Consider the following 276,829-nt stretch of genomic DNA (forward strand, 5'->3'; position numbering starts at 1 on the left):
GTGGCAATGACCTTGGCTGTTTTGGTCTTAAAGCCTATGGTGTAATTAGTTGGCGACCTTCATACTTGTGAGACGTGCGGTAAGAACGGCTGCCTTTCCAGGGACATGAAAGGTTTTTTTTACGGCGGCCAAATGAAGACCTGGAAACCATAATACATCCTGAATTAACATTATATAACGCCTATAATATAGACACTTGATGATACTTTAGATAAATGGTTACAATTCACTCTTGGGATGCCATCTAATCGAATTAAAGGAATTTTTCATTATTTTGTCAATAATCTGCTCCTTTGTTGCCTTTCGGGGGTGTTCACCAGAAACTGGATCCCGTGAAATCTCCATTGTCTGAGCCGCTGGTATTATTCTCACCTTGGGTAAAGAAGTTACCCTCTGCAGAAAGCAGATCCTTAACATAACAAATAGGCACCCCCACACCTTGTGCATCTAGTTATGCCTGACGGCGAAAAGCTCTATTGGTTTGTTAATTATTTATAAAGAAAAAAACGATCTCACCTACAACGCAAATTTCTATTTATATCTTAATTTTGATCTGAAAAAAATAAATATATTGTACACTTTTTTTTGTAACAATTTCACACTAAATTTTAATAATAATATTTTCAATTTTTTTTTCCAGGAAACAATATCTGATAAGAGCATATAAAAAAAAAAAAAATACTATAAATATATTATATAAATATTATATAAATCTAGAATATATTCTTCAAATCACAAAACGTTATAACATTTTTAAATGAAATCGAGGAACACGTTAACTCTTTACTTAGCATTATTTCTTGAGCTCTTTTGAATTGGTTTGGAATTGGTTTTGAAAAAAAACACACTTAATCGTTAAACCAAAACGGTTTCAGGGACAAACATAAAAAATAGAAAACGTCTGCGAGATTTTCCCGTAATATGCCAGCAGCCAATTGGACAACCGCAGTAAATAGCGACACAGATTTCCAGTAAAATAAATCCTTATCAGAAACTATTCATTTTCTGGCAGAATCTAAATCACAAACTGAAATATAGTTAAAGGACCCATTTTTTATCCAATACCAGAATGTCTTCTGTAATGATAAAAATTAAAGTTTTAATCTGGAAATTGAGAAATCACCCCGTTATCGAGTCTGCAGGTCGGGCTACATTATCTTTAACTGTTTTGAAAGAGATGGGTTTTTTTTTCCTTCTTAATAAACTCCATATCTTGTTTGTTTTTTTTCCTTCTTCTCCATATCTTGAGTTTGTTTTTTTTCCTTCTTCTCCATATCTTGAGTTTGGTTTTTTTCCTTCTTCTCCATATCTTGAGTTTGTTTTTTTTCCTTCTTCTCCATATCTTGAGTTTGTTTTTTTTCCTTCTTCTCCATATCTTGAGTTTGGTTTTTTTCCTTCTTCTCCATATCTTGAGTTTGTTTTTTTTTCTTCTTCTCCATATCTTGAGTTTGTTTTTTTTCCCTTCTTCTCCATATCTTGAGTTTGGTTGAGGTCCAACCACTTCCGCGCAGCCTCGTTAATCCAGTCTCCGCGCGTTCGGTTTATTTAAAATCCCACAGGCTGACCAGCAAATAATTCATTTTTTACGTATCTGCTACACCTCACGTTTTAATCCACAAGAAACAAAAAAAAAGCACATCGCGGCAGGACCACAGACTAAAAGAAATCCCCACTTTAACACAAGACGGTGGCGTTGTGGTTTTGTCTTTCCGCTCTACATGTTGAAGTGGTTATTTACTTTAAAGCATTAACCATCGTGGTTTTTCTTCCTTTTGCATTATTTTGGGGGATGCTGGGGCCTTAAAATCTACATTTTAGCTTTATCTGGAGGTTTAAGAAAATTGTACGTTTGGGGAGTAAAAAGCGACCTCTGGGATTAGTCGAATTATGCTCCAACGGGCAAGAAAAGGTCTGGATTCCTGTTTGGAGGTTCAGATATTGGCAAGCTTCTGGTTGTAAATTGAATTTCTGTTTCCATGCCATCCCGTGACCCCCATCTCTTTTACCTGAATACAAAATCTGTGTAATCTTAACATACAAAAATCTAGAAGACGGACTGAGGCGGCGCATGGCTTGGGATCCAGAGAGTTTCCATTCCAAGTAACCACAGCACAGCAGAAAGGTATGAAGATGCGCAAAGTGTGACGGACAGGAAGAGATTGGATTAAAGGATCGTGAGATTTACAGGGATATGGACGTTTTCTCCTGGGCTCTGATTAAAGAGAGTTGGTAGAGGGCTCTATGGAGGTTGGTTATTTGTGATTTTCCATCAATTGACTCCTGAACTTACCTCACCCGCCGGCTGCTTCTACTCGCGTGTCGGTTCTTAGCAAGTCCACAGAGCTTCTCCTACATCCGTCTCCTTTGTTATCCAAACCGCTCTGAAGAATCATCACATACGGCCTAAATCTGGACACCTGTGTTGGGGGATGTGGCATGAGGTGGGTCTAGCACTGGAAATAGGTGGGATCTGGGGGGTGGTCTAGCACTGGAGATAGGTGGGACCTGGGGGAGGGGGTGGTCTAGCACTGGAGATAGGTGGGACCTGGGGAGGGGTGGTCTAGCACTGGAGATAGGTGGGACCCCCGGGGTGGTCTAGCACTGGAGAGAGGTGGGACCTGGGTGGGTGGTCCTAGGCTGCAATGGCACCGACCTCAATCAAATCTTCCCTGGCCAGTCAAGGGTGATGAGATGGTCTCCACAAGCAGCCATGGTCTCCATCGACAGTACATTTTGCACAGTGGGCAACTACCTGGAACAACAGGACAGTGCCTAAAAATCAGAACTTTTTCACACAAATAAAACAGGTGTCACGAACCGGGGGAGCAGGTCTATTAGGAGCCCAGGTGCAGGGGATACGAGGGGCTCTGTCTGTACCCCACGATGCATGATGGCCTGGGGGTTGTTACAGACAGGCGCAGGAATAATCCACAGACAGAAGATCAGGATTTAAGAGTTGTATTGTAATATGGTGGTACAACAATATTTACAAAGAAAGTCACTCGACAGGAAGCCCACTTGCGGGGCACACGGCAGGAAGCCCACTTGCGGGGCACACGGCAGGAAGCCCACTTGCGGGGCACACGGCAGGAAGCCCACTTGCGGGGCACACGGCAGGAAGCCCACTTGCGGGGCACACGGCTGGAAGCCCACTTGCGGGGCACAAGGCAGGAAGCCCACTTGCGGGGCACACGGCAGGAAGCCCACTTGCGGGGCACACGGCAGGTTCTGGAACAAGGCAGGTACTGGAACAAGGCAGGTACTGGAACAAGGCAGGAACCAAACAGGTAGTCCTCAAACGTTAATGTCAAGGCCCAGACTGCAGGGCTGGGCAGGTTTATGAAGGCTGACTTGATCATGGAATCAACTGCAGCTGGACCTGATAATGAGTCAGAGTGGTTCTGAGTGCCAAGGGCGGCCACTAGTGGCTGGAAACATGAAGTGAATAACGCAAAGTATAAACAAGTCCAGCCAGCGCATGGTGAAACGTTACAACAGGTCTGTTGGGAGGTATGCACTCACAGCATGAAACATTGCTAATAATTTGTTCACCCGTAGGTATGTAATTATTAGGCAGAGATGGCTTTTACATCATGAGGTCTGTCTGAGTTTCGGTTCCAGGGTCATCGCTCACCTATTTATTTAGTGATATAAAAAGGTCTCTCCGTTGGCCATGAAAGCTCCTCTCTATTAAAAGTAACCTGGTGCTGAATGCAGCCCCATCACCTATCCAGCAGAGGGCAGTAAAGCTTTACAGAAAATGCAAAAGAGAGCAGATTATGCCAATGAAAAATGTCCATAACCCCCAGCTCTCTATACAGTAATATAACCCCCCTACCTCTGTATACAGTAATATAACCCCCCAGCGCTGTATACAGTAATATAACCCCCCAGCGCTGTATACAGTAATATAACCCCCCAGCGCTGTATACAGTAATATAACCCCCCTAGCTCTGTATACAGTAATATAACCCCCCAGCGCTGTATACAGTAATATAACCCCCAGCGCTGTATACAGTAATATAACCCCACCAGCGCTGTATACAGTAATATACCCACCCACCACTGTATACAGTAATATAACCCCCCAGTGCTGTATACAGTAATATAACGACCCCCAGTGGTGTATGCAGTAATATAACCCCAGCGCTGTATACAGTAATATAACCCCCAGCACTGTATACAGTAATATAACCCCCAGCGCTGTATACAGTAATATAACCCCCCAGCGCTGTATACAGTAATATAACCCCCCAGCGCTGTATACAGTAATATAACCCCACCAGCGCTGTATACAGTAATATACCCACCCACCACTGTATACAGTAATATAACCCCCCAGTGCTGTATACAGTAATATAACGACCCCCAGTGGTGTATGCAGTAATATAACCCCAGCGCTGTATACAGTAATATAACCCCCAGCACTGTATACAGTAATATAACCCCCAGCGCTGTATACAGTAATATAACCCCCCAGCGCTGTATACAGTAATATAACCCCCAGCGCTGTATACAGTAATATAACCCCACCAGCGCTGTATACAGTAATATAACCCCCTAGCTCTGTATACAGTAATATAACCCCCCAGCGCTGTATACAGTAATATAACCCCCCCCAGCGCTGTATATAGTAATATAACCCCCCAGCGCTGTATATAGTAATATAACCCCCCAGCGCTGTATATAGTAATATAACCCCCCCAGCGCTGTATACAGTAATATAACCCCCCAGCACTGTATACAGTAATATAACCCCCCAGCGCTGTATACAGTAATATAACCCCCAGCGCTGTATACAGTAATATAACCCCACCAGCGCTGTATACAGTAATATAACCCCCAGCGCTGTATACAGTAATATAACCCCCAGCGCTGTATACAGTAATATAACCCCAGCACTGTATACAGTAATATAACCCCCAGCGCTGTATACAGTAATATAACCCCCAGCGCTGTATACAGTAATATAACCCCCCTAGCTCTGTATACAGTAATATAACCCCCAGCGCTGTATACAGTAATATAACCCCACCAGCGCTGTATACAGTAATATACCCACCCACCACTGTATACAGTAATATAACCCCCCAGTGCTGTATACAGTAATATAACGACCCCCAGTGGTGTATGCAGTAATATAACCCCAGCGCTGTATACAGTAATATAACCCCCAGCACTGTATACAGTAATATAACCCCCAGCGCTGTATACAGTAATATAACCCCCCAGCGCTGTATACAGTAATATAACCCCCAGCGCTGTATACAGTAATATAACCCCACCAGCGCTGTATACAGTAATATAACCCCCTAGCTCTGTATACAGTAATATAACCCCCCAGCGCTGTATACAGTAATATAACCCCACCAGCGCTGTATACAGTAATATAACCCCCCCAGCGCTGTATATAGTAATATAACCCCCCAGCGCTGTATATAGTAATATAACCCCCCCAGCGCTGTATACAGTAATATAACCCCCCAGCACTGTATACAGTAATATAACCCACCAGCGCTGTATACAGTAATATAACCCCACCAGCGCTGTATACAGTAATATAACCCCCAGCGCTGTATACAGTAATATAACCCTCCAGCGCTGTATACAGTAATAACCCCCCCAGCGCTGTATACAGTAATATAACCCCAGCGCTGTATACAGTAATATAACCCCCAGCGCTGTATACAGTAATATAACCCCCAGTGCTGTATACAGTAATATACCCACCAGCGCTGTATACAGTAATATAACCCTCCAGCGCTGTATACAGTAATATAACCCCCCAGCGCTGTATACAATAATATATCCCCTAGTGCTGTATACAGTAATATAACCCCCCAGCGCTGTATACAGTAATATACCCACCAGCGCTGTATACAGTAACATAACCCTCCAGCGCTGTATACAGTAATATAACCCCCAGCGCTGTATACAGTAATATACCCACCCACCACTGTATACAGTAATATAACCCCCCAGTGCTGTATACAGTAATATAACGACCCCCAGTGGTGTATGCAGTAATATAACCCCAGCGCTGTATACAGTAATATAACCCCCAGCACTGTATACAGTAATATAACCCCCAGCGCTGTATACAGTAATATAACCCCCCAGCGCTGTATACAGTAATATAACCCCCCAGCGCTGTATACAGTAATATAACCCCACCAGCGCTGTATACAGTAATATACCCACCCACCACTGTATACAGTAATATAACCCCCCAGTGCTGTATACAGTAATATAACGACCCCCAGTGGTGTATGCAGTAATATAACCCCAGCGCTGTATACAGTAATATAACCCCCAGCACTGTATACAGTAATATAACCCCCAGCGCTGTATACAGTAATATAACCCCCCAGCGCTGTATACAGTAATATAACCCCCAGCGCTGTATACAGTAATATAACCCCACCAGCGCTGTATACAGTAATATAACCCCCTAGCTCTGTATACAGTAATATAACCCCCCAGCGCTGTATACAGTAATATAACCCCCCCCAGCGCTGTATATAGTAATATAACCCCCCAGCGCTGTATATAGTAATATAACCCCCCAGCGCTGTATATAGTAATATAACCCCCCCAGCGCTGTATACAGTAATATAACCCCCCAGCACTGTATACAGTAATATAACCCCCCAGCGCTGTATACAGTAATATAACCCCCAGCGCTGTATACAGTAATATAACCCCACCAGCGCTGTATACAGTAATATAACCCCCAGCGCTGTATACAGTAATATAACCCCCAGCGCTGTATACAGTAATATAACCCCAGCACTGTATACAGTAATATAACCCCCAGCGCTGTATACAGTAATATAACCCCCAGCGCTGTATACAGTAATATAACCCCCCTAGCTCTGTATACAGTAATATAACCCCCAGCGCTGTATACAGTAATATAACCCCACCAGCGCTGTATACAGTAATATACCCACCCACCACTGTATACAGTAATATAACCCCCCAGTGCTGTATACAGTAATATAACGACCCCCAGTGGTGTATGCAGTAATATAACCCCAGCGCTGTATACAGTAATATAACCCCCAGCACTGTATACAGTAATATAACCCCCAGCGCTGTATACAGTAATATAACCCCCCAGCGCTGTATACAGTAATATAACCCCCAGCGCTGTATACAGTAATATAACCCCACCAGCGCTGTATACAGTAATATAACCCCCTAGCTCTGTATACAGTAATATAACCCCCCAGCGCTGTATACAGTAATATAACCCCACCAGCGCTGTATACAGTAATATAACCCCCCCAGCGCTGTATATAGTAATATAACCCCCCAGCGCTGTATATAGTAATATAACCCCCCAGCGCTGTATATAGTAATATAACCCCCCCAGCGCTGTATACAGTAATATAACCCCCCAGCACTGTATACAGTAATATAACCCACCAGCGCTGTATACAGTAATATAACCCCACCAGCGCTGTATACAGTAATATAACCCCCAGCGCTGTATACAGTAATATAACCCTCCAGCGCTGTATACAGTAATAACCCCCCCAGCGCTGTATACAGTAATATAACCCCAGCGCTGTATACAGTAATATAACCCCCAGCGCTGTATACAGTAATATAACCCCCAGTGCTGTATACAGTAATATACCCACCAGCGCTGTATACAGTAATATAACCCTCCAGCGCTGTATACAGTAATATAACCCCCCAGCGCTGTATACAATAATATATCCCCTAGTGCTGTATACAGTAATATAACCCCCCAGCGCTGTATACAGTAATATACCCACCAGCGCTGTATACAGTAACATAACCCTCCAGCGCTGTATACAGTAATATAACCCCCAGCGCTGTATACAGTAATATAACCCTCCAGCGCTGTATACAGTAATAACCCCCAGCGCTGTATACAATAATATATCCCCTAGTGCTGTATACAGTAATATAACCCCCCCAGCGCTGTATACAGTAATATAACCCCCAGCACTGTATACAGTAATATAACCCCCCAGCGCTGTATACAGTAATATAACCCCCAGCCCTGTATACAATATAACCCCCAGCACTGTATACAGTAATATAACCCCCCAGCACTGTATATAGTCATGTCAGACAGCGTTGACATAAACCTGGCTTTAATTTTGTTCCAATAAACCCCCTTTATCTGCAGATCTGGAGCCGCCGTCGCTGTCAGTCATGTGATATTTTGGGTGACTTTCCCGGCTCAAACACCACACTGAGCTGACGCTTTATGGCGATGCTAATGAAGTCCGTTCCTCCATAGACTTTTATTAGTCAACGCCCCATATCTCACACCAGGAGAAGCACAAGGTACAGGAGGCCAGGAAAGGTATATTAGTTTGCCCCCTCAAGAGATTTTTTTTGTAATATGTTAATTTCTCAACTGAATTATGATAGAATGAAGAAAATATTTCTAATCTGTTACTTCTGCCAGTTTAATTCGTTCCGTCCAATCTGTTATAACAAATGACATTTCATCCCCCCGACGGAGCAAATTTGCAGAGAATTTTGATACGTAAATAATTTTAATAATTAAAACAAAAACCCTCAAGTCCGCGGTCGTCATTAACGAGGCCTTTATTAATATTCGGTTTTTGCATTTCAATCAAAAATAAAAACAAAATTAGAATTGATGTGTTTAAGAAAATAAAATTTTACTAAAGCAGGTGAGAAATTAAGTAAAATACACACTTTATCGACATACATTAAAAACACATTATTACATTCAGCAAAATAAGGCGATTTTCCCTTCTTTTTGTATTTCACATTATTATTCATCGAGGGCTCTCCGCGGTCTCATATCAGAGCGTGCAGACCCCCAAAACGATAGTGACAAGGTCTCCAAAGAAAGAGCCATTCCAGTGCAAAGTGATGGGCATGGAGCAGTCACCATGGAAACCGGTGGAATATTAATGTCAATTGCACCACTTAAAAAACAACCAATACTATCTAAAATCAAACATTATAACATATGGAGAATTATTAATGTCAGAATTCAAGAAAAGAAATACATATTTGGCACCATTATAGAAAGAGGAGTTAAAAGCATTTCTCACTATGGGACATTTGCGGGGGGCGATCCAACCCACCCACCAGTTACGTTACCTTGGGATTTTATAATATATTATATATTGCACGGTGATAAACACAGCGCTATTTCCTTCACACGCACAGCAAATAAGATACATTTTCACAAAACTACCGCATTAGAGACGCTTTCTTTATATCGGAGACGTCGGCGTAATCGCCGTACGACGATCGCCGCGCATGCGGCCAACACAGAAACCGGACATAAATAATATATCTGTAATCGTGTACTCTGGGCTACAAATAAATCTGGATTTGTCTGGAAGAAAATATATATTTTTTTGTAAAAGTAAAGATCCTGCGGGAGGAGGCAGGCGGCAGACTGAAGACGGAAGCAAAAAGACGGCAACCGCCCACCTAGGGTGCAGCAGGTGATGGGAGCCGTTTGGCACCAAGTACAATACTAGCCATAAACAAGTCAATTACTCAACAGCTTCAAGGGGAAGCTCCATAAAATATATACATCGATTAAACACCATTTATTATTTCGGGCCAAAGGGATGGCGAGGCGGCCGGGCAAACTGGCCAAGTTTCTGATAACATCACATCTCCGCAAAAGCAACAGAACTATGACATCAGAACGCTACTGCCCCAGCACTGTGACCACGTGACATGCATTTCTCCGAGTCCTATGACATCACTACTGGCCTCTGTGGTTCGGTCTCCATCTCTCCTATAACCCTTTCCTTGGTCTTTTAGATGGAAACCCTCACTCTTTCACTAATGGGAGAGCTCCATTTCCAGTTGGGCGAATATTTGAAAAGGCAGCTTCTGGAGCCGAGGTGATGTCATCTAAAAAAGGAGGGACCAAGACGGCCACTTTTGGCCACCTATCCACCGTGTGGCAATTATTTTGAGCAGCAAAAAAGTATGCAAAAGAGACAACAAAGTTCTCTCACATCCATGACAATATCCAGCACACACTGTTCAAGAAGCGCAAGAGTAGCGATGAGTTATCGGCAGAAATCTCGGTTACGTGTTCACCATGGGAGCTGTCACCAGACCTGGGAACTTTTAGGCTCCAGCGATGCGGAGCCCCCCTGCTGGATGGGGCCAGGACTGCCCGCTAGTGTCTGTGGGCGTTCCCGTTGATGTAGGGGGAGGTCCCACTGACGTTAATGGGTGTTCCTGTTGATGTCACAGGACACCCCCCCATTTAAGGGGGAAATGGGAGGAGTCGGGTGTGTCATCACTCTGCTCCATCAGAAGCAGAACATCTCACCGAGACTTCGGGCGAAACCCAGAGAATTCCCAGGTAGGGCGGTCACCTTAACTCCCCGTCCCCAAAGTAAAGATCATATATTATTATTATTATTATTATTATTATTATTAAGCCGCTGAGCTGCATCGTGTAAATCAGGTAACAAATACAAGAAGAGCGTCACAATCTGAATAAATTGCAATAAACATATGAATGATTACACGGGGCAGGCATCAGTGAATCGCACGGGGATTCGTGGTGAGAGCAGAGCCACTTCTAGCACCGGATGAGGTAAGGCGTAGTTAGCAGCACAGACCGCCGGTGGTCGGGAGGCAGCAGTGACTACTATCAGAATTTGTATACGGAAACCTCCACACTGAGCTGCGCGTGTATAACTGGAAGCATGTATAACTGGAAGGCACCCGCCTACTACGGTCTGCATCTGGGCCATAAACTGCTCTCTGGTGACCTGTTCATTAATAGGACTGTTATACGGCCAGAGAGTATATAATATATAATATGAGGAATATACAGGGATATAACAGGTTAAAAGGACGGGATTAGTTATACGGGGGGGGAGAGTATATAATATATAATATGAGGAATATACAGGATATAACGGGTTATAAGGACGGGATTAGTTATACGGCCGGAGAGTATATAATATATAATATGAGGAATATACAGGATATAACGGGTTATAAGGACGGGATTAGTTATACGGGGGAGAGTATATAATATGTAATATGAGGAATATACAGGGATATAACGGGATATAAGGACGGGATTAGTTATACGGCCGGAGAGTATATAAAATATAATATGAGGAATATACAGGGATATAACGGGTTATAAGGACAGGATTAGTTATACGGCCGGAGAGTATATAATATATAATATGAGGAATATACAGGATATAACGGGTTATAAGGACAGGATTAGTTATACGGCCGGAGAGTATATAATATATAATATGAGGAATATACAGGGATATAACGGGTTATAAGGACAGGATTAGTTATACGGGGGGAGAGTATATAATATATAATATGAGGAATATACAGGATATAACGGGTTATAAGGACGGGATTAGTTATACGGGGGGGGGGAGTATATAATATATAATATGAGGAATATACAGGGATATAACGGGTTATAAGGACGGGATTAGTTATACGGCCGGAGAGTATATAATATATAATATGAGGAATATACAGGGATATAACGGGTTATAAGGACGGGATTAGTTATACGGCCGGAGAGTATATAATATATAATATGAGGAATATACAGGGATATAACAGGATATAAGGACGGGATTAGTTATACGGCCGGAGAGTATATAAAATATAATATGAGGAATATACAGGATATAACGGGTTATAAGGACGGGATTAGTTATACGGGGGGGGGAGTATATAATATATAATATGAGGAATATACAGGGATATAACGGGTTATAAGGACGGGATTAGTTCTAACTTGTTGATCCAGTGAGAGCAGGAAGGGTTTTTTCCCTTTCTGAGGCACATTGTGAGGGTAAGTTTATTCTGGATCAATCTAAATACCTACGTTACTGTGTGTGTGTGCACGTGTGTAATACACACACACACACACACTTGCGGGTAGTATTAATTTATAGCAATGCTTTGGAAGATACTTTAAGTTAACTAAATGAAAAAAAAAAACTTACACACCAAGCTGCGGCCGGGGGAAATGGCTAAAAGCTACAGAATTAAAGAAACTGAACAGTGAAGAGGGGTAGAGTCTGAAGAAAAGAAAAAAAAAAAAAAAAAAAAAAAACTCAGAAACAGCCCATATTTATTTAAATCCAGAGGATCTGCTCTCACCCCGAACCAATGCTCTACGTCAGGCGTCTCTAAACCCCTGCCCTTCAGCTGTTGCAGGACTACATCTCCCATAATCCCCTGCCAGCCTCTTGGCTGAAAGAGCATTATAGAGGATGTAGTCCTGCAACAGCTGGAGGGCCGAGGTTTATAGACTCCTGCTCTAGAGGATGGATAAAACAACTACCCGCCGAGGCTTCTACAGCCCCAACATCTCATTATTAGAAGAATCAAAACGTTCCAAGTGTCCCATGGAAGCTCCCGTAATGTATATAAGGGGTTAATCATCAGAATGGGAACGTGTATTTTACAAAAGGCACCACCAGCCCTGCAACATGCATCTCATTATATGAGCGCTGGGGCTTCACAATGACTGAGCGAGCTTAGAACTGATTTTCATTTAAAACAACACAACAAACAAAACAACACAAAAAGATTGCGTCTCCGTATACTTTCTATAGATTTACTACATGATAAACTTTACATTTCTGTAAAGACGGCACTTATAGATTCATTGTTTCTGCAAGCCGTAGAGGTCGCTGCAGCCTGTCCGATCGAGCTGTCGCTTTAACCGCAGCCAATGGGTTAATGGCTGAGCGCACCAATCAGCAGCTGGAAGCCCACCGACACAATTATACATATCTGTTACATACGTACTCGCGCATCGGTCATATTTCATATTTAGTGTGCAAATCCCTTATTTTGCATATTTCTTCCCATTTGTTGAAACACACAGTTACACAAAATTTCAAAACAAAAAACAAACCCAAAAACACACAAACTAAGAATAATACTCTTAAAAATATTTAAAAAAATTAACGCAGATGTTTGGAGTCAGACGTGATTGGTGTGAAAAACCAACCCCTGCGAGCCTCCGGGTCCCGGGGTGGCTATCATCACCATTAATGAAGAGGCCAATAGATCATACGACGCCCCTTTAACACACACCACCTCACATTTAGTGTATATACAAATATATATACATACATACACATACACATACATACACACATACACGGGTAATGAAAAAGCACAGCCAAGACCCCGGATCAGATTACTGAAGGGGCACCTACGGAGACCTCTCCAACTTTTTACCTCTTAGTAACTCTCCGTATGGTGATCAGCATTGTGTTCAATGGATTTGCAAAGGGATCCACTCGGTCAGAAAGCAGGAGGCAAAATGCAAATGGCTTTCATCTACAGAGTAAGTCGAGGGTTAAACACCAACCCTTGTTTCAAACGGAGGTAACAGGTCCTGCAGCACATAGCACTCCCAGCCGGCGTCAGACTCCACCGCCACTCACACTCCCTTTATCATTGGCTAAGACAGCCAAGTGAAATAGGCAACCTCATCCAAGTCAACTGGATAATCGGTGAGCAGCAGAGGGGTTTTCAGGAACACCTCGCCTTTGTAACTCCGCCAGCGGCCTGCCGGGAGGTAGACATCCCGTTCCTGTTTGCCTGGTTCCAGGACGGGGGCCACCATTAAAGTATCTCCTATCAAGAACTGGGAATCGATTTTATGGGCGAACTCATCGTTGGGAGAGATCCACCAGATGGGACGGATGATGGGATCGCCCGTATCGGTAACTTCACCAGCCAGCTCCAGTAAAAGCGGAGCCACTAAAGACTCGTGGATTTTGGTGAATTTCTGAGCAATTTCAATGACCTCTTTATCGTAAAGCCAGGGCGGGACAGAGAACTGCATAGAAGGCATAAACGCGGACAACTCCAGCCATCGGATGTAGAGCTCCCGGTCTGGAATTTGAAAGACGTTCGTATTATTGGTGTAAACATTGCCGCCAATCATGTCAGGCAATATAAACGGGTATCCCAGCATGCTTATGGTGAGCACGGTAGGTATGAGAGATTTCAGTCCTAGCTCATACCCCCAAACGGAGTCCCGGTCAATGATCCGGAAGAAGCAAGAGATGTTTTGAGACTGATAACCAACTCTCACTTCGGCGCGCTCATAGAAGGGTATGGCCATTTCGGTGTACCGCCGGCTAAAGATGCTCGGGTCCGACAAGGGCCGAAAGGTGCTGAACTGCTTGGGGAGATAACTTGTTTCTCCGGCGTCAAACTTAAAAGAAGAGATTCCATACTTTGACCTCAGCCTTTTAAGATTATTTTGAAACCAATCCCTTGCTTGAGGGTTTGTAAAGTCCACTATGGCTCCTATGCCGTTCCACCACTGGACCATTGCAGGGAGCCGGCCGCTGGGCTCTTTAACGAACAGCCCCCTCTCAATCCCCACTCCAAAATTGGAAGCGTTGTAATTGACAAACGGATGGATCCAAAGGGTTATTTTGAATCCTTCCTCCTTTAGCTTTTTGAACATTTCCGTAGCGTTTGGAAACTTGACTGGATCAAAGTCAAAGTCCCCGTAGTATTTGGAGTACATGTCATCCACCTCAATATGGCTGCAGTTAAACTGGTATTTTTTAATCTTCTCCGTGAAGCGCATTAACTTGTCTTGGTCAATGTCTGTCTTATACAGCGCCCACGTGGACCAGATCGGATACCTGAAGGCACTTTCTGATGGTATCTTTGTGGGTTTGTTAAAATACCTTCTCACCATGTACTTGTGGATGGAGGTGACGTCCGAGCCCACGCACACCCTGTAGCTTAGTTCCGGAAAGGGCTGCTGCCCCGGTGGGGGTTTGTACGACGAGTCCTTGTACCTGGCTCCAAAGAAAAGAGACTTCTCCGTGCTGTTCCACCCAAGATGGAAAGGCACGGAGTCGTTGATTTTAATGGCTGCTGCGTTGGATGAGAGCCAGTACCGCTCCAGAATCCCACCAAAGCTGTCCCTAAATGAATATACGTCACTGGTCACAAACGGCTTGGGCTCCTGATATCCAGAGAGCTTTATGGGCCAATGCTGTGTACTCATCTCTGCCCCGCCGTACCAATGAGCGTCGTCCCAATACATCGTGTGCTGCACCACCGTGTCCGCCACGAATTCCTCCCATCGCACCCGGTAGCACATGACCGTGTCTTTGGGATTAACTGTCTGAATGAAGAAATTCAGCTTCCCTTTGTCTGACTTGGTACAGGATAAGATCTCCCCATACTTGGAACAAGACTCCAAATCCAGAACCCCAGATTCGAAAGCCAATCGGAAGACCTCCTTTCCCTGCTGGTTACGGATCGTAAATCCATCCTTCCTCAAATCCAGCAGCTCGGTCTTTAACCGGTCGGCCTTCCTCAGGGAGACGGAGTAGTAGCACCAGGAGACTACTGCGCAGATCACGAGGACCAGTCCAAAGATGATGGAGCAGATCAAGGACCTCTGTCTCCGGGGCGTCTTCTGCTTCACCGGAGTGATGTTATCCGGCAGAAACGGCTGCATCTTTATGGACGGGTTCCTTCTGAACACGCGACGGATGAGGTCACAGCCACGTAGTCTCAGTCCTCGTAACACAAACCATGTCTAAGAAACCAGATCTATAGAAAATAAAAATGAAAAGTACAAATTAGTACGGAATATGTCGATTTCTAGAGAGAAAATAAATAAATAAATAAAAGACTTTAACCCTACGTGGTGCGACACACCCGGCCAAATGTCAGGGATACTTGTCATGTGACAACAAAAGCAGGCAATGATAGGCTGTTGTCATAGAAACTAAAAGGTTTCTCAAAGCTTTGCGATAAAACGTCCTGAGAATATTTTAGACCCTCATCCGATTTATTCTGATTTTATCAGAGTGGAAAAAAAGGAAAAAAAACAAACAAAAAAAACACTTTTCACCCAGGATTTTTGCCACAGAAAAGGGCTGAATTTACACCAAACTGAAGCCGCTCCATCACAGGCTGAACAGCCTCCTTTATTTAAATTTTTTAACTATTAGGTGAGGGGCCAGAAATTATCCGTACATGCGCCGGCACACTCGGGGGAGCCCGGGGGCAGCAAACAGGACAGAAAGTTGGGTTTCTACATCCAGAACAAGCCTCCTGGGGACAGGGTCACCCGACCCATCACCATCAATGCTCTGACCTGCGGGCAGGCCTGGACAGGGTCACCCGACCCATCACCATCAACGCTCTGAGCTGTGGGCAGGCCTGGACAGGGTCACCAGACCCATCATCAACGCTCTGAGCTGTGGGCAGGCCTGGACAGGGTCACCAGACCCATCATCAACGCTCTGAGCTGTGGGCAGGCCTGGACAGGGTCACCAGACCCATCATCATCAACGCTCTGAGCTGTGGGCAGGCCTGGACAGGGTTCCTTGGGATCTGACAGCTCTGGCAAAGCGTCAAAGATCTGTTCCCAAGTTAACGAAGAACACGAGGTTTCCCGTCTCGGCCTCTCCCTGGGAACCGGTTCAGGGACACGGAGCACGAAGATCTGCCAAAAACAGGCACGTGACCCCCGCGGCCCCCCCGGACGAGTGTCAACAGGCTATTTATACAGCGAGAGACAGGAGAAATGTATATATACACATATATATACTGGTCGGACAGGAGATCACTGGACAGGGCAAATATATGTATAGGTCGGGTGGGATAGGGGCAGATATATGTATAGGTCGGGTGGGATAGGGGTAGATATATGTATAGGTCGGGTGGGATAGGGGTAGATATATGTATATGTCGGGTGGGATAGGGGTAGATATATGTATATGTCGGGTGGGATAGGGGTAGATATATGTATAGGTCGGGTGGGATAGGGGTAGATATATGTATAGGTCGGGTGGGATAGGGGTAGATATATGTATAGGTCGGGTGGGATAGGGGTAGATATATGTATAGGTCGGGTGGGATAGGGGGTAGATATATGTATAGGTCGGGTGGGATAGGGGGTAGATATATGTATATGTCGGGTGGGATAGGGGGTAGATATATGTATATGTCGGGTGGGATAGGGGGCAGATATATGTATAGGTCGGGTGGGATAGGGGCAGATATATGTATAGGTCGGGTGGGATAGGGGCAGATATATGTATAGGTCGGGTGGGATAGGGGCAGATATATGTATAGGTCGGGTGGGATAGGGGCAGATATATGTATATGTCGGGTGGGATAGGGGTAGATATATGTATAGGTCGGGTGGGATAGGGGGTGTATGTATATGTCGGGTGGGATAGGGGGTAGATATATGTATAGGTCGGGTGGGATAGGGGGTAGATATATGTATAGGTCGGGTGGGATAGGGGTAGATATATGTATATGTCGGGTGGGATAGGGGTAGATATATGTATAGGTCGGGTGGGATAGGGGGTGTATGTATATGTCGGGTGGGATAGGGGGTAGATATATGTATAGGTCGGGTGGGATAGGGGCAGATATATGTATATGTCGGGTGGGATAGGGGCAGATATATGTATATGTCGGGTGGGATAGGGGCAGATATATGTATAGGTCGGGTGGGATAGGGGTAGATATACATGTATGTGGTAGGGGGTAGATAGATATTAACTGGTGGGATAGATCACTGTACTGGGAGGGGGTAGATTTCTCACTCGATAGGAGTTCTCGCTCTGTTACCGGAGCCCAAGTTACTAGATAAACACCCTGCTGGGGGGTGGCAGTTAAATTACAGCAACAGGAGATGTGGCCCAGAGATGCAGATCGCCCATGGAGGGGGCAAATTCCACAGAGCGGGGGAGATGGTCAGGGGGGTGGACAGGATATAAAGGACAGGAACAAGGCATTCACCCCCGGCACACAGGGGTATAAAGGGCAGGAACAGTGCATTCACCCCCGGGACACAGGGGTATAAAGGGCAGGAACAAGGCATTCACCCCCGGCACACAGGGGTATAAAGGGCAGGAACAGTGCATTCACCCCCGACTCACAGGGGTATAAAGGGCAGGAACAACACATTCACCCGGAACACAGGGGTATAAAGGGCAGGAACAACACATTCACCCGGAACACAGGGGTATAAAGGGCAGGAACAACACATTCACCCGGAACACAGGGGTATAAAGGGCAGGAACAAGGCATTCACCCCCGGCACACAGGGGTATAAAGGGCAGGAATAAGGCATTCACCCCGGCACACAGGGGTATAAAGGGCAGGAACAAGGCATTCACCCCGGCACACAGGGGTATAAAGGGCAGGAACAACACACTCACCCGGAACACAGGGGTATTAAAGGCAGGCGGCTGCCCCAGCACATAGGGGTATTAAGGGCAGGCAGGTGCCCCTGTTGCCCACTCACCTCTCTCGGGCTCACAGAGTCCAACTCGTAACATTGTTGACAGTTCAGGAAGTGTCCGCTTCTCCCCTTTAAGTTGAATGTGGCTTGTGATTGGTTAGTTGCGCTGTCAGTCACATTGGCGGGGCTGAGGGAAGCACCAAGGGATTCTGGGAGATGTAGTTATCACGGAGTGTCCTGCAGCCTAACGCTCACGTGGCTCAGAGTTACACGGCTTGTTACAGAGTCAGACAGTGCTAACCGCAGCGGGGGTCACACTGTGCTATATACTGTGCTATATACTGTACAATATACTGTGCTATGCCATAGAATAGGGTGTTATATGATATAGTATAGGGCGTTATACTGTACGATGCCATAGTATAGGGCGTTATATGATATAGTATAGGGTGTTATATGATATATATAGTATAGGGTGTTATATGATATAGTATAGGGTGTAATATATATATATAGTATAGGGTGTAATATATATATAGTATAGGGTGTTATATGATATATATAGTATAGGGTGTTATATAGTATAGGGTGTTATGTATATAGTATAGGGTGCTATATGATATAGTATAGGGTGTTATATGATATATATATAGGATAGGGTGTTATATGATATATATAGTATAGGGTGTTATATAGTATAGGGTGTTATGTATATAGTATAGGGTGCTATATGATATAGTATAGGGTGTTATATGATATATATATATAGTATAGGGTGTTATATGATATATATAGTATAGGGCGTTATATGATATATATAGTATAGGGTGTTAGAATTTCTCTCTCTTTGGAAAGTGTGGCTGCTATCTTATTTTTTATGTTATCACATGGAGTGGGCGCTGAGGTGGTGAAGCTGTAGTCGAGTTCTTGATGGATATCTAATTAAAAATAATGGTCGTGAGTGTGGCAGCTTGAGTTTAATGTTGATAAATGTAAAAGAATGCACTTGGGACGTAAAAATCCCAACGTTGTCAGTGACACCAGAAGAGTGGGACTTATCATTATTTCTGATGACCTAGGCTAGCAGATAATGCAATAGTGTCAGAGAAAGCAAGCAGGGTACCGGAGTATAACGAGAGGCATCAGTAGCGGGAAGAGGGAGGTGGTTCTGCTACTTTACAAATATGTAGTTAGACCTCACCTAGAGTATTGGGGACGCTCTGGAGATTCTAGAAGGATGTTGACACACTAGAACTCCCAGCTGAAGTGGTGGAGGCTAATACGGTGAGGGAATTTAAACAGGCATGGGATAGACATAAAGTTATCCTCGGTATGGGACCTGACCAACAACTTATACGGTTAGTCATGTGCTGGTGACTTGGTGGAATCAAAGGCGAACATTGCTTGTAAGCTATTCTATGGAGACACATGGAATAGAACTACTACTAGTGCCACCACAACTTTCACCGGTGCCACCACTACCATAAGCACTGCTATCACTGATTTGTTTTTGACTTCCCAGAGCAAAGATGGGCAGGTACTGTCATACAACGAACGAGTGGTACCTGTCAGTGTGAGAGGAGAAGGTAAGGCAAAGAAAGGGGTGAAGAACTTCCTGACCATTGTCTACAGCCTTACCTGATATCGCGTAAGACCAACACATGGTACAAAAAAGATGGCCATTTACCTAACCCAGGTTGCCACCTACAACACTTACATGCTGTACATGAATGAGGAACTGGGAAGACCTTCCAACCAAAAATCCTGGGTGACATCCTGTTTGAGGATGTCACCCCACATGTGTAAGTGTCCTACATGTCACCGGCAGGCATTTTTGTAGCACAATACAAACAGAAGCCTTAAGAAGGATGCAGAGTCTGCTACAAAAAAGCAAAGGAAGGACACCAAGTTCCACTGCCCTTCCTGTCCCTCTCCATCAGGACTCTTACTTTATGGTCTACCATAGCAAAGCAAATTATTAGATTTTTTAATATATTTTCTCATTTACGTTCAGTTAGGGTGCGTCACAAGGGGAAAAGGGGGTATTTTGAATTGGTACAAATCCAACGCATCTTTGCCCTACAAATTACAAAACAACATACCGTATTTGCTCGATTATAAGACGACCCTGATTATAAGACGACCCCCCAAAATCTGAATATTAAGTTAGGAAAAAAAGAAAAAGCCTGAATATAAGACGACCCCAAAGGAAAAAAGTTTTACCAGTAAATGTTACTTCATGTAAACTATTTTTTTTAAATAAAAGCTGTGATTGAGAAAAATATTTTTTTTGTTTTTATTTCCTTGTATTTTCCAACCTGCCCCCCAGTTACGCACATCTGCCCCCAGGCTTGCCACACCAATTTGGCACTGTGGCCCATGATATGCCTTTTAACCCTCTATATGCCACTGTGCCCCATGGTATGCCTTTTGACCCCCTATGTGCCACTCTGCCTCCAGAAATGCCTTATACCCCTATATCCCATTCTGGCATTTAGGGGGTTAAAATGCATATTATGGGGCAGAGTGGCATATAGGGAGGTATAAGGCATTGTATAGAGCACTCTGCCTCCAGAAATGCCTTATACCCCTATATGCCACTCTGCCATTTAGGGGGTTAAAAGGCATATTATGGGGCAGAGTGGCATATAGGGAGGTATAAGGCATTTCAGGAGGCAGAGTGCTCTATTAAATGCCCCCTTAACGCCACTCCAGAAATGCCCAATGCCCCCATTTAACACACACACCCTATACCCCCATTTAACTAACTAACACACACACACACACTCTCTCTCTCTCTCTCTCCCCCTCTCTCACCCCCCTTCCCCCGCTCTCCCCCCTCTCTCCCCTCTCTTACCGGTGCTTCCAGCCGGGGCAGCGGGTTGACGTCGCCTTCCGCTGCAGCCGGAAGGAGGTGGAGTTGGCAGCAGGGGTTTGTATGCGTCCGTCGCGTATACTTTCCCCGGTTGTCAGAGATCAGAGTTCCCCGCACCGGTGCGGGGAACTCTGATCTCTGACAGTCGGGGAAGGTCTACGCGACGGACGCAGACAACCCCCGCTGCTAGCCACACCTCTTTCCGGCTGCAGCGGACGTTGTCTACGCGGATCGCGTAGACGTCAACCTGCTGCCCCGGCAATACAGCAGGAAGCACCGGTAAGTGTGTGTATGATGGGGGGGGGTGAGACAGGAGGATCCAGGTCCCCTGCAGCGGTGCGGGGGATCTGGATCTTAGTCTCATAATCAGACCTCTATTTGAGGTCTGATTAGAAGACGACCCCGATTAGAAGACGAGGGGTATTTTTCAGAGCATTTGCTCTGAAAAAAACCTCGTCTTATAATCGAGCAAATACGGTAAAAAAAACAAATGCATTGCTACGACTTTCATGACTTTTATCACAGAAGCCTTAATACCTTGAAGCGTCTGAGATTCTATAGATTCAGATAAATGTATTCGTTCTACAAAAGACAGGATGTTTCTTCCTATTACTGGGTTAACCGAGCTCAACACGTTTATTTCCTCATTTGCTCCTGTAGACGGGGTAGATAGAGCGAGACGGGGGGGGGGATTCACTGTGGAGCCTGAAGGCAGTGAGCTCGGACATCGGACACTGGACATTATGTGTCTGCCCCTCGGGCTGCTCCTGGTCACCCTGACACTGTCAGGATCTGAAGCCTCCGACCCAGGTAAGCGATCGCGCAGCGCCAATCACCATCAGCACCTAGAACAAGGCCAACTCAGTTTATTGAGATGATTCACTACGTGATTTTGTAAAATAATATCCACTTCTCTAAACTCTTCGGTCTGCGACATTGTCCTGTTTGTCGGTTTGACAATGTCTGGAAAGCACAGTTTGGAAGGAGGGAGCGTGATCTGTGAAATGTAGCACTTTTTGGAGATCTTTAGAACTACACTTAAAAAATGAGCGTTTCATGTAATTCACAAAAAGTGTGTCATATTGGATATTTCCATCTTAATACTAACCATAAAATATTATTTTATTTTCTTATCGGAATCGCTCTCTCTAACGTAACTTTTAATTAGTATTGGCATTAAAAACATAAAGAAATACACCATAGGGGATTTCACTCCGTAGGAATATATATATATATATATACCGTATATATATATATATATATAATCTGCATCCACCTATAATTACAGAGAAATAAATATAAAAAAAAAGGGGACATTTTCTCCGGTATGTGCAGTCCGGGTGATAGCCGAAAACGTTTATCAAATTTAACAGAAAAAATAAAAATATAATAATTGTAATCCCACGTGAGGTCTTCGTTTTTAGTATGTTATGACCTCCCCCCCCAGGCAGAACAGGAACTCAGGGCTCTAGAATTTAACTACGTCCATCCCAGATACGAGTTCCTCCGATTTTGTTTTTGCTTTGATGGCGATTGGCCTCCTATACATCACGAGTGACAGGTACACATTACTCAAATCGTCCTCTAATCTGATATTTTATTATTTTAGATTATTAAAAGTTCATTTTTAGAGAATTTTCTCTAAAGTTTATTGTCTACAATTATTGCCAAGTCCTTTTCATTTATTGATTTCCCGGCACACCCCAATGTAAGGCATAATTTACTTCTTTTCCCAAAATGCATAACTTTACATTTTTCAGCATTAAATCTCATCTCCCACTGTCCCATCTGACCAAATCCTTTCACAGGGCATAACGTCCGCTTCAGACTGGATTTAACCGGATTTTGTGTCACCGGCAAACACCGATACGTAGGTTTCAATACTAGAGGAATTAAGTAACGAGGGCCAAGGACAGGCCGCTCAGGGACCTATTTACCACTTTTCTCCAGTAGGCCTATGTTCCATTAACAACAACTCTTTAAACTTTATTTTAAGCCGTGAAAAAAAGCAACATATAATTTGTGTGGGGTCACAAAAATGAAGAAAAAACAGGGTTGACCCAAAACATAGAAAACTGAAACTTTTTTTATTGTAAAATAGTTTGTTTCCTCAAAAGGTTAAACCGCACTGATGCCTGCCTATTCTTTTGCTTTTAAGCCGTTTCCCTGTAATTTGGGGAGTGCGAGGTTACAGACATTTGTTCATAATCGCTTCTCTTTTTTTAATCGGTTTATCAAGTTTGAAGCTCAACTTCCACTTTCTTCTAAAAGAAAGAAAAAAGTTCTTCCCAAGCGGTGATAAAGCCTCCCCGCCAGGACTGTAGAGTTTCAGAGCTCAGGTATCCCTCGCAGTAATGCAGATACTCGGATGTTCCGATGGAAAGAAGTCCCTCAAGCACACATTCCAATTCTAGATCTTAAACAGATTCCCGAAACACGTTCAGATTATCTATGAAATCGGTGAATAGTGTTTTTACACGGATTAACACTTTCATGCACATACGTCCCGGACGCGCACACATACGCATCCTGTTTTTCACGCTCGTACACATGTAGGCAGGATAGAATCCACTTTTAATAATCTATCTGGTCAGGACTGGACTGGCGATGATGAGGTGGTCCTAGCGCTTTAAGGCCAGGGGCTTTTAAACAACCAGGTGCGGCCGCGGGTTGGGTCTGCGCAGACGTAATTTACGCGGCTGCACCCGCACGCTGCAGCACCCAATCTGCGCTGGAGCAGATGCATGCATCATGGAACACATGGGGGGAGAGGGAAGACTGGAGGGTCCTTCAAATGTTTCAGCTCTGAGTTTTTGCCCCTTTTACCCTGTGGCTGATGGCCCTGGTGCAGATGCGATTTATTGATATTTGTTATGTTTTGACAGCACAATGTAGGAAACCAGCGGGAGGAGGAATTAATATAATCAATCAGGTTATAAACGGTAAATACAGACCCAGTGGCTCCCAGGAATATTATAACCCGGGGGACGTTATAGCCGTGTGGTGCCAGACCGGGTATTACCCTCCGCACGGGACATATACCTGTCAGAGCAACGGTACCGGCAGCGACTGGGATAAACCTGTATCCTGCACCGGTGAGTATGCGGCAAATTACAAAAGATTTTATTCTCCTCCGCCCAACCAGCAAGTATAACCAAAGGCATACAGCTTGCTCTTACGCGCTCCCACTGAAATCAATCGGAATAGCAGCCTATTTCATGTTAGCAATACAGGAATGTGATTGGCTGTTGTTACGTAATTTCCCAGGGGGCAAGGAGTGTCCCTTCTCCCCTCACGCCATCATCACCTAGACTCAAGCAAAGTACATCTCGTCTCAGTGTTTAAAACACATAAGACGTCGTGCTGGGCAGAGCTCATTACATGGATCTCCAATTGGCTGAGCCAATAATCTTTAACCGAGCTCATAAATTACGATTCCTTGGTATGGGGCCGACCTAATGGGCTATGGAGGAAACACTCCGCTCATCCAAGTGTCTATAATCTGCCCTTCCCTTTCCCTGCTTTATTAATGATTTTTCCATCTATTGGTGATCCATCGCTCTCCTATTTGCCGCACGTTGCCTGATGGTGGCAAGATGGCTCCAGTGTTGAATTACCTTATGGCTTCGTTATTGTGACCCATTAAAATCAGAAAAAGTCAGTTACTTTCCTGGACCATCCCAGTGTAAATCCAACCAGCTCACCTGAAATTTCACCTAAAGATCACCTGTCATCATAAAAAATGTCACTGGGATCTCCAGCCCTAAACCCCCCGATAATGTGTATAGAAACAGCAGGAAACGGCTTTATAGATTAAACGGAGTAAATAAAGCCTGTTATTCTTCTAAATGCCCCGCTCAGTTATACAAATAGCCCCGCCCCAGTCCCGCCTCTAACCACACCCTCCATGTTATTTGGACTTTTTTTAATCCTAACAACACATGGTTCGTTGGTGCGGGCGGCTGGTTCTGTTTGTCTCTGTAGGGAGGTCCAGGGCGGGAATGCCGGCGGCTTCTAAATTAATGGTTCATTTGTAACCAGGAACCGCAGTATCCGCTGGGGTGGGGGGGTCTGGCGGAATATCTCCTGCTCGTGTTCCCAGTTTATATTTTGCTCTGAATTATAGTAATGATGAGAGAAATAATATTTTATGTGAATAGAATTCGTGATTCAGTCCGAGGGACGCGATTTATTGATATTTGTTATGTTTTGACAGCACAATGTATGAAACCAGCAGGAGGAGGAATTTATATAATCTATCAGGTTATAAACGGTGAATACATCCCCAGTGATTCCCAGGAATATTATTACCCGCGGGACGTTATAGCCGTGCGGTGCCAGGCCGGGTATTACCCTCCGCAGGGGACATACACCTGTCAGAGCAACAGTACCGACAGCGACTGGGATAAACCTGTATCCTGCACCGGTGAGTATGGGTCCAGCTCAGATGTGCAGAGGCACAAAAAATACAATCCTTATGTGGGTGAGGGGGTTGATTTGGGAAAAACACCCCTCCCTCATTTCATTATCCCTGTCTACTGATTATTTCTTATTATTTATGACTTTATATGGATGCATGTATGGGGTGGGGTCAGTTGTGAGCGTTATATTTGTTAGGTTATTTTCCTACCTGCGTGGCGCTGCAGACTTTTATACAAGATTTCGTCTCCTGCGTTTCCTAGAGGACTGTGCTGTCAGCATCAAAAAGGTAGCCTGCTACAGTGCTATATCACAATATATAAATATTTCCCTTCTCACCCCTATTGGTGGTACGTGTCTTCCTCAACCTGGAGTCCTTTACCATAGGCGTGGCAGTTTGAGGGTTCTGCGCAGTATCTTAGCCGATCCCCGCTCTACACTCTTCTGGACAGAGTGTTCTGATGTCTCTCCTGGAATCTATTGGAGCCGTTCTCCCATCTTAGGAGTCACAGCCCAGAGCACTCCTGTGGTCACTGGGACCAATTTGGCCTTCACACTCCACATTTTTTCTAGTTCTTCTTTCAGGCCCTGATACTTCTCCAGCTTCTCATACTCCTTCTTCCTAATGTTGTCACTTGGCACTTCTATATCTGTCACCATCACTGTCCTTTGGTCCTTGTCTACTACCACAATGTAGGGTTGATTGACCAGTACCTGCTTGTCCAACTACATCTGGATGTCCCACAAGATCTTAGCCCTGTTATTCTCCACAACCTTCTGTGGAATGTCTCATTTGGAATTGGGAGAGTCTAGCCCATACTCAGATGTTCCTGTACACAATGCCAGCTACTTGGTAGTGCCGTTCATGTGAGCATCTTACACCCCTCCACTAGGTGCTGGACAGTCTCAGAGGCCTCACTACAGAGTCTGCACCTTGGGTCCTGTCTGGTGAGGTAGCTGCCTGCCTTTACGGATCTGGTGCTGAATGCCTGCTCTTGTGCTGTCATTATCAGTGCTGTCTTTGAGTCCAGCCCTGTCCAGCCACTGGTAGGATTTCCCAGTGTCAACCACATCAGCTATTTGTCGATGGTACATCCCATGCAGGGTCTTGGCTTACCTGGTTATTCCTCTTCTTGTTGCTGGTTCAGGCATTCTCTCAGCAGCTCATCTTTGAGTGCCACCTTACTGATGTACTCCCAGATTCCCAGGACAGTTGCTTTGATACTTACCATAACCCGCCTACTTTCTTTCCAGCTGGTGTACTTGTGGTGGAAACCTCCGTACATTGTGAGTAGCTTCCAGATCTTCACATCGGCTACCTCCATGTTCTCCCTTGGCCAGCTCATTATGCCAGCAGGGTGTCTGATATCTGGCAGGGCTTATGTGTTGATGATAATTTTAGGGTGTCGTTCCTTGTGTTTGCCAGTCTGGGTCGGAGCCTGGGTCGGAGCCTGTCTGTGGGTCTCCAGGCTGTAGTTCTTTTATCCATCCACCGTTCTCTCATACACTTCATATATCCCCTCTCATTATCTCTGCTATGGTAGTAGCAATCCATCAGTTCCAGGTTCTCTTGTCCATTATTGAGGTAGGTATTATGCATTAAGGAGACTTGTCCAAGGAAGACTTGTCTTCCACATCGGAGGCAATGCGCTTAAGCACTACTCGTGTGTGTTTTTTATATATGTTTTATATGTGCAATTTGAGGGATCCCATACATGGCACCCTCATCACTTTAAAATTAAAAATGTATTTAAGTTAAAGTAAATAGCATTTACAGAACAGATAATAATGCTTTCTATAATGACAAAACCCCCCCAAAACACAGGTCCAAAGTGACCACTCAGTCTATTCTGCAAAGGAAAATTGATTTACATCCTCCGAGCCACAATTTCTGCAAATTGATCAATAACTTTATCAAAGCTATATTCATGCCAGGCACTAACGGTGGTACACCATAACTCCCATCACTATTAACAGAGCCATAAAATAAAAATGTTACAGCCTAACTCTCATCGTTATATATGAGTCAACTATTGATGGTGGTAGAGTATAAATCCCATCACCATATAAAGAGCCAGACATTAATGGTGGTACAACATAACTCCCATCATTATATACTGGGCCAGGCACTGATTGTGTAACACCTTTACTCCCATTACTATATATGGAGCTAGACATTCACACCAGTACAGCATAACTCCCATCACTATATACGAAGCCAGCCACTGATGGTGTTGCAGCACCCCCTTTGTCGAGTGGCATCCGAGACAGACTGCCCTCCCCCTAAGTACACTACTGTGTATGCATATATATGTGGGCATATATGTATCCATGTGGGTGTATATGTATGTATGCATGTGTGAAATGGGACAGAATAGAAGTTAGAAAGAGGATGAAAAGTGTAAAAAGGAGACAAGACAGAACTAAAAACAAGGAAAAGATGTTGAAAGTGAGAAATGAGGTGGAAAAAAAGACAGGCAGGGAGGAGAGAATAGAACAAAAGGGAAAAAACACCACAAGCAGCAGAAAGAAAAGAAGAAAAGGGGAAAATAGCTTTTTAAAGGCAGGAAATCCAGAGAATTGCTTCACAACTTAAAACTCCTTAATCGGCCCTAGTCTGAAACTTAGAACGTAAAGTTGAATGCCATCACAAACAACTTACATTTTAGTGGCTTTAAAAATAGTTTTGAGCATGGGATCATAGATGGGTCTGGTTAGTAGAGTTAACCCTTCACTTGACTGAGAACACATTTTAATGAACAGATTCGGTTAAAATGTCTAATATCAAAGAGCAGGAACTGAGATGTGGACAGGAAAACTATTAAAGGGACAGTTTACTGCCCCTCATACATCCAATATAGAAAAATACATATTTATTTGCCCCGACCGTGGAGGTGTTGCACTAGGTCTTAGGATTTAATGAACAGACAGTAAAGATATAGACAGGGGTGAGAAATCATGGGGAATAAAGATCAGCGATTGCCTCCTAAACTCAAATGGTGTTGCTGAAATTCCTCGCTATCGACACCAAACTAAGGAACCACTGTGACAGCTCCGGAGAGCGACCACAAGCGCCATGTTACCTCTCGCAAGATGGTAGCGTGACTAAAAACTAGACCCTCCTGAGAACCCTCAGCTTCCCTGCAGGTAACTGCATTCACCCATTCAAGTCAATGGAGCCCAGCTTACTAGCACAATGGGATTAGTAATATATATATATATATAAAATAAAAATGCTAATGAAATGCCAATGCTCTGCCCTTCCAGGAATCACTGGGGGTGGCTCGTCACAGTATAAGCCTGTCCTGATATGTTAATATTTGTAACATTTTTAGCTCTTGACCAGCCTGAAATAGTGAAATATCCAAATATTGAAGAAAACATCATAAAATGGAGCTTAAACACGAGCTGGGGGATAATCACCGGTTACCAGGTAAGAGAAACCTTGTTCCCGAACCTCTCTCTGATGTCACCGAACGGACGGACGGTATAATCACTACAAAATCCGGCTTCTAGTGACAGCCGGGCGTGATTAAACGAGCCTGTGGAGAGACAGACAATTGCCGACCCTCTCTAAGTCTCAACGCGTGGAGCCGCCTCACTGTGTCTCAGATAGTTTCACGGATTCAGGAAAAAAGATTGTCACTAAGGAAATATCTGTTTCTTCCAGATGAATATCTCAGCCCGGAGAGATTACAATAATTCCTTCGCTGAGAATGAATCCCTCCGGTTTCCACCCAACGTGACGGAATTTAAAATACCATTCAAATACGGGACTAATTACACCATAAACCTCCGAGGTCTCACATCAGCAGGAGCCGAGGGGGACACACAATGGAGCCTCGAGACCCCCATTGCAGGTACAGAGCCCCTTTAATCTGAAACGTATTTCTCTCCCACCAGGAACGAATATTTTGCTGGCGCAGTGGCATGAAGTCATGATTCCCCTATTATCGCCCAGCAGCAAAGAAAGACAAAATCTAAAAAGGTTAACAGAGCGAGGAGTAGAAGCCCCCCCCCGATGTCCGCCAATCCCACCCCACCCTAGTCTTTAAATTCCATGTGCAACTGAAGAAAATGTTATCAACTGACAGGGGGGAGAGAAATCCGATTTACTCCAAAAGAAATGAAAACATTTTATGATCGCCTACCAGGGGCCCGAAATTCCGCCAATTACTTTAATCACCCTGTAAAATCTATACACCAAAGTAACACAATAACTATGGAGGGACAATACTCGGCTCCTCTATGACTTTATATCACAACATGGTCCGTTATAAGCAGGAGGCTCTTATTTAGCTGGTTTTAAGGTTTGTGTCTACGTGTCACATCGCCATTATCCCCATTTCCATGTAAAATACATATTGCTTTCCATTTTGTGTGGACTTTGGTTCATTTTACTTCATTCTTCCCCTAGCATCCTCTGCTGACAGCTGGGAGCATACCTACGTATGCTCCTTACACATGCTCAGAAGAACTCGCAGTCTAGTCAGTGGTAGCTGAGCTCCTAAAGAAATCAGGTAGTAGCAGCAGCCAATCACGTGTCTGCTACATAAATACTGATGTGATTGGCTGCTGTTTCCGCGACTTCCGTTGGAGCGCTACGTAGCATGCGCAAGAGGTTTAGTAATGCTTCCTGGTCCCTGGAGAGGAGAAACGTCTCCTTTACTAACTCCGATAACTAAGGAGCGCTCCAGTATAGTAACGCGCCGGAGTCCGTGCAAAACTGAAAAGAAAACGTTAAACATCCGCAAATCGACACGTTCCTATTGCCCATCTCTCTCCACAGACCCTCCTCTCCCAGTCGCAAACATTCGGGGTGTGGATTCGCATGATTTGCATCTCCACCCGGTACCTGACATCAACGGACCAATCAGGTGGGTGGCTGATAAAAGAGCATATTTGAATATTTTAATGGATTGATCCCTCAGAGTTAGGAAGGTGATATGGTAGTAGTAGTAGCAGGGCACTTAATTTCCTCCAACCTTAGAAAAATATTTTTCCTTCAGGGTAAGGAATAAAGCTACAAGAAACAAAAACTGTCTGCGCTTCTTACGCTAATAAAGTCGGCAACAAATATATAAACATAATATAAATGAGAGGTTTTGGTTATATGTTGGCTCCTCATCAGTCTGGTTGCAGCTTGCTGTCCAGGGGTTAATAGGGAGGAGGTTTAATTGCACCTCCCCCAACACATTAATAAGGTTTTGGTAGCAGTATAAACTGCTTTGTGTGCCCACTATGTAGGAGGTAAGAGTAGGTTCTCACCCTATTGAGAGTGTGCCTTGACGTGGCGGGTGAGCTTAATTATGCTTTGGCCAATTCATATAACCAAAACCTCTCATTTATATTATGTTTATAGATTTGTTGCCGACTTTATTAGGGTAAGAAGCGCAGACAGTTTTTGTTTTTTGTATACATTGTACAGCCAATACACTGTTTCTTGCAGCATGCTTACACCTGTTTGGTAGGCCTCGTATTACACATTTGTATTATTTGAGCCTGAGACTAGCTTAGCGCACCGACACTTTTTCTTTTCCCTAAGGAATAAAGCTGCAGGGTACCGGGCAGGCACCGGCAGACAGACTGCCCTCCCCTTCCAATTTTCTGCTAATAGCTCAATAGGCACAAACTTGAGGCCTGAAGGATTCTGGTTCTTTTTAAGCCTAAAATATTCTGAAAGGCCATTTGTGGTTAACCCTTTCTTTATGTTGTTAATAAGCTCCGCCTAGTCAAACCCGTCTCTCAATACATTGAAGAAAATCTCCAAGAACATTTATTCACAAAATATTATTAACAAATAACATTATCCTCCTGCAGAACGTACGAGATAATGCTCTCCGTGGGACAGGCAGCGAATTCCAGTGATGTTTGCATGGGATACAATAGTACTCACTACCACTCTAGCAACAGTCTGTACACGGCGGCTCTGCTACCACCGCAAAACCTCAACAGGCCCATGACACTGACCCTGGGCGATGGAGTCCATTACAGCGGCTTCTTCAATGCCCCTCTTATCTCCAATCAGATGTACACAGTATATGTGAGGGTCTCCAGCACATGGAGAGAGGTAGGTCTGCCAGCAGTCACCTGTCCCTGTAAATTGACTTCATTTGTCAGTTTACGAGTTTCCTGTGTAACGCGACCAACGGCTTTTAGTGTCATTGGCTTCAATAACTTGAGGGGCTCCTACCTGTCTTTGGATTAAAAAAAAGGAACAAACCATACTGAAGACTTAATAATCAAAAGTAATAAAAATCAATCAAATTCATTCATATGTGCTTCATAAAAAGGTCTTCTGTTACGTGGAAGCATGTACGGCAGGGGTGGGCAATTAATTTTCCCATGGGGCCACATGAGAAATTGGAATGGTTTTAGAGGGCCAGACCAACATACGAAGGCTCCATGCACATTGCCGTAATGGGGCATTCTGCATCAATTTTTCTTTTTTTAATGTTAGCCGCCATATTTAAGGGTTAACAGCTAACCTCGGAAAATAGATTTTTTTAATACACAGTAGTATGCTCCTAGGATAGGGCACAGAGAGCTGCCCCAAGAAGAGAGCTTAAAAAGTGAATATTATTAGCATTATTATTATTGTAATTACAATGCAAAGGGAAAAGTCCTGACACTTACCAATGACGAGCGTGGAACGATTGTCCTGGCACTCCCCAAGGTCCGCAACGAGCATCCTGGCACTCAGAAGTTACAGTGGCATCACTTACTCAGCATCGGGAAGCAGTGAAACTACAAACTCCGAAGCCTTGTCCATTTTGTTAACTTATGTGCTGTTTAATAAAGTTATTCAAGCCTACGTCATTGGTAGAGGTGCTTGAATAAGTAAGGCCTGAATAACTATTAGCACAGCACAGAAGTGAACAAAATGAACAAGGCTTCGGAGTGCATAGTTTCGCTGCTTCCCGTTGCTGACACCGGACTCATTGGTGAGTCACCAGGACACTCTTTGCGGGCCGGTCCGAGCTATTCAGCGGGCCGGATGTGGCCCGCGGGCCGTGCTTTGCCCAGGTCTGATGTACGGTATATATACTTCTGCGCATCAGCGCCCCCCAGTGTTTGAAATGTGTATAGCAACCTTCGTTAGGTTGAATGGTTTCCATAGACTTCAATGGGGCCCGTCCAAGTCAGTAAAGGATCCAGTGCATTTTCCAAAGGGGCCGCTGATGCACAGAAGTATATACACAAGCTCAAATAAGGGCCACAACATTCAGGCCACCCCCCCCCGGAATCTCCACAGAGTGCCACTGAAATCAAAGAAAGCACAGAAAGCAGGATGTAAGAGGTCCCGGCGGGAGCCGTCAAACAAGTCATGATCCAACACATAGTCTAAAACAGCAGGGACGCAGCTCCCAGATGGGAGACCTGAGATAAACACCTAACGCGTTTCACTATACTCACCTCTTACTCCAGTGTACGAGTGAGCGATAAGTGTTTCGCGTAACGCTTGTCGTGGAGACAAATGTATGTAGTCCTATAACCCTTTAATACCAGATTATATACATGGGGTGTTGGGGGATAGATTTCTGGATTTTAAAAAATTTAAAACGCAAAAAAAAGATATTATTTACCAAAACAGTAACATAATGACGTTAAATGCTAAAAATCACCACGTTAACTCTGCGCGTGCACGGCCCATGCACTTTCATTTAAATGTCATTTTTCTTTCGAGGTGGAGAAATCCTCGTGCTCTATCGTTGGGACTTTTACAGGTGAGAATCACATTGGGTTGTTATTAACACTTAAAGGCCGTCCATGCGCCGCCTCAGTAACGACACTTCTAATAAAGAGAGGGTTTAATGTTCAGGCCAACAAGGAGAAGAGAGAGGACTTTAGGGCAGAAAACTGATAATATATTGCCAGGTCTGCCACAGGCTGCCACCAATCTCGTGTGTATGTTGTCATGAATGTGTATGTGTGTTCGCCTGAATCCGTGTGTGTGTTAGCATGAGTGTGTATGTTATTTGGAAGGGGCTGATGTGGCCCCGTGTTTTTACCTGTTCCCCCGGGCAGAAGGTGCCTGCCCTCCCCTTGTCAGAGAGATACCTCTTTAACTTGAACATCTGACATGTGACACGTGAGATTAGACGTGGATTGTATTAGTGACGATGTCATTAAATGGAGATACTAATCAGACGTGTTCTCTGATTCCTACAGCCGGAAGACGCCGTGCGTTTAACACATAGTAAGTTTCATTAATATCGGCGGGTAAATTATCTGTTTTTGGGTCTCCCTCCTTTAAACGCTTTCACTTCCACTTAACTGATTTTTCTACATTCCTTCAGCGTTTGGGGAGAATCTTCGTGTTTTTGGATGGGTATGGATGCGGCGTCCAGCTGGGAATAAACCCTGACACAGAATTTAAATCTAACGTTGTACTGCAAAATAACACAATACTATAGGGGTTAAATAATGCAATAGTCAATATAGCGCAGAACATTCTGGTGTTCCAGTATCTATATAACCTTCACTCCCCCCGACCAATACTGCGGCCCACCCCAGGCCTCACCCTCGGGGCAGTTGGGTACAGTTAGTTGGGTCATATAATAATGGCATCCACCATATGGCTCGGGTAATGTATGTCAGAGAGAACCAGAGGCCCAGGGTCTCTTAATTGTGTAGGAAGGTTCAGGGGCCGCGTCATGAGACGGGGCGAGAAGTTTTAAGATTTAAGAGCTCAGGAGGGGAGCGCTCGCTCCTTCAGCTACTGCTGGGCTGCCTTCCCTGTCCACAGCAATCTCCGCCATGACAGTCCTGCATCTTGGTCTTCTGGGTGCTTCTTCCAGAACGTTTCAAATGCACATTGATCAACAGACCCCAATCCCAGACTCCAATCCCAGGCCCCAATCCCAGACTCCAATTCCAGTCCCCAATACCAGACCCTAAATCCCAGACCCCAAATTCCAGGCCCTAATCCCAGACTCCAATCCCGGTCCCCAATCACTGTTTAGCGGGGGTCCTTCCTTCGCCTTTCACCCCCAGCACTGAACTGAAAGTGAAAGTAAATGCAGCGCTGAATATTCTGCTCAGAAGTTCGCCATCTGCTGTCACTGCGTGGGAACTGCAGGTAAATCAGCGGCCGCAGAAATGACTCCGATCCCAGGGGGGTAACAAATGTATATGAAGATACTTTATGAGTACTTTAATACGTATCTTTTGGGGGGGGGGCAGTTTCCTGCAGCCGCCCTCGTTCTCCATGGTCTGATGATTCTTGCCCTCAGAATAGAAATGAATAAAAGTTTCTGTAAAACAGCTTGTGATTGTTGCTGCGCGTTATTCTTTATGTGATGCGTGCGCGTCACGTGTTTTAGTATTTCTGGGTTAAGCAGAAAGCTGTGTTTATGACATTGTGAGTTATGACTATATAATAATACCTTTTCTACGACAGCCTCGGCGTGTCATCGATGGTGAAGTCCGTGTTCGTTGTTCTGATTCCCGTGGTCCTGGCGTGTCTTAGTGTGAGGAGAAAATGTCAAAGTAAGGAATACACTGAACATTTATTCTTACAGCACTCGGGGGCAGCTTCTAAAACGTGGAGACCTCATCGCTCCTCTCACACCATGTTTAAAACGTGTAGTAGAGGTGAATGAACCACAAGTGACCCACAGAGGGGCAGGAAACCCAGGCATAGAACCCTAGAACCTGCCGGCAGATCATCCACATCTGGCCCGTCTAGTCTGCCTGCTTCTCCTGCTGTAATCAGTTCTTGGTCCAGGAGCCATATGTCTATCCCATGCATGGTTGCATTCCCTCACTCTACCACTTCTGCATGGGGGCTGTTCCACTTATTTACCCCATCTCAGGACTGGAACAATGAAGTTAGAGTGGTCTGGTTGAGGGATGTCATTCTTACTGCTTTTCCCGGCTCAGGCTCCTCTTAAAATGCTGAACTGATGGAGGAGGAATGAAAACATTCTTGTTGCGTGTCCTAGGTCCCACCGCACATAGTCAGCAGGCACCAAAGTCATATCAAATTTCCAAGGCCAGATTAGGTCTCTTGGGGTCCTGGAGCAATTAGTGAAAAAGGCCCCTTCTTCCTCCTCCTCCCATGATTAATTTACCACCTCGGCTGCTCACCTCCGGGATGTCGTTCACAGACAATCCTTCGCGCTCCCTCACTGACACAATGTGGTCAATTCCAGATGCGCAGCACAGTGATGGAGCTAAATCCTGGAAGCAGTGTGCTGCGCCTGGAAATTACCACAAGTCCTGGGTTGCATATCAGGTATCTGCCCCTCTGGGTCCCTGTGGCAACTGTTGTATGTGCCTTAATATTTCATAAACGGCCCTGAAGATCTGGGCTCAGTCACCATCAGCTCTGACTGCCTGCTGGAGATCTGGGTCATTGGTGAGACCAATTCATCAGGAAGGACACAAGGCTGGGTTCCTCTGCACTCACTCTCCAGAGAATGGGAAAACTGACCTGGAGACCCAGAGAAGCAGCGCCTCGCCCGGAGACTCCACGTCACACCTAGTGAGTTAGTAGGTATGAGTATAGAAAACACATATATACGCCTATGGAAACACGCTGCATGTGTCATGATTCAGAGCGTGTAACATGGAGGCAGTCGCAGGACTGGGGGTTATCTACATGTAACTGGCATGTTTCATGTGAGAAGGAATTGCCTGATTTCTGTATTTTATTGTTATTTAGAAGAGGAAGGGAGCGCTGCTCAGCTTAAAGAGAAGCCAAACGATGTTATTTATGAAAATACCAAGAACCTTTGAAGATCGAACAGGAAACATTTCACTCAGATGATGTCACACATTGGCCTGCGCTCGCCGCACCGTGACCTCACATTCTTCGGGACTTGGATCCCACTGAAGACATCGGAACCCAAAATGGGAGCGTTATTGAACTCTTAATTAATAAATAAACAGGCACACAAACTAAATCTCAAGATTTTTTATTCCATTTCATCGGCATTGAGAAGGTCACGGCAGGGGCCGGGGGATGGGGGGGGCAACCGGCATTACTTCAAAAAGACTCCTCTGGATCTGTACTCTGAGGACCTTGGCACCCATAGCTATTAATGAAGGGATTGTAAGAAATATGGTATAGATTTAATGTCTAATGGAGAAGAAAACAGTTCATTGCTACCAGATGTTTCCCGCCATTCGGTTAAATCGAGTAAAGAGAGGGATTATCCTTAAATTCTCTCTCTCCCCTATTATTGTTTTACTCAGAATTATTTGTTTTTCTGCTTTATATTTAACGTTGACTCCGGGCGAATCCGAATTTTATGGCAATCGAATGATTTTTAGAAAGTTCTTTTTCCAAATGATTTTTCACTGAACCTGGATTTTCCCGTCCAGGACGAGGCGGCAAGAGGAGGCGGTAAATATTCGTATTATCTTAAATAGAAGCGGATTTCGAGGGAGTTCATCCCGTTTTCGGATATATAGCATGACGGCTTACGATACGGCAATTTATATCCTGAAACCACGGCAATGACGAGCACGGTATTTAGCGGTGATTTTAATATTCGGATAATCTGTAAATGTCGTGTCTTTATTAATTGCCGTTATTAGTAACATTATAACGGAGTAGTACGGTGAGATACGGACATCATATTTTTGAGTTCATTATTGCTGAGTGGGGAGTGAAAGTTAACCGTTTGGTGACACATTCTGTCTATCTTGGGTGATGTCATTTTGATGACGTTTTCTGCACTGTGATGTGTGCTGCACCTCAGTATGAGTTGGCGCCATAAGCCAGGGCGTTACACCCGATTATTAATACACCTTTTATAGATTCCTTTTCACAATAAATTATATCTCGATTAACTACCGCTGTGATTTCATTTATCGTGTGAATTATAGATTTTTGGTGAAATAATTTAGGATCAGAGATTATATATGAGGTCACTCTGACTGTGGATGTGATCCTACAATAATAATAGCGACGGAATTTGCATATGTGATAAAATATTGGTTTTTCATATTTAATTCCATTAATATCCCTAACGATAGTCCTAAAAGAAATGCTAATATCGAATAGCGAAAGGGATAAAATAATAAACCCGGTTGATTCATTTTGTATGAGAATATTAAGGGTTAAATTCATTTTGAGTGATAAACATCATTATTAAACCCCATCATTTAATCGAATTGATTTATTAAACATTTACCCAAATGCCTATTATTAATGATTAATGATTCGTTTCAGTTATAAATGAAGATAATGTAATGAGGTAATTGGTGATCTTTAATCGGATTGGATAGATACGCCGTATATAGATAAGTAGGCGTAATAATGCCAATAACCTGAAGGAACCAATGAATGGATTGATTTCTGTTAATTGTTCGGCGCATGCTGATGAATGATCGCTGTGACCCTATTGGCTCCTGAGATTTCATTCAGTAGGATAGGTTTGGGGGGGCGGTTATATCAGTGGCTCCGGGCCCCTGACTGCTTCATTCGTTCTCTGAGTAGAAGGATCCGATTGGAAGATCCGGGGACGATGAATGGGATCGAGCCACCGCTACTGGAACCAATCGGTGAACAGCTACAGACTTTTAAATCTGGCGCTCAGACCCCAAAGAACTTTTTTAGACCCCTGAGGAAGCCGAGTTTCACCTGGAAACGCGTCGGGTCTTTGTTATTTTTATTTATTTCGTTTGATTCCTAGCTATTAGAGAATTTACGATGGGGACCTGAATACAGGGGCAGGGCTTTTAACCCCGCGTGAGACAGCTGGGGAGATGGTACAGAATTGGGGAAACGTGTTTAGGGTCTTTATACAACACGATTAACCCTAGAACTTCTATTTTTTAATATATTTGGGGTGGGAATGAAAGTTGCAGCATAATAAGATATTGTGAGATACAGGGGTGAGGAATTATGATGTCACTGGTGCCCCCCACCTAACCCCTCCTCAAATAAAAATAAACTACATAAAGAAATTTTTTAAGAAAAATACATTTCATTTTTTTCCTTCAGCCACAAAAAGAGGGCAACATTTTTTTGGACTTGAACGATTTGGTTTGGAATTTATGGGGAAATAATTGGGGGAACCCATTTTGTAAACCGTGTTTTGATTGGTTTGACGGAGTCCGGATCCGGAGTATCGTTGCAACTATTAAGGTCATTTGCTGCATTTCTTGATCCTCGTCTTTCTCGCCATTAATTAACCGTTAATTTGATCTTCTGATCTCGGCATTAACTCCGAATCTGCCGAAGCAGAGGGTTCCCAGGCATAGCGTTTGATAATAACCATGTGACCCATCGAGCCGGCCCATTTTTAAAGACCTTAACCCTTGGAGTGCCGGGCTGGTTGTTATGGTTAGGCGACCATCTTATAAACAGCGCACCCATATAAAAATATATATTTAAACTCTTCACGGGTACCTAGTAGAGGGCAAAACAGAAGACATTCTGATAAAAGCCAGAGCATGCTGGGAATTTTGTATTTTGTAACCATTTGTTCTCATATTAGCAAGCGGCCACATTAGGCCCAAAGGCAGCGGATCCTTCCTCTTCATGGTAATAGGAAGTCTGCGTGACTGAAAAGCAAACGTGTGGCTTTCTATTTTAATAAAGGTCTCTTATCGTGCTTGCTATGTAATGTGGTTGGCACTTCATGGGTTAAACCTTATTCGATACGTGGTACCACCTTAGATGTAGGAGCCGAATGCCTATCCTGTGCATGTTTATATTCCCTCACTGTATTAGCCTCTACCGCTTCTGCTTGGAGGTTGTTCCATGTATCCACTACCCGGTAGTTGAACTCCATAACATAATCAGTCTTGAAAGCGTACGATCTCATGCAATTCAGTAGCCAAGCCTTGGGCTTATAGCGCAGCACCCCTCCCCCACCCCCTGCACCTGCTTCTTCTTTTCTTGCGAAAGTTTGGTTTAGATCCTCTTTTTCCCGTTGGTTGTTTGGAATCTTTATGTTATAAGTTTGTACTTTCGACTTTCTATTTAAAGTTAAGATTTCCAGTCACAAAATACCGCAAAAAATGCAAATTTGTGTTTCTAGAGAGTAGAAAAAAAAAACGAAGGAACTGATTGAGGGTCCGTGATCTTCTCCCTCCCATGACTCGGATTTAACAGAAACTATCTAGTGGTCTGTGAGTAACCCACAGTGGGGTAAAATGCCCACCTATAGCCTGTTTGCTCAGTGGGATGGGGGACGGGTGCCAAATAAAATAAAAAACTATTTGTGGGAAGAGGGGGAATAAAAGATATTAAAATACCCCAGCGGGGCATATACTCCACCCTGTCAAATGCACCCTTTGGAATAAACTTGGGGCCACTGGGGCACAGAGATGCAGAAAGACTGTGACCAGCAGCCATGTTAGAATCTTCTGCCCTCGGGCACAGATCTTGTGGCTTATTAGAGATTTCATTTTCTTAACGGGCCCTTTTCTTGGTGTCGGATATATTAGGCTGAAAAGCAAGGGTAGTATATTTTAGCATATTACACACAAACACAAAATGGAGTCAGAGCCAAAGAAACAAACGCAAAATGGAGTCAGGAACCAAAGAAACAGACACAAAATGGAGTCAGGAGCCAAAGAAACAAACACCAAATGGAGTCAGGAGCCAAAGAAACAGACGCAAAATGGAGTCAGGAACCAAAGAAACAGACACAAAATGGAGTCAAGAGCCAGAAAAAAACAAACACAAAATGGAGTCAGAGACATAGAAACAAACGCAAAATGGAGTCAGGAACCAAAGAAACAGACACAAAATGGAGTCAAGAGCCAAACAAACAAACAAAAAATGGAGTCAGAGACATAGAAACAAATGCAAAATGGAGTCAGGAACCAAAGAAACAGACACAAAATGGAGTCAGGAGCCAATGAAACAAACACAAAATGGAGTCAGGAGCCAAAGAAACAGACACAAAATGGAGTCAAGAGCCAAACAAACAAACACAAACTGGAGTCAGAGACATAGAAACAAACACAAAATGGAGTCAAGAGCCAAAAAACAGACACAAAATCGAGTCAGGAACCAAAAAAACAAACACCAAATGGAGTCAAGAGCCAAAAAAACAAACACAAAATGGAGTCAGAGGCAAAGAAACAAACACAAAATGGAGTCAGAGACAAAGACACAAACACAAAATGGAGTCAGAGACAAAGACACAAACACAAAATGGAGTCGAGTATAAACAGCAGACGTTTTCTTAAAATGATTTCTTAGACCGGAGCGTCTCTCGGCGGTGAATAACGGAAATAAAATGATGTAAATGTGCTATGAAATTTCTAATTATAATGATTAATATCATAATTCTGATTGGAGGATTTCAATCACTAGGCGGAGATTATGGTAATAAGCATAGTCTTATGTTTAGATAAAGTGGGGAAGAAGACGAGAAAGAGAAATAATTAATTTTGGGCTTCCGAGATTTTGGACCATATTTTTACTCTGATAATTGTTCTGATTATCTAATAATTGTCGGATTTACTATCTTCTCCGGCTAACTGGAATTTTATGGAGATTGCCGAATTTGATGAAAGTTCTTTTTCCCTCCGCTTAATTTTCCCACTGAACCGGGAATTATATCTACAGGGGCCGGTTGGACGGCAGCGGCCAGTGGCGGTAAATATAACGGTTCTATTATTCTGAATAGAAGAGAGTTCTGTCTGCTTCGATACAGAGGAGATTATCCCTGTTTTGGGGAAATAATAGATTTATTGTATATGACGGCTTGTGAGAGCGCAGTTTATAACCCGTGATAATCACAATGATGGAAAAGGGATTTTTTTCATGGAATTAAGTCTATTTTTCTGAATTTTGACATTATTTGCATCTATTAAAAAGCTCACTAATACTCTATAGTCGTTATTAAAGTACAGATATATCTGAGTGTCTTTAAATGGTTAATTTAGTGAGATTTGGTGATCATTCTGTTACCAGTCTAATGATTATCTTCTCTTTTATTTCTGGTTGCTGGGAGGACTGGGAATGAACCGGTTTGATATTAACTCACATTATATATATATATATATTATATATATATTATATATATATATATATTATATATATATTATATATATATACGGTGATGTCATTCTGATAAACGGGAGATGTTTCTGCGACGTGCTGCTTCACCCGGATCCATAATACCTGATAAGCGATCGATAATACTCTGTATTCTACGTCATGATCTATTTCGACGTGTTTTGAAGATAATTTGTCGATATGATCCGCGCAGATCATGGAGACATTTTGTAGAATCTGTTTCCACGTGAAATGATATCTGGATGAACTATCGTGGTGATATAATATCTCATTTTCAATGATGAATTTCGCTGTGATTTGAAAGGATTAAGGATCAGAGATAAAATATAGATGCATGTGATAGAATATTGTTTTTTTCCTATTTTATCTCATTAATATCCCTAAGATTGGATGTCATGAAACGTAAATGTAAAACATCTTTGCTGCAGGTTGGTCTCGTTGTGCAATGTTGGGGTTTTGGATATACCGTAATACAGGAAGGGTTTTAAACCTGCGCAAGATGGGCATAAGGCTCCGGAATATCATCAGGCCTCAATTCAGAACATGGAAATTAGGCAGAGGCATAAACAAAGTACAGTCCAGGGTCAGTAAGAGGAGGCACTGAATAACAAGACAAAAAGCCCATACCGAGGAGTGAAAAACCAGAATCCAATAAGCACACATCACCAGGACGACAATACTCCTGCCAAAGGAAGCTGAGGCAACCTCATCTTATACTAAGGCCCTTGAGTAGTGGATGAGCCACAGATGTGTCAGGAACATGAACAGGGATAGCAGGGGACATGGAGAGAGAGGAATCCCAGAAACCACAGAGCCTCCTGCTGGAGACCTGGACAGGTGAACAATCTCCCATACTCAGAGTTGCTGGCCCTAATCTGAGGTCTCTGATGGAAACAAAGGCAATAAATATGAAAACATGCAGTAGTGTGAAAAAAGAAAGTATACACCCTCTTTGAGTTCTATGGTTTTGAATATCAGGACATAACTACCATCTGTTCCTCAGCAGGTCTAAAAATTAGGTAAATACAACCTCAGATGAGCACATGACATAGTACACTGTGTCATGAGTTATTCTACAAAAATAAAACCAAAAGGGAGAAGCCATGTGTGAAAAACTAAGTACACCTTATGATTCAATAGCTTGTAGAACCACCTTTATCAGCAATAAGTTGAAGTGATTGTTTTCTGAAAGTCTCTCATGTCGTTGTGGAGGTATTTTGGGCTATTCTTTTTTAAAGCGTTGCTTCAGTTCATTGAGGTTTGCAGGGGTTTATTTATGCGCAGCTCTCTTAAGGTGTGGACTATGACTGGGCCATTGCAACATCCTGATTCTCTTCTTTTCTACCCATGTTATAGATTTTCTGGTGTGCTTGGCATCATTATCCTGTTGCATGACTCAATTTCGGCCGAGCTTTAGCTGTTGGACAGATGGCCTCACGTTTGACTCTAAAATACTTTGGTAGACAGAGGAGTTCATGGGCGACTCAATGACTGCAAGGTTCCCGGGTCCTGTGGCTGCAAAATCAGCCCAAATCATTGCCCCTCCACAACCGAGCTTGGCAGTTGGTATGAGATGTTTGTGCTGATATGTTCTCAGATTGATGGGTAGCAACAATTCCTTCTCTAAAATCATTGCTGATGTCTTCCCTCCTTGGCATTGTGTTAACTCACACCTGAATGCTCCAGGCCAGCAACCTGCTAAAACTTTGGTTTTTATAGAGGTGGTCACACTCGTTGATGATCAGTTAATCAAAGGTGTTTGATTGGCAGTACCTGTCTTCTACTTAGCATCTTAATTCCTATGAAAGCAGTAAGGGTGTACTTAGTTTTTCACGCATGGCTTCTCCATTTAGGCTTTATTTTTTGTTGAATAAACCATGACAGTGTAATATGTTGTATTTATCTAATTTTTAGACCTGCTGAGGAACAGATGGTAGTTATGTCCTGATGTTCAAAACCATAGAATTCAAAGAGGGTCACCTTTCTTTTTCACTGTAAAAGGGCAAACAGAGAGGTTTTTCTAAACAGGTGATTAATTTTTTTTTTGTGATGATTCCCTTTTGTGCTGAACCCCAGCTGCCTGAGGACACTTATCGGCATACCTGGGAACTTCTGAGCTCTGGCTACCCGGAGCCTTTCCTTGCGGGACGCGGCCAGGACTGCCTACTGACGTGATGTCGTTTGGTGGTCCCGTAATGACGGTGGACGTCGGTGGTAGTTCCCGCTGACGTCAGTGGGAAACCCCCCATTTAAAGGAGGATTTGGGTCTTGACCCAGAGAACCAGAGAAGCGGTGCTTCACCCGGAGATCTCTGGGTCAAACCCGGAGAGCTCCCAGGTATGCTTATTGGGGGGGGATTCTGTTATCCATATGAGCAGACAGAACAGGTAATGTTTACCCCACTTTTATCACAGAAGCCTTAATATCTTGAAGAGTCTGAGATCCTATAGATGCAGGAAATGCACAGATAAACGTATTCGTTCTACAAAAGATTTCGCTACAGACAGGATGTTTCTTCCTATTACTGGGTTAACCGAGCTCGACACGTTTATTTCCTCATTTGCTCCTGTAGACGGGGTAGATAGAGCGAGACAGAGGGGGGGGGGATTCACTGTGGAGCCTGGAGGCAGTGAGCTCGGACATCGGACACTGGACATTATGTGTCTGCCCCTCGGGCTGCTCCTGGTCACCCTGACATTGTCAGGATCTGAAGCCTCCGACCCAGGTAAGCGATCGCGCAGCGCCAATCACCATCAGCACCTAGAACAAGGCCAGGTGGAAGCGAGTTCAGAGATTACATCTGCTGTTAAATAACGTCCTCCAGAGAAAGGTTCCTCCCAACAAACACTTCGGGTCAGCGATCTCCTCCTGTCTTTAGGTTTCATGATGTGTGGAGAAGGTAGGGTGTGAGATATGGAAATGTCTCTTTATACCTCAATCTCCTAATTCTGCTGAATTCTCTTGTTTCTCAAACATTTCTTAATGTGATGTGAGGGAATTTTACACATTTTTACGTCACCCTGCATGGGGTATAAGGTTTATTTCGCACACTTATTTCTCGTTTGGCTGCCCCGAGGCTGTGCCGAGTGTTTAGACGGAATCACCTGGGTTTCATAGACATTCGGTTGTTTTTGTATCTATTTCTCCACTTCACGTGTTTGAACAATCTGCTTGTGCTTCTTTTTAATGGAAATGTTGTCACCATCACACCCTACACGCCATCACATTTGAGAAATTCCAAAATAAACTTTCTCTGTTTATCCGACGTAACAAAATATTTCTCAGAGCAGCCTGCTTTCTAATAATGCTTTTTATGGAACCAACATCTCCACTGAGGTCGGTAGATAAGTGGAGCATCCTCCCAGCAGAAGTGAAAAAAGGTTAATATAGTGAGGGAATTTAACCCCAGGGCTATTTGACACAATAGGACCAGAGCCATTTTTATGCTTTATGTCTTTGTTACACCCTGGGAGAGTTTTTTGTTTGTTTTTCTAAACCAAGTTAGATAAAATGACATTAATTTTATATATAAAATTAAAAAAAATGGAAAAAAGGTAAAAACATATTTATTCACAGTTTACAGGTATTTAATTTATCCTCAAAATGGGACAACGTACCCAAAATATATTTATTAAGCTGCCTGATTTAAAAACAACCATATATATAATATTTAATTTTCTTAGTGTTTTTTATAACCTTTACATTACTAACACGCAGCACTCTGTGTATGTTAAGCCTGTGAGCAGAGCTGGTCCTTACATTGGTCCCTGGGGGTCCATGGGACCCAGGCCGCACTTTGACAGAGGTGGCACTTTGCGTGGGATCACCTTACACTGTGTGACCCTCGCAGTAGTAGCATTAAGGACAGAATGAGGCTTCCGCGGTGAGTTGTGTGTGATTGTGTGTGTCTGGGTATGGTAGTGTGTCTGTGTATGTGCCTTGACGTGGCGGGTGAGCTTAATTATGCTTTGGCCAATTCATATAACCAAAACCTCTCATTTATATTATGTTTACATATTTGTTGCCAACTTTATTAGGGTGAGAAGGGCAGACAGTATTTGTTTTTTGTATACATTGTACAGCCAATACACTGTTTCTTGCAGCATGCTTACACCTGTTTGGTAGGCCTCGTATTACACATTTGTATTATTTGAGCCTGAGACTAGCTTAGCGCACCGACATTTTTTCTTTGTCTGTGTATGTTAGTTTACCTATGTTTATGTGTATGTTAGTGTGATTGTGTGTGTGTCGGAGTAGTATGTTATTGTGTCTTTGTATGTTAGTGTGTGTTTCTGGGTATGGTAATATGTTAGTGTACCTGTGTTTCTGTGTATGTTAGTGTGTGTTTCTGGGTATGGTATTGTCTCTGTGTGTGTTTCTGGGTATGGTATTGTGTCTGTGTATGTTAGTGTGTGCTTCTGAGTATGATATTGTGTCTGTGTGTTTCCGGGTGTGGTATTGTGTCTGTGTATGTTAGTGTACCTGTGTTTCTGTGTATGTTAGTGTGTGTTTCTGGGTATGGTATTGTGTCTGTGTATGTTAGTGTGTGTTTCTGGGTATGGTATTGTGTCTGTGTGTGTTTTTGGGTATGGTATTGTGTCTATGTATGTTATTGTGTGTTTCAGGGTATGGTATTGTGTCTGTGTGTGTTTCTGGGTATGGTATTGTGTCTGTGTGTGTTTCTGGGTATAGTATTGTGTCTATGTATGTTATTGTGTGTTTCAGGGTATGGTATTGTGTCTGTGTGTGTTTCTGGGTATGGTATTGTGTCTGTGTATGTTAGTGTGTGTTTCTGGGTATGGTATTGTGTCTGTGTGTTTCTGGGTGTGGTAATGTGTCTGTTTCTGGGTGTGGTATTGTGTCTGTGTGTTTCTGGGTATGGTATTGTGTCTGTGTGTGTTTCTGGGTATGGTATTGTGTCTGTGTGTGTTATTGTGTGTTTCTGGGTATGATATTGTGTCTGTGTGTGTTTCTGGGTATGGTATTGTGTCTGTGTATGTTAGTGTGTGTTTCTGGGTATGGTATTGTGTCTGTGTGTTTCTGGGTATGGTATTGTGTCTGTGTGTGTTTCTGGGTATGGTATTGTGTCTGGGTGTGGTATTGTGTCTGTGTGTTTCTGGGTATGGTATTGTGTCTGTGTGTGTGTCTGGGTATGGTATTGTGTCTGTGTGTTTCTGGGTATGGTATTGTGTCTGTGTGTGTTTCTGGGTATGGTATTGTGTCTGTGTGTGTTTCTTGGTGTGGTATTGTGTCTGTGTATGTTAGTGTGTGTTTCTGGGTATGGTATTGTGTCTGTGTGTGTTTCTGGGTATGGTATTGTGTCTGTGTGTGTTTCTGGGTATGGTATTGTGTCTGTGTGTGTTTCTGGGTATGGTATTGTGTCTGTGTATGTTAGTGTGTGTTTCTGGGTATGGTATTGTGTCTGTGTGTGTTTCTGGGTATGGTATTGTGTCTGTGTGTGTTTCTGGGTGTGGTATTGTGTCTGTGTGTGTTTCTGGGTGTGGTATTGTGTCTGTATGTTAGTGTTCCTGTGTTTCTGGATACTTTTGTGTGTTTGTGTCTGGGTATGTGTGTCTGATGTTAATGGTGATGATTCAGGAGTCATAGTCCAGGAAGTGCTAAAAGTCGTGCGAGAAGCAAGGATTGGGGTTTTAGAGGACTGGGCAGACTTTGCGGTCGGCGACAGACTCTGAAGCAGGGATGAGCTGCAGCTCAATTTAGTTTGGCAAACTTTATAATTAATCTTGAGTGTGAGTGATATTCCTCTATCTTTTTGAACCTCGACTGTGTTTCTTTGTGTTGACTTTCATTGACGTGAACCGCCTGTCAATGATGAGGGGGCTGGAGGAGATTTTAAATTGGGAATTGAAGGGGTAGTTAGTGTAGGTTCAGTGCAAGACTTAGCTTCCGGCAGTTGTGAAAGGAATGGTGGCATCAGCGTAGATTACTATTATTATTATTATTTTTTAAATAGCACAAACAATTTCTGCAGCCCGTTTTACAATGCATTAGACTTGCGCATTCAAAGTCGAACAAATTGGAAATTTAAAAAAATTTGGCGATTTTGGTAATTCGTATGAATCTCCGAAAATGAGGGCCCCAGAAAAGAGATTAAAAAGAAGTAAAAAAAAACAAATATTTTCAACAGCAGTTTGCAGTCTATTTCACTCCCACTCTCTCACACACTCTGAATGACTCTTTATCTTCCCTGCCGACCGCGTCCGTGTCTCGCAGCTCCGCTTCTGTGTCTCGCATCTTCTTGCTTTTCTTTCTTCTTTCTTTGTCCACATGTCTGCAGACATCCACAAAAATGGCGTAGCTTTTGGTGACGCCGTCTCCCCTGATTGGAGAATAAGGGGAGGATGTCACTGGAAGCTCCACCATTTTGGTGGATGTTTGCTGGTCGTTATGTCCACGGAGATGTGGAAGAAGAAAGATAAGAAGACAGAAGAGAGGAGAAAGGAGAAGAGGAGGATGCAGAACAAGAAGATGCAAGAAGCAAAAGCGGAAGTGGTCATCAGAGAAGGTAGGGAAACATTCAGGGCGCATGAGAGAGTGTGAGTGAAAATGAGAGTGTGAGAGAGTTAATGTGGGTTTTGGACTATTTTCAATGGTTTTTGGCCCATTTTCACAATACAAATATTCCAGAGGTCTGACAGAACTAGAATAGACAGACGGAGACAAACCGGAACATGAGGTGGAGAGGGTTCAAGTCACAGGCTAACAATCTATAGGGGATGGGGTGAGGAGACACATAAGGAATGAGGAAATGTAGCGTGGGGGGTATTAGTGGCAGGTAAGTTCTGACTGCACAGATTGTGGCTTCTCTGAAAAATGGGGGGTTTTGTGATTTTTCTTGAATTTTGAGAAGGGGTGAAAGCTGGAGGTTTGGTGGAAGTGAGTTCCAGAAGTACGGGGCCATACCAGGGAATAGGAGGGGGGAGCCATAGCCCATGAGAAGTAAGGGAGTATTTTGTATGAGGGCAGAGCTGTATGGGGGCAGTATTATAGGAGGCCAGTATCATGGAGGCCAGTATTATGGGAGGCCAGTATTATGGGGCAGTATTATGGGAGGCCAGTATTATGGGGCAGTATTATGGGGGCAGTATTATGGGAGGCCAGTATTATGGGAGGCCAGTATTATGGGGGCAGTATTATGGGAGGCCAGTATCATGGAGGCCAGTATTATGGGGCAGTATTATGGGAGGCCAGTATTATGGGGCCAGTATTATGGGGGCAGTATTATGGGAGGCCAGTATCATGGAGGCCAGTATTATGGGGACAGTATTATGGGGGCAGTATCTTGGGAGCTTTATATGTTAGGACGAGGATTTTAAACTGAATTCTTAAGGTAATAGGGAGACAGTGGAGGTTTTACAGAGAGGGGGAGAAGAATGAGGATCATAAGTCTAGCAGCAACATTTCGGATATACGGCAGAGGAGAGCGATGAGATTGAATGAAGAAAGCACCATGTGAGATTTTTCTTTAGATGCCAGCGGCAGGACCTGTTTTGGAGGGGGTTTTTTGCATCCATTACTGTGGGACTAACGATTGCGGCTGAACATAAACACGGAGAGGGTAGTCCTGAGGTTACACACATCCTTCCAAAGAAACGTTATCATTTTTTTCTGTGTTGGCTCATATCCAGTCTGAGAAAAACATGACGAAATCGTGTGATTTTCTAAAACATACCCATATGCACCGAGATAAATATCCCAATGAAACGTATGCAGCTATATGAGCTTCAGCTACATGATGGGACCACCACGCTGCGATGAATGAGACCCAGTGAAGATAAATGCTCCGAGCTAAAAATCCATACATTCATCCAAATGCTCCGAAGAGACATGATAAGATGGGTCCAAATAGCGAAATGCATCGGGCAGCCAAATTTCAAAGAATGATACTGTTTTGTTGGGCAGAGTCATGACCCTGTGACCTCTCTGTCAATGTAAAAACCTTCCGTTTAAAATCAGTAATGGGTATCTTTACCCCGGAATTAGGTTTAAAATCCCAGACATATGAAGGGTGACCAAAATCAGGAGTACAGAAGGATGGGTCCCACGCCGGTGAAAAAACTGTACAAATAGACAGAAATTATGGCTGAACAGGGCATAAAAAGCCGAAAGCGTTTGCGTCCGTTTGTGTTAAAGTCGCACCGGTCTCTTTTTATATTTTTACCTTTTAAGGCATTTCCCTGTAAATTGGGGAGCGCGGGGTTACAAGAATTTGTTTAGAATCACTTCTCTTTTTTTTCTGCCGTAAAGATGTCAGTTCATAAAGTTTGAGGCTCAACTTCCACTTTCTGCTAAAAGGAAGAAAAAACGGCGACAAAGACTGCAGGTTCTGTGGTGTCTGGTGACCGACAGAAACTTTCAGGCACGTGCTGCGAGCAGGGGTAGCAGGGGCGCCTGCCCGGGACTTAAATTAAAACGTCGGTTTTTTTGTTTGTTTTTTTTAAAAACTTTATTTAACATTATTCATGTTAAATAAAGTAAAAAAAAGTAGTTTAAAGGGGCAGAGGGGGTGTAGTTTGAGGGGGGTAGTTTGAAGGGGCAGAGGGGGGGTAGTTTGAAGGGGCAGAGGGGGGTGTAGTTTAAAGGGGCAGAGGGGGGGTGTAGTTTAAAGGGGCAGAGGGGGTTATAGTTTGAAGGGGCAGAGGGGGGTAGTTTGAAGGGGCAGAGGGGGGGTAGTTTGAAGGGGCAGAAGGGGGGTAGTTTAAAGGGGCAGAGGGGGGTGTAGTTTAAAGGGGCAGAGGGGGGGTGTAGTTTGAGGGGGGTAGTTTGAAGGGGAAGAGGGGGGTAGTTTGAAGGGGAAGAGGGGGGGTAGTGAAGGGGGGGGGGCCAGAGGAGTAGTCCGCACAGGGCGCCACAACGCCTAAGGCCGGCTCTGCCACAGAGTATCCGGTATCAGCCGGGGTTGGGGGATGAAATGATATTTTATGTGAATAAATTATGAGATTCATTCCGAGGGACGCGATTTATTGATATTTGTTATGTCTTCACAGCACAATGTAAGAAACCAGCAGGAGGAGGAATTAATATAATCAATCAGGTTATAAACGATGAATTCATCCCCAGTGATTCCCAGGAATATTATAACCCGGGGGACGTTATAGCCGTGCGGTGCCAGGCCGGGTATTACCCTCCACCCAGGACATACACCTGTCTGAGCAGCGGTACCGGCAGCGACTGGGATGAACCTGTATCCTGCACCGGTGAGTACGCGGCAAACGCGGGGCCGGCCCAGGAATTTTATGGGATTTAAAAGAATCTAAACAAGTAATATATTGAAATATACAACAAAAAATCCTCCTTGACATGGTGAAGTCTACACTTGTACGCGTGGACCTTACTCAATTTGGACAAATTTTGGGTTTCATTTTCTGAGAATGAATTTCGTTTCTTGGCCTTTTTGGTTCGGATGAAATTCAGAGGGTGTTTTTTCTGAAACTAAATTCATTGTTCTTACTCACTCTCTCACTCATTCTCTCCCTACCTTCTCCAAAAACCACTTCTCTGTCTCTGCTTTCCCGCTTCTCCTTCTCCGCTCCTCTTCTCCTTCTCCTCTGATGCTCCGTCTGCAGTAGGACAGAGCCTCCATGCGCACCACAGCGACGGCCTCTCCCCCATTCCTCATGTGGGATGTGTGGAGGCTGGTGGTAGAATAAGTGCATGGAAAGAGTTACATTTCCACAGTAAAATCTTTTCATATTGTTGAATATTATAGCGGGGGATGGGTGTGAGGTATACGCAGTCAGGGCTGGCCTTATTATTCATGTTAAATAAAGTAAAAAAAAAAAACCATAAACCTGATGCTATAATCTAAGTCCCGGGCAGGGGCGCCGAAGGTTGCTCGTTAAGTTCTCAGCAACCGCTCGACGCCCCTCACTCTCCGTGACTCCGTCGCGGTGCCGGCATCTCATGTTGAGCGCCGGACTATTCCGGCGCTCAACATGAAATACCGGCACTGCGGCAGAGCGAGAAGACGGATGCCTCCCGCTCTCACCGCACGACTCCGGCAACAAGGTAAGTGAGGGGGAGTGTAGTTTGAAGGGGCAGAGGGGGGGTGTAGTTTGAAGGGGCGGGGGGTGTAGTTTAAAGGGGCAGAGGGGGGGTGTAGTTTGAGGGGGGTAGTTTGAAGGGGCAGAGGGGGGGTAGTTTGAAGAGGCAGAGGGGGGTAGTTTGAAGGGGCAGAGGGGAGGTGTAGTGAAGGGGGGGCCAGAGGAGTAGTCCGCACAGGGCGTCACAACGCCTAAGGCCGGCTCTGGCTGCGAGACTAAAAAACCGGAACGTGTGGCTGTGTGCACCTCTTCTATGAATGTATTTCAAACCTTAATCAGTCGTAGGGCTCATCTTAGATTCTAGTGGGGGGTGTCTAGTGGGGGTAGCCAGCGTAGACAACCTCCGCTTCTGTCCGGCACTTCCGCTTGGGACATCGGAGTTCCGTCATAGAAGCCCCAGAGGAAGTGCCGGCAGCAGCGGAGGTTGTCTGTGCGCATCAAGCAGGCGTTCACCCGCTGCCAGAGAGGAGGATCAAGGTCCCCTGCAGCACTGCGGGGGTCCTGGACCTTAGTCTTATAGTCCAACCTGCATTAGAAGTCCAATTATAAGACAACCCTGCGTATATTTTAATGCACTGAGCCCCAACACAGGCTTCATGGTGTCCACAATGTAAAATTTCAGCTCTTGCCTTCTGTTTTTGAATTCACTTTTCAATTAACATTTACCCAGGACTTCCAGACTATGACCACCATAGCCCACCTATGTTGCTAATCCAGTTTCAACCGTTTTACACATGTAGTCCTTTCTTGAGTGGGATCATACTGAGCCTTGATAATCTTCTCCATGGCTACCTGGTGACCTCCTACAGTGAAATCCTGAGACTCTGCTAAGGGCAGAATGGCATACATGTAGCAGCGCCTCCACCTATCTGGATATCTAGCATATAGATATGTCTTCCAGTAGGACACGGATATTTTTAATGTGGAATTTGTGAGTTTGGTATTTAGGGGGACGAGTTTAGTGGCGCCCCCTGTTACTTGTTTAAGGAAAAGCTGAGGTTAGAGGAGAACGAGGAAGTAACTGAGGTGGCCCATAGAGGCGAAATCAAGGAATCTGCTGGGTATGAGGGCATCACAGGGTTAGGGTTATTAATTTATAAAATAACCGGAGTAAATAAAACCCCATTATTCCTCCTCTAAATGCCCCATTCAGTTACAGAGATAGCCCCGCCTCAGGCCCGCCTCTTACCACACCCCCCATGTGGTTAAAGGAGCGTTTTTTTCCCTCCTAATAACACGTGGTTTTTTGGTCGAGTATCCGGTATCAGGATACCAATTGTCTAGTGTTTGGGGCTCTATATCTTTCAATTTTCACAGTAAAATCTCTTCAAATTGTAGTATATTATTGCGGGCGATGGGGGGTGTCTGGTAGAATATATCCCGGATCTGCTTGTGTTCCCAGTTTATATTGTGCTAATTATTATACTAATGATGAGAGAAATAATATTTTATGTGAATAAATTATGAGATTCATTCCGAGGGACGCGATTTATTGATATTTGTTATGTTTTGACAGCACAATGTAAGAAACCAGCGGGAGGAGGAATTTATATAATCTATCAGGTTATAAACGGTGAATACATGCCCAGTGATTCCCAGGAATATTATTACCCGGGGGATGTTATAGCCGTGTGGTGCCAGACCGGGTATTACCCTCCGTATTGGACATACACCTGTCAGAGCAGCGGTACCGGCAGCGACTGGGATAAACCTGTATCCTGCACCGGTGAGTATGCGGCAAACACGGGGCCGGCTCAGGAATTTTATGGGATTTACAAGAATCTAAACAAGTAATATATTGAAATATACAACAAAAAATCCCCCTTGACATGGTGAAGTCTACACTTGTACGCGTGGACCTTACTCAATTTGGACAAATTTTGGGTTTCCTTTTCGGGGAATGAATTTCGTTTCTTGGCCTTTTTGGTTCGGATAAAATTCGGAGGGTGTTTTTTCTGAAACTAAATTCATTGTTCTTACTCACTCCCTCTCACTCATTCTCTCCCTACCTTCTCCAACAACCACTTCCGTGTCTCTGCTTTCCCGCTTCTCCTTCTCCGCTCCTCTTCTGCTTCTCCTCTGATGCTCCGTCTGCAGTAGGACAGAGCCTCCATGCGCACCACAGTGACGGCCTCTCCCCCATTCCTCCTGTGGGATGCGTGGAGGCTGGTGGTAGAATAAGTGCATGGAAAGAGTTACATTTCCACAGTAAAATCTTTTCATATTGTTGAATATTGTAGCGGGGGATGGGTGTGAGGTATACGCAGTGTAAATATATTGGTCAAATGGGAGAATTTTGTAATCAGGAACCTCAGAGTATCCGGTATCAGCCGGGGTTGGGGGATGAAATCATATTTTATGTGAATAAAATTCGTGATTCATTCCGAGGGACGCAATTTATTGATATTTGTTATGTTTTGACAGCACAATGTAAGAAACCAGCGGGAGGAGGAATTTCCACAATCAATCAGGTTATAAACGGTGGATACAAACGCAGTGATCCCCAGGAATATTATAACCCGGGGGACGTTATAGACGTGCGGTGCCAGACCAGGTATTACCCTCCACTCAGTACATACACCTGTCAGAGCAGCGGTACCGGCAGCGACTGGGATAAACCTGTATCCTGCACCGGTGAGTATGCGGCAAACACGGGGCCGGCCCAGTAATTTTATGGGATTTAAAAGAACCTAAACAAGTAATATATTGAAATATACAAGAAAAAATCCTCCTTGACATGGTGAAGTCTACACTTGTACGCGTGGACCTTACTCAATTTGGACACATTTTTGGGTTTTTTTTGGTCCATTCGTATTCGGAGAATGAATTTATTTTCCTGCCCTTTTGATTCGGATGAAATTCGGAGGTTTTTTTTTTCTGAAACTAAATTCATTGTTCTTACTCACTCTCTTTCACTTATTTTGTGTGAATAAATTATGAGATTCAGTGCGAGGGACGCGATTTATTGATATTTGTTATGTCTTCACAGCACAATGTAAGAAACCAGCGGGAGGAGGAATTTCCACAATTAATGGGGTTATAAACCGTGGAAACAGACCCAGTGGTTCCCAGGAATATTATAACCCGGGGGATGTTATAGCCGTGGGGTGCCAGACCGGGTATTACCCTCCACACAGGAGATACACCTGTCAGAGCAGCGGTACCGGCAGCGACTGGAATAAACCTGTATCCTGCACCGGTGAGTACGCGGCAAACACGGGGCCGGCTCAGGAATTTTATGGGATTTAAAGGATATAAACAAGTGATATATTGAAATATACAAAAAAAAGCACCTTCCTTCCATGGTGAAGTCTATACCTAACTGAATTTGGACACATTTTTGTTATTTTTTTGGTCCATTTGTTTTCGGAGAATGAATTTCATTTCCTGCCCCTTTGGTTCGGATGAAATTCGGAGGGTGTTTTTTCTGAAACTAAATTCATTGTTCTTACTCACTCTCTTTCACTTATTCTCTCCCTACCTTCTCCAAAAACCACTTCCCTGTCTCTGCTTTCCCACTTCTCCTTCTCCGCTCCTCTTCTGCTTCTCCCGTGGAGTTACATTTCCACAGTAAAATCTTTTCATATTGTTGAATATTGTAGCGGGGGATGGGTGTGAGGTATACGCAGTGTAAATATATTGGTCAAATGGGAGAATTTTGTAATCAGGAACCACAGAGTATCCGGTATCAGCCGGGGTTCGGGGTTGAAATAATATTTTATGTGAATAGAATTCGTGATTCAGTGCGAGGGACGCGATTTATTGATATTTGTTATGTTTTGACAGCACAATGTAAGAAACCAGCGGGAGGAGGAATTTATATAATCTATCAGGTTATAAACGGTGAATTCATCCCCAGTGATTCCCAGGAATATTATAACCCGGGGGATGTTATAGCCGTGGGGTGCCAGACCGGGTATTACCCTCCACACGGGAGATACACCTGTCAGAGCAGCGGTACCGGCAGCAACTGGGATAAACCTGCATCCTGCACCGGTGAGTATGCGGCAAACCCCGGGCCGGCCCAGGAATTTTATGGGATTTAAAAGAATCTAAACAAGTAATATATTGAAATATACAAATATAAGCACCTTCCTTCCATGGTGTCTACACTTGTACGCGTGGACCTTACTGAATTTGGACACATTTTTGTTGTTTTTTTGGTCCCATCGTATTCGGGGAATGAATTTAGTTTCCTGCCCTTTTGGTTCGGATGAAATTCGGAGGTTTTTTTTTTCTGAAACTAAATTCATTGTTCTTACTCACTCTCTTTCACTTATTTTGTGTGAATAAATTATGAGATTTATTGATATTTGTTATGTCTTCACAGCACAATGTAAGAAACCAGCGGGAGGAGGAATTTCCACAATTAATCAGGTTATAAACGGTGGAAACAGACCCAGTGGTTCCCAGGAATATTATAACCCGGGGGACGTTATAGCCGTGCGGTGCCAGACCGGGTATTACCCTCCGCACAGGAGATACACCTGTCAGAGCAGCGGTACCGGCAGCGACTGGGATAAACCTGTATCCTGCACCGGTGAGTATGCGGCAAACACGGGGCCGGCTCAGGAATCTTATGGGATTTACAAGAATCTAAACAAGTGATATATTGAAATACACAAAAAAGCACCTATGGTGAAGTCTACACTTGTACACGTGGACCTTACTCGATTTGGACACATTTTTTTGTTTCTTTTCGGCCCATTTCTTTTTGTAGGGAGAATGAATTTAGTTTCCTTCCCTTTTGGTTCGGATAAAATTTGGAATTTGTTCCCTGTCTCTGCTTTCCCGCTTCTCCTTCTCCGCTCCTCTTCTGCTTCTCCTCTGATGCTCCGTCTGCAGTAGGACAGAGCCTCCATGCGCACCACAGCGACGGCCTCTCCCCCATTCCTCCTGTGTGGAGGCTGCGCCCTATTGCAGAAGTATCTGAAGAGGTGAGAAGGATGCAGATGGAGAAACCAAGACAGAGCAGCAGAGCAGGGAGAGCGGAGCAGAAGGAGATGTAGGTGCACCGAATCGGCTGTTGGAGAAGGTAGGAAGAGCGTGAGATTTCGTTAGGGTTCCTCCTCATTTTCGGACACTTTCATGTGTGAACAATTTTCACAAAACTCATATAAATCAGAATATACAAGTCTATTACAGTCTGGTGGCTGCTCCAATCAGTGATGCAGTGATGCTGGCTCGTCCTGATAGATGAGACTCCAGGCTACCATGCTGGCATTTTTAATGAGCGTTCACATTAGATGAAATAGGGGACAATGGGATGGAGAATATGTACAGCTGTCAGGACCCGGGCCAGCAGGTCAGGTAGGAGCCCAATCGCAGAGGATATCTGAGGCTCTGTCTGTACTCCGAGATGCATATTGACAGACAGGTAAGAACAGACAAGAGATAAGTCTTACACCAGGCTGGTATACAACAATAGATTATATTGATGAAAGCTGGCTGATCAGGAACAGGACAGGTATATACAGTGGAGTAAAGCATAAACAGGTTACAGTTAATCGTAACACATGGACTGGAAAGTCTTGCAGGATAAGCCTGGAACTGGAGACCCACTGGCAGGGCTCACGGCAAAAAGCCCTCAGACAGGGCACACGGCATAAAGCCCTCAGACAGGGCATGTGGCAGAGAGCCTTCGGGCAGGGAAGCGGCTTGGAAGCCCTCAGACAGGTCACGCGGCTTGAAAGCCATCAAGCAGGTCACGTGGCTTGAAGCCCCCAGACAGGGCACGTGGCTTAGAAGCCCCCAGGCAGGGCACGCGGCTGGGAAGCCCTCAGGCAGGGCACGAGGTTCGGAATCCCTCAGGCAGGGCACGCGGCTTGGAAGCCCTCAGGCAGGGCATGTTGGAATAATGCCCTGTGACCCAGTCTCCGAAGGGAGGGGATCATGCTAGGCACTAGAAAACTAGGCACTTAACCTCCAGTTTAGAAGAATTTATCAGGCAATCAGTCGTCGCACTTGACGAGTCTTCCCTGCTGTCTGGGGGTTGCGCGCCTCTCCCCAGCAGGGTAGCGGCTGCTGCACAGCCTGTGACCGGACACACAAGCCCACTCTTCAGGCCCGGGTGCGGGTGGACACTGGGAGAGAGGAACTGGCTCTGACTGGATTAAACAGGTAATATCCATACCTGCTGTAGATCCGGCTCCTCTCTGCAGGTGTCTGACGGCCCCACAGATCTGGATCACGGATAACAAGGCGGCCCTGGCACTTTACGGCTGGCGGCTGGATATGACAGGTGGACATTTTATTTTAATGCTGGTGTACAGCGTGGCCAGTCAGCGGCTGCACACTGCGGCACCTGATCTGCTGCTGGAGCAGGAAGGAAGACGGGGCTTGTGCCATGTGCTTTTATACCCATCTAACGCTCCCCAGAGGAAGAAAGTCTCCTGCCGTCCCAGCATCCACCTGAGGGGTGCACACTTTGTGGCAAGGCCGGGTCATGTTACCTCAGACGTGTTATTTGTAATTAGTAATTGTTTTTTTGTTTGTTTGTTTTACAGAAAAATGTAAAATTCCTGGATCCTTGAAGCAAAATGTAATTATAAACACAAATCAGAAATATTTTGACCCCAACACGAAGGTGACGGTGGGGTGTTCACCAGGATTTAACTCTACAGTGAACACCATAACATGTACAACGTCACGTGGCAGGAATGACTGGGACGTGGATGTGAGATCTATTAAGTGTATCCGTAAGTAACAATTTCAGAACATGTGTTTTTAATCATGTGACGTAACTGTTAGAGGGTCTTCTGTGGAATGCTGGTGTATCATGTGACTGCTCCAACAGGATTCATAAAATTCACATATTGCCCATATATAGTAAGAACCCTAACTGTTAACGAAAAAGGGTATAAATACTCATGCTAAGAAGGGTGAGCTCTCGTTCTCCTCCATATTATTATTATTATTATCTTTTATTTATATGGCGCCAACAATGTACTCAGCGCTTAATACAATTCATATATTCAAGGGGTCTGACAAGGCGAGAATTATCAGACTGAGACAAACCGAAACATTAGGTGGAGAGACTCGGCTCGCAGGCTTACAGTCTTGAGGGAATGGGGTGACAAACATAAGACACAGAAAAAGGGTGAGAGGTAGTGTGGGGGTATCAGTGACGGGTGAGAGGTAGTGTGGGGGTATCCGTGACGGGTGAGAGGTAGTGTGTGGGGGTATCAGTGATGGGTGAGAGGTAGTGTGGGGGTATCAGTGATGGGTGAGAGGTAGTGTGGGGGTATCAGTGACGGGTGAGAGGTAGCGTGGGGGTATCAGTGACGGGTGAGAGGTAGTGTGGGGGTATCAGTGACGGGTGAGAGGTAGTGTGGGGGGTATCAGTGACGGGTGAGAGGTAGTGTGAGGGGTATCAGTGACGGGTGAGAGGTAGCGTGGGGGTATCAGTGACGGGTGAGAGGTAGTGTGGGCAGTATCAGTGACGGGTGAGAGGTAGTGTGGGGGGTATCAGTGACGGGTGAGAGGTAGCGTGGGGGGGGTATCAGTGATGGGTGAGAGGTAGTGTGGGGGTATCAGTGATGGGTGAGAGGTAGTGTGGGGGGGGATCAGTGATGGAGTAAGAGGTAGCGCGGGGTATCAGTGACGGGGAGGTTATGGGGCAGCTTCTCTGAAGAAGTGAGTTTTGAGATGTTTCTTAAACGTTGGGAGGGAGGGTGAAAGCTGTCGGTTCGGTGGAAGTCAGTTCCAGAGGCATGGGGGCAGCTCGAGTGAAATCTTGTAGACGGGAAAAGGAAGAGGTAATAAATGGGGAAGAATGTGAAGATCGAGTAGAGGAGTATTTTTTCATGAGGGAAAAAAATGAATGGAGGAACATCTGCATATAGATGATACTGGAGGCCAAATGAGTTGATTAAGCATAAGAGATGAAGAATACAGAGAGAAGAGCAGAGGGCCAATGACTGATCCTTGGAGGAAGCCAACCGAAAGTGGAAGGGGCGATGATGTCTCGCCAGAGAAGCTGACAGGGAAGGAACGGTTAGACAGATATGAGGAGATCCAGGAGAGAGCTCCTATCTCCGCTCCTGTGACTGCGCAGAGTATCTCCGCTCCTGTGACTGCAGAGTATCTCCGCTCCTGTGTCTGCAGAGTATCTCCGCTCCTGTGACTGCAGAGTATCTCCGCTCCTGTGACTGCAGAGTATCTCCGCTCCTGTGTCTGCAGAGTATCTCTGCTCCTGTGACTGCAGAGTATCTCCTCTCCTGTGACTGCAGAGTATCTCCGCTCCTGTGACTGCAGAGTATCTCCGCTCCTGTGACTGCAGAGTATCTCCGCTCCTGTGACTGCAGAGTATCTCCGCTCCTGTGACTGCAGAGTATCTCCGCTCCTGTGACTGCAGAGTATCTCCGCTCCTGTGACTGCAGAGTATCTCCGCTCCTGTGACTGCAGAGTATCTCCGCTCCTGTGACCGCAGAGTATCTCCGCTCCTGTGACTGCAGAGTATCTCCGCTCCTGTGACCGCAGAGTATCTCCGCTCCTGTGACTGCAGAGTATCTCCGCTCCTGTGACTGCGCAGAGTATCTCCGCTCCTGTGACTGCAGAGTATCTCCGCTCCTGTGACTGCAGAGTATCTCCGCTCCTGTGACTGCAGAGTATCTCCGCTCCTGTGACTGCAGAGTATCTCCGCTCCTGTGACTGCAGAGTATCTCCGCTCCTGTGACTGCAGAGTATCTCCGCTCCTGTGACTGCAGGCTCCTGGATGAGAGATCCTGACATAATAACTCTGAGCTTTACCCTTTTCATACAAGCAAAGAGCCAACAGCTTTCACTCTTACTGAGTATAACGAGTGACTACAGAGGAAGCTTCTTACTGCCTGATTTTGTAAAATGATAGCAAATAGGAAGTTACCTCTGACATCGCTGATCAAATTCCTATAATGGAGTCTGACTCAAGAGGCTCCCAGATCACCCGGAACAACAAAGTACTGAGTTCATGCTGTGTAATGCAGACACACAAATAAATCACACTGCAGCAAGTCCCCGGGGCAAATAACCCGATTTGCCTTACTGTTAATCCACCCCTGTCTATATAAAGACAATCATAGCCTGAAACACACTGAGGGTCTTACACCGTCTGCTGTTCCATATCAATCTGATGATATGTTTATGACGTTGGAGTGAGACATGTTTATTGCATCATTATAGACATGAGGGCAATTGCATTTTTGTTTTGTTTTTTACCCAATAAGAGGCTGAGTATCTGTTGTTGCCCCCCCCGAGTTATGATTATCGCTTTCCCAAACCCTTTAATTCCCTTTTTGTGAGGTCAGTAAAAGCAAGATAGCTGACCTCTAATAAACCTGAAAGAAGTAGGTAGGCCCTGTGTGGGAAGTGGGCAGAACCTGGGTGGGAAGTGGGCAGGACCTGGGTGGGAAATGGGCAGGACCTGGGTGGGAATGTAAAAGATTCTAACATTTAACATCTCTGCTAACCCCAGTAATATAAAAGGACCATATTTAATTATTGGTATAGGCAATAGTCAGATATGTAACCATTGGTCATAAATAAATGATCATTAAGATATATTAATAGGTTTCAATGATAGGCTTCAGGGTTTCCTTGACCTTAAATATGGAATGAAGGATTTGCTGAACAGGCAGTCTATAGATAGGATAGTAACTTGTTAATGCATGGTATAGTTGTAACTGTAAAAGGGCATTACAATATGCGTACAGTGACCACCTAAAATAGGGTTTAGACGTGTAAAGACCTTAGTGAGATGTTTGAACACCCAATCAGGTGAAGACCAATAGACTGACATCATTATCCAAACCGCATATAAGCAAGGCATTTGTAAGACATGAGAGAGGCATGGGAAAGAGAGGCTGAGGGAAGAGAGGTTAGGGAGGAGAGGTAGAGGAGAGATGTACTTGTATTATTTTTGTTATCTTCTTTTTATATTCTTCTTCTATTTTTGTTTGTATTAAATGTTTTACCTTTGTTTGCATCTAAGTGACTCTGCCTATTTTTGACGCACATACATATATATGTGTTTTCCAATTATTTGAAGTTTGTGTTGGCCCTATATTTTTATTACAGGGAAGTGGGCAGAACCTGTGTGGGAAGTAGGCAGGACCTGGGTGGGAAGTGGGCAGGACCTGGGTGGGAAGTGGGCAGGACCTGTGTGGAAAGGATCTGGGTGGTTAGAAGGCAGGAACTGGGTGGGAAGTGGGAAGGATCTGGATGGGAAGTGGGCCGGCCAAATGCCACTTCCTGCCACCCACAGACTAATCACTATACTGGAGCCCTGTGATCCAGCTCTGACTTCCTGGATCAGCGGATTGGTTCCTTTAACACACGGAAGCGTCCAGTAGGCTGAAAGGATGCGTTTTCAGTGATAATCTTTGGTAAAATGATCTGTTTTTGGGTTTGTGTTACAGCGCAATGTGTAAAGCCGTCAGGAGAAGGACTCCTCTCACTCAGCCGGTACAAGCGGTATTATGACCACGGCGATTCAGTGACAGTGACCTGCGCCGATGGGTTCCAGCCTTCATCTATAAAACTTCAGTGTATGAGTTTGGGTGCCAGCAGCCAATGGGATGTGCCCGTTCCCTGCGTCAGTGAGTACAGAATCCACACCTCACGCCCCACACTCCACTCACTGCCTGTCCTCTCACCCGGTTCTTTGTATTTAATTATGCATTTATTTTTCCGTCAGACTCTTCCTGAGCCTCCGCACTTTGGGTAATTGATAACTAACCGATCTTTTGACTTGAAGTTTGTGTTTCCAGGTTTCCCAGTAAATTCATCCTAGCACTCAGGTGAACCCCTATCCAGATCTGCCTAAAACCATTTAAAATCCCTAAAGATGTTTTTTTCACATATTCCTTTTTGAAACCCATTCTTCGGAGCATCTCTCGCCCCGTTTGGACTTCTGACTCCTGTCTACCCCGCGTCTGCCCTTATTTTGCAGGGATCCTCGTAACCCCCCCGATCAGCACATCTACCAGCGTCTCCGTGCAATGGGCGTGCGAGCCGGACCCCTGTCTGCGCGTCTGGGAGTTTACCATGTCCTGCTGCCCCGTTCGGATGGGCAAGAGGGAATGTCAAACCAAAGTGACCAAAGAAAACACTACCTTCTCTAATTTATCGCCCTTCACTGAGTATGAAGTCGCTCTCCGTGGGAAAGTTCCTGGTAAAGCGACCTCCCCCTTCTGGGAGACGAGAATAAAGACAAAGGAAGCCAGTAAGGGGTTTATTCCTGTGGGGAATGTCGGGGGGTTCAAACTTTTGCTCATGGGGGTTTGGGGGGAAGAGGTTCTGCTCCCTCTCTGCTGTTATCACCACCATATCCCATAAAGCTTGACAAGGGGTCAGATGAGGTCGCACCTTCCTCTCAGGAGCTTACCATCGACCGTAATGTTGACTGTTTTGGGATGATGAGTAAAACCTGGCGGAAGACGCCTCACACTCGGGAGACTGATAAACCTTAAATGATTATTCTTGATTGATCAGCAGATTACCGGATACGGCTCCCTGGGACAGTTGATTTTTTTTTTTAATGGGGGTTAAATTAAATTGATTACGATTTGTAAATAGACTTTAAGAAATTTGGGGGAGAAATTATGCTCAGACACTTCACATCTTACATTCAGGGTTAGGGCGGCCCTTAGGATGACATTATTATTATTATTATTATTATTATTATAAAATGTGCATCGTGCAGGACGGCAATGACTGGAATCCATCCCCGCAATGTGCATTTATCAGAAAAATACAAAAAAAGGATGCAAAGCCAACAGTCTCATAAATCTGAATTCCAGGGGGGTCTGAAGTGACCAAAATGTGCAGCAGAGCAGGAGATCGGCGCATCACAGCTTTCGGTTTGGACAAAACTGGGAGGGTTTTCAAAAAACCCTCATTCACACTCTCACACTCTCATTCACTCATTCTCATTCTCTCTGTCAATGTGTCCTTCCCTTATCCGCTGGCCACTTCTTGTTCTCCTGTCTTTGTCCATTGCTCTCAGGTCTCGGCCACCTGGTGTAAAACCGTGTTTCCTCCGCTATTAGTCTCCCAGAAAGACGCCGACACAAGCTGCGAAGGGAGAGCAGAATAAATGAAGCAAGCTGACACTGGTTTAGATCCCTGCTTTGTTCTGATTGGCTCTGGGTCTCCTGAACCAATCAGATTATAGAACAGAATTCCATTTTTGTAATGGCTGCCTCCACTTCCTCTAAGCTGCTGTCATATTGGTGGAATACATTTCCGCATTAACCTTTACATACAAACTGTTATATCTAAGTGAATCTTTTAAGCTGGAAATTGGGTCATTGAAGCCCAGACCCTCTGGCTTCTGTTCAAACACTTTCCCTTCCAGCAGGAGGCGCTCACTGGGGGTGGCTCTTCATAGTACACGGGTTAGTGTGGTGGGATTGCAGGATTTATTTCACAGACCCCTTGGCTGTCTCCTAGTACAGTCCAGGCAGCAGATACTAAACTGGTTTAAAGAACCTGGCCTGATATTTTTAATATTTGTAACATTTTTAGCTCCCGACAAGCCGGAAATAGTGAAATATCCAAATATTGAAGAAAACATCATAAAATGGAGCTTAAACTCGAATCGAGGGCTAATCACTGGTTACCAGGTAAGAGGAGCCTCACTGAGGTCACTAAATGAGTAGAGATTCCACTTAAAAGCATTTTGCGGTTTTGATTGTGCGCTGCTCCTTCATTTGAAGAGAACAGAAAATAACAGAAGATGTATCCTGGGGCCTAATTCTCACCATCTTCCAAATGTGAACAATCCGTGACACAAAATCATACGTTTTTCTTGGGTCTATTCACTAAGGAATTGAGAGCTCACTCGGCTGATGAGTGGACCAAATCCACATACCCTCCCCTGAAACCTGCAAAATGTAACACTAAACAAACATTTAGCAAATGTAATAAATTAAAAGTAATTAATAATACAGAAGATGGGGACCTAATGATAAAATCAACCTAAATATTCCCTTCCTCACCCCAAACCACAGCGAGGGGAGTTACATGTGAGAAAAGTAGGCTCATGTAGGTACAGACCCCATTCCTTCCTTCCCTCTCATGCCAATCCCAATTGGGGTGGGATAGGACAATGAAAATGCCCCCTCCCCTCCATGGTTGTGAGGAGGGTAAAATTGTTTTAGAATCACTTTGTTGGAGAGTCATGGACCCCTATCTGTGTCTCTCCCTCCATCCCTGCATATGAACTAAAACTGAGTTGTTGGTGTAAGGTCCCTTCAAGTGTCACCCGGTGCCACCATTCCTGAGAAGAAAAGGAGGCAAACTGCCAGAGACACGATGCTGACCGCTCTGCCCAACGGTGGCGCCATCAGATGGTGAATGTAGGTGCCCTCCGGACAGGACACGCATCAGTATAAATAAGATTGAGATTTAGTCACTTCTTGTATAAATTTGAAGATTATCGGCTCTCAGCTTTACTTTTGGACCCTCCTTTCAATTTTAACATCAGTTGAAGCACCATGACATTCCCCATATGAGATCCCACCATCATGATGTCATCACGCCGCTTGTTACATTATACAAATGTCGCGTGTCATAAAGATGGATGCTTTTACGTGTTTTTCCCTCTTTCAGATATTTTCCTCTTTCCTCATTTGTAAATAGTCTGTTACCCAGTAAAAGTTCAGTAAAGATCCAGAAACAAACACAGAATAATCAAATAACCCCATTTCTCCTTCAGATGAATATCTCAGCCCGGAGAGATTACAATAACTCCTTCGCTGAGAATGAATCCCTCCGGTTTCCACCCAACGTGACGGAATTTAAAATACCATTCAAATACGGGACTAATTACACCATAAACCTCCGAGGTCTCACATCAGCTGGAGCCGGGGGGGACACACAATGGAGCCTCGAGACCCCCATTAAAGGTACGGTGAATGAGCTTCAGCAGTGATTGAAGAATTTGGTGCGCTAACCCTTTAATTGACAGAGAATATACCGAATGGAACAACGAGACCCCATAATAGGCAATGGAGGAGGAAAAAATGTAATGTTACGTACAAGGCCGGCCCAAGACATAATGTCGCCCCTCCCCCCCCGTTATCTACCTTTCCTCTCCCTCCCTATTATTTACCCTTACCCCCCACTTTGTACTTACCTTTCAGCAGTCCTGCGGCGAGTCTCCCTGCTCGGTCTCGGTGCCGGCTTGTAATGCTGAGCGCTGGAAATGACGTCATCTTCTGGCGCTCAGCATTACAAACCGGCACCGAGACCGAGCTAGAGGGCTTGGGGCAGCAAAGTGCCGCCCCTTCAAAAGTGCCGCCTGGAGCAATTGCCCCACTCTGCTCCATTGTAGGCCCGGCCCTGGTTACGTATGATCAGCATTCTTCCCCTGTATCTATCACTCATTGAGTATTAGTAGAGTGAGACAGCTCTGAGCCGCGTGCCGAAACCTCCCTGGCTCCGATCTTTATCTCTGATGAACAAACTGGGAAGCTGGGATATGACATCATACCCTGGGGACAGGTACAGACACTAGGGGGGGTGAAAGATCTGTGGCAGGCGAGGCTTGGCATCTGTTATTTGCATGTTATTTGCATATTCCATGTCAGCTTATTAGCGTTAACGATAGACGCTTAGCGAGAACGTTGTTGGGCATCAAACACGCGTGGGATCGGCATGCGGCTCCGGAATCTAATGACGAACCGACGACTGATTAAGTTACAGAGGCTTTGTGGCCCGTTTGGGGCTGATCTGCCAGCAGATTTTGTTCTACGGAGGAAATTTTGTGAAATATAACATTTCTGTGCATGAAATTCAAAAAAAATATAATAATCTTGCAAGGTTTGTGTAAGAAACGCCAGGATCCAAAAAACAGCCAAATTTGTGAAAACTTCCAAAAATTTTACTCAAATATTTAATTTCTAAGAGTCTGTTGAGCTAATGATTAGTAGAATTAACCATGGGGGGGGGTTGTCCCTTTCTAGAACCTCCTGTCCCTCTGCAGAAGGCCGTGTCTGTAAGATCCAAAATGGCCGACCTGCTGCTCCACCCCGTCCCCGACCTAAATGGACCAATAAGGTGAGTGGCTCCTAACAAAGCAGGAAAATAGCTGTGGACCTCGGAGGTCTTCTTCTCTATTTACATGGAATATTCGGTATCTCGAAAGACACCCAACAATGACATCATTGCACTTTTTTTTTTTCTTCCCGCAGCTATTATGAAGTAATACTCTCCAGCGGACAAACGTTCAATTTAAGCCAAACATGCGCAGGATACAAGAGTACTCACTACAATTCTAGCATTAACCCCGTTCTGTACACGGCGGCTCTGCTACCAGCGCAAAACCTCAGCAGGCCCATGACACTGACCCTGGGCGATGGAGTCCATTACAGCGGCTTCTTCAATGCCCCCCTTATCTCCGATCAGAATTACACGGTGTATGTGAGGGTCTCCAGCACATGGAGAGAGGTAGGAGATACTCCTAACGGACAGCCACGGTGGGATGAGATTGGTTCCCAGCGGGTTAAGTTGGTTTAAAATACAGAACGTTATACAATAAATTAATAAAGACTGCCCTCCTGGCCGATGGGGAGTATCATACCACCCAATACGTCAAAATTGGGACCTCCCCCTGACATCAGTGGGAACTCCCACTGACATCACGGGACTGCCCACTGCCGTCAGTGGGCAGTCCTGGCCGTGTCCCGCAAGGGAAGGCTCCGGGTAGCCGGAGGCGAGAAGTCCCCAGGTATGCTTATCAACGACTAATAGGTAGAAGCAGCCAACAAAGTTTAGGGGGGTGGTCTGATGGTTGTGGCTGTGATTGATGGGTCCAACAACCTGTGGGGTTTGTTTCCTTACTTTTTTCACTCCGGCCAATCAGCATTTACAAGCGGAGGGGCATAGTCTCATATATGAGATATAGTCCGCTGGCGCCATCTTAACTTGTCAGAAGCAGCCTCAGACTGATGAGAGTTGCAGTGTGAGACAGTCAGCGACAGTAACAATGTTGAAGCTGATATTACGGCTGCAAATGTCGATAAAGGACTGCAGGAAATGCACAGAGGTGGAGAATCTGTGCAACTGGATTTATTTTATTGATTTACGGGTTTCCCTTTTTTATGTGCAATGGGGGTTTTGCCGAGTTACCTCCTTACGCTAGGCAGGTTAATCCAATCCCAGACCCCCAATCCCAGACCCCAATCCCAGACCCCAATGCCAGACTCCAATCCCGGTCCCCAATCACTGTTTAGCGGGGGTCTTTCCTTCGCCTTTCACCCCCCAGCACTGAACTGAAAGTGAAACTAAATGCAGCGCTGAATATTCTGCTCGGAAGTTCGCCATCTGCTGTCACTGCGTAGGAACTGCAGGTAAATCAGCGGCCGCAGAAATCAGTGACAAAAGGAATCAATGATTTATTTATTTTGGGCTGTTTTTTAATGTAAAAATATTTTTTTTCTTCAGAGGCAAACTAGCAACTAGCATACTCCAAGGTGACCAATTATTATTGTTTTTACTCCTGCTCCAAGGGGCTGCATGTTAGGGGGACCGCATCGAGCATGTTTTTCAGGACACATCATGGATAAAATGCTGCCCTGCAGTGTGGGGGACGGATAGACTTATGGAAGGCAACCAATTGGTCAATCTTCTTCCCTACGCGGGGGAATCCATTATTTTCTTCTACTATTGATGTGTCTGTGTGGCAGTGCCCTGCCCCTCGCCCTGCCCCTCGCCCTGGCCTTCTGCCTCAATGTCCTTCCTTACCAATGATTGTTTTTTTTTTCTAATATGGGGGGATCCAGTCTGTCTGGCAGGGCCTGCCCTGTCCCCTGCTCTCCCTCTGTGGCTGAGTCTCCTGAATCTCTTCCTTGAGAGGGTGCCGCTGTAGGTGAAAGTTGACTCCAGAAGATGCTCCGTCCTGCCTCGTGTTTTTGCTCTTTAGTCCCTGTAACTCCGTGTTTACGGCCTCTTGTTAGGAGACGGCGCGGGACCCTCGTTGCTTTCCGTGGATCGGATAAATGGGTCACCTTGTCATTTCGTGTCTTTACAGGCGGAGAAGTCTTCGTGTGCGTTTATCGGTTCCTTCCAAGGTAAGAAAAAGGAGAAAATCTCTGTGGTTCGACCACAAACGGGAAGTTGGTCAAAAATAGGGGCTTTACATAAATCCGGAATAATGAGGGAATCGCGATGATGTCGAGGATCTGCCGGTGGAAGTTATTCGAATCTTAACATAATTAACCCTTTTGCCTCCTGGTGGAAACATACCCAAAATTCTACATATCCCCATCTTTTGGATTCTCTAGACCTATAAACACCTCCTATTGGCTGGGAGGGGCTCTGTTCCTGACGTACTTCTATGTCACCGGAGGCTTTTACGTCTCAGGCCCTAAATCTTGCGATTAAACAGTAAAATGTAATGATTTTTATGCCTTTTGGGGGTGCTGATACATGGGAACCCACACATCCCCATCGCGTTTTACTCATCATACTATTTAACGTATCGAGTAGAATTATCTTCGAGGAAATCCCCCCCGTATAACAGGAAATCCCCCCTTTCAGGTTTCATCCTTTCCTCCTCTCCCAGTTGCAGGACACTCGTCGGTGCCGTTGGTCGTTGGCTTGTGCTCAGCGGCCGCCGTATTCCTGATTGGACTGGCCGTCTTCTGGAAGCTGGGTCTCTACAGGTTGGTTTAAAACTTTCCATCACAGCAAGCACCGGCCCCCGGGGGCCGCATAGAAATCGCAGACGCCATTCTATGGGTTAATTCTATAATTAGCTGCTTAATCGCTCATATTATTAACTGTGTATTTTTTTTTAAATTCGTTATTAACCATTTAGATCTCTGAGAACCAAATCCTTCAAATCAGCCGGAATCCCCCTGAAGAATAAGGAACCCCCAGGTACATTTCCTGCCCAACTAGGGTTCTCTGGGGTTCTAGAGTGTTCTAGACTATTACCGTAATTACAAAGCTGTAGGCGGCGTCCTGTTGGCTCTTGGTGAGAAAGATGCTTCTCACGGCTTTTACGGGTGTTTTAATCGCCGCAGGGAGGAAGGAAGACATCCCGGTGGGGGGGCTCCTGGAGGCGGTGAAGAGATTCCGGGCGAGCGAATTAAACGCTGCGGAGGGAACCGACATGGAAGAAAATCTAAATCTGCTGTCTTTTGGACGTTTCAAGGAGTACAAGGTGGGCGGTAATTCAGCGTCCTGCGCGTGTCCGTGAACATGAATTCGTTAGTGAGACGTAAAGCCGCGTATTGACCCCGTGTCCTCCCAGGAGCTGCCGTCTGGGCTGCTGAGTCCCTGCGACGTGGCCAAGATGGAGAGAAATCTCGGCAAAAACCGCTTCAAGAACATCATTCCGTGTAAGTACCGCGTCATCGCCCGCAGGGGGCGACCGTGGACGGACCGGGGATTGTGAGAGGGGGGCTCACGAGCTTCTTATTGTCTCTGGACTTCTGCCGGTTTCGGTCTCTCCTCTCATTTCGCCTTTTGTGAGAAATTCTGCTGAAAATCCCGGAGATCTTTGCCGTTTGTGCAAAATGCGAATCTATCAGAGAATGATATAAATACAGGAAATTAAATAAAAAACACAATGAGTCGGAAGTTACAACAAGAGACCAGAATCTAACACTAAGGGGCCAGAGGCTGAGATGGAACGGAAGGAAGTTTTACTTTACTGAGAGGGTAGTAGATAAGTGGAACAGTCTCCCCGCAGAGGTGGTAGAGGGGATTAAACATGCATGGGATAGACATACGGCTCCTGAATCTAAGGCGAGACCAGCGACTGGTTTGAGTCTTTACAGCAGGACTAGACGGGGGCCGGATGGGGCCGATCTGCCGGCAGGGACTGGGTTTCCATGTGTAATGGGGGGAAGTTAAAATCGTGGGAAGTGGAAGGGTCTTTGTATTTATGTCTGGAATGCGCTTGTTTCAGATGATGGATCCCGGGTGGTTCTGAGATCCAGTCCTGGAGGTTCCGATTACATTAATGCCTCCTACGTAGACGTGAGTACACTCAGAGCCGGCCGGCCTGCTGAGGAGACCCGTTGGTCCGAAGTGCCGCCTCGCGGGCTGTGAGACACGAGCTGCACGAGCGCGGTGTGTGATGCGTGGTGTGCGATGCGTGGTGTGCGATGCGTGGTGTGCGAGCGAGGTGTGCGATGCGTGGTGTGATCTGTGATCTTGATTCTGACAGCGAATGTTTTCCTTACAGGGTTATAAGAGCCCCAAATTCTTCATCGCTACGCAAGGTAAGCGAGAACGAACTCCATCGGTTTACGGGCCGCCTTCCACCGTCATTCCGGCAAATTCCGACACTCACCCCCAATACTACTCCCTCCCCCGACACTCACCCCCAATACTACTCCCTCCCCCGACACTCACCCCCCAATACTACTCCCTCCCCCGACACTCACCCCCCAATACTACTCCCTCCCCCGACACTCACCCCCCAATACTACTCCCTCCCCCGACACTCACCTCCCAATACTACTCCCTCCCCCGACACTCACCCCCAATACTACTCCCTCCCCCGACACTCACCTCCCAATACTACTCCCTCCCCCGACACTTACCCCACCAATACTACTCCCTCCCCCGACACTTACCCCACCAATACTACAATATTAATTGTCTGATATTACTCAAACCCCACAACACCAACTAATAATACTCCTTTGTGTAACACTCGCCAACCACGATACACCGACCTCAAAGGAAAAAGCAGACCTCCCTTGCTTCGACACAACATGTGCCTGGCATTCACGGTCATCACATCTACTAAATGAGTTTATTGCCGCCAGTCATCGCAAAGTCCATTTTATCTTTGAATGTTTTCAGCCCAACCAACGTCCTTTAAACACACACTTCAGTCACGACGTCTTCAATGGCTGCCATCTTTATCCACATCGTCTCCAGAGTCACGTTTTATCTGCCGTAAATCCCCCGAATCCCCCTTCCAGGAATGTTGGTTTTAAATGCTGCATTTGGGTATAAAAAGGTTTAATCGGCAGGTATTGCATGCTCTTAGTATTATTCTTGTACCCCCTGCGATGAAAGGTCCCCTGCCGGACACGTTGGCTGATTTCTGGCGCATGGTTTGGCAGGAGAACAGCTCCGTTATTGTGATGCTTACTGACCTGAAGGAAAATAATAAGGTAAGATGTCAGAGGTTATCACGCCCCCATATGTGATGTTATCACGCATCCTAATCCATGTTTACCGCATGTTTAATCCATGTATACCGCCAAGTCCGGATATAACCAGTATACAGCGGTTGTAAGTGGCCTGGCTGTCTCGGGAGCCCAGTTGATGAGACCAAGTCTCCCTGCTATTGAAAGAAACAAACAAATTATCTAATTGCTTGTCTGTGCAATCTGTATTCGCAAACAGTTTGTCAGTCCCATCTTTGTCCCAAACAGCTTGTCTGTGCCACCTTTTCAACCCAAACAGCTTGACTGGGCCATCTATTTCTGAAAACAGCTTGTCTGTGCCATCTATTTCTGAAAACAGTTTGTCTGTGCCACCTTTGAACCCAAACAGCTTGACTGTGCCATCTATTTCTGCAAACATCTTGTCTGTGCCATCTATTTCTGCAAACATCTTGACTGTGCCATCTATTTCTGAAAACAGCTTGTCTGTGCCATCTTGGCCCCCAAACAGCTTGACTGTGCCATATCTTTGTTCCCAAACAGCTTGTCTGTACAACCTGCACCCCCAAACTTACCATCTTTGTCCCCACCAGCTTGGCTTTAAACTCAAACAGCCTTTCAGTGCCCCCACACAGCTTGTCTATGCCATCTTTGTCCTAAAACAGCTTGTCGGTGTGCAATATGTACCCCAAACAGCTTTTCTATGCCATCTTTGTCTCCAAACAGCTTCTCTGTAATGGGAAAATCTCCAGAATACCAGAATTTTCTCAGGAGGCATCTATAAGGGGCCGCATAATTTCTAAAGGGAGCCTTTATCTTCGATTGAAAGCCAAATGCTTATCCCACACCTGCTTAAATTCCCTCACTGGATTAGTCTCTATTACTTCTGCGGGGAGAACGTTCCACTCTGACGCAAACAGCCTATCATTTCCTTACGTTTTAAGGTGAAGAGCGAATGTTACTGGCCAGAGAACACAGAAACATACGGTGACATCACGGTATCCCTGGAGAGAGTCGAACAGACCGGCGCCACGACCGCTCGCCGCTTTACCCTGAAAAAGGTGACGGGGAGGAATTACAATCATTTAGACATTCATCCCGATATGTAAATTTGTCTCAATGGGTATTATGGCTTCTCTGCGTATCGCCTGAACCTATACATTTCTGAGCATGCGCAGACTGGTGGCCCCCAGGGCGAGGCCACCATCTCCCTAAATGTGTAATAATGAGCGGATTTCCCGGTAAACCGTAATATTTTCGTTATCTTGGGTTCTGGAGGCCGGATCTCCCACATTGCGGATGAACAGAGAATGTCCTCCATGACCCTGTCCTCCTCCTTGTGCAGACGCAGTCTGGGGTCCGGAAGACGGTGGATCATTTCCATTACCTGGCGTGGCCAGACCACGGGGTCCCCATCAAACCATCGGGGCTCTCACAGCTGCTAGAGCAGGTGAACACAAGCCAAGGGGCCGGCTCGGGGCCAGTCATAGTACATTGCAGGTAAGGAACGTAGTTCCAGGACAATCATTCAGCCCCCTGTGGGAGTGACCTGCTAATAACGGCTGATATGATTGGCTCCCCCAAATAGTCCAACGTTTTTAATGCAAAAAAAACACCATGAACCGTCATCTGACGGCATCAGAACTTAAACCCACATATATAAAGAGGACGGAATCCGTGCCATGCACTAAGGAGCAGCATCGCAGGTACTCGAACTGCGCATGTTTTATGACAAGAACCTTTAAGCCGCTCTAATCGTCCCATTATTCCTGCTTTAAAAACCTCAGGTTTTACGCCTGTCCCATGCTTAAATACCACTTCTGCTGGGAGACTGTTCCACTTATCTACTACCCTCTCAGTAAAGTAAAACTTCCTTCCGTTCCATCTCAGCTTCACACCCTCTAGTTTTAGATTATGGCTTCTTGTAACATTTCTCCAATTTTGCAGTAAATGTCCCTCCCGTCCTTTGTATGGATGCCCCCCAACCCCTGGGTCCCCTCTCCCTCCCCTCTCCCCCCCTCTCTCCCTCCCCTCTCCCCCCCTCTCTCCCTCCCCTCTCCCTCCCCTCTCTCCCCCTCTCTCCCTCCCCTCTCCCTCCCCTCTCTCCCTCCCCTCTCCCTCCCCTCTCTCTCCCCTCTCTCCCTCCCCTCTCTCCCTCCCCTCTCCCCCCCTCCTCTCTCCTTCACAGTAGTAATGAGGGGAGTAGTTGAGGCAGTTCATCCTTTGTGTATCGCGATATAATGTCATGATAGTGACATCTGTGATATATCAGCGGACTTCGCGTCGCTCTCGCCCGGCGTATACCGAAAGCCTCGCTTTGTGTTGGCAGCGCCGGCATCGGCCGAACCGGCACCTTCATCGCTCTGGACATTTCACTAAAGATGGCGAAGGAGGCAAAGAAGGTGAACGTGTTTAACTGCGTCCGGCGGCTGCGCAGGCAGCGGGTGAACATGGTGCAGAACAAGGTAACGTGCCGGGCCCTCGAGTTCCTCCTCGGCAGACCTGCCAAACCGTTATGGACCTGGCTTGTGCCACGGGGGCCACAGACCTGCTGGGACAGACTGGGGCCACAAAGCGTGAAACGTACAATAGTGTACAATGTCTGTATTCTGTAGCATTAGCGTTACCCTTCACTGGCACTGAGGGGCCAAACCCTGAAAAACAGCCCCAGACCATTACCCCCCCACACACCACACTTTACAGCAGGCGCTATGCCGGGGGTGTCCAACCTGCGGCCCTCCAGCTGCTGCAGGACTACATCTCCCATCCCCTTAGCTGAAAGAGCATTATGGGAGATGTAGTCCTGCAGCAGCTGGAGGGCCGCAGGTTGGACGCCCCTGCACTATGCGTTCCGCCAAACAACCTTCTCCCAGCGTCCGCCAAACCCGGATTCAGCCATCAGCCAAATCCCAGATCCGTGTCTCCAGCGAACACATTTCCGTGGCTCCAGAGCCCAGTGGAGGTGGCTTTACACCACTCCAACCCATGCTTGGCATTGCGCATAGTGATCTTCGGCTGTTGCCTAGGTAACGTGTCACACAGTATGTAACCCTTTGCGCACCAGGAGCAGTACGCCTTCCTGTATGAGATCCTCCTGGAGACCCTGCTGTGCGGAGTCACCTGTGTGGCCGTTCCGGATCTCCAGAAACAAATTCAAGCCGCGTCCAAGCGGGATCCGGCCACCAAAACAAACCGACTCGCGGAGGAGTTCCAGGTAACGCGTTTTACTACCAACTCTCCTGTGATTTCACAAAAAGTCTCGATCTTCCAGGTGCGGGGGATTATTCTAGGATAACAGCCCGGAATCGTAGGTAAATGCTGCGAGGTGGCTTCCTCCACACACCCCTGGGGTCATTTGAACACATCCTGGGGGCATTAGCACCTATTAATAGCGCTCAGTAAAGGGTAAAAGTCGGTAAAAGGTGTAACCGGTGCTGCCTACGGGTGCTGATCCCACTGAGTTACACGCATGCGGGGTGTATGCAATTCCCATCACTATTGTATGATGCGTGTCAGGAGATTACTTGAGGCGGGACGTCACGTCTGCGTGTAAAAGTCTTTAGTTGCCGCCAAACAATAATTTGCTTCCATTGTTGTTTTAGGCTCTGGAGCCTCTGAACGGATTTTACGGCCTCAGCTGCGTCACACAAGGGAAGAAGCCGGAGAACGCCGTCAAGAACCGGGACCCCCACATCCTGCCAGGTCCGGTTTATCCCCCCCCAAGCAGACGGACCCTTTCATTGGGCCAAGATAGAACAAAGTTTTTGGACCTCAAAAGTCTCTTCTTTAGATGATCAAATTAGCAAATCACCCAGATGGGATTCCTATCCTGATTAAACTTTTCTTTCGTAGAGACCTCAGGGTTGCCTGGAACTTGCGAGTCCCTCCGTTCCACTGCATTAAACTAAATAAAAAAAAAATAACAATTAACTAAAAATTAAAAAAAAAAACACCCACCTCGTTTTCCAACCCAGTGCATAGTGGAGTGGGAATTGATTCAATAAACCAGGGGGTATATGTCACCCAATTTAAGAGGGGCATATACCCCCAGGGGGTATTTAACCACTCCACCCAGCCCTGCATCTTTGGTTAATAGGGACCACGTAGGATTCCTAGTTTTGGTTTCACATTGAACTCGCATGCCCTCACCTGTAACTCCCAAAATCCCAAAATCCCAAACTCGTGGTCTGCCACCGATAGAAAAGGTTTCTCTGGAATCTCACGCAGCGCGAGGCGTTTTGTTCCCTGTTACCGACCTTCGCTTGTATGTCTCCCCGCACAGGTGATCACTGCCGCCCGATCCTGATGTCTACGGCAAACACACAAAACCCCTCGGGGTATATAAACGCTGTGTTTGTGAGTGTGAGTATTTCTCCTCTGAGTGGCTGTTTCATGGCGTGTTCGGTGTTTACAGGACACGTTATTAACACCATGTGTACTTATTCTGCGCAGTCCAACTGCGGGGAAGATGTCTTCGTGGTCACGCAGCTGCCGATGAAGCACACGGTCTGCGACTTCTGGTCTCTGGTCTGGGATTACCGGTGCGGCTCCGTGGTGCTGATGCACGGACCCCAGGAGCTGACGGAGGTGAGTTTATCACCATGGAGTTTGCTGACAGCCCAATGGGATCGCTGACTCCGGCGGGGAAGAGTCGGGGCGCCCATCAGCAAAACGGCGTCATTTATTACAGTCCTCAGATCAAAAGAATCACAGGGCATGCGCTGGAAGATGCCGTTCGCTAGAGGCGCGGATTACTTTTTGTCTACATATTATATATATAGTATATATATATATATATAATATGTATATAGTATATAGCGCGTGTATATACTGTATGCTATACTGTATACTATATATATATATACTGTATACTATACTATACACTATGTTATATATATATATATATATATATACACAGATATACACTATATATATATAGATATATATACACACACACACTATATATATTGGTACATATACACTATACTATATATATATATATATTTACTCACAAAGTCCATTGCCCATCATTCCAAGTTTCCCAGGCCTGGTGCTGGTAACCAGCAGTTTCCATAGAAAGCACTTCCTGAGGAAAGTCAGCAATGGCTGAAACGTTGACTTTGTTTGAATAAAGAGAGATTGTTAATGTAAAGACCTGGAGTGCTGACCCTCTTTTGAAAGTGCTTTATAGATATATAGATATATATATCACATATACTATACTATAGATACTGTATACGATACATACTATAACTGTATATATACTCCAAGGAAGAAGGCTTCACGCCGCGGCTTTTGCCCAACTGTAGTCACCGATAGAAATGGAGATTTATAGGAATTCAGGAAATTGGCAAATTTTGCTCACAATAAAGTTTGTATGAATCCGAACAATAATCTCCTCTTATAATTGCCCTCTGTTTCCTTATTTATGCCCAAACCCCCTTGTCTGGTGGGACGGGGCAGATTGTTCACCGTCTGCCGATTCTCTGCCCTCAGATCTGTAAACCGTTTTGGCCAAACCAGGGTGAAGCCAGATACGGCGCTTTCTGCGTGAAGAGGATCTCAAAATCCTCAGCGAATGGATACAAAGAGACGACGTTCAGCGTGCAGCAGCAAAACGAGGTGAGACCGCCGTGACGTGCAAAACGAGGTGAGACCGCCGTGACGTGCAAAACGAGGTGAGACCGCCGTGACGTGCAAAACGAGGTGAGACCGACGTGACGTGCAAAACGAGGTGAGACCGCCGTGACGTGCAAAACGAGGTGAGACCGACGTGACGTGCAAAACGAGGTGAGACCGCCGTGACGTGCAAAACGAGGTGAGACCGCCGTGACGTGCAAAGCGAGGTGAGACCGACGTGACGTGCAAAACGAGGTGAGACCGCCGTGACGTGCAAAGCGAGGTGAGACCGACGTGACGTGCGAACGCGCACCAGAAACTCGTCACGGGGGGCACAAGTCTCGTAGAAAAGCACTGAGCATGTCAGTAAAGACCCGATGGAAAGACTCAAACCTTAATCAGTCATCGGTCTCGTCTTAAATTCAGGAGCTATATCTCCATGCATGTTTAATACCCTCACTGTATTACCCTCTACCTCTTCTACTGGGAGGCTGCTCCACTTATCTACCACCCTCTCAGTAAAGTAAAACTTCCTTCCATCCCATCTCAGTCTCTGATCCTCTAGTCTTAGATTCCGGTCTCTTTTTTGTAACTTTTCTCCTCCTGTGAAATAAATTCCCTGCCGTCCTCCCGTCAGCCCGCGGGAGGGCAGATTCCTCGGGATCCGCTGCCGTCTCTCTCTCGCGCAGGGGTTCAGTAATATGACCGTTTCACGTCCTCGTTTCATGTATCGGTCGTTATTCTAATTCTGGTTCCTGGCCCCCGAATCTCTTTCTAGTCCCTGGAGGTGAGGTTCTGGCAGGTGACTTGTTGGCCCAAAGACCAGCCGGTTCCCCAGGACCCAGAAGCCTTCATCCACCTTATCGGAGAGGTCGAGAAGCGCCAGCAGCGGATGGAGAACAGCCACATCATCGTTACCTGCCGGTGAGTGTGCATGCGCCATGCCGCCAGAGAGAGGTACTTACCTGCCCATGGAGCACCGTGCAAAACTGGTGCAAAAACAGGGCAAACGCGGCAGTTGTGAGTCTCCTTCTTCCTGTCATTAAGGTTCAGCTTCCTCCACGAAGGAGAAGCATTCGCTGGTCTGGCGCATGTGGAAGAAACACGATTCGGACGCATTTTGTGTTTCATTTTCGTTCCGATCGTGGTTTTTTTCGCTCCCCCCTCTCGCTGCTTGGGAGTCTGCGCCTGCTGCGTCCCCCTCTAAATAATGTTTGTGACATCATCAGTCTGCGCCCTGCAGATACGCTAACCCTGCACACTCCATGGATGATGCCCCTCTGCGGTTTACTCCTGTCCTCTAGGTTTTTGCCCCGGCTCGTCCTGACCTCTTTGGTATCCTGAGCTCGGTTTGTGTTGTCCATGTGCTCCGGTGTCCAGCTGTGGTGGTCTACGCTGCCACCTGCCCCTGGGTGCCAGACAACTCTGCTCAGGGGTTCAGCGCTGTATCCTAACACCGTCCTTCTCTGACGGAGAGACGCCATGTTACATGATTAAAGAGTCCTTTCCAGGAAGGGTTTGGCCAGAAATCGTGACCAGGGATGGTGGTTCTCATGGCGTTGAATTCAGCCGAGGAAGTTGATTGGTGCCTTCAGATAAACCCTTTTGAGCTAAGTGCCTGCTCTCCCTCTGTTTGCAGTGACGGGGCCAGCCGCTCGGGGCTGTTCTGTGCTGGGTCCGTGGTGTGTGACCAGATCCGCAGTGACGGACTCTTAGACGTGTCGCAGGCCGTGCGAGGTCTGAGGAAACGCCGCGTCCAACTCGTCCCTAATGCGGTAAGTGCCCCACATTCCGATACCGGTCCAGAGAACACCAACGGACGTTACAGACAGAGCCGGCCTTAAGTGTTCTGGCGCCCTGTGCGGACTACTCCTCTGGCGGCCCCCCCATCCCCTTCTCTCTGCCCCTTCTCACTGCCCCCCCTGCATGAAACGCCAGCACCGCGGCAGAGTCACGGAGAGTGAGGGGCGCCGAGCAGTTGCTGCAAAACTTCACAAGCGACTGCTCGGCGCCCCTGCCCGGGACTTAAATTGAAACATTGGTTTTTTTGTTTGTTTTAACTTTATTTAACATCCTCCACCAATAAGATGCTTGGGACAAAGGCACTCACAAGGGCAAATATCTGAATCCAATACCACATTCCCCAAAGCAGATCATTCGCCCTTAAACCGTGATGTCATCGCAGAGGAGGAGCCACCAAATCTTCTCTTGGCCTAAACATTAGCTTTCACTGCCATGTAATGTTGGGTGACAGCGAGGCTCGGGGAGGCTGGGACTCTCCAACCGATCATTTCTCAGGCCCTCACTGTCTTTTTCCTTGCAGGATCAGTATGGCTTCTGCTACACGCTGGCTCAGAGCTACGTGCAGTCGTTTGATACCTACGGGAACTTTAAATAATGAACACACAACGGGCAGAACCAGCGGGGCAGAACCAGCGGGGCAGAACGTGGAGAAACACCCAGAACCAGCGGGGCAGATTGTGGCAGAGCCTGGCTATCATTTGTTTGTCGTTTTTGTTCCGAGCTGTTTGGTGAATAAGGTGTTAATATGATGCAGGTTTTTAATATATACATTTATAATATATGTGACATTTAATGGCTAGTTCTGCTCCAAATCATTATTACTGGATTTATAGGCCATTCGCATCACGGGACGTCGCGCTCAGGGGGTGAGAGAAATGTCCCATGTGTAAGGAGGCGTTGTAAGAACACGCGTGTTGGGGGCGCGGTATCTTTCCCACCATCACAGATATTTAAAGAGACCAATCAGCTGTCATATGCATTGAATCACTCCTATAACACCAGACTACCATCTCCTCTATCACACATCACTCCCATCACACCTATCACTCCTATATCACACATCACTCCCATAACACCTCACTACCATCTCCTCTATTATACATCACTCCTACCACACCCCACTACCATCTCATCTATCACACATCACTCCTACAACACCCCACTACCATCTCCTCTATCACACATCACTCCTATAACACCCCACTACCATCTCCTCTATCACACATCACTCCTACAACACCCCACTACCATCTCCTCTATCACACATCACTCCTATAACACCTCACTACCATCTCCTCTATCACACATCACTCCTATAACACCCCACTACCATCTCCTCTATCACACATCACTCCTATAACACCTCACTACCATCTCCTCTATCACACATCACTCCTATAACACCCCACTACCATCTCCTCTATCACACATCACTCCTATAACACCCCACTACCATTTCCTCTATCACACATCACTCCTACAACACCCCACTACCATCTCCTCTATCACACATCACTCCTATATCACACATCACTCCTATAACACCCCACTACCATCTCCTCTATCACACATCACTCCTATAACACCTCACTACCATCTCCTCTATCACACATCACTCCTATAACACCTCACTACCATCTCCTCTATCACACATCACTCCTATAACACCCCACTACCATCTCCTCTATCACACATCACTCCTACAACACCTCACTACCATCTACTCTATCACACATCACTCCTATAACACCCCACTACCATCTCCTCTATCACACATCACACCTATCACACCTATCACTCCTATATCACACATCACTCCCATAACACCTCACTACCATCTCCTCTATTATACATCACTCCTACAACACCCCACTACCATCTCCTCTATTATACATCACTCCTACAACACCCCACTACCATCTCCTCTATCACACATCACTCCTACAACACCCCACTACCATCTCCTCTATCACACATCACTCCTATAACACCTCACTACCATCTCCTCTATCACACATCACTCCTACAACACCCCACTACCATCTCCTCTATCACACATCACTCCTACAACACCCCACTACCATCTCCTCTATCACACATCACTCCTACAACACCCCACTACCATCTCCTCTATCACACATCACTCCTATAACACCTCACTACCATCTCCTCTATCACACATCACTCCTACAACACCCCACTACCATCTCCTCTATCACACATCACTCCTACAACACCTCACTACCATCTCCTCTATCACACATCACTCCTATCACACCCCACTACCATCTCCTCTATCACACATCACTCCCATCACACCTCACTACCATCTCCTCTATTACACATGACTCCTATAACACCACACTATCATCTCTTCTATCACACAACCTCTCCTATAACACCTCACTACCATCTCCTCTATCACACATCACTCCTACAACACCCCACTACCATCTCCTCTATCACACATCACTCCTGTAACACCTCACTACCATCTCCTCTATCACACATCACTCCCATCACACCTCACTACCATCTCCTCTATCACACATCACTCCTATAACACCCCACTACCATCTCCTCTATCACACATCACTCCTATAACACCTCACTACCATCTCCTCTATCACACATCACTCCTATAACACCCCACTACCATCTCCTCTATCACACATCACTCCTATAACACCCCACTACCATTTCCTCTATCACACATCACTCCTACAACACCCCACTACCATCTCCTCTACCACACATCACTCCTATATCACACATCACTCCTATAACACCCCACTACCATCTCCTCTATCACACATCACTCCTATAACACCTCACTACCATCTCCTCTATCACACATCACTCCTATAACACCTCACTACCATCTCCTCTATCACACATCACTCCTATAACACCCCACTACCATCTCCTCTATCACACATCACTCCTACAACACCTCACTACCATCTACTCTATCACACATCACTCCTATAACACCCCACTACCATCTCCTCTATCACACATCACACCTATCACACCTATCACTCCTATATCACACATCACTCCCATAACACCTCACTACCATCTCCTCTATTATACATCACTCCTACAACACCCCACTACCATCTCCTCTATTATACATCACTCCTACAACACCCCACTACCATCTCCTCTATCACACATCACTCCTACAACACCCCACTACCATCTCCTCTATCACACATCACTCCTATAACACCTCACTACCATCTCCTCTATCACACATCACTCCTACAACACCCCACTACCATCTCCTCTATCACACATCACTCCTACAACACCCCACTACCATCTCCTCTATCACACATCACTCCTACAACACCCCACTACCATCTCCTCTATCACACATCACTCCTATAACACCTCACTACCATCTCCTCTATCACACATCACTCCTACAACACCCCACTACCATCTCCTCTATCACACATCACTCCTACAACACCTCACTACCATCTCCTCTATCACACATCACTCCTATCACACCCCACTACCATCTCCTCTATCACACATCACTCCCATCACACCTCACTACCATCTCCTCTATTACACATGACTCCTATAACACCACACTATCATCTCTTCTATCACACAACCTCTCCTATAACACCTCACTACCATCTCCTCTATCACACATCACTCCTACAACACCCCACTACCATCTCCTCTATCACACATCACTCCTGTAACACCTCACTACCATCTCCTCTATCACACATCACTCCCATCACACCTCACTACCATCTCCTCTATTACACATGACTCCTATAACACCACACTACCATCTCCTCTATCACACAACCTCTCCTACAACACCCCACTACCATCTCCTCTATCACACATCACTCCTATAACACCCCACTACCATCTCCTCTATCACACATCACTCCTGTAACACCTCACTACCATCTCCTCTATCACACATCACTCCTATAACACCCCACTACCATCTCCTCTATCACACATCACTCCTGTAACACCTCACTACCATCTCCTCTATCACACATCACTCCTATAACACCCCACTACCATCTCCTCTATCACACAACCTCTCCTATAACACCTCACTACCATCTCCTCTATCACACATCACTCCTACAACACCCCACTACCATCTCCTCTATCACACATCACTCCTACAACACCCCACTACCATCTCCTCTATCACACATCACTCCTATAACACCTCACTACCATCTCCTCTATCACACATCACTCCTACAACACCCCACTACCATCGCCTCTATCACACATCACTCCTACAACACCCCACTACCATCTCCTCTATCACACATCACTCCCATAACACCTCGCTACCATCTCCTCTATCACACATCACTCCTATAACACCTCACTACCATCTCCTCTATCACACATCACTCCTATAACACCTCACTACCATCTCCTCCATCACACATCAGTCCTATAACACCCCACTACCATCTCCTCTATCATACATCACTCCTATAACACCCCACTACCATCTCCTCTATCACACATCACTCCTATAACACCTCGCTACCATCTCCTCTATCACACATCACTCCTACAACACCCCACTACCATCTCCTCTATCACACATCACTCCCATCACACCTATCACTCCTATATCACACATCACTCCTACACCTCACTACCATCTCCTTTATTACACATCACTCCTATAACACCTCACTACCATCTCCTCTATCACACATCACTCCTACAACACCCCACTACCATCTCCTCTATCACACATCACTCCTACAACACCTCACTATCATCTCCTCTATCACACATCACTCCCATCACACCTATCACTCCTATAACACCTCACTACCATCTCCTCTATCACACATCACTCCTATAACACCCCACTTACATCTCCTCTATCACACATCACTCCTACAACACCCCACTACCATCTCCTCTATCACACATCACTCCTATAACACCTCACTACCATCTCCTCTATCACACATCACTCCCATAACACCTCACTACCATCTCCTCTATCACACATCACTCCTACAACACCTCACTACCATCTCCTCTATCACACATCACTCCTATAACACCTCACTACCATCTCCTCTATCACACATCACTCCCATCACACCTATCACTCCTTTAACACCTCACTACCATCTCCTCTATCACACATCACTCCTACAACACCTCACTACCATCTCCTCTATCACACATCACTCCTATAACACCTCACTACCATCTCCTCTATCACACATCACTCCTATAACACCTCACTACCATCTCCTCCATCACACATCAGTCCTATAACACCCCACTACCATCTCCTCTATCATACATCACTCCTATAACACCCCACTACCATCTCCTCTATCACACATCACTCCTGTAACACCTCGCTACCATCTCCTCTATCACACATCACTCCTACAACACCCCACTACCATCTCCTCTATCACACATCACTCCCATCACACCTATCACTCCTATATCACACATCACTCCTACAACACCTCACTACCATCTCCTTTATCACACATCACTCCTATAACACCTCACTACCATCTCCTCTATCACACATCACTTCTACAACACCCCACTACCATCTCCTCTATCACACATCACTCCTACAACACCTCACTATCATCTCCTCTATCACACATCACTCCCATCACACCTATCACTCCTATAACACCTCACTACCATCTCCTCTATCACACATCACTCCTATAACACCCCACTTACATCTCCTCTATCACACATCACTCCTACAACACCCCACTACCATCTCCTCTATCACACATCACTCCTATAACACCTCACTACCATCTCCTCTATCACACATCACTCCCATAACACCTCACTACCATCTCCTCTATCACACATCACTCCTACAACACCTCACTACCATCTCCTCTATCACACATCACTCCTATAACACCTCACTACCATCTCCTCTATCACACATCACTCCCATCACACCTATCACTCCTTTAACACCCCACTACCATCTCTTCTATCACACATCACTCCTATAACACCTCACTACCATCTCCTCTATCACACATCACTCCTGTGCCAATATTCAAAAAGGGGACAAAAAGTGACCCGGGGAATTATAGGCCGGTTAGTTTAACTTCTGTTGTATGTAAACTGTTTCAGTCTTTCCTAAGAGATGCTATTTTGGAGAATCTCAATGAAAATAAATGTATGACTCCATATCAGCATTGGGTTTACAAGGGATCGGTCCGGTCAAACTAACCTGATCAGCTTTTATGAGGAGGTGAGCTCAGGACTGGATCGGGGTGAATCGCTGGATGTCGTATATCTTGATTTTTCCAAAGCATTCGATACGGTGCCACATAAAAGGCTGGTACATAAAATGAGAATGCTTGGGCTGGGGCAGAATGTGTGTATGGGGGTAAGTAACTGGCTCAGTGATAGGAAACAGAGGGTGGTTATTAATGGTACATACTCTGAGTGGGTGACTGTTACTAGTGGGGTACCACAGGGGTCAGTTTTGGGTCCTATTCTTTTTAATATATTTATTAATGACCTTGTAGAGGGATTGTGTAGTGAAGTATCAATCTTTGCAGACGATACTAAGCTCTGTGACGTGGTTAACACAATAGAGGACAGTGCACGATTACAAATGGATCTGCATAGGTTGGAGGCTTGGGCTGGGATGTGGCAGATGAGGTTCAACACAGATAAATGTAAGGTTATGCACATGGGGAAGAAAAATCCAGGCTGGGAATATGTATTAACTGGGAAAACACTGGGGACGACTGACATGGAAAAGGACTTAGGAGGGTTTTAGTTAACAGTAAATTTACCTGTAGCGACCAGTGTCAGGCAGCTGCTGCTAAGGCAAATAAAATCATGGGGTGCATCAAAAGGGGCATAGATGCCCACGACAAGGAAATAATTCTACCACTGTACAAGTCACTAGTCAGACCACACATGGAATACTGTGTACAGTACTGGGCACCAGTGTACAAGAAAGATATAGTGGAGCTGGAGAGGGTTCAAAGACGGGCAACCAGAGTAATAAGGGGAATGGGAGGACTACAGTACCCAGAAAGATGATCAGAATTAGGGTTATTTAGTTTGGAAAAAAGACGGCTTAGGGGGGACTTAATAACTATGTATAAATATATAAGGGGACAGTACAGAGATCACTCCCAGGACTGTATCTATAACAAGGGGACATCCTCTACGGCTGGAGGAAAGAAGGTTTCTACACCAGCACAGACGGTGCAGTAAGAGCGGTGAGACTATGGAACTCTCTGCCAGAGGAGGTGGTAATGGTAAACTCAATAAAAGAGTTTAAAAGGAGCCTGGACGTGTTTCTTGAAAGCAATAATATTACAAGTTATGGATATTAGATTAATAGGGACAGATCTTTGATCCAGGGATTTATTCTGATTGCCATATTTGGAGTCGGGAAGGAATTTTCCCCCTGGTATGGGGCAACTGGCATCTGCTTCATAAGGGTTTTTTTTGCCTTCCTCTGGATCAACACAGTAGGGACACAATATGTATATAGGTTGGACTTGATGGACTTTGGTCTTTTTTCAACCTTATGAACTATGTTACAACACCCCACTACCATCTCCTCTATCACACATCACTCCTACAACACCCCACTACCATCTCCTCTATCACACATCACTCCTACAACACCTCACTACCATCTCCTCTATCACACATCACTCCCGTAACACCTCACTATCATCTCCTCTATCACACATCACTCCCATAACACCTCACTACCATCTCCTCTATCACACATCACTCCTATAACACCTCACTACCATCTCCTCTATCACACATCACTCCCATAACACCTCGCTACCATCTCCTCTATCACACATCACTCCTATAACACCTCACTACCATCTCCTCTACCACACATCACTCCCATAACACCTCACTATCATCTCCTCTATCACACATCACTCCTATAATACCTCACTACCATCTCCTCTATCACACATCACTCCTACAACACCCCACTACCATCTCCTCTATCACACATCACTCCTACAACACCCCACTACCATCTCCTCTATCACACATCACTCCCGTAACACCTATCATCTCCTCTATCACACATCACTCCTACAACACCTCACTACCATCTCCTCTATCACACATCACTCCCATAACACCTCACTACCATCTCCTCTATCACACATCACTCCTACAACACCCCACTACCATCTCCTCTATCACACATCACTCCCGTAACACCTATCATCTCCTCTATCACACATCACTCCCATAACACCTCACTACCATCTCCTCTATCACACATCACTCCTACAACACCCCACTACCATCTCCTCTATCACACATCACTCCTACAACACCTCACTACCATCTCCTCTATCACACAGCACTCCTACAACACCCCACTACCATCTCCTCTATCACACATCACTCCTACAACACCTCACTACCATCTCCTCTATCACACATCACTCCTACAACACCCCACTACCATCTCCTCTATCACACATCACTCCTACAACACCCCACTACCATCTCCTCTATCACACATCACTCCTGTAACACCTCACTACCATCTCCTCTTTCACACATCACTCCCATCACACCTATCACTCCTATAACACCTCACTACCATCTCCTCTATCACACATCACTCCTATAACACCCCACTAACATCTCCTCTATCACACATCACTCCAAACACACCCCACTACCATCTCCTCTATCACACATCACTCCAAACACACCCCACTACCATCTCCTCTATCACACATCACTCCTATAACGCCCCACTACCATCTCCTCTATCACACATCACTCCCATAACACCTCGCTACCATCTCCTCTATCACACATCACTCCTACAACACCCCACTACCATCTCCTCTATCACACATCACTCCTACAACACCTCACTACCATCTCCTCTATCACACATCACTCCCGTAACACCGCACTATCATCTCCTCTATCACACATCACTCCTATAACACCTCACTACCATCTCCTCTATCACACATCACTCCCATAACACCTCACTACCATCTCCTCTATCACACATCACTCCTATAATACCTCACTACCATCTCCTCTATCACACATCACTCCTACAACACCCCACTACCATCTCCTCTATCACACATCACTCCCGTAACACCTATCTCCTCTATCACACATCACTCCTACAACACCTCACTACCATCTCCTCTATCACACATCACTCCCATAACACCTCACTACCATCTCCTCTATCACACATCACTCCTACAACACCCCACTACCATCTCCTCTATCACACATCACTCCCATAACACCTCACTACCATCTCCTCTATCACACATCACTCCTACAACACCCCACTACCATCTCCTCTATCACACATCACTCCTATAACACCCCACTACCATCTCCTCTATCACACATCACTCCTACAACACCCCACTACCATCTCCTCTATCACACATCACTCCTGTAACACCCCACTACCATCTCCTCTATCACACATCACTCCTGTAACACCTCTCTACCATCTCCTCTATCACACATCACTCCTATAACACCCCACTAACATCTCCTCTTTCACACATCACTCCTATAACACCCCACTACCATTTCCTCTATCACACATCACTCCTGTAACACCTCACTACCATCTCCTCTATCACACATCACTCCTATAACGCCCCACTACCATCTCCTCTATCACACATCACTCCTACAACACCCCACTACCATCTCCTTTATCACACATCACTCCTATAACACCCCACTACCATCTCCTCTATCACACATCACTCCTATATCACACATCACTCCCGTAACACCTCACTACCATCTCCTCTATCACACATCACTCCTACAACACCCCACTACCATCTCCTCTATCACACATCACTCCTATAACACCCCACTACCATCTCCTCTATCACACATCACTCCTATATCACACATCACTCCCGTAACACCTCACTATCATCTCCTCTATTACACATCACTCCTATAACACCTCACTACCATCTCCTCTATCACACATCACTCCTACAACACCCCACTACCATCTCCTCTATCACACATCACTCCTACAACACCTCACTACCATCTCCTCTATCACACATCACTCCCGTAACACCTCACTATCATCTCCTCTATCACACATCACTCCCGTAACACCTCACTACCATCTCCTCTATCACACATCACTCCCGTAACACCTCACTACCATCTCCTCTATCACACATCACTCCCGTAACACCTCACTACCATCTCCTCTATCACACATCACTCCTACAACACCCCACTACCATCTACTCTATCACACATCACTCCTATAACACCCAACTACCATCTCCTCTATCACACATCACTCCTACAACACCTCACTACCATCTCCTCTATCACACATCACTCCTGTAACACCTCACTACCATCTCCTCTATCACACATCACTCCCGTAACACCTATCTCCTCTATCACACATCACTCCTACAACACCTCACTACCATCTCCTCTATCACACATCACTCCCATAACACCTCACTACCATCTCCTCTATCACACATCACTCCTACAACACCCCACTACCATCTCCTCTATCACACATCACTCCCATAACACCTCACTACCATCTCCTCTATCACACATCACTCCTACAACACCCCACTACCATCTCCTCTATCACACATCACTCCTATAACACCCCACTACCATCTCCTCTATCACACATCACTCCTACAACACCCCACTACCATCTCCTCTATCACACATCACTCCTGTAACACCCCACTACCATCTCCTCTATCACACATCACTCCTGTAACACCTCTCTACCATCTCCTCTATCACACATCACTCCTATAACACCCCACTAACATCTCCTCTTTCACACATCACTCCTATAACACCCCACTACCATTTCCTCTATCACACATCACTCCTGTAACACCTCACTAACATCTCCTCTATCACACATCACTCCTATAACGCCCCACTACCATCTCCTCTATCACACATCACTCCTACAACACCCCACTACCATCTCCTTTATCACACATCACTCCTATAACACCCCACTACCATCTCCTCTATCACACATCACTCCTATATCACACATCACTCCCGTAACACCTCACTACCATCTCCTCTATCACACATCACTCCTACAACACCCCACTACCATCTCCTCTATCACACATCACTCCTATAACACCCCACTACCATCTCCTCTATCACACATCACTCCTATATCACACATCACTCCCGTAACACCTCACTATCATCTCCTCTATTACACATCACTCCTATAACACCTCACTACCATCTCCTCTATCACACATCACTCCTACAACACCCCACTACCATCTCCTCTATCACACATCACTCCTACAACACCTCACTACCATCTCCTCTATCACACATCACTCCCGTAACACCTCACTATCATCTCCTCTATCACACATCACTCCCGTAACACCTCACTACCATCTCCTCTATCACACATCACTCCCGTAACACCTCACTACCATCTCCTCTATCACACATCACTCCCGTAACACCTCACTACCATCTCCTCTATCACACATCACTCCTACAACACCCCACTACCATCTACTCTATCACACATCACTCCTATAACACCCAACTACCATCTCCTCTATCACACATCACTCCTACAACACCTCACTACCATCTCCTCTATCACACATCACTCCTGTAACACCTCACTACCATCTCCTCTATCACACATCACTCCCATCACACCTATCACTCCTTTAACACCTCACTACCATCTCCTCTATCACACATCACTCCCATCACACCCCACTACCATCTCCTGTATCACACATCACTCCTATATCACCCCACTACCATTTCCTCTATCACACTCCTAACACCTCACACCTATCATGCAGCACGACGCATGCTATACTTGTGCATTCAGATTCGTACAAACCTTAGTTTTTTTACAGAAATTTGCCGGTTTCATGCGTTCATTAGAATATCCGATATGAAATTTCATGATTCTTCCATTCGTTGCTATGCGTAACATGGGAGGGGTTGTGTGTGGGCGGGTACATATCAATGACTGATGGGTAGAAAATGCCAAAAATGGTGTGGTCTCATTGGTGGTTACGGGAGATTTTCCTTACTTTTTTTCACTCAGGCCAATCAGCATTTACGAGGAGAGGGGCATTAGATATAGAAGTGCGCTGACACCATTCTAACTCATCAGTAGCAGCCGTTACAGACCGACAGGAGTTTGAGTGCGAGACGTGCAGGATAAAGTGCGAGCGCCGTCTCTCACTGTTAGGGAAAGATGTTCTGACTGCACTCTAGCAGACCTGCGGAGGAGATTCCCCGACCCCTCGGCGTTTAGGTTTTTGTGACCTACGCTTCTGTATTTGGCTTCATTAATGCCAGAGGAGGGGACCCAACAACTTGGTCTTGAAAGCCTGCAATTCAACTTTCAGTTGGCCTATACATGGTATCATTTTAACTATACTTTACACCGGTTCCAGGGCAGAGGCGTTAGCGATGCCTTTTAACGGCCACTATTCATACAGTTATAGGCAGTCACATCAGACCTCAGCGGTCTCTCGTTCAGGACAAAGCTGATGTGTACATTTTACGTCATAAAAACACAGTAAAAGGTCTCACTCGCTGCACATCCCCCACTGCCTTAATGGAGCTATGGTGGGGGGGGGCTTTTTCACACTGGCAGTACCCCCAACGTCTTTCCTGCTCTCCCCCCAGAACGCTGATCTCCTTCTAGAGACGGACGCAGAACTCCACAGAGAGTAAATGCACTTTATTTGACCCGCCCCGAGACAGTAACTGCAGCGCGGGGTGCATCCGGATCTGGGGAGCCCGCAGACAGACGGTGGCCCTCGCGGGGATGAAGGGTGAGTGACGTAGCCAGAAAGCACTGCAGACTTTACCCCGGAGGCCATTCCATCTGCCGGCCCCCGATGACGTGGAGGTGGAGGTGATACACGGACTGCGCTCCCTGCCTCCCATCGTTGATCACTGCGTGACAGGAGAGACTGAGCGTTAGAGCGGCAACCGGAGCCAACGGGCCCCAACGAGGTGCGGATCGGAAAGCTCTGCAGCCCCTGCTACCTTCTCTTCCCTGCTGTGAAGCTCTCCTTGGGGGCCTCCAGCCCTAAGAAGCGCTTTCTGGGGAGGGGCGTTTCCTGTATGTGGGCAAGGGTGGTGGGGTGTTCCGTGAGACAGGGTGACATCATATAAATGGCCTCCAGTTCCCTCCTCAACCTCCCCAAGTGTGCTGCTCCAGTAACTGTGGGAGCTGAGATATGACATCACACCATGGCCAGTGCATTGGGGGGGCGATTCTTACCAATCCTGTACCCGTCCGTCAGACCCTCCTGCTGGGCCATCCGGCTGGCAATGAGCATCAGGTGCCCCAGGAGCTGGAATCAAAGCGACATCCGCGAGTCAGCGAGCAACGGGTGGAATTAGCACTAATTACTCCATGAGACACGGAACCGGTACCAAGAGCTGACAGTCTACTTACCTCTGTGTCACCGGCCGTCACCTGACTGATTCGAGGAATTGGAGTTTTAGGAATTACAAGGAAATGAACAGGAGCCTGAGGGGCCACATCTCGGAAAGCGAGACACTGCAAGGCAGACAAGGGGGTTACGGAGCAACGCTGCACAGAGCGGGAAGGGGTATAAGGAAGTGGGGCTCAGGTATAATGTGGCGGGGTATAGGGGGAGGGGTGATACCAGGGGGGAGGGGTGATACCAGGTACCTTGTCGTCCTCGTAGATGATGTCGGCCGGCAGGGATTTCTCGATGATTCGGGAGAAGATTGTGGGGGTCGAACTGGATTTGGTTCCCTTTCTCGCCACAGCTTCCTGAGCCCTCCGCACCTCGTCACTCCCCTCACAGAACGGTCTCTGGGGCAACAGGCAAAAAATGGGGCACATAGTAACAGGTAATAGTGATTGGGGGGTGGTATGTGTGGGGTAGTAACGGGTAATAGTGACTAGGGGGGTGGTATGTGTGGGGTAGTCACTGGTAATAGTGACTGGGCAGTGGTATGCGTGGGGAAGTAACTGGTAATAGTGACTGGGGGGGTGGTATTTGTGGGGTAGTAACGGGTAATAGTGACTGGGGGGGGTGGTATGTGTGGGTTAGTAACTGGTAATAGTGACTGGGGGGGTGGTATGCGCAGGGTAGTAACTGGTAATAGTGACTGGACAGTGGTATGCGTGGGGAAGTAACTGGTAATAGTGACTGGGGGGTAGTATTTGTGGGGTAGTAACGGGTAATAGTGACTGGGGGGGTGGTATGTGTGGGGTAGTAACTGGTAATAGTGACTGGGGGGGTGGTATGCGCAGGGTAGTAACGGGTAATAATGACTGGGGTAGTAACGGGTAATAGTGACTGGGAGGTGGTATGTCTGGGGTAGTAACTGGTAATAGTGACTGAGCGGTGGTATGCGTGGGGTAGTAACTGGTAATGGTGACTGGGCGGTGGTATGCGTGGGGTAGTAACGGGTAATAGTGACTGGGGGTGGTATTTGTGGGGTAGTAACGGGTAATAGTGACTTGGGGGGGTGGTATGTGTGGGGTAATAACTGGTAATAATGACTGGGGGGGTGGTATGCGCAGGGTAGTAACTGGTAATAGTGACTGGGTGGTGGTATGTGTGGGGTAGTAACTGGTAATAGTGACTGGGGGGTGGTATTTGTGGGGTAGTAACGGGTAATAGTGACTGGGGGGTGGTATTTGTGGGGTAGTAACGGGTAATAGTGACTTGGGGGGGTGGTATGTGTGGGGTAGTAACTGGTAATAGTGACTGGGGGGGTGGTATGCGCAGGGTAGTAACTGGTAATAGTGACTGGGTGGTGGTATGTGTGTGGTAGTAACTGGTAATAGTGACTGGGGGGGTGGTATTTGTGGGGTAGTAACGGGTAATAGTGACTGGGGCGGTGGTATGTGTGGGGCAGTAACGGGTAATAGTGACTGGGGGTGGTATGCATGGGGTAGTAACGGGGTAGACACATGCGGGGGGGGAGACGGGTCACAGAGGGGCCCGCGCATTACACAGAGGTTACCTGAGGGGGTTTACCTGCTGATGATTCAGTAGTTGACTGAAGACCCCCGATGAGCGCGGAGACCCCCAGCATCGCACGGCGAGGCCGGAGCACAGGAGGCGAAACACGGGCAGGGCGGCCATACCTGCAGACAGAGCCGGCCTTAGGCGTTGTGGCGCCCTGTGCGGACTACTCCTCTGGCGCCCCCCCTCACTGCCCCTTTAAACTACCCCCCTCAAACTACCCCTCCCCTCTACCCCTTCAAACTACCCCCCCCCCCACTTACCTTGTTGCCGGAGTCCTGCGGTAAGAGCGGGAGGCATCCGTCTTCTCGCTCTGCCGACATTTCATGTTGAGCGCCGGTATAGTCCGGCGCTCAACATGAGATGCTGGCACCGCGACGGAGTCACGGAGAGTAAGGGGCGCCGAGCGGTTGCCGAGAACTTCACGAGCAACCGCTCGGCGCCCCTGAGCGGGACTTAGATTAAAGCATCGTTTTTTTAAAAAAAAACTTTATTTAACATCAATGATGTTAAATAAAGTTTAAAAAAAAACAACAAAAAAAAAAAACGATGCTTTAATCTAAGTCCCGGTTAGGCGCCCCTGCAACCATGGTCGCACAGGTCGCACACCCCTAAGGCCGGCCCTGCCTGCAGAGACACATACATGTAACACGCGTGTGTATCCTATATCTGTATCTTAAAGTGTTGCCATACAGGGTTAGGGAGAGGGGGGGTATTTAAACTGCTGCCCGGGGGGGGGGTGTTAGTGGGTGGAGGTTTGTGCCGCTACCCATAGGGTTCGGAGATATGTACTGTTGCCCAGGGGGGGTTCGGGGTATCTATGCTGTTGCCCCACAGGGCTCGGGGCGGAGGTTTGTCCTATTTATGCCGTTGCCCCCAGAGAAATAGTACAAATACCCCGAACCGCCTCCCCGAGGCAATAATAAAAATCTCCGCCCCCGAACCCCCGGTACAAACCTCCGAACCTCCTTGATACAAACAGAACGCGACATGAGACGCAAGCGGGCAAACTTACCGATCACGTGACTTCCCGATCGAAGTCGCTGCAGCCGCTTATTGGCTGTCTGGGCATGGAGGCGGTCCTTGCCTTTAACTGGCTCACCGGCCTGTCTGTCATACTGACAGCCGCCGAGCGAGCGCCCTCGTCACCCGCAGCCAGCCCCCAAAAGCTGTCAGTGTTACCCCAATACTACCCCGGACCTGTAACCTGTGCCCCGCACCCCACAACGCATGGAGTGGGGGGGATTAATGCCCCGAGCAGGGCAGCAGCACCTGGTCCGTATCCTCGGTGTTTCTGACTCGCGTGACCTTTCCACGGCTCCACCCGGCTAGTAACAAGCTCTTTCCCCTCCTCCTTTAGATTGTCAGCTCCTTGTACAAATCGTAAGGCGATGTATTCATTATGTCCGGTCAGCCCTCTGTACAACACACTGGAATATGATGGCGCTATATGAATTATCATTTGCCCCAGCGAGGCCTGCACTGTATCTGCCCCACCACCTCCAATACGCTGAAAATCTTGGGACCCCCCCCCATCCTAACACCCAGGGAGTTACCCCTCATAATGCCCCCAGCACACCACAGAAAACGGGGCATATATATATCGCCTGTAGATGCCGTAGCGCTGCGGCGATACGATGGTCGATAAGAGACAGCGGGACATGAGCTGAGCCTAGGAGCTTACAATCAATAATCAACACATTATTAACCCTTTAGCAGCTGGCGCACTTTTTATATAAACTGCAGTGGACACACTTATTGGCCGCACCTCACTGGTATTAACCCTTCACGCTCCCCACTTGCTGTCACAAACTGTGTCCTTTTGAATACATAAGTTTTATTTAAAACACTTATTAGCAGCCGACGGTCCGTGCGCCCGGGAAGCGGATCCCTCTCAGAACCCCATGCGGGACTTCCCGCCCGATTTCTGGGACCTGGACGGGGTCTGAGAAAGAGTTTTTGTGACGGGGGCCGATGCCGGCCCCGAGGGGAAGGAAGCTGACGGGAAGGACGCCGACACTGACCGCGAGGGGAAAGACGGACACTCGGGGGCCACGGAGTCTCCCAGGAAGGAGAGGAAATCCCGCACTGTCCTCGTCCGCTCCTTGGGGATTCCTCGGGAGCGCAGGGACTGCGAGGAGAACAGGGAGTCGGCCTCTGGGGTGCGGCTCCTGCTCGCACTACCCCGGTCTCCGTCTGAGATTGCGGGCTCCCTGGCCTGGGCCGGTTGGGTTCTCCCGGCAGAGGCTTCCGGTTCAGAGAGGGAGAGACCGTCGGGCCAGGGAGCGCCGGCATCCACATCTCGGACCTCCGATGTGACACTCAGCGAGGACGTGAAGCTCCCGGACAGCGTGCTCCGCGCCCTCCGCTGCTTCTGCCTCCGGCGACGCTCCCGCAGAGCCTCCACTTTACTCTTCTTATTGAGGCCGAGGTTATCGTCCCACCACAGTCCCAGCCGGCCCCCCCAGGCAGCCGTCAGCCGCTCACTCAGGGGGTCTTTCCAGTTCTGGGTAGATACGAGCTCCAGCGAGGTGGGTAGTTCCGGAGGCCGTATCTGCACTGGTTTGCCCTGCTTCATACCCTCCCGCAGCCTCGCTCGCGCCTCACCCGGAGCCTCCGCGGGCCGCATGGCCTCCAGCGCCCGCAACAGCTTTTTTATGTGAAACGTCGGTCGCCGGACCCCCTGCTGCCGGGCCCCGGGGTCTCTGAACAGGGCACTGAGCCAGCAGCTGTAACGGGGTAAGAAGGACCTGGTGCCCTCAATGGGGTCGGACTGAAAGTCTAGCACGGCCGTCTCTTGGTTAGTGAGGACATCGCGAGGTGGTTCTGCGCAGGCACTAGCTGTGCTTGGAGCTTGTTCTGGGGCAGTCGCATTAGGTTGAGGGGTATCTTGGCAGGAATAATTGCCCCCTGCAGCCCCCCGGCCCCTGTACCCGATCCTCTGATAAAACACATCTCCGAGGTCTGTGAGCTGGAAAAGCACGATGGACTCCGGGACCCTGCTGCTGGGGGCCGCAGCCAGACCTGAAACGGAGGAGGTCTGGGGTCACAATGCGAACAAACAAGAACCCCCCCCAACGGGGTAAATGCTGATTACCTGCCAGGGGAGAAGTCAGCCTCTCCGCCACGACATCCTGGTGATGCGGGAGGAGCGGGGGTAAATGCTGGAGGCTCTTGGCGACCCGGGGCAGTTCCAGAGCCGGGAAGAGAAGCTGGCAGGGGGATGTGCCTGCACCTGGAAGCAGAACAGGGGGGCAAATCAGCATAAATGACAAGACAAGATTACCCCCCCAAAGCACAGGCCAAGCCGGCAGAGAGTAACCCCCGGGGGCAACAATCCTGGGGTCCCACACACCCCTCTCTCTGTACCCATGGGGCAGTTCCTATACTTCCTGCTGTAGCACAGTTCTGTTGCCTCTCCCCTATCACTATGGAGCAGTACATGTGCGCCCTTCCCCCATCCTACTATCGCCATGGCCCCTTCCAATAGCCATGCTCCATCCCAGTCCCCCCCCCCTCGACATGCCCAGTACTCCCTCCCAGTACCCCTTTCCCATATCCGGTCAACACCCTCCCTCCCAGCAGCCCCCTCGCCACGGCCAGTTCCTGTGCTCGCTCCCCAGTAGCCCCCCTCGCCATGGCCAGTCCCTGCGCTTGCTCCCCGCGCACACTCCCCAGTACCCCTATACTGCAGGATGCAGCTCTCCTGACTGCACGCGCTGCCCAGTAAGATCTTGTCGGATCTGTCAGCTCCGCCTCCTGATACGAAGTCAGCGAACATCGGTGGCGATTCCATCATGTGATCCCATTTCACCAGCGGAACCCGAGGGACGCGCTCGTCCATGACGTACACGGAGAACTGCGGAGAGAGCAGAGGGGTTGCGGAGAGAGCAAAGTGAAGAGACGCCACCATCGACCAACACCCCCCCACACACACCCACGCAGCGGCCTCCACCATCGCCCCAACCCCCCACGCAGCCGCCGCCCCCCCTCCACCCCACGTGCCCAGTCCTCTCCACTCATCATCCCCCCCTACAGATTTTACACGGTGCGGGCACCTGGGTCGTGATGAGAAAGTGTGCAGGGTCGGTCTCCCTCGCACAGCGGGGCAGAATCACTCGCTCTCCTCTCTGACATGAAGACTCCTTTCCAATTCGAAACAGATCCAGGCCTTGGCCATCAGGGACCTGCGAAGAGCACAGGCTGTGATCCTGGAACTGGCTCCCAGCAGAGATGGTAAAAACCAACAGGCACGTTCGGCCTGCGCTCCAAACAGTTATTAAAGGGGACAGTCAGGCTACGCATGCGCATCTGGAGCTCCCCGGCCACTGGCACTGGCCGGCAGCGCAGGGTATACGGGTGGCACTCAGGTGACCCGATCCATACCATTGGCCAGGAAGCCTGTGATGCAATCAGTAGGGGGGGCTTAAACAACCACCTCTTTTCATACGAGATGAACAGCAAATTCCTACTAACTGCAGCCCGGGGCAGTTCTGCCTAGTCAGTATGGGGCAGTTGAGACAGCTTCCCCGCGAGTCCAGCAATGTAATTTACTTAGGGGTTAGCGGGGTACTTACCCTGGTGTCAACAGCCTGCACACCTGTCCTGTCCGCGTAGGTCAGCACCCGCGGGTGGCACGTGAAGTCGCTCCATCTCCACTTCGAGTCGTCCCGGAAAAAGAGGTTGTCGGGGTGGTGCCGTACCCGCTGGAGGCTGAGGGCAAAGGAGTCATTTACTGGGGCAAAAACCAATACTTTATACAGAACAGGGGCAAAGCAACAGGTCGGGAGGGGGGATAAAGGAATAGGCTGGCACGGGGTGGGAGTGTAGACAGAAAAAAGAGGCAATAAAATACAGATTTACCCGCTCTCCAGGCTCCACAGGTACAGCGCCCCGCTCTCGGTGCATGCGCACAGCTCTCCCGGCAGATGCGGACTGGAGGGGATTGATACGGTATCATTAAAACATCACTCCCGGTATAGTGACTGCAAAGGGGCAACAGAAACGGGACACGGGGAAAACAGCACCCATAGGGGCACAAGAGGTAGATGGGCTTGGGGTAACATGGCAGGGTGTGGCTGAGGTACATGCAGAGAGGAGTGGAGCTCCTACCTGACGTTGATACAGGTGCTGGGAGTCTGAGTGCGAACGACCCGCAGGGCCACGGGGGGATTCTGGGAAGAGAAGCTCCAAGCGGCCAAATAATAAGAGGATCGGACTCCAGCGAGGACTACAGAGAAATGGAGAGAGGTTAAGGGGAGAGCAGAGGAAGCGAGGGGCGGGGAGAAGTTAGAGAGCGGAGGAAGCGAGGGGCGGGGAGAGGTTACAGAGAGCGGAAGAAGCGGGGGGCGGGGAGAGGTTACAGAGAGCGGAAGAAGCGGGGGGCGGGGAGAAGTTACAGAGAGCGGAGGAAGCGAGGGGCGGGGAGAGGTTACAGAGAGCAGAGGAAGCGAGGGGCGGGGAGAGGTTACAGAGAGCAGAGGAAGCGAGGGGCGGGGAGAGGTCACAGAGAGCGGAAGAAGCGGGGGGCGGGGAGAAGTTACAGAGAGCGGAGGAAGCGAGGGGCGGGGAGAGGTCACAGAGAGCGGAGGAAGCGAGGGGCGGGGAGAGGTTAAAGAGAGAGCGGAGGAAGCGAGGGGCGGGGAGAGGTTAAAGAGAGAGCGGAGGAAGCGAGGGGCGGGCAGAGGTTACAGAGAGTGGAAGAAGCGGGGGGCGGGGAGAAGTTACAGAGAGCGGAGGAAGCGAGGGGCGGGGAGAAGTTACAGAGAGCGGAGGAAGCGAGGGGCGGGGAGAGGTCACAGAGAGCGGAGGAAGCGAGGGGCGGGGAGAGGTTACAGAGAGCGGAGGAAGCGAGGGGCGGGGAGAGGTCACAGAGAGTGGAGGAAGCGAGGAGAGGGGAGAGGTTACAGAGAGTGGAGGAAGTGAGGGGCTTTATACAGGTTTATTTCCATCACACGCAGTGACCCCCTCAGTTCACAGACTATGGTCCCCCCACACACTTACCCTCTTCGGAGAGGCCGGGGCCCCCGGTGGTCACTTGAAGTACCCGGGCACCCAGATCATATACTGACGGATCTCCCTGAATCCTCGGATCATCGTCCTGCCCCAGTGCCACCTGCTGAAAATCTGCATGGTGCTAAGGAACCGTCCGAAGAGGGGTTCGTCCTACCACTGCGCGGGGCATTGATTGCAAACCAGGAGCCTATCCTACCCCCCACAGGGGCCACAAGGAAATGCCCCGGATATGGGAGCCTCCGTCACAACCCACCCCATAAACTCTAAAGAAATCTATAACTCCACACACTGCACCAAACACACAATGTGCGACCCATAGGGGCCACGGGGGGCCATCCTCTTTTTAGGGCATTTCACAGCCATTGTTACTGGCCACTCCCTCTCGGCCCCAATCCTGCCCTAGAGAACCAACATGCGCAAGCTCATCAGGATACGGAGTTGGTCCATGGCTGCCCCACGGGGGTAGATCAGGCAGCCATGCTGGCCGTCCGAGTACGGATTCCAGGACAGAGCCCCACTGGTGGCAGCCTCCGGAAACCTGAGCCGGTGCCAGTCGTCAGGCATAGCCTCGTGCAGCAGCTGCGCCAACATGGCTTGGGGCAAATCCTGAATCCACTCACCGGTCAGGAACGTGAAGGAGCGCAGGAGAGACGAGACCGCGGAGGGGCAACTACAGGAAGAGAGAGAGACGTCAGGTGGCGAGATGGGAAGACAGGGCGGGGAATGCGAAGGGGTAAGAAGATCAAACCGTGAGAAAGGCTAAAGGACAAACACGGAGGAAGAGGTTAATGAGATGGAACGGAAAATGAGTGAGATCAACGGCAAGTGATATGAGGGGGTCACTCACTCTTGATTTGGGAGATGTCTCAGGGACTGAAGCATCGTAGTCATCCTCTTAATGCCCTCGCCGTGCTTTCCCTAAAACAAAAATTGCAAAGTGACCGCCCCTCTCTGATGTCTGCCCAGTGACAGTCTCTCTCCCTGCCCAGTGACCGCCCCTCTCAGGTGTCCCCCCCGTCTGCCCAGTGACCGCCCCTCTCAGGTGTCCCCCCCGTCTGCCCAGTGACCGCCCCTCTCAGGTGCCCCCACATCTGCCCAGTGACCGCCCCTCTCAGGTGCCCCCACGTCTGCCCAGTGACCGCCCCTCTCAGGTGCCCCCACATCTGCCCAGTGACCGCCCCTCTCAGGTGCCCACCCGTCTGCCCAGTGACCGCCCCTCTCAGGTGCCCACCAGTCTGCCCAGTGACCGCCCCTCTCAGGTGCCCCCCAGTCTGCCCAGTGACCGCCCCTCTCAGGTGCCCCCACGTCTGCCCAGTGACCGCCCCTCTCAGGTGCCCCCACGTCTGCCCAGTGACCGCCCCTCTCAGGTGCCTGCCCCATCTGCCCAGTGACCGCCCCTCTCAGGTGCCCCCCCTGTCTGCCCAGTGACCGCCCCTCTGAGGTGTCTCCCCGTCTGCCCAGTGACTGCCCCTCTGAGGTGCCCCCCCCTGTCTGCCCAGTGACCGCCCCTCTCAGGTGCCCCCCAGTCTGCCCAGTGACCGCCCCTCTCAGGTGCCCCCCCCGTCTGCCCAGTAACCGCACCTCTCAGGTGCCCCCCCAGTCTGCCCAGTGACCGCCCCTTGTGGTCTCACCTTCAAATACCCGTCTCCCAGGTAAAAATGCGGCTCCAGCAGGCGGCCCATGGTGTGGAACGCGACATGTTTGTGATCCCACGCAAAATGAGACAACTGGTATAGAGACAGACAGATTAATGGTAATACATGCGTGTACATCGAGACAGCACGCGAGCCCTCACTGACGCCATTATTCTTACGGCCCCTTCCCCAGTATCGGCGACACACGGGGGCAGCGAGATTATGAGATTACGAGATACGTATCATGAAACGAGTCGCCGAGGGGCAGGTGGCGGGGTTCCTGCCACAGGGGGAGGGGCGGCCGTAACTCAGTTATCGCTGAGGCCTGAGGGCTCCTGACCTGTTTGCTGAAATCCAGGTTTATTTTGTCTTTCTGGGCCAGCAGCGGATGCAAGAAATCCGACTCCATCACCCGAGGAAATCCACAGCCTGCAGGAGACAGAGAGGTGACAGCGAGGGGCTCCAGAGACGGCGAGGGGCCGCTGGGAATAAAAAGACCCCGTATTCTGGAAAACCTGACGGCTGCACCCGCCACACACGGGCCGATGGACGGCATCTTTTTACTCCTCTTACCTGCATTAGGTGGGACGAGGGGGGTGGGCACAGGCTCGGTGGGGGTCCACAATTCTGCAGATCTCTCATATAAAGGCGCAAAGGAGCCGGCCTGGGGGAGAAGACTGGATGTAAGAGAACATAATATACAAAGGCCCCCCTCCTCCCCTTCATAGTGCATGCCCCTCTCCTGCAGGGTCCCCCACCGCCCACAGTGCCTGCCCCTCTCCTGCAGGGTCCCCCACCGCCCACAGTGCCTGCCCCTCTCCTGCAGGGTCCGCCATCACCCACGGTGCCTGCCCGTCTCCTGCAGGGTTCCCCCCACACATTGCGCCCCCTGTTTAGCGCACACTTGCCTCGCATATTTCCTAAATCCTCACCTGGGGAGGGGTCACATCGCCCAGCCGCACCCTGCCATGCTCCCCCCATCCTGAAGCTGAAGGGCCACACTGTACTTCTGGCTCACAGGGGCCCTCATCATAAAAACCAGGAAACAGAGAACAAGGAAACTCCATCTGGAAAAGAGTAAGAAACGCACATAGAGGGAGACGGGACGGGGGAGAGAGAGAAAAGAGGGGGACGGGGGAGAGGGAGAATAGAGGGAAACGGGACGGGGGAGAGAGAGAATAGAGGGAAACGGGAGGGGGGAGAGCGCGAGAGAATAGAGGGAGACGGGGCAGGGGAGAGAGCGTGAGAGAATAGAGGGAGACGGGACGGGGGAGAGAGAAAATAGAGGGAGACGAGACAGGGGAGAGAGAGAATAGAGGGAGACGCGACGGGGGGAGAGAGAAAATAGAGGGAGACGGGACGGGGGAGAGAGAAAATAGAGGGAAACGGGATGGGGGAGAGAGAATAGAGGGAAACGGGACGGGGGAGAGAGAGAATAGAGGGAAACGGGACAGGGGAGAGAGAATAGAGGGGAAACGGGACGGGGGAGAGAGAGGGCGAGAGAATAGAGGGAGATGGGACGGGGGAGAGAGCGCGAGAGAATAGAGGAGACGGGACGGGGAAGAGAGAGAGAATAGAGGAAGACGGAACGGGGGGAGAGAGCGTGAGAGAATAGAGGGAGACGGGACGGGGGGAAGAGAGCGCAAGAGAATACAAGGAGACCGGACGGGGGGAAGAGAGCGCGAGAGAATACAGGGAGCCGGGACGGGGGAAAAGAGAGAATAGAGGGAGAGGGGACGGAGGAGAGAGAGAGAGAGAGAGTAGAGGGAGACGGGACGGAGCGAGAGAGTAGAGGGAGACGGGACGGAGCGAGAGAGTAGAGGGAGACGGGACGGAGCGAGAGAGAGAATAGAGGGAGACGGGACAGGGGAGAGAGAGAGAATAGAGGGAGACGGGACGGGGGAGAGAGAGAGAATAGAGGGAGAGAGAAAATAGAGGGAGACGGGATGGGGGAGAGAGAATAGAGGGGGACGGGGCGGGGTGAGAGAGAATAGAGGCGGACGGGGCGGGGGAGAGAGAGAATAGAGGGGGACGGGGCGGGGGGGAGAGAGAATAGAGGGAGACGGGACGGGGGAGAGAGAATAGAGGGAGACGGGACGGGGGAGAGAGAGAGAATAGAGGGAGAGAGAAAATAGAGGGAGACGGGATGGGGGAGAGAGAATAGAGGGGGACGGGACGGGGCGGGGTGAGAGAGAGAATAGAGGGGGACGGGGCGGGGGGGAGAGAGAATAGAGGGGGACGGGGCGGGGGGGAGAGAGAATAGAGGGAGACGGGGCAGGGGGAGAGAGAATAGAGGGAGACGGGGCAGGGGGAGAGAAAATAGAGGGAGACGGGGCAGGGGGAGAGAGAATAGAGGGAGACGGGGCAGGGGGAGAGAGAATAGAGGGAGAAGGGGCAGGGGGGAGAGAGAAAGAATAGAGGGAGACGGGGCAGGGGGGGAGAGAGAGAGAATAGAGGGAGACGGGGCAGGGGGGGGAGAGAGAGAGAATAGAGGGAGACGGGGCGGGGGGGAGAGAGAGAGAGAATAGAGGGAGACGGGGCGGGGGAGAGAGAGAATAGATGCAGACAGGGCGGGGGGAGAGAATAGAGGTGGAGGGGGACAGGGCGGGGGAGAGAATAGAGGGGGACGGGGTGGGGGAGAGAATAGAGGGGATGGGGGGAGAGAAATGGTTGAATAAAGTGACATGTAATATTTGCCCCACAACTGAAACAGAGGGCCATGTGGGGCATTTTCCGATCAGGACAATCTTATTACTATAGCCGGGGTTTCGGCTCTCGCTGCGCGGTCCCTACAGCTGAGAGAGAGCAAAAACTGCCCCACCCGTACTGACGCGATATATACATGAAGCGATATATACGTGAAGCGATATATACGTGAAGCGATATATAGCAAATCACCCGGCGGGTGCATTTATTGAGGGACATCATGAAGGTTAAGACCTCGAAATAACGTAAGGGGTTAAACCCGCGTGGGGCAGGGATAGGGCTGCTGGCACCGTGAGCAGACGGTCACGGTCTCCGGGCCCACGGAGCGCCCGCGGTCAGCGTTACTGTTCACCACCCCACGTGTGTCGGTGCCACAGACATACCTCCAAACCCACGCGGAAAATCCTCTCTGTTTACTTCCTTGTTTCATAGCTAAGCCCCGCCCCCGTGCTGGGTCGCTTTTTAAAACATCTGCCAATCAGCGGAATGAAAGCGTTTTGCAGCACGCCCACTTTCACATTAACCAATCCGGCACCAGTGAAGAAATCAGCTGACCTGGACCGTCACTAAGAAGCGCAAAGCCCAGGGAGGGGGCAAGATGGCCGCCTCGGCTTCAGTACCTTCAGTGATTCGGTGAATGAGGAGCAGTAAAATGGCGGTCACCGGTGACCCACGTGACGTCGGAGCGTGAAGGATGACGGAAACAAAATAGCGTCAGACTCCGGGTTATTAACCCCTCCCCCACCAATATCAATAATACTCCCCCCACCGAATAACACAAATACTACCCCCTTCTCCCAGCCAATATCAATAATACCACCCCTCCCCCACAATATCAATAATACTCCCCCCCACCGAATAACACAAACACTACCCCCTTCCCCCAGCCAATATCAATTATACCACCCCTCCCCCACCAATATCAATAATACTCCCCCCACTAATAACACGAATACTACCCACTCCCCCACCCAATAAGAGCGTAGCGGATCTCGGGACCCTGAAGGGACAGATCCTCAGTCAGTTCCTCCGTTACTGCGACTGCTGAGCCTCTCGCTTATTATTATTATCTTTTATTTATTGTCGTGCAGGGTCTGCAGCGCATCGCACGGCTCGGCGTGGGGTCTGCAGCGTATGGCACGGCTCGACGCGGGGTCTGCAGTGCATGGCACGGCTCGACGCGGGGTCTGCAGCGCATGGCACGGCTCGACGCGGGGTCTGCAGCGCATCGCACGGCTCGGCGTGGGGTCTGCAGCGCATGGCACGGCTCGACGCGGGGTCTGCAGCGCATGGCACGGCTTGACGCGGGGTCTGCAGCGCATCGCACGGCCGGCTCGGCGCGGGGGCTGCATTTTATTTCTTTATTTTATAACCGGCCCCGGAGACTGAATGCGGCTGCAGCTCCGGCCCTTCGAAGGGACAATCGCTTTATTATTATGAGCACGTGCTAAAATTAGCGCTGCGTCTGCCCAAAAATCTCGCCATGGAAAGGGTTAAAAAGCATTTCAAATACCCAATGGGTGTCTAATTTAACTGACCAAAATGGGGGGGCACTTCCCAAATGCGCCAAACACCAGACAAGCCCATGCATGGGGGGTATCGCTGCGCTCAGGGGGTGTTGCTGAACACACATTGGGGGCTTGTTTGAAAGTGACGGATACCAGAAGCACAATGTGTGAAAAAATACCCCAAAATTATTACTCCGAAGTTTGACGAAGGGTGGTGGTAGAATTAGAGCATGGAAAGGGTTAAAATACCAGCATTTGAAACACCCTGGGTAGTCTATTTTTCAATTGCATCGGGCGGCTTCAAAGATACCCGGAAGGGCACACGGGGGCGGAATGACCAGCTTTGGGGGGGAAAAATGGTTTTAAAATCGCAAAACGCTACTGGTCTAATAATCAAAATACAAAAAAGTGAAGCGCAATATTTGGATTAAATAGAAGTTTTGCACCTTCTGGTGAATTGGTGCTGCAAAGACACCGGAACAAACTCCCCAAAAATGTTCCACATTAAACACAATCAAAACCAGTTATTTTTTTTTTTTTTAAGACCCACTTTGATATACTACACCATCATTTTTTCTTTCTTTTTTCTCTTCCTTTTATATACGAACCTTTTGGATACTGTGTGTGGGAACGCTTGCTGGAAGGGTATCTTTATATATATTATTTTTGTGTTGCACATATAAGTCACTCACTTATTAACCCCTTCAATCCCCTATAGACGTACCGGGACGTCCAAAAAACGCCCACAAAGAAACCCCTATAGACGTCCCGGTACGTCCAGCCCTTCGTGCAGCGTCAGGGACATCCCTGCCGCTGCACGGAAGACCAGGCTGTCGTTTGACAGCCTGGACTCCCCACTGACAGCAGAAGCCGGCTTTGCCGGCTTTCTGCTGTCCGATCGCCTGTAACAGCTTCCGGCATGAAAGCCGGTAAGCTGTTACCGGTAAACTGCCCGATCGCGCAGTTGCAAACGCGCGATCGGGCATTCCCTTCCGGGTTACGTCACTGCTGACGTAACCCGGAAGGCCGTCGGAGGACAGGATATCCCCTGCGGGGATATCCTGCCCTCCGATGAGGGACAGAGACGCTGCGATCTCTCTGCAGGTCTGTGAGGACCTGCATAGAGATCACAGTGTGATCGGTGCAGGGGGATCGCGGGGAGGGGAGTGAGAGACCATCTCTCTCACTCCCCCTCCCGTCCTGTAAGAGAAAAGCAGAAAAAAAAAAACCGAAGTGATTAAAAAATAATATTAAATAAATCATTAAAATATTAATATAAATAATACAAAAAAAAATTATAACGTGAGCTGTGATGTCATTGTGACATCACTGGCATGTTCAGGAGGTCCCTAGGAGGACCTCTAACCATTTCTGTGTAAAAATAATATATAAAAAATAAAAAAAAAAATGTAAAAAAATTAAAATAAAAAAAAATATATAAAAAAAGATAATAAAAAAATTATTAAAAAAACCTTACTTCCCATTGCCCTAGCATAACATCTACCCAGTATAACCCTCCTGCCCCTGTTCACAACCCCCAAACCCGTTAAGCCATAGGCATAAAAATTATACAAAATTGTACACCTAATAGTATGCTCCCTGGTGCTGGGAAAGTCTGGAAAATCTATATAAATGAGGTATTTCTGAAATCAGGACACCTGAATTAATAAACTTGGAGGGGATTTTCCATCACTTTACCTAATTTTGTGAGGATTCAGAGGGAAAATGTAAAAAAAAATTAGTTTATTTTTCTAATCTTCGCTAGTTTTTACTAAATTTCTCATTCTAAATTTTCAGCTAATCATCCAACTATGGTATCAAACGAAAGCTCTATCTCTCCTTGAAAAAACAATATATAGTTTACATGGGTACACTATTTACAGGAAAAGAGAATCATCGCTGAACCGACATACCCCAAAAATGGCAAAATTGCTCTGGGCTTTGAGGTACCAAAAACCCCTGGGATTGAAGGGGTTAATTGGGTGCGCAGACACTCGTGTGGTTTTGAAAACGCTACTGGTGCTTATTGCCCAATAACGTGCAGAAAAAAAATAAAACCATCGGGTATTTCTGCACTCGGGACACAGAGTAGAATCTATTTAGCAGGGTTTTTTTTTGAGGAGTAAACTATTTTTCAGCTAAAAGTCAGATTTTTTTGGTTTTTTTATATATATATATATAAAATTGGATAACATGATAATAAAAATAATATCTGAAGAAAGCCCTTCTCATCCTGGAAAAGAAACCATAAAACTTGTGAGTTCAGTAAACGAGTGAGGAGAAAATTACATCCAAAAGGGTTAACACAGCCTTGCTCCCAAAAGGTACAAAAAGGTAAAAACAGCCCGGTCTGTAAGGGGTTAATAGAATTCCAGATATACAGAAGTTCTGTGTTTGTAATAAAATCGGGTTTCGCGGCACGAATGTCGGACTGATCCGCGGGCGCTCCGCACGAGGGTCCTGACTCGTGATTCCTTCGCCTTGGGTACGGTGACCCTGTAACAGGCGGGGCTTTATATCCTGAGTATTATTATCCACAGAGGGGGCGGGGTTTATTCCACTGCATCCCTCCCAACATTTCAAGGAAGGTGTATCGGGGGGGGGGGGCATTGGGGGTTTGAGAATCAGAGAGAGACTGAGCACACTAATCTGGGGCAGTTGGCAGGTATGGGACTGCAGTCAGTATTGCCCACGGGGCAGAGACTCAGGAGATCTCTCAGGTTTTGGGGATTAGCAGCAGGTGTCGGCTCAGACGCTGATTGCCCCACCTGTGCTGCCCTCAGGAGGCTCTGAAATCCTGCCCCGCGGCGGGGGAACGGGGCTTTTTCTCAGAGCAGCAACAGAGCCGTGAGTAACCACCAGCCTCCTTACTGAACAAGGGGGGAGGGAGTGAGACTGCGTTATCAGGACTGGTCAGACAGCGGCGGGTCTGTATGTAATGTAGGGGATGTGACTGCGTTATCAGGACTGGTCAGACAGCGGCGGGTCTGTATGTAATGTAGGGGATGTGACTGCGTTATCAGGACTGGTCAGACAGCGTGGGTCTGTATGTAATGTAGGGGATGTGACTGCGTTATCAGGACTGGTCAGACAGCGGCGGGTCTGTATGTAATGTAGGGGATGTGACTGCGTTATCAGGACTGGTCAGACAGCGGCGGGTCTGTATGTAATGTAGGGGATGTGACTGCGTTATCAGGACTGGTCAGACAGCGGCGGGTCTGTATGTATGTAATGTAGGGGATGTGACTGTGTTATCAGGACTGGTCAGACAGCGCCGGGTCTGTATGTAATGTAGGGGATGTGACCGCGTTATCAGGACTGGTCGGACAGCGGCGGGTCTGTATGTAATGTGGGGGATGTGACTGCGTTATCAGGACTGGTCAGACAGCGGCGGGTCTGTATGTAATGTAGGGGATGTGACCGCGTTATCAGGACTGGTCGGACAGCGGCGGGTCTGTATGTAATGTGGGGGATGTGACTGCGTTATCAGGACTGGTCAGACAGCGGCGGGTCTGTATGTAATGTAGGGGATGTGACCGCGTTATCAGGACTGGTCAGACAGCGGCGGGTCTGTATGTAATGTGGATGATGTGACTGCGTTATCAGGACTGGTCAGACAGCGGTGGGTCTGTATGTAATGTAGGGGGTGTGACTGCGTTATCAGGACTGGTCAGACAGCGGCGGGTCTGTATGTAATGTAGGGGATGTGGCTACGTTATCAGGACTGGTCAGACAGCGGCGGGTCTGTATGTAATGTAGGGGATGTGGCTACGTTATCAGGACTGGTCAGACAGCGCAGGTCTGTATATAATGTATTATCAGGACAGGCTCAGGCCGTGTGGGCTTCTTGTCCCGTAGGATGGAACAGGCAGCACGTGGCCCTTCGGGCCGCAGATGGACGGTACCTGAGACGCGCGCTCTGCTGGATTGGATCAGAGACATGGGCTTCATCTCTTGTCTGAACCGTAAAGGCTGTCAGAACCGGCACGTGTTTAAGAGGCTCCACACGCTCCTGGGCCGCGGCGGCGTGAGGGTCCGGTACGTACCGAGGGGCTTCCTGATTAAACGCCGCGTTCTCTAATGAAAGTCTACAGGGGGCGGACTTCATTAGCATTGCCATCTCTCTCTCTCCCCCCCCAGTGAGCCGGAGGTCCGGGCCCGCTGGCGCTTTCTGAAAGTGAAGTTCTGGCGGTTGAAGCGCTTGGCGGACGCCGGACTGGCCCCCGCGCCGGTTATCGGTGCCGACTTCCCCTTTTATGCGGAGATGGAGCAGCTGCTGGCACCGCAGGCTCCCGGTGGGAGGTGGAGGAGGGAGGCGGACAGCACCGGTGAGTGGGAGCCGGGAGGGCCCTCGGGGGTGGGGTTATGTACGGTGTCCTGATTGTTCCATGCACGGTGCGTGCTGAGCTCCTCCCTCCTGTTCTCCCGTCACAGGCTCAGCGCCGTCTCCTCTCCCATCCCCCACTGACTCCGGGGAGGACAGAATGGCCGACGGCAGCGACTTGAATCGGCAGGAAGGGGAGCTGGGGCCCCCGAGACTGAATGTGGACCCCACACCTGACCTACTCAGAGATGCACCCCAAGAGGGGTGGGAACCTGCACCAGGCCTGGGAAATGCCCCCCAGGAAGGTAACAGCGTTATTGAGTTTGACTTTTTCTGGTGACGGGGGCCCCCATGTTCTCCATGTGATGCAGAGCTGTAGATGTGACATAAGGAAGCTTTATTTCGCTGTGAGGGTGGTAGATACATGAAACAGCTGCCCAGCAGAGTGGTAGAGACTAATCCAGTGAGGGAGGATAGGCCTATGGCTCCTCTGTCCTGGGTCTTTACAGACTAGACGGGCCCCGGGGCCCGATCTGCCAGTAATGGAGCTGAAGAGGCCTCAGCAGGCGGTGATCAGCAGCCTCCTGGTTAATAGTCTTCTTCTTGTCTTGACCTCTGCTCTCTACCATCTCTACCTGTGCGGAGGACCAGAGGCTTATTATAGGTAGTCGCACCCAGTCTACCTAAAGCAGCAGCGGTGGTGGTGGGGGGTGGGATTCTGTCTGTGAGGAAGACTACGTTAACCTGTCCTTTATTCCTCCCCAGGCACAGCCTCGCACGGGGGGTCGCTGCAGATAGCTGTGCTCTCTCTCCAGGCCGTGATGCAGCAGTTGCAGGAAGTGATGGAGAGGATGTCGCGCAGCCTGGACCGTCTCTCCGGGGCGGAGGAGCGCGTCTCCGTCCAGCTCGGTTACCTCTCCTCCTTTGTGGTCCAGATGAGCGGGGCCAGCGAGGGGCCCCAGGGCCCGGCAGGAGATCAGGAACCCGACATGCGGAGGTCGCAGGGATCCCGAGCGCCGCGGAGGAGTCTGCGCCGAAAGAGGCCGATAACCTAACGGAGTCCAGCGTGCGAGGGGTTAAAGCGTGTTCAGTAATGATGGATCCGTGTACAGAGAGCCGGGACACAGGAAGCCCCGAGGGGGCGGGGCCAGCGGGAGTGCTGTGGGTCACTGTGCCTTTTCTTTTGTTTAATGCTCCTTGTGGCCCCCGGGGGCCGTTATGTTTATCATACAGATTTTGCTTTATTCAGTAAAAGGTTTAATCTGACTTTACAGGAGCCTCGTGAGGTTTCTTCTTCTGGATGAGTGTGATGTGAGAACAGTGCATTTATACGTTATACAGGGGGGCCGGTCACTGATTTATCTATACATTATACAGGGGGCCGGTCACTGATTTATCTATACATTATACAGGGGGCCGTTCACTGATTTAACTATACATTATACAGGGGGCCGTTCACTGATTTATCTATACATTATACAGGGGCCGGTCACTGATTTATCTATACATTATACAGGGGGCCGGTCACTGATTTATCTATACATTATACAGGGGGCCGTTCACTGATTTAACTATACATTATACAGGGGGCAGTTCACTGATTTATCTATACATTATACAGGGGGGCCGGTCACTGATTTATCTATACATTATACAGGGGCCGGTCACTGATTTAACTATACATTATACAGGGGGCCGGTCACTGATTTATCTATACATTATACAGGGGGCCGGTCACTGATTTATCTATACATTATACAGGGGGACGGTCACTGATTTATCTATACATTATACAGGGGGCCGTTCACTGATTTATCTATACATTATACAGGGGGCCGTTCACTGATTTATCTATACATTATACAGGGGGCCGGTCACTGATTTATCTATACATTATACAGGGGGACGGTCACTGATTTATCTATACATTATACAGGGGGCCGTTCACTGATTTATCTATACATTATACAGGGGGGCCGGTCACTGATTTATCTATACATTATACAGGGGCCGGTCACTGATTTAACTATACATTATACGGGGGGCCGGTCACTGATTTATCTATACATTATACAGGGGCCGGTCACTGATTTAACTATACATTATACAGGGGGCCGGTCACTGATTTATCTATACATTATACAGGGGGCCGTTCACTGATTTATCTATACATTATACAGGGGGCCGGTCACTGATTTATCTATACATTATACAGGGGGACGGTCACTGATTTATCTATACATTATACAGGGGGCCGTTCACTGATTTATCTATACATTATACAGGGGGGCCGGTCACTGATTTATCTATACATTATACAGGGGCCGGTCACTGATTTAACTATACATTATACGGGGGGCCGGTCACTGATTTATCTATACATTATACAGGGGCCGGTCACTGATTTAACTATACATTATACAGGGGGCCGGTCACTGATTTATCTATACATTATACAGGGGGCCGGTCACTGATTTATCTATACATTATACAGGGGGACGGTCACTGATTTATCTATACATTATACAGGGGGCCGTTCACTGATTTATCTATACATTATACAGGGGGCCGTTCACTGATTTATCTATACATTATACAGGGGGCCGGTCACTGATTTATCTATACATTATACAGGGGGCCGTTCACTGATTTAACTATACATTATACAGGGGGCAGTTCACTGATTTATCTATACATTATACAGGGGGGCCGGTCACTGATTTATCTATACATTATACAGGGGCCGGTCACTGATTTAACTATACATTATACAGGGGGCCGGTCACTGATTTATCTATACATTATACAGGGGGCCGGTCACTGATTTATCTATACATTATACAGGGGGACGGTCACTGATTTATCTATACATTATACAGGGGGCCGTTCACTGATTTATCTATACATTATACAGGGGGCCGTTCACTGATTTATCTATACATTATACAGGGGGCCGGTCACTGATTTATCTATACATTATACAGGGGGACGGTCACTGATTTATCTATACATTATACAGGGGGCCGTTCACTGATTTATCTATACATTATACAGGGGGGCCGGTCACTGATTTATCTATACGTTATACAGGGGCCGGTCACTGATTTATCTATACATTATACAGGGGGCCGGTCACTGATTTATCTATACATTATACAGGGGCCGGGTCACTGATTTATCTATACATTATACAGGGGGCCGGTCACTGATTTATCTATACATTATACAGGGGCCGGTCACTGATTTATCTATACATTATACAGGGGGACGGTCACTGATTTATCTATACATTATACAGGGGCCGGTCACTGATTTTTCTATACATTATACAGGGGGCCGGTCACTGATTTATCTATACATTATACAGGGGCCGGTCACTGATTTAACTATACATTATACGGGGGGCCGGTCACTGATTTAACTATACATTATGCAGGGGGCCGGTCACTGATTTATCTATACGTTATACAGGGGCCGGCTCGCCTCAGCATGAAGAAAAATCTTATTGCGGGTCTTGGTTGGAAGGAAGGATTGAGGGTCCCTCCATGGATGGGGGGGAGTGAGATCAAAGTTTTTTTTTAATTATTTTTGCTCGAATGATCGCTCTGTGTGAGAGATTAATAACCGGTTGCCTGCTCACTTCTGAGGCAGGGGGCTGAACATTTGGCAGTTGCGCCCCCCCACCCCAATCTTTATACACTCACCAGGGCAGGAATGAGGTCACATAGCGTTACGTGGTCCGGCGCTTATCGTGTGGCTGTTCACGCAGTGTGCGAGCAGCTACAAAGAGCTGGGTGGGTGTCGGAGTGTATGTATGTGTGTAAGTGTGTGCGTGTGATTATATGCCGCTAGGTGGGTGTCGGGGAGTGGGTGTAAGTATGTATGTATGTGTGTGTAATTATATGCTGCTAGGTGGGTGTCGGGGCGTGGGTGTAAGTATATGTCGGGAGGGTGGGCGTTGGGGATTGTGTGTGATTATATGCTGCTGGGTGGGTGTCGGGGTGTAAGTATGTGTGGGCGGGTGTCGGGGTGTAAGTATCTGTGGGTGGGTGTCGGGGTGTGGGTGGGTGTCGGGGTGTAAGTATGTGTGGGTGGGTGTCGGGGTGTAAGTGTGGGTGGGTGTCGGGGTGTAAGTATGTGTGGGTGGGTGTCGGGGTGTAAGTATGTGTGGGTTGGTGTCGGGGTGTAAGTATGTGTGGGTGGGTGTCGGGGTGTAAGTATGTGTGGGCGGGTGTCGTGGTGTAAGTATGTGTGGGCGGGTGTCGGGGTGTAAGTATGTGTGGGTGGGTGTCGGGGTGTAAGTGTGGGTGGGTGTCGGGGTGTAAGTATGTGTGGGTGGGTGTCGGGGTGTAAGTATGTGTGGGCGGGTGTCGGGGTGTAAGTATCTGTGGGCGGGTGTCGGGGTGTAAGTATCTGTGGGCGGGTGTCGGAGTGTAGGTATGTGTAGGTGAGTGTAAGTCGCTGGTCTTTCCTGCTCGTTAGTGTGAAGCGCGGCTACTCCTGCCATTAGTGACGGGTTAAACAAGTCCCGTAAAGGTTCTGTCGGGACACTCGAAGCTCTAGCGCGTTTTGGTTGGGTCTCTTCGGGCCCCGTGGATCTGTCTGTTTTGACTTTGGAGAGTTTAGGTAGAGCGTCTCCCTCTGTAAACACTCAGGCTTTAGGTGTCTTGCGGTGTCTCCTCCGACTGAGGTCTCTTCACCTTCCTCTGAAAAAACACTCAGCTGATGCTTTACGGCGATGCTAATGAAGTCCCTTCCTCCATAGACTTTTATTAGTCAGAGAGTCCGGCTGGTGATTAAGACGGAGCCATTCTATGGTTTTCCCAGCAGGCAGTATGATAAGGAGTCGGAGGGGGGGGGGTTTAGTAGATCGGGGATTAGATAACAGAGCGAGAATCATACAAACGGCTGATATGCAGCTGCCTGAAAACAATATATTTTGGGGCAAAAAACTGCAAACTGAAAGGACAAAGCCACACAATATTTCTGGAAACTTTATATGGCGCCTGCAGATGGTGTGGCGCCGTTACAGAGGAGAGCGATAATATTTTACAAGGACAATTCCAAATGGACCATAACATGTTAAGACAGACAGGAGGAGAAGCGGGACCTGGTCCTGGGAGCTTACAATCTGCCCACCTTGCAGCTACAGTGTCAAGAGGTGGCCGTGTGGGGCAGCACAGACCTCCACTGCGTGTAAAATACCATCAACCAGGACTAAACGGGGCAGAAAAAGTATTTCCCACACGTGAAACCTATATCGAGACTCCCTCGCCCGCGTGACAGAACGAGAGCGCGAGGATCCCCAGGGCACGGTCACCGGAGCTGATTGGTGAGACAGGACGGGACCGCGTAGACGGCAGTCAGTAACAGATAAAGCTCAGCTCCGTGTCGCAGCACACGTCATCCCACGTGAAGTTATTTTGGGAGGACATTGCGGTGCAGAGTTTGGACAGCGGGTCACTGGGCTCCCTTTCCCCCCAGTTCACGTAGTTCACGGGCTCCCCGTCCGTCCAGTAGAGGTGGCCCCACACCCGATGGCGCCGGAGTCCAATCCACAGACCCTGGACGTTGAGGCTTCTGGCTGCGCTGGTCACCAGCTGCTGGGCCTTACCGTCTGGGACACTGAATAAGTCGGTGTAATGGTGGCGGCAGTAGCGGAGGGCGTCCCACCAACCCAAGGGTGTCCTCACCAAGAAGAGGTCCGCCATGTCACCTGGTGCAGAAACAGAGGGCAAAAGTCACTGTAACAGGTAAGGAAACATCTAAAGCTACAAGACACATGGGGAGAAATAAAGGTGATGTAAAGAGGGAGCGCCCCGGTCAGTAATGGCTCTGGGTACATTAGGACTTCAGGGGTAGAAGACAAATAAAAACTGCTGCCGGGACATGGACACCCTACCTTCACAGGCGGCCATCGTTCTCCCAGAGGAGCTGTAGGAGTAGCTTGTGACGATGGAGGACCAGGTGACAGATTCAGCGGAGCTTGAGGGGCTGGAGCCAGGGGTGATGGAGGTTGTGGGGGTGGAGCTAGGGGCGATGGAGACTTTGGGGGTGGAGCCAGGGGCAATGGAGACTTTGGGGGTGGAGCCAGGACCATTGGTATTTGTGGAGGTGGATCCAGTGTTGGTGGAGCTGCCGGTTGGCGTGGGGACTTTGCTTGGTGGTTCGCAGTCACAGCCGGTATTAGAAAGCGAGAATGAAGCATTTCCTGCGAGACTCGAAGCTCCCGACGCGTTCCCTACAAAAGCAAAATGAAAGGAAGAACATAATGGGCGCTAGAGCCATCCCTGTATCCGTGTAACACGTCTGTGTGCGGGATCCTTACACGTTACTGTATCCGTGTAACACGTCTGTGTGCGGGATCCTTACACGTTACTGTATCCGTGTAACACCCCCGTGTGCGGGATCCTTACACGTTACTGTATCTGTGTAACACCCCTGTGTGCGGGATCCTTACACGTTAGTGTATCCGTGTAACACCCCTGTGTGCAGGATCCTTACACGTTACTGTATCCGTGTAACACTTCTGTGTGCGGGATCCTTACACGTTACTGTATCTGTGTAACACCCCTGTGTGCGGGATCCTTACACGTTACTGTATCCGTGTAACATGTCTGTGTGCGGGATCCTTACACGTTACTAACCCTAACACAACCCCACTTCATATCCTCCACCATCCTACCTCACACCACTTCTCAACAACCCCACCTCACACATCAAATCCCTCCAGGACCCCAACTCACACCCCCCACCACCACAACCCCACTTCACATGCTCCACTAATCCTCCAAACTCTACCTCCGACACCCCCACCACAACCAACACTCACCCGCCACTCAACACCCATAACCATACCTCACATCCCTTCACTACTCCTCAACAACCCCACTCCACACCTTTCCACTACCACGAATCTCTGCACCGCTTCTCACCCCTCCACACCTTCTCACCCCTCCACACCTTCTCACCCCTCCACACCTTCTCACATAATCCCCCCCACCCAGTTACTCCCTCACGGGCCCTCCTCTGATCCCGGTGTAAATAATTCTGCCCAGTTACTTTTACCCCTCATTTGCCACTTACCACTGAAGCTGTATGATGTCACCCAGACGTATTTGCCGGCCGAATGCTGTATGTAGTGAGACCCTTCTCCCACCGAGACCTCGATCCACGAGAACTTCCAGTCTCTGAATGAGTTGTCATCCCACGTGTAGCTAACCTGAATCCCGTCCACAGTCACGTCCGAGGTTTGGCCAGAAGTGGCCGCGACTAGGAGCTGGCTGTGCTGGCCAAACGGAACAAGTGCCACCTGCGCTGTCCGGAACATGGTGGTCGGGAGCAGGATGGACACGTAGGGTCTTAGCGATGAGTTTGCGGCGAGGGAGCTTCCAGCGCAGAGATAAACGGCCATCACATCATGGTCGGCGTCGATGCGAAGCGCGGACACGTTCACCGGAATCTGCATCACATCTGTGCGACCGAGGCTCTGCTCAGCAATCAGGAGGGAAACGTTATACACCCTGACGCGGGTGACTTCGCCGGCGACCACCGCCACTTTATCATCCTTCCGCTGCGGCAAAGACAGCGGGGGCACCAGGAATGCCCTGCCCCAACTAGACGTTGGCATCAGCTGCTCATAGACATAGCCAAAGCTGTACTGTAAATACTGCTGTGAGAGTTGATGGCCGCCCAGGACGGCCACCGGCTGGCTCGCTAGGATAATGGATCCGGAAAGGTCACCATCCAGCTGGAACTGGGCGCTTCCGTAGGGCGCCAGATTCACCGTCACCGAACTACCTGCCGTCAGAGTGGATCCTCTGAACACCACCGGACCCGCTTTCAGAGTGACCGTGACCGAGGTGCTGGTGTTACCGCTGACCACAGCGAACTGGGCGCTGCCAGGTAGGACGGAGGTAGCTGTGATGGTGTAATACTGCATTCCCAGTAACTCTACTGGGTACACGTAGGACCAGTCAAAGCCACCGTTGGCCCAGACCTGTGAGGAGACACAGATGTCCTTATCGGATGTGACCAGAACAGTGCCGGCGGTGAATACAGAACTGCCGGCGAGCATGATGCTGGCGGGCAGGGTGACGTTGGTTGTCTCCCCCTGCTGGATGGTGTAGGTTTGAGAGAAGAAGGTTCCCTTCACTGTCACGTTAACCAGGGTACAGCATTCGAGGCCATGGAGGAGGAGGTCGAACCGCGTGTCCGGCATCCCCAGGGAGGAGATGTCCATGAAGACTGTAACAAAATCCTTCCCTGCAAACAGAGGAGATGTGCCCGTTGCCCCTGCGGGGGGTAAAAAGAGTGTGAAGGGAGATCTCTGGGTGACACGCGAGATGGAACCTTCTAATCTGTGCTATGAGGAGCCGTGGGAATTATACCAGAGGTGGGGTTACTGAGCGATACCCTGCAGGCACACACCTGCCCAGCATCCCCTGATGCCCCTCTTTCCTCCCCTGATGCCCCTCTTTCCTCCCCTGATGCCCCTCTCTCTTCCCCTGTTATCCTCTTTTCTAGGAGGTCAGAATGTTTGCTGGGTATGAGGGTATCGCAGGGTTCTACGGCCCTAAAAGCCCCGATAATGTGTATAGAAACAGCAGGAAACAGCTTTATAAATTAAATGGGGTAAATAAACCCCATTATTCTTCTTCTCCTAAATGTCCCACTCAGTTACACAGATAGCCCCGCTCCAACCACACCTCTAACCACACCCCTAAAACAATAGTGCCCCCTCTAGCCATGGTGGTAGCTGTGGGGTACAGGGCAGTTTAGGGGTTACCTTGGCAAGTTGGGTTGGCGCAGAGTCCGAGGAGGGAGATGATGGCGAGCAGCATGGTGGTATCTGGTATCTGGGGACGTCTGTGGCCGGAGCTGAGTGCAGGCGGCCGTCTGCTTGTTCATGCAAAGCACATGCAGAGATCTGCCTCATGCAAACACACGAAGAGTCACGCAAACACAGACAAACACGCAGCCTCACAGAGCCACCACGGAGCAAGGGCTGGGGGCTCCGACCCGGCACTTACCCCCAGGGCTTTATAATGGGGTCCACACATCACGGAAGATCTGATTGAGACCTCCAATGGTGGCAGCTCCGAGCCAGCGGGGCAACCCACGGGGGAAATGGTTTATCCACAGCCACAAAACACCCAAAGAGACCCCCACATAACCCCGTTACATATATCAATACCCCAACTCATAGAGAGGCCCCCACATACCCCTGTCACATATACCAATACCCCAACTGACAGAGAGACCCCCACATACCCCCTGTCACATATACCAATACCCCAACTCATAGAGAGACCCCCACATACCCCTGTCACATATACCAATACTCCAACTCATAGAGAGACCCCCACATACCCTGTCACAAATACCAATACCCCAACTGACAGAGAGACCCCCACATACCCCTATCACATATACCAATACCCCAACTCATAGAGAGACCCCCACATACCCCTGTCACATATACCAATACCCCAACTGACAGAGACCCCCACATACCCCCTGTCACATATACCAATACCCCAACTGACAGAGAGACCCCCACATACCCCCTGTCACATATACCAATACCCCAACTGACAGAGACCCCCACATACCCCTGTCACATATACCAATACCCCAACTCATAGAGAGACCCCCACATACCCCTGTCACATATACCAATACCCCAACTGACAGAGACCCCCACATACCCCCTGTCACATATACCAATACCCCAACTGACAGAGAGACCCCCACATACCCCCTGTCACATATACCAATACCCCAACTCATAGAGACCCCCACATACCCTGTCACAAATACCAATACCCCAACTGACAGAGACCCCCACATACCCCTTGTCACATATACCAATACCCCAACTGACAGAGACCCCCACATATCCCCTGTCACATATACCAATACCCCAACTCATAGAGAGACCCCCACATACCCCTGTCACAAATACCAATACCCCAACTGACAGAGAGACCCCCACATACCCCTTGTCACAAATACCAATACCCCAACTGACAGAGAGACCCCCACATACCCTGTCACAAATACCAATACCCCAACTGACAGAGAGACCCCCACATACCCTGTCACAAATACCAATACACCAACTCATAGAGAGACCCCCACATACCCCTGTCACAAATACCAATACCCCAACTGACAGAGACCCCCACATACCCCCTGTCACATATACCAAACACTCATGCTGTATTTTGGGTCTCTGTGTGTGGGGGGGGTCTCTCATGCTCTATTTTGGGGTCTCTTTAGGGGACTCTCTTATGCTGTATTTGGGGTTTCTGTGGGGGGGTCTCTCATGTTGTATTTTGGGGTCTCTCATGCTGTATTTTGGCGTCTCTGTGGGTGTCTCATGCTGCATTTTGGGGGTCTCTGTTGGGTCCCTCGCGCAGTCTTTGCGGCCACTATGCCAAACATCAGGACATAGCCCTGTGAGTGACAGCCCCCTCTGCCAATCCGCTGCGGCGTTGGTCCGCTGCCCCACCCACCCGGCTGGTGATGTCACGCGGCGGCCGGTGCGAGAGCGCATTGTTCGGGATGAGGCTGCGGGGAGGCGGCTCCGGGGGCCCCGGGTACTTCGTGCTGCTGCTGGCCGGGCTGGCGGGTGAGGGCCGGGGGGGGGGTCGGGGATATGTAATGTAGGGGTATGTTTGGGGGCAGTAGGGTGCGGGGGGGGCGGTGTGAAGAGCTGCCTCTCTCCATGGTGCTGAATCCACTTTTCATTGCGTGAGTGGAACGTTCGGGGCAGCTGTGTGTATACAGTGTGAGTGTGTATGTGTATATATATATATATATATATATATATATATATACTGTGTGTGTATACAGTGTTAGTGTAGATCTATATAAATACTATGTGTGTGTATACAGTGTGAGTGTGAGTGTATATATACTGTGTGTATATATACTGTGTGTGTATATATATATATACTGTGTGTGTGTATACAGTGTGAGTGTATATATATATATATATATATATACTGTGTGTGACTATATATATATATATACATATATATATTGTGTGTGTGTGTGTGTATATACTGTGTGAGTGTAGATATATATATATTGTGTGTATATACTGTGTGAGTTTAGATATATATATTGTGTGTGTGTATATACTGTGTGAGTATAGATATATATATTGTGTGTGTGTATATACTGTGTGAGTGTAGATATATATATATTGTGTGTGTGTATATATACTGTGTGAGTGTAGATATATATATTATGTGTGTGTATATACTGTGTGAGTGTAGATATATATATATTGTGTGTATATACTGTGTGAGTTTAGATATATATATTGTGTGTGTGTATATACTGTGTGAGTGTAGATATATATATATATTGTGTGTATATATTGTGTGAGTGTAGATATATATATTATGTGTGTGTATATACTGTGTGAGTGTTGATATATATATATTGTGTGTATATATTGTGTGAGTGTATATATATATATATATTGTGTGTATATACTGTGTGAGTGAGGATATATATATATTGTGTGTATATACTGTGTGAGTGAGGATATATATATATTGTGTGTATATACTGTGTGAGTGTAGATATATATATATTGTGTGTATATACTGTGTGAGTGTAGATATATATATATATTGTGTGTGTGTGTATATATTGTGTGAGTGTAGATATATATACCGTATTGGCTCGGATATAGGCCACACCCGTATATAGGCCGCACCCTAAAAGTTTGGTGCTTTTTTAAAGAAAAAGTTTTTTTTCTTTAAAAAAGCACCAAAAAAAACATGCTGCCACTGTCCTCCCCCCCGAGATATGCTGCCACTGTCCTCCCTCCCCGAGATATGCTACCACTGTCCTCCCTCCCCGAGATATGCTGCCACTGTCCTCCCCCCCGAGATACGCGGCCGCTGTCCTCCCTCCCCGAGATATACTGCCACTGTCCTCCCTCCCCGCGATACGCTGCCACTGTCCTCCCTCCCCGCGATACGCTGCCGCTGTCCTCCCTCCCCGCGATCCGCTGCCCTCCCTCCCCGAGATCCGCTGCCCTCCCTCCCCGAGATCCGCTGCCCTCCCTCCCCGAGATCCGCTGCCGCTGTCCTCCCTCCCCGAGATCCGCTGCCGCTGTCCTCCCTCCCCGCGATACGCTGCCGCTGTCCTCCCTCCCCGCGATACGCTGCCGCTGTCCTCCTCTGCCCCCCCTCCTCGACTTACCGGAGCAGACTCCCGGGTGTCTTCAGGGCCGGCGAGGGACATCTACGCAATACGCGTATGCAACTTCCGGTACCGTTACCGGAAGTTGCATTTGCGTATTGCGTAAATGTCTCCCGCCGGCCCCGCAAGACACCCGGGAGTCTGCTCCGGTAAGTCGGGGGTGGGCAGAGGTAAAACGCTTAGATAACCTCCCGTGCCGGCACCCCCCCCCGTGGGAAGTGCTGGCAGGGGAGGCTGTCTGAGCAGAGAAGGATGCAGGTCCCCTGCACCGCTGCGGGGGATCTGTATCTTAACCCCGCTGCCTGCCCGGCGCCCGGGACTGCATGTCCCGGGCGTCGGGCGCTAGAGCCCGAATATAGGCCGCACCCCCACTTTAAAAACTTAAAGTGGGGGAAAAAAGTGCGGCCTATATTCGAGCCAATACGGTATATATTGTGTGTATATACTGTGTGAGTGAGGATATATATATATTGTGTGTATATACTGTGTGAGTGTAGATATATATATATTGTGTGTGTAAATACTGTGTGAGTATAGATATATATATATATATTGTGTGTATATATTGTGTGAGTGTATATATATATATTGTGTGTATATACTGTGTGAGTGAGGATATATATATATTGTGTGTATATACTGTGTGAGTGAGGATATATATATATTGTGTGTATATACTGTGTGAGTGAGGATATATATATATTGTGTGTGTATATACTGTGTGAGTGTAGATATATATATTATGTGTGTGTATATACTGTGTGAGTGTAGATATATATATATATTGTGTGTATATACTGTGTGAGTGTAGATATATATATATTGTGTGTATATACTGTGTGAGTGAGGATATATATATATTGTGTGTATATACTGTGTGAGTGTAGATATATATATACTGTGTCTGTATACTGTGTGTATATACTGTGTGAGTGTAGATATATATATACTGTGTGTGTATATACTGTGTGAGTGTAGATATATATATATATATTGTGTATATACTGTGTGAGTGTAGATATATATATTGTGTGTGTGTATATACTGTGTGAGTGTAGATATATATATATTGTGTGTGTGTATATACTGTGTGAGTGTAGATATATATATTGTGTGTGTGTATATACTGTGTGAGTGTAGATATATATATTGTGTGTGTGTATATACTGTGTAAGTGTAGATATATATATTGTGTGTGTGTATATACTGTGTGAGTGTAGATATATATATTGTGTGTGTGTATATACTGTGTGAGTGTAGATATATATATATTGTGTGTATATACTGTGTGAGTGTAGATATATATATATATATATTGTGTGTGTATATACTGTGTGAGTGTAGATATATATATATTGTGTGTGTATATACTGTGTGAGTGTAGATATATATATTGTGTGTGTGTATATACTGTGTGAGTGTAGATATATATATATTGTGTGTATATACTGTGTGAGTGAGGATATATATATATTGTGTGTATATACTGTGTGAGTGTAGATATATATATATTGTGTGTATATATACTGTGTGAGTGTAGATATATATATATTGTGTGTGTATATACTGTGTGAGTGTAGATATATATATATTGTGTGTGTGTATATACTGTGTGAGTGTAGATATATATATATATATATTGTGTGTGTGTATATACTGTGTGAGTGTAGATATATATATATATTGTGTGTGTGTTTATACTGTGTGAGTGTTGATATATATATATTGTGTGTATGTATATATACTGTGTGAGTGTTGATATATATATATTGTGTGTATATACTGTGTGAGTGTTGATATATATATATTGTGTGTATATACTGTGTGAGTGTAGATATATATATATTGTGTGTATATACTGTGTGAGTGTAGATATATATCTATATTGTGTGTATGTATATATACTGTGTGAGTGTTGATATATATATATTGTGTGTATATACTGTGTGAGTGTATATATATATATATACTGTGTCTGTATACTGTGTGTATATACTGTGTGAGTGTATATATATATATATATACTGTGTCTGTATATTGTGTATATATACTGTGTGAGTGAGGATATATATATATTGTGTGTATATACTGTGTGAGTGAGGATATATATATATTGTGTGTATATACTGTGTGAGTGTAGATATATATATATTGTGTGTATATACTGTGTGAGTGTAGATATATATATATATTGTGTGTGTGTGTATATATTGTGTGAGTGTAGATATATATATATATATATTGTGTGTATATACTGTGTGAGTGAGGATATATATATATTGTGTGTGTGTATATACTGTGTGAGTGTAGATATATATATATATTGTGTGTGTGTATATACTGTGTGAGTGTAGATATATATATATTGTGTGTGTGTATATACTGTGTGAGTGTAGATATATATATATATTGTGTGTGTGTATATACTGTGTGAGTGTAGATATATATATATATATTGTGTATATACTGTGTGAGTGTAGATATATATATTGTGTGTGTGTATATACTGTGTGAGTGTAGATATATATATATTGTGTGTGTGTATATACTGTGTGAGTGTAGATATATATATTGTGTGTGTGTATATACTGTGTGAGTGTAGATATATATATATTGTGTGTGTGTATATACTGTGTGAGTTTAGATATATATATTGTGTGTGTGTATATACTGTGTGAGTGTAGATATATATATTGTGTGTGTGTATATACTGTGTGAGTGTAGATATATATATTGTGTGTGTGTATATACTGTGTGAGTGAGGATATATATATATTGTGTGTGTGTATATACTGTGTGAGTGTAGATATATATATTGTGTGTGTGTATATACTGTGTGAGTGTAGATATATATATTGTGTGTGTGTATATACTGTGTGAGTGTAGATATATATATTGTGTGTATATACTGTGTGAGTGTAGATATATATATATTGTGTGTATATACTGTGTGAGTGTAGATATATATATATTGTGTGTGTATATACTGTGTGAGTGAGGATATATATATATTGTGTGTATATACTGTGTGAGTGTAGATATATATATATTGTGTGTATATACTGTGTGAGTGTAGATATATATATATTGTGTGTGTGTATATACTGTGTGAGTGTAGATATATATATTGTGTGTGTGTATATACTGTGTGAGTGTAGATATATATATATATTGTGTGTGTGTATATACTGTGTGAGTATAGATATATATATATTGTGTGTGTATATACTGTGTGAGTGTAGATATATATATATATTGTGTGTGTATATACTGTGTGAGTGTATATATATATATATATTGTGTGTATATACTGTGTGAGTGTAGATATATATCTATATTGTGTGTATGTATATATACTGTGTGAGTGTAGATATATATATTGTGTGTGTATATATACTGTGTGAGTGTTGATATATATATATTGTGTGTATATACTGTGTGAGTGTATATATATATATACTGTGTCTGTATACTGTGTGTATATACTGTGTGAGTGTATATATATATATATATACTGTGTCTGTATACTGTGTGTATATACTGTGTGAGTGTAGATATATATATATATACTGTGTCTGTATACTGTGTGTATATACTGTGTGAGTGTATATATATATATACTGTGTCTGTATATTGTGTGTATATACTGTGTGAGTGTAGATATATATATATATTGTGTGTATATATTGTGTGAGTGTATATATATATATATATTGTGTGTATATACTGTGTGAGTGAGGATATATATATATTGTGTGTATATACTGTGTGAGTGAGGATATATATATATTGTGTGTATATACTGTGTGAGTGTAGATATATATATTATGTGTGTGTATATACTGTGTGAGTGTAGATATATATATATTGTGTGTATATACTGTGTGAGTGTAGATATATATATATATTGTGTGTGTGTGTATATATTGTGTGAGTGTAGATATATATATATATTGTGTGTATATATTGTGTGAGTGTAGATATATATATATTGTGTGTGTATATACTGTGTGAGTATAGATATATATATATTGTGTGTATATACTGTGTGAGTGTAGATATATATATATTGTGTGTGTATATACTGTGTGAGTATAGATATATATATATTGTGTGTGTGTATATACTGTGTGAGTGAGGATATATATATATTGTGTGTATATACTGTGTGAGTGTAGATATATATATATTGTGTGTGTAAATACTGTGTGAGTATAGATATATATATATTGTGTGTATATACTGTGTGAGTGAGGATATATATATATTGTGTGTATATACTGTGTGAGTGAGGATATATATATATTGTGTGTATATACTGTGTGAGTGAGGATATATATATATTGTGTGTATATACTGTGTGAGTGAGGATATATATATATTGTGTGTATATACTGTGTGAGTGAGGATATATATATATTGTGTGTATATACTGTGTGAGTGAGGATATATATATATTGTGTGTGTATATACTGTGTGAGTGTAGATATATATATTATGTGTGTGTATATATTGTGTGAGTGTAGATATATATATATTGTGTGTATATACTGTGTGAGTGTAGATATATATATATTGTGTGTATATACTGTGTGAGTGTAGATATATATATATTGTGTGTATATACTGTGTGAGTATAGATATATATATATTGTGTGTGTATATACTGTGTGAGTATAGATATATATATATTGTGTGTGTATATACTGTGTGAGTGTAGATATATATATATTGTGTGTGTGTATATATACTGTGTGAGTGTAGATATATATATATATTGTGTGTGTGTATATACTGTGTGAGTGTAGATATATATATATTGTGTGTGTATATACTGTGTGAGTGTAGATATATATATTGTGTGTGTATATACTGTGTGAGTATAGATATATATATATTGTGTGTGTATATACTGTGTGAGTGTAGATATATATATATTGTGTGTGTATATACTGTGTGAGTATAGATATATATATATTGTGTGTGTATATACTGTGTAAGTGTAGATATATATATTGTGTGTGTGTATATACTGTGTGAGTGTAGATATATATATTGTGTGTGTGTATATACTGTGTGAGTGTAGATATATATATATTGTGTGTATATACTGTGTGAGTGTAGATATATATATACTGTGTCTGTATACTGTGTGTATATACTGTGTGAGTGTAGATATATATATACTGTGTGTGTATATACTGTGTGAGTGTAGATATATATATATATTGTGTGTGTGTATATACTGTGTGAGTGTAGATATATATATATATTGTGTGTATATACTGTGTGAGTTTAGATATATATATTGTGTGTGTGTATATACTGTGTGAGTGTAGATATATATATATTGTGTGTGTGTATATACTGTGTGAGTGTAGATATATATATTGTGTGTGTGTATATACTGTGTGAGTGTAGATATATATATTGTGTGTGTGTATATACTGTGTGAGTGTAGATATATATATATTGTGTGTGTGTATATACTGTGTGAGTGTAGATATATATCTATATTGTGTGTGTTTATACTGTGTGAGTGTTGATATATATATATTGTGTGTATGTATATATACTGTGTGAGTGTTGATATATATATATTGTGTGTATATACTGTGTGAGTGTTGATATATATATATTGTGTGTGTATATACTGTGTGAGTGTAGATATATATATATATTGTGTGTATATACTGTGTGAGTGTAGATATATATCTATATTGTGTGTATGTATATATACTGTGTGAGTGTTGATATATATATATTGTGTGTATATACTGTGTGAGTGTTGATATATATATATTGTGTGTATATACTGTGTGAGTGTAGATATATATCTATATTGTGTGTATGTATATATACTGTGTGAGTGTTGATATATATATATTGTGTGTATATACTGTGTGAGTGTAGATATATATCTATATTGTGTGTATGTATATATACTGTGTGAGTGTTGATATATATATATTGTGTGTATATACTGTGTGAGTGAGGATATATATATATTGTGTATATATACTGTGTGAGTGAGGATATATATATATTGTGTGTATATACTGTGTGAGTGTAGATATATATATTGTGTGTGTGTATATACTGTGTGAGTGTAGATATATATATATTGTGTGTGTGTGTGTATATATACTGTGTGAGTGTAGATATATATATATTGTGTGTGTGTATATACTGTGTGAGTGTAGATATATATATATATATATTGTGTGTGTGTTTATACTGTGTGAGTGTAGATATATATCTATATTGTGTGTATGTATATATACTGTGTGAGTGTTGATATATATTTATTGTGTGTGTATATACTGTGTGAGTGTAGATATATATATATATTGTGTGTATATACTGTGTGAGTGTTGATATATATATATTGTGTGTGTATATACTGTGTGAGTATAGATATATATATATTGTGTGTGTGTATATACTGTGTGAGTTTAGATATATATATTGTGTGTGTGTATATACTGTGTGAGTGTAGATATATATATATTGTGTGTGTGTATATACTGTGTGAGTGTAGATATATATATTGTGTGTGTGTATATACTGTGTGAGTGTAGATATATATATATTGTGTGTATATATACTGTGTGAGTGTAGATATATATATATTGTGTGTATATACTGTGTGAGTGTTGATATATATATATTGTGTGTGTATATACTGTGTGAGTGTAGATATATATATATTGTGTGTGTATATACTGTGTGAGTGTAGATATATATATTGTGTGTGTGTATATACTGTGTGAGTGTAGATATATATATTGTGTGTGTGTATATACTGTGTAAGTGTAGATATATATATTGTGTGTGTGTATATACTGTGTGAGTGTAGATATATATATTGTGTGTGTGTATATACTGTGTGAGTGTAGATATATATATATTGTGTGTATATACTGTGTGAGTGTAGATATATATATATTGTGTGTATATACTGTGTGAGTGTAGATATATATATATTGTGTGTATATATTGTGTGAGTGTATATATATATATATATTGTGTGTATATACTGTGTGAGTGTAGATATATATATATTGTGTGTATATACTGTGTGAGTGAGGATATATATATATTGTGTGTATATACTGTGTGAGTGTAGATATATATATACTGTGTGTGTATATACTGTGTGAGTGTAGATATATATATATATTGTGTGTGTGTATATACTGTGTGAGTGTAGATATATATATATATTGTGTGTATATACTGTGTGAGTTTAGATATATATATTGTGTGTGTGTATATACTGTGTGAGTGTAGATATATATATATTGTGTGTGTGTATATACTGTGTGAGTGTAGATATATATATTGTGTGTGTGTATATACTGTGTGAGTGTAGATATATATATTGTGTGTGTGTATATACTGTGTGAGTGTAGATATATATATATTGTGTGTGTGTATATACTGTGTGAGTGTAGATATATATATATACTGTGTGTATATACTGTGTGAGTGTAGATATATATATTGTGTGTGTATATACTGTGTGAGTGTAGATATATATATATATATTGTGTATATACTGTGTGAGTGTTGATATATATATATTGTGTGTGTATATACTGTGTGAGTGTAGATATATATATTGTGTGTGTGTATATACTGTGTGAGTGTAGATATATATATATTGTGTGTGTATATATACTGTGTGAGTGTAGATATATATATATTGTGTGTGTATATACTGTGTGAGTGTAGATATATATATATTGTGTGTGTGTATATACTGTGTGAGTGTAGATATATATCTATATTGTGTGTGTTTATACTGTGTGAGTGTTGATATATATATATTGTGTGTATGTATATATACTGTGTGAGTGTTGATATATATATATTGTGTGTATATACTGTGTGAGTGTTGATATATATATATTGTGTGTATATACTGTGTGAGTGTAGATATATATCTATATTGTGTGTATGTATATATACTGTGTGAGTGTTGATATATATATATTGTGTGTATATACTGTGTGAGTGTTGATATATATATATTGTGTGTATATACTGTGTGAGTGTAGATATATATCTATATTGTGTGTATGTATATATACTGTGTGAGTGTTGATATATATATATTGTGTGTATATACTGTGTGAGTGTAGATATATATCTATATTGTGTGTATGTATATATACTGTGTGAGTGTTGATATATATATATTGTGTGTATATACTGTGTGAGTGTAGATATATATATATTGTGTGTGTGTGTGTATATATACTGTGTGAGTGTAGATATATATATTGTGTGTGTGTATATATACTGTGTGAGTGTAGATATATATATATTGTGTGTGTGTATATACTGTGTGAGTGTAGATATATATCTATATTGTGTGTATGTATATATACTGTGTGAGTGTTGATATATATATATTGTGTGTGTATATACTGTGTGAGTGTAGATATATATATATTGTGTGTGTATATACTGTGTGAGTATAGATATATATATATTGTGTGTGTATATACTGTGTGAGTGTAGATATATATATATTGTGTGTGTATATATACTGTGTGAGTGTAGATATATATATATTGTGTGTGTGTATATACTGTGTGAGTATAGATATATATATATATTGTGTGTGTATATACTGTGTGAGTGTAGATATATATATATTGTGTGTGTATATACTGTGTGAGTGTAGATATATATATATTGTGTGTGTGTATATACTGTGTGAGTATAGATATATATATATTGTGTGTATATACTGTGTGAGTGTTGATATATATATATTGTGTGTGTATATACTGTGTGAGTGTAGATATATATATATTGTGTGTGTATATACTGTGTGAGTATAGATATATATATATTGTGTGTGTATATACTGTGTGAGTGTAGATATATATATATTGTGTGTGTATATATACTGTGTGAGTGTAGATATATATATATTGTGTGTGTGTATATACTGTGTGAGTATAGATATATATATATATTGTGTGTGTATATACTGTGTGAGTGTAGATATATATATATTGTGTGTGTATATACTGTGTGAGTGTAGATATATATATATTGTGTGTGTGTATATACTGTGTGAGTATAGATATATATATATTGTGTGTATATACTGTGTGAGTGTTGATATATATATATTGTGTGTGTATATACTGTGTGAGTGTAGATATATATATATTGTGTGTGTATATACTGTGTGAGTATAGATATATATATATTGTGTGTGTATATACTGTGTGAGTGTAGATATATATATATTGTGTGTGTATATATACTGTGTGAGTGTAGATATATATATATTGTGTGTGTATATACTGTGTGAGTGTAGATATATATATATACTGTGTGTGTATATACTGTGTGAGTGTATATATATATATACTGTGTCTGTATACTGTGTGTATATACTGTGTGAGTGTAGATATATATATATTGTGTGTGTATATACTGTGTGAGTGTAGATATATATATTGTGTGTGTGTGTATATACTGTGTGAGTGTAGATATATATATATTGTGTGTGTGTATATATACTGTGTGAGTGTAGATATATATATATTGTGTGTGTGTATATACTGTGTGAGTGTAGATATATATATATTGTGTGTGTATATACTGTGTGAGTGTAGATATATATATATTGTGTGTGTATATACTGTGTGAGTGTAGATATATATATATTGTGTGTGTATATACTGTGTGAGTGTAGATATATATATATTGTGTGTGTATATACTGTGTGAGTGTAGATATATATATATTGTGTGTATATACTGTGTGAGTGTAGATATATATATATTGTGTGTATATACCGTGTGAGTGTAGATATATATATATTGTGTGTGTATATACTGTGTGAGTGTAGATATATATATATTGTGTGTGTATATACTGTGTGAGTATAGATATATATATATTGTGTGTGTATATACTGTGTGAGTGTAGATATATATATACTGTGTGTGTATATACTGTGTGAGTGTATATATATATATATATTGTGTGTATATACTGTGTGAGTATATATATATATATATATATATATATATATACTGTGTCTGTATACTGTGTGTATATACTGCGTGAGTGTAGATATATATATTGTGTGTGTGTATATACTGTGTAAGTGTAGATATATATCTATTGTGTGTGTGTATATATACTGTGTGAGTGTAGATATATATATACTGTGTCTGTATACTGTGTGTATATACTGTGTGAGTGTAGATATATATATATATATATATATTGTGTGTATATACTGTGTGAGTGTAGATATATATATACTGTGTCTGTATACTGTGTGTATATACTGTGTGAGTGTAGATATATATATATTGTGTGTATATACTGTGTGAGTGAGGATATATATATATTGTGTGTGTGTATATATACTGTGTGAGTATAGATATATATATATTGTGTGTGTATATACTGTGTGAGTGTAGATATATATATATATTGTGTGTGTATATACTGTGTGAGTATAGATATATATATATATTGTGTGTGTATATACTGTGTGAGTGTAGATATATATATATTGTGTGTATATATACTGTGTGAGTATAGATATATATATTGTGTGTGTATATACTGTGTGAGTGTAGATATATATATATATATATTGTGTATATACTGTGTGAGTGTAGATATATATATATTGTGTGTGTATATACTGTGTGAGTGTAGATATATATATTGTGTGTGTATATACTGTGTGAGTATAGATATATATATATTGTGTGTGTATATACTGTGTGAGTGTAGACATATATATATATTGTGTGTATATACTGTGTGAGTGTATATATATATATACTGTGTCTGTATACTGTGTGTATATACTGTGTGAGTGTATATATATATATACTGTGTCTGTATACTGTGTGTATATACTGTGTGAGTGTATATATATATATACTGTGTCTGTATACTGTGTGTATATACTGTGTGAGTGTATATATATATATACTGTGTCTGTATACTGTGTGTATATACTGTGTGAGTGTATATATATATATACTGTGTCTGTATACTGTGTGTATATACTGTGTGAGTGTATATATATATATACTGTGTCTGTATACTGTGTGTATATACTGTGTGAGTGTAGATATATATATATATTGTGTGTATATATACTGTGTGAGTATAGATATATATACTGTGTGTGTATATACTGTGTGAGTGTAGATATATATATATTGTGTGTGTATATACCGTGTGAGTGTAGATATATATATATACTGTGTGTGTATATACTGTGTGAGACTCAGTGTAGGGTAAACCAAACAAAGACTGATTTATTTCTCACGCACAGCGCTGGATATATCCAGCAAAACACACAATATATATATTACACCCTGCTGCTGATATATATATATATATATTACACCCTGCTGTAGATATATGTATATATATATATATATTACACCCTGCTGTCAATATATCTAAATATTAGCCCCTGTTGCCAATATATTTCATATTGAATAAATTGGACCCTACGCCAACATTTCCTTGGGCCACGCTCCACGCTCCCTAGCATGCAATCACTCCCTCTGCTCCTGCAACAACAAAATAGGTATAGATCAAATAAACAACACATAAAACAGCATTGCAGGTATTGATCAACTGAATAAGACGTACAAACCCTGTATTTGCAGGTATATATAAATAATGTATGGAAACATAGCATAGCAGGTATTAACAGAATAACACAAAAACCCAGCTTTGCAGGTATAGATCAACTGCTGTTCACATAACAACTCAGCATTAAATGTATAGATAAAACCCCTAAATTACAGGCATAGATCACAGGCTACACACCCCAAAGCCAGCCCTGGCATCCACACTGCCCACATAGATCCTGACCATCACCCAGATAACACACATAGGACTTGCCATCTTTGTCCCCAAACAGCCCGTCCTATGCCATCTTTGTCCCATAAACACCCTGCCTGTGCCATCTCTATCCCAAAAGCTCAAACCCCCTGCTTTTGCCATCTTTGCCTTTCCACAGATCAATTATACATATATGACACACACAAACACTTTTACAGTCACTCACCAATTCACACTTATCATTCATTCACATAATAATTTATTCTCTCACTCATTCACACAAATCATTTACACATATTCATTAATGCATTCTCACAAATTACTTCTCTCCCTCATTCAGACAATTCATCCACACATTAATTCATTCTCTCACTCATTCTCACTCTTTGTTTATTTCAATATTCCCACTACCCTCTTTCTTACTATCTACCCCTCTTCCCCTATTTCTCACTATCTACCCCTCTCCCCCCTTTTCTCACTATCTACCCCCTCTCCCCCCTTTTCTCACTATCTACCCCCTCTCCCCCCTTTTCTCACTATTTACCCCTCTCTCCCTTTTCTCACTATCTGCCCCCTTTTCTCACTATCTACCCCAATATCCACAGTCCTCATGCCTCTAATATTTAGGGAATTTGGTAAATCCTGTACATGGGGGAAAATCAGCAGAAACTGCTCCCCCTGTACCCCCACACAGAAGTCAGGGCCCATAGCCGTAGGGAGGAGGCTGGCAGTCAGGCCTCTCCAGGGGCCCCAGTGATGGAGGGGTCCGTCACAGTTGATGCCTGTGGTTGATGCGCGGCTCTGCGTGTGGTTGATGTGTGTGGTTGTTGTGTGGCTCTGCGTGTGGTTGATGCATGTGGTGGATGCGTGGCGTTGTTGCGTGGCCTGCGTCACGTGTCCCTCTCCTCTCTCTGCAGACGGGCTTTTTGTCACTGATTACTTCACTCGGACTCCCCGGAAGCTGAACCCTTTCCGTTCCGTGGGCAGCGTGGAACTCTTTCACTTCCACGTCCCGGAGGACACGGTCATCGCTGTGTGGAACCTGATCACCTTCAAGGAGCAAGGGGGCACCTTTGGGGATAACTGCCCCGACCGCAGCGTCACGGTGTAAGTGCCACACGGGTGGAAGTGGTGGGGGGGCGTGGTGTTAGCATGTGGATGCGTGGATCAGGCTGGTTTTGGGTTTAATCTTCCTGCCCCGCAGGTATTTCCGAGCCGGAGCGCCCCCTGTCATCAACCCTCTAGGTGCTCACTTTCCACGAGACACGGCCGTCCCCGGGTCATTTACACTCACACTTACGTGGACTTTACCAAACAGAACCACCGGCATCTTCAACATCACCAGCCCTCTCCCCGGGGACTGGTTCTTGGCGGCTCATCTCCCAAAGGACAAGGGGAAGATAACCATCAAGGTAAGTGTCAGCGCGCGTGGCGGGGAGGGCGCGGGGAGCAGTCGTGGGGGGGCACACGTGGCAGGGAGCGAACGTGGCGGGGAGGGTGTGCGTTAGCCGTGATTCTCCCTTGCTGTCTCTGAGTAACTTCTGCCCGTCTCTCTGTCTCTCCCCGCTGTCTTGCTGCCTCTCCTGCTCCATTGGTGTCTCTAATGTAACTTCCGCTCCCGTCTCTCCCCGCTCCCTTGCTGTCTCCCCTTGCTGCCTCTCCCCGCTCCCTTGCTGCCTCTCCCCGCTCCCTTGCTGTCTCTCCCCGCTCCCGTCTCTCCCCGCTCCCTTGGTGCCTCTCAGTAACTTCCGCCTGTCTCTGTCTCTCAGGGGTTACACGATGAATGCCAGTACTTGTTCCAGCCCCAGCTCATTGTCCAGAGGGCCGTCGGTGTGCCGGTGCTGTACCCGGGACACGTCACGGAGCAGATGCTGCCGGCTTACAATCGCTCTGCCCTGTACAAGTGAGTGAGGCTCTGCGGCTCTCTTGGCCGGGGTCGGGGGTAGTTTTCCGTGGGGTCGCGCGTGGACTTTCTGTCAGTAGCGTGGGGGGGTGGGATTGGGGTAAGACGCAGGGCAGATCTGAAGTGAGATCTTCCCTGTCTCATGAGAGACTGCTTGGCTGTCTCAGCGGTGGGGAGGACGTTTCCAACCCACGGAGTTCATTCCCCGCGTTCTCAGGAACCACGTGTTTTGCCAGCAGCTTTTTCCTCCCCTTTCCGCTGCTTCTGCCCCGCAGGGTATTTATTCCCCAGTTCACCTCGGGGTTGGCCGTTCGCCTCCTGGGATGCCGCGCCGGGCTGCGCATGTCTGATGGCTGCCCCCTGCTCCTGAGACTCCGTGCCAAGGCCCCCCCTCTGCACAACTCGTCCAGCCAGGACTGCCCCTCCCCCGCGGGGTGCCAGCTGCTCCTGCCCCTGCCCCTGTGGCAGCACTGGTACTACGTGCTGGTGGAGAGAACGGGCTCCGCGGGCTCCGCCATCTACTTCCAACTCACCGCCCAGCTGCAAGGTACGCGCTGGGGCTCGGGGGCTGCATGCATGTTGGGTGCCGTGTGCCCCGTGTGTGTTCCCTGTGTGCGTGCCCCGCGTGCCCCCCTCCGCGTGACGCTCTAATCTGTGTCATCTGTTGCCCTGCAGACTGTTCCCGTCCTGGCCTGTCTCGGGCTTCTAACAGCCCCAACTCTGCTCTGAACATGCCTCAGTCGTTCGGAGCGGCGGGTGGTCTGGCTTCGTTAGAGGGTCTTCCCTCCCCGGGCGTCTCTCTGCTAACGGGTAACGTGTCCTGGGCGGACAGCACCATCCTCCTGCCGTCCTGCTGGCCGATCCGACCCACCCTGAGGAACGAGCTGGACACGTTCTCCGTCCACTTCTACATATTCTTCGGCCCCAACGTGTCCGTTCCCCCCGAGCGGCCGGCCGTGTTCAGCATCAACCTCCTGCCCGTGCTGGACAGCGGGGGCGTCCTGAACCTGGAGATCAGGCTGAACAGCGTGAGTGACGGCGCGGGGCATGATGCGTGACCACGCCGGGGCATGATGCGCGACCACGGGGGGGCATGATGCGCGACCACAGCGGGGCATGATGTGTGACATTCCGGGGACATGCTTGCAGACACGCTACACATGTGAATGTCCGTGCTCTAGGTGTGAGGTCACCCTGTTACGTGTTAGAGCATGCGTGTGCATGCAATCTGAGGCCGCAGGGTCTCCATCACCTTCTGTCTCATTCCCCCTCACCCTCCCAATAGATTGTAAGCTCTCGGGTACAGCCTCCCCTCCCCGTTATTCTGATTGTGGCTTTTAATGTTAATCTTCACTCTGTGGTAACAGCGCCACGGTATCTGCAGACGCTATGTGAGTGGAGGTAATGCTTGGATCGCGCCGTGTCCTCACCCCTCCATGTCTGTGTTCAGTCCTCTGCCCAGGGGGAGAACCTCACGGTGTTCGGATGCCTGAATCACGGGGTCCCTCTGCTGTCCGGAGACAACACCTCCGTCACCTGCATGACAGGTCAGTGGCTCCGTGTCCCCGGGGGGTCGGTGGCCGTTTTGTGTATTTTGGAGCGAGCGATGCGTTACCCGCCGCGTCATGATCGGTATTGGCTGCTGAGGTGTGGAAGCTTTGCGTGTTGCCCTGGATGGGATGGTGTGTATTGGAGACTTTGCGTGATGATAGGTATCGGCGGGCGTGGCGCTGCGTGTTGCTCTGTATCGGCGGCCGTGGCATTGCGTGTTGCTCTGTATCGGTGGCCGTGGCATTGCGTGTTGCGCTGTATCGGCGGCTGTGGCTTTGCGTGTTGCTCTGTATCGGCAGCCGTGGCATTGCGTGTTGCTCTGTATCGGCGGCCGTGGCACTGCGTGTTGCCCTGTATCGGCGGCCGTGGCATTGCGTGTTGCTCTGTATCGGCGGCCGTGACATTGCGTGGCACTGAGTGCTGATGGCGCCTCCACGTTTCTCACCCTTAGACTCCCTGTCTGGCTTTGCTCTGTCCGTGAACACGTCGGATCCCGTGAGCCGTCTCCGGATTCCGTACCCTCAGACCGGGACGTGGTATCTCAGTCTGCGCTCTCTTTGTACCTCGGAACACGGGTGAGTGCGGGGCCCCGGTGCTCTCTCCCTGAGTCTCTGTTTGGAACGGCCGATGTCTGACTGGTGGGGTCAGAGTGCCGCCCTGTGACAGTTCCTCTGGGGTCAGAGTGCCGCCCTGTGACAGTTCCTCTGGGGTCAGAGTGCCGCCCTGTGACAGTTCCTCTGGGGTCAGAGTGCCGCCCTGTGACAGTTCCTCTGGGGTCAGAGTGCCGCCCTGTGACGGTTCCTCTGGGGTTAGCGTGGCGCTCTGTGACAGTTCCTCTGGGGTCAGAGTGCCTCCCTGTGACAGTTCCCTTGGGGTCAGAGTGCCGCCCTGTGACAGTTCCTCTGGGGTCAGCGTGCTGCCCTGTGACCGCGTGTCATTCTGTGTTTCAGGTGGCGTTCGTGCGGTAACGTCAGTGCTGAGCTGAACCTGCGTACCTACCTGTCTCCGTGTATCAACGAGTGCGGCCCCTACGGACAGTGCAAACTCCTTCGAACCAACAACTACCTGTACGCGGCCTGCGAGTGCAGAGCAGGTAAGGGGGGCCTGCGTGTGCAGAGCAGGTAACGGGGGCCTGCATGTGCAGAGCAGGTAAGGGGGGCCTGCGTGTGAAGCACGGTGTCCCCGGGAAGCGCTTGTGGTCCTGTGCTGTGTCTGGTGGGTAACGTGTCCTCCAGGGGACTGCATGCTACGGCCGGGCCCCGTGGGGCTGTGCGTGGCGGGCCTTGTTTCAGTGTGCTTAGTATATCGCTCTCCTAGGCTGGAGCGGCTGGGGCTGCACGGATAACGCTCAGGCCTTCACGTATGGATTCCAGCTCCTCTCCACGTTGCTCCTGTGCCTCAGCAACCTCATGTTCCTGCCCCCTGTCCTCATCGCCCTGCGCAGCCACTACCTCCTGGAGGCGTCCGTCTACATATTCACCATGTTCTTCTCCACGGTGAGTGTTGTATTCCACCTGTGGTGCGACCGGTAGGTAGAGGACCCTGAGACTGTCTATTCACGGTGGTTTTGTGCATCATCATCGTTTGTGACTCACACAAGCTCACGGCAGGTGGCGGTGGCTCAGCTTGTTGGTGCTCCCTGGGCCCTGTCTCTGAGCATTTCACATCAGCTGCCCCATATGGTGTGAGACTGGCCACCACAACCCACGATTAGACCTTTCTAGTCCAGGACTATCTAAGGAAGGTCTGCAGAACTCTGTCACTGGGTTTGTGTCTCATGCGAGATGCTCTCTGATGGGGGGGGGGTGCCACGTTTGGTTAGGCTGCACCGGAGCAGGATAGACATGCTGGGTTTTTTGGGGTCACGTGAGGGACTGGCTACATTCCCTTTGCTCTCTGTGCAGTTCTATCACGCCTGCGACCAGCCCGGGATTGTGGTCTTCTGTATCATGGAATATGACGTTCTCCAGTTCTGTGACTTCCTGGGCTCCCTCATGTCGGTTTGGGTGACCGTCATCAGCATGGCAAGACTGCAGCCCATCATCAAACAGGTGACCCCCGCAGGCACATTCATGAGAACCGACAAATCCCTTTCCTGTTAGGCACAGCCTAATTTCCTGTTATGTTATATCAACACTGCTCCTACCTGTGGTGTGATATGGATCATGCTCCTTCCTCTCTCCCACTTCCTGTCTCCCACTTCCTTCCTTTTTCTTACTTCCTGTCATGTGATAGAATTGCTGCTCCTTCCTGTCTCTTACTTCCCATCCCGTGATAGGAATGCTGCTCCTTCCTGTCTCCCATTTCCTGTCCTGTGATAGGAATGCTGCTCCTTCCTGTCTCTTACTTCTCGTCCTGTGATAGAAATGCTGCGACTTCCTGTCTCCCACTTCCTTCCTTTCTCTTACTTCCTGTCCTGTGATAGGAATGCTGTTCCTTCCTGTCTCTTACTTCCTGCCCTGTGTTAGGAATGCTGCTCCTTCCTGTCTCTTACTTCCTGCCCTGTGATAGGAATGCTGCTCCTTCCTGTCTCCCATTTCCTTTCCTATGATAGGAATGCTGCTCCTTCCTGTCTCTTACTTCCTGCCCTGTGATAGGAATGCCGTTGCTTCCTGTCTCTTACTTCCTGCCCTGTGATAGGAGTGCTGCTCTTTCTTGTCTCTTACTTCCTGCCCTGTGATAGGAATGCTGCTCCTTCCTGTCAGATAATCAGTCGGGAATTAATCTGGTTTCCTTGCTCTAACAGGTGCTGTATTTGCTGGGGGCGATGCTTCTCTCTATGGCTCTGCAGCTTGATCGCCACGGCTTGTGGAACCTCCTGGGGCCCAGCCTGTTCGCTGTGGGCATTATGGCGGTTGCCTGGGTAAGAACAGTGGCACAAATAACGTATTCCGCCCTGAACCCCGGGTCCGTAAGCCGGGATGTACCCCGTGTCCACGTTAACGTGTATATTTGTATTCAGTGCTAGCGCTCGGCGTTCGGAATCTGTAATTTTGGGATATTGTTGGCTTTAATTTTTTTACTCTCCTCTTGCTATAATGGTGCCACGGTGGGTGGGGGGGCATCTATGGTAGGATCATGCTTGGTGGGGCATTAGGTAGAGAGAGTAACACGTTGGAGCATGTTGGGTCCTAGAACGGAAGACTCACCTAGACCACTATTACCCCAGGAGAAATGTACCCCTGCACGGGTCTGTTACCCAGATTAATGTCACCCAAATCTTTTGCTCTGTTGGCAGACTTTCAGGACCATCCGCAGGCGACACTGTTACCCCCCCACGTGGAAGCGCTGGCTCTTCTACCTCTGCCCGGGGATACTCATCGCCAGCTCCGCCGTGGCCCTCTATGCCTTTGTCGAGACAGAGGAAAACTACTTCTATATCCACAGCATCTGGCACATGCTGATTGCAGGGAGCGTGGGGTTCCTCCTGCCGCCACGTGCCAAGCCCGATGGGAGAGTGGCCCCTCTGGCCCGGAGGAAGGGCTGCGGGTACCACCTGTGCGTGAACGAGCAGGAGGAGCTGGGTCTGGTGGATCCTGGATCTGTCTCCATAAACAGCATCTGCACCAGTTGACACGGAAGCTGAACGCAGGGAGGGACGGACTCCCGTCTGAGGGTCCCGTGGGGGTATCGGGCTTGTGGATGCCCACCTCCAGACTCATTGGGACAGAGAAAAGGGGAAATTCCTGGGATGCATGTGATTGGACAATAGCTGTGGCTGACCGCCGTGGCCCTTTGGATTTAGGGGGATTTCTCCAGGAACGCTTCTTTATTATTATAACGATCGCAGTTACCTCTCAACACCGGAAATACGTGCTTTATTATCTTCTTAATACCGCGAGCGTGGCCCGCGGGAGGGACGGCAGCAGAAAGCTTTCTACCTACAGGCAGAGGGTTGGACCTACAACCGGCAGGCAGGCAGAGAGTTATCCCCACCACCGGCAGACACGAAGAGAGTTATCACTACCACCGGCAGACAGGGAGATGGTTATTCCTACCGCCGGCAGACAGGGAGATGGTTATTCCTACCGCCGGCAGACAGGGAGATGGTTATTCCTACCGCCGGCAGACAGGGAGATGGTTATTCCTACCGCCGGCAGACAGGGAGATGGTTATTCCTACCGCCGGCAGACAGGGAGATGGTTATTCCTACCACCGGCAGACAGGGAGATGGTTATTCCTACCACCGGCAGACAGGGAGATGGTTATTCCTACCACCGGCAGACAGGGAGATGGTTATTCCTACCGCCGGCAGACAGGGAGATGGTTATTCCTACCGCCGGCAGACAGGGAGATGGTTATTCCTACCGCCGGCAGACAGGGAGATGGTTATTCCTACCACCGGCAGACAGGGAGGTGGTTATTCCTAGCGGCGGCAGACAGGGAGATGGTTATGCACACCGCCGGCCGACAGGGAGTAGTTATGCACACCGCCGGCAGACCTACACCACGTGAAAATGACACACAGAGTGTCTCCGGTATATTGACAGCCGGCCGGTGCTCGGTGGTTAATGATTTGGGGCTGAATATTGAATTACTGTTATAAGTGACAGGGCAGTTTTGGGGCAAGTATTGCTTTGGTATAAACTACATCAGGGGTACACTCATTCCTAAGGACTCCAGAGACCCCCAGTATCTGCCTACCGCCAGAGCGGTGGTGCTTCCGTTACCCGGTTCATAGATTTTCAGTATTGGCCAATTTTTCATTGAATGGGGTGAAGGCAGTGACTGTCTCTGTACTGCGACTGTCTCTGTACTGCGACTGTATGGTGACTGTCTCTGTACTGCGACTGTATGTTGACTGTCTCCGTACTGCGATTGTCTCTGTACTGGGGCTGTCTCTGTACTGCGACTGTATGGTGACTGTCTCTGTACTGCGACTGTATGGTGACTGTCTCTGTACTGGGGCTGCCTCCGTACTGGGACTGTCTCTGTACTGCGACTGTCTCTGTACTGGGGCTGTCTCTGTACTGGGCTGTCTCTGTACTGCGACTGTCTCTGTACTGGGGCTGTCTCTGTACTGCGGCTGCCTCTGTACTGCGGCTGCCTCTGTACTGCGACTGTCTCTGTACTGCGGCTGTCTCTGTACATGCGCGTGAATGTTCTGCAAAATCATAAATGAAAACTTTTCACAATCTTTGCCTTGCTTTATTGGATCGTTCACTGAGGTTTCGTAACCTCCGGGGTGACTTCCAGAAGAGGTTCTGTCTCATACATGTTGCCCCGGGCCCTGAGGGTACGCAGGGGGGGGTATTCTTTGGCCCTAGTCGGCCCATCCAGTCAGTAAAAGTTCAAACCTTAATCAGTCGTTGGTCTCGATTCAGGAGCCATATGCCCATCCCATGCATGTTTAATACCCTCACTGTATTACCCTCTACCACTTCTGCTGGGAGGCTGCTCCACTTATCTACCACCCTCTCAGTAACGTTATGCTCTGGCAGTAACAGAGTAGGGGCCACCTGGCTCCTGAGATTTGTGCTCCCCTCGCCTGTCACCTGCTGGTAGGCCACGGCTCCACCAGTGATCACCCAGGTCACTTTGATCACATGTAGCTGCCTTAATTACACCCACGCTGAGTCTGGCTGGTAAACCCATTAGTGCCCCTCATACCCCAGTGTTTGGTAAGTGACCCCCCCACCACACTGTGTTTTGCCCCGTTATCTGTCACATTAAAATAGCCAGCCTAGGGGGTTGGCCACCCGTGAAAGGCGGCCAGTTTTACAAGTTTCTTCATAAATAATCTTCTTAACAAAAAAAAATAATTACAGTTAGATTTCTTATTAGAATATTATTCCCCCTCTCTGTAGGCAGGGAGGGCCCGGGGCCCCTGACACTAGTCCAGTAAACACAGTTTAACAGCAGGTGGCTTCCCTTTGCGGTTTTTACACCACTATCAGGGCCGGAACCCCCCCGCCACCAGCGAGCCTTCGGCCGGAACCCCCCCGCCACCAGCGAGCCTTCGGCGGGATCCCCCCCGCCACCAGCGAGCCTTCGGCCGGAACCCCCCCGCCACCAGCGAGCCTTCGGCCGGAACCCCCCCGTCACCAGCGAGCCTTCGGCCGGAACCCCCCCGCCAGCGAGCCTTCGGCCGGAACCCCCCCGCCAGCGAGCCTTCGGCCGGAACCCCCCCGCCAGCGAGCCTTCGGCCGGAACCCCCCCGCCAGCGAGCCTTCGGCCGGAACCCCCCGCCAGCGAGCCTTCGGTCGGATCCCCCCCACCAGTGAGCTTTCGGCCGGATCCCCACACCAGTGAGCCTTTGGCCGGAACCGGCACGCATTCCAGAAAGAAAACCCCCGAAATGCTCCTTCCGAAAGTATATTTTCCTGCAATGTAAACAAACCACAAGCTGCCGGGTTTTGGGGACGGATCCCTGTAGTCTTTAGAGTTACAGCCCATCGGGAAAGCAACAATGGCCGTGGGACTTGGCGACATGAACGTGCTCCGCGTGGACTTCTGCCGCCACCACAGCCATTGGGTATTCCCCACCATGTGACTCCGCCCTCCTTTCTGCCAGTCCGAAATACTCATACCAGCCGCCAGCATTACCCTGAATCCCATCCACCGGCGGCCCTTGGACCGCGACGGAAAGTTCCTTCTGCAGGACGAGATGGGTAAAGATAACTTGGGCCGCAGAGAAAGGTACCGAGCTGCCCCCGGTGGCCCCCAACCCCATCACATCCTCCTCTGCCGCATGAAACAGCACTGAGGGGCAAGCCCAGAACGTGAGACTGGAGGGTGGGGAGGGCTGGGAAGCACACGCAAAGTCACTCAGTAGTATTCCTGTGGAGGGAGAGATGAAGCCGGAGCCGAAGGTGCTGTTTATCGTCAGAGACATCACGAAGACTGCGCCACGTTCATCTGCCACGACGACATTGCTGCCTACGGGTGCTGGACGCCCAGTGTCGGGGCTTCCTGAAGACCCTCTGGGGCTGCCACCAGCTTTGTTGTACGTGGCCATGGAAGCATTGAGCAGAACCTGATAATCCTGGTGGACGGTGGTTGAATTTTCCAGCAAGGCCATTTGCCGGTAGGTCTCTTTCAGAGTCTCGGTTAGGATGGTACCGGCAGTGGGGCCTGGGGTGGAGTACAGCGTCATCTCTTGAAAGTGAAGCGTCACGGGGTCCTCTGTCCTCAGGTTGTTTTTAGAGAGTGCTTTCATGAACGCCTCCCTGTCTGTCTCGGGAATGTCACCAGCCAGGCTCTGAATAAGACTGCCTGGGAGCGACGAGTCGGTCATCGAGGTGGCGACCTGCTCCAGAATGTCCCCGAGCTTCGGGTTCCTCACTGTGGCTCCTACGCCTTTGACGCGGTTATCGGACTCGCAGAAGAGACTGCAGAGTCCGACGGAGGACAGCACGGCGTGACGCTTCCCCTCCAGAGCGGCAGCAAGCGCAGCATCCACGAGAAAGCCCTGCTTTGCCAGGCGAATGGCGGCGCCGGTCAGCTGCGCCCACGGCTTCTGCCCATACTGCCGGTGCAGCTCGCGCAGGCCCTGGAGCACGTGGGGTATTCCGTGTGCGGTGGGGGAGGCTTCTCTAGGAATGGCGTTCAGGGCCGAGGCGGTATACGAAGTCCCGTTGTAATATATGGAAGAGAAGATCCCGCCTAAAGGAGGAGGACAGTGAGGATGAGTGAAACGGCTGCCACATAAGCAGTAGCGGTGTATTATTCAGCGCTAAACCTATTTCCCAGGGGCCGACGTGCCGGCGCATCACTCACCGAGGCTGGTGCTGTGCGGGTGGACAACAGCCAGACAGAACGCGGCAGCAATGCCAGCATCGACCACGTTGCCACCGGACGCCAGCAACTCTCTGCCAATCCGAGAGCAGGTTTCTGTGTGGGGGCAGAAAAGAGGTGTGGTTATTTTTTTCTTTTATATTGATTAATATATATTCAGTATATATTCTACTGGGGTATATAGGGAGACACAGGGAGCCGCGTGGGGGGGTTATAGCGGAACACAGGCAGTCGCTCGCGGGGGGGTTATAGCGAGACACATGGGGCCACGCGGGGGGGTCTGCGAGACACAGGGAGCCGCGCGGGGGGCATAGTTTAGCGAGACACAAGGATCCGCAGGGGGGTTTAGCGAAACGCAGCGCCATGGGGGGAGTTTAGCAAGACACAGGGAGTGGCGGGGGGGTTGCTTGCATGACGCAGGGAGCAGCGGGGGAGTTTTGCATGACACAGGGATGCGCGGGGGGGGGTAGAGTTAGAGGTTAGAGTACAGTGACAGTTGTATGTACAGTGACAGTTGTGTGTCCAGGGAGACAGCTGCTTACCTGAGTCAGTGACTATGGCTGCCTGGTGGTAGGTGCCAGCACTGTGCCTGTGGCCAGCAGGAAGTAGTTCCTGCTTCTCCAAGCTCTCATCATGGTGGCTCCCATGTCCTCCATGGCCGTCCTCCTCTGGGTCCTCCTTTTGGTGGCTCCCGTGTCCTTCGTGGCCGTCCTCCTCTGTGTCCTCTATTTGGTGGCTCCCGTGTCCTTCGTGGCCGTCCTCCTCTGTGTCCTCTATTTGGTGGCTCCCGTGTCCTTCGTGGCCGTCCTCCTCTGGGTCCTCTATTTGGTGGCTCCCGTGTCCTTCGTGGCCGTCCTCCTCTGGGTCCTCTATTTGGTGGCTCCCGTGTCCTTCGTGGCCGTCCTCCTCTGGGTCCTCTATTTGGTGACTCCCGTGTCCTTCATGGTCGTCCTCCTCGAGATCTTCCTGTTGGTGGCTGCTGGGTTCCTCATGTCCGTGGCTTTCTACACCTTGGCCGTCATGCTGATAGTCTGCCGATATGTCTGCCCACAGACTAGCGTTCCACGAGCGTTCAGCAGACCCTGGCGGCCTATGAAATGCGGCCCCTGGCTCTACTTTGCCAAACTTCACTTCATACAAGACGAGGCCGGCAGCTACAGCTAATAACAGGATGGCAGCGAAGACTCGGAGGCAGATCTCCGCGTACTGAGAGCGCTCCACGCGCGGGGACGACTGTCTGCTGGGAGAGATGCAGGTGTGAGAGCGTGGAAGACCCTGAAATGACCCCAACAACATACACCTGCCTGCCGGTGGGGTGGCCGGGTCCCTTTAATACAAAGATTATCAGGGCTGCCCCCTCCCCCGCTATCATGCCCCCCCCCCCTCTGACAGAAGCTGTCCTAATTCTGAAACCAGTCCCGAGGTGCAGGCTGTATGTTAGATACACACAGGGACATGCCCCGGGCACAGAGCTGGTAGGGGGGGTACTGCCCCGGGCACAGAGCTGGTAGGGGGTACTGCCCTGGGCACGGAGCTGATAAGGGGGTACTGCCCCGGGCACAAAGCTGGTAGGGGGGGTATTGCCCCTGGCACAGAGCTGGTAGGGGGTACTGCCCCGGGCAATTGGCAACCAAGTCCATGTGGCAGTGGAGACGAGACCACGTGAACCTCCTCCAACATCATTATAACCACAGGTCCAAACAGTGGGGTTTGACACAGCGCGGCCCCCATGTGGCCCCCGCATGGCTCTGTCCGCGGCGAAGCATCGAGCGGCACGGAGAGGAATCTCCTCCCAGGCAGGTTAAGCGAGTTTATCCAGTTTATCTGAGCTCTCCTCACCCCACACAGACCAGCCCTCCCTGCGTGGCCCCCGGCTCCCATGTGTGCCCTCTCCACATGGTCACCCCCAGGACCCTCCATACGCTATGCTCGGTCCTCACGCGTTATCCTCCCCCTTAAACACTCGCCCCAAGAGCACGCGCTTCACTCAACTGCCCCCAAACTGTATTACCCCTCCACCTGCCCAGCCACCTGCAGCTTGGGTAATAACGTGCTTTTCCACGTGGGGAGGACGGGGTTAAAGTGCGCCCTTCTCGGGATTACCAAATCTTTGCTAAGCAAATAAACCTTCAGCTGAGATTTACACAGGATCCCATCCAAGCGCAGGGCGGCAGATTCTTAACCAACTACTTCAAAACTCACACGCCCTCCACCTAAACACATTACACCATATATATATATATATATATATATATATATAGTATATATAGTATATATAGCACATATATGGGGGGGACATTACCTGTACAGGGCACAATATATATATTTGGGGGGCACGTACCTGTATAGGCACAGTATTAATAGTATATGGGGCTGGGAGGTGCATTATATATATATATATATATATATATATATATATATATATAGTATATGGGGGGGGCACTGTACCTGTACAGGACACGGTATATTTATATATATATATTATATAGTATATGGGGGAGGGGGTACACATTACCGATATATGCGCACTGCCACCTCCTCAGGGTCTTCGCTCTCTGCCTCCTGCACTTTGTGATATCGGACCTCCTGCCGCAGAGGAGCCATGGGGGTGAGGGACACCGGGACCGGAGGGGGCCGGGTCACGGCTAATTCAAACCACGCCCTCCCGCTGTCCGCCGTCTCTCCGTAGGTCTCGGTCTCTGTCTTTTGAGCTTCAGCTTCCGGGTTTGGCAGCACACACAGGTGACTGTCAGCCCGTAGCAACCAGATGACACAGGCCTAGCAACCAGGTGACTCTCGGCCCTTAGCATCCAGGTGACACTCACACAGCCCTAGCAACCAGAAGACACCCATCCCTAACATCCAGGAGACACCCAGCCCCTAGCAACCAGGTGACTTTCAGCCTCTACAAACTAGGTGACACAACCCTAGCAAGCAGACGACTTTCAGCCTCTGGCAACCTAGAGATACCCAGCCCCTAGCAACCAGGTGACTCCCAGCCTTATTAACCAGGTGACTCACAGCCCCTAACAACTAGGTGACACAGCCCTAGCAATCAGTCAACTGTCAGCCACTGGCATCCTAAAGACACCAGCCCTTAGCAACCAGGTGACTCCCAGCCTTAGCAACCAGCTGGCACAGCCCTGGAAACCAGGAGGCGCTTAACCCTTAGCAACCAGGTCACAGAGCCCTAGCAACCGGGTGATTTCCAACCTCAACAACTGGATAAACTCCCTCCCTAGCAATAATCTAGGGCCCTCCAGCCCTAGATTACTCCCAGGCCTAGTAACCTGATGGCACCCCTTATCCCTAAAAACATTGTGGCCCTTTGCCTCAACAACCAGGTAACTACCAATGAACATCCCCAACCACCTTACAGAGTAGGGAAGAGGCACCCCCTCTCCATAGTTACCCCCCCTGCGCTGGGGATCCATCCATGTCACCCGTACCGTACCGCGCACCTGGATGTGACCGGTCAGCCTCAGTAACCGGGAGATGGAAACCACGATAAAGGAAATGATGGTTACATTTCTGGATTGAACTGGATTCCAGTAATAACTAATTCCCCCGGAAGGGGCAGTAGGTATTGCCTATCTGGATTTCAGTAATAAATAATACCCCCTGAAGGGGCAGTAGATATCACCTATCTGGATTCAGTAATAAATAATACCCACTGAAGGGGCAGCAGTAGATATCGCCTGTCTGGATTCAGTAATAAATAATACCCTCCCCCCCCGGAAGGGGCAGTAGGTATCGCCTATCTGGATTTCAGTAATAAATAATACCCCCTAAAGGGGCAGTAGATATCACCTATCTGGATTTAGGTAATAAATAATACCCCCTGAAGAGGCAGTAGATATCACCTATCTGGAATTCAGTAATAAATATTACCCCTGGAAGGGGCAGTAGATATCACCCATCTGGATTTCAGTAATAAATAATACCCCCTGAAGGGGCAGTAGATATCGCCTGTCTGGATTTCAGTAGGAAAGAATACTTTATTTTTTTTTTTAGTAGGATCCGTGCCAAGCAGAGAGGGGCAGCGATCACCGCCAAAGGCCATGTTGGCAGAGGCGGCAACGCGCATGTGATTGGCTCACGGTTAATCTCATAATGTAATTAGACTGTTAGATCTTGGACCCCCTGTTCACTGCCTCCTTTCCCTGAATTATGGGACAGAGCGTGCTGGTGGGCGCGGGGGGGTGACTGGCACCAGTACGATTGGCAGCACGTAATATCCGTGTGCCGCTGCATCACGGCTGTAATGTTTCTCACACGTAATGGAGGTTTCGTTTGGAATTTGCCTCCTCTCCACCGGCATCTCTCACTCTGGGCTATCAGTGCTCCTGATGGAGGTTGGACCTTGGCCTCCATAAACCGGTGTGTTGTAGGTGTCAGAGTCCACGTCTCACGGGGTAGAGATGCATTAGTTACATAAGTTTAGTCCAGTGTCATGAGTAGAAAAGCTGCCTTTCGCTCCAGAGGTCTCCAATGGCCCTGAAACGCGCATGGTGCCTCAGATTCATGCTCTGCGTGAGCTCTTTCCTGTGCCTGATCCTGCTCTGGTCCCAGCTGTCTCCATTGTTTGGAGAAGACAGATTCCATCTAACTCGCCCCGTCTCGTCCTCACCTAAAGAAGGAGTTGATTTCTCACTTTTGTTCTCAGAAGACCTTGGAGAGCCGCAGTGTCAGGATCACTCAGTCCTGCTCATCTTAGTGACTTCACATCCAAGTCACATAGAGCAGAGGAAGGCCATAAGGAAGACCTGGGCTTCACCCATGGAAGGAGCTGCATATCCTTGGCAGGTGGTCTTTCTGATCGGGCGCACTTTAGATGCAGAATTGGACTGGCACATTCACAAAGAGGATGCCGAGCATCGAGACATCCTCATGGGCAACTATGTGGACACCTACCGGAACCTAAGCCTGAAAGTGATGCATGGCATGAAGTGGGTAGCAGACAGATGCCACCCACAATACATTCTTAAGACAGACGATGACTGCTTTGTCAACACTGACCGTCTGCCGGCATCCTTGGCCCTCCATAGCCCGGCCAAAACAGGTCTCTACGTTGGCTCGGTTTTTCCTAGGGAGAAACGTAAAGTTATCCGGGATCCGTCTAGCAAGTGGTATGTTTCTCAGCACATTTTCCCACCGGATATATACCCTCCTTATGCCAGCGGAATCGGCTACATCTTGTCTTTGGATGCAGTTATATCAGTGTTGAAAATGGCAGAAGGCACCCCTCCCATCCCGGTGGAAGACGCTTATATTGGGATTTTAGCTGAGCGAGCCGGGATCAGCCTCCTTTCCAGCTCTCGATTCACCAAATACAACATGAAGTGGTCTGTTTGCAACTACCGTTACCTAATGGTAATTCATCGGGTATCTCCAGGGGATCAGGAACTGGCCCAGAAAAACGTCCTGCGGGCGAGAACCGAGTGCACGCGCAAGGCGGAGGTGGCTCACTGGCACTGACTCGCACTAAAATAAAATAACAGGTAGTAGAAACCTCCCAGCCATTAAATGAAACAAACATTCTGGCCCATTATGTGGCCGTCCACAAAAAAAAGTATTTTTTCAGGACTGTGACAAACGTAAAACCCCTTTGTCAGTATTGGATCAGTACCCATATCTCCACTGTATTGGATCAGTACCTGTATCGCCTCGGTATTGCATCAGTACCCACTTATCCTTAGTATTGCATCAGTACCCACTTATCCTTAGTATTGGATCAGTACCCACTTATCCTTAGTATTGGATCAGTACCTGTATCCCCTTAGTATTGGATCAGTACCTGTATCCCCTTAGTATTGGATCAGTACCTGTATCCCCTTAGTATTGCATCAGTACCTGTATCCCCTTAGTATTGCATCAGTACCTGTATCCCCAAGGTGCACTAATTAGAGTGTGTATGGGGTAGGGTACAGTACCCTGACCGAATGCAACTCCGCAACTAAAGATGTTTGCTTTGAGATTCTTGATGTGCATTTCCCTCATGTCTACCTTAAGACAAAGAACTGACTGCGAAGCTTCACCGGCATCTCCTAGTACTGAGCAGCATCTCCTAGTACTGAGCGGCATCTCCTAGTACTGGCCGGCAGCTCGTGGTACTGACCGCCATCTCGTAGTACTGGCTGGCAGCTCGTGGTACTGACCGCCATCTCGTAGTACTGAGCAGCAGCTCGTAGTACAGGCCGGCAGCTCGTAGTACTGAGCGGCAGCTCGTAGTACAGGCCGGCAGCTCGTGGTACAGGCCAGCAGCTCGTAGTACTGTCCGGCAGCTCATGGTACTAACCGGCAGCTTATGGTACTGACCGGTATCTTGTAGTTGTTGTTTGAAGGTGGAAATTTATTAACTCAATGGGAAGAAACAAATCACTACCGTGCATCAAAAAGGGTATTAATGCAGAATCTGAAAGTGCCTTTCTGCCCCTTTATTGGGCAGATTAGTGAGGCCTCATTTACTGCAGGCTACAAATACAAGTTAAGTGCGAGAAACCACAGAAACACCTGGACCGGCAATGAAACGTGTAACAGACCCAAGCCCACTGATAAGGGCCCCAGAACTTGGTGTAAGGATGTAGAACCCTGTACAGATTATACAGCTGCAGGGGCCCCAAAGACATCTCGGTCAACCAGTGGACACTTCGATTTCACTCAGCTTGCAGGAGAACCCAATATTTTGTGTTATGTCTACTCACTCGTGGAAAAGGTCTGATGCAGGTTCACTCCATGACATCACTGGAGGAGAGAATGGAGTGGGAGACAGATCAGGACAAATAACATCCATTAATACAGGGGTGTCCAACCTGCGGCCCTCCAGCTGCTGTAGGACTACATCTCCCATACTCCTCAGCCCCTTAGCTGAAAGAGCATTATGGGAAATGTAGTCCAGTAGCAGCTGGAGGGCCGAGGTTGGACACCCCTGCCTTAATATGTCTCCTTAAAGGAGGTCTCCAGGAGATGACAACTTACCCTTGAGCCATTACTTCTGATATCAGCTTTAAATTACATGGCGACCAGATGCTTTTGGGATAGGTGCTTTTACACTGAGGGGTACCAAATGGCAAGTCCTTCACCCCCTGAAACTATGAGTATATCGGGGGATCACAGCGGGGATCACAGAGGTGCTCCTAAACGCTAATTATTGGGCGCTTTACACCTAGGTGCCACACTAAATGGCCATGTGAGTGGGCCACGCATAGCAGCTGTAATGTTGAGTTCCATGCAGGCAAAGACAACACAGGCCCTCAGTCTTCCTGTAGACAAGCAGAGGTTATTACGCCCCCTACTGGGGGAGGAACATTGAAGGGAAAGGATTTGGAGTGTGACAGAGGTGACCTGAAGATCACACATTATCTGACTGTTTTTATGCCTTGCCTTGTGCTTGGCTCATGGGCCCCCCTGCAAATCTCAACTCACGTAATGCTTATCCATGAGCTAGATGAACACGATAGAGTTGCAATCCAAATACACATATACACTACCCTTACACATGCCTGCCCCCCCCACACACGCACATATACACTACCCTTACACATGCCTGCTCATACACACACACATATATACTATCCTTACACATACCTGCTCATACACACACATATACACTATCCTTACACATACCTGCTCATACACACACATATACACTACCCTTACACATGCCTGCTCATACACACACATATACACTATCCTTACACATGCCTGCTCATACACACACATATACACTACCCTTACACATGCCTGCTCATACACACACATATACACTACCCTTACACATGCCTGCTCATACACACACATATACACTACCCTCACACATGCCTGCCCACACACACATATACACTACCCTTACACATACCTGCTCATACACACACATATACACTACCCTTACACATGCCTGCCCACACACACATATACACTACCCTTACACATGCCTGCTCACACACACACATATACACTACCCTTACACATGCCTGCTCATACACACACATATACACTACCCTTACACATGCCTGCTCATACACACACATATACACTACCCTTACACATGCCTGCTCATACACACACATATACACTACCCTTACACATGCCTGCTCATACACACACATATACACTACCCTTACACATGCCTGCTCATACACACACATATACACTACCCTTACACATGCCTGCCCACACACACATATACACTACCCTTACACATGCCTGCCCACACACACATATACACTACCCTTACACATGCCTGCTCATACACACACATATACACTACCCTCACACATGCCTGCTCATACACACACACATATACACTACCCTTACACATGCCTGCTCATACACACACATATACACTACCCTTACACATGCCTGCTCATACACACACACATATACACTACCCTTACACATGCCTGCTCATACACACACATATACACTACCCTTACACATGCCTGCTCATACACACACATATACACTACCCTTACACATGCCTGCTCATACACACACATATACACTACCCTTACACATGCCTGCTCATACACACACATATACACTACCCTTACACATGCCTGCTCATACACACACACACATATACACTACCCTTACACATGCCTGCTCATACACACACATATACACTACCCTTACACATGCCTGCTCATACACACACATATACACTATCCTTACACATACCTGCTCATACACACACATATACACTACCCTTACACATGCCTGCTCATACACACACACACATATACACTACCCTTACACATGCCTGCTCATACACACACATATACACTACCCTTACACATGCCTGCTCATACACACACATATACACTATCCTTACACATGCCTGCTCATACACACACATATACACTATCCTTACACATACCTGCTCATACACACACATATACACTACCCTTACACATGCCTGCTCATACACACACACACATATACACTACCCTTACACATGCCTGCTCATACACACACATATACACTACCCTTACACATGCCTGCTCATACACACACATATACACTACCCTTACACATGCCTGCTCATACACACACACATATACACTACCCTTACACATGCCTGCTCATACACACACATATACACTACCCTTACACATGCCTGCTCATACACACACATATACACTACCCTTACACATGCCTGCTCATACACACACATATACACTATCCTTACACATGCCTGCTCATACACACACATATACACTATCCTTACACATGCCTGCCCACACACACATATACACTATCCTTACACATGCCTGCTCATACACACACATATACACTACCCTTACACATGCCTGCTCATACACACACATATACACTATCCTTACACGTGCCTGCTCATACACACACATATACACTACCCTTACACATGCCTGCTCATACACACACATATACACTACCCTTACACATGCCTGCTCATACACACACACATATACACTACCCTTACACATGCCTGCTCATACACACACACATATACACTACCCTTACACATGCCTGCTCATACACACACACATATACACTACCCTTACACATGCCTGCTCATACACACACATATACACTACCCTTACACATGCCTGCTCATACACACACATATACACTACCCTTACACATGCCTGCTCATACACACACACACATATACACTACCCTTACACATGCCTGCTCATACACACACATATACACTACCCTTACACATGCCTGCTCATACACACACATACACACTATCCTTACACATGCCTGCTCATACACACACATATACACTATCCTTACACATGCCTGCTCATACACACACATATACACTATCCTTACACATGCCTGCTCATACACACACATATACACTACCCTTACACATGCCTGCTCATACACACACATATACACTACCCTTACACATGCCTGCTCATACACACACACACATATACACTACCCTTACACATGCCTGCTCATACACACACATATACACTACCCTTACACATGCCTGCTCATACACACACACACATATACACTACCCTTACACATGCCTGCTCATACACGCACATATACACTACCCTTACACGTGCCTGCTCATACACACACATATACACTACCCTTACACATGCCTGCTCATACACACACATATACACTACCCTTACACATGCCTGCTCATACACACACATATACACTACCCTTACACATGCCTGCTCATACACACACATATACACTACCCTTACACATGCCTGCTCATACACACACATATACACTATCCTTACACATGCCTGCTCATACACACACATATACACTATCCTTACACATGCCTGCCCACACACACATATACACTATCCTTACACATGCCTGCTCATACACACACATATACACTACCCTTACACATGCCTGCTCATACACACACATATACACTACCCTTACACATGCCTGCTAATACACACACACATATACACTACCCTTACACATGCCTGCTCATACACACACATATACACTACCCTTACACATGCCTGCTCATACACACACATATACACTACCCTTACACATGCCTGCTAATACACACACACATATACACTACCCTTACACATGCCTGCTCATACACACACATATACACTATCCTTACACATGCCTGCTCATACACACACATATACACTATCCTTACACATGCCTGCCCACACACACATATACACTATCCTTACACATGCCTGCTCATACACACACATATACACTACCCTTACACATGCCTGCTCATACACACACATATACACTACCCTTACACATGCCTGCTAATACACACACACATATACACTACCCTTACACATGCCTGCTCATACACACACATATACACTACCCTTACACATGCCTGCTCATACACACACATATACACTACCCTTACACATGCCTGCCCACACACACATATACACTATCCTTACACATGCCTGCTCATACACACACATATACACTACCCTTACACATGCCTGCTCATACACACACACATATACACTACCCTTACACATGCCTGCTCATACACACACATATACACTATCCTTACACGTGCCTGCTCATACACACACATATACACTACCCTTACACATGCCTGCTCATACACACACATATACACTACCCTTACACATGCCTGCTCATACACACACATATACACTACCCTTACACATGCCTGCTCATACACACACATATACACTATCCTTACACGTGCCTGCTCATACACACACATATACACTACCCTTACACATGCCTGCTCATACACACACATATACACTACCCTTACACATGCCTGCTCATACACACACATATACACTACCCTTACACATGCCTGCTCATACACACACATATACACTACCCTTACACATACCTGCTCATACACACACATATACACTACCCTTACACATGCCTGCTCATACACACACACACATATACACTACCCTTACACATGCCTGCTCATACACACACATATACACTACCCTTACACATGCCTGCTCATACACACACACACATATACACTACCCTTACACATGCCTGCTCATACACACACATATACACTACCCTTACACATACCTGCTCATACACACACATATACACTACCCTTACACATGCCTGCTCATACACACACCACCACCTTGCATGATCCATTACTATATGCGATGAGAATCTCAGCCACTAGATGGAGCTCCTGGTCCCTGACTCAGAGCTAAAGGTAACCCCCCCATTATAGAAACACAGCGCCTGCGCAGTCAGCAGTACGGATTTGCCCTACCGCCACAAGTCACATAGAGAAATGTCACGTGATACGAGATTACATTGGGGAGGGGAAGGGGGGGTACAATGAATTTTCTGGATTAGAGAGCTGGATGCCCTTGGATTAAATTGGGATCTTAATTTGGCCCTTTTTCCTTTTTCTGTGTTACTCTGGAGATATTTTCTGGTTTTCACTTATTATATTATAGTATTATAAGTTCATTATTGGCAGATTGATTCATGATTTCTGACCGGTTGGTTTGTTTAGGAGGACCCTATACTTAGCATTAAGTATATGGAAAGAGAAGGTGGAACAGCCTCCCAGCAGAAGCGGTAGAGGGTAATACAGTGAGGGGATTAAACATGCATGGGATAGACATACAGCCCCTGAATCTAAGACGAGACCAGCGGCTGATTAAGGTTTGAGTCGTTACAGCAGGAGAAACGGCCGACTAGACAGGGGCCGGATGGGGCCAATCTGCCGGCAGGGTCTGGGTTTTTGTGTTTACTGCTGTAAGGAGCCTTAGAGTCCCCATATGTTTTTATAAACGGATAATAAACGTTTTTTTATACATTATATGCATTTATTTGTGTGGATTCTGTGAAATTGGCGTTAAATATTAACGGTCTAATTAATTGTTTAATTACCACATGTGATTGGATTATAGAAATCAGGCTTCCTAAAGACTGCCGTGGATCGATATGTCCTGTCAGCCCCCGTTGGATAATAAATGGATATGTGTGGATCTCCAGCACTGCCTGAAAACCTTGTGTCTGATTTATTTGCCCCGTGGTGACCCCATGCGCTGTAATAACCCTCCTCTGCTGTTACAGCCCATAAGACATTGTCCAGGAAAAACTCCACCTGGAACTATTTTGGGTTAATGCTGGATTTTGTGAATTTAATCAAACCGTTGAAAAACTTTATTAACCATGTTTATCACAGAAACAACATTTGGTTATTTCTAGTCTGGAATTCTTGCAAAATGTAATTAACACAAAAATAGTGCCGTTTAAAACCACGTGTAACGAAATTATATTAAACTAGAGGCACGGACTGGGGTGATAGGGGTTAATACTTACCGGTTAATTTCTTACCGCCGGGGAGGTGGCGCTTGACGTCCGTTTTAGCTTCCCTGCTAAACTTCTCGTACATTCGGGCTCACGCCGCAGGATTTTCGCTGTCTGGCTCGTTGGTCTAGGGGTATGATTCTCGCTTTGGGTGCGAGAGGTCCCGGGTTCAAATGAGGCCGTGCCCGAGCCCGAGCCACGGCCTCATTTTAGGAGAACCCTTACCTTTCTGCTCCGCCTCAGAGAAAATGCCACTCGGGTGCTTGGCTGCAGAGAGCCAGAGGCTTTGTCGCTCGACGTCCCTTTAGCGTCCCTGCTAAACTTTCTCTTCTTCCGATCACCGGGCCCGGAGCGCCTGCCAGCTGTCTGGCTCGTTGGTCTAGGGGTATGATTCTCGCTTAGGGTGCGAGAGGTCCCGGGTTCAAATCCCGGACGAGCCCACACAGCAGTTTTCGTGCGCGCCCCCTTTTACGTCCTTTCCTTGAGATGACGGAAAATCGTCCTCCAGCAAACGGGGCGATTCGACTACCTCGGCTCCAATCTACACCGGAGAGGCACGGTTTGTGCTGACTCGAAGGATGCATTTTGAAACGGGGAATGGTCATTTAATGCTAGACCCTGAAACCTGGCTTTTTACGTCTGCTTCTTTTATTTTTTTTGTATTGTTATCATTTTTGTTTTGTTTATTTATTTATTTTTATTTTTTTATCGTCGCGCAGTTTCATCAGCGAATGCTTGCAGTGACAATCCATCCTCGAGGAGTTCGACACGTCCGGCGGCAGAGCACACGTAGGTTTCTGGCTCGTTGGTCTAGGGGTATGATTCTCGCTTCGGGTGCGAGAGGTCCCGGGTTCAAATCCCGGACGAGCCCAAGCTGAACAGCGCCTCTTCTCTGCGAGGCGTCTCTTTTAAGAAGTTGTCGCTAATCCCGCTGTACTTCCGCATTAAAGAAGAAGCGGTTGCCTTGGGACGGGAAGGTTGCAGACGCCGGCGTGCCGCTGGACGTCTGTTTTAGCTTCCCTGCTAAACTTTCAGCTCATTCGGGCTCACGCCGCGGCCAGCTCAATATCTGTCTGGCTCGTTGGTCTAGGGGTATGATTCTCGCTTTGGGTGCGAGAGGTCCCGGGTTCAAATCCCGGACGAGCCCGAGAACTGCCCGTTGGGCTGAGCGGTCTGCGTAACGCGCGCCGCCTCATTTAGGAGGAGGCTGCCAAAATACCTTTTCTGCTCCGTCTCGATGAAAATGCTGTCGCTTTACAATGGGACGTTTCCCCTGACAGTGGCTTTGTCGTCGTCGCCGCCGCCGTCAAGACTGCACTCGACATCCTTTTAGCGCCTGTGCGAAAGTCTCTCTTCATCTCAACTCTGGGCCCGGAGCCACTGCTAACGGTCTGGCTCGTTGGTCTAGGGGTATGATTCTCGCTTAGGGTGCGAGAGGTCCCGGGTTCAAATCCCGGACGAGCCCACACAGCAGCTTTCGTGCGCGCCCTCTTTTACGTCCTTTCCTTGAGATGACGGAAAATCGTCCTCCAGCAAACGGGGCGATTCGACTACCTCGGCTCCAATCTACACTGGAAAGGCACGGTTTGTGCTGACTCGAAGGATGCATTTTGAAACGGGTAATGGTCATTTAATGCTAGACCCTGAAACCTGGCTTTTTACGTCTTCTTCTTTTATTTTTTTTGTATTATTAGCATTTTTTTTTTTTATCGTTGCGCAGTTTCATCAGCGAATGCTTGCAGTGACAATCCATCCTCAAGGAGTTCGACACGTCCGGCGGCAGGGAGTGCATAGGTTTCTGGCTCTTTGGTCTAGGGGTATGGTTCTCGCCTTGGGTGCGGGAGGTCCCCGGTTCAAATCCCGGATGAGCCTAAGCTGAACAGCGCTGCCCAGCGCCGTGGCTGTTGTCGCCAATCCCGCTGTACAACAAGTACATCATGGGGCTATTTCTTCCAACTATCAGTGAGCCCCACATTTGCTTAATCAACAATAAACAGTCCCATTCACTTTGTTACCATGTACTGCGCTCTTCCCACCAGCCGTAAACTGCACCAGCAGGTGGGCTTTGTCAGTACTACCACCCAGCTTCCCCTTGGGACCCTGCCCGCAGGAAAGACCCACACCGTACACTTGAACCAACGCGGACCCATACCTGATGGGTATCCCGCAATATACGACCAACTTGAACAACAAACTATCCAATAATTCCCAATAAGCACACCAACATACTAACACATTGACTATATTGTAAAAAAAAAAAATTGTTTTGTCTTATACACGTTCTTTGAGGAGGGTGGGCGGTAATTTCTCCCTAAACAGGTCTGCTCTACTTCCTATAAGTTTGTTAAAATCCTGCACCACACCCTCAGGCAACACTTGTATATATAGCCCTGTTTGTTTTATTTCACCTCTGTTGCTACCTTAAACTCACCTATCGAGTATCTGACCCCACCCTTGCTGTCACTCACACTGTCCTCCTAGGGTCAAGCAAAGGACAAAATAACCCCCCCTCCCATCTGGGGTCACCAAAAGGGCAGCCTGCGCCCAATACCAAAACTCAGGCCTGATCATGGCGCCCTTCCTCTTATACCATCAGGGCTTTCTGTCTCGCTCTTACCTGCACCCCCCTTTGGAGGAGTCTGAGTTGGGACATGCGAGACATCTCGAGGTCTCCGAGGGGGATCTATAATCTCATCAGAGCCAAGCACAGGACTGAGCAGATTTTGGGAGATTGACGCATGTCGGGGGGTTTGGAACTTCATTATAACGCGGTCTGCACCGTTATTCCCGTTTTTAACGTGTTATTTGTCAGGGTTTAGCAGAGCTGATCATACGGCTGCCTCCAGAAATAATTCTATAGAAATGTGAGGCTATTCATATTGAAAAATTGAGAATATAATAAAGGGACTAGAAAATTGTGAATCAAACTTTAATGTTTATTGAATAAATAAATATTATCAACAATAATGAAATTCAATCAAAAAATAACTCTATAAAGCAGAGTCCATGAAAATAAATATAGAGATAATAAATTGCTTCATACAGTGTGTCGCTGATGCAAGGGCTCCCACTTTCTTCATCGGATGCACCCTTTGTCTTGGTTAGAAGTCCATCTATGAACGTGGCATCATGGCTTGGCACGAGCTGAAGGACCTTGAACTGACTGGATCTATTAGTATATATTAAAAATTAATCAGAAAGCACATATACAGTTAACCATTTCACTTCCATCTATTAGTAAAGTTATAACATTCTAAATGAAAGTGCGAGTACGCGAAATAATGAATACACTGAAATAAAGCAGTGACAGGACCAGACGCTGCCCGCGGTGCACCGGGCGGAGGAGACCTCGCTACATCGCTTCCGGCCGCGTCCTTTTGGGTCGACTTTGCTGGAAATCGAACTCAAAGACACCGTGGAGTATTCAGAGGCTTTGTGCTTTTCCAGGAGCCCCCCGATCCCGGGTAGGGAGCAAGTGACAGTCTGAGGCTGTCACGGGCTGATCCTCAGTTTGCTCAGAGACCACTCTTTCATTGACAGTCTTGAGAAGGTAGATTAACGCCAAGTCCTCACTCCCCTCCCCGCGTGTGGACTTCTGTCATACCCCCCACCCTCCGGTGTTACTGCTGCAGTAATGCCCCTGTATCCACACCCCTGGCACTCGTTTGTTGCGGTGTGATGTGGTTACTGTTGCCTGTCTGTATTTTGTGTGTCTGTCTGTTCCACGTGTTTGTACGATCACAGGACACAGACGCCATCGCTCTATGTACTCGGTTAAGCTGCTGCTGTCCGTGTCCTGCGCGGTCTCGCGGTTTGTAGGCGATGTCAGTTCTGTCCATCCGCTGACTGGGGGAGGAGGTGAAACCGGTCCGTGTTCCCGAGGCCGGTAGACGGTCTCGCTGCCGCGTCTGGATACGTCACACTTTCACCTTTCATAAATTATTCACTATTATCATTAACGAGAAAATTACAGAAACAGGCACTGCGTTATAAGTCAGCACTTTTATTATTCATTATTATTATTATAATTAATACTCGGAAGCCGAGGTACGCAACGCGAGCGTCTCCTCTGTCTATTCCCGTCACGATTTAGCGGCCACCTTGCAGCATCGAGCCGAAGTCCAGTCTATGTTGGCGCATTGACAGTGACACGTAGTTTGGGACTGGATATCCCACGACCCGCAGCCCATCCCGCATGCGCAGCCGGTGGGGGTGGAATCTGCAGAAAAAGCGTTTTCTGTCAAAACTCAGATATTTACAGAGGACGGGAGGGACATTTATTTCAAAGGAGGGGAAAAGTTACAACAAGAGACCGGAATCTAACACTAGAGAGCCAGACACTGAGATGGAATAGAAGATTTACTTTGAGAGGGTGGTAGATAAGTGGAACAGCCTCCCAGCAGAAGTGGTAGAGGGTAATACAGTGAGGGTATATAATCATGCATGGGATAGACATACGGCTCCTGAATCTAAGACGAGACCAACGACTGATGAAGGTTTGAGTCTTCACAACAGGAAGACCTACCTGCTGGACATGCCGCATTTGCCCCTTTCTGTGTGACGTCCGTGCACACTATCCTGGCGTTCTCCAGAACCGTAGCAGCTGAAAGAGGAGTCATGAAATGTTGGGGTGAGAGATGTTGGCGGGGTCGGAACAAAGTCACGGAAAAGGACCGGGGGATTAAAGACCAAGAAACTAGAGATATGATTGGAGAGAAGCCCCCTGGTGACGCTCGACGTCGCATTCCCTGATACCCCAAATTACCCCAATCATTACTCCCGGAGCGAGTGACCTCCGTGGATAAACACCGAGCCCCTTCCATCTGCCCAAATGCATTAAGGAACCTTTATCACCGAGACGTCTCATTTGCTTACGGGTGTAAAGGAGATAATGGGGGATAGATGGATCTCCCGGGACCCCCTCTCTCCAGTCCCTATCGCTCCCACCCGTCCAGCTCTAAACACTTTAAACGCATCTCTTACCCATGGATTTCATGAGATTGTTGAGGGATAAAAGGTCATTAAGGGTGCATTCATTGGGGCATCCGCTGATGAGAACTACCCCCAGTGACATGACCAGGAGGGGCACGTACAGCTTCATTGTGTGACCTGCGGATACAGCTTCCAGAACAAGACCTGCCGGAGAGGAGAGAGTGACCCCAGCGGTCGATAAGAGCAGAATGGATCCTTCCAAAATATACCCTTCATACCCCACAGTATGTATTCTACCTACCCCACAGAGCATACCCTTACTGCCCCACAAAATGTAGCTCTTCTGCCCTACAGAATGTGCCCCACGCATTGAACCCTTCCTTCCCCACAAGAACCCCCCTTTCTAATACACAGAATGTATTCTTCCTGAATGTTTTCACCCCAAATTGAGCCCAGATGCCCCTCTCCATATTAAACCCCAAACCCTACAGCGACTCAGTGCCTCGGAGCCGATCCCCGTTACTCACCTGCCTGGGAGAGTCTATGAGTGAGAACTGAATCCGGAGGATCATTTATACCCCCGTGCTCAGGGCTCCGGGCGACCCTATTGGCCAGTGAATGAGGCTGATTAACCCCTCCCTAGCAGAGTAACCCTTTACGCCTACACAAGAGAGACAGACAGGAATGGACGCCGCAGCCGGCAGTGGCACTGAGCTGGCATCTGGTGGGCACCATATTCATTGGCCGAGACCCCTTGCTTCACAGGGCCCCTGTACCCTGGGGCCCCCCTTTTTCAAAGTAATATGTTTGTTTTACTAAACCGCAGTTTTCTCCTTAGGAAAATGTTTTTTTTTATTGTTCTTCTCTAAATCTTTATTTAGATGAGAAAGTATTTGGGATTCCTGTTATTGTTACTCGGTAATACTATATGTTGCGCCCCCTGTTGGGGTTAACAGTAGGGGGTCAGCAGAATGTGCTGGGTCAGCATCTGCCCCCAAACAAAATGGGGCCGGATCATATGGGAGTGGGGGTCACACTTGGGGTCTCAGTCTGTAAAGATAACACAGATCACCGGATCCCGGACTAACTCATTACATCGTTCATAGTGCATAAGGTTGAAAAAAGACCTAAGTCCATCAAGTTCAAACCTTCGGAGTGTGTTTTTATGGGGCAGCTGTCGGTTGGGGCAGTGAGCAGGCAGTATGGCGGCCATGTGTCCTGGATTTCCTAGGATAGTCCCTAATTCAAAGGTCTGTCCCTGTCTTGTGTCCTGTGCTGCGCATATCCAGCCATCGGCTGCAGTTAGATCATCAGGTGCCTACTGGCCTAAACGTGCCAGGACTACTTCGTCATCACCAGACCTGCCCTGGTGAGACCTCAGGTATTATACACAGTATTAAGCTTGTGCCAGGGGGTGCTAAACTCGGCCTGGTGTGCCAGGGGGTGCTAGATTTGGCCTGGTGTGCTAGATTCAGCCAGGGTCCCACATCGTGTCTCAGGTGATTCTAGACTCATCCACATACCTGAGAACTTTCTAAATGAGCTGCCCCTGAGACTCTGTTAAGTTGGTCCATCATGCAGAGTCTGTGTAGCGATTCGCCACACGTGTTACCCAAATGGCTCCAATACCTGACATTATTTATTTATAAATGGAACTGAGCCACCTGCATTCAAGCAGGAATATCAACTGGCAGCAAAAGCACCAGCAAGGAGTCATATATGATCCCAGCAGAAGAAGTCTTCTGTCATGTCTCAGCGGGACCCTGAGATTTTGTCTCTTATCTCAAGACCCTTATATATGGGAAAAACCCTGAGAGTTCCCAGGTATGCTCCCCCAGGGCGGCACTAGACTGGGCCCAGTAGCCATATATTTATAAAGGTGGCTGATGGGGTAAAATATAGGGACCACCTGGGACCCTCTCCGGGAGCCACGAGCTCCAGATAACTCCAGTCTATCTGTGTGGGAGAGAATTCCCTCCTTTATCTCCTTTCTCTCATGGGAGGGATTCAAGCAATTACGAAATGATCTGATAACGTCTGCTCAATATTAACATTGGCCGGTAAAACAAATAACTTTCACAAACCGGGAATTCCCCGCACCCTGAAATACAGGAAGTTCCCCCAATATAGATCTTCTCCTCCCTCCCCATGAAGGGATCCAATAAACACTTGGTGTTCAGTTGCAGATTTAACTCTTTCCTTTTCAAACCTTTATTCCTCATTATATTTGTGAACTCACTGCCTCTGTAACAAGAACCGGGGACCAGGGGTAAGAGTAAGGGGTAGATAGTGTGGGATGATAGGTGATAATAGGATAGAGGGTAATAATAATAATTATAAGATGTCCACATCCCGGTGAGAGGCTGTCGGCCACCTCTGCCGGCTCGGCCCCAGTGTCAGGAGAATGTTATATTAGGACGGGCATGGGCGTAGGAACCAGTGGGGGACAGATCCCCCCCAGTAACTCATGCGGGGGGGACCGATAACGAAGAAATCCCCCTCAGGGCCGTAGGACCCCCCCCAATAGAAACGCCGCAAATGCGGCCCGCGTAAGATCGGCAGCCAGGGCAACCGATCTTACGCGTTCCGCACCTCAAGCCCTGCTACAACAAGAGCCCTGCAACTTACCTGTGGGAGGGTCTTCTGTACTGCACAAAGGAAGCGGAACCCAGCAGAGTTCACGTGACATCACATCACATCCTGCTTCCTCTGTGCAGTACCAGAGAACGCAGAGGGAGGCCGCGCCCCCTGCTGAAGTCTGAGCGGCATCGAGGAGCTGCAGTGCAGGTAAGGGGGTGGGGAGGGTCTTTGAATCGGTATGCGTGATTGAGGGAATGAATCTGTGAATGAATGAGTATATGAATGAATGAGTGTGTGTGTGTGTGATAGCATGGATGTGTAAGTGCTGGAACCTAGGCATGATGGGACTGTGATTGCTGTTAGCAATCACACTCCTATAATGCCAAGTCAGCCAGTACATGGTGAAACCTAGCTAGCTGCCCCCTTGTGTATTGATGCTGCCAGCAGTATGGGGTCTGCACATCACTTACAGCCACCCTGTACCAACATGTACTGGCTGCCTAGGTATGATAGGAGTGTGATTGCTGTTAGCAATCACACTCCTATCATGCCAAGTCATATTGCTAATTTTTTTGTCCAATTGTGGTGTGTTACCTACTTTTATTAAAAATGTGAGTTTTTATTATTATTTTTAAAGGTGGGGGGTCATTTTCGGTTTTGGCTAAGTGAACCGTGAATGTTTTGGTCCAGAATTTTCATTTTGGTGCATCCCTGGAATAAATAGAACAATTTCATTTTTAATTATCCTGAGTCCTGAATTTGTAGTCACAAAACCTTCTAGGCCCAGAAATCAGTGAGAGGAAAAGTAAAGGTTTTGTGTCATTTACTTTATTTTAATCTGCATATTTTATTAAAGGCCATATTTTCTCACAGTGAAAAATGAGCGCGGCCCGCGCACGTATACAATTCTGATGAAGTGGCCCACTGCAGAAAAAACTTGGACACCCCTGGGGTAGACAGTGAGGAGGTGGGGTAGGGAGAGGGTAGCTAGTGAGAAGGGGGGTAGGGAGAGGGTAGCTGGTGAGAAGGGGGTAGGGAGAGTGTAGCTAGTGTGAAGGGGGCGGTAGGAAGAGGGTAGCTAGTGAGAAGGGGGCGATAGGGAGAGGGTAGCTAGTGAGAAGGGAGGGTAGCTAGTGAGAAGGGGGGTAGGGAGAGGTTAGATAGTGTGAGAAGGGAGGGTAGGGAGGGGGTAGATAGTAAGAAAGTGTGAGAGGGGGTAGATAGTGTGAGAGGGGGTAGATAGTGTGAGAGATGGGGAGAAAGTGGGGATCACAGTTTGTGTCTGGTGCCTGCGCAATAAATGGTTCCATTGTCCGCAGCTTCTAATCAGGTATCACCCTCCATTGTTTTGTCGTCTTTGTGGAGACACCGTGGCACCTCTCTGAGAGGGAGATCCCGTAACATGATCAGTTCCTGATGGGTTCCTTTACCTGAAGTCTTTATTTATTTGCCCCTTCACCCTGAGAGTCTGCTCATTCACCTCACGAAGCTGCCCCTTCACAGAACTCTTTCCCGCTGTCCCACCTATCCCTACCTCTGTCCCGCTTTGCAGGGGTGGAAGAAGGATGAGGCGAGAGCGATACTCACCTTGGGTGCAGCTGAGAGGGGGTGCACAACCGCCAGATCAGCAGCAGCAGCCTGCAGGACTAGTTGGGAGATCACAATCTCCCTCTATTCGGCTCGACATTAGGGGGCGCAAGGTCTGTTACTTCAAACCTCCCTTAACTGCTCCCTAAGCACTACAAGCTGGCAAATAGTGATGAGGGAGCAGTAAAGCGTGGTCTGAAGTGACAGATCTCACGCTCCCACCACAGGATGGAGGAAGAGGTAAGAGAAGGGGTGAAAGGCCAGTGTATGTGTATTTATGTGTGTTTTTGTAAGCTTGTGTGTGTTTGTAAGCAGTATAGGTATTTGTAAGCTGGCGTGTAAGTGCAGCATACGTGAGTATATGTGTGTTTAACGGCAGTGTATGTGTATATGTGTGTTTATGGGCAGGTGTGTGTAAAGGCAGTGGGTATGGACAGGCATGTGTAAGGGCAGTGTATGTGTATATGTGTGTGTAAAGGCAGGTGTGTGTAAGTGCAGCGTACATGAGTATATGTGTGTTTAACGGCAGTGTATGTGAATATGTGTGTTTATGGGCAGGTGTGTGTAAAGGCAGTGGGTATGGACAGGCATGTGTAAGGGCAGTGTATGTGTATATGTGTGTGCAAGGACAGTGTATGTGTATACGTGTGTTTATGGGCAGGTGTATGTAAAGGCAGTGTGTAAGGGTCCTGGGAGGGAGGCTAACATTAGCCTTTATTAATTAAAAAAATTATCTGCTGCTGTGGACTACTCTTCCAATGATACTCAGCCAGCATTATGGTGGACATCTGGCTGGCTGAGCATCATGGGAATTGTAATTCACAGCTAAAATCTGCAGCTTTTATTACCATTAACTGCACGTCCCATGATGCTCAGCCAGCATCATGGAAGTAGTATGTCCGGCTGGGCCTCATGGGATTTTAATTCAATGTGTTGGTTATTTTTATGCATGAAGCGTGTTTTAAGTGGTGATGCGAATGCGGCATCGTGAAGTGCAATCGCTTGTAATGGTTAATTAAAAAGAAAAAGTGTCCCTCTTTCACATTTTGAAATGTTGGGAAGTATGAATACTGTCAGCAACCATGCGGACGACCGACCCGCAGCCACTCACCGGAATACCCGCGGGTCGGTCCTCCGCAGCATCCACGCCGCGTCCAGCCGGCAGAGACGCGGCTCGGTCCACGCCGCATCCAGCCGGCACAGACACGGGTCCATCCTCGACCGCGTTTTTCTCTGCTTCAGGAGGGTGGGGGCCGCGCGCGCTCCCGATGACGTCACCAGCCCGGGAACATTTAAAACCCAGCAGCTCCTGCTGCTGGGCACTTGGTATATTTCTCTCTCTGTGTGTTCCAATTGCTGAACTATTGTTTTGTTGTGACCCTGCTTGTTTAACGGACTTTGCTGATCTTCTGGATACCCTGACCCTGGCTTGCATACCGGACTCCGCCATATTTTTACCTTACAAATACATGCTTTACATGACGATCATTCATTAACCCCTTCACGCCCCTATAGATGTACAGGTATAAGTGTCTTTTTCCTGTTTGGGTACTGTTGGAAACTCTTTTGTAAATTACTTTGGACTGTTTTGTTATCTGATCCACACGACTGCTTCAGCCTGTAGCCTTGTAACTCTCAGTCGTCCCTCACCTTGGGCAGATAAATAAGCAACGGCCAAATTAGTGTAAGTAGGGCATTAGGGCCACAGCTTTATTCATAACATAACTTAGAAACAACACCCCAGCTATTGAACTTTCTGGCCCAGTAGGCAGTCCTAGTCCGTCCGATGCCATCAGCCATCTGCACTCCCCGAGACCCTTTTGGGCGAGCACCAGGATCACACACTGTCTAAAGCGCTGGCAGGGGCGACACCAACACTGTCACAATATAAAAAAAGACCCAAATTTACTAACAACCCTAACGGGGGAGGGCGGTCAGGAACCAGATTCAGGTAGGTACCCTCCTCTTATCCTCCTTTTAACCCCTTAGAACCAACAGTCATGTCCACCTTCCCCATTGGTCCAGAGGGCCCCTTTATGATCTGATGAAGAACTGTTCATATACGGTATATTAATTTATGTCTAGGTTATGGGTAATTGACTGTAATGTGGGCCCCTGGACCAATGGGGAAGGGGATATGACTGGGGCCTTGCGCAGAAACGCTTTGTGTCCTTGTCTTTCATTGGCCATGTTTACAGCTCTGTATCTGGCGGGAATATAAGCTGAGGCACCACTTCCTCACTTCTTAACCTTTTAACACAGATTCCTGGTGCTCCAACAGCGCTGGTGCCTTGGTGTAACACCCGGGAAGTGATAAATTCCGTGAAGGAAATATTATGACATATTATTGTCTATTGCAGCTGCCTGTTACAAACTTGTTATCAAACATATGGTTTATAAAGAGAAGAATTGATGGTCTACTTGTGCGAGGACTCAATTCAACAAAATAACAGTTTGGACTGTGGGGTCCATACTATTCTGAATGCTCACTCTATCATTTTTGGTTCTGGCCCCAACCTCTTGTGCCTCCTCCACACTCCGAACCTAAGGGGCAGCTTAAGTGGTAGAGCGGTCCTCACTCTAGCGGCAGTGGCTTCCTGCTCAGTCATACCCCAACACTTTACTATATGCAATGAGAATCTTAACCACTAGATGGAGCTCCTGATCCCTGCCTCAGAGCTAAATGTACCCCCCCATTATATAAAGACAGCGCCTGCGCGGTCAGACGCCTGTGCTGTGACTCCTGTACTTGCAGCCACCTTGGATGGTGTATAAAGAGCCAGTTAGCGAGAACATTTACTGGATACAAATCTACTGGTTACTTTTTTTAGTAAACCCAAGAGGGCTGCTTTTCGTTGGCTTGTTTTTCTTGAAATTCTCAAATTAAGAGTAAGATGTTTAACCCCTCGTGACCGGGCTGTTTTTGAAATTTTGTACCCTTCGTGACTGTTTTTTTCCTATTTTTGTGTAGCTCGTCTTTAGCTGTATTTTTCTCTCATTTACTAAACTCATATGTAAGGAGGGCATGTATGAGTGGTGACTAAAGGCAAGATGTCTCCTACGCTGAGAGAGGGTATGATCACCATCTTGTGCCAACAGAAGAGCCTGAGAGACTTGGAGAACTACTGTCCCATCTCCTACTACAAGATCCAGACTAAAGTACTAACAAGCAGGTTATTGTATGATTTCTCCATCCTGACAGTGTCCTGTGCAGTGAGAGCAGTCATCCAGACACGCGAGGACCTCCGCAAAGCTTCAGGAGCCAAGGTCAACCGCAGGAAGTTAGAGAGCATGCTCTTCAGACACCGGGATCTGTCTACTGCCTTTACACCATTGTTTGGTGGGGATGGCTCGTGCTGAAAAGATGGGAAGGCCGAAGAAGGTAAAACAGAAGATTGGAGTGAAGAGCCTTAAAGACCATTGAGGAGAAAGTTCTGTACGTGATCTGAGCGTGGCACCTTATGGCCACAGTCAGTCAAGTCTTCATCAGAACAGTTTTTTACTTCATCTGGGGCTCAAAAATGTTCAGAAGTGAAGGGCACAGTCGAGTACAAGAACTCCTTCCAAAGGTGGCAAAGCTGTGCCTGATATGCCAATGTGGCTAAAGGCCTTCTTTGTGTGTGAGTGTGTGCGTAAGACCACGAGAGAGACCGCAAATGGCTCAGCTGGGAACTCAGTAACCCTCTCCAGAAGGGTGACAGGTGGGACAGCTCAATCCCTTACACGTTTATGAGGGAACAGCAGCTGTATGGAGTTAAACTGGACTTGCAGTCCCATGAGGTGATCTATAAGGACACAGATTCCAGGGCTCCCGATCCCACAGCAGAGACAGTTCTAACGTGACATCGAGCAGGCTGGACAATAGATATGGTGAGTTGGCATGGATGGTTATTAATGAAGGTCATTAATGCATGCAAGGAGCGTTAGACACTGCCTGCGGTGCATCGGGGCAGAGGAGACCTCACTACATCGGTTCCGACTGTGTCTTTTTGGGCCGACTTTGCTGGAAATTGAACTAAAAGACTTCCGTGGACAGGAAGTTTCTCTCCTACTACTCGTTTTTGTAAGGACTTGTTCCAGGAACGCACACAGGAGTGCCATTGAAGAAGCGTGGCCCCCAATGTGTTAAGGAGACTTTGTGGTTTGCCAGGAACCGCCTGATCTCGGCGGATCCCCAAGTCCTCACTCCCCGCCTGTGGACTTCTGTCATACCCCCCACCCTCCGGTGTTACTGCTGCAGTAATGCCCCTGTATCCGCACCCCTGGCACTCGTTTGTTTCGGTGTGATGTGGTTACTGTTGCCTGTCTGTATTACGTGTGTCTGTCTGTTCCACGTGTTTGTACGATCACAGGACACAGACGCCATCGCTCTATGTACTCGGTTAAGCTGCTGCTGTCCGTGTCCTGCGTGGTCTCGCGGTTTGTACGCGATGTCAGTTCTGTCCATCCGCTGACTGGGGGAGAAGGTGAAACCGGTCCGTGTTCCCGAGGCCGGTAGACGGTCTCGCTGCCACGTCTGGATACGTCACGCTTTCACCTTTCATAAATTATTCACTATTATCATTAACGGGAAAATTACAAAAACAGGCACTGCGTTATAAGTCAGCACTTTTATTATTCATTATTATTATTATAATCAATACTCGGAAGCCGAGGTACGCAACGCGAGCGTCTCCTCTGTCTATTCGTATCACCACTTTGCGGCCACCTTGCAGCATCGAGCTGTGGTCCAGTCCATGATGCGACATTGACAGTGACACGTAGTTTGGGACTGGATATCCCACGACCCACAGGCCATCCCGCATGCGCAGCCGGTGGGGGTGAAACCTATGGAAGAAGAATATTCTGTCAAAACTCAGATACTAGATAAAATAATTTCTAAATTATAATAATAATAATATAATAATCATTTCTAAATTAGAATAATAACAATAATATAATAATCATTTCTAAATTAGAATTAAAATATTTAGGTTTTTATGAAGTTTGGAGAAAAAATATGTCCACCTGGGATCTTAATCTCAATAAATTCTCTACGCAACAGAAAGCGTCAGGACAGAAGAAGTCGAGAGTATCAGCTGCAGTTTAATGTTTATAAATGTAAAGTAATGGGAGGGAGAGAAGAGAGGGCAATGGAGAGAGATGAGGAGAAAGGAGAAAGGGGATGGGAGAGAAAGAGACGGGGGAGAGAGGGAAACAGGACAGGACGGACATTTATTTCACAGGAGGAGAAAAGTTACAAGAGACCGAAATCTAACACTAGCGAGCCAGATGCTGAGATGGGATGGAAAGAAGTTTTTCTTTCACGAGAGGGTGGTAGATAAGTGGAACAGCCTCCCATCTGAAGTGGTAGAGGGTATTACAGTGAGGGTATTAAACATGCATGGGATAGGCATACGGCTCTTGAATTTAAGACAAGACCAACGACTGATTAAGCTTTGAGTCTTTACAGCAGGAAAGACGGGCGACCAGACGGGGGCCGAATGGGGGCCGGTCTGTCGGCAGGTTCTGTTTTTCCTTCTGCGCGAATCTAGAATTGTGTTTTACTGTTTGAACCGTTTAGTGTCTGAGGGACCCGACCTACCTCCAGGACACGTCGCAAAACTCCCGCTCTGTTTGACGTCCGTGCACATGATCCTGGTGTTCTCCGCAACCTTCACAGCTGAAACAGAAGGAGGCATGAAGTGTTTGGGTGAGAGATGTTGGCGGGGTCAGATCATCATCACGGAAAAGGACCGGGGGATTAAAGACCAAGAAACTAGAGATATGATTGGAGAGAAGCCCCCTGGTAACGCTCGACGTCACATTCCCTGATACCCCAAATTACCCCAATCATTACTCCCGGAGCGAGTGACCTCCGTGGATAAACACTGAGCCCCTTCCATCTGCCCAAATGCATTAAGGAACCTTTATCACAGAGACGTCTCATCTGCTTACGGGTTTAAAGGAGATAATGGGGTTTGATGGATCTCCCGGGACCCCCTCTCTCCAGTCCCTATCGCTCCCACCCGTCCAGCTCTAAACACTTTAAACGCATCTCTTACCCAGAGAGTTCATGAGCTTGTGGTCAGATAAGATGTCATTAATTGTGCATTCATTGGTGCATGCGCTGATGAGAACTACCCCCAGTGACATGACCAGGAGGGGCACGTACAGCTTCATTGTGTGACCTGCGGATACAGCTTCCAGAACAAGACCTGCCGGAGAGGAGACAGTGGCCCCAGCGGTCGATAAGAGCACCCTTCGTACCCCACAAAATGTACTTTTGCTACCCTTCCAAATGTACCCTTCTGACCCACATAATAAACCTTTTTTCCCCCAGAAAGTCAAATTTCTACTCCACATAATCTGTCTACCACAGAATGTGCCCCTCGCCCCACATCAGTTTCACCAGAAATCAAGCCCAGATGCCCCTCTATGTTAAACCCCAAACCCTACAGCTGCCCCAGTGACTCGGAGCCGATCCCCGTTACTCACCTGCCTGGGAGAGTCTCTGAGTGAGAACTGAATCCGGAGGATCATTTATACCCCCGGGACCAGGGCTCCGGGCGACCCTGTTGGCCAGTGATTGCTTGTTTTACTACACTTCAGTTTTCTCCAGAAATCTCCTATTTATTTGATCTGGGGCCTCCAGCCAACAAATTTTTCTGTAGAACTTTCTTATTGACCTAACAGCTTGGCAGCTTCCCTACAACGTTTTTTACATGAGATAGTATTTGGGATTCCTGTTATTGTTACTCTGTAATACTGTATGTTGTATCAGTAGGGGGTCAGCAGAATTTGCTGGGTCAGCATCTGCCCCCAAACAAAATGGGACCGGATCATATGGGTGCGGGGGTCATACTTTCTGGTTGTGATATCTAGAACATGGTGCGGTTACATGCACTCACCCAGTCTGAGCTCCAGCGGCAGATCAGGTGATGCAGTATGCCGCGCATATCCAGCCATCGGCCGCACTTAGATCATCAGGTGCCCACTGGCCTTAAACTGCCAGGACCACCTCATCATCACCAGACCTGCTCTACTGAGATACAGGTATCATACACAGTATTAAGCTGTATTAAGTGGTTCTTAACTTGGGTTCGATCGAACACCAGGGGTTCGGTGAGTCAGTCTTGTGGGTTCGGCGGAGGTCAAGACACACACCCGACTCATATGATTCGTGATGACACGCCCCGCTTGTCCATCATTGGCTGCAGGTGATAACGCCACATCGCTTGGCGGCCTATCTGTGCTGCAGGGAATTTGGTGCACCCAGTAGTCGAATTGTAATTGTCATGATGGTACATCGTGTGATTTCTTTCTTAATATTTTAATCCCTTCATACTAACTATGTCAAGCAAAAAAAGAAAGTGGTTGGACGAATATGTACAATATGGATTCACATGTATCGGAACGTGATGGGAGTCAGCGTCCTAACCGCATGATTTGCAATGCCAAGATGAGCAATTCTAGTCTAGCACCGGCAAAACTAAGAGAACACTTCCTTAAGCTGCATGGAAAACACAAGAACACAACGCTCGCTGAATTCAAGGTGAAGAGAGCTAGATTCCATGAAAAGGCTACTCTACCTGTTTCCGGCTTTGCACCCATCAACAAACCGATCCTCACAGCGTCGTATGAAGTTGCTTACCTGATCGCAAAGCAGGGCAAACCACCCACCATTGCTGAAACACTCATAAAACCAGCTGTGTTGACGATGGCGAATATCATGCTGGGAAAAGCGTCTGAAGTTAAGTTATCCCAAATTCCTCTTTCAAATGACACCATCAGCGACAGAATAGAGGACGTGAGCAAAGACATCTTGGCTCAAGTAGTTGCAGATCTGATTTCAAGCCCGGCAAAATTCAGCCTTCAACTCGACGAGAGCACAGACGTTTCCGATCTAAGCCAGCTTGCAGTATTCGTGCGCTATGTGAAAGGAAGATTTTTTATTTTGTAAGGCAGCCGCTGTGAAGAAACTTGTGGATGACTTCTTCAAAGACAACAATCTTTCGTGGGATATGGTTTCTGCAGTTTGTTCGGACGGAGCTCCAGCCATGCTGGGAAGAAAGTCTGGTTTTGGTGCGCTAGTGAAAGCCGATGCACCACACATCATTGTTACGCATTGTATTCTGCACAGGCATGCGTTGGCAACAAAAACCTTGCCTCCAACACTGGCAGAAGTATTACAAATTGTAGTGGAATGCGTGAACTATGTGAGAAATAGTGCTCTGAGGCACCGCATCTTCAGGGAGCTGTGTAAAGAAATGGGATCTGAATTCGAGGTACTTCTGTACCATTCTAACGTTCGGTGGTTGTCCCGGGGACAGGTGACTGGATCGTGTTTTTGCCGTGCGTGTGGAATTAGCCCTGTTTTTGCAAGAGCACCAACATTGTCATGCAGATTGCTTCAAAAATTCTGAGTTCATTCTCATTTTAGCGTACATGGCTGATATCTTTGCAGCTCTCAATCATCTCAATCAACAGATGCAGGGCGGTGGAGTCAACATCATCGAAGCGGAAGAAAACCTCAAGGCTTTTCAAAAAAAGCTATCGTTATGGAAACGACGAATAGAGAACGATAACTTTGCAAACTTTCCCCTGCTAGACGACTGTGTAAGTAAGATCGAAGATGTATCTGGAATCGGAGACATTTCTGTACCCGCGGAACTGAAGCAAGCAATTGCCACGCACTTAGATTCGCTTGCAAAGTCTCTCGACGGATACTTCCCTACAAGAGAGTCATATCCAGCATGGGTGAGACAGCCGTTCACGTTCAGTGTTGAGACAACAGATGTCAATGATGAATACCTCGATGAAATCATTGAAATTCAACAGAGCCAGGTTCAACAGCAACTCTTCAGAACAACAACGCTCTCAACGTTTTGGTGTCAACAAATGGTAACGTACCCTGTTATTGCTAAGAAAGCTCTGGAGATTTTCGTACCGTTTGTTACGCCATAAATGACGTGAGAGTGCCACTTGCCAAGGTAAAGCCGCGCATTTCTGAACTGCTCTCTGAAAGGCAACAGCAGAAGTCGCACTGATTTGCAGTAAATATTCATTATTATGGTTTTGTTTTTGTGTGAAAATCATGTTTTAATATTTTAATGGTTTTGTGCTTTGTTCTTAATGGTTTTGTTCTTTAATGGTTTTGTTCATTTTGTGCACCTATGTATAAATATATACCTAAATATATACCTATGTTTTGAATTTGAATAAATCATATTTTATTTTTCAAATTAAGAAGGGTTCAGGGAATGCGCATATGAAACTGGTGGGGGTCAGTACCTCCAACAAGGTTAAGAACCACTGCTCTAATACCTGAGTCACCTGCATTCAAGCAGGAATATATCAACTGGCAGCAAAAGCACCAGTGGGGAGTCTTATATACCGGTATATATGAGTCATGTCCAAGCAGCGGGACCCTGAGATTTTTCCTCTTATCCACTGGCATAAATATATATATATTTATATACATATGTATGTAAGCATGGATGTATACTTGTGTATGAGCATGGATGTGCTGGCTGCAATAGACTGGGCCCAGTAGCCATTTAAGGATCACCTGGGACCCTCTCCGGGAGCCACGAGCTCCAGATGACTCCAGTCTCTCGGTGTTGGAGAGAATTCCCTCCTTTATCTCCTTTCTCTCATGGGAGGGATTCAAGCAATTACGAAATGATCTGATAACGTCTGCTCAATATTAACATTGGCCTGTAACACAAATAACTTTCACTAACCGCGAATTCTCCACACCCTGAAATACAGGAATTTCCCCCAATATAGATCTTCTCCTCCCTCCCCATGAAGGGATCCAATAAACACTTGGTGTTCGGTTGCAGATTTAACTCTTTCCTTTTCAAACCTTTATTCTTCATTATATTTGTGAACTCACTGCCTCTGTAACAAGAACCGGGGACCAGGGGTAAGAGTAAGGGGTAGATAGTGTGGGATGATAGGTCATAATAGGATAGAGGGTAATAATAATAATTATAAGATGTCCACATCCCGGTGAGAGGCTGTCGGACACCTCTGCCGGCTCGGCCCCAGTGTCAGGAGAATGTTATGTTAGGACGGGTACGGCATCCGCGCCGGGAATATGACAATCACATGGTTTGCGTCTGGTGCCTGCGCAATAAATGGTTCCATTGTCCGCAGCTTCTAATCAGGTGTCACCCTCCATTGTTTTGTCGTCTTTGTGGAGACACCGTGGCACCTCTCTGAGAGGGAGATCCTGTAACATGATCAGTTCCTGATGGGTTCCTTTACCTGAAGTCTTATTGCCACAAAGACCTATTGTTTTTGTTTGTGGATTAGACTATAAGAAGCTACCCCTTCACCCTGAGAGTCTGCCCACTCACCACATGAAGCTGCCCTTTCACCCCAAGAGTCTGCTCATTCACTCCATGATGGTGGTCCCGACGATCTCCCTTTCCATGGGGTGGGTGGTACGGCGTGCCACGCCGCCTTTTTATTCTATGCCTCCGTGGAGGCGAAGTGATGCGCATAGCGTTACGTCATCGGGTGGGGGCGCAGCAGGTTCCATGCAGAGCTTGGTTATTGTACTGGCTGAGCTGCTACTCTTGTAGTAGTTATTCTACACTACTTGTTGCTGATTTGTGCTTGGTCCCCGACTACTCTGAATTCTCCATTCCTGACCCGGCTTGCCTGACCATTCTATTATTCTCTGTTGCTGATATTTGCCTGTTCCTGACGACGCTGATCTCTCCATTCCTGACCCGGCTTGCCTGACCATTCTAATATTCTCTGTTGCTGATATTTGCCTGTTCCTGACGATGCTGATCTCTCCATTCCTGACCCGGCTTGTTTTGACCATTCTAATCTTGGGACTGTACCTATCGTGGTAATCACAGCATACTGGGTTCCTCACTTGAACTCCACGTTACATACGTTACACCTTGAAGCTGCCCCTTCACCCCGAGAGTCTGCTCATTCACCCCACAGGGCTGCCCCTTCACCCTAAAAGTCTGCTCATTTACCCCATGAAGCTGCCTGTGAAGTCTCACTGATCTCTCTCTCTCTTTTTTATGGCCTATGTGGATGCCAAAGGGGACGACGCACAGAATCTGATTATTAATTTGGGGTCTTCACATTCACCATTTCAAGCTCCATTCATTTCTGGACCCCGTGTCACATCTCTTTAGCTTGGGCTTCATGTATTCTGAATTTACACCAACCCACTATGGGACACATTGGTGTAAACCCGTGGGGAATGAGGGGGTTAAATTACCGTATTTGCTCGATTATAAGACAAGGTTTTTTTTCAGAGAAAATGCTCTGAAAAATACCCCTCGTCTTATAATTGGGGTCGTCTTATAATCAGATCTCAAATAGGTCTGACTATGAGACTAAGATCCAGATCCCCCGCAGCTGCAGGGGACCTGGATCCTCCTGTCCCCCCCCGCCCCACTTACCGGTACTTCTAAGTCCCCAGTGTGTAGCCGGGGCAGCATGTAGATGTCTACGCGATTCGCGTAGACAACTTCTGCTGCAGCAGGAAGGAGGTGTGGCTAGCAGCGGGGTTGTCTGCGTCCATCGTGCAGACCTTCCCTGGCTGTCAGAGATCAGAGTTCCCCGCACCGGTGCCGGACAACCCCCGCTGCTAGCCACGCCTCCTTCCGGCTGCAGCGTAAGTGCGTGGGATCTACACGCTGCCCCGGCTACATGACAGGGAAGTCAGAAGCACCGGTAAGTTGGGGGGGGCTGGGGGGGTGTTAAATGGGGGGCATAAGGCATTTCTGGATGCAGAGTGCTCTGTGAAATGCCTTTTAACCCCCTTAATGCCACTCTGCCTCCAGAAATGCCTTTTTAACCATCTATACGCCACTCTGCCTACTGAATGCCTTAAACCTCCCTATATGCCACTCTTCCCCATAATATGCCTTTTAACCCTCTAAATGCCAGAGTGGCATATAGGAGTATAAGGCATTTCTGGAGGCAGAGTGGCACATAGGTGGTCAAAAGGCATATCATGGGGCACAGTGGCATATAGGGTTAAAAGGCATATCATGGGGCACATGATGAATTAACATTTACTGGTAAAACTTTTTTCCTTTGGGGTCGTGTTATATTCAGGCTTTTTCTTTTTTTCCTAAATTAATATTCAGATTTGGGGGGTCGTCTTATAATCAGGGTCGTCTTATAATCGAGCAAATACGGTACCATTAGTGATCAACAATCTGATTTTTTTTAGAATTTTTGTGACTGAAGTTTAAATTCTGGGTATAATTTTGTGAAGAGAATTTTATTTGTTTGTCTCCATTTTCAGCAAAGAAAATTGGAAAATTGCTCCGCGATGTCAGTTCTGTGACATGTGAAGGGTTAAACTCTGTAAGCTGTGACTCCTAGCTCATTCTGTTCTTACCCCGACCGGTGGGTAAATTTTTACATCCCGATGACTGTCTATAAGGAAGTTGTGTAACTATCTGACACGGAGCCGCCTTCCTCCTCACACTTCTGTTCTGAATAAATAGAGAAAATTGTTCCTTGACCGTTCTCCTCTCCCTAGGATGGCATCCCCTGATCCCAGAGACCAGCCCAGTCTCCCCTGTAATAATTCCAGTTCCAGACCCCAGGAGCTGGTGGAGACTTTCATCAGAAAATGCCTGATCCATGAGAGGCCCTTGGAATATTACTGCAGCAAGGACGCTGCCGGTATCTGCGAGTCCTGCTGCCGGACGGAAGATCGCAGAGGTCACCAGGTGGATCTGCTGGAAGAAGCCTCAAAGAACAAGAAGGAGAGAATGAGGACATCTCTGGAGAACATCACTGCAAGGAGAGATGAGATCAAGACAAGAGTCCAGACCCTGAAGGAAAGACGGTCTGTTTAGTGAAATCAGGAACCAGCTGGAATCCTTGGAGAAGTGAATGGAGAAGATCTCCCGGCAGGAGGAGCAGATGATGGCTCCGCTCTCGGATCTAATCCAGAAGCTGGAATTACAGGAGGAAGAGATGTTGATCACTTTCTAAGCTTATTTAATTTAGTGACGGTTCAGGACCGTCAAAGGTCGTTAAGTGACTGTTTTTGCGTGACGGTCCAGAACCGGCAAATGTCGAGAAGGGGTTAATGGCAGCACATAGCTTTATAATGACCGGGTATGTTTCTGAGGGGGAGGGGGGTTAATCAGTTTAAAAAGTTATTTGTCCCCTTGCATCATGAATGAAATAATTCTCCTGTATACTGACAACCATGTGGGATTGCAAGGGATAAACCAACTTAATGTTATGTGAATGGCCGGGGGGTGATTACCCTGCTGCATATAATTTCTATACATATAGGTGTATTAGTAATGCCCCTGCTGCACCTGTTTAGATGGAAGATGCCCTTCGGTTATATCCGGCGTATTTGTACGAGGCCTTTGCTAGGTATCTGAGGGAAGGGATCGGTACCTCGTGGCAGATCTCCAGGAATGCCGTGCTGTTTACTCAATGGCGGGAAAACTCACTACCTCCACGTGGGCTTTGCTAAGCATTGCTAGGCCTAACATGTGCCAAAGCAAGGGGTGGGGGCTAGTCCATTCACTCCTATACGATGGGGAATGGGTTAATGTGTTCTTAAAAAGCAAGATTGTAACTTGGCTGATACTCAACAGCCCTCCATTAAAGTAGCAAGTGATGTGAAAATGGTGGACTTTGTATTGGTGAACAGACCTTTGAGAATGGTAGCGGCTAGTTCCTACCCAGTAGAAGGACTCTGGTGATGTCAGCAGACCATGTGACTGTTTGGTCACATGGTACAAAGAACTACTGGAAGAAGAAGCAGCAGCAGCAGCGCGGGAAGTGCAAATGACTACAAATGAGCTGAGCTGTGCTGGGCTGCTGTTTCTTTTTCAATAACGTGGGATGTGAGGATGCAGTTTTAACAGAAGTACTGAAAATACAGAATATCATGGAGGCAGAAGGAAACTTGAATCTGTGAAATAATTCACAGTGAGTCTCTTTCTCTCTCTCTCTCTCTCTCTCTCACTCTGTCTCTGTGCCAGTGATTGTGTCTCTATCTCTCTCTGTGTGCCAGTGAGTGTGTCTCTCTCTGTGTGCCAGTGAGTGTGTCTCTCTCTGTGTGCCAGTGATTGTGTCTCTCTGTGTCTCTCTCTGTGTGCCAGTGATTGTGTCTCTCTGTGTCTCTCTCTGTGTGCCAGTGATTGTGTCTCTCTGTGTCTCTCTCTGTGTGCCAGTGAGTGTCTCTCTCTGTGTGCCAGTGAGTGTCTCTCTCTGTGTGCCAGTGAGTGTCTCTCTCTGTGTGCCAGTGAGTGTCTCTCTCTGTGTGCCAGTGAGTGTGTCTCTCTCTGTGTGCCAGTGAGTGTCTCTCTCTGTGTGCCAGTGAGTGTCTCTCTCTCTGTGTGCCAGTGAGTGTCTCTCTCTCTGTGTGCCAGTGAGTGTGTCTCTCTCTGTGTGCCAGTGAGTGTCTCTCTCTGTCTCTCTCTCTGTGTGCCAGTGAGTGTCTCTCTCTGTCTCTCTCTCTGTGTGCCAGTGTCTCTCTCTCAGTGCCAGTGAGTGTCTCTCTCTGTCTCTCTCTCTGTGTGCCAGTAAGTGTCTCTCTCTCTGTGTGCCAGTAAGTGTCTCTCTCTCTGTGCCAGTGAGTGTCTCGCTCTCTCAGTCTCTGTGCCAGTGAGTGTCTCTCTCTCTCTCTCAGTCTCTGTGCCATCGAGTGTCTCTCTCTCTCTCTCTCTCAGTCTCTGTGCCATCGAGTGTCTCTCTCTCTCTGTGCCATCGAGTGCCTCTCTCTCTCTGTGCCATCGAGTCTCTCTCTCTCTCTCTGTGCCATCGAGTGTCTCTCTCTCTCTCTGTGCCTTCGAGTGTCTCTCTGTGCCCGTGAGAGTGTCTCTATCTGTGCCCGTGAGAGCGTCTCTCTCTGTGCCCGTGAGAGCGTCTCTCTCTGTGCCCGTGAGAGCGTCTCTCTCTCTCTCTGTGCCCGTGAGAGCGTCTCTCTCTGTGCCTGTGAGAGCGTCTCTCTCTGTGCCGGTGAGAGCGTCTCTCTCTCTCTGTGCCGGTGAGAGCGTCTCTCTCTCTCTGGGCCCGTGAGAGCGTCTCTCTCTCTCTCTGTGCCCGTGAGAGCGTCTCTCTCTCTGTGCCCGTGAGAGCGTCTCTCTCTGTGCCCGTGAGAGCGTCTCTCTCTCTGTGCCCGTGAGAGCGTCTCTCTCTCTGTGCCCGTGAGCGCATCTCTCTCTCTGTGCCTAGTCCATTCACTCCTATACGATGGGGAATGGGTTAATGTGTTCTTAAAAAGCAAGATTGTAACTTGGCTGATACTCAACAGCCCTCCATTAAAGTAGCAAGTGATGTGAAAATGGTGGACTTTGTATTGGTGAACAGACCTTTGAGAATGGTAGCGGCTAGTTCCTACCCAGTAGAAGGACTCTGGTGATGTCAGCAGACCATGTGACTGTTTGGTCACATGGTACAAAGAACTACTGGAAGAAGAAGCAGCAGCAGCAGCGCGGGAAGTGCAAATGACTACAAATGAGCTGAGCTGTGCTGGGCTGCTGTTTCTTTTTCAATAACGTGGGATGTGAGGATGCAGTTTTAACAGAAGTACTGAAAATACAGAATATCATGGAGGCAGAAGGAAACTTGAATCTGTGAAATAATTCACAGTGAGTCTCTTTCTCTCTCTCTCTCTCTCTCTCTCACTCTGTCTCTGTGCCAGTGATTGTGTCTCTATCTCTCTCTGTGTGCCAGTGAGTGTGTCTCTCTCTGTGTGCCAGTGAGTGTGTCTCTCTCTGTGTGCCAGTGATTGTGTCTCTCTGTGTCTCTCTCTGTGTGCCAGTGATTGTGTCTCTCTGTGTCTCTCTCTGTGTGCCAGTGATTGTGTCTCTCTGTGTCTCTCTCTGTGTGCCAGTGAGTGTCTCTCTCTGTGTGCCAGTGAGTGTCTCTCTCTGTGTGCCAGTGAGTGTCTCTCTCTGTGTGCCAGTGAGTGTCTCTCTCTGTGTGCCAGTGAGTGTGTCTCTCTCTGTGTGCCAGTGAGTGTCTCTCTCTGTGTGCCAGTGAGTGTCTCTCTCTCTGTGTGCCAGTGAGTGTCTCTCTCTCTGTGTGCCAGTGAGTGTGTCTCTCTCTGTGTGCCAGTGAGTGTCTCTCTCTGTCTCTCTCTCTGTGTGCCAGTGAGTGTCTCTCTCTGTCTCTCTCTCTGTGTGCCAGTGTCTCTCTCTCAGTGCCAGTGAGTGTCTCTCTCTGTCTCTCTCTCTGTGTGCCAGTAAGTGTCTCTCTCTCTGTGTGCCAGTAAGTGTCTCTCTCTCTGTGCCAGTGAGTGTCTCGCTCTCTCAGTCTCTGTGCCAGTGAGTGTCTCTCTCTCTCTCTCAGTCTCTGTGCCATCGAGTGTCTCTCTCTCTCTCTCTCTCAGTCTCTGTGCCATCGAGTGTCTCTCTCTCTCTGTGCCATCGAGTGCCTCTCTCTCTCTGTGCCATCGAGTCTCTCTCTCTCTCTCTGTGCCATCGAGTGTCTCTCTCTCTCTCTGTGCCTTCGAGTGTCTCTCTGTGCCCGTGAGAGTGTCTCTATCTGTGCCCGTGAGAGCGTCTCTCTCTGTGCCCGTGAGAGCGTCTCTCTCTGTGCCCGTGAGAGCGTCTCTCTCTCTCTCTGTGCCCGTGAGAGCGTCTCTCTCTGTGCCTGTGAGAGCGTCTCTCTCTGTGCCGGTGAGAGCGTCTCTCTCTCTCTGTGCCGGTGAGAGCGTCTCTCTCTCTCTGGGCCCGTGAGAGCGTCTCTCTCTCTCTCTGTGCCCGTGAGAGCGTCTCTCTCTCTGTGCCCGTGAGAGCGTCTCTCTCTGTGCCCGTGAGAGCGTCTCTCTCTCTGTGCCCGTGAGAGCGTCTCTCTCTCTGTGCCCGTGAGCGCATCTCTCTCTCTGTGCCCGTGAGCGCGTCTCTCTCTCTCTGCCCGTGAGCGCGTCTCTCTCACTGTGCCCGTGAGCGTCTCTCTCTCTGTGCCCGTGAGCGTCTCTCTCTCTGTGCCCGTGAGCGTCTCTCTCTCTGTGCCCGTGAGCGTCTCTCTCTCTGTGCCTGTGAGCGTCTCTCTCTCTGTGCCAGTGAGCGTCTCTCTCTCTCTCTGTGCCAGTGAGCGTCTCTCTCTCTCTCTCTCTGTGCCTGTGAGTGTCTCTCTCTCTGTGTGCCAGTGAGTGTGTGTGTCTCTCTCTGTGTGCCAGTGAGTGTCTCTCTCTCTGTGCCAGTGAGTGTCTCTCTCTCTGTGTGCCAGTGAGTGTGTGTGTCTCTCTCTGTGTGCCAGTGAGTGTGTGTGTGTGTGTCTCTCTCTCTGTGCCAGTGAGTGTGTGTCTCTCTCTCTCTGTGCCAGTGAGTGTCTCTCTCTCTCTGTGCCAGTGAGTGTGTGTCTCTCTCTCTCTGTGCCAGTGAGTGTGTGTCTCTCTCTCTGTGCCAGTGAGTGTGTGTGTGTCTCTCTCTGTGCCAGTGAGTGTGGTACAAAGAACTACAGGAAGAGGAAGAAGCAGCAGCGCGGGACGTGCAAATGACTAAAAATGGGCTCTCTCTCTGTGCCAGTGAGTGTCTCTCTCTCTGTGCCAGTGAGTGTCTCTCTCACTGTGCCAGTGAGTGTGTGTCTCTCTGTGCCAGTGAGTGTGTGTCTCTCTGTGCTAGTGAGTGTGTTTCTCTCTCTCTGTGCCAGTGAGTGTCTCTCTCTCTATCTGTGTCAGTAAGTGCGTCTCCCTCTCTCTGAGATAGAGCGTGCGCTCGCCTTGAGAGAGAGAGAGAGCGTGCGCTCGCCTCGAGAGGGAGAGAGCGTGCGCTCGCCTCGAGAGGGAGAGAGCGTGCGCTCGCCTCGAGAGGGAGAGCGTGCGCTCGCCTCGAGAGGGAGAGCTTGCGCTCGCCTCGAGAGGGAGAGAGAACGTGCGCGCCGAGAGAGAGAGTGCGGGCCGAGAGAGAGCGCGGGCCGAGAGAGAGCGCGTGCCGAGAGAGAGAGAGAGAGAGCGCGTGCGCGCACCGAGATAGAGCGCGCGCCGAGAGAGAGCATGCTGAGAGAGAGCGCATGCCGAGAGAGAGCGCGTGCGCTGGCCGAGAGAGAGCGCGTGCGCGCGCCGAGATAGAGAGAGATAGCGCGCGCCTAGAGAGAGAGATAACTCACTCTAGTTAAGCCAGGGATCTCAACTCTACTGCACATCATTTTTTAGTGAATAGACTCATTTGTTGTAATTGAGATCTTCACAATGTATATGAGAATGTGATAAAATAAAGCAACAGCTGTGTATGTTTCAAAATAATAGTAATAATAATAATATCTGTTCACAAATAATTAAATGAACAGAACGCATGTAATATATCTGGAATTGCAATTAAAAATCAGTTTCTTTTCTTTAAATAGATGTTTATACTCTTTTCTTCTTCTTCTACAGTCTATCTCAACCACTCACAAAACATTAGCTTTTTAGTGACGTGGGTAGAGTAATAGATTACGTCCTCATGGTGGTGGCTTTTTGGAATAGGAGCCAGGCATAAACTGTTGCCCATGGAGTATTGTGCAGCGGGAAAGTCCAAAGCTAGTGGGAACAGCTGAGCTGTGTGCGTCGGACCGCCATACACAAGGGAGAATATCCAAGAAAGGCTCCATTGGTTGTGTCTTTCTCCTGCTCAGATTAGGGACCACACAGGGTTAAGGTGTGAATCCACGACAGATGGAAGACAATTGGACACGTTGGTACCCATTAACACAATTATTATTAGGAATATCTATGGGTATGTTATAAAATCTAATACACAATGTTTCTGGAATTTTTCTTGCCTTTATGACCATGGCAAGACCATGGAAGCTAGATTGCTCACTATGAACTGTCTAGTTCCTATTCCTGTAAGGGACCTGCGTGAGCTGGAGATATGAGTCCCTTCGCAGTATAGATACTAAGGATTGTTATCCTTGTAAAGGACCTGTGTGAGCTGGAGATATGAGTCCTTTAGCTGGATGGAAACTAGATTGCTCACTATGAACCGTCTAGTTCCTATCCCTCTAAGGGACCTGTGTGAGCTGGAGATATGAGTCCCTTCGCAGTATAGGAACTAGGGATTGTTATCCTTGTAAAGGACCATTGTTACCTGATGGTATAAAAGTCCTTTAGCTGGATGGAAACTAGATTGCTCATTATAGACCGTCTAGTTTCTATCCCTGTAAGGGACCTGTGTGAGCTGGAGATATGAGTCCCTTTGCAGTATAGCAACTAGGGATTGGTATCCTTGTAAAGGACCTGTGTGAGCTGAAGGTATAAAAGTCCTTTAGCTGGATGGAAACTAGATTTCTCACTATAAACCGTCTAGTTCCTATCCCTCTAAGGGACCTGTGAGCTGGAGATATGAGTCCCTTTGCAGTATAGCAACTAGGGATTGGTATCCTTGTAAAGGACCTGTGTGAGCTGAAGGTATAAAAGTCCTTTAGCTGGATGGAAACTAGATTTCTCACTATAAACCGTCTAGTTCCTATCCCTTTGAGGGACCTGTGTGAGCTGGAGAGATAAGGGTCCTTAAGATGGATGGTAACTAGATTTCTCACCATGAACCATCTAGTTCCTATCCTTTAACGGGACCTGGCCACGATGGAGCAAAAGGTCCTTTACAGGGATAGAAGCTAGCTCTCTTTACATGAGTTGGATAGTTCCTATCGCTGTACAGGACCTGACCACTAGGGGGCAAAAGGTAATTTTGCTGGATAGAAAATAGCTCACACACACTGAGCAAGCTATTTCCTATCCCTGTAAAGGACATGGTCCTTCTACCGGATAGGAACTAGTCTCAACCCTTTGAGAATATGAGCTGAGATGAGGAAACTTTTAGTCTAAATCCCACCTTGCGGTGAAGCGATTAGCTTGTCATGTTTCACGTCTTAAGTTCTGGAGGGAAGATTAGTTTCCGTTATGTAATAATTCTCCTAACGCCTGCACCGGTAATTCTCTTTTATTTAGAACATGCATTAAGTTCTGTACTGATGGGATCGCCCCTCGCCTTTAATTCACCTTCTAGCATCACCTTTACATCGTGCCTCTGCCTCCGTTCTATAATCCCTTCACTGCATGTTAAGATTGCAGTGCTGTGCCAAAAGCAGTAGTGAGTACATGGCACCGCTTCATTCTTGGTTTCCCTATTTAAACATTTTATCATGTTTTCCATATGAAGCTCCTGACTAATTTTTCCAAAGTAAAACATAACAGCCCGGTTGGTTTAAGTTGCCGATTGTGGTATTTTATTATTTTATTATTCTATTAAAAAAAAAAGTTTTCATTTCTCACTATTTAAGGTCAGCTGCTGGTTATGTTTCTCCTCCCTTTTCACTAGCCATGTGACTAGTGCTGACCTGTAACAGGGCGGTTTAAGGAGCATTGAGTTACAACTCGGTGCTCCTTCATGAAATTATTTATATTTAAGTCCCATTTATTTGGTATTCAGGGCTCTTCATATCAAACGTTTTCATTTTATGGGATATAATCTCTATTTTAAGTTCATACAGATGTCCCTACTAGCAGGGGAGGGCTGGCAGCCTAAGGCCTGGGGGGCAAGTCAAGTGAAGTGGCTCCGCCCCCTCGCACTCACCTTTCTCCCCTCACGCTGCTCCCATCACTATGCGGCAGTCAGACTGCTGAAAAACTTATCTAAACGGCCGCTGGGTGCTGATGCCACCGGCCGGAGCTACTTTAATCCTTTTTTTTATTTATTTAATATGCCGGATCGGTTTGCCATATTAAAAATAAATAAATAAAGTATTAAAGTAGCGCCAGCCGGCAGCATCAGCACCCAGCGGCCGTTTAGATTCGATTTCCAACGATCTGATGGCCGCATAGTGATGGGAGCAGCGTGAGGGGTGAAAGGTGAGTGCGAGGGGGCGGAGCTTTCACCCCTCACGCTGCTCCCATCACGTGGTGGCCATCGCATACGGCCGCTGGGTGCTGATGCCGCCGGCCGGCGCTGCTTTAATACTATTTTTTTTTTTCATTTAATAGCCGATCCGGCTTGCCATATTACATTTTTTAAAAAAAGTATTAAAGTAGCGCCGGCCGGCGGCATCAGCACCCAGCGGCCGTTTAGATTCGATTTCGGCAGGTATAGGCTGTGGGTTTTTTCATTGTAATCCTCCTCTAAGAGTTGGCTGTCTGAGGGACGTCCAGCCCGGGTTAGCAGTAGCTTGCAAATATTATTCTATTGTTTAGCTGCTACTTTGCCTTTTATTCCTGTTTTCTTCGTATGATGTGTTTGTACCTGGCTATGTGTGTGCACCTTACATCTACGCGCAGCTATATACATATATACACATATATATATATATATATACATATATACCCTGGGGAGGCATTATCTATCATATACATAGTGTCTGTTCATTTATTATCAATATGATGGCGCTACATAAAACAATAAGTAATGTGACGCATGGTTCATGTAACGTTGGATCCAATGAAAGAAGAATAGGGTTACAGTTACCAAAGAGTTAAATACGTGGCTGTAGCGACGAGGGGCTTCTATGAGGGGCAGATTATAGACGTGTCCCGGGGGAGCGGAGCAGTAACCAGGGGTCTGGGCACCCGGGAGAAGACAGGAGTCCCCCCAAGCCAACTCCACAATGTCTGTAATTCATGCTCACTCACAGCACTCACCGGAATACAACACTCCGTAGAGAGAGGCTCCTACACATGACGACTCTCACGCGACAGCCACTCAGAGACGGCCGCTCGGACACTCACACAATTCCCAGATGCCACAACCTGCAAGATCACTCCCACCAAGCGCGCATGCGCAGGTTCCCCCTTTTCCTTATTTCATATTAAAAGCATTTTTTTCATAAGCTGTTCTGACGGTAACACTCTGGCCCACTACATGCAGCTTTTTTATGTGTTGTATTTGTAATTCAACATGCAGCCACCAGGGTGTCAGGGTTAAAGCGGGGCTTATTCCTGTACTGGATCCTTCATGTGCTCCATTTCTGGGGTTTCTGTGCAGACTCATGCACTCTGTGTTATTACCCGGACACTCGGCCAGAGTTGCCCCTGGGCCTGAATGGAGCCAGTCCTGCTGTTTTATTGCTTGTGGGCGAGTTTATCCCGGGATGAAGCTCGGGAGGGAGCGGCGTGTCGCACGCGAGGAAATGGCTTTCGTTTTCGTTTCATGATTATTTTTCCATCACAGGAAGGATGTGGTCAGCCGCAGCAAAACACGTCTGAGGCTCCAGTTACAATAAAAATGTGAAAATGGCAGAAAACAGAGTGTTAGTTGGTGAAGCCGAGGGGTCACCGGATACCGGATGACTCGTTCCCTCAGGGCCGGGATTCTCTGACTTGTGAGCTTTCGGCTTTTTTTTTTTTAAAGAATTATTATTATTAAATGATTTATCCCCGGATCGTCTCATTGGGCTTTCTTCTCACGGATCCACCATCATGCAGAACCCAGGAGCAGAAGACAGCGGCCTGGCCAAGAGCATGAAGATACCCCGTAACCATTCAATCGTCATTCTGATTATTATTACCCATAAATAGTTTAAAGGGGAACGCATTCCCGGAGCTCAAGCCGTCAGATGTATACATTTAATGTACCAAGTCCTTGTTACTCTACAACCCCTGGTGGCTGTGTGAGGAACTGCAAAAAGACACAAAATTATTGACATACAGGAACCCAGCAGTGACCCAAATGCACTCCAGGGGTCCAGCCCTGAGCGTGGAGGAGATGTGGCCCTGGCCTTAAATCCACTTTGACTCCAGGATCTCCTGCTCCACTTACATTTTTGGCCAGACCAGGTGTACAGCTCACAACATCGAATCATCTCCCTGTAGCTCTAGTCCTACCCAGTTTCTATCAGAAACTAAACGAAAAACACGCTTTACAGAGGCACAAATCCTACATTTTTTAGCTATTGTTTCGGTTATAACCCTCAAAAAAGTAGTATAGAGGCAGCTCGCATGGAGAGTGTGGACTGCAGCAGAGACAGGGCTCTGGTAGGGGTAATAAGGAGTGGGAAAAGAGTGTGTATAAATGTATGTGTATGGTGTTTGTGGGTTTATAAGTGTGTATATGGTGTTAGATAGTTTGTGTGTATGTATGTATGTGTAAATGTATAGTGTTAGTGTGTATGGGTATATATATATATATATATATATATATATGTGGCGGGATGCCCTATACTAGAGCCCTGCGCGGGACGGCTTTTTTAATCCCGCTCCTGCCGATTTTTTGTCCAATCCCGCTCCCGCAACATGTGTGCCCAATCCCGCCCGCTCCCGCAGCATGTGTGCCCAATCCCGCCCGCTCCCGCAACATGTGTGCCCAATCCGGCCTGCTCCCGCAACATGTGTGCCCAATCCGGCCCGCTCCCGCAACATGTGTGCCCAATCCGGCCCGCTCCCGCCCACCTCCTTACCTGAACTGCAGATTTCCCGTGCAGTCCCGCAAGGCTGCCCTTGAGTTGCTCCCTCACAGTGTCTCTTCTCTTGCTCCGCCCAGGAACACAGCAGAGTCACAGGAAGTGATGTCACATCACGTGGCTCTGCTTTGTTCCTGGGCGGAGCAAGAGAGGAAACACTGTGAGGGAGCAGCACCAGACAGAACCATCGTTGTGGAGAGAAGGGGGGGGGTGTTGCTGCAACAGAGCGGCGTTGGCACTGTGGCCCACCCCGAGCATTAGACAGCCCACCCGGAGCATTAGACAGCCCACCCTGAGCATCAGACAGCACTCATGTTGAGGTGAAAACATGAGTAAACCACACATAAACCCTGTCCCCAACTGCAGCAACCTCAAATATGAGTTCCACAGTCTTTAGGGTCTCTTGTACTTTGGGAAAGGTGGCCCCTCCACGAGCCCATGGCACAGAGGCTTCTGTGACGATATATATAGTGTATGTGTGTGTGTGTGTATATATATATATATATATATATATAGATAGATATATATATATGTGTGGGGTGTGGGTATATGTTGTTCCAGGCCTCAGTATGGTCAAGGATTGAACTATGCAAATGGGTACTTTTCCTTTACGTAAGATTTTTTTATGGCATAAGTTCTAGCTTTTAGCTATTCTGCGAAAACAATTCAGCTGGTTAGCGTTGGCGGTAATTTTCCTCTCCTTGCTTTTTTCTGACCGTTAACCGTTTATAAGCCAGTTAATATACTCTACAGGGAAGAAAACAATTCTTTGATCCCCTGCTGATTTTGTACGTTTCCCTGCTGACAAAGACATGATCGGTCTATGATTTTATTGGTAGGTTTAGTTGAACAGTGAGAACAAAAAAATCCAGAATAACGCATTTCACGTAATCATTATAAAATGATTTGCATTTTACTCGGTGAAAAAAGTATTTGACCGCCTTTGCAAAACGTAGTACTTGGTGGCGAATCCCTTTGGGATTACAGAGGTCAGACGTTTCTTGGAGTTCCCCCCACGTTTGCACACATCTCAGGAGGGATTCTGTCCTCCTTTGCAGATCCTCTCCAAGTCATTAAGGTTTCGAGGCCGACGTTTGGCAACTCGAACCTTCAGCTCCCTCCACAGGGTCTGGGGACTGGCGAGGCCACACCAGCACCTTAATGTGCTTCTTCTTGAGCCACAATGGGTCATTGTCATGCTGGAATACCCATCCACGACCCATTTTCAATGCTCTGGTTGAGGGAAGGAGGTTCTCACCCAAGGTTTGAGGGTACATGGCCCCATCCATCGTCCCTTTGATGCGGTGAAGTTGTCCTGTCCCCTTAGCAGAAAAAAACACCTTCAAAGCATGATGTTTCCACTCCATGTTTGATGGTGGGGATGGTGTTCTTGGGGTCATAGGCAGCATTCCTGGTCATCCAAACACGGCGAGTTGAGTTGATGCCAAATAGCTGGATTTGGGTCTCATCTGACCACAACACTTTGACCCAGTTCTCCTCTGAATCATTCAGATGTTCGTTGGCAGACATCTGACGGGCTGTACATGTGCTTTCTTGAGCAGGGGGACCTTGCGGGTGCTGCAGGATTTCAGTCCTTCACGGCGTAGCGTGTTACCATTTGTTTTCTTGGTGATGATGGTCCCAGCTGCCTTGAGATCATTGACAAGATCCTCACGTGTGGTTCTGGGCCGATTCCTCGCCGTTCTCATGATCATTGAAACTCCACGAGGTGAGATCTTGAATGGAGCCGCAGACCGAGGGAGATTGACAGTTATTTTGTGTTTCTTCCATGTGCGAATAATCGCACCGTTGTCATATATATATATATATATATATGGGGGGTTTTGAGAAGATAGAATTTTATATCGAGACTGACTTTATTTTACACATATAAGCTTTATTCTGGATTTATGTCATTTTTGTGATCTTTAATAAATAACTATAATTGGATTCTCAGTCCTTTCTTATAATTCTGCTTGTTTAATGATCGTGAGACTGATCCACAGGTATAACATTGAGACTTATCGCTTAGGGTGGAGAATAACCCCATCACAATACATGCGCAGGGGCCGCTCCGGACACCTCTGCTATCTGCTGTGGGCTTTGGGAGACCCGGTATTATAGGTATAGGTGGGGGGTATTTCCCCCGGGTTCCCCGACCCGCATTGCACGTTATACAGAACTTTCACCGGGTGTAAATATACATTTTTTAAAGAGAGTGTTGCATTTAGGGGTGAAATAAGTATTTTATGGACATTTTAACAGCTCCTCATTTTCTCATATAAATCGTTTTCCACCATTCCTCTGCTGCAGATCCACCGCAGGGGAGAGTCGCAGGGTTTAAACACGATGGAGCGGTTCAGGGCCGCACAGTGGCCGGGCTCGGAATCTGGGAAGTACCTGAGAACAAAAGGAAACTGTGTGAGTGTTTATCCCACAAATAGCCATGTTATGCGCCACAGCGGTCTCTTTATCTGTCAGGAATGGAGTAACAATGGGGCAAAAGGGGGATTAGTCCCAAATCTCCTGCCCCACTTGCTGCTTTGCCATTAATATACTGGTTCCCCTGGGTGATGGGGGCCACTTGGTGCATAGCGCTCCTGTCCTGAAGCAAAGGTATTTGCACCTACTCCATTGCTGTAGAATGATCAGTGATGGCAGAGGGAACTTCCTACCCCATGTTGTGTGAATGCAGAAAGCAATGCCCCGGCCCTGTGTTCAAACCCATTTCATCTAACATAGTTGCCAAGTTTGCTTGTTTAGTTTGTCCAGTCCCTCTCCAAAATACCTGTACTCCTCTTCTCTGCCCTGAGACCCCCCCCCGATTCTCCTCTTTCCTAAGATGTCAGAATGTTTGCTGGGCATGAGGGTAGCACAGGGTTCTGCAGCCCTAAAAGCCCTAGTCGAAGTCTACATGAATCAGATCTACAGCAGTCTACTTTCAGATCTCTAACGATCCACTGCGGGGGCTGAAATAATCCACTAAAAGAACTACAGTAATCTGCTACCAAATGCACGGCTGCACACATGTCTGAATGTGGAGGAGAATAGAGCGTGACCGCCATGCTTCTGGAGTCACCACTATCTCTTGGACGGGATGGTGGCTGGAGACATGCTCCGGGGGCCGGGTTCACCTGGTACAGGTAAGAAGCCCATTCCCTTAACCTCAGCAGGTGCTCGGTTGTCTAGTTTGACCGATTATCTCCCCATTCTCTGACTCCCTGCTCCTGGTTTGCCCCTCAGCTTGTTCCTGCCCTCATTGCTTCTTCTCCTCATTTTTCGATATTCTGACCCAGTTTGCCTCGTTGGTCCTACGTCTCGCGTTGTAAAGTCCATCAGCGAGAAAGATACAGACGAGCAAACGACTTTACGTGATGGATCTCAGGGGCCGGGGAGTCGTTTAACGTACTGTGAGGTTCCATCTGACCAGGTCCACACGGTGATCGTGAATCCATCATGAACTTCCTTCTTCTGCGTCAGTCCGACCCAATACGCCGAGTTCATGTTCTTGTAAAAATAGAGAGAGTTAAGTTGGTGCCATTGCCACCGAGGAACGTGAAAGTGATGAGGAGATAAAAGCCACAGACTCTACCAAATGGCGATTTACCAAATCAATCCCGGGGACACCCCGTCAAATGTCCAAATGTTTAGAATTTGCAGAATTATTCTGACGCCCCCCTAAAGACACAAAGAATCAGAAACCCCTCAAAGTGCATGAGAAATGTGTTGTTTTCTACAGCAAGTAAATTAGGTGGACGCCGGATCCGTTTCTCAGCTCCTCATCTCGCCGCTTGCTAGAATCAGAGCGGAAATTCTCTAAACGAAGAGTTATTCATATCCCCCTTTGTACCAATATGGCGGGTCTTTTATCCTGCAGCCATCTAGCCACGGATCCTCTTTTTAAAGCCAGCTCTACCTAGAAGACTTCTGTTTATCGATCACTCTGAAGAAGCCGAAAGGCGAAACACGTCAGGTCCACGGTGGGTGGGAACCCTTTAGACATCATGCTATAGGATATGATGTCATATGACACGGATGTAGGGGGTCCATGGTGGGGGGGAACCCTTTAGACATCATGCTATAGGATATGATGTCATATGACACGGATGTAGGGGGTCCACGGTGGGGGGGAACCCTTTAGACATCATGCTATAGGATATGATGTCATATGACACGGATGTAGGGGGTCCACGGTGGGGGGGAACCCTTTAGACATCATGCTATAGGATATGATGTCATATGACACGGATGTAGGGGGTCCACGGTGGGGGGGAACCCTTTAGACATCATGCTATAGGATATGATGTCATATGACACGGATGTAGGGGGTCCACGGTGGGGGGGAACCCTTTAGACATCATGCTATAGGATATGATGTCATATGACACGGATGTAGGGGGTCCACGGTGGGGGGGAACCCTTTAGACATCATGCTATAGGATATGATGTCATATGACACGGATGTAGGGGGTCCACGGTGGGGGGGAACCCTTTAGACATCATGCTATAGGATATGATGTCATATGACACGGATGTAGGGTTTTGGAAAGCGCAGAAGGAGGTTAATGCATTTTGGAAATCTTTGCTTCTTGATCAAAGATCATTTGACGAGGTTCTATTTCCAGAACATGGCATGTAACGTGTTAATGCTCGCAGACACCTCAGAGTCCCTGAACATGCGTTGCTTCTACGGGTCGGTTTCTGGACATGCGCAGCCAATGCCGGCTTCTCGCTTTACCTGGGCACACAGGCTCGATACTGAGACGCTTACCTGTGATATGACATCATTCCCTCTCACGGTTGCCAGTTTCGCTCCGTTTTCCGCACAGAATCGATCGCTTTGCTCTTTTGTTTTCTTCTCGTTTGAAAAGTAATAGCATTTATCGTTAATAAACGACCAATTGGGGGGACATTTCAGTCCCAGCTCTATGGAAACAAAGAAACAAATTAATGCCGCTTTAAGACATCCCCCAGGAGTGGGCTATCACCCCGGTGGGGGTAGTTAGTAGGGATGAAAAGTTTGGTGAGTTTGAAGTTGGCCTCTGAAACCACAAGTTCTGAAACCCTAATATCTCCCCCGGCACAATAAGAGCTCAGAACTCAATCTACCCCGACAAGCAGGACGCCCTCTGCTGGTTTCTTTTAACCTCTCCAAGTGAGTGCAGTGTGAAAGAAGGGGAGGAGGGAGAAAGGCTTGGTTGCCCCTGGTACGATGTGTCGGGGCTGACCTGCTTCTCTGACGGCTTTCTCCAGACATTTCACCTTCTTCTGCATCTCTGTGAAGTTTCGCTCTGAGTCGCCGCACGTGGCGCACGTGGTTTGGGCTGAAATACAGGAGATTTGTCTCATGATGATAATTAAGGGATACGGACTGGAGATCATTCACTGTCCCAATAAACTCTAATCGTTCATCCTGCACACGGTGCCGCGGACTCAGCGGGGTCCATGGTGTCTCACCACATGTGGAGGAATAATGATCCTGGATGCTCACTGACTCTGTGTGCTTTACATACATGTATATTGGTCTGTGGCTGACAACTGTGCGTGTGTCTGTCACTGAGTGCTGTGTGTGTGTCTGTCACTGAGTGCTGTGTGTGTGTCTGTCACTGAGTGCTGTGTGTGTGTCTGTCACTGAGTGCTGTGCGTGTGTGTGTCACTGAGTGCTGTGCGTGTGTGTGTCACTGAGTGCTGTGCGTGTGTGTGTCACTGAGTGCTGTGCGTGTGTGTGTCACTGAGTGCTGTGTGTGTGTCTGTCACTGAGTGCTGTGCGTGTGTGTGTCACTGAGTGCTGTGTGTGTGTGTCACTGAGTGCTGTGTGTTTGTCTGTCACTGAGTGCTGTGTGTGTGTCTGTCACTGAGTGCTGTGTGTTTGTCTGTCACTGAGTGCTGTGTGTGTGTGTCACTGAGTGCTGTGTGTGTGTCTGTCACTGAGTGCTGTGTGTGTGTCTGTCACTGAGTGCTGTGTGTGTGTCTGTCACTGAGTGCTGTGTGTGTGTCTGTCACTGAGTGCTGTGCGTGTGTCTGTCACTGAGTGCTGTGCGTGTGTCTGTCACTGAGTGCTGTGCATGTGTGTGTCACTGAGTGCTGTGCATGTGTGTGTCACTGAGTGCTGTGTGTGTGTCTGTCACTGAGTGCTGTGTGTGTGTCTGTCACTGAGTGCTGTGTGTGTGTGTCACTGAGTGCTGTGCGTGTGTGTGTCACTGAGTGCTGTGCGTGTGTCTGTCACTGAGTGCTGTGTGTGTGTCTGTCACTGAGTGCTGTGCGTGTGTCTGTCACTGAGTGCTGTGCGTGTGTGTGTCACTGAGTGCTGTGCGTGTGTGTGTCACTGAGTGCTGTGCGTGTGTGTGTCACTGAGTGCTGTGCGTGTGTGTGTCACTGAGTGCTGTGCGTGTGTGTGTCACTGAGTGCTGTGCGTGTGTGTGTCACTGAGTGCTGTGCGTGTGTCTGTCACTGAGTGCTGTGCGTGTGTGTGTCACTGAGTGCTGTGCGTGTGTGTGTCACTGAGTGCTGTGCGTGTGTGTGTCACTGAGTGCTGTGCGTGTGTGTGTCACTGAGTGCTGTGCGTGTGTGTGTCACTGAGTGCTGTGCGTGTGTGTGTCACTGAGTGCTGTGCGTGTGTGTGTCACTGAGTGCTGTGCGTGTGTCTGTCACTGAGTGCTGTGCGTGTGTCTGTCACTGAGTGCTGTGCGTGTGTGTGTCACTGAGTGCTGTGTGTGTGGCAGATAGTGGTGTGAGTGGCTGAGTGTTGTGTGTGTGGCAGATAGTGGTGTGTATGGCTGAATGTTATGTGTGTGGCTGAGTGTTGTGTGTGTGGCAGAGAGTGGTGTGTATGGCTGAATGTTATGTGTGTGGCAGAGAGTGGTGTGTGTGGCTGAATGTTATGTGTGTGGCTGAGTGTTGTGTGTGTGGCTGAGTGTTGTGTGTGTGGCAGAGAGTGGTGTGTATGGCTGAGTGCTGTGTGTGTGGCAGATAGTGGTGTGTATGGCTGAATGTTATGTGTGTGGCTGAGTGTTGTGTGTGTGGCAGATAGTGGTGTGTATGGCTGAGTGCTGTGTGTGTGGCAGAGAGTAGTGTGTATGGCTGAGTGCTGTGTGTGTGGCAGAGAGTAGTGTGTATGGCTGAGTGTTGTGTGTGTGTGGCAGAGAGTGGTGTGTATGGCTGAGTGTTGTGTGTGTGGCAGAGAGTGGTGTGTGTGGCTGAGTGTTGTGTGTGTGGCAGATAGTGGTGTGTATGGCTGAGTGTTGTGTGTGTGGCAGAGAGTAGTGTGTATGGCTGAGTGTTGTGTGTGTGGCAGAGAGTGGTGTGTGTGGTTAAGTTGTGTTATGTGTATATGTGGAATCTTTCCGTTTGTCATCTCGGGGGGGGGGCAGTTCCAAGAACTCACTGACCACAATCTTTAGACTAATGTGGGTTTTTGTGTTTTTTCCCTGAGTGTGAGCGCGCTCCGCCTGGGCAGAGACTCCACTTACTGGACATTTGGTGCACCCCGAGCCTTATGGTGGCAACCAGCAAGAAGGAGGAGACCAGAGCGAGAGTCACCGTCACAAACTTCAGCCGAGGAGAGCTGGGATCTGGAAACACAGACACATTTACCTAGAGAGTGCGAGGGGCAAACTCCAATATAACTGCCCCACCTGGGCTCAGGCTGGGGTATTCTCATCCACACCCTCCTATAATACTGTCTGTCTCCTAGTGGCCTAGAGTCTGGACTCTCTATCTAGAATCATTGCACCGGTCGCTTGGTGTGTAATACGCAGACCACCCTTCATGGACCCCACTGCTTATTCTGTACATTCTGAGGGCAGGAAGGCAGATTGCTTTAACCTGGCCAAATATTGCTGATATGGAACAGAATTTGTTCCCAAACTAATTCCTCCTCATGAATGACAGTGTCTCTTTCCAGCTTGGTTGAGGGGGCACTCAGTGAGCCGACAGGGATGATTAGAGGTCTCGTAGCCACTGCAGTCTCCATAGCTGTCTCCGGTGCTGCGCACTCGTAAGAGACGGAGTACCGAGGTATGATGTCATATTCCGAAAGGAGGAGGCTTGGGGCAAAAATATTATGACTGCGTAAAAGGCTGCTGCATATAATAATCTAATGACGAATGGGGGTAAATTACCTGGATGTGGGGCATTTCTCTGAGGCCTCCTGGCATCTGCCTGCTGGATCTCCTGATCTGGGATTTCAATGTTCACTCGCTTGCTCCGAGGCGGCTCTGTAACCAAAACCACAGTATAGGTGAGCATCACAGTGATGATGAAACACCTGGTGCAATGACATCACAGTGATGATGAAACACATGGCGAGGTAACATCACAGTGATGATGAAATATCTGTCGTGGTGACCTCATAGTGATGATGACCAAATTGGCGCAGTGACATCACAGTGATGATGAAACAGTTGGTGTGGTGACATCACAGCGATGATGAAACATTTGGCGTGGTGACATCACAGCGAAATCCCCAGAGTAGATGAGAAATAGCCGGGGGATTAATGTCTGACAACCCGATAGCAACCACCATCCCCGCGCCAATTCCTGACGTGCGCAGCCCCCGCCCGATAGATACATTATTATTACCGATCCGTCCGGGGACATAATGAGTGAAGCAGAAAAAAAGAGGAAAGAAGACCTGAAGATCACAGAGACTCACGTGACTCGTGTTCTTTTTTTCTCTATAAGGTCTCATTTCCTATAAATAACACTAATTTACGGGGGCCACACGGGGGCCGGGTCTCATCAGGCTCCAATCATCAGTTCATTAAGCGATTTACATGAAATATCAGAACTTTTCTAGAATCGGACCTGATAATGTATCGCTGCCTCCCTGTCTGTTGGACCCTCTAAATGTAGGGACTGTAAGAAGCGCTGCGGGAATGTTGGCACCACATAGATGACACATAATAATATCTGTACAGGCTCTCTCGGTGAGGCGGATTATTGTGGTGCGGCTCTCTGCTAGCTTTCAGTTTGCCGGAATGTGTGTCTGTTTGATGATGCCCCCCCCCGCAGCCTGAGTATCCAACCTTTACCCACCTATACCCTGTCTGTCCGTCTATCTGTCCTCCATCTATCTGTCTGTCTGTCTATCCATCTGTCTATCCTCCCTCTATCCGTCTGTCTACCTGTCTGTCTATCCTCCGTCTTTCCGTCTGTCTATCCTCCGTCTGTCTGTCTATCTATCTTTCTGCTTATATATCTATTTATTATCTGTCTGCCTGTCTATCTGTCTGTCGGCATGTCCATCTGTCCAATTGTTATCTGTCTGTCTATCTATCTATCTGTCTGTCTCTCTGTCTTTCTTTCTCTCTCTCTGTCTTTCTATCTCACTGTCCGCCTGTCTCTGTCCGTCTGTCTGTCTTTATAATGAAACTGAATGAGAGAAGCCGAGGTCCGTTACCTTGGCGCTGGGTTCTGGAGTGCATGGCCCCCGGGGACCCGGCGCAGGCAGGTTCACTTCACTGTGCGAACGCCCCGCTGTGAACAGACTTACGAGACCTGCTTTCAGAGGAGGAAATGGGCAAGTACAGCTCAAAGAGATGGGGAGGGGCAGAAAGGCGGGAGAGGCACAGAAAGAAAGGGGAGAGGGGCAGAGAGAAAGGGGAGAGGGCAGAGAGAGAGGAAGAGGGGTAAATATGCAGAAAGAGAGGCAAAAAAGTGCAGTGGAACAGAGGAGGGGAAAACAGACTTCCAGAGTGATGTGGGAAGGGGAAGGATGGCAGAGAAAAAGAGAAACTGAAAGGGGTAAAAGTGGGGAAACCGGACACCGGAACCCATGAGGGACACTCACTCGATGTGGTTTTCTCCAGATCACCCTCCCTTTCAGATTTCTCGATCTCCCCCTTCCCTCTGTCTGACCCCCACCTTCTATCCTTCTCTCCAGTGCTAACCCCTAACAAAACAAACTCACAGCGCTCACCTCATATCTGTAGGCCATGACTGCTTAAGCCCATAGCCCGGGTCAAGAAACCCAACACCCAGCTAACCCCAACATATCCCCCCAAATAAAGACACAGACACCATTGGTGGGAAAAGGGCTTTTGGCCACAGCTTTATTAACATTTGAATAAACATTCCCCAGGCCAGCGGTGAAACACACAACCAAACCTAAAACCACCTGCCAGCTGCCAAGCACTAAGCCCAACAGGCAGATAATTTCCACATGAACCAAGAGTCCTAGCCCCGTAGGTGCCGTAAGCCGGCCACGGGACGAGCCTCCCCAAGCCCATTATGGGCAAACATACCATGCTTACTTTAACTCCGTGCTGGCCAGGGGACCCAGACCGCAGCCGTGACAATAAACAAAAACATGTTGAAATAAAAAGGTAACAAACAGATAATTAACCGGACAGACCAGAACGAGCGTAAATTAAACACCAGATTGAGAACGCAAAATGAGGGCGGGCGGGAGGGGAACGTCTGCAAGGTAGCCGGTGACAACGGAGGAAGAGGTAAAATTCACCTCTTACCCCCAATATAACCCTAATAGCTGCAACAATGTTACCGCTACCCACCAATGGAAAGGACCCTGACTTATGCCCTGAGCATGAGCCAGCAGTCATGACCCCTTTACCAGACAATACCATTACCCAACTGTCAGCCTCACTAACCTCTCTTACCTTCCATGTTAACCCTTTCCTGCCCCGACACATAACAATACACTCGCCTCATCTCTCGACAGCATAAAAACGCCAACCATGCCCACACACGGTATCTTCAGAAGTGCTGCCGCACAGCCGAGCGCTACTTCAGAAAATCCGAATCCAGCCAAGACTTTACTCGCTATAAATTCATGCTTCACAGCTACAGCTCGGCCCTCTCTCTCACCAAACAGCTCCACTTCTCCACTCTCATATCCTCCCTTTCTTACAACCCGCAACGCCTTTTTCTTCCTCTCACCCATCAACCTGTCCCCTTGACCCCATCCCATCACACCTCACAAAGTCTCATCACTTACCCACCTATTCAATCTTTCTTCATCATCTGGACTAACTACCATCCGTCTCTCTGCTTCCTTTTACCTCTAAGCTGCTTGAACCATTACTAACTTCCTCTCCACTAATTCCCTCCTTGACCCTCAAACCCCTTCACTCTACTGATGCAGCTCTCTCCTGGATCTCCTCATAGCTGTCTAACCGTTCCTTCCCTGTCGGCTTCTCTGGCAACACATCATCGCCCCTTCCACTTTCGGTTGGCTTCCTCCAAGGTTCAGTCCTCGGCCCTCTGCTCTTCTCTCTGTATACTTCCTCTCTTGGCAAACGAATCAACTCATTTGGCCTCCAGTATCATCTATATGATCCCAGATCTACCTGTCTTCTCCTGATCTCTCTCCGTCTCTCGTGGAGTTTAATGTTAGAAAAATGGGAGAGAGCGCAGCAGCTGCAGTTTAATGTTAGAGGAGTGAAGGGAGTGCAGCAGTTTAATGTTAGAGGAGTGAAGGGAGTGCAGCAGTTTAATGTTAGAGGAGTGAAGGGAGTGCAGCAGTTTAATGTTAGAGGAGTGAAGGGAGTGCAGCAGTTTAATGTTAGAAGAATGAAGGCGAATGCGGCGGCTGCAGTTTAATGTTAGAAGAGTGAAGAGAGCCCAGCAGCTGCAGTTTAATGCTGATAAATGTAAAGTAATGCACTTGGGAAAGAAAACCTCAACAACGAATTTAGCATCCGGGGCCCCTGTGCTGTCGGCGACAACGGAGGAGAGGGGCTCGGGGGTAATTATTTCCGAGGACTTTAAGCTAAGCAAAAAAAAGGGAGCAGGGCGCTGGGTGTAAAGCGCGGGGGGGGGGGTAATTAGTTGCAGAAAGAGGGAGGGGATTCTGCCACTTTACAGGTCACTGGTCAGGCCTCACCTAGAGTAGTGGATACAGTTCTGGAGACCCCCTCTGCAGAAGGATATTGACACAATGGAGAGAGTTCAGAGGAGACAGAAATTATCAGGAAATATTAAAGGATCTTAATCAGTGTAACTTGGATGAGATGATAGAGGGGAGAGAGAGACAGACAGGGGAGGGAAGCTCATTTGAAAGGAGGAGCGATGTTAGAACAAGAGGTCATGGTCTAAAACTAGAGAGTCAGAGGCTTAGACGTAACATATGGAAGTTCTACTTTACTCAGAAGATAGTAGATAAATGGAACAGTCACCCATTGGCAGTGGTGGAGGCTGAGGGAATTTAAACAGGCACGGGATGGACCCCTCACATCAGAAAAGATGGGCGACTAGACGGGCCGGAGATGACAGCCCTTTCTGTCCAGTCTGCTGCAGTGACTATGGTATCCACTAAAGCCCACAATAAGACCGGCCCCCGGGGGCCAAAGTGATCTTCTGACTGTTCAGTGCAAGATGTGAATCTCCACATATCCCTTATCCTGTCTGACTGAACTCTTTCCCACCACCAATGCAGTTCTATAAGCATAAGGTCTCAGAGGTCCCTTCTTCAGATGTTCAATGTCTTTATGAGTATTTAATCAAACCTCATTTAATCCGGTATATATATATATATATATATATATATATATGACACCCCAATAAACCCGGGCCCCTGGTACTGAGAGACCCCACAATTTGCTGGCGATGTAAAGCGGAGTCACAGGACATTTAACACGTTTATTTATTGCTGAAGAATTTGGGGAGAAAAGTTTGTATTTTGGGAATATTTTGACTTAATTAACATTTCCTCATTTCTTCATATAAATCGTTTTTCTGGAGTCTTTTCTCACAAATCCAGCGACGAGGATGATCACAGGAGGAGATGGTGATGGATGAACCGATCGCCGCGCAGTCTCCGGGCTCGCTGTCCAATGGTCTGAAAAACACACAAAGAAAATCTGGGCCCCCAATACAGCTCTGTGTACAGTAACACCCCCCCCAGTGCTATATACAGTAACAACCCCCCCAGCGCTGTATACAGTAACAACCCCCCCAGCGCTGTATACAGTAACAACCCCCCCAGCGCTGTATACAGTAACAACCCCTGCCAGCGCTGTATACAGTAACAACCCCCCCAGTGCTGTATACAGTAACAACCCCCCCAGTGCTGTATACAGTAACAACCCCCCCAGAGCTGTATACAGTAACAACCCCCCAGCGCTGTATACAGTAACAACCCCCCCAGCGCTGTATACAGTAACAACCCCCCCAGAGCTGTATACAGTAACACCCCCCCAGCGCTGTATACAGTAACAACCCCCCAGCGCTGTATACAGTAACAACCCCCCCAGCGCTGTATACAGTAACAACCCCTGCCAGCGCTGTATACAGTAACAACCCCCGCCAGCGCTGTATACAGTAACAACCCCCCCAGAGCTGTATACAGTAACAACCCCCCCAGCGCTGTATACAGTAATATAACCTCCCCAGCGCTGTATACAGTAACAACCCCCCCAGCGCTGTATACAGTAACAACCCCCCCAGCGCTATATACAGTAACAACCCCCCCAGCGCTGTATACAGTAACAACCCCCCCAGAGCTGTATACAGTAACAACCCCCCCAGCGCTGTATACAGTAATATAACCTCCCCAGCGCTGTATACAGTAACAATCCCCCCCAGCGCTGTATACAGTAACAACCCCCCAGCGCTGTATACAGTAATATAACCCCCAGCGCTGTATACAGTAATATAACCCCCAGCGCTGTATACAGTAATATAACCCCCAGCGCTGTATACAGTAATATAACCCCCAGCACTGTACACAGTAATATAACCCCCAGCGCTGTATACAGTAATATAACCCCCCAGCGCTGTATACAGTAATATAACTTCCAGCGCTGTATACAGTAATATAACCCCCAGCGCTGTATACAGTAATATAACCCCCAGCGCTGTATACAGTAATATAACTCCCAAGTGCTGTATACAGTAAAATAACCCCCAGCACTGTATACAGTACTATAACCCCCCCAGCACTGTATACAGTAACAACCCCCCCAGCGCTGTATACAGTAACAAGCCCCCCAGTGCTGTATACAGTAACAACCCCCCCAGAGCTGTATACAGTAACAACCCCCCCAGCGCTGTATACAGTAATATAACCTCCCCAGCGCTGTATACAGTAACAACCCCCCCAGCGCTGTATACAGTAACAACCCCCCAGCGCTGTATACAGTAACAACCCCCCCAGAGCTGTATACAGTAACACCCCCCAGCGCTGTATACAGTAACAACCCCCCAGCGCTGTATACAGTAACAACCCCTGCCAGCGCTGTATACAGTAACAACCCCCCCCAGTGCTGTATACAGTAACAACCCCCCCAGAGCTGTATACAGTAACAACCCCCCCAGCGCTGTATACAGTAATATAACCTCCCCAGCGCTGTATACAGTAACAACCCCCCCCAGCGCTGTATACAGTAACAACCTCCCCCAGCGCTGTATACAGTAACAACCCCCCCAGCGCTGTATACAGTAACAACCACCCCAGCGCTGTATACAGTAACAACCCCCCCAGAGCTGTATACAGTAACACCCCCCCAGCGCTGTATACAGTAACAACCCCCCAGCGCTGTATACAGTAACAACCCCCCCAGCGCTGTATACAGTAACAACCCCTGCCAGCGCTGTATACAGTAACAACCCCCGCCAGCGCTGTATACAGTAACAACCCCCCCCAGAGCTGTATACAGTAACAACCCCCCCAGCGCTGTATACAGTAATATAACCTCCCCAGCGCTGTATACAGTAACAACCCCCCCAGCGCTGTATACAGTAACAACCCCCCCAGCGCTATATACAGTAACAACCCCCCCAGCGCTGTATACAGTAACAACCCCCCCAGAGCTGTATACAGTAACAACCCCCCCAGCGCTGTATACAGTAATATAACCTCCCCAGCGCTGTATACAGTAACAATCCCCCCCAGCGCTGTATACAGTAACAACCCCCCCAGCGCTGTATACAGTAATATAACCCCCAGCGCTGTATACAGTAATATAACCCCCAGCGCTGTATACAGTAATATAACCCCCAGCGCTGTATACAGTAATATAACCCCCAGCACTGTACACAGTAATATAACCCCCAGCGCTGTATACAGTAATATAACCCCCCAGCGCTGTATACAGTAATATAACTTCCAGCGCTGTATACAGTAATATAACCCCCAGCGCTGTATACAGTAATATAACTCCCAAGTGCTGTATACAGTAAAATAACCCCCAGCACTGTATACAGTACTATAACCCCCCAGCACTGTATACAGTAACAACCCCCCCAGCGCTGTATACAGTAACAAGCCCCCCAGTGCTGTATACAGTAACAACCCCCCCAGAGCTGTATACAGTAACAACCCCCCCAGCGCTGTATACAGTAATATAACCTCCCCAGCGCTGTATACAGTAACAACCCCCCCAGCACTGTATACAGTAACAACCCCCCAGCGCTGTATACAGTAACAACCCCCCCAGAGCTGTATACAGTAACACCCCCCAGCGCTGTATACAGTAACAACCCCCCAGCGCTGTATACAGTAACAACCCCTGCCAGCGCTGTATACAGTAACAACCCCCCCCAGTGCTGTATACAGTAACAACCCCCCCAGAGCTGTATACAGTAACAACCCCCCCAGCGCTGTATACAGTAATATAACCTCCCCAGCGCTGTATACAGTAACAACCCCCCCCAGCGCTGTATACAGTAACAACCTCCCCCAGCGCTGTATACAGTAACAACCCCCCCAGCGCTGTATACAGTAACAACCACCCCAGAGCTGTATACAGTAACAACCCCCCCAGAGCTGTATACAGTAATATAACCTCCCCAGCGCTGTATACAGTAACAACCCCCCCCAGCGCTGTATACAGTAATATAACCCCCAGTGCTGTATACAGTAATATAACCCCCAGCGCTGTATACAGTAATATAACCCCAGTGCTGTGTACAGTAATATAACCCCCAGCCCTGTATACAGTAATATAACCCCACAGCGCTGTATATAGTAATATAACCCCCCAGCGCTGTATACAGTAATAGAACCCCCCCAGCGCTGTATACAGTAATATAACCCCCCAGCACTGTATACAGTAATATAACCCCCAGCGCTGTATACAGTAATATAACCCCCCCAGCACTGTATACAGTAATATAACCCCCCAGCGCTGTATACAGTAATATAACCCCCCCAGCGCTGTATACAGTAATATAACCCCCAGCGCTGTATACAGTAATATAACCCCCAGCGCTGTATACAGTAATATAACCCCCCAGCGCTGTATACAGTAATATAACCCCCCGGCGCTGTATACAGTAATATAACCCCCCAGCGCTGTATACAGTGATATAATCTCAGGGTTGTATACAGTAATGTCGGTCGGTGGTGAGAAAAACCTGGTTTTATCTCATTTTGCCCCAATAAACCCATTTTATCTGCAGACCTGGGGGGCACCATTGCTGTCAGTCATGTTCCTCCATAGACTTTCATAAGTCATAGGGTCTGGCTAGGTGATTAAGACTGAGTCATTCTATTGTCCCCCACAGGCAGTATGATAAGGAGTCGAGGTGTTTAGTAGATCGGGGATCAGATAACAGAGCGAGAATCATACAAACGGCTGATATGCAGCTGCCTGAAAACATTAAATTATGGGGCAAAAACTACAACCGGGTTAAAAGGAAACCACACAATATTTATGGAAACGTCTTTTTATCTGATTGTGGGAATAAAAACATTGGAGGGAGACCCAGTTTAAAGGCTATTTCATGGAACTAAAGACTTTTAGAACGTGGCTCCTGTAGATTTTATAGATGTCCGAATCTCACTTCGCTCCAAACAGGAAGTCAGCATTATTACCGCCCGACGTTTTGGGGAGAGTTTAAGGTAAATTACGGGACAGACATGCGGCTCCTGACTCTGACGAGACCGGATGGGCCGACGGGGACCCATCTGCTGGAAGGTTCTAGGTTTCTGTGGAGCATTTGTTAGAGAGGATTGTAGCGCATGCATTGGGGTAAAACTTACTCACGCGACCCGTCAGGCCACCACCACGTCGTCACCACGTGCGGCCCTCCTGATACTTGTTCCGTTTTCCGGGTCAGTCCGATCCAAAAACTGGAACCCAGCTCCATTATGCGACACTAATGGATCAACATGAACAGAACGTTAGAATCTCATCATGTGATGAAAAAAGAGGACGTATATGAGAGCAAATCCCCCTAAAATATCAAAATCCTTTCATTTAACCCTTTCAGAAAGCTTTGCTCATCTGAGCCCCATCGGCCCCCGGACTGTAATTATTTTGAAGTTTTTTTATGCAGATATGACGTGGGTTCAGTGGAGAGAAAATATGAAGAGAAATGAGAAGCAGCAAGAGGGATGGATGGAGAAACGAAACATGGAGGGAGAGGGAGAGAAAGGTGCGATGAGCATTAGAGAGGTCACGTGGGGTAAGACGTATGAGGGGGGATACTTAGTCTGCCTGGGGAGAATCTAATGCACCAAACATAACCCTAACCATATAACCCTAACGTCTAACCGCAACCTTAACCCTGTAACACTAACCCTAACCCAGACCGACACCATAACCCTATCCATGACTCCTAACTCTAACCCAAATCAAACCATAACCCTAACCATAACTACTAACCCCATGACAATATAACACCAACCCTAACTCCTAATACTAACACTAACGCCTAACTATAACCCTAACCTTCACCCTGTTACACTAACCCAGACCGACACCATAACCTTCACCCTGTAACCCTAACCCTAACCCAGACCGAAATCATAACCTTAACCCTGTAACACTAACCCTAACCCAGACCTGAAATCATAACCCTATCCATAACTACTAACCCCATGACAATATAACACTAACCCTAACTCCTAATACTAACACTAACACCTAACCATAACCTTCACCCTGTAACACTAACCCTAACCCAAATCAAACCATAACCTTCACCCTGTAACACTAACCCTAACCCAGACCGACACCATAACCTTCACCCTGTAACACTAACCCTAACCCAGACCTGAAATCATAACCCTAACCCTAACCCCATGACAATATAACACTAACCCTAACTCCTAATACTAACACTAACGCCTAACCATAACCCTAACCTTCACCCTGTTACACTAACCCAGACCGACACCATAACCTTCACCCTGTAACACTAACCCTAACCCAGACCTAAAATCATAACCCTATCCATAACTACTAACCCCATGACAATATAACACTAACCCTAACTCCTAATACTAACACTAACGCCTAACCATAACCTTCACCCTGTAACACTAACCCTAACCCAGACCTGAAATCATAACCCTATCCATAACTACTAACCCCATGACAATATAACACTAACCCTAACTCCTAATACTAACACCAACGCCTAACCCTAACCCTAACCTTCACCCTGTAACCCTAACCCTAACCCAAATCAAACCATAACCTTCACCCTGTAACCCTAACCCAAATCAAACCATAACCTTCACCCTGTAACACTAACCCTAACCCAGACCTGAAATCATAACCCTATCCATGACTCCTAACTCTAACCCAAATCAAACCATAACCCTAACCTTAACTCCTAACCCCATGACAATATAACACTAACCCTAACTCCTAATACTAACACTAACGCCTAACCCTAACCTTCACCCTGTAACACTAACCCAGACCGACACCATAACCTTCACCCTGTAACCCTAACCCTAACCCAAATCAAACCATAACCTTCACCCTGTAACACTAACCCTAACCCAGACCTGAAATCATAACCCTATCCATGACTCCTAACTCTAGCCCAAATCAAACCATAACCCTAACCTTAACTCCTAACCCCATGACAATATAACACTAACCCTAACTCCTAATACTAACACTAACGCCTAACCATAACCTTCACCCTGTAACACTAACCCTAACCCAGACCGAAACCATAACCTTCACCCTGTAACCCTAACCCAAATCAAACCATAACCCTAACCATATAACCCTAACGTCTAACCGCAACCTTAACCCTGTAACCCTAACCCAGACCGACACCATAACCCTATCCATGACTCCTAACTCTAACCCAAATCAAACCATAACCCTAACCTTAACTCCTAACCCCATGACAATATAACACCAACCCTAACTCCTAATACTAACACTAACGCCTAACCATAACCCTAACCTTCACCCTGTTACACTAACCCAGACCAACACCATAACCTTCACCCTGTAACCCTAACCCAAATCAAACCATAACCTTCACCCTGTAACACTAACCCTAACCCAGACCTGAAATCATAACCCTATCCATAACTACTAACCCCATGACAATATAACACTAACCCTAACTCCTAATACTAACACTAACACCTAACCATAACCTTCACCCTGTAACACTAACCCTAACCCAAATCAAACCATAACCTTCACCCTGTAACCCTAACCCAAATCAAACCATAACCTTCACCCTGTAACACTAACCCTAACCCAGACCTGAAATCATAACCCTATCCATAACTACTAACCCCATGACAATATAACACTAACCCTAACTCCTAATACTAACACTAACACCTAACCATAACCTTCACCCTGTAACACTAACCCTAACCCAGACCTGAAATCATAACCTTCACCCTGTTACACTAACCCTAACCCAGACCGAAACCATAACCTTCACCCTGTTACACTAACCCTAACCCAGACCTGAAATCATAACCCTATCCATAACTACTAACCCCATGACAATATAACACTAACCCTAACTCCTAATACTAACACTAACGCCTAACCCTAACCTTCACCCTGTAACACTAACCCTAACCCAAATCAAACCATAACCTTCACCCTGTAACACTAACCCTAACCCAAATCAAACCATAACCCTAACCATAACTACTAACCCTAACCTTAACTCCTAACCCCATGACAATATAACACCAACCCTAACTCCTAATACTAACACTAACACCTAACCATAACCTTCACCATGTAACACTAACCCTAACCCAAATCAAACCATAACCTTCACCCTGTAACACTAACCCTAACCCAGACCGACACCATAACCTTCACCCTGTAACACTAACCCTAACCCAGACCTGAAATCATAACCTTCACCCTGTTACACTAACCCTAACCCAGACCGAAACCATAACCTTCACCCTGTTACACTAACCCTAACCCAGACCTGAAATCATAACCTTCACCCTGTTACACTAACCCTAACCCAGACCGAAACCATAACCTTCACCCTGTTACACTAACCCTAACCCAGACCTGAAATCATAACCTTCACCCTGTTACACTAACCCTAACCCAGACCTGAAATCATAACCTTCACCCTGTTACACTAACCCAAATCAAACCATAACCCTAACCATATAACCCTAACGTCTAACCGCAACCTTAACCCTGTAACACTAACCCTAACCCAAATCAAACCATAACCCTATCCATGACCCTAACCCCATGACAATATAACACTAACCCTAACTCCTAATACTAACACTAACGCCTAACCATAACCCTAACCTTCACCCTGTAACCCTAACCATAACTCCTTACTATAACCTTACCTCCTAACCCAGACCAAAACCATAACCTTCACCCTGTAACCCTAACCTAGGCCGAAACCATAACCCTATCCATGACTCCTAACCCCATGACACTATAACACTAACCCTAACTCCTAATACTAACACTAACGCCTAACCATAACCCTAACCCTGTAACCCTAACCATAACTCCTAACTATAACCTTACCGCTTAACTCTAACCAAAACCATACCGCTAACTCTGTAAGCCTGACACTATCCCTAACTCCTAATACTAACACTAACGCCTAACCGAAATCCAAACCCAAACACTAACCATAACCCACACCGAAACCATAACCTTAACCCTGTAACCCTAACCCAAATCAAACCATAACCTTAACCCTGTAACCCTAACCCAGACCGAAACCATAACCCTAACCCTGTAACCCTAACTCAACTCTACAGCTAACCCTAACTCATAAAGCTAACTCTAACACCTATCCCTAACCCTAACCCTGTAACCCTAACCCTGTAACCCTAACCCGGTAACCCTAACCCTGTAACCCTAACCCGGTAACCCTAACCCGGTAACCCTAACCCTGTAACCCTAACCCTGTAACCCTAACCCGGTAACCCTAACCCGGTAACCCTAACCCTGTAACCCTAACCCTGTAACCCTAACCCGGTAACCCTAACCCTGTAACCCTAACCCGGTAACCCTAACCCGGTAACCCTAACCCGGTAACCCTAACCCTGTAACCCTAACCCTTTAACCCTAACCCTGTAACCCTAACCCTGTAACCCTAACCCGGTAACCCTAACCCTGTAACCCTAACCCGGTAACCCTAACCCTGTAACCCTAACCCTGTAACCCTAACTCAACTCTACAGCTAACCCTAACTCATAAAGCTAACTCTAACACCTATCCCTAACCCTAACCCTGTAACCCTAACCCTGTAACCCTAACCCTGTAACCCTAACCCGGTAACCCTAACCCTGTAACCCTAACCCGGTAACCCTAACCCTGTAACCCTAACCCGGTAACCCTAACCCTGTAACCCTAACCCGGTAACCCTAACCCGGTAACCCTAACCCGGTAACCCTAACCCTGTAACCCTAACCCGGTAACCCTAACCCGGTAACCCTAACACGGTAACCCTAACCCGGTAACCCTAACCCTGTAACCCTAACCCTTTAACCCTAACTCAACTCTACAGCTAACCCTAACTCATAAAGCTAACTCTAACACCTATCCCTAACCCTAACCCTGTAACCCTAACCCTGTAACCCTAACCCTGTAACCCTAACCCGGTAACCCTAACCCTGTAACCCTAACCCGGTAACCCTAACCCTGTAACCCTAACCCGGTAACCCTAACCCTGTAACCCTAACCCGGTAACCCTAACCCGGTAACCCTAACCCTGTAACCCTATCCCGGTAACCCTAACCCTGTAACCCTAACCCTGTAACCCTAACCCTGTAACCCTAACCCAGTAACCCTAACCCGGTAACCCTAACCCTGTAACCCTAACCCGGTAACCCTAACCCGGTAACCCTAACCCTGTAACCCTAACCCGGTAACCCTAACCCGGTAACCCTAACCCGGTAACCCTAACCCTGTAACCCTAACCCTGTAACCCTAACCCGGTAACCCTAACCCTGTAACCCTAACCCGGTAACCCTAACCCTGTAACCCTAACCCTGTAACCCTAAATCCTAACTCTAATCCTAACCTTTAACTAATTCTTACTCTTATGGTAACCCTAACCCCGTAACCCTAACCTAACTATAACTTTAACCTTCTTACCCTAACTGTCACCCAGTCTCAACCGTATAACCCTAACCCCTAATTCTAACCCTAACTGTTACCATAACCTTTAACCCTAACCGTAACCATAACCTTTAACCCTAACCGTAACCATAACCTTTAACCCTAACCGTAACCATAACCTTTAACCCTAACCGTAACCATAACCTTTAACCCTAACCGTAACCATAACCTTTAACCCTAACCATAACCTTTAACCCTAACCGTAACCATAACCTTTAACCCTAACCGTAACCATAACCTTTAACCCTAACCGTAACCATAACCTTTAACCCTAACCGTAACCATAACCTTTAACCCTAACCGTAACCATAACCTTTAACCCTAACCGTAACCATAACCTTTAACCCTAACCGTAACCAAAACCTTTAACCCTAACCGTAACCATAACCTTTAACCCTAACCGTGACCATAACCTTTAACCCTAACCGTAACCATAACCTTTAACCCTAACCGTAACCATAACCTTTAACCCTAACTGTAACCATAACATTTAACCCTAACCGTAACCATAACCTTTAACCCTAACCATAACCTTTCACCCTAACCGTAACCATAACCTTTAACCCTAACGTAACCATAACCTTTATCCCTAATTTAAACTCTAACCATAACCCTAACCGTAACTGTACCCCTGAAACCCTAACCATAACCCTAACCTTAACCCTTTAACCTTAACTCTCCAACCTATAACCTTAACCTATAACCCTAATCCCCAACGCCCCCCAACCCCCCCAACACTAACCATGATCCTATCCCCCGAAAGACCCCTAACCCTACCAGGTAACGCCGGCATTTGAGGGGTCAATACACAGGTTCTGATTGATAAGCGAATGAAATTGTTTGGAACGTTGGAGACCTTCAGTATTATGTCCTCTTTCTTCGTCATCGCCAGGCTGGCTCCGCGCTCCGCACAGAATTGATCTCTTCCGTTTCTCATAGCCGTTTCATTAGAAAAGTAATAACATTTCTCGTTAATTTTCTCCCACCCCGGCTGGCAGGCGGATCTCGGCTCTGTGGAGGAACATGCGCAGAATGAACGCCGTAAGGGTTCCAGCTTCCAGCATTCGTATCTGACCACCCCCTGCTTAGTGAATAGTCCCCAGCGTGACACGTATATGATGACAAAACTCACCAGATTATAATAAAAAACACTGTCACAATATTAAATAGAACCATTAAGTTCTCACCCAATTGGTGGCCTGAGCTGGCGAACTGGATCTATTCCTAAAATTATTATATTGTATGTACAACTACCCCCATCATGACTGCCAGGGCTGTTACTGAATGTACAACTACCCCCATCATGACTGCCAGGGCTGTTACTGAATGTACAACTACCCCCATCATGACTGCCAGGGCTGTTACTGAATGTACAACTACCCCCATCATGACTGCCAGAGCTGTTACTGAATGTACAACCCCCCCTACCATGACTGCCAGGGCTGTTACTGAATGTACAACTACCCCCCACCATGACTGCCAGGGCTGTTACTGAATGTACAACTACCCCCCATCATGACTGCCAGGGCTGTTGATTGATTATGAAACTACCCCCCAATGATAATGAAGATTGTTATTTAGTCTTAAATCACCTAAACCCTGTGCTCTGTATATAATTACTGTTTCATAAAGCAGACATTTTATGACTGCCCTCTGCCAGGGTAACTACCACTCCTATCACTGAGGCACACGTCTGTAAAGGTGTTTTCAGCCGCCGCACGTTGCGGGGCTTGTGGTCACCCTCGCTGGACGCGATGGCCTGCCAGTTGGACAGTCTGTCGGTGAATCATGTCACCCCTCCCCCGCTAGAGACCTCAAATGGGTACCAGAAGTGAAAGAGCTGAGGACACAGATGGAAGACACAACACCACACAACAGTCCACATCTTAAATTCACCAAGCGCTGGTCCTCCCAAGGTCTCCAAACCACAGATCGTGCCGTGACCCTTACACATCCCACCAATGACATCATATGGTCTGACCTGCTTCACGTAGGACTTTCTCCATACATTCGACCTTCCTCTCCATGCGTGTGAGGTTACCGAGGCCGCTGACGTCACAGTCCTTCTGCCGATGCGCTAACGGAAAAAATTGGGTATTTAGTTTCACGGAGTCATGCGATACAAAATCTCACCGATATGACGAGACGGGGAGAAGAAAACACAATATTCGCTATTAAACTAGTCTAAAGAATTTAATGTTACCGCTCGTTGGCCACGGTTTGCAGAGTAGGGGGCTTTCAAGACCTCAGAGGTCCCTCTTCAAATGAATGGGACGTTTCAGATGTTGAAAGCTTACGTGACTCTACACAGGGGCCTCATGTGAGGACGTTCCTACATATAAAAGAAATCGCACATTGAGAAAAAGTCAAAGTCTATAAAACCAGCATGAAGATCTCGCAAGCTTCTGTCCTTCTACTGCCTGAAGTCACCACAGCAGGCCGAGAGGTATACCCCCCCCCATCAGGCAATTACCCCATTGGCTCCCAGCCCTGCAGGACTTGCTAAGTGCCAGGCACATATGTCACACATAGCAGCACTTCCTGCCTTTGTAACTCAACCCTAACCTCTAACCGTACCTTACTCGGGTTTGGGAGTGTATGGGAGAGCGGTAGGAAGAAACGTACATATAACAATAATACGGATCTGTCTTATGAGAGCTTCCAGTTGATGAGACTCTGCAGGCGAAGAGAAGAGATGCGTTCGACTTTCATGGGTTTCGTTGGATGAAAGTTTGCATTTTTTTTTCACCCCACGTGGAGGATTATTTCAAATGATAAGATATAATTTAATGGTGATTTGTTGGTGTAAATGCAGGATCCTCCATTCCAGACCCATCTAGAACGTCTTTTACCATAATTAAAATTATTATTATTACAATTATTATTATTATTACAATTATAATGTGAAAGAAGAGGAGGAGGGAGAAAGGCTTGGTTGCCCCTGGTACGATGTGTCGGGGCTGACCTGCTTCTCTGACGGCTTTCTCCAGACATTTCACCTTCTTCTGCATCTCTGTGAAGTTTCGCTCTGAGTCGCCGCACGTGGCGCACGTGGTTTGGGCTGAAATACAGGAGATTTGTCTCATGATGATAATTAAGGGATACGGACTGGAGATCATTCACTGTCCCAATAAACTCTAATCGTTCATCCTGCACACGGTGCCGCGGACTCAGCGGGGTCCATGGTGTCTCACCACATGTGGAGGAATAATGATCCTGGATGCTCACTGACTCTGTGTGCTTTACATACATGTATATTGGTCTGTGGCTGACAACTGTGCGTGTGTCTGTCACTGAGTGCTGTGCGTGTGTCTGTCACTGAGTGCTGTGTGTGTGTCTGTCACTGAGTGCTGTGTGTGTGTCTGTCACTGAGTGCTGTGTGTGTGTCTGTCACTGAGTGCTGTGCGTGTGTGTGTCACTGAGTGCTGTGCGTGTGTGTGTCACTGAGTGCTGTGCGTGTGTGTGTCACTGAGTGCTGTGTGTGTGTCTGTCACTGAGTGCTGTGTGTGTGTCTGTCACTGAGTGCTGTGTGTGTGTGTCACTGAGTGCTGTGTGTGTGTCTGTCACTGAGTGCTGTGCGTGTGTGTGTCACTGAGTGCTGTGCGTGTGTGTGTCACTGAGTGCTGTGCGTGTGTGTGTCACTGAGTGCTGTGCGTGTGTGTGTCACTGAGTGCTGTGTGTGTGTCTGTCACTGAGTGCTGTGCGTGTGTGTGTCACTGAGTGCTGTGTGTGTGTCACTGAGTGCTGTGCGTGTGTCTGTCACTGAGTGCTGTGTGTGTGTCTGTCACTGAGTGCTGTGTGTTTGTCTGTCACTGAGTGCTGTGTGTGTGTGTCACTGAGTGCTGTGTGTGTGTCTGTCACTGAGTGCTGTGTGTGAGGCAGAGAGTGGTGTGTATGGCTGAATGTTGTGTGTGGCAGATAGTGGTGTGTATGGCTGAGTGTTGTGTGTGGCAGATAGTGGTGTATATGGCTGAGTGTTGTGTGTGTGGCAGAGAGTGGTGTGTATGGCTGAGTGTTGTGTGTGTGGCAGATAGTGGTGTGTATGGCTGAGTGTTGTGTGTGTGGCAGATAGTGGTGTGTATGGCTGAATGTTATGTGTGTGGCTGAGTGTTGTGTGTGTGGCAGATAGTGGTGTGTATGGCTGAATGTTATGTGTGTGGCTGAGTGTTGTGTGTGTGGCAGATAGTGGTGTGTATGGCTGAGTGCTGTGTGTGTGGCAGAGAGTAGTGTGTATGGCTGAGTGTTGTGTGTGTGGCAGATAGTGGTGTGTATGGCTGAGTGTTGTGTGTGTGGCAGAGAGTGGTGTGTGTGGCTGAGTGTTGTGTGTGTGGCAGATAGTGGTGTGTATGGCTGAGTGTTGTGTGTGTGGCAGAGAGTAGTGTGTATGGCTGAGTGTTGTGTGTGTGGCAGAGAGTGGTGTGTGTGGTTAAGTTGTGTTATGTGTATATGTGGAATCTTTCCGTTTGTCATCTCGGGGGGGGGGGCAGTTCCAAGAACTCACTGACCACAATCTTTAGACTAATGTGGGTTTTTGTGTTTTTTCCCTGAGTGTGAGCGCGCTCCGCCTGGGCAGAGACTCCACTTACTGGACATTTGGTGCACCCCGAGCCTTATGGTGGCAACCAGCAAGAAGGAGGAGACCAGAGCGAGAGTCACGGTCACAAACTTCAGCCGAGGAGAGCTGGGATCTGGAAACACAGACACATTTACCTAGAGAGTGCGAGGGGCAAACTCCAATATAACTGCCCCACCTGGGCTCAGGCTGGGGTATTCTCATCCACACCCTCCTATAATACTGTCTGTCTCATAGTGGCCTAGAGTCTGGACTCTCTATCTAGAATCATTGCACCGGTCGCTTGGTGTGTAATACGCAGACCACCCTTCATGGACCCCACTGCTTATTCTGTACATTCTGAGGGCAGGAAGGCAGATTGCTTAAACCTGGCCAAATATTCTTGATATGGAATAGAATTTGTTCCCAAAATAATTCCTCCCCATGAATGACAGAGTCTCTTTCCAGCTGTGTACTCTGGCGTAGGAAGGCTAACCCACGGATGGCAGCCCCTCTCCTGAGGAAGATTGCCCTTTGGTTGAGGGGGCACTCAGTGAGCCGACGGGGATGATTGGAGGTCTCGTAGCCAGTGCAGTCTCCATAGCATGCTTATAAGAAGCTGTCTCCGGTGCTGCGCACTCGTAAGAGACAGAGTACCGAGGTATGATGTCATATTCCGAAAGGAGGAGGCTTGGGGCAAAAATATTATGACTGCGTAAAAGGCTGCTGCATATAATAATCTAATGACGAATGGGGGTAAATTACCTGGATGTGGGGCATTTCTCTGAGGCCTCCTGGCATCTGCCTGCTGGATCTCCTGATCTGGGATTTCAATGTTCACTCGCTTGCTCCGAGGCGGCTCTGTAACCAAAACCACAGTATAGGTGAGCATCACAGTGATGATGAAACACCTGGTGCAATGACATCACAGTGATGATGAAACACATGGCGAGGTAACATCACAGTGATGATGAAATATCTGTCGTGGTGACCTCATAGTGATGATGACCAAATTGGCGCAGTGACATCACAGTGATGATGAAACAGTTGGTGTGGTGACATCACAGCGATGATGAAACATTTGGCGTGGTGACATCACAGCGAAATCCCCAGAGTAGATGAGAAATAGCCGGGGGATTAATGTCTGACAACCCGATAGCAACCACCATCCCCGCGCCAATTCCTGACGTGCGCAGCCCCCGCCCGATAGATACATTATTATTACCGATCCGTCCGGGGACATAATGAGAAGTGAAGCAGAAAAAAAGAGGAAAGAAGACCTGAAGATCACAGAGACTCACGTGACTCGTGTTCTTTTTTCTCTATAAGGTGTCATTTCCTATAAATAACACTAATTTACAGGGGCCACACGGGGGCCGGGTCTCATCAGGCTCCAATCATCAGTTCATTAAGCGATTTACATGAAATATCTTTTCTAGAATCGGACCTGATAATGTATCGCTGCCTCCCTGTCTGTTGGACCCTCTAAATGTAGGGACTGTAAGAAGCGCTGCGGGAATGTTGGGACCACATAGATGACACATAATAATATCTGTACAGGCTCTCTCTGTGAGGCGGATTATTGTGGTGCGGCTCTCTGCTAGCTTTCAGTTTGCCGGAATGTGTGTCTGTTTGATGATGCCCCCCCCACAGCCTGAGTATCCAACCATTACCCACCTATCCTCCGTCTATCCGTCTGTCTACCCTCCATCTATCCGTCTGTCTATCCTCCGTCTGTTCATCTGTCTCTCTGCCTATCCTCTGTCTGTCTGTCTATCTATCTTTCTGCTTATATATCTACTTATTATCTGTCTGCCTGTCTATCTGTCCCAATGTCTGTCTGTCGGCATGTCCATCTGTCCAATTGTTATCTGTCTGTCTATCTATTATCTATCTATCTGTCTCTCTGTCCGTCTGTCTGTCTGTCTTTCTATCTCTGTCTTTCTCTGTCCGTCTGTCTTTCTATCTCTGTCTCTCTCTCTCTCTCTCCGTCTGTCTGTCTTTATAATGAAACTGAATGAGAGAAGCCGAGGTCCGTTACCTTGGCGCTGGGTTCTGGAGTGCATGGCCCCCGGGGACCCGGCGCAGGCAGGTTCACTTCACTGTGCGAACGCCCCGCTGTGAACAGACTTACGAGACCTGCTTTCAGAGGAGGAAATGGGCAAGTACAGCTCAAAGAGATGGGGAGGGGCAGAAAGACGGGGAGAGGGGCAGAAAGAAAGGGGAGAGGGGCAGAGAGGGGGCAGAAAGAAAGGGGAGAGGGGCAGAGGGGGCATGAAAGATCGAGAGAGGGGCAAAAAGAAAGGGGAGAGGGCAGAAAGGAGGAAGAGGGGTAAATAGGCAGAAAGAGTGCAGTGGAACAGAGGAGGGGAAAACAGACTTCCAGAGTGATGTGGGAAGGGGCAGGATGGCAGAGAAAAAGAGAAACTGAAAGGGGTAAAAGTGGGGAAACCGGACACCGGAACCCATGAGGGACACTCACTCGATGTGGTTTTCTCCAGATCACCCTCCCTTTCAGATTTCTCGATCTCCCCCTTCCCTCTGTCTGACCCCCACCTTCTATCCTTCTCTCCAGTGCTAACCCCTAACAAAACAAACAGCGCTCACCTCATATCTGTAGGCCATTACCAGACAATACCATTACCCAACTGTCAGCCTCACTCGAACCTCTCTTACCTTCCATGTTAACCCTTTCCTGCCCCGACACATAACAATACACTCGCCTCATCTCTCGACAGCATAGCTCCAATTACTAAATGTTACCCCCAGCCATCGAAGCCCCGACCATGGCCACACACGGCTTCTTCAGAAGTGCTGCACGGCCGAGCGATACTTCAGGAAATCCAAATCCAGCCAAGACTTTACTCGCTATAAATTCATGCTTCACAGCTACAGCTCGGCCCTCTCTCTCACCAAACAGCTCCACTTCTCCACTCTCATATCCTCCCTTTCTTACAACCCGCAACGCCTTTTTCTACCTTCAACTCCCTTCTCTGTCCCTCCACACCCCACACCCCAAACCTCTATCACTGCCCAAGATCTTCCTACCCACTTCAAAGAGAAGATCGAGACTATTAGACAAGACTTCCTACACCACTCACCACCATTCTCTCCAAAGGTCTTTTAAGATAAATTTGTCTTTTGAAGCTCGGACTTGTTACAGGGTCACCGTACTCAAGGCTGGGTCCCCCTGTTTCAGGGCTGAGGAATCACCAGTCAGTCCCTCATACGGAGCGCCTGCTATCCACGGATCAGTCAGACCACCATTCGTAGTAAAACAAGAACTTTATTTACAAACACACAGAACTTTATATATAATCTCAATTCAATGTGTACCGAACCCAACCCCCAATCCCATCACTCACATCCCCTCACGAATCCCATCAGTATACAGGGGATGTATCGGGTGAGGGGATTAAGGGATACGATGGGTTCCCCACCTGTGTTATCCCCCCTGTAGTGCGGGGGCCAGCGGGGCAGACAGGGCTGTGCTGGCTGATTAAGAGCCCCAGCCGGGTTAACTGATCGTCTCCTTGAAGGCTGGAGCTGCAGCCACATCAGTCTCTGGGTCGGTTACACAATAAACACAATATAAAATATTACCGGGTCACGATAACACAAACTGGACAGAAAAGTGCCTATGACCCGGCTAAACTTCATATGAAAATATTAGCCAGTTAACCTGGCCCTGTCACAGGACTCCAACCAGGGCCGCCTTCTGCAAGGTGTGAAATGTTATTGACTTGGTGATCCACCGTATGCCTGTCTCCCCTCATAGATAGTGGATTCTTTGATATGCTAAGTGACCACTAGCAGTCAGGAAAACCATTTCATATCCAGGTCATATCCAACACATACAATAATACCCCATAGATTCATTATTGTACCTCCTTGTGTCCATCTAGAACGGGGAAAGCACAGCCTACAAAAAGAGTACAAACATGGCCAGTACAACGTAAGCCGTCTGGGAGAAATCGTGAAGTCTATGATGTAGCATAAGTAGCAAGTGTGACATATCTATGACTTCATAATTTACAAGAAATTCATAAATGCAGGAATTATCACCGTGGCGACACAGGAGGGACAACAAAATGAAAATGAGTTATTTAGACTGATATGTTTCTACCACACAAGGGGGAGGTCACTTATGGTTCCTATAGGTACCCCTTCCCTCCGCTTATACCACCTCTGGGCCGGCTTGGAAACTCGAGATGAACTGGGAAAGGTATAAAGTTAATGAGAGGAAATCGGGCGGGGGGCTTACTAGGGGCCAAGATCTAATTTTGAGTAAGTCGCCATTGTGACGGGACCGACCTGTACCCCGACTGGGTACTCCCGCCAAACGTTGCTTCGTCCTGACGGGACACCAACAAGTAACCCCTTCAGCACCAGGCAGAGCCAGCGTTGTAGATAGAAGGAGGGACGTCGCTGCACCGAAGCAGCATTGGCACTGTGGCTATCCGAAGCTTAGCTACACAGCGTGGCTACAGCCAACCCCAGACATCAGGCAACACTCATGTTGAGGTGAAAGCAGGACTCATTTATTAAAGCCAAATACAGAGCTATATATACACAAGTAGAAAAGGGGCAAGACAAATATCACATGATCCAATTACCATGGCAGGAAGGAAGTAATTAGATCAAATCCTGCAACACAATATCTGGGGGAAGGACAGGATGACACGAGACATAAATAATTACATTAATTGGGGACGTAGACGTGGAATGACGATAGACATATAATTGGCTTGAGACAGACAATGGCCAGGACACAGGGATAACAGGAGCTCACAGGATTAACAGCTACCTGTTATGTAATTGATGATTAGGTATGCAGCAGGGACACCTAGTCATACCTACAGGGGGTCTTAAGACAAGGGCTAACTCACACAATAACAGGGGAAACACTTCACACCGATACAATCAACAATGCACAGACAATCAGCCTTCTTCCTACCACAGGATGTCCAGCAGACGTTACAGTTCTGAGACTGAGTGCTAAAACATGGGGAACATCAGCAGAAACTGAACCCCTGTATCCACACACAGAAGTCACTACAAGGCCTGGGCCCATAGTCGATAGGGAGGAGGCTGGTTCTCAGGCCTCTCCAGGGGCCCCAGCGATGGAGGGTTCTGTCACAGCCATCTTTCCTTGCCGGAGCCCTACGGACAGAAAAACTGTTACTTTACCATTCAGTGAGTAGTTAGGTTTTCTGTAATTCTCTCCTTTTTATTTTATCTGTTGGTGTAAATATTTTGTTTATCATCTTTTTTGTATGCACTGTGATTTTTTGTTCATAATAAATATTCCTTTATTAAGTTCTGCCTTTGTCTGGTAAAGACTCACGTTACCTGATTAGACCATTTTATCGGTAATCTGAAATCATGTAATTATTGGGTTAAAATATATTGTGTGGGTTTTATAGTATAATTCGCTGGGGGGGGCAGAGGACCCCGTTTATAAATGGTCTTGGTGGTGGCAGCGTTATATTAGTTATATATATAGTTAATTGCGGGGGGGTATTAAGGGTAGATATTTTTATTTCTATCACTATTTCCGGTCTAGGGCAGACAGACAGTGAATTTTAACCCTTTTACCACCAGAACTAAGTCACACGCAGGCTTGGAGTAGGGTGCGTTCGTGACACCGTCTGTCTGACCAACTACCGCCCTCTGCTTCCTTTTAACTCTAAGCTGCTTGAACCGTTACTAACTTCCTCTCCTCTAGTTCCCTCCTTGACGCTCAAACCCCTTCACTCTACTGATACAGCTCTCTCCTGGATCTCCTCATATCTCATATCTATCTAACCGTTCCTTCCCTGTCAGCTTCTCTGGCAACACATCATCGCCCCTTCCACTTTCGGTTGGTGTCCCCAAGGTTCAGTCCTCGGCCCTCTGCTCTTCTCTCTGTATACTTCCTCTCTTGGCAAACGAATCAACTCATTTGGCCTCCAGTATCATCTATATGATCCCAGATCTACCTGTCTTCTCCTGATCTCTCTCCGTCTCTCGTGGAGTTTAATGTTAGAAAAATGGGGGAGAGAAAACCTCAACACAGAACTTAGCATCCGGGGCTCTTTCCCACCACCAATGTTCCATCTAATTTTTCTTAGTTGGCGTGCGCAGAAAATTTCTCTTGCGCAAAAATTTTCACAGAGCAAAAAGTTTGTGCGCACAACATCCGCGCCGCGTAAAGTCTCAAAAAAATTATTATTTTTTTCTTTTTTGGGGAAAAACTGTTGTGCGCCCAATTTTTGACGTGTGCATTCTCTGAAAAAGCTATGTGCGTGCGCACAAACACACAGCCTAGAGGGAACACTGCCCACCACCAACGCAGTTCTATAAGCATAATGTCTCAGAGGTCCCTTCTTCAGATGTTCAATGTCTTTATGAGTATTTAATCAAACCTCATTTAATCTGGTGTACATATACATATACATATATATATATATATATATATATATATATATATATGACACCCCAATAAACCCGGGCCCCTGGTACTGAGAGACCCCACAATTTGCTGGCGATGTAAAGCGGAGTCACAGGACATTTAACACGTTTATTTATTGCTGAAGAATTTGGGGAGAAAAGTTTGTATTTTGGGAATATTTTGACTTAATTAACATTTCCTCATTTCTTCATATAAATCGTTTTTCTGGAGTCTTTTCTCACAAATCCAGCGACGAGGATGATCACAGGAGGAGATGGTGATGGATGAACCGATCGCCGCGCAGTCTCCGGGCTCGCTGTCCAATGGTCTGAAAAACACACAAAGAAAATCTGGGCCCCAATACAGCTCTGTGTACAGTAACACCCCCCCCAGTGCTATATACAGTAATATACCCCCCAGCGCTGTATACAGTACTATACCCCCAGCGCTGTATACAGTAACACCCCCCAGCGCTGTATACAGTAACAACCCCCCCAGTGCTGTATACAGTAATATAACCCCCAGCGCTGTATACAGTAATACCCCCACCCCCAGTGCTGTATACAGTAATACCACCCCCAGCACTGTATACACTAACAACCCACAGCGCTGTATACAGTAACAACCCTCCAGTACTGTATACAGTAACAACCCCCCCAGTGCTGTATACAGTAATATAACCCCCAGCGCTGTATACAGTAATACCCCCACCCCCAGTGCTGTATACAGTAATACCACCCCCAGCACTGTATACACTAACAACCCACAGCGCTGTATACAGTAACAACCCTCCAGTACTGTATACAGTAACAACACCCCCAGCGCTGTATACAGTAACAACCCCCCCAGCGCTGTATACAGTAACAACCCCCCCAGCGCTGTATACAGTAATACCAACCGCCAGCGCTGTATACAGTAATATAACCCCCCAGCGCTGTATATAGTAATACCACCCCCCAGCACTGTATATAGTAATACCACCCCCCAGCACCGTATATAGTAATACCACCCCCAGTGCTCTATATAGTGTGGCTGAAGCTCCGGCCTTCAAAGAGACGATCAGGTAACCCGGCTGGGGCTCTTAATCAGCCAGCACAGCCCTGTCTGCCCCGCAGGCCCCCGCACTACAGGGGGGATAACACAGGTGGGGGAACCCATTGTATCCCTTAATCCCCTCACCTGATACATCCCCTGTATACTGATGGGATTTGTGATGGGATGGGAGTGATGGGATTGGGGGTTGGGTTTGGTGCTCATTGAATTGAGATTATATAAAGAGATATATAAATAAATTGAGATATATAAAGTTCTGTGTGTTTGTAAATAAAGTTCTTGTTTTACTACGAATGGTGGTCTGACTGATCCGTGGATAGCAGGAGCTCCGTATGAGGGACTGACCGGTGATTCCTCAGCCCTCAAACAGGGGTACTCTGTATACAGTAACAACCCCTCCAGCGCTGTATACAGTAATATAACCCCCAGTGCTGTATACAGTAATATAACCCCCAGCGCTGTATACAGTTATATACCCCCCAGTGCTGTGTACAGTAATATACCCCCCAGCGTTGTATATAGTAATAACCCTCCAGTGCTTTATACAGCAATATAACCCCCCAGCGCTGTATACAGTAATATAACCCCCAGCGCTGTATACAGTAATATAACCCCCCCAGCGCTGTATACAGTAATATAACCCCCAGTGCTGTATACAGTAATATAACCCCCCCAGCGCTGGATATAGTAATAACCCCCAGCGCTGTATACAGTAATATAACCCCCAGCACTGTATACAGTAATATAACCCCCCAGCGCTGTATACAGTAATATAACCCCAGCGCTGTATACAGTAATATAACCCCCAGCACTGTATACAGTAATATAACCCCCAGCGCTGTATACAGTAATATAACCCCCCAGCGCTGTATACAATAATATAACCCCCCAGCGCTGTATACAGTAATATAACCCCCCAGCCCTGTATACAGTAATATAACCCCCCAGCGCTGTATACAGTAATATAACCCCCCAGCGCTGTATACAGTAATATAACCCCCAGCGCTGTATACAGTAATATAACCCCCCAGCGCTGTATACAGTGAAATACCCCCAGCGCTGGATATAGTAATAACCCCCAGCGCTGTATACAGTAATATAACCCCCCCAGCGCTGTATACCGTTATATAACCCCCAGTGCTGTGTACAGTAATATACCCCACAGCGTTGTATATAGTAATAACCCCCCAGTGCTGTATACAGCAATATAACCCCACAGCACTGTATACAGTAATATACCCCCCAGCGCGGTGTACAGTAATATAACCCCCAGCACTGTATACAGTAATATAATCCCCCAGCACTGTATACAGTAATATAACCCCCAGCGCTGTGTACAGTAATAACCCACCAGCACTGTATACAGTAATATAACCCCCCAGCCCTGTATACAGTAATATAACCCCCCAGCGCTGTATACAGTAATATAAACCCCAGCACTGTATACAGTAATATAACCCCCCAGCACTGTATACAGTAATATAACCCCCATCACTGTATACAGTAATATAACCCCCAGCGCTGTATACAGTAATATAACCCCCCAGCGCTGTATACAGTAATATAACCCCCCAGCGCTGTATACAGTAATATAACCCCCAGTGCTGTATACAGTAATATAACCCCCCAGCGCTGTATACAGTAATATAACCCCCCAGCGCTGTATACAGTAATATAACCCCCAGCGCTGTATACAGTAATATAACCCCCAGCGCTGTATACAGTAATATAACCCCCCAGCGCTGTATACAGTAATATACCCCCCCAGCGCTGTATACAGTAATATAACCCCCAGCGCTGTATACAGTAATATAACCCCCAGCTCTGTGTACAGTGATATAACCCCCCAGCACTGTATACAGTAATATAACCCCCAGCGCTGTATACAGTTATATAACCCCCAGTGCTGTATACAGTAATATACCCCCCAGCACTGTATACAGTAATATAACCCTAGCGCTGTATACAGTAATATAACCCCCAGCGCTGTATACAGTAATATAACCCCCAGTGCTGTATACAGTAATAACCCCCAGCCCTGTATACAGTAATATAACCCCCCAGCGCTGTATACAGTAATATAAACCCCAGCGCTGTATACAGTAATATAACCCCCAGTGCTGTATACAGTAATATAACCCCCAGCGCTGTATACAGTAATATAACCCCCAGCGCTGTATACAGTAATATAACCCCCAGCGCTGTATACAGTAATATAACCCCCCAGCGCTGTATACAGTGATATAATCTCAGGGTTGTATACAGTAATGTCGGTCGGTGGTGACAAAAACCTGGTTTTATCTCATTTTGCCCCAATAAACCCATTTTATCTGCAGACCTGGGGGGCACCATTGCTGTCAGTCATGAGCTGATGCTTTATGGCGATGCTAAAGAAGTCCGTTCCTCCATAGACTTTCATTAGTCATAGGGTCTGGCTAGGTGATTAAGACTGAGCCGTTCAATTGTTCCCCACAGGCAGTATGATAAGGAGTCGGGGGGGGTTAGTAGATCGGGGATCAGATAACAGAGCGAGAATCATACAAATGGCTGATATGCAGCTGCCTGAAAACATTAAATTATGGGGCAAAAACTATAACCGGGGTAAAAGGAAACCACACAATATTTATGGAAACGTCTTTTTATCTGATTGTGGGAATAAAAACATTGGAGGGAGACCCAGTTTAAAGGCTATTTCATGGAACTAAAGACTTTTAGAACGTGGCTCCTGTAGATTTTATAGATGTCCGAATCTCACTTCGCTCCAAACAGGAAGTCAGCATTATTACCGCCCGACATTTTGGAGAGAGTTTAAGGTAAATTACGGGACAGACATGCGGCTCCTGACTCTGACGAGACCGGATGGGCCGACGGGGTCCCATCTGCTGGAAGGTTCTAGGTTTCTGTGGAGCATTTGTTAGAGAGGATTGTAGCGCATGCATTGGGGTAAAACTTACTCACGCGACCCGTCAGGCCACCACCACGTCGTCACCGCGTGCAGCCCTCCTGATACTTGTTCCGTTTTCCGGGTCAGTCCGATCCAAAAACTGGAACCCAGCTCCATTATGCGACACTAATGGATCAACATGAACAGAATGTTAGAATCTCATCTTGTGATGAAAAAAGAGGACGTATATGAGAGCAAATCCCCCTAAAATATCAAAATCCTTTCATTTAACCCTTTCAGAAAGCTTTGCTCATCTGAGCCCTGTGACGGACTCGTCCCTTCAGGCACACCGCTGTGGATATTATACAGCCCAACCACCCGTTCCCCTGGTACCCAGTGTGACAGGGCCCGGCTAGCTGGCTCATGTGTCCTATGAAGTTTAGCCGGGTCATGGAGCACTTTTGTGTCCAGTTCTGTATACCGTGACCCGGTAATGTTTTATGTTGGTTTATTGTGTAACCGGCCCAGAGACTGATGTGGCTGCAGCTCCGGCCTTCAAAGAGACGATCAGGTAACCCGGCTGGGGCTCTTAATCAGCCAGCACAGCCCTGTCTGCCCAGACGGCACCCGCACTACAGGGGGGATAACACAGGTGGGGGAACCCATTGTATCCCTTAATCCCCTCACATGATACATCCCCTGTATACTGATGGGATTTGTGATGGGATGTGGCTGATGGGATTGGGGGTTGGGTTCGGTACACATTGAATTGAGATTGTATATAAATTCTGTGAGTTTGTAATAAAGAGTTCTTCTTGGTTGACTACGAATGGTGGTCTGGCTGATCCGTGGATAGCTGAGTGCTATCCGTATGAGGGACTGGCTGGTGATTCCTCAGCCCTCAAACAGGGGTACCCAGCCTTGGGTACGGTGACCCTGTAACACCCAGTTTCTATGTTTACCACTTTTTCCTATTGCCCAGAAGCTGCCCTCTGCCGCCCACACCGCCAGGCCCAGTACCAGGACATACAGGTTTTACTTTTGGAACTGCTGGGCGGCTAGAATAGCCTCCTGCCCCACTATGTGTACCAGACAGGATTACCTCCACAGGGTGCCCAGCCAGGGCTCCAGCCTGACTAGCGGTGGAAGATATCAGAGGCTAATCCCGTTATCTCCCCTATTGTTCCTGGGAGACCTGAATCCCCCAGTTTAAGGGGGCGATTATGTTACTCAGACGTCTCATTCTGTGTGTTGATGTGATTATATGGATATATATACCTGTGCCTGTGTACAATAAAGCGTTCTTAATGTTATACCCTACACTGAGTCTCGGCGAGTGACTGGGGAACCGGGGAAAGTGTGTTGTCCCAGGCTAAGAGAGCATAAGATAGTGGAGGTAGTCGGTCGGACTAGCCAGCTCCGTGACAAGCCCCATTAGCCCCAGACTGCATTTATTTTGAAGTTTTTTTATGCAAATATGATGTGGGTTCAGTGGAGAGAAAATATGAAGAGAAATGAGAAGCAGCAAGAGGGATGGATGGAGAAACGAAACATGGAGGGAGAGGGAGAGAAAGGTGCGATGAGCATTAGAGAGGTCACGTGGGGTAAGACGTATGAGGGGGGATACTTAGTCTGCCTGGGGAGAATCTAATGCACCAAACATAACCCTAACCATATAACCCTAACGTCTAACCGCAACCTTAACCCTGTAACACTAACCCTAACCCAGACCGACACCATAACCCTATCCATGACTCCTAACTCTAACCCAAATCAAACCATAACCCTAACCTTAACTCCTAACCCCATGACAATATAACACCAACCATAACCCAGACCGAAATCATAACCTTAACCCTGTAACCCTAACCCTAACCCAGACCGACACCATAACCCTATCCATGACTCCTAACTCTAACCCAAATCAAACCATAACCCTAACCTTAACTCCTAACCCCATGACAATATAACACCAACCCTAACTCCTAATACTAACACTAACGCCTAACCATAACCCTAACCTTCACCCTGTTACACTAACCCAGACCGACACCATAACCTTCACCCTGTAACCCTAACCCAGACCTAAAATCATAACCCTATCCATAACTACTAACCCCATGACAATATAACACTAACCCTAACTCCTAATACTAACACTAACGCCTAACCCTAACCTTCACCCTGTAACACTAACCCTAACCCAGACCGAAACCATAACCTTCACCCTGTAACCCTAACCCAAATCAAACCATAACCCTAACCATATAACCCTAACGTCTAACCGCAACCTTAACCCTGTAACCCTAACCCAGACCGAAACCATAAACCTATCCATATAAACTATAACCTTACCACCTAACTGCTAACCCTAACCAAAACCATACCGCTAACCCTGTAACTCTAACCCTAACCTTACCGACTATCTCTAACCCTAACCCAGACCGACACCATAACCTTAATCCTGTAACCCTAACCATAACTCCTAACTATAACCTTACCGCCTAACTCTAACCCTAACCAAAACCATACCGCTAACCCTGTAACACTAACCGTAACTCAGACCGACACCATAACCTTAACCCTGTAACCCTAACCTAGACTGACACCATAACCTTAATCCTGTAACCCTAACCATAACTCCTAACTCAACTCTACAGCTAACCCTAACTCATAAAGCTAACTCTAACACCTATCCCTAACCCTAACCCTGTAACCCTAACCCTGTAACCCTAACCCGGTAACCCTAACCCTGTAACCCTAACCCGGTAACCCTAACCCTGTAACCCTAACCCGGTAACCCTAACCCGGTAACCCTAACCCTGTAACCCTAACCCGGTAACCCTAACCCTGTAACCCTAACCCGGTAACCCTAACCCTGTAACCCTAACCCGGTAACCCTAACCCTGTAACCCTAACCCGGTAACCCTAAATCCTAACTCTAATCCTAACCTTTAACTAATTCTTACTCTTATGGTAACCCTAACCCCGTAACCCTAACCTAACTATAACTTTAACCTTCTTACCCTAACTGTCACCCAGTCTCAACCGTATAACCCTAACCCCTAATTCTAACCCTAACTGTTACCATAACCTTTAACCCTAACCGTAACCATAACCTTTAACCCTAATTCAAATTCTGACCGTAACGCTACCCCTGTAACCCTAACCGTAACCATAACCCTGTAACCCTTTAATCCTAATTCACACCTTAACCCTTTAACCTTAACTCTCCAACCTTAACCCATAACCCTAATCCCCAACGCCCCCCAACCCTCTAACACTAACCATGATCCTATCCCCCGAAAGCCCCCTAACCCTACCAGGTAATGCCGGCATTTGAGGGGTCAATACACAGGTTCTGATTGATAAGCGAATGAAATTGTTTGGAACGTTGGAGACCTTCAGTATTATGTCCTCTTTCTTCGTCATCGCCAGGCTGGCTCCGCGTTCCGCACAGAATCGATCGCTTCCGTTTCTCATAGCCGTTTCATTAGAAAAGTAATAACATTTCTCGTTAATTTTCTCCCACCTCGGCTGGCAGGCGGATCTCGGCTCTGTGGAGGAACATGCGCAGAATGAACACCATAAGGGTTCCAGCTTCCAGCATTCGTATCTGACCACCCCCTGCTTAGTGAATAGTCCCCAGCGTGACACGTATATGATGACAAAACGCACCAGATTATAATAAAAAACACTGTCACAATATTAAATAGAACCATTAAGTTCTCACCCAATCGGTGGCCTGAGCTGGCGAACTGGATCTATTCCTAAAATTATTATACGCGGCCCTTGAGAGTTCAGCCACGGGCGTAATATCGATCTCCCTGGGTGGCCACCGATGTAACAGCCCTCCATGGCCCTCCGGACCCTGGACCTCAGGGACCCGCGCCACAGCCAAGATTAACCCCCCGAAGAGAAAAGGAGGGGAAATTCCTTGTGGCAAATTAGCAAAGGAGGGCCGGCAACCTCCATGACTGCCAGGGCTGTTACTGAATATACAACTACCCCTACCAAGACTGACAGGGCTATTACTGAATGTACAACCCCCCCCTACCATGACTGCCAGGGCTGTTACTGAATGTACAACTACCCCCCATCATGACTGCCAGGCCTGTTACTGGATGTACAACTACCCCCCATCATGACTGCCAGGGCTGTTACTAAATGTACAACTACCCCCCACCATGACTGCCAGGGCTGTTACTGAATGTACAACTACCCCCTACTATGACTGCCAGGGCTGTTACTGGATGTACAACTACCCCCCATCATGACTGCCAGGGCTGTTACTGAATGTACAACTACCCTCTACTATGACTGCCAGGGCTGTTACTGAATGTACAACTACCCCTTATCTTGACTGCCAGGGCTGTTATTGATTATGAAACTACCCCCCCAATGATAATGAGGATTGTTATTTAGTCTTAAATCACCTAAACCCTGTGCTCTGTATATCATTACTGTTTCATAAAGCAGACATTTTATGACTGCCCTCTGCCAGGGTAACTACCACTCCTATCACTGAGGCACACGTCTGTAAAGGTGTTTTCAGCCGCCGCACGTTGCGGGGCTTGTGGTCACCCTCGCTGGACGCGATGGCCTGCCAGTTGGACAGTCTGTCGGTGAATCATGTCACCCCTCCCCCGCTAGAGACCTCAAATGGGTACCAGAAGTGAAAGAGCTGAGGACACAGATGGAAGACACAACACCACACAACAGTCCACATCTTAAATTCACCAAGCGCTGGTCCTCCCAAGGTCTCCAAACCACAGATCGTGCCGTGACCCTTACACATCCCACCAATGACATCATATGGTCTGACCTGCTTCACGTAGGACTTTCTCCATACATTCGACCTTCCTCTCCATGCGTGTGAGGTTACCGAGGCCGCTGACGTCACAGTCCTTCTGCCGATGCGCTAACGGAAAAAATTGGGTATTTAGTTTCACGGAGTCATGTGATACAAAATCTCACCGATATGACGAGACGGGGAGAAGAAAACACAATATTCGCTATTAAACTAGTCTAAAGAATTTAATGTTACCGCTCGTTGGCCACGGTTTGCAGAGTAGGGGGCTTTCAAGACCTCAGAGGTCCCTCTTCAAATGAATGGGACGTTTCAGATGTTGAAAGCTTACGTGACTCTACACAGGGGCCTCATGTAAGGACGTTCCTACATATAAAAGAAATCGCACATTGAGAAAAAGTCAAAGTCTATAAAACCAGCATGAAGATCTCGCAAGCTTCTGTCCTTCTACTGCCTGAAGTCACCACAGCAGGCCGAGAGGTAAACCCCCCCCATCAAGCAATTACCCCATTGGCTCCCAGCCCTGCAGGACTTTTGTGTTTCTTCTCTCCACGATTCCTGTTTTTTCCACCATACTCTCCTTCCATCTTCGAGATATGGCTGCTGTGAGACTCCAAACGCCCCCCCCTGACAGTACCTCGGTTCCCTCAAACCCCTTCAGAACCCTTCAGAACCACACCAACTCCTATGCCATGGACACTTCACCACATCTAATGTCTCATTTGTCGTAGCCTGGCCTGAAGTGTGTATTGTTTGGTGTCTTTTGTAACGTGTAACACATTGTCTAAAAAATCTCCAAAAATATGAAAAAAAAACCAAAGAGGAAAAATGTATACTGTATACGGCGAGTCTCGGAATCATAACAACTCCCAAGAATAGCGCCTGCTGTGCGGGCCACCATCCTAACGACGAGAGAGACTAGACCACCAGTCCCAAACTGAACCGCGACAATCATCTGACGCATTCTACCAATATGGGTCTATCTAGTAAGGAATGCCTATCTGCCCCGTGGGGTGGCATTTATTTACTCACAGCAATCGCAGGATGTCCTTTGCCATATGGTGACTGCCATCAGAACGACACAGACCAGACAGAGGACAAATATCACACACTTCACCCGCCAGGAACAGAGATCTGAAAAAAAAAATGCATGTTTAACCCTTAGAGTGCCAGCCACATATGTCACACGCCTTTGTAACTCAACCCTAACCTCTAACCGTACCGTACCCTTTCACTACCCACAAACATGACCCGAGCGCTACCCCTTACGCGACCCCCTAACCCCTAGGTATGTTCACTAAGCTATTCATTATTTGTGAGCTTGTTGGTTTTCTCAAAATTCCCCTCAAACCCAAGAAAGGAACTCCCGCAAAAATCATGCCATGTTGGGTTTTGCCATGGCGCCCTGAAACCTGTCTAATCTATTTCCCCACTTAAAAAAATCTACCTGGTATTGGGCTTTGGCGTGTAAGAAAACAATGATCGGTTTTTTGGTGTTTTGTTAAGTCTTTCGTAGTCTGGTGGTCTTTAAAAAGTTCTATGTTTAATTTTCCTCACCAGTCTTTATTTAATTTAGATGGCACAGGCGGGCTGTTTGTGGGTACTGATACGTTGTTTGGTGGCAAAGATGGAACAGCCAAGGTGTTTGGGGGCACTGAAAAGCCGTTTGGCGACAAAGATGGCCCAGACAAGCTGTTTGAGGCCAAGATGGCACAGACAAGCTGTTTGAGGATAAAGGTAGCTATCACAAGCTGCTTGGAGGAAATCTGTCACTGTGGGACATGTGACTTGGTGAAGTCATGAGGCCCCTATGGTTTGTAGTTATGCCCCCAGGGCCACTCCTCATGTCCCAGAGCTTGAGGGTAAATCGAGATGTGGGAGTCGGCATGTCGGGTTTGGGAGTGTATGGGAGAGCGGTAGGAATAAACGTACATATAACAATAATAAGATCTGTCTCGAGGGAACTCTGTTTCTGATGAAAATCTCTCTTCTCCTCAGCGCTTTATGAGAGCTTCCAGCTGATGAGACTCTCCAGGCGAAGAGAAGAGATGCGTTCGACTTTCATGGGCTATTTTCAGTTTCGTTGGATTTTTTTTTCCACCCCACGTGGAGGATTATTTCAAATGATAAGATATAATTTAATGGTGATTTGTTGGTGTAAATGCAGGATCCTCCATTCCAGACCCATCTAGAACGTCTTTTACCATAATTAAAATTATTATTATTAAAATTATTATTATTATTACAATTATTATTGTTATTATTATTATTGTTATTATTACTATTACAATTATTATTATTATTGCAATTATTATTATTATTACAATTATTATTATTATTATTACTATTATTATTATTACAATTATTATTACAATTATTATTATTATTATTACTATTATTATTATTACAATTATTATTACAATTATTGTTATTATTACAATTATTATTATTATTATTAAAGTCAACATGATTTACTTTTATTTATGAAGAAAATAACATTTTATGAGAAAACTGTTTAATTTAATGACTTGCAGGCTGACATATATCTACTTGGTTTTTTTTCAAACAGGGGGGGGGCAGCATTTTATCCTGGGACCCGGCAGCACAATGTTTTGGGGTGACCCCCGGGGGTGTCTTTCAAGCAATATATAGTTTGTGGGGGTTTGTGATGTTTTTTGGGGGTAATTACCCCCCCCCAATCACAAGGTGTACTTCTTCCGCTCCCATGATTTGGGAATGTTGTGACTGTGGGACTTTGTCAGAAACCACATGGGGGGGGGATTCAGGACATTCATATTTAATATATTTTCAAAAATCTTATATCCCGACGCTTTATTTGGTGCATAAAATAAAAACATTCTACAAACATTTCAAAGACTTTTGGGACTCACGGGGTTAATAAAAAGAAAATTAACTTCTGCTTATTTTATTGCCCGTAGTGAGAGTTTTTCAGGAAATATATACTTTTGTTTATTTTGATATTTTCTACTAGTTTTACCAAGGAATTTTATCTTAAAAAATCCGGGGTTTTTTTGTTGTTGTTACCAAAATAAGCTTAAATCTATACATATTCAAAAAAATTAAATAATATACATAAAAACATTTATTGGAACCAACTTCATGCATTTCGGTGTGTGAAAATCTATGTGAAAATAGTAAAAGGAATTAAATAGAAAAGTCATTTTTTGGATATTTCCCGTCAACTCGGCTACTAACAAAAAGCTGAACTTCTGCCCCCCCAAAAAACCAAAATAGGGTTTTCCGTGGGTAAACCGAAAACCGTTCCTTGGAATCGCGGTTAAACGAAAGAATGCAGAAATGTGGCCACCTCACTGTATTACCCTCTACCTCTTCTGCTGGGAGTCGGTTACATTTATCTACCACTCAGTCTATTTTTCTTTATGGTGAACTAAAAATGGCCAAATTGGCTGAATTTCTCCCGAACTCTCACAAGGTACAAAGTAAAACTAATCAAAATAAAATCTGAAATCCAAATATCGGTTAAAAAGATTCCATGACGCGATTTAGGCTTTAATATGTTTTTTTAATTATTTCAATGAAACCGATCAATCAGAACTTAGAATTTTGTGAATATTTGATGAAGAAAATAAAAATGGTGTTTTAAACCCCCATCGAAGAAAAATTTAAATGAAGAAAAGTCGCCAGATCAGCTGATTTGGCCCATTTTGTTCCAGCTGTTTTTCCCGTTTCCTTATTAATAAATATTGTTGATTTTGGTGACATTTAACTCATTTACCTTTTCCGGGTGTTTGGGATTTCGCGACCCGCGGCGTCGATGACAGCTTCACCTCGGCGTAGACCAGGTCCGCTTCCATTTTCCCTTTGATGTCCCGTCGGCTTAGAGCTGCTTTTCCTGCTATTTGGGGGTAATTTTTGGCTTTTGGAACATCTTTTATTTCTTACTTTTGTGTTTTTGTCAGAAAGGAGAAGTGATGCGGTAGCCGGTCGCTCAGTGCGGTTTCACAAACGGTTCCTCCACAGCAGAGGACGTTTCTGACCGAGAAGCTGTGGCCACCAGATCGGTAGCGGAAACTCACACGCCAAGAGAGGCAAAGCAGAGGAGAGACGATGTCTCCGCGCGTTTGTAGCCGCAGATCTCAGGGGAAATGTCAGGTTCCAGCAGCCCCCCAAATCAGGACACCTATGTTGGGGGCTGTGGCAAGCAGCATGGGCGTGCTCAGGCACATTTCAGGCACAGACCTTCAGTGGAGACTTACTAACTGGTCCACAGTCCACACGCCATGCAAGAGCCACTCCCCAAAATTAGGACTATCCTTCAAAATATTATTATATTATATTTATTTATATGGTGCCAATAATCTCTACAGCACTTCTTACAGTCCCTACATTCAAAGGGTCTGACACAACCAGAACGACAGACTCGGGTCTGTAATGATTTTCGCCTCCAGCTGAGTGACTGCAGAAAACCAACCACTTTTTGCAAGGTTTTGTTCCATATTAAGAGAGGGCAACCCGAGCGTTGGAGGGTCAGAAAGAGGGGAGAGGGGCATCAGAGGAGTGGAGAGAAGGGGCATCAGGGCAGTGTATGTGTATATGTGTGTGTGTGTAAGGGTAGTGAATGTGTATATGTGTGTAAAGGCAGGTATGTGTAAGGGCAGTGTACGTGTATATCTGTGTGTAGGGGCAGTGTATATGTGTGTGTAAGGGCAGTATATGTGTATATGTGTGTATAAAGGCAGGTGTGTGTAAGGGCAGTGTATGTGTATATGTGTGTAACGGCAGGTATGTGTAAGGGCAGTGTATGTGTATATGTGTGTGTAAGGGCAGTGTATGTGTTTATGTCTGTTTATGGGCAGGTGTGTGTAAAGGCAGTGTGTATGGGCAGGTGTGTGTAAGGGCAGTGTATGTGTATATGTGTGTTTATGGGCAGGTGTGTGTAAAGGCAGTGTATGTGTATATGTGTGTTTATGGGCAGGTGTGTGTAAGGGCAGTGTATGTGTATATGTGTGTTTATGGGCAGGTGTGTGTAAAGGCAGTGTATGTGTATATGTGTGTTTATGGGCAGGTGTGTGTAAGGGCAGTGTATGTGTATATGTGTGTTTATGGGCAGGTGTGTGTAAAGGCAGTGTATGTGTATATGTGTGTTAATGGGTAGGTGTGTGTGTTATGTCCTTAATAACATAACAATGCAATGACCATTTCAATATGTAACTGATGCTTTAATTATACTGTCTGCTAACCGTTACTAAGAAAAACAATCGTCTTTTTTATGTACCTGCCAGCTCCGCCCAGTCGATGACATGCTTGTACGGAAGCCAGTGTCATCCACCCAAGCAGGCAGTAAGCACAACACTACATCTCCTTTCCTACTCATTTTTTGTTTGCTTGTTGAATTAAATAATAAATATAACAACAATAACTTATACAACAAAATAATCTGTCATCTGTATAGTTTGTCACGCATGAGAGCACATTCTCTAAGTTGAACACCGTAGGTCATTAGCCTCTGCATTACTCTCTCTGCATTGTGTCGGTGTTCTTCCTCTGTGTTGCCTGTGATTAACATGTCGTCTAAAAGGCGTTGAACATGGGGCAAGCCATTTAACAATTCCTCCATGGTGCGTTGCCAAATGGCGTCAGCAAAAATCTCTTCCGTTCTTGGTAAAGGATACTTATCCACTGCTAATTGTTCACTCGACGCCATCCTAAAGCCTCCACGTATTCCAATCCGTCCATTTCTCTTCCGTACTGGTACAATAGGAGAGGCCCACTCACTACCATGAACTCGTGATATCATCTGTAACTCTTCTAACGTTCTCAGTTCAGCATCAACTCCTGCCTTTAAAGCAAACGGTGCTGTCCGAGCTTCGCTAAACTTTGGTCCAGCTCCAGGTTTTAAATGTAACCCAACCCTTTTGTTCTTAACTTTTCCCAGAGCATCTTAAAATATGGGGGCATATTTGATTTTAATGTTCTCAATCCATTCTGCTGATGTCCTCGGCGAGTCTTCCTTAAGTGTCCTATTTGACCACGGGCATGACAACGAGCAAGAAGCTCCATGGTTCTGTGCTCCACATCTGTAACAGTTAGCGTGGAATGAATACTTACTGTCAATAATACTTTGTTTCTTTACATTTGAGAAAAATACTTCCTCTTCTTTAGTTTTGAATTGTTTTTGTAATAAACACGTATCCCATGAGGCTTCTCTAACGTTTTATGAAACATCAGGCTCTCTTCTGTCAAAAGTCTTCTTTTGTATCGATTCTGTAGCAATCCCCATAACGAAGAGATCTCTAAGAGCCATGGAATCTCCAAAGCTAGAGGAGCTACACGTTTTCTTCAGGCTGAGTGCAGACTCAGTCTCAGGTACCCTTCGACGCCGATTATAAAACTTGAAACGCTCAGCCATTTCTAATGGCCGCGGTTGGAAATGTTGGTTTAAAGACTTGTTGCTCAGCTTGTCTGGGTGTATCAGGACTTTTAGAATATCATGTTTCAGCACCAATAGTGGTGAGACAGACAGCAACGGACTGCGTACCTCCAGTGTCATTACCGAGTAAATAATACTCTAACCTTCCAGTCCAGGAAACCCAGAGGGAGGAAGAGAGAGAGAGAGAGAGAAAAGAGATGGAGGAGAACCCCCCCCCCAAAAAAACCCCAAAGGAACAAATTATAAAAGGGGAGGGGAACAGCGGTGCCACCTGGTCCCCGTCAGCCGAACAGAACAAAACCTCCTATGGCCCGCTCCCTCAAACCCACGAGGAAGCTGCGTGTGACGACGCGAACCTCTCCAGCCAAGGCTCCCAGGTGACGAGGAATAGATGTATGCCGTGATTTTCTCTAGTTTTAGCATATTCCATATTTTAGCTTCAATGTCGGGAATCGATGGGGCTCCAGACTTCCAGACCTTGGCAATGGTGAGGCGGACCGCAGTACAGACACGATGGGCTGGCGCGGTCAGAGCTGTCCAAGGCTCCGGTCGTAAGGACTCCCCCCAGCGCCTCACCTAACATACGGAAGAAGTGAGACCAAATCGGCACTAGCTTGGGACACGCCCACCAGACATGCTGAGGGGTCCCCTGGGCATCACAGCCTCTCAAGCAGAGAGGAGAGTGTGTCGGGAACATATGGTGCAGTCTTGAAGGCATGAGGTGCCAGCGTGACAGTACCTTAAAACAGTTCTCCTGCACGAGGGTGCAAGCAGCGACCTTGCAGACATTCACATATATCCTTATAAAATTATTTTAATATCCTAACAAGATCTACAATTTAGAAAAAACAATTATGTGTGAGTGAATGGCATTGGAGTGACTGTGTGTGAATGTATGTGTGTGTATGTGTAAGTAAGGTGATAGATTGTGTGTGTGTATATGTGTGGTGATAGGTTGTGTGTGTGTGTGTGGTGATAGATTGTGTGTGTGTGTATGTGTGTGGTGATAGATTGTATGTGTGTGTGTATGTGTGTGGTGATAGATTGTGTGTGTGTGTGTGTATGTGTGTGGTGATAGATTGTGTATGTGTGTGTGTGTGTGTGTGTGTGGTGATAGATTGTGTGTGTGTGTGTATATGTGTGGTGATAGATTGTGTGTGTGTATGTGTGTGGTGATAGATTGTGTGTGTGTGTGTGGTGATAGATTGTGTGTGTGTGTGTGTGTGGTGATAGATTGTGTGTGTGTGTGTGTGGTGATAGATTGTGTGTGTGTGTGTGTGTGGTGATAGATTGTGAGGGGCACGGTGGTGGCTGGGGTCTGTGTTGTAGGGAATATATTGCAGTGCAGTGTGTTGGATGACCCAGGGAGAGCAGTTTGTGGCAGGCAGAATTGTAGCCAGAGGAGCAGCGCAGCTTAGCGGAGCGGGCCTTTACAGAGCTAGGAGGAGGGCTTTAATATGTTGCTAGGTCTGGGGTTGGTTACGGGGTTTAGTAGGTGGGGTATTTTTGAGTGCTATAAATGGGCGGACATTTTAGATAACGGTCACTTTTAATTTGAGCCTCTTACCTGCTTTTTTCCCACCGTCCCTCCCTAAATTTTGTTTTTCCTTTGGCTTCGCTTGGTCCCAGCGGCCGTGCCGGTTAGGTGGGGGTAGAATTGGGATGTTTCGGTTGGTTATGGTTAATTGGTTGGTGTTGTTGATTGGTATGGTTGGTTTCGAGCTGGTCTGTGGCTCAGAACCTGGGGGTGTAGGGGTGTCACGGTTTGCCCCTACTGTTGGTTTGGTAAGGTATTGTACCTTAGAGGTATGGTGATGTTTATTGTTATATCTGTTATCTTGGGGGTCATTGACATGTGGGGAATGTGTAAGGGGTTACATTGTTATGTTTGTCGTTCGGACAATGACTTATTGTTGGTATGTTTTTACAGGTTTATTACATATTTATCATATATTTAATTCTGTGGTTGTAATAAAGCTGTGGACAATATTTTTCCAACACATTGGAGAAGCAACTTCTGTAAACAAAATATAATTCTGATAAGCTGTGGTTTGGGTTAAAAACAGGCTGTGGTCTGTCCTGAGGGGGTTAAATACGCATTTCCTCTCCACACACAGTTTAGTCGACGAGTTCTCCGCAGCCTCGGACCGCAGGAACGAGTGGAAAATCACGCTGCGGTCAAAACAAGACGCTGTCATGAACTCGGCGAGCATTTTCTCTGAAAAGCAGTAAAAGCGAGAAGGGCAAATGTGGCAAAAATAGGATGAGGACACACGGGGGGGGGGGTTCTCTATGACCAGATCCCCCCGTCCCAGCTGTGTCTGCAGCGTACAGGCACATGGGTGGGGGGCAAATGGTGCCCAGGCTGCCCGGATGTGAAGATTTAGGGTCTGTGTCTGAAGCCCCTCTATGAGATATACCCCACCGCCTGGAGGGCGATCACATCCGGGGTCGGAGGCTGAGATGGAATAAAAAGAAGTTTTTCTTTACGAAGATGTATCGGAGAGTCTATGAATGAATCCCTGAATCTATATATTTACCGGTTATTCTGGACCTGTTTCACGCTCACATTATTTTACACGCTAACACGCAGATACACTCCGCACACGCCAGTGCACACGGGGACGCGGGAATCTATTTGTCACAGAGCTGGCCAGTCCGAGCGACCCCCTCTGCTGTCTTGTGCTCCCTTAGCCTGGGACAACACACTTTCCCCGGTCCCCCAGTCACTCGCCGAGACTCAGTGTCGGGTAAAACCAAACGAAGACTGATTTATTTCTCACACACAGGGCTGATATATCCAGCAAAACACATATTATATATATATATATACACACATATATATACACAAACACACACACACACACATATATATATATACACACACACATATATATATATACACACACACATATATATATACACACACACACACACACAAATATATATATCCAGCAAACCACACATTTACATAAAACAAGATATTGGGACACAAACCGAAATAAACAATAGATGCAATGGTATAAATATATGTGCTTATCAGCAATGAGAGGAGAGGTAGAGAGATGGAGGGGGTGAGTGGGAGAGATGGAGGGGTGAGAGAGAGATGGAGGGGTGAGAGGGAGGGCTGAGAGGGGGAGAGGGAGAAGAGAGAGAGGGGAGAGAACATTCTGGGGAGTGTGTGACGGAACCCCCTTGTACGTCCGTCAGAACCTTGCTTCCTGGCTTACAGCTCCCATAACATCCGCCGCCACCAGCCACCCAAACCACTAGCCCAAGCTCAGTGTAGAGTGAAGAACAAGAACAGAACGCAGAGCAGGGAGTGTTGGCAATCACTCAATCATCAGGCAACACCATGCAGTGTGAAACAGGAACTCAATTTTATTCAAAAGCACCGGTATTTACGCGGTACGAGGGGGTGATTTACATACAATAGACACAGCAAACTACACACAGTTCCCCATCAGCTCCTACTTTGCACACGGCTCAGTATTTGCGCTCGGCCCGCTTCAGCCCAGTGGCGGATCGCTATAGTAGTCTGTGGAGAGGATGGGAAACACGGCCGGTTCCCTGACTTCTGGCTGAAACCAGCCGGAGATCGGATCCAGGTGCAAATACTAGCCATAGAGGTCTCTGTCCTGTCAGTCCTGACCCGATGGAGAGTATCACCACTCACAAACCCCCTCCCAAAATGCAGGAACCCCAACATTGTGTCCGAGCTCCACAGTCTTTAGAGGCTCTGGTAATTCGGGGACTTCTATACTTCACTATCTGAGGATCGTTGTATTAAACCCCAGGAAATGATTTTAGCTTTCAGCTGATCAGGGTCATGACAAATGTAGATCTTTCCGTTATAAGTGACCCTAATTTGAGTCGGAAAGCCCCAAGTATATTTAATGTTATTTTCTCTTAAGCATACTGTAAAGTCCGCAAATTTCTTCCTGTTGATCCTTGTAGCCTTTTTTTTTTTTTTTTTCATTTATTTTCTCTCCTTAGAAATATAGGATAAGCTAAGAATATACACAACACAGCTGAGACACGGGATATTTAAAACTACACGTTATAGAGAAATGTTTCTCATTCACCTGCAAGGAATAACATTTAAATGTAATGTATATGTAAAACGTTTAACACTATAATTATTATTATATATATATATATTTTTTTATTTATTTTTTTGTTCTCGGTATAATGTGATTTTTATGCAAATTAAAGATACGGAGAACCTACACACAACACTTATCACACAGATTTCTCTATTCTCCTTTCCTCTCTTTTCTTTTCTCCTCCCTACCTTTTTTTTTTTTTTCTCCTTAGAAATATATGATAAGTTAAGAATATACACAACACAGCTGAGACACGGGATATTTAAAACTACACGTTATAGAGAAATTCTTCTTATTCACCTGTAAGGAATAACATTTAAATGTAATGTATATGTAAAATTCTTAACACTATGATAATAATTTATTTATTTATTTATTTAACCCCATATACCCCCCCATATCAATCCCAGATGGATCAGGGATTTTTTCTCCATAAATGGAGGATGGTAAATTACCCCCTCCTAAATTTTGGAGATAGTTTGAATGATTTTTTGTATGTTTTCGTACCGCAAGTTAAGGTATATTTATTATATTTTTTGTTTAGTGTTAAGCATCACATGGTCTGACCACGCACCAGTTTACATACAAATTTTAGATAATCCAAATTATAACAAGAGATTTAGATGGCGTCTGAATGAGCAATTAATAAAACCAGAAGAAAATAAAAAAGAACTGCGCTCCTTAACCAAGCTACTTTTAGAAACCAACGATACAGGAGAAACCTCAGTGACCACTTTGTGGTGCACAATGAAACGCTTTCTGAGAGGACACCTAATCAAAAAAGCATCGTGGATCAAAAAATCTAGGGGTAAAAACTTGGCAGACTTGTACATTGCGTTAGCAAAAGCGGAGAGAACCAATAAGATTAACCCTAATGAAGACAAACTAGAAGAAATCAACTCAATTAAAGCAGAGATATTAACTAAATTACAAATTATAACATATGACTCGTTGAAAACAGAAATGGTATTGCTGTAACAACTGAATTTCTCGAGAATTAACAAACAAACTTAATGCTCAAAATCACAAGATTAAACAAATACGCTTTAAAGATAAAACCTGTTTGTCCCCGTCCCAAATTGGAGACGCCTTCAAAAGCTGCTATGAATCATTGTACAACCTGGAAGATTTAAATAAAACAGATGCACAAATATTTTCTCACCTGAAGAAGTTACATCTTCCTCAAATAACAACAGAGCAATCGAATATATTAAAGTTTTACTGCATTTGTACTTCACTGTACTGCAGTTTTACTGCACTTTTTTTTATATTGCAAACCTACAGTTGTACTTCAATGTACTGCAGCTTTATTGCATTTGTACTTCCGTACAAAAATAACTGCAGTAAAACTGTAATGTCCGCCGCTGGAGGAGCAGGCTCGCAAGGGAGCAGTATCGGAGGTCTTTAACAGACCTCCGATACCGCTCCCTTGTGATCCCCGCGGCAACAGCTGCTGTGCGCCGGGGTTTGCTGTCAGATCCCGGCGCACAGCACTGAAGCCGCGCCCACTGGTCTCCGTGCCCTCTGACCCGGAAGAAGAGAAGACAGAAGAACTAAGAAGAAGAGCGAAGAGGAGGCAAAGAAACTGAAAGAGGAAAGGTAGGAAAGCATAGAGTGACAGTGAGAGTGGATTGGTGTATATGTGTGGATTAGTATATATGTGTGGTTTGGTATATATGAGTAGTTTGGTATATATGTGTGGTTTGGTATATGTGTGGATTAGTATATATGTGTGGTTTGGTGTATATGTGTGGATTGGTGTATGTGTGGATTGGTGTATATGTGTGGTTTGGTGTGTATGTGTGGATTGGTGTATATGTGTGGATTGGTATATATGTGTGGATTGGTGTATATGTGTGGATTGGTGTATATGTGTGGATTGGTGTATATGTGTGGATTGGTATGCGTGTGGATTGGTATGCGTGTGGATTGGTATATATGTGTGGATTGGTGTATATGTGTGGATTGGTGTATACGTGTGTGGATTGGTATGCGTGTGGATTGGTATGCATGTGGATTGGTATGCGTGTGGATTGGTGTATATGTGTGGATTGGTATATATGTGTGGATTGGTATATGTGTGGATTGGTGTATATGTGTGGATTGGTATGTGTGTGTGGTTTGGTATATATGAGTAGTTTGGTATATATGTGTGGTTTGGTATATGTGTGGATTGGTATATATGTGTGGATTGGTATATGTGTGGTTTGGTGTATATGTGTGGATTGGTGTATATGTGTGGATTGGTATATATGTGTGGATTGGTGTATATGTGTGGATTGGTATATGTGTGGATTGGTGTATATGTGTGGATTGGTATGTGTGTGTGGATTGGTGTGTATATGTGTGGAGTGGATTGGTGTATATGTGTGGATTGGTGTATGTGTGTGGATTGGTGTATAAGTGTGGAGTGGATTGGTGTATATGTGTGGATTGGTGTATGTGTGTGGATTGGTGTATGTGTGTGGATTGGTATATATGTGTGTGGATTGGTATATATGTGTGGATTGGTGTATATGTGTGGATTGGTAAGGGTGTGAGAGTGATGGGTGTTATGATGTACCATTTCCAATGTATTTTTCATTATATAATTATGCTCTAAAGTACATCATAACTCCCATCACTCTATACTGTTCCATACAGTGGCAGAGCTGGGAGGCAGAGGCCTTGCACCCTCACCGCAGGACTTCTGAAAGGTAAGTGAACTTCAAAGAGGGAGAGGGTAGATAGTTAGGAGGGGGTAGATAGGGAGAATGGAGTGAGACGGGGTACATAGGGCAATCATACTCCTATCATGCCAAGTAGTCTACGAGTACATCCTGGAATCTGCGGGCATGATAAGAATGTGATTGCTGTTAATCATATATATATATATATATATATATATATATATAAATATTGTTATTTAATTGTTTTGTTATGTGTTATGGCGTGTGGGGGGGGTCATATTCGGTTTCGGCCAGGTAAATGCTGCAGTTTTGGTTTCAGTCCAGAATTCGTTTCGGTGCATCCCTACTACTAAGCCAGACAATGAAGTTGTAGGCCTACACCACATCAATGTTTGGCGTAGTATATAGTGATTGGGGTTTTGTTACAAGTTTTTTTTGGGATGGGGGGGCGCCAGACGAGTAGTCCGCACAGGGCGCCAGAACACCTAAGGCCGGCTCTGAGTACAGTGAAGTACAAATGCAGTAAATGTGCAGTAATACTGCAGTAAAAGTGCAGTATTGCAGTTTTTTCATGTCCAAAAAACTGCAGTATTACTTCAGAAAAACTGCAGTAATTTTTTCGTAAGGGTCCCCTCAGCTTTTCTAGCATTAGATGCAGAAAAAGCATTTGACAGAGTCAATTGGAAATTTATGGAAGCAACTTTTCAAACGTTTGGACTAAATGAAAGATTCTTAAGATACATTATGGCGTTATATTCATCCCCTACGGCTAGAATAAAAGGACTTGCTTTCGAATCTAAATCTTTTACAATTCAAACCGGCACCCGCCAAGGCTGTCCTTTAGCACCATTGATATATGCCCTGGTAATGGAACCTCTAGCAGCATCAATTAGAAATTCACAAAAAATTCACGGGATAAAAATAGGTACTCAGGAACATTCAATTATATTATATGCGGACGATGTACTCTTAACGCTGTCACTTCCAGAACAGTCATTTCCTTCTATTTTAGAAGAAATAAAGACATATGCGTCTTTTTCTAATTACAAATTACATTTTTTAAAGACACAAGTAATAACATTATATTTGAATGAAAACCAACTGAGATTCCTTTCAGAAGGAAATTATGCAATTAAATCTCAGAATATAGTTGAATATCTGGGTATTAAAAGTAGCAAAAATCCTTTAGATATAATTTCTTTAAGTTATACTGCTTTGCTAGAGGAAATGAAAGAACTAACTTCAAAATGGAAAAAAATTGAACTTTCATGGTTAGGTCGTATAAACATAGTAAAAGCATGCTTAATACCAAAGATACTGTATTTGTTTAGAACCATACCATATAAGGTTCCTAAGAAAGTACTAGATGAATTGGAAAAATTATTTTCTATATTTGTATGGTCAGCAAAAATACCTAGGATTTCAAAAAATATTTTGAGGAGGAGCATCTCTCAGGAGGGGTTAGGTTATCCAGACCTAAACAGACTCTATGAGGCTTCTTATATATCTCATGCGACGGCTTGTGGACTGAAAAATAAATATAATTTAGGTTGGTATAACATAGAAAAAAATGTAGGTAACATTAACGACCCATTTAACTTAGCAGGTATGTCCGATTTGACACCTACAGAAACCCTGAGTATTTATATTAAAGATTGAAACATTTGTGGTTGGAAACAAAGTGGTATTCTAAATATCAGAGATATCATGGATGGACAACTGATATTCAATTAAAATTTAACCTACCAAACAAAGAACTTTTTACGTATTTACGTATTAAACAGTTTTTGACAGTAAATCCACCAAGAAAACACGACATATTAGACGAACTCTTTTTGGAAATACCTCAACTGAATACAATCTCGAGGGTATCAAAAACGTTAATAAATCTTTTACCTCAGGAAAAAACCAAAACAATCTCCCTATGGGAAAGGGATCTCCAAAAAGAGTTTCAGCTGCAAGAGTGGTATAAAGCATGGCAGAATACCAGAAAAGCAGTTCACTGTTTAAATCTTCATGAACAACATTTTAAATTACTACACCGTTACATATATACTGCATCTATAACGCATATATTACATATATACTGCATCTATAACGCATATATTACATATATACTGCATCTATAACACATATATTACATATATCCTGCAACTATAACGCATATATTACATATATACTGCACCTATAACGCATATATTACATATATCCTGCATCTATAACGCATATATTACATATATACTGCATCTATAACGCATATATTACATATATACTGCATCTATAACGCATATATCATATATATACTGCATCTATAACGCATATATTACATATATACTGCACCTATAACGCATATATTACATATATACTGCATCTATAACGCATATATTACATATATACTGCATCTATAACACATATATTACATATATCCTGCAACTATAACGCATATATTACATATATACTGCACCTATAACGCATATATTACATATATACTGCATCTATAACGCATATATTACATATATACTGCATCTATAACACATATATTACATATATCCTGCAACTATAACGCATATATTACATATATACTGCACCTATAACGCATATATTACATATATCCTGCATCTATAACGCATATATTACATATATACTGCATCTATAACGCATATATTACATATATACTGCATCTATAACGCATATATTACATATATACTGCATCTATAACACATATATTACATATATCCTGCAACTATAACGCATATATTACATATATACTGCACCTATAACGCATATATTACATATATCCTGCATCTATAACGCATATATTACATATATACTGCATCTATAACGCATATATTACATATATACTGCATCTATAACGCATATATCATATATATATACTGCATCTATAACGCATATATCATATACATACTGCATCTATAACGCATATATCATATATATACTGCATCTATAACGCATATATTACATATATACTGCATCTATAATGCATATATTACATATATACTGCATCTATAACACATATATTACATATATCCTGCAACTATAACGCATATATTACATATATACTGCACCTATAACGCATATATTACATATATACTGCATCTATAACGCATATATTACATATGTACTGCATCTATAACACATATATTACATATATCCTGCAACTATAATGCATATATTACATATATACTGCACCTATAACGCATATATAACATATATCCTGCATCTATAACGCATATATTACATATATACTGCATCAATAACGCATATATTACATATATACTGCATCTATAACGCATATATTACATATATACTGCATCTATAACGCATATATCATATATATCCTGCATCTATAACGCATATTACATATATACTGCATCTATAACGCATATATTACATATATACTGCATCTATAACGCATATATCATATATATACTGCATCTATAACGCATATATTACATATATACTGCACCTATAACGCATATATTACATATATACTGCATCTATAACGCATATATCATATATATACTGCATCTATAACGCATATATTACATATATACTGCATCTATAACGCATATATTACATATATACTGCATTTATAACGCATATATTACATATATACTGCATCTATAACGCATATATTACATATATACTGCATTTATAACGCATATATTACATATATACTGCATCTATAACGCATATATTACATATATACTGCATCTATAACGCATATATTACATATATACTGCATCTATAACACATATATTACATATATACTGCATCTATAACGCATATATCATATATATACTACATCTATAATGCATATATTACATATATCCTGCATCTATAACGCATACATTATATATATATACTGCATCTATAATGCATATATTACATATATACTGCATCTATAACGCATATATCATATATATACTGCATCTATAACGCATATATTACATATGTACTGCACCTATAATGCATATATCATATATATACTGCATCTATAACGCATATATTGTATATATACTGCATCTATAACGCATATATTACATATATACTGCATCTATAACGCATATATCATATATATATACTGCATCTATAACGCATATATTATATACACATACTGCATCTATAACGCATATATTACATATATACTGCATCTATAACGCATATATCATATATATATACTGCATCTATAACACATATATTACATATATACTGCATCTATAACACATATATCATATATACTGCATCTATAATGCATATATCATATATATACTGCATTTATAACGCATATATTACATATATACTGCATCTATAATGCACATATTACATATATACTGCATCTATAACGCATATATTACATATTTCCTGCATCTATAACGCATATATTATATATATATATACTGCATCTATAATGCATATATTACATATATACTGCATCTATAACGCATATATCATATATATACTGCATCTATAACGCATATATTACATATATACTGCATCTATAATGCATATATTACATATATACTGCACCTATAACGCATATATCAAATATATACTGCATCTATAACGCATATATTGTATATATACTGCATCTATAACGCATATATTACATATATACTGCATCTATAATGCATATATCATATATATACTGCATCTATAACGCATATATTATATACACATACTGCATCTATAACGCATATATTATATATACATACTGCATCGATAACGCATATATTAAATATATACTGCATCTATAACGCATATATCATATATATACTGCATCTATAACGCATATATTACATATATACTGCATCTATAACGCATATATCATATATATACTGCATTTATAACGTATATATTACATATATACTGCATCTATAACGCATATATTACATATATACTGCATCTATAACGCATATATCATATATATATACTGCATTTATAACGTATATATTACATATATACTGCATCTATAACGCATATATATATATATATATATATATATACCTTTATAATGCATCCAGCTGGCCATATTCTGGGTGAAATAATCAACTGATGCCGAAAATACTGCATTCTCGCGGCATTCTTCACACTTGGCGGTACACGGCACGTGGCTGATCCCACGCGGCGCCCTGATCTATTATGACATCTATAAGTATGTCGCATGAGATAATCCAGTAAAACAGTTCCCTGGCATCTGGGGTTTATTTATTAATTTGGGGGGAATCATGGCTGCCCCACAGCACTTAGATCTTCATTAAACGTTGGTCTTGGTGGCTTCTGGAGGCAATTAGGTCTTAAAATGCCCTGGACTCAGGAGTGACTTTGTATACTGTATAAAATGTTTCCTTTATGTATCTTTAATGCATGTTTTATCAGTGTGATCCGTGTGCGAGGCACTAAATTTGGCTCTAGTGTCGATTTCACTCCAAAACCAACGAATTAGTAGAAATTATTAGTAGAAAGATGGCGCCCCCTCCTGGACATCTGTATTATCACAGAGGTGATACCCAGTTTACAGGCACGCAAAGCTTTAGGCCAAAAAAGGGTCTTTTACTTAAGGGCTTTCAAGAAAGATTGTTCAAAAATGGTAAACCCTCACAGTTGGGGGCAAAACGTAGAACTTTGCGATGCTTTCCCGGAACCTGTGACTGTCCTACTGAGATGTTGTCAGGGTCTCTGCCCCACAGGGTCTATGCTTTATACTCTATACACAGCAGAGAACAAAGCTCCCGAGCAAGTCTGGATCCGGGTCAATCAGACCATCTTCTGCCGGAGAAGGAAATCTGGCATCTTGGATTGATTACCAGGGCTTCAATAAAAGTGCAATTAAGAACAAATACCCCTGGCCTCTAATAATTTAACCATAGGATCATCTTCGAGGGTCCGCCATCTTTACCAAACTAGATCGACAAGGTGGCTGCTAAACGAGATACGTGCGGCCGCAGGTTGGATACCCACAGTCGCAGGTTACTCTCGCAGTATGCAGCCGCGCATGTCCAGCCGATGGTCGCACGCTGCTGGAGCGGTGATATCAGTAACTCTGTGGCGTGCTAGATGGGAAGCTTGGGCCTAGTACAACCTCATTTGTAACGATCATTATCTTTACAGGTCAAAGCTGTTCTTCAAAGGTTGCGGGAAAATTCATTAAATGGCGAAATCAAAAAACGACTGTTTGTAAAAAGCGTCGTTCCGTTTTAGGGTGCATTATCTCAGCTTCCGCACTAAGCATGGATCCTAACACAGCGGATATTGACTGGCCCTCGTTTGCTGATTTCTATTGTGGTTTTCTCCATATATTTTCTCCCATTTCTTTTCCAATTAAGGCTCTCGATAAGAAAGGCGCAAATCCCTGAATACGGCTTCCTGAGGCCATCTCCACTCTTACTCTTCATTTGTTGTTGACATAGAAGCCTCTGAGAAAGATGTCGGGACAAACGTCTCAAAAAGATCCCAAGATCAACGTTTTGCATCCCTCTAAGTGAACTGGGACACATAAAAAGCCAAAAACTGATTTACTAGGCAGCATTCTGAAAATATGAGCTCTAATGACGTGAAAAGAGACCACGGGTGCGACTTACACAGCAACGGGTTGGGGGTTCACTAAACTTCCCACTGCGAAGTGACAGCAGCCTAGCGACATTTTCTCTGAGGCTCAACAATTAATGTTATGGGGATGACTCGGCCCACCAGGCTTGTCCAGGATTTGAACACGGGGCCGCTCGCAACCTAAGCGAGAATCATACCCCTAGACCAACGAGCAAGACTGTTAACGGGGGCTCCGGGCCCGGAGGTGGGATGAAGAGAGACTTTCGCACAGGCGCTAAAGGGACGTCGAGTGCTGGAAGATACAGGGGACAGTCTACCACTACTGGGAGGCTGTCCCCTGTATCTCCCATGTCAGAAGGCGTCCCTGTTTCAGTCTTTTCATAATGTGACTCTTTTGTTTTTCCACTTGATGGGGAAGTAAATAGTAATTTTGTGAGGGGAAATAAACTGACTTTATCATTCTGTATGTGGCTGCGCTCAGCACCCCTGGCCGCATCGCTCTCCTCTCACTTCCTCTTCTCAGATAACGCGGACCCTCGGCTGGGAGCCCCTCGGCTGGGATGGCTGACACCGTCACCTACACCGACCTGAAATTCGTCAAGCTCCCTGTGAAAGACGCGCCGAGCGCAGGTAACGTGGCTGATCGTTACAGCCAGGGACGGAGGGGATTATTAGAGGAATTTGATCACTTAAAGAGTAGTAGTCACATGGATGAGTGTCCTAACAGAGGTGGTAACACCAGACTCAGGGTTCGGCATATAATTCAGTAAAGATTGATATCTCATCGTATTGGAATCTCCATAAAATTCACATATTTCTTATTTTATTAGTCCCTCTGTTAATATAACGCGTTTAACATTATTTTATAGCTCTAGATATCTGACTGAAAAGGGTAAATAAATGCTGTCCACGGATCAAATAGCATAATGATTTAAATCAGGCTTTTTATAGAAAAAAATCTGTGAAATGCCCTGTATAATGTATAGATAAATCAGCGACCGGCCCCCTGTATAATGTATAGATAAATCAGTGACCGGCCCCTGTATAATGTATAGATAAATCAGTGACCGGCCCCTGTATAATGTATAGATAAATCAGTGACCGGCCCCCTGTATAATGTATAGATAAATCAGTGACCGGCCCCCTGTATAATGTATAGATAAATCAGTGACCGGCCCCCTGTATAATGTATAGATAAATCAGTGACCGGCCCCTGTATAATGTATAGATAAATCAGTGACCGGCCCCCTGTATAATGTATAGATAAATCAGTGAGTCGGCCCCTGTATAATGTATAGATAAATCAAAAGACCAGATATTATATGGACAAACTCAGAGTTAAATACTATTATAAAAGTAATAGAGCAGATAAACTGATGAGCAACCAACTAAAAAAGAGAAGAGTCAAAGAGAGTGTAACTAAAATCGTGATAGAGGATAAGGTGTATATGGCCCCAGAAGAGGTGGCAGAGGGCTTTAAAACATATTATGAAAAACTATATAGTATCCCACTGAGTGCAGATGGTACAGAAATAGAGGAATACCTAAATTCCGCAAAATTGCCAATTATAACAGAGGAACAACAAGAGTTATTATACAGACCACTGGAAAAAAAAGAACTAAGTCATAGAATAGATAAATCGTTGAAACAAAAGTCCCCAGGTCCAGATGGATTTACAAACGTATTTTATAAATCTTTCAAAGGGGAAATAATAGACGATCTGATGGGGATGTACGATGAGATAACGAAAACAGGTATCTGTCCAAAAGAACTACTGCAGGCTAACATCCTTCCGATCGTAAAAAAGATAAAAATCCAGAAGATTTCAAAAACTATCGTCCGATCTCATTAATGAATGTAGATATAAAACTGTTTTCAGCGTTACTAGCAGATAGACTAAAAACAGTTGTACATTCCCTGATCCATCCAGATCAGGTGGGATTTGTGCCAGGTAGGGACTCAACTAACAATATTAGACATCTGATCGATGGATTGGACTATGCTGAAAAGACAGGTTGTCCCCGCCTGACCCTTTCACTTGATGCCGAGAAGGCTTTCGATAGGGTTGATTAGAGTTATCTAAAAGCTTCTCTGAAGTCATATGGAGTGACTGGGTGGATGTATACTGCTATTACATCACTCTATTCCAACCCTAGTGCACGAATAGTTGGCTCGGGGCTCTGTTCGGAATGGTTTGATATGCAAAATGGTACCCGTCAAGGATGACCTCTGTCACCCTTACTATATATTCTCTCTTTGGAACCCTTTGCTAAGAAAGTTAGGAATAATAATGATATAAAAAGTCTTAATTTAGGTATAGAAAATTATAAGATACTAATGTACGCGGATGATGTGGTTATCTCATTATCAAATCCACTGACCTCTATGCCTCTAAGCCGGCCCCTGTATAATGTATAGATAAATCAAAAGACCAGATATTATATGGACAAACTCAGAGTTAAATACTATTATAAAAGTAATAGACCAGATAAACTGATGAGCAACCAACTAAAAAAGAGAAGCGTCAAAGAGAGAGTAACTAAAATCGTGATAGAGGATAAGGTGTATATGGCCCCAGAAGAGGTGGCAGAGGGCTTTAAAGCATATTATGAAAAACTATATAGTATCCCCCCGAGTGCAGATGGTACAGAAATAGAGGAATACCTAAATTCCGCGAAATTGCCAATTATAACAGAGGAACAACAAGAGTTACTATACAGACCACTGGAAAAAAAAGAACTAAGTCATACAATAGATAAATCGTTGAAACAAAAGTCCCCAGGTCCAGATGGATTTACAAACGTATTTTATAAATCTTTCAAAGGGGAAATAATAGACGATCTGATGGGGATGTACGATGAGATAACGAAAACAGGTATCTGTCCAAAAGAACTACTGCAGGCTAACATCCTTCCGATCGTAAAAAAGATAAAAATCCAGAAGATTTCAAAAACTATCGTCCGATCTCATTAATGAATGTAGATATAAAACTGTTTTCAGCGTTACTAGCAGATAGACTAAAAACAGTTGTACATTCCCTGATCCATCCAGATCAGGTGGGATTTGTGCCAGGTAGGGACTCAACTAACAATATTAGACGTCTGATCGATGGATTGGACTATGCTGAAAAGACAGGTTGTCCCCGCCTGACCCTTTCACTTGATGCCGAGAAGGCTTTCGATAGGGTTGATTGGAGTTATCTAAAAGCTTTTCTGAAGTCATATGGAGTGACTGGGTGGATGTATACTGCTATTACATCACTCTATTCCAACCCTAGTGCACGAATAGTTGGCTCTGGGCTCTGTTCGGAATGGTTTGATATGCAAAATGGTACCTGTCAAGGATGTCCTCTGTCACCCTTACTATATATTCTCTCTTTGGAACCCTTTGCTAAGAAAGTTAGGAATAATAATGATATAAAAAGTCTTAATTTAGGTATAGAAGATTATAAGATACTAATGTACGCGGATGATGTGGTTATGTCATTATCAAATCCACTGACCTCTATGCCTCTAAGCCGGCCCCTGTATAATGTATAGATAAATCCATGAGCCGGCCCCTTTGTAATATATAGATAAATCAGTGAGCCGCCCCCTGTATAATGTATAGATAAATCAGTGAGTCGGCCCCTGTATAATGTATAGATAAATCAAAAGACCAGATATTATATGGACAAACTCAGAGTTAAATACTATTATAAAAGTAATAGACCAGATAAACTGATGAGCAACCAACTAAAAAAGAGAAGAGTCAAAGAGAGTGTAACTAAAATCGTGATAGAGGATAAGGTGTATATGGCCCCAGAAGAGGTGGCAGAGGGCTTTGGGGGGGCTTCCTGCCCCGGGAGCTTGGGGGGCTTCCTGCCTTGGGGGTGACTTCCTGCCCTGATTGGGAGGCTGCTGGGTTTTTTTTGTTTTAGTTTTTACAGATCACAGCGTATCATTCGATGTTCCGTGGATCTTCCAGACATCAGTGAACGGGGATAGAGTCCAAAACGCAGAAGCCGGAGTCCACCAGAGCTTTACAGACATGGCTGCAGGGGGTTTAAATCTCCTGGAGAGACGAGAAAGAGTGAGAGAGGATAGAGCAAGTGATAGAGAGGATAGAGCGAGTGATAGAGAGGATAGAGCGAGTGATAGAGAGGATAGAGCGAGTGAGATAGAGGAGAGAGGATAGAGAAGAGAGGAGAGATGATAGAGCGAGTGAGAGAGAGAGGATAGAGAAGAGAGGATAGAGCGAGTGAGATAGAGGAGAGAGGATAGAGAAGAGAGGAGAGAGAGGATAGAGCGAGTGTGAGAGAGGATAGAGCGAGTGAGAAAGAGGATAGAGCGAGTGAGAGAGAGGATAGAGAAGAGAGGAGAGAGCAAGTGAGATAGAGGATAGAGAAGAGAGAGGATAGAGCGAGTGAGAGAGAGGACAGAGCGAGTGAGAGAGAGGATAGTGCGCTGAAGTCTCGCTGCAGCTGTCTCTGGTTCCGCTGGATTACAGAAAGCGCTCAGAACCAGTAAATGGGCTTCGTTCAGATTCATAAAAATGCCACTTTTAACTGATTTTGTCCAATTTATGGATTCCAGAAACGAGGAGCGACCCCCAACGAACCAACCGTCAACAAGCAAGTGAGTTCCCCGCATCCGCTGGGTGCACTCATTGTGGTATTTTGTGTGTGTTGTCGAGCTGCGGGTAGGTGTAGTTGCAGTCATGAGGCCATAAATATGGTACTGTAAATATGGCACCATGCGCACACTCTAACACAGGCGCACACTCTAACACATACACACACACTCACCCTCAAACAGACTCGCGCGAGGGGTCTCCACAGTATCGCTGCATCATGTGCTGTCGCATTACACGACCCCGCAGTATTACCGCGTCCCTGGGTTTTAGAGCAGCCGAGAAGTTATTGGCCCCCAGAGCCAGCCTGCCCTCTGGTAACAGCACTCTCTCACCTCATGTGCAACGTTCATGAGAAAATGAGAGGCTCAAGCATGTAGCTCTCTCTTCACATGCGTGCCTTTCCTTTGTGCCACCTTTACCCCAAACGCCCTGCCTGTGCCACCTTTGTCCACAAATAGTCTGTCTGTGCCACCTCTGCCCCTTAACAGCTTGTTTGTGCCACCTCTGTTCCCTAAGCAGCCTGTTTGTGCCACCTCTGCTTCCTAAGCACCCTGTCTGTGCCACCCCTGCCCCTTAAACAGCTTGCCTGTGCCACCAGTCTGCCTGTACTATCTCTGCCCCTTAACAGTCTGTCTGTGCCACATCTGCTCCCTAAACAGTCTGCCCGTTCCATCTCCACCCCTAAACAGCCTGCCTGTCCCACCTCTGCCCCTAAACAATGTGCCTGTGCCACCTTTCCCCCTAAACAGCCTGCCTGTGCCACCTCTGCTCCCTAAACAGACTCCCTAACATACCCAGACACATATACACACTAACATACCCACACACACTTTCACAAACATACCCAGACACACACTCTAATGTGCGTAGACACACATATACACACTAACATACCCACACACACTTTCACAAACATACCCAGACACACACACTCTAACGTGCCCAGACACACATATACACACTAACATACCCACACACACTTTCACAAACATACCCAGACACACACACTCTAACGTGCCCAGACACACACATATACACACTAAAATACACACACACACTTTCACAAACATACCCAGACACACACACTCTAACGTGCCCAGACACACATATACACACTAACATACCCACACACACTTTCACAAACATACCTAGACACACACTCTAACGTGCCCAGACACACATATACACACTAACATACCCACACACACTTTCACAAACATACCCAGACACACACACTCTAACGTGCCCAGACACACATATACACACTAACATACCCACACACACTTTCACAAACATACCCAGACACACACACTCTAACGTGCCGAGGCTTTTTATGTTCTCTTTTCTGTGTATTTTGGTGGATTTTCCATTTCTTGTCTCTGGTAATCAGCTGGATTTCCTTTCCTCCGCGTAGCGCGTCGGCCGTGGGCGCTCGCCATTCCTCTGGTGCTTTGCCTGGTGTTTTTCATAAGCGCCATCGCAGTGACCGTGAAATGTAAGTGCAAAATGTCATTGGTGCAAAATGTCATTGGTGCAAAATGTCATTGGTGCAAAATGTGATTGGTGCAAAATGTCATTGGTGCAAAATGTCATTGGTGCAAAATGTCATTGGGTTACCCCAAAAATACCCACAGCCTCCAATATCTGTAAAAAACCGAGGCTGAATTCTCGTGCTCTTCTTGTAATTCCACGCGTGGTCATAGAGGTATCTGCAGTAACGTTCGCTGGGATGCGGCTAACAAGGGGGGCTCCATGATCCTTCTCCACCCCCCAATCTCTTGCTATATCACAGAGATTCAGACTGACCCGAGGGGGGGCGTGATAAGTGGAACAGCCTCCCAGCAGAAGCGGTAAATGTAAGGGGAATGTAAACGTGTTCCTAAGAAGAGACCAAGGACTGATTCAGGCTTCAGTCGTTACAGACTAGACGGGCCGATGGGGGCCGGTCTGCCGGCAGAGTCTCAGTTTCTGTAAAGTCCTAAAGAAAAAATAAAACACAGGAGACGCGCCCAAGACAAGGTGTTTATTGCGACGTCAGGGCGCTCAGCCTTCCTCGGCAGAAATCAAGGCGGCTTCATTCATTTATTCGGGAAAACACTAAGCCTGTCCAGCCGGGAGCGGCGGGGGCTGCAGGGTTCGTTCCTGGCTCAGGTGTCTCCCTCTTTCTTCTCTCCAGTCGTCCAGCTCACCAGAGAATACTCCGAGCAGAACAGCAGTCTGTCTGAGACGATCCAGAACCTTCTAAAGGAGAAGGCGCTGAGCCGAGGCGAGTCCCAGAAGCAGCTCCAGGCGCTGGAGGAGGGTCTGGGGAGCGCCAACCGCAGCCTACGGCAATGTCACCGGGCCCAGGAGGAGACTGCGGAGAACGTGCGCGGCCTCAGGGAGCGGCTGGACGAAGCGCAGCGAGACGCAGCCGAGACGCAGCGGGAACTGGGAGACGCGCGCTCACAACTACAAGCGCTCCGCGAGGGTACGGCCTGTGCATTATATCTATACATTATACAGGGGGGGCAGCTCGCTAATTCATCTATACATTATACAGGGGGCAGCTCGCTGATTTATTTATACATTATACAGGACTTTCCTGCAAACTCCCAGGTTGGTGAATAATGTATAATCTCTTGCTGTCTCCTGCAGGTCTCTGCCCCACAGACTGGATCTTTTATAACATGAAATGCTATTTTATTTCTAAAGCAAGAAATTCTTGGTACCCCAGTAAAAGCCATTGTGAATCTTTGCAGTCCGCGCTTGTTACGGTGCGACAGGATGATACCAACCTCCAGGTAACAGAAAATAGAGCTAATTACCCAGAGCAGACCAGCAGCAGCCAATGGGAGCCGCCTCTGGGCATGTTTGGACTCATGGAGCCAATCGCATGCGCGTTGCCAACAGCAACCCCCGTCAGCGTTGTATTTGGCAGCGATCGCCATACCTGGGAACTCTCCGAATCCTCCGGGCCGTGGCAGAGGGGTCTTGACACGCCCCGCTCCCCGCCCATTTTTCCTTCAAATGGGGGTGTTTCCCGCTGCCGTCAGTGAAACCGTCCCCGACGGCAGCGGGACCGCCCCCCTGATGTCGCTGTGCAGTCCTGGCCGCGTCCCGCAAGGGAAGGCTCCGGGTAGCCGGAGTCGAGAAGTTCCCAGGTACGGCGATCGCGCGGATTGAGAGCAAAGAAAGTCTCCTGGGGGGAGAACATGAACTTTTTAAAATAAGTTTATAATAAATAATCCTGTTACAGAGAACTGCCCAGGATCCGGAGATTTAGGGTAAAAACACATAAAATAGTTAAACTAAAAAAAGGAATGGAAGGGAAAAAATGATGGAAATTTAACTCTGAGAGCAGACACACAGAAACCCAGAACCCGCCGGCAGATCGGCCCCACTCGGCCCCTGTCTAGGTGCTCGTTTCAGGATCCGTATGTCTATCCCATGCATGTTTAATACCCTCACTGTATTACCTGCTACCACTTCTGCTGGGAGGCTGCCCCATGTCGGCATACGAGCGATACCATGAAACGCACGCTCTTCTCGGAGTGACGAATCCTGTCCTGTTTCAGGCATTTCTGGCGGCCCGTCAGAACATTACGTTCTGGGTCGGGAAGGAGATCTATTTGAAAGAAGACATATTTTCACCGATTGTTGAGTGGAGGTGGCCTGCAGGATACAGAATGTAAGCTTCCCTCTCTCTTCATCTCTTTTACCATACACTTACACATAAACACGCTCTCTCTCTCCCAGGGGCCAATTACCCTAGGCTCACATTTGACCCAATACACTCAAACACACTAACACCATACACTTATACAGGGCTCGACAAATCCTAGGTGTTTGTCAGCCTGTGATCGCGGGGGGGCACTGCTGCTGTCTGCCCAGGAGTCTGGGCAGACAGCACAGCCAATCAGAGCCTGCCCCCAAGCCTGAGATCCCTCCCACAGAGTGATTCTGTAGGCTGAAAGCGCGATTGCATGAAAACCTGCAATCGCGTTTTCAGCTGCCACAGGCAGCTTCAGGGAAGGGGGTTGTGTGTTGATTGGGTCCCCACACAAGTGTGGGGATCTGACCCAACACCCCCCTGCTGCCTGATCGCTCCATGAGAGCGACAGTGCAGCGTTAACCCCTTCAATGCCGCGGCATTTTAGGGGTTAATTCCCGTTTTGTAAGGGGCTCTGCTGCTTGTGGTCTGCCTGGAAGCCCAGGCAGACCAGCAACGGCAAAAACGAGCCCCCACAAGCCCTTTGATGACTCCTGTAGGCATGGAAGCCTACAGCAGTCATCAAAGAGACTCCCCCCTGCAACGGCTGGTCTATAGACCAGCAATTGCTTCCCAGCTGCCGGAGGCAGCTTCAGGGACAGGGGAGAGGGAGGCCAGCCTCAAAACCCCCCTGCTGCCTGATCGCTCCATGAGAGCGACAGTGCAGCGTTAACCCCTTCAATTCCACAATTGTGTATGCCGCATTAGTGGCATTGCAGGGGTTAACATTTGTCCCCACAAGCTTGTGGGGACTAAATATCAGTCAATGCTGTGCTCCAATGGAACATCAGCATTGAAAGCGTTAAAAAAAACATACAACAAAAACCAGCACTGACCTGAAAGTCCAGGGTGCTTCCAGGTGAAACGCTGTGAGTTTAGTAAGTGGGCTGATGATGATCAGATCACTCCTAACCAACTGTTAGTGTAAAAAAAAATCCTGGCTCCTAACTTTTTTACCTGGCGCCTAGATTTACAACAAATTTGTCAAGTCCTGCACTTATACATACAAACACACTCATTCACCATTCTTCCAATGTCTCTCTCACCTTCTCTACCTCTTCCCCTCTCCTCCTCTTCTCCCCGGCCCCTTCCTCTCATATTGTCCTCCTCTCTCACCCTCTACTCCTCCTCTCTCCCGACTTTTCCTCTCCTCTTCCATCCACAGTACAGCTCACTTGCTCTCCCTCTTAGCTCGCTCCAGGAGCTCTCTCAGCTCACATAGCGCATGGTGCCTGTGTTACCTACCTAGGAAGTTGAGAGTGCATGAGAGGGGGTGCGTGGGTGTAAAATGATGGGGAGAAGCCAGTGGCTGCGAGGAGCCTCCACCTTGTAACAGTGGGTTAGAGTCAGGGTTCTGTTACATGCCCCGGTAGGGGTAGCTCTACTAAATGTTCATTGGACAGTGATTTTTCCCAGAGAGCCCTACTATGATTGCGTGTGTATTTTGTTAGACTGTGTATGTCAGCATCTGTTGTTAGCGTGAGTGTGTGTATGTCAGCATATGGTGTTAGCGTGAGTGTGTGTATGTCAGCATCTGTTGTTAGCGTGAGTGTGTGTATGTCAGCATATGGTGTTAGCGTGAGTGTGTGTATGTCAGCATATGGTGTTAGCGTGAGTATGTGTATGTCAGCATATGGTGTTAGGGCGAGTGTGTGTATGTCAGCATATGGTGTTAGCGTGAGTGTATGTGTAAGTATATGGTGTTAGCGTGAGTGTGTGTATGTCAGCATATGGTGTTAGGGCGAGTGTGTGTATGTCAGCATATGGTGTTAGCGTGAGTGTGTGTATGTCAGCATATGGTGTTAGCGTGAGTGTATGTGTAAGTATATGGTGTTAGCGTGAGTGTGTGTGTAAGTATATGGTGTATGTCAGCATATGGTGTTAGCGTGAGTGTGTGTATGTCAGCATATGGTGTTAGGGCGAGTGTGTGTATGTCAGCATATGGTGTTAGCGTGAGTGTGTGTATGTCAGCATATGGTGTTAGCGTGAGTGTATGTGTAAGGATATGGTGTTAGCGTGAGTGTGCGTATGTCAGCATAGCTCTTGGGTAATTATATTTTCGGACACGTTCATAAACCGAACTGTTAACTATTTCCTAAAAATGATGATATTTCCAGGAAACAAGTAGAATTCTGTTTTTAGCAACATAACAGGTTAATCCCGGCAGGGCTGGACGGGCAGTGCGGCCGGCATCTGGATATGCCATGTTTTAATGCTGCCGTAGCATACAGCCGCTGACCACACGCTCTAGCACCGGATCTGCCTTTTCCAGTGTGCCAGACGGCCAGTCCGGGCTCGGCCCCGGGTCCCCCTGCATTATTAGACAGTCCCTGGGATTAGCGAACAATTAATGAGACAGTTACATAGCTGCAGAAACGGGACGGCGTGTAACGCTCAGATCTGCCTCTCTAAATGCCTCTCTCTTTGCCGATAGATACAAAAACCAGTGCGGCGTATTCCGCGACGGGCAGCTGGCGGCTGATGAGTGCCGGGAGAGTCGTCCGTACATCTGTGAAAGGAGTTTAGTGCTTCTAGGCCTCAAGCCTCAAGATAAAAATCCACAATACAAAATGAGTGTCAACGACGTAAAGTTTAACTGTTACCAGGTAACGACTTTAATGTTCCAGGGGCCGCTTCTTCTGTAGGTGGGGGCCACAGATGCTAAATCAGCAATGATTTTGGAGGAAGCCGCAGGGGCAGAAAACGGACATAAACGGGTTCTCTTCTGTATGGATGGGATGACTCGCACACTCACTACCTCATATGATGACACCCTTGTACCCTTATGCACTCGCACACTCATACACTCGCACACTCATACAGTGGCATTAGTCCCCGAGGCGTCACATTTTGGTCTCCATTTTCTTGCAGTGCGCCTGGTGCTGAGCGTCAAGAAGAGCTGGAGAGTACAAGGATGATTAAAGAATAAACACCAAAACATGGTGATCCCATAGCCCAGGACTTCATGCAAATTTCTAGAAAGTTCTGCCAATACAGGCGGTCCGGAGTGAATGAATGTCCGTGTAAAGACTGGTGGAGCAGAAGCCACGCGGTCCGCGTTCCACAGAGAGAAACAAACAAACAAACAAGAAGACTAAAGGAAATTACAGCCACAAAATGACACCCCTCACCTCCGGCCCCACCTCCCTGACATCTGGCCCCGCCTCCTTGACATCTGACCACACCTCCATGACCTCCCTCCAGCCTCACCTCCCTGACCTCCGGCCCCACCTCCATGACCTCCCTCCAACCCCACCACCATGACCTCCCTCCAACCCCACCACCATGACCTCCCTCCATCCCCACCACCATGACCTCCTTCCAGCCCCACCGCCATGACCTCTGGACTCACCTCGGTCAATTTTTGCCTCTGGGGAAATTCTGTGTATAAGTTTGAATATTATTGGTGATAATGATTCCCACAAATCACTTCATTCCTCGTTCTACCTCCAAAGGATTTGTTTGATGATTAATCGCATATTTAACAACCTAATGACATCATTCTAGACCCCGCGACATCATTATTTTCTTTTATTTATACAGTTCCCGCGGCACTTCTTGCAGTCCCTACATTGAAAGGGCCTGATAGGATGAGACAAACCAATAAATTAGGTGGAGAGGCTCGGCTTGCAGGCTTACAATCTAGAAAGAATGGGGTGAGGAGACACATAAGGAAGGGGTGAGGGGGGTATTAGTGGCAGGACAGATTTAGTGGCTTCTCTGATGAAGGGGGTTTGAGATTTTTCTGGAATGTTGAGAGGGGGTGAAAGCTGGAGGTTCGGTGGAAGTGAGTTCCAGAAGTACGGGGCAGATGGGGCAATACTGGGGAAAAGGAGGGGGTGAAAATGAAAAGGAAAGCTCTAGCTCACGGGAAGAAGGTAAAGACTGAGGAGGGGAATATTTTTTATAAGGGCAGAGATGTATGAGGGCAGTATTACAGGGGGCAGTATTACAGGGGGGGGCTATATGTTAGGACAAGCACAGTGGAGGATCACAGAGAGGGGAGGCAGAATGAGACCGTCGTATAAGGAAGATAAACCTCACAGCAGCATTTTGGATACAGAATAGATTGTAAGCCCCTTAGCCCGGCCCTCATTACCTAATGTATCCCTGTGTCTCCATCTGTCAGACTCCCTGAATGTAGGGACTGTACGATGCGCTGCGGAGATTGTTGGCACCATATGAATAAAACATAATAATAGTAATAGAGACAGAGGATCACCAACCAGTAGAGCATCACAATAGCCCAGGTGGGAGGCAATAAGGGGGTGCAGCAGGGTTGTTGTGGCTTCTGGGGTGAGGAAGGGCGGATGTGAGAGATAAGCGGCAGGATCTGAGGAGGGACTGAGTATGAGTGATGGAGGAGAGGTTTGAGTCGAGGATGACCCCAACGCACCGGGCCTGGTTAGTGGGAGAGACAGTTGTGTTGTTAATGAAGGTAGAGAATTCAGGTTCTGGGGTGTGATGTCTGCGCACATGGAACGGGGCCCGATGACCCAATTTAACCTGATTTTTTATGGTTTTTACGTTTAAAAATGTCTTAATGTTTTGTTGACGATGCGAACGGCTTTCATTCTCCTCCATCTGGACTCTCTTTGTGCTCTTCCTGCCCCCAACAGCCATTCTTTTGCCTTAACCCCCCCTGTACTCTGCACCGTACAGCCCCGGTGGAGTAGTATCTGAGGGCTCTCCCTGCTCCTGGGCTCCTCTACAACCTGCCGGGCCCCTCGGCCCCGACACGTTGTCACGGTAACTGGACTGTTTCAGCTAACTGTTGAAAACTCTTTAGTTATAGATATGTTAGGGTCTGGCTTTAGCCAGGGCTTGACTGTTGTAGCCTCGATTTTCCGGGCCAGGCTTAACCCCCTATTAACCCCAAAAATGACACCGCACACCATAGAATATGGATAAGAAAAGTCCACAGCCGATTTATTTATCACGCCAAAACCTGAAACAATAAACATCGGACAATGACTCAACACGCAAACATATACAATAAACGCAACGAACACACCAAGCTTGCTGAGTATTCCGGGTACCAGAACCAAATACCACTTTGTGACAGAATGAGCTGTCATACAAGGCCCCAAGGTAGTCAGAGATGGCTCCAGCCTGGCTGTCAAACAGGCAGGAACTCCATTGTTTAATTAATCCCATCAATAGGATTGCTGCCAGGGGATTAAAGGTTGGGTGGAATACATGTATCTGTTAATTTATGTTAATGAAGTTCTGTGGCTATATGAGTCTATGTTTTACTACAATAAACTGTTCATTCCTGCTGTACTCAGTTCAAGGTAGTTGTGTCTACTTATTGGGTACACATAGCAGGGTTCCAAGGTGCGCATGCTGACTGGTGCTGGAAGCGATTCCGGGGACAACAGGAGGATACATGTGGGTGATCTCTGGGAGTTACTACAGCTCTCTTGTTGAACCCGTTACACACTTAAGGAAGGGACCCGGATGCCCCCACCCAGCCAAGAACCTCCCACCGGTTACCAACCATTCACTTACCACCACATTAACCCCCTGGATACCTGGCAAGCTGCTGCCCCACAGACTGTGACAAAACAACACAAACCAACGAACAAAATAAAGGGAGGGAGGGTGGGACTCGCAACCAGGTAAGATAACCACAAGAAAGCAGCCACTTATATAATCTTCCCCCAACTCCACCCCCGAAATTCCCGCCAAAAAGCCTACCCCTCCTCCGCACAACAGTCAGGGCCCACTATAGCCCATGCTGTCCCCCCTCCGGGCATCAGTACTGAAGCCGCCTGGAGAGTCTGAGGGCCCCGCCATTGTCATTGTGTTTGTAGAGCGAGTCCCGCTGTTTACTGCTGTCCTGTAACTATGGGGTTAATCTAAGCGTGAAAGTTATATTTGTCTGCACTCGATCCCTTTGTGTTGCGATGAGGGGAGCCGGGCGGCATCCCTTCTACTGTATGAAAAATATTGAATTGTATAAATATCTGCCGTTTCATAAATAAAGGTGAGTTCCTGCTTGACTAACTGGTTTCTCCGGTGGTTTTGAGCTGTGAGAGCCGGAAGCAGCTTTTGGCGGAGGGTCTCAGTCGGGGTACCGGGGGTTCCGTCACACATATTCATGTTACTGAACATTTTTTATTGGTGATTAAGACATGTAGAAGCTCCTGCTGCTAAAATCCCATCCTACTAACCCGTATCTTGTCACAACAAGACGTGGCCCCCAACACCCCCCCAACGTAACTGCCCCAGGGCATCAAACAGGACCAGTGAAAAGCCATTTAAAACTCCACATATCGTTATATTAAAGTATCGAGAGCCCGGAGCCCGTCTCGGATTTCCAGCGTTATGTAATTTAGTGCCCCCCCTGTCCGGTGGCCCCTGTATGCTGCTCAGATCTGGGGCAGGAAGGGCCGTCTCTCATTGAAAGGGCAAACCCAACAGACTGTACGACCCCTCCGTGGGCTTCTGTCCTTCAGACTGACCCTGCTGGTCTTGGTTGGAGGGACCAACCGTGGAATAACCGGCATCTTCCTGAGCGTCGCGCTTTACCTGAAACAGAAGAATAAAATGGATTCATAGAGGCAGACATTTATAATAAATAATATTTGCTGCCCTCCATTCTCGCTTATTGTGCGAGTGTCTGGGGGGCGCCAGAGGGTCCGGAATGGACACACGCCTCTGGAGAGACATTGGAGGACCTCCTCTCACCGCTTGGTAAATACCCTGAACCGAATGGGTAAAGGGCCCCTACAGGTGACCGGCGCGATGTCCATCTTCCAGCGACCCCTGGTGGACAGCCGGTGGCCTGCTCCCGGGACATACCGGTGATGGAGTTCTGCCGTTAGCCAAATAAATATTCGGAAACAGGGATTTTACCAGCGATTTGTTGGGAATCTCCTCATAAAAATGATCCAAGATGTTCAGGTTTGCGAGTCCGTCGGGATTATTGGCGGTGGCGTAAATGGTGGAGACCGTCTGCGGAACCTGACGGAACCACAGAAAAGATTATTCAGACGGAAAGAAATCATTAAAGATAAATAAACGCCTTCTTCAAAACGCGGCCTGGATTTGGGTCTTTTGTGACCCTATGCCGGTGTCCTGGGTCCTGCTGCCGACCTCCTCACCACCCCGGGGGGTAAATCCCGGCTGTAGTGATATGGGTTCTCTACAACCAGATACCCCCGTCCCAGCAGCGTACAGGCACATGGGGGGGGGCAAATGGTGCCCAGGCTGCCCGGATGTGAAGATTTAGGGTCTGTGTCTGAAGCCCCTCTATGAGATATACCCCACCGCCTGGAGGGCGATCACATCCAGGGTCGGAGGCTGAGATGGAATAAAAAGAAGTTTTTCTTTACGAAGATGTATCGGAGAGTCTATGAATGAATCCCTGAATCTATATATTTACCGGTTATTCTGGACCTGTTTCACGCTCACATTATTTTACACGCTAACACGCAGATATACTCCGCACACGCCAGCGCACACGGAGACGCGGGAATCTATTTATATACACGCAGAGCCCCAGACAATCCACATGAATCTTTGTTCCTTGGAGGACTGTTCTCACAGACACACTACCAACCAATCAGAGCTCAGTAGTTTCTTAAGCGGGACCTGATTGGATACGGATTGGAGCTGAGGGAGGGACCGGAATTCCTTGCCTTTCATCACAGCGATGGGAAGGCGCATGGACCCGCCATATGTTAACCTGTTTATGGCCAACATGGAAGGAGAATATGCAGAAACCACTGATCTGTCTCCGCTACACAGACGACATCGAAGGAGAGATGTCTCTTATAGATTTCCACAACCGATATAACCAAGTACCCCTGACCGTCAAACACCCCCAGATCACCCCGCCAGGCACATCGACTTTCTCGACACCATAATCGGCATCACTAACGACAGCACAATCCCTACCACTAAACACAAGGGACCCATCCCGGCACGTAAACGGCTTCTGTCGCGTCAGTCCGGTGCCTTCACGTCTGTTCTGACAGAGATCCTTCTCTCTCCATGAATCCATCATCCAGCGAGGGCGAGGAGGGCATTTGCCTGGATGCTGAGGATACCCCGGGGGTATCGCTAAAGAAATACTCTAAAGTAAAATCTGAGGGTGACTCCCAGAGCAGAAGCGGGCCCCAGGGAGCCTTTAAACAAAAACGCATTGTGACGGGACCGACCTGCACCCCGACTGGGTACTCCCGCCAAACGTTGTTTCCTCCTGCCGGGAGACACGCATGTTAAAGTAAAATGCATTCTTTAAAACCAATAAAATACTAAATTCATAAGTTTCCTTTCAGATGAAGCTGCAGCTCTCTGCCTCCTCTGTGTAGGAATGAGCCAGGGGTCACTGCAGCCTGAATGTAGCATTTCTTTTCTCCCAACTTCCCATAAGTAAAACATGCACGCAACTAACACACGCTCACTCTGACACCCACTCACACACCCTAACACCATACACTTGCACCAACACACACTCACTCCCTCTCCTCCTCTCCCAGGTGTCATTAACCCTTGGCTCATCCATGGCACTCTACACCATACACTGACACACACACTTTAACACTCGCTTACACAGACTGACAACAGACACTAACACACGCACTCATGCTAATGTAATGGGCAGCAGCATCTAGCGGTGTTTCATTCTGTCTTTACAAAGTGTTGGTTAAAATTTCATTAATTTGAACAGCGACCGCCTGGGGTCCGCACATAGCAGATGATCCTTCCTGGAATGACATTATCTGGTATGGGAATACGTTATTTTTGGATGACGAGGGCAGGCTTTATCTGACTCTTCCTCGCTGAAGTCTAATCGTTACTCCAGTTCATGCGGGGCTCCCGCGTCTGAGACCCGGAGGGTCGAGAGGCCGTTGGGTGCTGAGGCTTTATGAAATACAATCGTTATCGAACTCTTTTCCAAAATCCCGGAAGCTTCACTGATTTTCACTAATTTCACAAATTACTCTCAAACTGAGATTATTGTTATTGAGCGTCTCAGCAAAGTCTCTGGATAACTACAGATTCCGGGTCAATGTAATATAATGCATCTATAACGCATATATTATATATATATATATATACTGCATCTATAACGCATATATTACATATATACTGCATCTATAACGCATATATTACATATATATATCCTGCATCTATAACGCATATATTACATATATACTGCATCTTGTGAATGTCGGCAAGAAATCTGACGACACCAGTTCAATGAGTTGAGTAAGCAAGAGCTTCTTTATTCAAGTGCGCACAGGGGAGAGTCCAGTTCGCAGACTTCTCTCCCCCTCCTTAATTTTCTAACAATATATAGGCAAAGAAGCGCAAACAGTTATTAGCATATTGTCTAGCCATCTGTTGGTATATTTACTTTGATTTGCTGACACACACGGTTTAAAGAGGTGAAGAAAAAATAGCCCCCCCCCCAGACATGTGCAATCTTTACTTACAGAAGGTCAAGAAAGGGACAACTTGTCCTTTGTCGTGGCGGACTCTGATTCTTTCGCAACAAGGCACTTAGAGCAAAGAAAACATACGAAAACATACCATAGGTACACATTCTTCCGAGACACAAACAAGACATAAGTAAACTAAGAAATGAGGTAGACAGGTGATTGTAGTGTTATCTTCTCTGCTATCAACAGAATAAGCAATGAGGTAAAGATCATTGTGCTGACATCCAGAATCAGCAAAATTCAACTTCCACAGTCCCCCCTTTTTATTCTTACGGACTCACTGTAAGAATCAATTTCTTCAGAGTCCAGTGGAGTTATAAGTTGGCCAATTCCATGAGACTTGCTCCTTCTCATATTGATCTTCAAACATGTCACGGTGCATAGTCTCTAGGGGAAACTCATCAAGTGGGAAGTCATCATCATATTTCTCCTCCTGTATATGTGGCATTGCTCTTGTTGGTCCGTGACACTTTTGAATTAGTGTTTTGCAACAAACAACAATCACATAGATACATACAAAAGCCACAAGCAACAAAAACATACCAGACATCAGCTTTGCTCCAAGTGAATCAAATAGTCCGCCCAGACCAAAAGGATTCCAAATAGTCTCCCTAGATCTAAGTCTTTCCTGAAGTTCGCTCACCTTTTCCATATCATGTTCTATGGATACACTATTGTCTACAATGTAAATATTCCCCTGTAAAAGGTATTCCTATGCAGGGCTCTGCTGAGTACGCGGAATATATCCACAAACACAACAAGGCTCCGAAACATTAGAAGCATTATACACCTTTCTCAACATTTCTACAAAAGGCATTATCTTTTTCCCAAGGAGAAGCATGCAGATCACGTTTAATTCGTGAATGTATCTTATTCTCTGCTATATTTTTAGTAGGTTCTGATCTGAACACCTGAAAAGGACTGAAAGGAAAAAAGAAAAAAATAGCAAATACATTTAGTATAAAACAAGTAACGATAATATACTCAAACATTTTTGCATCTCCTGATGACCTCATTCTTCGTATCTTCACGAGGGGCTCTTGCCAATCTCGTCTTATGTTGGTTAACCAGCTGGGATTATTGTGCCCGATGGAATGGTTAATTTAGGAGCGTGGATTGGGTTTTGGCACCAATTTAAGATGAGTACAATGAATCCACGGTGTAATTTCAGATACCTTTACAGCTGTTTTAGTGATCAGTAGTACTTGGTATGGACCTTTCCACCTGGGCTGAAGAGTCTTTTTCCGTTGGAAATGCTTTACCAGGATGTAATCACCTGGTTGGATGTGATGAATTGGTTTTTCGTCCTCGGTGTTCGTGCGCACAGCAGCAACCTGGGATTTAAATTGCTCAAGAGATTTTATTAGTTTTTACAATACATTTCTATTGTGTCATCAGTTAGAGCATGATCATGTCTTAGTAACTCTAGAGTATTAACAGCTATCATGGGTCGACCCATTATGAGTTCATGAGGAGAACATTTTAATAGCTGAGTGTCGGGCATTTCTTATTGACATTAATGCTATAGGTAATGCATCTGGCCATTTTAAACCTGTCTCGGCACATATCTTGCTAATCTTATTCTTTAAGGTGCCGTTAGCGCGTTCTACTTTTCCTGCGCTTTGTGGATGATAGGGACAATGTAAATGGTACACAATTCCTAGCCTATGTGCTATCCCAGCAGTAAAATGAGTTCCTTGATCAGAGTATATATGCTGAGGAATTCCATACCTAGGAATGAACTCTTGTAACAACTTTTTAGCAACTGTTAGAGTGTCCGCATGTTGGCAAGGATAGGCTTCTATCCAGCGGGAATATGTACACACCACCACTGGTACATATTGATAATGTAGAGATCTAGGCATTTCAATGAAATCAATTTGCAAATTTTGGAAGGGTCCTCGAGAACAGTGAGGTTCTGATGTAACTACAGCATACCCAGTACAATGCCTGCCATTAATATCCATAAATGAGGAACCATCTACAAAGTATTCGATATCAGGGTCAGTTAAAGGTCGCTCATACAATCGGTCGCAAGTAGTTTGTAATTGTTCTGTCAAAATCACACAATCATGATCTGGCAAAAGAGTGGCAGGGTTTAACACTGTGCACCGGTGGATGGTGGCATTGGGTGTACCCTGCAAAACAATCTCGTATTTAGTCAGCCTACTATTAGTAAATTATGTCGATCGATGGGTTAACAATGCACTCACTGCATGAGGAACCATCACTTTCAGTTCCTGTCCCTGAACTATGACCTGTGCTGATTCCACTAAGGCAGCAGCCGCCGCCACAGCCCGCAAACAAGGGGTTAATCCAGCTGCCACAGAATCAAGTGGAGTGCTATAGTAGGCAAGGGGTCTCTGTCCCTCTCTGTGGCTCTGGGTTAGTATTCCAGAGGCATTACCCTGTGTTTCATGACAAAACAAAGTAAATGGCATATCATAGTTAGGGAGCCCAAGAGCAGGGCACTACACAAAGCCTCTTTTAACTGAAAGGGTAAACCAATTCAGCATCGTCAGTATTAGGTTCAATACAGCCAGCATCGGCAAATTGTTATCAGTTTGTCTAGCAGATCTACAACTTCCAGCCAAATGCAATTTACAATTAAAACAAATAACATTCTTTTTAATTTCATTTCTAGAGGAAGATTGTCCCTTATCTCCCACTACATCAGACAGAGAGTTCTGTGAATAGAACTGTCTCTGACTTTCCATCAACATTCTCTGTTCTTTCTCTCTAACTTTCTCTTGACGTTCCTTATTCACTTCCTTTTGCTTTTCAAAATGTTTAGCAGCTGCTATCATTTCAGAAAGCGGCTTCTCTTCCCATTGTAAAACATTATTAGTGACACCCTTATGGAAGTCTGGTAACAACCCTTTTACAAATCAAGATACAATCAACTGTCTTGCATTCACCTCTGGATCTCTCACACCACTATGTCCTATTACAACTTTCGCTACTCTATCAGCAAATTCACCTACTGATTCATTCTTTCCTGGCATTGTAGAGTTAATCTTTCTCCAGTCAGGTCACTGTAGCCATGCAGTCCCACAAGCTTGTATTATACAATCTATTGTCTGCTGTCTCTCAGTACTCTATCTCTTAGTAAACAGTTCATTTGCTCAAGGTGTTACATCAGGAATTCTGTTATAAGCTTCAATTAACTGTTTTCTCTCTGCGTCAGTCATAACCAAATCAAACAATTGCATAAAATCCTTTTTCACTGGATCATAAGGAATAGACACACTATGTAATTCTTTACAAAACTGACCAACAATTTCAGGTCTGGGGAATCGGTCTTTCAACAGCAATAATTCCCCTGGTGTCCATGGATGATGGACCGATAGAGGTACACCTCTCTCATCTCTAGCCCCCCCAGTCTCTCTCATGGGCATAGCATGCACAAATGTTTTTTCCTCAGCATCAGAATCTGAATGAGGATCTAAATTGGGCTTTCTGGATCTGGTTCTACTTGATGGTCCTGTGGGCTGAATATTGGACCTTGATATTTTAGGAGGATCAGGTTGCCTTTCTTGGTCTAGGGGTGAAATAGGAGCTGGTGTTACAAACAGGACAAGCTCCAAAGAAAGTGGCAACTCTGCTTCTGGACCTGCAGGGTGTTGATTAGAACCAGGCATATTAGGGTCTGCTGGTTGAGGTCCATTATATGGGGGTGGGTCAAATAATTCTTGAGTCCATAGATCAGATGGATCTAAGGATGGATATAGTGAATTATGGACCTTAGGTGGTCCTGGGGTTACAGACACCTCCTGTGCTTTCTTAGAAGTCCCAACAGGTTGAGGTGTTTGAGCACCCTTTTGATTCTTAAAGTTACCTGCCGGGCGGCAAGGATATTGGGAATTGGCAGAACAGGTGGGGTCTAGTAACTTCTGCTGTTTCTGTATTTTAACGTTGTCCCACCCTTCTTGATACCATTTCAAGAAAATCATTCTCTCATTCCTTTTCACATCACACATATTCAAACATTCTTTCAAATTATCTAGTATTTCTACATTCAAACTACCGCCAGCTGGCCAAACATAACGGCTTTCATTATCCTCTTCAGATATTCGCTTCCAATGAGACATATATTTTCCTGCCTCTTTTCCATGTTTCCTTATCATATATTCTAAGGGCGTCCCCTTAGGCACATTTTTTGACAACAAACTCCCCATCTCCTCCGCTACAATAATCCGTGACTATGTACTTCAAAATATTTACACTAGTTCTCACCACTAGGTACTTTACAATAGCCAGTGATTATGTACTCAAATAATTACACTAGTCTCTCACAACTAGGTACTTTACAATGGTCCCTGACCATGTAGTAAACAATAATTACACTAGTCTCTCACAACTAGGTACTTTACAATGGTCCCTGACCATGTAGAAAACAATAATTACACTAGTCTCTCACAACTAGGTACTTTACAATGGTCCCTGACCATGTAGAAAACAATAGTTACACTAGTCTCTCACAACTAGGTACTTTACAATGGTCCCTGACCATGTAGAAAACAATAATTACACTAGTCTCTCACAACTAGGTACTTTACAATGGTCCCTGACCATGTAGAAAACAATAATTACACTAGTCTCTCACAACTAGGTACTTTACAATGGTCCCTGACCATGTAGAAAACAATAGTTACAATTAAACAATTCAAGATCTTATAGGTCTTACTTACTCAACTCTGGATCCCGTCACCCGGATGGAATACCGAGGACGACCTTACCCTCATCCACCCAATAATTAAACTATAGGCATTTCAAAAGGTGCCTTACCTCTTTTTGATGGCCAAGATTAGGTGGATCAAGGTTTAGTCCGCTCCTTCGGTTACCGCTTCCGAGACTGTTGGGATCCCGGACGAGCCCCCAAGTGTGAATGTCGGCAAGAAATCTGACGACACCAGTTCAATGAGTTGAGTAAGCAAGAGCTTCTTTATTCAAGTGCGCACAGGGGAGAGTCCAGTTCGCAGACTTCTCTCCCCCTCCTTAATTTTCTAACAATATATAGGCAAAGAAGCGCAAACAGTTATTAGCATATTGTCTAGCCATCTGTTGGTATATTTACTTTGATTTGCTGACACACACGGTTTAAAGAGGTGAAGAAAAAATAGCCCCCCCCCCCAGACATGTGCAATCTTTACTTACAGAAGGTCAAGAAAGGGACAACTTGTCCTTTGTCGTGGCGGACTCTGATTCTTTCGCAACAAGGCACTTAGAGCAAAGAAAACATACGAAAACATACCATAGGTACACATTCTTCCGAGACACAAACAAGACATAAGTAAACTAAGAAATGAGGTAGACAGGTGATTGTAGTGTTATCTTCTCTGCTATCAACAGAATAAGCAATGAGGTAAAGATCATTGTGCTGACATCCAGAATCAGCAAAATTCAACTTCCACAATCTATAACGCATATATCATATATATACTGCATCTATAACGCATATATTACATATATACTGCATCTATAACGCATATATTATATATATATATATATATATATATATATATACTGCATCTATAACGCATATATTACATATATACTGCATCTATAACGCATATATTACATATATCCTGCATCTATAACGCATATATTACATATATACTGCATCTATAACGCATATATTATATATATATATATATATATATATATACTGCATCTATAACGCATATATTACATATATACTGCATCTATAACGCATATATTACATATATCCTGCATCTATAACGCATATATTACATATATACTGCATCTATAACGCATATATCATATATATACTGCATCGATAACGCATATATTACATATATACTGCATCTATAACGCATATATTACATATATACTGCATCTATAACGCATATATTATATATATATATATATATATACTGCATCTATAACGCATATATTACATATATACTGCATCTATAACGCATATATTACATATATCCTGCATCTATAACGCATATATTACATATATACTGCATCTATAACGCATATATCATATATATACTGCATCTATAACGCATATATTACATATATACTGCATCTATAACGCATATATTACATATATACTGCATCTATAACGCATATATTACATATATACTGCATCTATAACGCATATATCATATATATACTGCATCTATAACGCATATATTACATATATCCTGCATCTATAACGCATATATTACATATATCCTGCATCTATAACGCATATATTACATATATACTGCATCTATAACGCATATATCAT

General features: G+C 46.5%; 12 protein-coding genes and 4 non-coding genes across 16 annotated transcripts; 9 read left to right on the forward strand and 7 right to left on the reverse strand.

Moving 5' to 3' along the window:
* Positions 1 to 13,430: 13,430 nt before the first annotated feature.
* On the reverse strand, positions 13,431 to 18,385 carry MYORG (myogenesis regulating glycosidase (putative)). Its single transcript, XM_053448825.1, has 2 exons — positions 18,323 to 18,385; positions 13,431 to 15,603 (listed from the first exon to the last, which is right to left on the reverse strand). The coding sequence occupies exon 2, from the start codon at positions 15,506 to 15,508 to the stop codon at positions 13,475 to 13,477; it is 2,034 nt and encodes a 677-aa protein (XP_053304800.1). The 5' UTR covers positions 15,509 to 15,603; positions 18,323 to 18,385; the 3' UTR covers positions 13,431 to 13,474.
* Positions 18,386 to 21,863: 3,478 nt separating this feature from the next.
* Positions 21,864 to 79,949, forward strand: LOC128472849 (uncharacterized). Its single transcript, XM_053454816.1, has 35 exons — positions 21,864 to 21,944; positions 24,020 to 24,229; positions 25,351 to 25,560; positions 53,128 to 53,337; positions 54,036 to 54,245; positions 54,601 to 54,810; positions 55,398 to 55,607; positions 55,942 to 56,151; positions 58,118 to 58,309; positions 62,009 to 62,188; positions 62,542 to 62,814; positions 64,119 to 64,216; positions 65,311 to 65,500; positions 66,560 to 66,653; positions 66,788 to 67,072; positions 68,040 to 68,068; positions 68,552 to 68,665; positions 69,160 to 69,259; positions 69,415 to 69,476; positions 69,623 to 69,762; positions 69,853 to 69,940; positions 70,513 to 70,583; positions 70,792 to 70,828; positions 71,637 to 71,734; positions 72,673 to 72,789; positions 73,074 to 73,228; positions 74,058 to 74,193; positions 74,793 to 74,942; positions 75,331 to 75,430; positions 76,011 to 76,090; positions 76,181 to 76,315; positions 77,225 to 77,350; positions 78,126 to 78,271; positions 78,987 to 79,122; positions 79,671 to 79,949. Exons 1-35 carry the CDS (start codon positions 21,878 to 21,880, stop codon positions 79,743 to 79,745), a joined length of 4,944 nt encoding a protein of 1,647 aa, XP_053310791.1. The 5' UTR covers positions 21,864 to 21,877; the 3' UTR covers positions 79,746 to 79,949.
* Positions 79,950 to 91,958: 12,009 nt separating this feature from the next.
* On the reverse strand, positions 91,959 to 95,235 carry HINT2 (histidine triad nucleotide binding protein 2). The gene is made up of 6 exons (XM_053457989.1): positions 95,209 to 95,235; positions 94,264 to 94,373; positions 92,940 to 93,086; positions 92,700 to 92,804; positions 92,523 to 92,595; positions 91,959 to 92,191 (listed from the first exon to the last, which is right to left on the reverse strand). The coding sequence occupies exons 2-6, from the start codon at positions 94,369 to 94,371 to the stop codon at positions 92,100 to 92,102; spliced, it is 525 nt and encodes a 174-aa protein (XP_053313964.1). The 5' UTR covers positions 94,372 to 94,373; positions 95,209 to 95,235; the 3' UTR covers positions 91,959 to 92,099.
* Positions 95,236 to 96,071: 836 nt separating this feature from the next.
* On the reverse strand, positions 96,072 to 105,045 carry TAF1C (TATA-box binding protein associated factor, RNA polymerase I subunit C). Its single transcript, XM_053457990.1, has 15 exons — positions 104,990 to 105,045; positions 102,833 to 102,967; positions 102,474 to 102,564; positions 102,241 to 102,329; positions 101,898 to 101,993; positions 101,114 to 101,184; positions 100,701 to 100,936; positions 100,255 to 100,377; positions 99,364 to 99,481; positions 99,115 to 99,186; positions 98,829 to 98,964; positions 98,310 to 98,438; positions 97,933 to 98,110; positions 97,349 to 97,486; positions 96,072 to 97,275 (listed from the first exon to the last, which is right to left on the reverse strand). The coding sequence occupies exons 2-15, from the start codon at positions 102,965 to 102,967 to the stop codon at positions 96,146 to 96,148; spliced, it is 2,742 nt and encodes a 913-aa protein (XP_053313965.1). The 5' UTR covers positions 104,990 to 105,045; the 3' UTR covers positions 96,072 to 96,145.
* Positions 105,046 to 109,856: 4,811 nt separating this feature from the next.
* On the forward strand, positions 109,857 to 111,709 carry LOC128472859 (uncharacterized). The gene is made up of 4 exons (XM_053454827.1): positions 109,857 to 110,152; positions 110,255 to 110,442; positions 110,549 to 110,743; positions 111,204 to 111,709. Exons 1-4 carry the CDS (start codon positions 109,974 to 109,976, stop codon positions 111,491 to 111,493), a joined length of 852 nt encoding a protein of 283 aa, XP_053310802.1. The 5' UTR covers positions 109,857 to 109,973; the 3' UTR covers positions 111,494 to 111,709.
* Positions 111,710 to 115,801: 4,092 nt separating this feature from the next.
* On the reverse strand, positions 115,802 to 119,444 carry LOC128472868 (IgGFc-binding protein-like). The gene is made up of 4 exons (XM_053454839.1): positions 119,227 to 119,444; positions 117,525 to 118,733; positions 116,341 to 116,679; positions 115,802 to 116,154 (listed from the first exon to the last, which is right to left on the reverse strand). The coding sequence occupies exons 1-4, from the start codon at positions 119,279 to 119,281 to the stop codon at positions 115,802 to 115,804; spliced, it is 1,956 nt and encodes a 651-aa protein (XP_053310814.1). The 5' UTR covers positions 119,282 to 119,444.
* A 1,543-nt stretch (positions 119,445 to 120,987) lies between these two features.
* TMEM8B (transmembrane protein 8B) lies at positions 120,988 to 142,232 on the forward strand. The gene is made up of 13 exons (XM_053448875.1): positions 120,988 to 121,074; positions 135,443 to 135,632; positions 135,730 to 135,937; positions 136,295 to 136,428; positions 136,704 to 136,975; positions 137,104 to 137,456; positions 137,879 to 137,975; positions 138,431 to 138,554; positions 138,930 to 139,072; positions 139,297 to 139,475; positions 139,884 to 140,030; positions 140,726 to 140,842; positions 141,218 to 142,232. The coding sequence occupies exons 1-13, from the start codon at positions 121,008 to 121,010 to the stop codon at positions 141,551 to 141,553; spliced, it is 2,367 nt and encodes a 788-aa protein (XP_053304850.1). The 5' UTR covers positions 120,988 to 121,007; the 3' UTR covers positions 141,554 to 142,232.
* Positions 142,233 to 144,280: 2,048 nt separating this feature from the next.
* Positions 144,281 to 148,412, reverse strand: GGT6 (gamma-glutamyltransferase 6). Its single transcript, XM_053448887.1, has 4 exons — positions 148,232 to 148,412; positions 146,259 to 146,953; positions 145,699 to 145,812; positions 144,281 to 145,584 (listed from the first exon to the last, which is right to left on the reverse strand). The coding sequence occupies exons 1-4, from the start codon at positions 148,318 to 148,320 to the stop codon at positions 144,365 to 144,367; spliced, it is 2,118 nt and encodes a 705-aa protein (XP_053304862.1). The 5' UTR covers positions 148,321 to 148,412; the 3' UTR covers positions 144,281 to 144,364.
* Positions 148,413 to 150,181: 1,769 nt separating this feature from the next.
* Positions 150,182 to 151,271, forward strand: LOC128467330 (beta-1,3-galactosyltransferase 5-like). Its single transcript, XM_053448932.1, has one exon. The coding sequence runs from the start codon at positions 150,208 to 150,210 to the stop codon at positions 151,192 to 151,194; it is 987 nt and encodes a 328-aa protein (XP_053304907.1). The 5' UTR covers positions 150,182 to 150,207; the 3' UTR covers positions 151,195 to 151,271.
* Positions 151,272 to 158,897: 7,626 nt separating this feature from the next.
* TRNAP-AGG (transfer RNA proline (anticodon AGG)) lies at positions 158,898 to 158,969 on the forward strand. Its single transcript has one exon. It is a non-coding gene; the product is annotated as a tRNA-Pro (tRNA).
* Positions 158,970 to 159,328: 359 nt separating this feature from the next.
* TRNAP-CGG (transfer RNA proline (anticodon CGG)) lies at positions 159,329 to 159,400 on the forward strand. Its single transcript has one exon. It is a non-coding gene; the product is annotated as a tRNA-Pro (tRNA).
* Positions 159,401 to 159,604: 204 nt separating this feature from the next.
* TRNAP-UGG (transfer RNA proline (anticodon UGG)) lies at positions 159,605 to 159,676 on the forward strand. The gene has a single exon. It is a non-coding gene; the product is annotated as a tRNA-Pro (tRNA).
* A 246-nt stretch (positions 159,677 to 159,922) lies between these two features.
* On the forward strand, positions 159,923 to 159,994 carry TRNAP-AGG (transfer RNA proline (anticodon AGG)). Its single transcript has one exon. It is a non-coding gene; the product is annotated as a tRNA-Pro (tRNA).
* A 2,518-nt stretch (positions 159,995 to 162,512) lies between these two features.
* Positions 162,513 to 163,749, reverse strand: LOC128467351 (resistin-like). Its single transcript, XM_053448972.1, has 3 exons — positions 163,513 to 163,749; positions 163,055 to 163,132; positions 162,513 to 162,748 (listed from the first exon to the last, which is right to left on the reverse strand). The coding sequence occupies exons 1-3, from the start codon at positions 163,628 to 163,630 to the stop codon at positions 162,612 to 162,614; spliced, it is 333 nt and encodes a 110-aa protein (XP_053304947.1). The 5' UTR covers positions 163,631 to 163,749; the 3' UTR covers positions 162,513 to 162,611.
* Positions 163,750 to 172,219: 8,470 nt separating this feature from the next.
* LOC128467365 (resistin-like) lies at positions 172,220 to 174,164 on the reverse strand. Its single transcript, XM_053448997.1, has 4 exons — positions 174,106 to 174,164; positions 173,673 to 173,825; positions 173,213 to 173,290; positions 172,220 to 172,455 (listed from the first exon to the last, which is right to left on the reverse strand). Exons 2-4 carry the CDS (start codon positions 173,788 to 173,790, stop codon positions 172,319 to 172,321), a joined length of 333 nt encoding a protein of 110 aa, XP_053304972.1. The 5' UTR covers positions 173,791 to 173,825; positions 174,106 to 174,164; the 3' UTR covers positions 172,220 to 172,318.
* Positions 174,165 to 239,707: 65,543 nt separating this feature from the next.
* Positions 239,708 to 264,204, forward strand: LOC128472893 (B-cell differentiation antigen CD72-like). Its single transcript, XM_053454873.1, has 11 exons — positions 239,708 to 239,778; positions 239,839 to 239,952; positions 241,519 to 241,629; positions 256,667 to 256,719; positions 257,322 to 257,363; positions 258,776 to 258,856; positions 259,538 to 259,831; positions 259,999 to 260,144; positions 260,919 to 261,031; positions 263,547 to 263,718; positions 263,984 to 264,204. The coding sequence occupies exons 1-11, from the start codon at positions 239,708 to 239,710 to the stop codon at positions 263,996 to 263,998; spliced, it is 1,212 nt and encodes a 403-aa protein (XP_053310848.1). The 3' UTR covers positions 263,999 to 264,204.
* Positions 264,205 to 276,829: the final 12,625 nt, after the last annotated feature.

This window comes from Spea bombifrons, chromosome 1, assembly GCF_027358695.1.
Source record: "Spea bombifrons isolate aSpeBom1 chromosome 1, aSpeBom1.2.pri, whole genome shotgun sequence".
Classification (NCBI taxonomy): Eukaryota; Metazoa; Chordata; class Amphibia; order Anura; family Pelobatidae; genus Spea; species Spea bombifrons.

Excerpts from the sequence above, each read along its gene's own strand:
- TMEM8B (XM_053448875.1), top strand. The coding sequence starts at position 121,008 with ATGAGGCTGCGGGGAGGCGGCTCCGGGGGCCCCGGGTACTTCGTGCTG. Across the intron at positions 121,075-135,442 it reads GCTGCTGGCCGGGCTGGCGG|ACGGGCTTTTTGTCACTGAT; the intron begins GTGAGGGCCGGG and ends CTCTCTCTGCAG. Across the intron at positions 139,073-139,296 it reads GGCCTGCGAGTGCAGAGCAG|GCTGGAGCGGCTGGGGCTGC; the intron begins GTAAGGGGGGCC and ends TCGCTCTCCTAG.
- LOC128472893 (XM_053454873.1), top strand. The coding sequence starts at position 239,708 with ATGGCCCGCTCCCTCAAACCCACGAGGAAGCTGCGTGTGACGACGCGA. Across the intron at positions 257,364-258,775 it reads AACCAACCGTCAACAAGCAA|CGCGTCGGCCGTGGGCGCTC; the intron begins GTGAGTTCCCCG and ends TCCTCCGCGTAG. Across the intron at positions 258,857-259,537 it reads CATCGCAGTGACCGTGAAAT|TCGTCCAGCTCACCAGAGAA; the intron begins GTAAGTGCAAAA and ends TCTTCTCTCCAG.
- LOC128472859 (XM_053454827.1), top strand. The coding sequence starts at position 109,974 with ATGGAACAGGCAGCACGTGGCCCTTCGGGCCGCAGATGGACGGTACCT. Across the intron at positions 110,443-110,548 it reads GAGGGAGGCGGACAGCACCG|GCTCAGCGCCGTCTCCTCTC; the intron begins GTGAGTGGGAGC and ends CTCCCGTCACAG. Across the intron at positions 110,744-111,203 it reads GGGAAATGCCCCCCAGGAAG|GCACAGCCTCGCACGGGGGG; the intron begins GTAACAGCGTTA and ends ATTCCTCCCCAG.
- LOC128472849 (XM_053454816.1), top strand. The coding sequence starts at position 21,878 with ATGTGTCTGCCCCTCGGGCTGCTCCTGGTCACCCTGACACTGTCAGGA. Across the intron at positions 21,945-24,019 it reads ATCTGAAGCCTCCGACCCAG|CACAATGTAGGAAACCAGCG; the intron begins GTAAGCGATCGC and ends ATGTTTTGACAG. Across the intron at positions 69,260-69,414 it reads TGGAAGCTGGGTCTCTACAG|ATCTCTGAGAACCAAATCCT; the intron begins GTTGGTTTAAAA and ends TTAACCATTTAG.
- LOC128472868 (XM_053454839.1), bottom strand. The coding sequence starts at position 119,281 with ATGCTGCTCGCCATCATCTCCCTCCTCGGACTCTGCGCCAACCCAACT. Across the intron at positions 116,680-117,524 it reads GACATCATACAGCTTCAGTG|GGAACGCGTCGGGAGCTTCG; the intron begins GTAAGTGGCAAA and ends TTGCTTTTGTAG. Across the intron at positions 116,155-116,340 it reads AACGATGGCCGCCTGTGAAG|GTGACATGGCGGACCTCTTC; the intron begins GTAGGGTGTCCA and ends TTTCTGCACCAG.
- HINT2 (XM_053457989.1), bottom strand. The coding sequence starts at position 94,371 with ATGGCCGCCCTGCCCGTGTTTCGCCTCCTGTGCTCCGGCCTCGCCGTG. Across the intron at positions 92,596-92,699 it reads TGACGGCCGGTGACACAGAG|CTCCTGGGGCACCTGATGCT; the intron begins GTAAGTAGACTG and ends CTTTGATTCCAG. Across the intron at positions 92,192-92,522 it reads GACGGACGGGTACAGGATTG|TGATCAACGATGGGAGGCAG; the intron begins GTAAGAATCGCC and ends CCTGTCACGCAG.
- LOC128467330 (XM_053448932.1), top strand. The coding sequence starts at position 150,208 with ATGGCCCTGAAACGCGCATGGTGCCTCAGATTCATGCTCTGCGTGAGC.
- GGT6 (XM_053448887.1), bottom strand. The coding sequence starts at position 148,320 with ATGGCTCCTCTGCGGCAGGAGGTCCGATATCACAAAGTGCAGGAGGCA. Across the intron at positions 146,954-148,231 it reads GTGGCAGTGCGCATATATCG|ACAGTCGTCCCCGCGCGTGG; the intron begins GTAATGTGTACC and ends CTCTCCCAGCAG. Across the intron at positions 145,813-146,258 it reads AGCCATAGTCACTGACTCAG|AAACCTGCTCTCGGATTGGC; the intron begins GTAAGCAGCTGT and ends GCCCCCACACAG.
- LOC128467365 (XM_053448997.1), bottom strand. The coding sequence starts at position 173,790 with ATGAAGCTGTACGTGCCCCTCCTGGTCATGTCACTGGGGGTAGTTCTC. Across the intron at positions 173,291-173,672 it reads CAAGCTCATGAACTCTCTGG|CTGTGAAGGTTGCGGAGAAC; the intron begins GTAAGAGATGCG and ends CTTCTGTTTCAG. Across the intron at positions 172,456-173,212 it reads TTTTGCGACGTGTCCTGGAG|GTTTCACCCCCACCGGCTGC; the intron begins GTAGGTCGGGTC and ends CTTCTTCCATAG.
- TAF1C (XM_053457990.1), bottom strand. The coding sequence starts at position 102,967 with ATGGAGTTTCCTTGTTCTCTGTTTCCTGGTTTTTATGATGAGGGCCCC. Across the intron at positions 99,187-99,363 it reads AGCACCTGTATCAACGTCAG|TCCGCATCTGCCGGGAGAGC; the intron begins GTAGGAGCTCCA and ends AATCCCCTCCAG. Across the intron at positions 97,487-97,932 it reads CTGCATCCTGCAGTATAGGG|GTGCAGGCACATCCCCCTGC; the intron begins GTACTGGGGAGT and ends TTCTGCTTCCAG.
- LOC128467351 (XM_053448972.1), bottom strand. The coding sequence starts at position 163,630 with ATGAAGCTGTACGTGCCCCTCCTGGTCATGTCACTGGGGGTAGTTCTC. Across the intron at positions 163,133-163,512 it reads CAATCTCATGAAATCCATGG|CTGCTACGGTTCTGGAGAAC; the intron begins GTAAGAGATGCG and ends CTCCTCTTTCAG. Across the intron at positions 162,749-163,054 it reads AAATGCGGCATGTCCAGCAG|ATTCCACCCCCACCGGCTGC; the intron begins GTAGGTCTTCCT and ends CTTTTTCTGCAG.
- MYORG (XM_053448825.1), bottom strand. The coding sequence starts at position 15,508 with ATGCAGCCGTTTCTGCCGGATAACATCACTCCGGTGAAGCAGAAGACG.